This window comes from Oncorhynchus kisutch, linkage group LG24, assembly GCF_002021735.2.
Source record: "Oncorhynchus kisutch isolate 150728-3 linkage group LG24, Okis_V2, whole genome shotgun sequence".
Classification (NCBI taxonomy): domain Eukaryota; kingdom Metazoa; phylum Chordata; class Actinopteri; order Salmoniformes; family Salmonidae; genus Oncorhynchus; species Oncorhynchus kisutch.
In genome coordinates, this window is record NC_034197.2 from 31,339,192 (window position 1) to 31,627,549 (window position 288,358).

The window sequence follows — 288,358 nt, forward strand, 5'->3', positions numbered from 1 at the left end:
CCAGGAAGCCAGCCGCACCAATATGTTGGCGGAAACACCATCCAGCTGGTGACTTACTTCAGCTTGCAGGCACCCGGCCCACCATAAGGAGTCACTAGAGTGCGAAGGGACTAGGAAATCCTGGCCAGCCAAACCCTTCCACTACAGAACCCAGGTCTGTAGTGATACATCAAGCACTGTGATGCAGGGCCTTAGACCGCTGCACCACTCAGGAGGCCTAGATGATTAACTTCTGCCTCATACATAATGTTTTCTATCCTGTTATGATTGTTATTATATATTGTGGCAATAAAAACGTATGCAAACCCTTTGGAATTACTTGGATTTCTGCATAAATTGGTCATCAAATTTGATGTGATCTTCATCTAAGTCACAACAATAGACAAACAGTGTGCATAAACTAATAACACACAAATTGTTGTATTTTTTTGTCTGTATTGTATACACATTTTAACAGTCACAATGCAGGTTGGATAAAGCATGTGAACTAGGCCCTAGGCTAATGACTTCTCCAAAAACTAGTTGTCAGCTAACCTGGAGTCCAATCAACGAGATGAGATTGGAGATGGTGGTTAGAGCTGCCTTGCCTATAAAAGAAACTCACAAAATTTGAGTTTGCTATTCACAAGAAGCATTGCCTGATGTGAACCATGCCTTGAACAAAATAGATCTCCGAAGATCTAAGATCAAGAATTGTTGACTTGCATAAAGCTGGAAAGGGTTACACAAGTATCTATAAAAGCCTTGATGTTCATCAGTCGACGGGAAGACAAATTGTCTATAAATGGAGAAAGTTCAGCACTGTTGTTGCTCTCCCAGGAGTGGTCGTCCTGCAAAGATGACTGCAAGAGCACAGCGCAGAATGTTCAATGAGGTTGAGAAGAATCCTAGAGTGTCAGCTAAAGACTTACGGATATATCTGGAACATGCTAACATCTCTGTTGATGAGTCTACGATACGTAAAACACTAAACACAAATGGTGTTCGTGGGAGGACACCACGGAAGAAGCCACTGCTGTCCAAAAAGAACATTGCTGCACGTTTAAAGTTTGCAAAAATGCACCTGGTTGTTCCACAGTGCTACTGGCAAAATATTCTGTGGACAGATAAAACTACAGTTGAGTTGTTTGGAAGGTACACACAACACTATGTGTGGAGAAAAAAAGGCACAGCACACCAACATCAAAACTTCATCCCAACTGTAAAGTATGGTGGAGGGTTTGGGGCTGACTTGCTGCCTCAGAGCCTGGACAGCTTGCTATCATCGACGGAAAAATGAATTCCCAAGTTAATCAAGACATTTTGCAGGAGAATGTTAGGCGATCTTTCCGCCAAATGAAGCTAAACAGATGTTGGGTGATGCAACAGGACATCGACCCAAATACATAAGTTAATCAATAGCAGAATGGCTTCATAATAAGAAAATACGCCTTCTGGAGTGGCCCAGTCAGAGTCCTGACCTCAACCCGAATGAGATGCTGTGGCATGACCTCAAGAGAGCAGTTCACACCAGACATCCCAAGAGTATTGCTGAACTGAAACAGTTTTGTAAAGAGGAATGGTTCAAAATTCCTCCTGACCGTTGTGCAGGTCTGATCTGCAACTACAGAAAACGTTTGGTTGAGGTTATTGCTGCCAATGGAGGGTCAACCAGTTATTAAATCCAAGGGATCACATACTTTTCCCACCCTGCACTGTGAATGTTTACACAGTGTGATCAATAAAGACATGAAAACATATAATTGCTTGTGTGTTATTAGTTTAAGAAGACTGTGTTTGTCTATTGTTGTGACTTAGATGAAGATCAGATCGCATTTTATGACCAATTAATGCAGAAATACAGGTATTTCTAAAGGGTTCACATACTTTTTCTTGCCACTGTACAGTACCAGCCAAAAGTTTGGACACCTATCCATTCAAGGGTTTTTCTTTATTTTTACTATTTTCAACATTGTAGAATAATAGTAAAGAAATCCAAACTATGAAATAACACATAGGGAATCATGTAGTAACCATATTTCTTTTACATATCAAAATATATTTTGATATTACAGTACAGTCCATCATTACCTTAATAAGACATGAAGGTCAGTCAATCCGTAACATTTCAAGAACTTTGAAAGTTTCTTCAAGTGCAGTCGCAAAAACCATCAAGCCCTTTGATGAAGCTGGCTCTCATGAGGACCGCCACAGGAAAGGAAGACTCAGAGTTACCTCTACTGGAGAGGATAAGTTCATTAGAGTTAACTACTTCAGAAATTGCAGCCCAAATCAATGCTTCACAGAGTTCAAGTAACAGACAGATCTCAACATCAACTGTTCAGAGGAGACTGCATGAATCAGGCCTTCATGGTCGAATTGCTGCAAAGAAACCACAACTAAATGACACCAATAAGAAGAAGAGACTTGCTTGGGCCAAGAAACACAAGCAACGGACATTAGAACAATGAAAATCTGTCCTTTGGTCTGATGAGTACAAATTTGCGATTTTTGTTTCCAACTGCTGTGTCTTTGTGAGACGCATAGTAATTGAACAGTTGATCTCTGCATGTGGTGGTTCCCACCATGAAACATAGATGAGGATGTGTGATGGTATGAGGGTGCTTTGCTGGTGACACTGTCTGTGATTAATTTAGAATTCAAGTCACACTTAACCAGCATGGCTACCACAGCATTCTGCATGAGTTGGATGAGTTGGAAAAATAATATGCATGTCTTTGCTTCAGATCCTGAGCTACACACAGTTAAATTTGGGTATTTCATTTTAGGCAAAATTGGGATAAAAAGGGTCTGATCCTTAAATTAAATGACAAACATTATAGGGACATTCAGATCCAGAGCAATGACATTGTCATGGAACATTTGGTGCCAACATGGAGGATGGCAAAGGATAGTGTGCCGCCCAGTGGGGTTCGGTGATGTTTAAGATGAGGGAGGACAATATCATTTTTTTAATGAGCATGGCTTTATTTCTATTACGGGATATAAAATGACTGTCATTCAAATTCCAGCTCAATGTAACATCGATAGGTTTAGGTTACTACAAGATAATAGAATCTTCCCTATACTCATCATGAGGTTGCTACAACCTAGCCTACATATGAAAGTTGACGATGTAGGTGCACACTGAGTGACACATTCAATACCCCCTTGCACATTCTTGCTTGCATCTAGCTGATCTAGGGTGTAATCATTAGTCCAACAGTTGCAAACAAGAGGTTTATTGGACAAATTCATGTATGCTTATACCCGTTTCATTCCGTTTAAGAAATCTTTTTCAACAGAATCGGTGGAATTAATACATCCCTGATCACACACAGTTCACTTTCATAGCAGCCACATACAAATGGCATGAATATTTTGCTTGTTGTTTTATTCCTTCTCACATATTCACCCTCTCCTCCTTTAACCTTTCCCTTCGCTTGTGGATTTCAGTGCACAACACATCATCTGTCTGTGATCAGGCAAAAAATACTTTACAAGCTAAACCTTCATATCATAACCGTTAATCGCTACACATAGCCTACATCGTTATCACAATATTGGCTAACAATGATAGTAACATCATAGTCCAATTAGCCATGATAACTTACTTAGTAATCCACTGCAATCATGCAGTATAGTGTACAGTCAGCAAGCAGTTTAGCAGTTACACCGGAAGACCCCAGTGGTAATAAATTAACAAAACCAAAAGCTTACCTTGACTTGGAAAAGTTCCAGTGTTGGATAGCCATAGACAGCTAGCTATGTGTTTGAGCCGGGTGTTTGAGTAGGCTAAACTAGCTAGCTGCATTCGCTAGCTCTCTCTCTCTCTTGATTCTTTAAAAAACAGTTCATTTGTTTGGAACTGTTCAACTATTGTGTTTCTCTTTGAGTCAACTACTCACCACATTTTATGCACTATAGGGCTAGCTAGCTGTAGATTATGCTTCAGTACTAGATCCTTCTCTCATTCTCTGATCCTTTGATTGGGTGGACAACATGTCAGTACATGCTACAAGAGCTCTGATAGATTGGAGGACGTCCTCCAGAAGTTGTCATAATTACTCTGTATCTAAAAAGTATACGTTTTTTAATGTTTCACTATTTTTTTTAAAATGAAATTGACTGAGGATGATGTTCCTCCCCTTCCTCCTCTGAGGAGCCTCCACTGTTGCCCCTCTCTTAGTAGATACTATCTTATTTTTCCTTCCCTGTCTTCTTTCCAGTTTTCTCCCACAGTGGATGGCTATACAAGTCTTCCTGACCTCATCACCTCTCATTCTTCTATTATATTTCTTTCAAATTGTCTGCTCCTTTTCAATGTGAAAAGAACAAGAAGCAAATCCTTCTTTAAACTATCAACCAATTACTTGTATCTGTCCTCTCTGTCTCCTACTATCAGCACAGAAGAAGGAGAGGAAATGATGCTACTGTAGACTACTGAGATGCCATTATTGACTGGCTGAGTGAGTGAATAGAACTTGTCATTACTGTTTTCTGTCCTTTGAGCTATAAATGGGCTATCATGAGGGGAAGTGGACAAGGCAAGGGCATCATGTAAAAGCTTTCGAACACAGCTCATAACTCTTCAACCATTCCCTTAATCGTCACCCCCTCCTGTCATCCCTCCATCCATCTACAGTGCATTTGGAAAGTGTTCAGACCCAGACCTGTTTTCCATATTTTGTTACCTTACAGGTTTATTCTAAAACGGATGTAATAATTTTTTTCCTGCATCAATCTACACGCAATACCCCGTAATGGCAAAGCAAAAACTGAAATATCCAATTCACGTAAGTATTCAGACTCTTACTCAACACTTTGTTGAAGTACATTTGGCAGCGGTGACAGCCCTGTCAGAGTCTTCTTGGGTATGACACTACAAGCTTGGCACACCTGTATATGGGGAGTTTCTCCCATTCATCCCTGCAGATCCTCTCAAGCTCTGTCAGGTTGGATGGGGGAGCGTCGCTGCACTGCTTTTTTCAGGTCTCTGCAGAGATGTTCGATCTGGTTCAAGTCTGGGCTCTGGCTGGGCCACAGGCGTTGTCTTGGCTGTGTGCGTATAATCGTTGTCCTGTTGGAAGGTGAACCTTTGCCCCAGTCTGAGGTTCTGAGCGCTCTGGAGCAGGTTTTCGTCATGGATCTCTCTGTACTTTGCTCCGTTCATTTTTGCCTCGTCATGGCTGGTCTCCCAGTCCCTGCCACTGAAAATTATTCCCCTCAGCATGATGCTGCCACCACCTTGCTTCACCATAGGGATGGTGCCAGGTTTCCTCCAGACGTGATTCTTGCCATTCAGCCCAAAAAGTTCAATATTGGTTTTTATCAGACCAAAGAATCTTGTTTCTCATGGACTGAGATTCTTTAGGTGCCTTTTGGCAAACTCCAATCAGGTTGTCATGTGCCTTTTACTGAGGAGTGGCTTCCATCTGGCCACTCTAGCATAAAGGCCTGATTGGTGGTGCTGCAGAGATGGTTGTCCTTCTTGAAGGTTCTCCCATCTCCACAGATGAACTTTAGCGCTCTGTCAGAGTGACCATCGGGTTCTTGGTCTTCCCAACAATGCAGAGAGAATAAAAAATATATAATAATAACACAAGGAATAAATACAGAATGAGTAACGATAACTTGGCTATGCACACAGGGACCAGTAACGAGTCGATGTGCAGGAGTACAAGGTAACTGAGATACAAATGTACTGTACATATACTGTAGTTAGGGATAAAGTGACTAGGCAACAGGATAGATAATAAACAGTAACAGCAGTATACTGTAGTTAGGGATAAAGTGACTAGGCAACAGGATAGATAATAGACAGTAACAACAGTATACTGTAGTTAGGGATAAAGTGACTAGGCAACAGGATAGATAATAAACAGTAACAACAGTATACTGTAGTTAGGGATAAAGTGACTAGGCAACAGGATAGATAATAAACAGTAACAACAGTATACTGTAGTTAGGGATAAAGTGACTAAGCAACAGGATAGATAATAGACAGTAACAACAGTATACTGTAGTTAGGGATAAAGTGACTAGGCAACAGGATAGATAATAGACAGTAACAACAGTATACTGTAGTTAGGGATAAAGTGACTAGGCAACAGGATAGATAATAAACAGTAACAGCAGTATACTGTAGTTAGGGATAAAGTGACTAGGCAACAGGATAGATAATAAACAGTAACAACAGTATACTGTAGTTAGGGATAAAGTGACTAGGCAACAGGATAGATAATAAACAGTAACAACAGTATACTGTAGTTAGGGATAAAGTGACTAGGCAACAGGATAGATAATAAACAGTAACAGCAGTATACTGTAGTTAGGGATAAAGTTACTGGACAACAGGATAGATAATAGACAGTAACAACAGTATACTGCAGTTAGGGATAAAGTGACTAGGCAACAGGATAGATAATAAACAGTAACAGCAGTATACTGTAGTTAGGGATAAAGTGACTAGGCAACAGGATAGATAATAAACAGTAACAGCAGTATACTGTAGTTAGGGATAAAGTGACTAGGCAACAGGATAGATAATAAACAGTAACAGCAGTATACTGTAGTTAGGGATAAAGTGACTAGGCAACAGGATAGATAATAAACAGTAGCAGCACCATTTTATGTATTTAAAAACGTAATAATTCCCCTTTATTTAACCAGATAGGCCAGGTGAGAACATGTTCTCATTTAATAATGCGACCTGGCCAAGATAAAGCAAAGCAGTGCAACAACACAGAGTTACACATGGGATAAACAAATGTACAGTCAATAACGCAATAGAAAAATCTCCATGCCAAATGAAGTAAGGAGGTAAGGCAATAAATAGCCCAATAGTGGCGAAGTAATTACAATTTAGCAATTTACACTGGAGTGAAATATGTGCAAGTAGAAATACTGGTGTGCAAAAGAGCAGAAAAACTAAAACAAATATGGGGATAAGGTATGTAGTTGGTTGGATGGGCTGTTTACAGATGGGCTGTGTACAGGTGCAGCGATCGGTAAGCTACTCTGACAGCTGACACTTAAAGTTAGTGAGCGAGACATAAGTCTCCAACTTCAGTGATTTTTGCAATTCGTTCCAGTCATTGGCAGCAGAGAACTAGAAGGAAAGGCGGCCAAAGTAGGTGTTGGCTTTGGGGATGACCAGTGAAATATACCTGCTGGAGCGCGTGCTACAGGTGGGTGTTGCTATGGTGACCAGTGAGCTGAGATAAGGCAGAGCTTTACCTGGCAAAGCCTTACATTACAAAGACAATACAGTCTGTGATTAGTAAAAAAGAGTTGGGTAAAAAGGGTGAATGCAGATAGTCTGGGTATCTGTTGGTTAACTATTTATCATTCTTATGGTTTGTGAGTAGAAGTTGTTCAGGGTCCTGTTGTTTCCAGACTTGCTACATCGGTAGCGCTTGCTGTGCGGTAGCAGAGAGAACCGTCTTTGACTTGGGTGGCTGGAGACTTTTTGGTGCCTTCCTCTGACATCGCCTGGCATAGAGGTCCTGGATAGCAGGGAGCTCGGCCCCAGTGATGTACTGGGCCATATGCACAACCTTCTGTAGCGCTGTTGTCAGCAAACTTAACGATGGTGTTGGAGTAGTGGGCGACCATGCAGCCATTGTTTTACAACATGTTATACTGGAAATACTTTTCCTCTTGTTAAAGCTTTTAGATGTGTTTTGTTTTGCCTTCTATGTATCCACATGTGATCTTAAAGACACAAACCCATGCTGTGTCTCCTATGCACATCCATTATAGGAAAAGCTCTGTTCCTTTATTTGTAAATATTCCATTCCGCATGTTGACTCCATGCCTACACACACACACACACACACACACACACACACACACACACACACACACACACACACACACACACACACACACACACACACACACACACACACACACACACACACACACACACACACACACACACACACATACATACATACACACATACACACACACACACACACACACACACACACACACAAATACACTGCTTTTACAAAATTATATACTGTTTAGAAAACAATGAAACAAAATACCTTGCCTTTGTTCAAGCTTTTAGAATTGAGTTGCACAGTAAATGCACACTGTCCCCACTGAACAGACCTGAACGGATTATCTATGTAAGTTACAGAGGGACTTATTTTAATATGTCACAAACAAAGAAAAAATAAACAAAGGAGGGAGAGGGGGAGGAGGAGGACAGGAGGGTTCGAGCAATTTAGTGAAAGGCTAAATCATTTGGCCAGGGGCCATGCTTTACTGTAGAAAGCAGACCTCTTCAAGACAGGCTGAAGAAAGAACAAGGGACATACAATAGAACAGACAAGCACAGAGGAATATTAGCAGCATTAGCTCCCTAAAATCATAAAATAGAACCTGGGTAAATTGATAGGCTGTCTGGGACGGCTAGACAAATAGAAAAGGTGTATTAATATGTCCCAACTTATTCATGATAGTTTACATATTAATTACTTCCGCTTTAGAATTCGTAGAACTATGTACCGCTAAGGGTTATGGGGATGACTAAAACATAATCGCTTGTGTTATAACAACCAACGTCATGATATGCTGTCACACACTGTATATGTAGTGTTATGTTTTGTATTATGGGATGTTTTTATGATCAGCTTTAAATTACATAATTTTTTGGATGCAAATCCATTACAGTCACGCCAATAGACTGATAGATTTAATTGAGAAAGTTTGAATCCTAAGCAATCTTCATCCATATTATTTGAAGTACAATAGACAAACATAGGTACCGTAGTAGGTCAAAGATTTGTGCTGGAAAACCTTGGTAGAGCATGGTGGAGTCGGTATTGTGGTGCTGGAAAACCTTGGTAGAGCATGGTGGAGTCGGTGTTGTGGTGCTGGAAAACCTTGGTAGAGCATGGTGGAGTCGGTATTGTGGTGCTGGAAAACCTTGGTAGAGCATGGTGGAGTCGGTGTTGTGGTGCTGGAAAACCTTGGTAGAGCATGGTGGAGTCGGTATTGTGGTGCTGGAAAACATTGGTAGAGCATGGTGGAGTCGGTGTTGTGGTGCTGGAAAACCTTGGTAGAGCATGGTGGAGTCGGTATTGTGGTGCTGGAAAACCTTGTTAGAGCATGGTGGAGTCGGTGTTGTGGTGCTGGAAAACCTTGGTAGAGCATGGTGGAGTCGGTGTTGTGGTGCTGGAAAACATTGGTAGAGCATGGTGGAGTCGGTGTTGTGGTGCTGGAAAACCTTGGTAGAGCATGGTGGAGTCGGTATTGTGGTGCTGGAAAACCTTGTTAGAGCATGGTGGAGTCGGTGTTGTGGTGCTGGAAAACCTTGGTAGAGCATGGTGGAGTCGGTGTTGTGGTGCTGGAAAACCTTGGTAAGCATGGTGGAGTCGGTGTTGTGGTGCTGGAAAACCTTGGTAGAGCATGGTGGAGTCGGTGTTGTGGTGCTGGAAAACCTTGGTAGAGCATGGTGGAGTCGGTGTTGTGGTGCTGGAAAACCTTGGTAGAGCATGGTGGAGTCGGTGTTGTGGTGCTGAAAACCTTGGTAGAGCATGGTGGAGTCGGTGTTGTGGTGCTGGAAAACCTTGGTAGAGCATGGTGGAGTCGGTGTTGTGGTGCTGGAAAACCTTGGTAGAGCATGGTGGAGTCGGTGTTGTGGTGCTGGAAAACCTTGGTAGAGCATGGTGGAGTCGGTGTTGTGGTGCTGGAAAACCTTGGTAGAGCATGGTGGAGTCGGTGTTGTGGTGCTGGAAAACCTTGGTAGAGCATGGTGGAGTCGGTGTTGTGGTGCTTGGCAAAATCTGGTAGAGCATGGTGGAGTCGGTGTTGTGGTGCTGGAAAACCTTGGTAGAGCATGGTGGAGTCGGTATTGTGGTGCTGGAAAACCTTGGTAGAGCATGGTGGAGTCGGTGTTGTGGTGCTGGAAAACCTTGGTAGAGCATGGTGGAGTCGGTGTTGTGGTGCTGGAAAACCTTGGTAGAGCATGGTGGAGTCGGTGTTGTGGTGCTGGAAAACCTTGGTAGAGCATGGTGGAGTCGGTGTTGTGGTGCTGGAAAACCTTGGTAGAGCATGGTGGAGTCGGTATTGTGGTGCTGGAACACCTGGTAGAGCATGGTGGAGTCGGTGTTGTGGTGCTGGAGAACCTTGGTAGAGCATGGTGGAGTCGGTGTTGTGGTGCTGGAAAACCTTGGTAGAGCATGGTGGAGTCGGTGTTGTGGTGCTGGAAATCTTGGTAGAGCATGGTGGAGTCGGTGTTGTGGTGCTGGAAAACCTTGGTAGAGCATGGTGGAGTCGGTGTTGTGGTGCTGGAAAACCTTGGTAGAGCATGGTGGAGTCGGTGTTGTGGTGCTGGAAAACCTTGGTAGAGCATGGTGGAGTCGGTGTTGTGGTGCTGGAAAACCTTGGTAGAGCATGGTGGAGTCGGTATTGTGGTGCTGGAAAACCTTGGTAGAGCATGGTGGAGTTGGTGTTGTGGTACTCGAAAACCTGGTAGAGCATGGTGGAGTCGGTGTTGTGGTGCTGGAAAACCTTGGTAGAGCATGGTGGAGTCGGTATTGTGGTGCTGGAAAACCTTGGTAGAGCATGGTAGAGTCGGTGTTGTGGTGCTGGAAAACCTTGGTAGAGCATGGGTGGAGTCGGTATTGTGGTGCTGGAAAACCTTGGTAGAGCATGGTGGAGTCGGTGTTGTGGTGCTGGAAAACCTTGGTAGAGCATGGTGGAGTCGGTGTTGTGGTGCTGGAAAACCTTGGTAGAGCATGGTGGAGTCGGTGTTGTGGTGCTGGAAAACCTTGGTAGAGCATGGTGGAGTCGGTGTTGTGGTGCTGGAAAACCTTGGTAGAGCATGGTGGAGTCGGTGTTGTGGTGCTGGAAAACCTTGGTAGAGCATGGTGGAGTCGGTATTGTGGTGCTGGAAAACCTTGGTAGAGCATGGTGGAGTCGGTGTTGTGGTGCTGGAAAACCTTGGTAGAGCATGGTGGAGTCGGTGTTGTGGTGCTGGAACACCTGGTAGAGCATGGTGGAGTCGGTGTTGTGGTGCTGGAAAACCTTGGTAGAGCATGGTGGAGTCGGTATTGTGGTGCTGGAAAACCTTGGTAGAGCATGGTGGAGTCGGTGTTGTGGTGCTGGAAAACCTTGGTAGAGCATGGTGGAGTCGGTATTGTGGTGCTGGAAAACCTTGGTAGAGCATGGTGGAGTCGGTATTGTGGTGCTGGAAAACCTTGGTAGAGCATGGTGGAGTCGGTGTTGTGGTGCTCATGTGCATTTCCTTTCTTTTCCGGCGTCAGACCAATGACTACATCTCACTTTTTATTGTCATATCCTTTTGTTTGTTCTCATTGTTGGCTAATGTCTGCTTAATAGAGATGCATAGTCTACATATATTGTGTGCAACTACTGCAAGACATCTCTATGACAAAATGCATCTTAAACTTCTTATGTAAAAAATATGAGGAAGCATACTGTCACGCCTTGACCGTAGATTGCTTTGTAGGTTTCTATTTTTGATTGGTCAGGGTGTGATTTGGGTGGGCATTCTATGTTTGTATGTCTAGGTTTTGGTATTTCTATGTTTTGGCCGGGTATGGTTCTCAATCAGGGACAGCTGTCTATCGTTGTCTCTGATTGGGAATCAGACTTAGGTAGCCTGTTTTTCCACTTTTAGGTGTGGGTAGTTTTATTTCTCTTTAGTGTTTGTTTCAAACAGTCCTGCAAACTGTTTCGGGTTTTCCTTTTGTTATTTATTGTATTCAGTGTTCAGTTCCTTATAATAAAGATGAACACGTATCCGCTGTATTTTGATCTGACGATTCCTCTTCTTCCGATGAAAGCCGTTACACATACACATTTTTCAAGGTATGTTTGTGACCTGTCTAATCCTATTTATTAACTCAGAATCCCTGTATCTGTAGACGGATCTGATTATTTTGGTCGCCAATTAAATTGATGTGAAATTTGTAAGGATGTTATGTCACACAGCTATATTGCCTGGTTCAGTCAAAGCTACACATCATTTGGCTGTCTGTCCTCCTCTCCCAATAGCACACATTATTGATCAATAAGGTCACACAGAAATTCACTTTTTAAAACTTTTTTTTTGTGGACAGGTAGCTGACAAGAGTCATGCAGTGGAGGCTCCTCAGATGAGGAAGGGGTGAACCATCCTACTCAGTGAATTTCATAACAATAGAATAGTGAAACTTTTAAAATGTTTTCCATTTTCCATAAACACGTCACCAAATAACTGTTTTGCAATGAAGGTTTCAACAGAAGTTTTTAGGGTAACACCATGTTGTAGCCGGAGTACAGCTGTTATTTGTCCTCCTCTGTGTACATTAACTTCAATACAAAACCTAGGAGGCTTGTGGTTCTCACCCCCTTCCCTAGACGTACGCAGTTATTATGATAGTTTGGAGGATATCCTCCAAACTATCAGAGCTCTTGTAGTATGAACTGTCATGTTGTCTATCCAATCAAATGATCAAAGAATGAATCTAGTAATGAAGGCAACATATACAGCTAGCTAGCACTGCAGTGCATAAAATGTGATAAGAAGTTGACTCAAATAGAGAGAAACAGAGTATTTTAACAGTTTTTAACATTTCTTCAAAAATTAAGGAGGAGCAGCAGGACGAGAGAGAGAGCATTTCTATGAGAAGCGAAGACAACTCCCCTGATAAGGTTGCAAACTATGAACTAGTCAAATGTTTTCATGACTTCCCATTCAAGTCACTATGGACCAATATTAGGCCCAGACAGATGATTGATGAGTTCAGAAGTTCAGAAGGATGATGAAAACGTGTCATATTCCTTTCTTTCTTTTTGTATTTTTTCCTTGGTCTTTTTCCAAGTTTGTTTTCTATACCTCTCCTGACTTTGGGAGACAAGGAGGAACACACAGTGAGCTTGACCCACATACCACCGAACATGATTGTTTACAACCAGAGGTAGTTCAAAGAGAAAACACCTAACACAAAAATACAAAACCGGAGGGAGAGAGGGAGAATCCAAATTTGCTGCATGCTACTGAGGAAGATAATCATATTTTTAGACAAACATGTGTTTGACAACAGCTAATAATAAGGTGATCATCAGATAAGGGGACACCCTGTACCAAAATGGTGGGAAAGAAGGCAATCGCACATTAGATGACACATTCTCAGTATGGGTAAGCCTAGCGTGTTGATATTTGATACAATTTCAAAGATTTTACTGAGTTATAAAATCAATTGTATTTGTATTTCTGATCAATTTGATGTTATTTTAATGGACAAAAAATAGCTTTTCTTTCAAAAACAAGGACATTTCTAAGTGACCCCAAACTTTTGAACGGTAGTGTAGGTCATTGGAGAAATCATTAGCTTTTATTTTATCATGCTACCTGTTCTGATTGGATACAGCCAATAAATAAATAAATAAATAGCTGGTCGATGATGATAAACCTTACTCTCACATACTCTGTTTCCCAGTCTTTCACGAAAACAGTATTGTAATATCGATGTAGGATCTTAATTTGATCACTCTTTTGTTGATGAGAATTTTCCTGAAATGCAGACGAGCTTCATGATTTACCTTAATTAATTAACTGAAAACGTCCACTAACACACGGTTATATTAACAGTATTGCACTTTTCATGTCGCCTATTTTTGTCCAGTTATTAATAGCCTAACCACCGATCAAGCAACATCACGGACTAAACGTTGAAATCCTTTTGCTGCATTTTCTACGACAATCCTGGTCAAATTAAGATCTTACATCTGTACAAGTATCCCACTGGGTACACACTGACTGAATCAATGTTGTTTCCAAGTCATTTCAATGAAATTATGATGAAGCAACATGGAATAGATGTTGAATTGACTTCTGTGCTCAGTGGGATGTTTGATTCAGCCTGGAGATAATCAAACCACATGATTACATGCCACACTGCACCGGCTAGGCAAAGAGTTGTTTTCATCCTGGAGCGGAGCCTGGATTGGGTGGGGAGATACAGTAGGCAGGCATTTTTTTAAGGCCCAGTGTAGTCAAAAAATGTGGTTTTCCTGCATTTTATATGTATTTTCACATTACACAGGTGGGAATAATACTGTGAAATTGTGAACATTATGATAATGCCCTTTTAGTGTAAGAGCTGTTTGAAAAGACCACCTGTATATTCAGCCTGTTTTGGTAGAATGGAGTTTTGGCCTGCCTGGTGACATCACCAGGTGGTTAACTAGTTCATAGACCAATAAGAAAGAGAGTTCCAAACCCCTCTGCCAATAACAACCAGTTTTCAGTTTTCCCAACCCCACTCGGACCTCTCCCAGACAGTCCTAGCTAAATTCTTGCTTGAGAAATTGCTCTTAACTATGAAGCTATATTTGTTTCCTTTGAGACCATTTCAATTGAAGCAATCACAGTAAGGTACTTAATTGTTACCCAGAAATTATCTGGTTTTGAGATAAAAACAGCTGCATTCAACCTTTATGTGTTTGTGTGTGCATGTGTGGACAAGTGGTGTTTACAGTGGGGCAAAAAAGTATTTAGTCAGCCACCAATTGTGCAAGTTCTCCCACTTACAAAGATAAGAGAGGCCTGTAATGTTCATCATAGGTACACTTCAACTATGACAGACAAAATGAGAAAAAAAATCCAGAAAATCACATTGTAGGATTTTTTATGAATTTATTTGCAAATTATGGTGGAAAATAAGTATTTGGTCACCTACAAACAAGCACGATTTCTGGCTCTCACAGACCTGTAACTTCTTCTTTAAGAGGCTCCTCTGTCCTCCACTCGTTACCTGTATTAATGGCACCTGTTTGAACTTGTTATCAGTATAAAAGACACCTGTCCACAACCTCAAACAGTCACACTCCAAACTCCACTATGGCCAAGACCAAAGAGCTGTCAAAGGACACCAGAAACAAAATTGTAGACCTGCACCAGGCTGGGAAGACTGAATCTGCAATAGGTAAGCAGCTTGGTTTGAAGAAATCAACTGTGGGAGCAATTATTAGGAAATGGAAGACATACAAGACCACTGATAATCTCCCTCGATCTGGGGCTCCACGCAAGATCTCACCCCGTGGGGTCAAAATGATCACAAGAACGGTGAGCAAAAATCCCAGAACCACACGGGGGGACCTAGTGAATGACCTGCAGAGAGCTGGGACCAAAGTTACAAAGTCTACCATCACTAACACACTACGCCGCCAGGGACTCAAATCCTGCAGTGCCAAACGTGTCCCCCTGTTTAAGCCAGTACATGTCCAGGCCCGTCTGAAGTTTGCTAGAGAGCATTTGGATGAGCCAGAAGAAGATTGGGAGAATGTCATATGGTCAGATGAAACCAAAATATAACTTTTTGGTAAAAACTCAACTCGTCGTGTTTGGAGGACAAAGAATGCTGAGTTGCATCCAAAGAACACCATACCTACTGTGAAGCATGGGGGTGGAAACATCATGCTTTGGGGCTGTTTTTCTGCAAAGGGACCAGGACAACTGATCCGTGTAAAGGAAAGAATGAATGGGACCATGTATCGTGAGATTTTGAGTGAAAACCTCCTTCCATCAGCAAGGGCATTGAAGATGAAACGTGGCTGGGTCTTTCAGCATGACAATGATCCCAAACACACCGCCCGGGCAACGAAGAAGTGGCTTCGTAAGAAGCATTTCAAGGTCCTGGAGTGGCCTAGCCAGTCTCCAGATCTCAACCCCATAGAAAATCTTTGGAGGGAGTTGAAAGTCCGTGTTGCCCAGCAACAGCCCCCAAACATCACTGCTCTAGAGGAGATCTGCATGGAGGAATGGGCCAATATACCAGCAACAGTGTGTGAAAACCTTGTGAAGACTTACAGAAAACGTTTGACCTCTGTCATTGCCAACAAAGGGTATATAACAAAGTATTGAGACAAACTTTTGTTATTGACCAAATACTTATTTTCCACCATAATTTGCAAGTAAATTCATAAAAAATCCTACAATGTGATTTTCTGGATTTTTGTTTATCATTTGGTCTATCATAGTTGAAGTGTACCTATGATGAAAATTACAGGCCTCTCTCATCTTGTTAAGTGGGGTAACTTGCACAATTGGTGGCTGACTAAATACTTTTTTGCCCCACTGTATGTCTGTAGATATTGAAAGAGATACTCTGATAGTGTGTGTGCTTGTGACTCTACAGATGTAGGATCTTCATTTGATCACCTAGTTGCAGGAGAACTTTCATGTAATGCAGGACATATTAAACATGTAGTGTTTCTGACCATTTTAATTGAAAACAATCACATTTTGAGGCACTTAATTGTTACCCAGAATTGATTTGATGTTGAGGTAAAAACTGCTGTATTGGACCTTTTAAAGAGCCTTTTAATCTTGTGCTTTGTGTAGGGTTCAGAAACCCTGGAGTGGGCTGACAGACTGACCTAGCGCCCTTTCTTTGATTACCAGCTCCATGGCATTTCTCATAGCTGCTGTTCAGATTCCTTTTTATGAACATGTTAATTTGTCTGATCTCCTCGCCGCATGCTGTTTGGAGGGAAACATGGATTTGATTCTATAATGGCTAGAGGGACTGCTGGTAAACAGAGGGGGAAGGGTGAAGGGTGGGTGGGGCTGTGTGTGTGTGTGCGCGCGCTTGCATATATCTGCAGGTGCCTATATTTATGTGTGTGTGTGTGGCTGTGTGTGTGTGCGAGGGCGGGGAAGGCGTTGTCAGTGTGAATGTGTACTTTGATGAAAAAATACATAATGTGGATATGGACGGGGTCGATTTATGTCTCTCTCTTTGTGCTTGTGTTTGTGCGCAAACGTGAGTGTGTGTGTGTGTGTATAAGTGTGGAGGGTGGGTTGTTATTCGAGTTTTGTCAAGATCAATGACGTCTTTGTAGTGGTCACACTAGACCACGAGGCTCAGTGTGGATGGAGACACAGGGAGAGGGAGTTTGGTTGTGTTCTGTCTGCCCTGGGGAGGGACTGGAGGCACAGTCTAAATTGAGTTGGATTCCACTCCACTGCTGGAGGCCTGGGTTTCTTCCCCAAATACTAAGAAGCACATATTAATGAGAGACGCCCCGTCAGATGTCAGACAGGGCAGGGAGGATAAATGTTTAAATTGAGTCAAACTTTCCAGCTTTATTCCTAACTATAGTTAGAATGGACTGGAACAGACAAAAACATACATATGCACACACGCACAAAAAGACGCCCTGGCCAGAGAGGTTTTTATTCTCTATTTTGGTTAAGCCAGGGTGTGACTAGGGTGGGCAGTCTAGTTTCTTTATTTCTATGTTTTCTATTTCTTTGTGTTTGGCCGGGTGTGGTTCTCAATCAGAGGCAGCGGTCTATCGTTGTCTCTGATTGAGAATCATACTTACGCAGCTTTTTCCCACCTGAGTTTTGTGGGTAGTTATTTTCTGTTTTGTGTTTCTGCACCTGACAGAACTGTTCATTGTCGTTTTCCTCTTTGTTATTTTGTTCAAGTGTTTTGAAAATAAATCATGAACATTTACCACTCTGCACTTGACTCCTTCTTCATCAGACGAGTGTTACACACACACACACACACACACACACACACACACACACACACACACACACACACACACACACACACACACACACACACACACACACACACACACACACACACACTCAGTACATACAAGATACCTTACATATAGGACAAGGTTTTCTCTATCACAGATCCCTACAGACCATTACTCTTCTCCTAGAAGGTGAGCCGAACTCCTTCTTAACATAATCTACTGTAAAATGTAGGTCATTTGCATTGTGTTGACCACCAATATGCACTTATTACATTTGTAATTTCAATTCCAAATGTCCATTTTAATATCCGTCACCATTCTCGTTCTCTCTCTAAGTGGTGGTAAGCCTGGGGAATCTGAGAGCTTTTGGTCATGATCCTAAATATCTGATTGAGTCATGGTTGTGTTTATTTGAGCAGTTTGTCCTCAGTTGCCTTCAGTTGCTTATCTCTGTTTTCCTGTTTAGTTCTGATCAGATGGTTGTCTCAGATGCATGTGTTAGTGTCAAAGTCCTGCCTGCTGAATCAGGTGAACAAGAACACATGCTAGTACCAGCAGATGGTGTTACAGCAAAAAGAGAGAGAGAGAACAAAAAAATAATGACTTGACACATTGGAAAGAACTAACAAAAAAACTATGCGAACTAGAATGCTATTTGGCCCTAGAGTACACAGTGGAAGAATACCTGACCAAAATGAATGAAAGCTTTAACTACAGTATGTACAGACTCGGAGAGTCCACAGTAGGCAGAACTGGCTCTCAAAAGAAGACAGGCCCACAAAATGAGATGGAAACAGCTACACTTCCTAACCTCCTGCCAAACCTATGACCATATTAGAGACAAACATTTCCCTCAGATTACACAGACCTACAAAGAATTAGAAAACAAATCCAATTTTGGGAAACTACATTTTTATTTATTTTACCCTTATTTTACCAGGTAAGTTGACTTGGAACACATTTTCAGTTCTCAGCAACGACCTGGGGAATAGTTACAGGGGAGAGGAAGGGAATGAGTGAGCCAATTGGAAGCTGAGGATGATTAGGTGGCAATGATGGCATGAGGGCTATAAGCACCATGGGATCTTTAGTGACCACAGAGAATCGGAACACCTGTTTAACGTCCGATCGGAAATACCAAGGTGTGCCATCACAGCAAGACGATTTGTGACCAGTTGTCACAAGAAAAGGGAAACCATTGAAGACCAAACACCATTGTAAATACAACCCATATTTCTGATTATTTATTTCCCCTTTTGTACTTTAACAATCTGTACATCATTACAACACTGTATATAGACATAATATGACATTTGAAATGTCTCTATTCCTTTGGAAGTTTTGTGAGTGTAATGTTTACTGTTCAATTTGTATAGTTTATTTAACCTTTGTTTATTATCTATTTTACTTCTGTTGGCAAGGTAAAAATATGTTTCCCATGCCAATAAAACCCTTTGAATTTTATTTGAGAGAGAGAGAGAGAGAGAGAGACCGGGGGATGAGACAGAGACTGGCAGATGAGAGAGAAAGAGAGAGAGAGAGAGACTGGGGGATGAGAGAGAGAGAGACTGGGGGATGAGAGAGAGAGATAGAGGGAGAGTGAGAGACTGGGGGATGAGAGAGAGAGAGGGAGAGAGAGACTGAGGGATGAGAGAGAGTGAGAGACTGGGGGATGAGAGAGAGAGAGAGTGAGAGACTGGGGGATGAGAGAGAGAGAGTGAGACTGGGGGATGAGAGAGAGAGAGAGAGAGAGAGAGACTGGGGGAGAGAGAGAGAGTGAGACTGGGGGATGAGAGAGAGAGAGAGAGAGAGAGAGAGAGAGAGAGAGAGAGAGAGAGAGAGAGAGAGACTGGGGGAGAGAGAGAGAGAGAGAGAGAGAGAGACTGGGGGAGAGAGAGAGAGAGAGAGAGAGAGAGAGAGAGAGAGAGAGAGAGAGAGAGAGAGAGAGAGAGAGAGAGAGAGAGAGACTGGGGATGAGAGAGAGAGAGACTGGGGGATGAGAGAGAGAGACTGGGGGATGAGAGAGAGAGAGACTGGGGGATGAGAGAGAGAGAGAGTGAGAGACTGGGGGATGAGAGTGAGAGAGAGAGAGAGAGAGAGAGAGAGAGAGAGAGAGAGACTGGGGGAGAGAGAGAGAGACTGGGGGATGAGAGAGAGTGAGAGACTGGGGGATGAGAGAGAGAGAGAGTGAGAGACTGGGGGATGAGAGAGAGAGAGAGAGAGAGAGAGAGAGAGAGAGAGAGAGAGAGAGAGAGAGAGAGAGAGAGAGAGAGAGAGACTGGGGGATGAGACAGAGGGGGAGTGGGGGAGAGAGGACAGAGAGAAAGAGAGAGAGATGGTGAGATCCGGGCTGTGTTCTGTAGGCACTGAACAGGACGTGTTGTTCTAAAACTGAAAAACAACAATCCTTTTTTCATTCCTTGCTCATCACTAATTGTTTCTATTATGCTTTCTTCATATTTGTCGCCCTTGTTAAAACATACTGTATTCCTGTATAGCCTTTCTCTGTCTGTCTGTCATCATCATCCCCAATCCTTCTCTCTTGCTCTCTCTATCTCTCTCCCCTATTTTTGTTTATTCCACTTACACAGCACTGCACTGACTGGGGGCATATCTCTGTATTCACGCTGATCTACATAAACAAATACAACAATGGTGCCATTTTCAGTAGTACGTGTCCAATTCCATTCCTCACGCCTTCGTTATGCCATTATCCTCCTCCTCACTTATAGCCAATGAAAAGGCAATAATGAATTTGTACAATGTTTTCTTCTTTTGAATAACAGAGGGTGGGATATTGCAGTGGTTATGATATAGAGTGAGTGTGTATGGGGGATGAGGAAAAGTAAGATGGGGGTTAACACGCCTGTGTCTTTGCTGGTGGAGACTGACGGATGTAGGAATGGTGCTTGCTTGCACAGATTAAACTTGATATTTTGCTTTCGCTGGCTCTTCAAAGCCTAACCCCCCCCCCACAGCCCCCCCCCCCCCCTCACACACACACACACACATAAAAGCTTTCTCTTGCATTGTCATTATCTCTCTCTCTCTCTCTTTTGTTATTCTTCTCTTCTACCAAATATCTTCTGTGAGAAAGGGGAATGGGTTATTTTGTCAAGCATACACACGCACATGTGTCTGTGTGTGCATTTTGTGTGTGTGTATATGTGGGCGAGCCTTTGTACATGTGTGTCCAGTGACACCTTTAACTAAACTACAGAAGTCACTGCTGACAGATTACATGGAGAGATATTAAATAATAGAGAAATCATGACAGAGAATCTCTTCAAATAGGATGGTTTAAAGTGCATTGTGAAAACAGGGAGAAAGTTTGCATGTGTGAGAGAGAGACAGAGAATCTCTTCAAATAGGATGGTTTAAAGTGCATTGTGAAAACAGGGAGAAAGTTTGCATGTGTGAGAGAGAGACAGAGAATGTATTAATGTATGTTTGTCATGAGTTTCGAACAGCATTTAGATTGTTTACCTTTATATAACTAGGCAAGTCAGTTAAGAACAAATTCTCATTTACAATGATGGCATACACCGAACGATGCTGGGCCAATTGTGCTCCACCCTATGGGATTCCCAATCACGGCCGGATGTGATACAGCCTGGAATCGAACAAGGGACTCTAGTGATGCTTCTTGCACTGAGAAACAGTGCCTTTGACCACTGCACCACTCAGGAGTATGTCAGGAGGAGAATGAGTTAAACAGGAAGGACAGAGGGAGAGAGGGAGATAGAGCATACATACTGTGCATAATATATAAATTGAGTAAGAGAGAAAGATAAAGAGAGCGAGAGACAGACAGACAGAGAGAGAGAGAGAGAGAGCGAGAGAGAGAGAGGAGGAGGATAGGCTTGTGCTGAGAGCGGAGCATAGCGTAGAGAGAGGGAGCAGCTCAGCAGCGCTTCTGTCTGTCTCTGTCCCTGCTCAGATTTCCACAGCTGTGAGCAGCACCTCTGCTACCCTACTCCACGCGGATTTACTGGGGTGTGTGTGTCTTAGAGTGTATTCCTGTGTGTGTGGGTGTGTGTGTGTGTTAGAGTTGCTTGCAAGTCTACAGCATACATTGTGTGTTTCTCCGCTGTTCCAGTGATGGTTCTTCCACCTAAGGGTGAAGGCTCTGCTACGGACTCTATCTAAAACACATGAGCCCTGGCATAGCCAGCCCTGGCGTAGCATCCCAGTAAGGTAGGCATCCTATAATTTTATTGACATTTTAACTGCTACTCTGCTACTCTCATTCTTGCAGTTTACAATTATTTTTTACTTCTGGTTTGCATTTTCCTAGATTTTATTCGGTTTGGCTACTAATGGCTATTACCTGACATTTTATTGGACTACTCTGTTTGCTCTGGTATTTCTACAGTTTTTGAAGGTAATCTGTGTTTAATAGGTACTCTAGTAGGGCATTGGTTACCATTCCAGCACGGAGTACAGTATGGTTTCATCCTCTCTGTGTGTCCTTCAAGCAAGGGCAGTAAAACTATTCTGGGGCGGATCAGTGTGGTTTAGGGTATTTTAACAGTGGAAATGAGCCTGGCCGACTGTGCCAAGTTCCCTGGTTATGAGTTTCAGCCAGCGGATTGGGAAAAAAAAAGCACGCTATTTCAAGTACAGTGCCTTCAGAAATATTCATTAGAGGTCGACCGATTAATCGGAACGGCCGATTAATTAGGGCCGATTTCAAGTTTTCGGTATTTTTGGGCGCCGATTTGCCAAATTTTTCTTTTTCTTTTTACACCTTTCTTTAATTTTTTATTTAACGAGGCAAGTCAGTTAAGAACACATTCTTATTTTCAATGACGGCCTAGGAACAGTGGGTTAACTGCCTTGTTCAGGGGCAGAAAGACAGATTTTTACCTTGTCAGCTCGTGGGACCCAATCTTGCAGCCTTACTGTTAACTAGTCCAACGCAATAATGACCTGCCTCTCTCTCGTTGCACTCCACAAGGAGACTGCCTGTTACGCAAATGCAGTAAGCCAAGGTAAGTTGCTAGCTAGCATTAAACTTATCTTATAAAAAACAATCAATCATAATCACTAGTTAACTACACATGGTTGATGATATTACTAGATATTATCTAGCGTGTCCTGTGTTGCATATAATCTGACTGAGCATACAATTATACAAGTATCTGACTGAGCGGTGGTAGGCAGAAGCAAGCGCATAAACATTCATTCAAACAGCACTTTTGTGCATTTTGCCAGCAGCTCTTCCGTTGTGCTTCAAGCATTGAGCTGTTTATGACTTCAAACCTATCAACTCCCGAGATGAGGCTGGTGTGACTGAAGTGAAATGGCTGGCTAGTTAGTGCGCGCTAATAGCGTTTCAAACTTCACTCGCTCTGAGCCTTGGGGTGGTTGTTTCCCTTGCTCTGCATGGGTAATGCTGCTTCGATGTGGTGGCTGTTGTCATTGTGTTGCTGGTTCGAGCCCAGGGAGGAGTGAGAAGAGGGACGGAAGCTATACTGTTACAGTGGCAATACTAAAGTGCCTATAAGAACATCCAAAAGTCAAAGGTTAATGAAATACAAATGGTATAGAGGGCAATAGTCCTATAATAACTACAACATAAAACTTCTTACCTGGGAATATTGAAGACTCATGTTAAAAGGAACCACCAGCTTTCATATGTTCTCATGTTCTGAGCAAGGAACTGAAACGTTAGCTTTCTTACATAGCACATATTGTTTTTGCATTATTTAAACCAAATTGAACATGTTTCATTATCTACTTGAGGCTAAATTTATTTTATTGATGTATTATATTAAGTTAAAATAAGTGTTAATTCAGTATTGTTGTAATTGTCATTATTACAAATATATATTTTTTAATCGGTATCGGCTTTTTTGGCCCTCCAATAATTGGTATCGGTATCGGCTTTGAAAAATCATAATCGACCGACCTCTACTATTCATGCCCCTGGACTTATTCCGCATTTTGTTGTGTTACAGCCTGCATTTTTTCAAATTAAATGCTTAGTTTTCTCTTATTACAGACATTATAATCTGTAGCTGTTTTAAAGTTGCCATTGGCCTCATGGTGAAATCCGTTAGTGGTTTCCTTCCTCTCCGGCAACTGAGTTAGGAAGAAAAGCCTGTATCTTTGTAGTGACTGGGTGTATTGATACATTATCCAAAGTGTAATTATTAACTTTAACAAGCTCAAAGGGATATTCAATGGCTGCTTCTTTTTTTACCCATCTACCAATGCAATATATTTCAGAAAGTATTCACATCCCTTGACCTTTTCCACATTTTTCTGAGTTACAGCCTGAATTTAAAATGGATTAAATTGAGATTTTTTGTCACTGGCCTACACACAAAACCCCATAATGTCAAAGCGGAATTCAATTTTTACATATTTTTTTTAATGAATTAGAAGTGGAAAGCTGAAACGTATTGCGTCAAGTATTCAACCCCTTTGTTGTGGTAAGTTCAGGAGTAGAAATGTGCGTAACAAGTCACATAATAAGCTGCATTGACTCACTCCCTGTGCAATAATAGCGTTTGACATGATTTTTGAATGACTACTTAATTTATGTACCTCACACATGCAATTATCTGTAAGATCTATCTGTCGAGCACTGAATTTCAAACACAGATTCAACTGAAAAGAACAGGGAGGCTTTCCAATACCTAGCAAAGAAGGGCACCTATTGGTAGATGGGTTAAAAAAAGCAGACATTGAAAAGGGATATGGTAAGCATGGTAAAGATATTAGTTACACTTTGAATGGTGTATCAATACACCAAATAACTACAAAGATAAAGGCGTACTTCCTGACTCAGTTGCCGGAGAAGAAGGAAACCAACCAGGGATTGGATTTCACCATGAGGCCAATGGTGTTTTAAAACAGGTAGAACTTAATGGCTGTGATAGGAAAAAACTGAGGATGGATCAACGACATTATAGTTAGTCCTCAATACTAACCTAAATGACAGAGTGAAAATAAGGAAGGTTGTACAGAAAACAAATATTCCAAAACATGCATCCTGTTTGCTGAAATAATACCGCAAAAAAGTCTTAAGTTTGGGGAAAATCCAATACAACACATTACTGAGTACCACTCTTCATATTTTCAAGCATAGTTGGTGGCTGCATCATGTTATGGGAATGCTTGTATTCGTTAAGGACTGGGGAGTTTTTCAGGGTGAAAAAGAAACATAATGGAGATAAGCATATGCAAAAACCTTAGAGGAAAAACTGGTTCAGTCTGCTTTTCACCAGACACTGGGAGATGAAGTTACCTTTCAGCAGGATAACAACCTAAAACAGAAGGCCAAATCAACACTGGAGTTGCTTACCAAGATGACAGTGAATGTTCCTTTTATTTATTATTTTATTTGTATTTCACCTTTATTTAACCAGGTAGGCTAGTTGAGAACAAGTTCTCATTTACAACTGCGACCTGGCCAAGATAAAGCAAAGCGGTTCGACACATACAACAACACAGAGTTACACATGGAATAAACAAACATAGTCAATAATACAGTAGAAAAAGTATTTTTACAGTGTGTGCAAATGAGGTAGGATAAGGGAGGTAAGGCAATAAATAGGCCATGGTGGCGAGTTTATTACAATATAGCAATTAAACACTGGAATGGTAGATGTGTAGAAGATGAATGTGCAAGTAGAGATACTGGGGTACAAAAGAGCAAGATTAATAAATAAATACAGTATGGGGATGAGGTAGTTGGATGGGCTATTTACAGATGGGCTATGTACAGGTGCAGTGATCTGTGAGCTGCTCTGACAGCTGGTGCTTAAAGCTAGTGAGGGAGATATGAGTCTCCAGCTTCAGTGATTTTTGCAGTTCGTTCGTTGGCTTTGGGGGGTGACCAGTGAGATATACCTGCTGGAGCGTGTGCTACGAGTGGGTGCTGCTATGGTGACCAGTGACCTGAGATAAGGCGGGGCTTTATCTAGCAGAGACTTGTAGATGACCTGGAGCCAGTGGGTTTGGAGGCGAGTATGAAGCGAGGGCCAGCCAACGAGAGCGTACAAGTTGCAGTGGTGGGTAGTATATGGGGCTTTGGTGACAACATGGATGGCACTGTGATAGAGTGCATCCAATTTGTTGAGTAGAGTGTTGGAGGCTATGTTAGAGTGCATCCAATGATAGAGTGCATCCAATTTGTTGAGTAGAGTGTTGGAGGTATGTTTGGCAGAATGAGTGAAGGATGCATTGTTGGGAAATAGGAAGCCAATTCTAGATTTAATTTTGGATTGTAGATGCTTAGTGTGAGTCTGGAAGGAGAGTTTACAGTCTACAGTTTACAGTTCCTGAGTGGCCGAGTTACAGTTTTGACTTAAATCTACTTGAAAATCTATGGCAAGACCTGAAAATGGTTGTCAATCAATGATCAACAACCAATTTGACAGAGCTTGAAGATTCTGAAAATAATAATTGGCAAATGTTGTGCAATCCAGATGTGGATAGCTTTTAGAGACTTACCCAGAAAGAGCTGTAATCGCTGCCAATGTAATGATTAAGAGTTGTTAATGAGATATTTCTGTATTTCATTATCAATAAATTAGCAAAAATGTCAAAAGACATGTTTTCAATTCGTAATTTTGGGGTATTGTGTTCATAGGGGTATGGAAAAAAATCTATTGAATCCATTTTGAATTCAGGCTGTAACACAACACAATGTGGAATAAGTCAAGGTGTATGAATACTTTCTGAAGGTGCCCTCTTTGTGAGGCATTGGAAAACCTTACTGGTCTTTGTGATTCTGTGTTTGAAATTCACTGCTTTACTGAGGGACCTTACAGATAATTGTACGTGTGGGGTACAGATATGAGTTTGTCATAATAATGTTTAAGATGTCATAAAACATCTTAAACATTATTGCATACAGAGTGTGTCCATAGATTTTTTTTCTCCTGAACATATTTAGGCTTGCCATAACAAAGGGGTTGAATACTTATTGACTCAAGACATTTCAGCTTTTATTTTTTTATTAATTTGTAAAAATGTTTAACAACTTCTTCAGGATAGGGGGCTGTATTCGGAAGTTTGGATGACTGAGGTGCCCAAAGTAAACTCCCTGTTAGTCAGGCCCAGAAGCTAAGACATGCATACAATTATGCAGTAGTATTGGATAAAAAACTAACAGTTTCCAAAACTGTTAATATAAAGTCTGTGAGTATAACGGGACTGATATGGCAGGCAAAAAAACGAGGAGAATCCATCCATTAAAAAGAATGTTGGGAGCTCACCACTCATTGAAATGGCCGTCTATGGGAATATTAATGGAATACCTCCCAGATTGCAGTTCCCAGGGCTTTCAGTAGATGTCAACAGTCTTTAGAAAGAGTTTCAGGCTTCTTTTTTGAAAAATGAGCTCGAATTTGTAGTTTTTCTCGGTGGCTCCCATTTTGGCTGTTGTATTGTGGCACGTAGGTGAGGGCGCACACTTCGTTATTTATCTCGGGTAATGAACATACTCTTCTCCATCTTAAATTTGATCGTTTATTTATATATTAGGGTACCTGAGGATTGATTAGAAATGTTATTTGACTTCTTTGGACGAAGTTTATTGGTAACTTTATTGGAAACCGGTGGATTACTGAATCAAGCGTGCCAACTAAACTGACTTTTTGGGGATATAAAGAAGGACTTTATCAAACAAAATGACCATTTGTTATGTAGCTGGGACCCTTGGGATTGCAAGATGAGAGGAAGGTCTTTAAAGGTAAGTGATTTATTTTATTGCTATTTCTGACTTTCATGACACCTCTGCTTGTTTGGAAAATGTTTGTAATGCTTTTGTATGCGGGGCGCTGTCCTCAGATAATCGCATGGTATGCTTTCGCCGTAAAGCCTTTTTGAAATCTGACAAAGCGGCTGGATTAACAAGAATTTAAGGTTTTAAACGATGTAAGACACTTGTATTTTCATGAATGTTTAATATTACGAATTTTGTAGTTTGAATTTCTCGCTCTGCAATTTCACTGGATGGTGTCGAGGTGGGGCGCTAGCCGCATGTCTATTCCTAAATTAACCCCATAATGCAACACACTTTGAAAGGCAGTAGTCAACAACTTGATAAAAGACATCCTCTAAAACTTGCCCGTTGCTTGGGGCTTCGGCCAGGTGAGAGAGATAATTGTCCACGCACTGTTTCAATTGTAAAGCTCTCAATGATTCATTGTGCTAGCAGCAATTACAGTTTGTTCTTGGAAGTATAGAAAACACAAGGTGCATATTTCTAAATGATCCATTTACGCTTAAATCACAAATGTTGAAAAAACGATTTGCAAGGAAAAATGACTGTAATGACGAAAGATCAAGGAAAATGAAATCTATACTGAACACAAATATAAACGCAACATGCAACAATTTCAAAGGTTTTACTGAGTTACAGTACATGGAAGGATATCAGTCAATTTAAATAAATGTAGCCCTAATCTATGGAATTCACATGACTCAATGTAATTTGATTGAAATGACGTGGAATCAACATTGATGCAACCAGTGTGTGCCCATTGGGTAGCTACAAACTGCCCATGTTTCAGTGAGAAACAGCCGATAGGCAGCCGAAGTGGCTATATTTGGGTCCAGCAGTAGAGGCACATTAGATTATTTAGAGCTCAGTCAGGTTACCATAGGGAGAGAGTCCTCTTGTAACCACCTCCCCCTATCACCCTGACCAACCACCAGCACTGGAAGGACTCCACAGCCACGAGCTAGTCACACACAGAACAATGGGCACACATAACCACATGCACCACATAGCAACCAGTTATAGCCAGAAGAAAAACAAACACCTATTTGAAGGAGTCTTCATAACTTCTAAAAATCTATGTGGCCGGAAACAATTCAAAGCATGTAGTAATCTCTAAGTGGTGCATATCTTCAGTGAATTTCAATTGAATTCCATGAGTTTCACTTGACACGTAGGCCTATTATAATAATGTCACTCATGGACTGCATTCTTCACACACTGAACATTTCATATAATAAATATATGCCAAAGCAGAATTATTCTAGCAAGGCTGTCAATTGTACTGGAAAGATCAAATGGAGAATTTCATCAGCTGCCGTAGAGTATAATGAGCTTCTATTCAACTGACTGGACAACATGAACAGTGAACTGTGGTGAACTATAACCTATACGGTATTGTGTGTACTCAATAAATGGAATTTCCATTTAATCTAATGACTGATCCTGCAACTGCATGGATATTTTTGTTAACTGCATAGTCTGGTGGAAGTTCTGAGCCAACTGCTTATCAATACAATAACACATGATACAAATGGCTGTTAGGATTCAGATCAATATGAATCAATACAAAACAATACCTGTGATACAATACAAATCAATTAGTCAAATACAGTATAATGGAAGACAATGCAATGTAGTCTACCGGTAATACTAATTACATCAATCAGAGTACTAATGCAGTATGTCCAGAGTACTGTACTTAATTCACAGCCGCAATGTTACAGCCTGCATTTTAAATGGATTAAATTGAGATTTGTTTGGTCACTGGCCTATAATGTCAAAGTGGAATTATGCTCTTCAACATTTTCATTTTTCTTTCAAATTAATAAAAAAAACTTTTAAAAATTGTACAACTTGCTCATGTCAACTACATGAACTTTACAAAAATCATGTGATCAAAGGTCATGAAGTTTTGACTGCAGTCGACTGCAGGTTTCTGCAGTTGCTCTTCACCAATTTCATCCTGCAGCCATCACCTGCATTGTGGGAGGATCTATTATCAACCGATCATTACAGTGTTTTTTTTTGACCACGCAAATGTGACCAAAGACATTACTGAAATAGGAACCAACTGTACTGCGATTCATGTATACAGTGGATATAATTGTGATATTTGACGCTCTCTCACTGATTGATTGTACAATATACAATATATGCCTACACAAGGGACAGGACTCTGATGTGCCAACTTCTGTGTCTGAATCGTTTGGGCTACAAACTAATATGAACCCACTGTGGAAAGGGAAGACGAGTGTTCTCAGGTTTGCTCTACGACACCCACAAATGTCAAGGGACTCGTCTGAAGGTAACCCATACAAACACATGAAGTATAGAGGTATTTTTGTGCCAACAAAAACAAGGTGTAAATGTGTCAAAAATATATATATATTTCCTGAACTTTCTTATTCCTCCTACATACAGTGCCTTGCGAAAGTATTCGGCCCCCTTGAACTTTGCGACCTTTTGCCACATTTCAGGCTTCAAACATAAAGACATAAAACTGTATTTTTTTGTGAAGAATCAACAATAAGTGGGACACAATCATGAAGTGGAACGACATTTATTGGATATTTCAAACTTTTTTAACAAATCAAAAACTGAAAAATTGGGCGTGCAAAATTATTCAGCCCCTTTACTTTCAGTGCAGCAAACTCTCTCCAGAAGTTCAGTGAGGATCTCTGAATGATCCAATGTTGACCTAAATGACTAATGATGATAAATACAATCAACCTGTGTGTAATCAAGTCTCCGTATAAATGCACCTGCACTGTGATAGTCTCAGAGGTCCGTTAAAAGCGCAGAGAGCATCATGAAGAACAAGGAACACACCAGGCAGGTCCGAGATACTGTTGTGAAGACGTTTAAAGCCGGATTTGGATACAAAAAGATTTCCCAAGCTTTAAACATCCCAATGAGCACTGTGCAAGCGATAATATTGAAATGGAAGGAGTATCAGACCACTGCAAATCTACCAAGACCTGGCCGTCCCTCTAAACTTTCAGCTCATACAAGGAGAAGACTGATCAGAGATGCAGCCAAGAGGCCCATGATCACTCTGGATGAACTGCAGAGATCTACAGCTGAGGTGGGAGACTCTGTCTATAGGACAACAATCAGTCGTATATTGCACAAATCTGGCCTTTATGGAAGAGTGGCAAGAAGAAAGCCATTTCTTAAAGATATCCATGAAAAGTGTTGTTTAAAGTTTGCCACAAGCCACCTGGGAGACACACCAAACATGTGGAAGAAGGTGCTCTGGTCAGATGAAACCAAAATAGAACTTTTTGGCAACAATGCAAAATGTTATGTTTGGCGTAAAAGCAACACAGCACATCACCCTGAACACACCATCCCCACTGTCAAACATGGTGGTGGCAGCATCATGGTTTGGGCCTGCTTTTCTTCAGCAGGGACAGGGAAGATGGTTAAAATTGATGGGAAGATGGATGGAGCCAAATACAGGACCATTCTGGAAGAAGACCTGATGGAGTCTGCAAAAGACCTGAGACTGGGACGGAGATTTGTCTTCCAACAAGACAATGATCCAAAACATAAAGCAAAATCTACAATGGAATGGTTCAAAAATAAACATATCCAGGTGTTAGAATGGCCAAGTCAAAGTCCAGACCTGAATCCAATCGAGAATCTGTGGAAAGAACTGAAAACTGCTGTTCACAAATGCTCTCCATCCAACCTCACTGAGCTCGAGCTGTTTTGCAAGGAGGAATGGGAAAACATTTCAGTCTCTCGATGTGCAAAACTGATAGAGACATACCCCAAGCGACTTACAGCTGTAATCGCAGCAAAAGGTGGCGCTACAAAGTATTAACTTAAGGGGGCTGAATAATTTTGCACGCCCAATTTTTCAGTTTTTGATTTGTTAAAAAAGTTTGAAATATCCAATAAATGTCATTCCACTTCATATTTGTGTCCCACTTGTTGTTGATTCTTCACAAAAAAATACAGTTTTATATCTTTATGTTTGAAGCCTGAAATGTGGCAAAAGGTTGCAAAGTTCAAGGGGGCCGAATACTTTCGCAAGGCACTGTATATGCCACTCAAAACCTTATTCCTTGTGATACAATTTTTGACCGTCTTTTTTGCCTTTTATGAATTTGTTATTTAATGCATTTCTGTATTTAAAAATAAATAAAGGGCCCCTAAAATATTTATTTTTTTAAAAAGCTAAATGATCCATGTTATGACTATCTTTAAACAATTCCAGATGTTAGCTTGTGTACTTGTGCTCTAGCTGACTTCCCTGCATATGAGAAAGACAGCCCACAGCATTATGCTGATCTTCTGGTGATCTTTCCTTCATCTGTTGCTAAGATATAAATACTCAGGGGAAATCAGGGGAAACAGGTGCATGCATCTGAGGGAAGACTTCTGAAGAAGGGATGTGCGTTGTGTAATGCTTTGCATTAAGTTATTTAATCTCAGTTATTCTAATTGCTAACTTGAGTTTCTGTATTAGTAGCCCTCTAAGTGGATAGATAAACATCCTGCCAATACAGAAAGGGTTGAGGCTTACAATTACTTTCTGACACATCAGTGTCAGATAAACTGTGTTTTAATGGGATGGAAGAAAAACTTGTTTTGTTTATATGCAGCTCTGAAAGTTCACTATAATAGGTATAATAGTAAGAAGAAATGTTGCTCTTGTCTCAGTGTGGGTGTTCGGAATGTCAGGGTTAAATCTAATATTGAGTTGTGGATTTGCTTTGACATTTATATCAGGAAACAGATTCATGTATCTTTTTCTAGTTAACAACTTAATCGTCACACCATTCACCTAGTCTGGAGTCCAGGCATTCTTGTTCAGTTACATTGGTGCTTTGACCTGGATTAGGGCTCTATTCAATCAGATCCACCTTAGCCAACATCCTTATAGTGGTTGTTTTGTCCAGCCAGGTCGACTGTGATACAAGTCAGGAGTCTACGTCCATCCATGTCTAAAGACATCGGGAGATAAAGTGGAAACTGGCCACTAGGGGCAACAGTGAGAGCTGTGTGCTGTGGACAGGGATGGCAGATGGGCGCAAGTATCTGCCTCTAATTCAAAGGGGCCAGACGTGCACAGCTGTAACAGACATTTATGTGACCTTATTTGACCTTTTCTGCTGCTTTTGAGACACAGTCCGATCCCTCCTTAGGGCACTACTTGTTGAGTAATTAAAACACTAAACAATCAAAATACAGTAACTATTGGTCACTCTATTATGTATTATTATTCTAATATGTATTAATTATAGAATTGTGACAGTTATTAATGCTAAACTTTTTTTACCACACTCTAGAGAGTTGTGGGCCTAGCTATCTAGGCCTAATCTTTGCACATGTCTTGTGAGAGAGAGAGGAGAGAGGAGAGAGAGTATGTGCATGTTGTGTTTCATTTTTTCCTTGTCAGCCATCCATCTCTGCTTTTTTGCTTCATAAAAAAATTAGGTCTGAAACTCCCTCCATGTCATCTCTCTCTCCATTCCTTGGCCTTGCTTGCCTGATGACTTACCCTGAATTTGAATCGCTACATACATTCACTATGGAGAAAAAAACGTCAGTTTGGCCGGAGCAATGTGAATGGGTAGCCAGGGAATGGCCTTGGTACATTAAAAACGTCAGTTTGGCCGGAGCAATGTGAATGGGTAGCCAGGGAATGGCCTTGGTACATTAAAAAACTTCAGTTTGGCCGGAGCAATGTGAATGGGTAGCCAGGGAATGGCCTTGGTACATTAAAAACGTCAGTTTGGCCAGAGCGATGTGGATGGGTAGCCAGGGAATGGCCTAGGTACATTAGAAAAAGTCAGTTTGGCCGGAGCCATGTGGATGGGTAGCCAGGGAATGGCCTTGGTACATTAAAAACGTCAGTTTGGCCGGAGCGATGTGGATGGGTAGCCAGGGAATGGCCTTGGTACATTAAAAAACGTCAGTTTGGCCGGAGCCATGTGGATGGGTAGCCAGGGAATGACCTTGGTACATTAAAAATACTTTGCAGGACAATCAAAAAATATTTGCCTGCCACTCCTGGGAACCCTGTTCATATGTGAGGTCTGTTGTGGTCCTGTTTCAGCTCCAGATGACAAAACCTAAATTACTTGAGTAAAAATACTTGAAAGTACTACTTAAGTAGTTTTTTAGGGTGTCTGTACTTTACTTTACTATTTCTATTTTTGACAACTTTTACTTTTACTTCACTTCAATTGTGTACTTTTCATCCATGCAATTTCCCTGACAACCAAAAGTACTGCGTACATTTTGAATGCTTAGCAGGACAGGAAAATGGTCTAATTCACATCTATCAAGATAACACATGATTTGTTGGTAAATTATGTCTGAGTGTTGGAGCGTGTCCCTGGCTATGTGTAAACAAAAAAGTACAAAAAAAAAATGGTTCCGTCTGGTTTGCTTAAAATAAGGAATTTGAAATTATTTATACTTTTACTTTGATGCTTAAGTATATTTTAGCTATTACATCTAGACTTTTCTTCAAGTAGTATTTTACTGCGTGACTTTCACTTTTACTTGTGACATTTTCTGTTAGTATGACAATTGGGTACTTTTTCCACCACTGAAAAACCTGCACACCCTCAGAGGTTTGCAGGTCTCCCAACTTCCTTTTGGTCATTCATTTTAATCAGAGAAATATAATAATAATAATATGATATAATAATAAACCAAAAAATTGCTTTAGCTGTCAATGTACATTACTGCACACAATCCTCAAATAAAATGGAAAATACATAAAATGAACAGTGTCTTTACATAGGGTCTAATGTGTATGTGTGTGTGTGTGAGTGAGTGAGTGAGAATTTCCTCAAACTGTACACATTAAGCAATACTCTTTTACAATATTATCAATCACACTTTGATTTGATAGATATTTAGTGTAATTATGTAGATACTGATAATGGATATGTAGGCGTAGATATGTACTATCCTAAAATAGAATGGATCATACATAAAATAAACAAGGATTACAATTGATTTACATTAGGGATAAAGTGTGTGACAGAGACAGAGAGAGAGAGAGAGAGAGAGTGTGTGCATGTTGTGTTTGTTTTCTCCTTGTCAGCCACCCATTTCTGCTCTGTCAATATTAAATGCCCCAGTGTATGCACTTCTGGGTAAGGCTGTTGGGCATTGGTGGAGTGGATGGCAGATCTGAAAGAGAGATGCACAAAGTGACAGTAAGTTCAGTGCATTCGGAAAGTATTTAGACCCATTGACTTATTCCATATTTTGTTACGTTACAGCCTTATTCTAACATTTTGTTTCTCTCATCATGTCATTGGTGTAGAGAGGAGTAAGCAGGAGACAGTCCTATTTAAGCAACATAGATGAAAGCGGGACAAAACCCAAATGCTGTTGTGCTCAAAATGTATCTCAATAAACAAAAAGGCACAGGGCGAACCCAAAGTGCAAAATATAAAGTACTCAGGAAATAGTAGGAGAGATTCCTCTCAGGAAATTAAGTAACATTGACAATGACCGACAAAGACAAATGGCAGAGGGAATATATGCAGTGATACAGTGGGGATTGGAACCAGGTGTGTGTAATGATGACAAGACAAGTCCGGGATTGATGAGTGAAGGGCGTTTGACAGCAGTAGGTTCAGCAGCAGCTAGATGGTCGGCGATGGCGAACGCCTGACCTGGACAGGAGGGGGAGCAAAAGCAAAGGCTGGTGTGACCATAACCCCCCTGAGGCACTGCTCCACACCTTGGGGACGACCCCGAAGACGCGGTGCGGGTCGGTCGGGACGGCGCCTGTAAAAGTCTCGAATGAGGGAGCGATCCAGGACGTCCCGCAATGGAACCCACACTTCTGGACCGTACCCTTCCCAGTTGACCAGGTACTGGAGAAGCCCCCCACAATTCTGTGAGTCCAACAGGCTGCAGACAGAGTACGCCGGGGCCCCCTAGATGTCCAAGGGAGTGGAGGTGCGTCATGGGGTCCAGCACTAGGCAAGGGACCAGCGGCCACCAGCCTGAGGAGAGATACATGAAGTGAGGGTGAGATACGGTAATTTACAGGGAGCTGTAATCTGTGCGTCACCTCACTGACTCTCCTCAGGACTTTGAACAGCCCCACAAACCACGGGCTCAGCTTCCAGTCAGGGCAGGTGGAGGGACAGGTCCTTCGTAGAAAGCTAAACCCTGTCAACGGGGTGAAAGACCTGGGCTACACTGTGGTGACGATCAGCCTGTGCCTTCAGCCGGAGGACAACGTGCTGGAGACGGGTGTGATCGGTGTTCCATACCCCCTCGGCATGCCGGAAACAATCGTCCACTGCAGGAGCCTCGATCTGACTCCGGTGCCGGGGCCGACTGATAGCCTAGAATACACTGAAGGGGTGTGAGGTTAGTGGAGGAGTGACGAAGGAAGTTTTGTTTGTATTCTTCCAAAGACAGAAAGACAGCCCACTCCCCCGGCCGGTCCTGACAGTAACTACGAAGGTACCTATCTAGTTCCTGATTTACCCTTTCCACCTGTCCATTTGATTGGGGATGGTACTCAGAGGTGAGGCTGACTGTGAACCCACTCCATGAAGGCCGTCCAGACATGGGAGGTGATCTGAGGATCAAGCTTAGACACTGTCCTCTGGGATCCCGTAGTGCCAGAAGACGTGAGAGAAGAGAGCCTCCGTGGTCTGCAGGGCTATAGGAAGACCGGTCCACAACAACTAGGATGGTGGTGTGCTCCTCCGAGAGGGGAAGATCTGTAACAAAGTCCACAGAGAGATGAGACTGGGGTCGTTGTGGAACCGGCAGCAGGAGGAGTTTGCCATAGGGGAGGTGTCTAGGTGTCTTGCTCTATGCGTGGGTGGAGCAGGAAGAGACGGATGGTCCAGTCCAAGATGGGCCACCAGTACTTGGCGGAGAGACTGTCGATAGTACAAGCTATACCCGGGAGCCCCGACACAGGTGTTGTGAGTGCCCAGGCGAGGAGACGGTCCTGCACATCAGAGGGCACCTAGATACACCCGTCAGGAGAGTGGGCAGGTGAGGGCTCCTGTCGCAGGGCTCAATGGATGTCCGCGTCCACATTCCACACAACAGGAGCCACAATGCAGGACAAGGGAATAATGGGTATCACTTTGTCCCTCCGATCCTCTGTGTCTTGCACCCGGTACAACGCATCGGCCATAACGTTCTTTGATCCCGGCTGGTCGGAGAGGGTAAAGTTAAACCTGGCGAATAACAGGGCCCACCTGGCCTGATGCGTTATCAGCCTCGCCGCTGTTTGAATGTACTCCAAGCTCCTGTGGTCTGTCCAGACAATGAATGGGTGATTAGAACCCTCCAAATCAAATTGTTATTTGCCACATATGCCGAAAACAACAAGTGTAGACTTTACCATAAAATGCTTACTTACAAGCCCTTAACCAACAGTGCAGTTCAAGAAAAAGATCAAATGTAACAAGACAAGGTGTCTTTTATACTGATAACAAGCTCAAACAGGTGCCATTAATACAGGTAACGAGTGGAGGATAGAGGAGCCTAAAAGAAGAAGTTACAGGTCTGTGAGAGCCAGAAATCTTGCTTGTTTGTAGGTGACCAATTACTTATTTTCCACCATAATTTGCAAATAAATTCATTAAAAATCCTACAATGTAATTTTCTGGATTTCAAATTTTGTCTGTCGTAGTTGAAGTGTACCTATGATGAAAATTACAGGCCTCTCTCATCTTTTTAAGTGGGAGAACTTGCACAATTGGTGGCTGACTAAATACATTTTTGCCCAATTGTAGGTGGGGGCGTAGTGACTAAGCATAGGGAACAAACAAACAGCGAGTAGCAGTAGTGTACCAGAGGGGGGGGGGGGGTGTCAATGTAAATTGTCAAGTGGCGATTTTTATGAATTGTTCAGCTTGGGGGTAGAAGCTGTTGAGGAGCCTTTGTCCTAGACTTGGCACTCCGGTACCGCTTGCTGTGCGGTTGCAGAGAAAACAGTCTATAGCTTGGGTGACTGGAGTCTCTGACAATTTTGTGGGCTTTCCTCTGACACCACCTATTATATAGCTCCTGGATGGCAGGAAGCTTGGCCCCAGTGATGTACTGGGCAGTTTGCACTACCCCCTGTAGCGTCTTACGGTCAGTTGCCGAGCAGTTGCCATACCAGGCGGGGATGCAACCGGTCAGGATGCTCTTGATGGTGCAGCTGTAGAACCTTTTGACTATCTGGGGGCCCAAGCCAAATCTTTTCAGTCTCCTGAGGTGGAAAAGGTTTTGTCATGCCCTCTTCACAACTGTCTTTGTATGTTTGGACCATGATAGTTTGTTGGTGATGTGGACACCAAGGAACTTGAAACTCTCGACCCGCTCCACTACAGCCCCGTCGATGTTAGTGGGGGCCTGTTCGGCCCGCCTTTTCCTGTAGTCTACGATCAGCTCCTTTGTCTTGCTCACATTGAGGGAGAGGTAGTTGTCCTGGCACCACACAGCCAGTTCTCTGACCTTCCTACAGGCCGTCTCATCGTTGTCGGTGATCATGCCTACCACTGTTGTGTTGTCAGCAAACTTAATGATGGTGTTGGAGTCGTGTTTGGCCACGCAGTCGTGGGTGAACAGGGAATACAGGAGTGGACTAAGTACACACCCCTGAGGGAACCCAGTGTTAAGGATCAGCGTGGCAGAAGTATTGTTGCCTACTCTTACCACCTGGGGACGGCCCATCAGGAAGTCCAGGATCCATTTGCAGAGGGAGGAGTTTAGTCCCAGAGTCCTTAGCTTAGTGATGAGCTTCGTGGGCACTATGGTGTTGAATGCTGAGCTCTAGTCGATGAACAGCATTCTCACATAGGTGTTCCTTTTGTCCAGGTGAAAAAGTGTGTGGAGTGCGATTGAGATTGCGTAATCTGTGGATCTGTTGGTGCGGTATGCGAAATGGAGTGGGTCTATGGTGTCCGGGAGGATGCTGTTGATGTGTGCCATTGACCAGCCTTTCAAAACACTTCATGGCTACAGACGTGACTGTCACGGGGTGTTAATCATTTAGGCAGGTTTCCTTCGCTCCCTTGGGTTTCAGAGACTATGGTGGTCTGCTTGAAAAATGTAGGTATTACAGACTCTGTCAGGGAGAGGCAGAAAATGTCAGTGAAGGTACTTGACAGTGTGTCTGCGCATGCTTTGAGTACACGTCCTGGTAATCCGTCTGGCCCAGCGGCTTTGTGAATGTTGACCTGTTTAAAGGTTTTGTTTACATCGGCTACCGAGAGCGTTATCACACAGTCATCCAGAACAGCTAGTGTTCTCGTACATGCTTCAGTATTGCTTGCCTCGAAGTGAGCATAAAAGTCATTTAGCTCGTCTGGTAGGCTCGCGTCACTGGGCAGCTCACGTCCGAGTTTCCCTTTGTAGTCTGTAATAGATTTCAAGCACTGCCACATCCGCCAAGCATCAGAGCTGGTGTAGTAGGATTCAATCTTAATCCTGTACTGACGCGTTGGTGGCACAGATTGACACAGACACACCTCTTCTCTGTCCATGATATACTGGGGTTATGCAACTGTAGCCAGGGGAAACCTAAAACTATGGGGTGTGCAGGAGTCTAATATGAGGAAAGTGATGCGTTCATGGTGGTTGTGAGTAACTGTGAGGGGAAATGGGAATCATGGTCTGGCACACCAGTCCTGTTCCTAGGGGACGGTTGTTAGGGCAAGGACTGGGATAGGGAGTTGTAAAGTGACTAGAGGAATGGGTAATGAGAAGGCCACTGACTGGTTTAGGAAATTGCCTGCAGCACCTGAGTCCACTAGGGCAGGACTCAGTTGGGGGCCAGGATAGTCAGGGAAGGTGACAGGGAGGAGGATGGGCTGGGTGGACAGAGAGAGGAGTAAGGCATGTCCATGCCTACCTGGGAAGGTGCAGGAGTGCTCCTCGGCCTGTCACTTCCTTGGCTGGTTCTCTTTCTGGGACAGGTGTTCCAGGGGTGGTCGACTCCCCGCAGTAGGAGTAGAGACCCTGTTGACGGCGACATTGATGTTCCTCAAGGGGAAGGTGCGTCATGCCAACCTCCATGGGCTCAGTCTCACTGGAGGTTCCTGGGAGAGACCCGAACCTCCTGGATGGGCGATGACAGTCACGCAGGAAACTATCCAGGCGGATGGCCATGGCGAAGAGCTGGTCCAGCATGAGGTCCTCATCGTGATAGGCCAGCTTGGTCAGGGCGAACCAAAAGTGGAAAATATAAAGTACTCAGGAAATAGTAGGAGACATTCCTCTCAGGAAAACAAGTAGCATTTACAATGACGACAAAGACAAAAGGCAGAGGGAGTATATATACAGTGATAGAGTGGGGATTGGAACCATGTGTGTGTAATGATGATGAGACAAGTCCAGGGGTTGACGAGCGAAGGGCATTTTTCAGCAGTATGTTCGGCAGCTGCTAGAAGGCCAGCAACGCCGAACGCCTGACCTGTACAGGAGGGGGAGCCAAAGCCAAGGCTGGTGTGACACATCAATCTATACACAATACAGCATAATGACAAAGCAAAAACAGGTTTTAAGAAATGTTAGCACATTTAAAAAAAGAAATTAAAAAAAGAAATAAAAACAGAAATATCACACCTACATAAATATTCAGACCCTTTACACAGTACTTTGTTGAAGCACCTTTGGCAGTGTTTACAGCCTCAAGTCTTCTTGGGTGTGACTACAAGCTTGGCAGACCTGTATTGGGGAGTTTCTCCCTATCTTCTCTGCAGACGCTCTCAAGTTCTGTCAGGTTAGATGAGGAGCGTCGCTGCACAGCTATTTTCAGGTCTCTCCAGAAATGTTAGATCAAGCTAAAGCCCTGGCTCTGGCTGGGCTTTAGCTCGATCTATAACTTGTCCCGAAAGCACTACTGCGTTGTCTTGGCTGTGTGCTTAGGGTCATTGTCCTGTTGGAAGGGGAACCTTCGCCTCAGTCTGAGGTCCTGAGTGGTCTGGAGCAAGTTTTTGCCAAGGATCTTTCTGTACTTTGCTCCGTTGATCTTTCCCCTCGATTCTGACTAGTCTCATAGTCCCTCCCGATAAAAAACATCCCGACAGCATGATGCTGCCACCACCACGTAGGGATTTTGCCAGGTTTCCTCTAGACGTGACGCTTGGGATTCAGGCCAAAGAGTTTAATCTTGGTTTCATTAGACCAGATCATCTTGTTTCTCATGTTGTTGAGCTGTATACGTTATATTTGGAAAGAATTCAGACATGACTTCTTACTCATTTTGTTACATTCCAACCTTCTAAAATTGATTAAATAAAACATTTTCCTCATCAACCTTCGCACAATACCCCATAATGACAAATAATAATGAGCTCAGGTGCATCCAGTTTCCATTGATCATGTTTGATATGTTTCTACAACTTGATTGGAGTCCACTTGTGGTAAATTCAATTGATTGGACATGATTTGGAAAGGCACACATTAAATAACTTTAGGGCTAGGCGTCCCGCTAACAGGAAAACTTCCGGTGACACTGGAGGGCGTGCAATTCAAATAAATAATCATAAATATTATGGATATTAAATATTTAGGTACATATCTTCTTGGATATAGGGGGCGCTCTTTTAATTTATGGATAAAAAAACATGCCCGTTTTAAGCGCAATATTTTGTCATGAAAAGATGCTCGACTATGCATATAATTGACAGCTTTGGAAAGAAAACACTCTGACGTTTCCAAAACTGAAAAGATATTATCTGTGAGTGCCACAGAACTCATGCTACAGGCGAAACCAGGATGAAACTTCAAACAGGAAATGAGCAGAATTTTTGAGGCTCTGTTTTCCATTGTCTCCTTATATGGCTGTGAATGTGCCATGAACGAGCCTAAGCTTTCTGCCGTTTGCCCAAGGTGTCTGCAGCATTGTGACGTATTTGTAGGCATATCATTGGAAGATTGGCCACAAGAGACTACATTTACCAGGGGTCCGCCCGGTGTCCTTTGTCTAAATTGGTGCGTAATCTTCAGCAGCAGGCATTTTGCCATGGGATTCAGAGGAGAAAGCACACTTCCACTAACGATATATCATCGAAGAGATATGTGAAAAACACCTTGAGGGTTGATTCTAAACAACGTTTACCATGTTTCAGTCGATATTATGGAGTTAATTTGGAAAAAAGTTCTGCGTTTTGATGACTGAATTTATTAATTTTTTTGGTAGCCAAACGTGATGTACAAAACGGAGCGATTTCTCCAACACAAAGAATATTTTTGGACAAACTGAACATTTGCTATCTAACTGAGAGTCTCCTCATTGAAAACATCCGAAGTTCTTCAAAGGTAAATGATTTTATTTGAATGCTTTTCATGTTTTGTGAAAATGTTGCCTGCTCAATGCTAACGCTAAATGCTACGCTAGCTATCAATACTGTTACACAAATGCTTGTTTTGCTATGGTTGAAAAGCATATTTTGAAAATCTGAGATGACAGTGTTGTTAACAAAAGGCTAAGCTTGAGAGCTAGCATATTTATTTCATTTCATTTGTGATTTTCATAAATAGTTAACGTTGTGTTATGCTAATGAGCTGCGGGGATAATTACACTCCTGGATACAGGTTTTTTTCGTAGCTAAACGTGATGAACCAAACGGAGCGATTTGTCCTAAACAAATAATATTTTTGGAAAACTGAACATTTGCTATCTAACTGAGAGTGTCCTCATTGAAAACATCTGAAGTTCTTCAAAGGTAAATTATTTTATTTGAAGGCTTTTCTTGTTTTTGTGAAAATGTTGCATGCTGAATGCTGCGCTAAATGCTACGCTAGCTATCAATAATCTTACACAAATGCTTGTTTTGCTATGGTCGAAAAGCATATTTTGAAAATCTGAGATGACAGTGTTGTTAACAAAAGGCTAAGCTTGAGAGCTAGCATATTTATTTTATTTCATTTCCGATTTTCATGAATAGTTAACGTTGCGTTATGGTAATGAGCTTGAGGCTGTATTCACGATCCCGGATCCGGGATGGCTAGAATCAAGAGGTTAACCCTTTCCTTAACCATACTCATACCGAGTTAATGTCTAACCTTAAGATTTTGGACTAAATGGCTAAACTTAACCTCCGGAATTTGACATTTGAGAACATGGATAAACGTCTAATTCTGAAGTGAGACTGTGAGAGTTAGTTGGTTTTGTTGGAGGTGGAATTGTCAAATCCAGAAGCTGCTCCTGGCATTATACGTAAAGCTGACATTGCCATTGCCTGCACAGAGTCACATAAAGAGAAATCCCATGCAGCTTTGTTCACAAGTTCGAACACTGGAATGAGAGATATAATCTACACCTCGATTCTGGGATAGAAATCCTCATTATTTTGTTGAATGACTTTCAATTTGAGCATCATTATTTCCATATAGCCTTCATTTTCTCGTTCTGAACATCTTTTTTATTTATTTTATTTTACCTTTATTTAACCAGGTAGGCAAGTTGAGAACAAGTTCTCATTTACAATTGCGACCTGGCCAAGATAAAGCAAAGCAGTTCGACAGATAAAACGACACAGAGTTACACATGGAGTAAAAACAAACATACAGTCAATAATGCAGTATAAACAAGTCTATATACAATGTGAGCAAATGAGGTGAGAAGGGAGGTAAAGGCAAAAAAGGCCATGATGGCAAAGTAAATACAATATAGCAAGTAAAATACTGGAATGTGAGAATACTGGAACTCATCTAATGTGAGTGGGACGGGTGTGGCTTCGTGACAATAATCAAGAGCAGCTGCTTACCTATATGACGGCTCCATTGCAGTTATATGTTCTATATCAAACCTTGAGGGGCTGTGGTAGTGGAAAATATCAAACTGGTGGATATAGTATGTCTGTAGCTGTTACGAAAGCTTCTTCTATTTAGTGGGTTGATGACAATGCAACACTCACACTCACACTCTCACACACACACACACACACACACACACACACACACACACACACACACACACACACACACACACACACACACACACACACACACACACACACACACAATTACTACAACTACTGATCACAGTCTTACATTGGAGCTCTGTTTGAGAAAGAAATGCTTCTATTCAACAGAGACATCTTGACTGCCTGGAGGTAGAAATTGGTTCAAATTGTCAAAACAGTGGCTGCAGTGTGCCTTGTGTTCATGTAGTGTACGTGTGTGTTTGTGCGTGTGTCATGTGCGCACATGTGTTTTTGGGCAGATTAGAGAATTCATTGCTACTGTTTTGTGCCGAATGCAGTGCCCCATGGGTGCAGCTGCATTAAACGAGCTGCAACCTACACTATGATGATCAGAGAAATACCTTCTCCACGGCCCATAAGTCTTCATCTGCTTTGTTCTCACGAGGAGAAGAGGTAGTCTGAGGACACACACAGCAAAGCCACAGTAGACTGTGTGTGTGTGTGTGTGTGTGTAGACTGATCTGCCTTGTGTGTGATCTGCCTGGCGCAATGAGGTATGTGTGTGTGTGTCACTTCGTGTTCTATATCATTCCCTGAGGGGCTGTGGTAGTGGTGCAGGTCAAACTGGTGGATACATGTCTATAGCTGTTACTAAAGCTTATTCTATTTAGTGGGTTGATCCCATTATTAATCATTGAGAGTAAATATTTTTTTACAAGTGAGCCCTGCATCAACACAATTTACAAATACAATATAATACAAGTATACAAGATTACAAAACATACTCAAGAGAAACCATCACATTTTTCAGCAAAGCGGTCCCCAATCAACATGTTGAACTGCCTGAGAGTCACTAGTATATATAGTTGTAGGGATCTTCTAAAGATTGTTACATACATGGGGTGCAAAGAAACCAAAAGCAACTTTACCTAACTCTGTGGAATCTGCAGGATGATTTTCCTGCTCTAGCAAACTGGCTCAAATTAAGGTCCTACATCTGTACTCACAGCCTGGTTCAGGCGAATTGATGAAAGCCTCCGAATAAGCAATGAGTGATGAACTGTATCAAATTCTTTAATCAAATCAAATCAAATGTATTTATATAGCCCTTCTTACATCAGCTGATATATCAAAGTGCTGTACAGAAACCCGGCCTAAAACCACAAACAGCAAGCAATGCAGGTGTAGAAGCACGGTCAGTGGAGAGGGCAGCACAATGTTGCCTTTTATCCACACAATTAATCACATATCCTCACAACGCATCCATAGTCTTTTTTCTGGTTATTATACCACACGTATGCATACACACATGCATGTGCACACACACACACACAAATACACACACACACACACACACACACAATGACCTCCACCACGTGTGTCCCGTGGCTTTACTCTGGGGAGATTTCCAAAAGATAACTATGACTGCTGATTTGGGGGTTTCCAGATGTGTAACCACAGCCTAACGTTGGACCTCTGTGAAAGAAAGACCCGTCTCTATTCAGCAGAGACATCTTGAATGCCAGGAGGTAGAAATTGGTTCAAATTGTCAAAACAGTGACTTGAACACAAATATACAAACAGTGGCTGCAGTGTGCCTTTTGTATCAGTACTTACCCGCCTACCCGCCCACTTTGTGTCTGTCTGTGTGTTTCGCAGTGTGTGTGTGTGTGTGTGTGTGTGTGTGTGTGTGTGTGTGTGTGTGTGTGTGTGTGTGTGTGTGTTTGATCTCTCACTTCTCTTTATGTCTTTGAGCCAATACTTTTAAGATGTGGCTTCTTTTCTGTGCTTTTTACTATGGCTGTCTAGGCAGCCAGATCGCTCAAGATCCAATGTGAAATTGGACGACCGTCCAGGTAAGCAGGACATCGATAGATGACTTAAAAACCCGCCACCAGGAGCAACATTGAGCGTTATTACCATCAAGTATGCTTGCAGGTTGCTAGGGCATTGTGGATGGGGATGTTGGATGGGCGTATGCCGCGAGCTCTGGCTTTGAGTGTTCCCTCTTCAGTACCAGTCCTGGGTATTTTTGTTGTTGTTGCTGTTTGAACCCTATTCCAACCTTAACCATTACCTTAACCATTTGAAATTCATGTCTAAACTTAACCGTCAAGTTGTTTTTGTTTTGACCCTATCCCAAAACTTAACCCTTACCTTAACCATTTGGAATGAATGCATAAACTCAACCTTCGTAATTTGACCTACAGTGGTTCTTCCTTTAAACGTTACGAGGTTATGCCGTGACCGTTAGTGGTAAAAGGTGGCATCCTGTCATTGCACCACACTATCAGAATTAGGGAGTTAGAACACTGATCTATCTGTAGTCTAAACTGTGGCAATTAATGGAGGCGTTTTCAGTCCGAGAGTCTCTCCTCTGGCACCAGAATCCTGCATCAGGCAACAACAACAACAAACTGTTGGTGGTCATGGAGTTAAGAGAGAACTTGGGTAAATACAATCGGTGGACTGATGATTTTTGAAAAATAGGCACGGTGGGCTTTTGGTTTCTCTCCCGCTAAAAACAGGGGGAAAAAGTAAGGAACTTGTCTGTCGACCCTGCATTAAAGACCAAAATTGGTTAAAGAAAATTGTGATAAAGAAAAATAAAGCTTGGGAAATCTTTTTGTATCCAAATCCGGCTTTAAACTTCTTCACAACAGTATCTCGGACCTGCCTGGTGTGTTCCTTGTTCTTCATGATGCTCTCTGCGCTTTTAACGGACGTCTGAGACTATCACAGTGCAGGTGCATATATACGGAGACTTGATTACACACAGGTGGATTGTATTTATCGTCATTAGTCATTTAGGTCAACATTGGATCATTCAGAGATCCTCAATGAACTTCTGGAGAGAGTTTGCTGCACTGAAAGTAAAGGGGCTGAATAATTTTGCACGCCCAATTTTTCAGCTTTTGATTTGTTAAAAAAGTTTGAAATGTCGTTCCACTTCATGATTGTGTCCCACTTGTTGTTGATTCTTCACAAAAAAATACAGTTTTATATCTTTATGTTTGAAGCCTGAAATGTGGCAAAAGGTCGCAAAGTTCAAGGGGGCCGAATACTTTCACAAGGCACTGTAGATGGGCTGTTTACAGATGGGCCATGTACAGGTGCAGTGATCTGTGAGCTGCTCTGACAGCTGGTGCTTAAAGCTAGTGAAGGAAATATGAGTCTCCAGCTTCAGAGATTTTTGCAGTTCGTTCCAGTCATTGGCAGCAGAGAACTATTATAATTGTAATATTATAAATACAAGTTCAATCTGTACTTCAGTGCGCATCTGGTGAGCATTATGAAAACAGAGGAAGAAAGAGGTGGAGAGCGAGAGGTGTAAAACACAGAAAGGGAAAGAGGTAAGAACAGAGGAGCAGGGAAGTCAGCATATGATTAATGAATCACAGTGCTACGTTAATATTCTCTCAGTTCATCACAATTACATAATAGTGTCTCTAGTGTTGTTTCATAACCAGCCTTGGGCTCCCAGTCGGCCCGAAGGTTATCTTGATACTACCCATCCCGGATGAGGGAGCATAATCATCGCCTTACACTAATTAGCATAACGCAACGGACATAAATATCCCTAGAAAATATTCTTATTCATGAAAATCACAAATGAAATATATTGAGACACAGCTTAGCCTTTTCTAATCACCCTGTCATCTCAGATTTTCAAAATATGCTTTACAGCCAAAGCTAGAAAAGCATTTGTGTAAGTTTATCGATAGCCTAGCATAGCATTATGCCTTGCTAGCAGCAGGCAACCTTGTCACAAATCAGAAAAGCAATCAAATTAAATTGTTTACCTTTGATGAACTTCGGATGTTTTCACTCACGAGACTCCCAGGTAGATAGCCAAAGTTCATTTTTCCCAAAAGGCGAAATAGCTCTGTTTGTTCTTCACGTTTGGCTGAGAAATCGACCGGAAATTGCAGGCACGAAAACGGCTCCATAATATTGTCAGAAACATGGCAAACGTTGTTTAGAATCCATCCTCAAGGTGCTTTTCTAATATCTATTTGATAATATATCCGTCGGGACAATTCGTTTTCCACTAGGACCGATTGGAGTAATGGCTACCTCTGTATTTTACGCGAGAATCTCTCTCGGAGCCACCATGTGACCACTTACGCAATGTGGCCGTCTTTGGCTATTCTTCAACAGAAATGCGTAAAACTACGTCACAATGCTGTAGACACCTTGGGGAATACGTAGAAAGCGTAGGCTCGTTGATGGTACATTCACAGCTGAATAGGGAGTCATTGGAACGCAACGCTTTCAAAACCTGGGGCACTTCCGGATTGGATTTTTCTCAGGCTTTCGCCCGCAACATCAGTTCTATTATACTCACAGACAAAATCTTTACAGTTGTGGAAACGTTAGTGTTTTCTTTCGAAAGCTGTCAATTATTTGCGTATTCTAGCATCTTTTCCTGACAAAATATCCCGTTTGAAACGAGAACGTATTTTTTTTCAAAAATGAAAATACTGCCCCCTAGTACCAAGAGGTTAAGAGCGGGTGAGGTGGCAAAGACGGGACTGGGGTTTGGCATCCTCTCTCACATCAAAACATACCTACAGACGAGAGACAGATGGAGAGCGAAAGAGATAGCATGTTTAAGCCTTGTGTTTTTTAATTCTAACACTGTCAGTCACCGTAATCATCAGGAGGTGAAATGCAAAACTGACCTTGGATCATTAACCTCTCTACGCTAGCATCCCACCACGTCAACAGCCAGTGAAACTGCAGGGCGCCAAATTCAAAACAGAAATCCCATAATAAAAATTCCTCAAACGTACAAGTTTTTTACACCATTTTAAAGATACACTAGTTGTAAATTCAGCCAGTGTCCGATTTCAAAAAGGCTTTACGACGAAAGCACACCAAACGATTATGTTAGGTCAGAGCCAAGTCACAGAAAAACAGCCATTTATCCAGCCAAAGAAAAAGCTGAAATAGAGAAAATTCATCACTAACCTTTGATGATCTTCATCAAATGACACTCATAGGACTTTATGTTACACAACGCATGTATGTTTTGTTCGGTAAAGTTCATATTTATATTGAAAAATTAACGCGCCAATGTAATGTTCAGTAGTTCCAAAATATCCCGTGATTTTGCAGAGAGCCACATCAATTTACAGAAATACTCATAATAAACATTGCTAAAAGATACAACTGTTATGCATGGGATTTTAGATCCACTTCTCCTTAATCAACGGCTGTGTCAGATTTTTTAAAAACTTTAAGGAAAAAGCACACCATGCAATAATCTGAGTACAACGCTCAGAGACCAAAACAACCCAAACAGATATTCGCCTTGTGTAGTCAACAGAAGTCAGAAATAGCATTATAAATATTCACTTACCTTTGATGATCTTCATCATAATGCACTCCCAGGAATCCCAGTTCCACAATAAATGTTTGTTTTGTTGGATAATGTTGGATAATGTCCATAATTTATGCCCAAATACCTCCTTTTTGTTCGCGCGTTTAGCCTAGTAATCCAAATTCATAAACTTTTGTTATTGACCAAATACTTATTTTCCACCATAATTTGCAAATAAATTCATAAAAAATCCTACAATGTGATTTTCTGGATTTGTTTTTCTCATTTTGTCTGTCATAGTTGAAGTGTACCTATGATGAAAATTACAGGCCTCTCTCATCTTTTTAAGTGGGAGAACTTGCACAATTGGGGGCAAAATACTAAATACTTGTTTTGCCCCACTGTATACACAGTATATATATATATATATATATATATATATATATATATATATATATATATATATATATATATATATATATATATCTATATATATATATATATATGTGTGTGTGTGTGTGTGTCATCCTTACCATTCCCTGTCTTGAATACAATCAGCATAGCATCTCCAAGTTCTTCTTAATGGCTAAAGGTGGCATGCCTGTGACAGGGCCCATAGAAGACCCTGTCACTTAGCAATCGGCTTGGGGACACACACACGGACACGCAAACACACAGACCCAGAGAGGTCCCTCCACAGCTGTAAAGGCACCAGGTTGACTGTCGCTGGTTCACTGACACTATCCCTCTGTTCCCTGTCCCAGTGTGTAACCAGGGTGACAAGCAGAGTATAAAGGCAGTATTGGTAGACCATGGGATTGCTGTTACTTCAGAAGGATATAATGAGGGGAGTCAGGAGGGAGTGATCCTGTGAGATCTATGGGAGTGAGTAGGGGTAGTGGTTAGGGGATTATCTGGGACCCAGCTGGAAGGAAGATCTCCATCTCATGAGATTTTAAGTGGAATTTAATGATCTCCATGTATATGGTAATGTAGAGTCAATTAACATAATTGACCCCTTGTTAAGAGAGAGGTTCTTGCCTCTGCTCTATCTCGTTCTCTCAATTCAATTCAATTTAAGGGCTTTATCAGCATGGGAAAAATATGTTAACATTGCCAAAGCAAGTGAACTAGATAATAAACAAAAGTGAAATAAACAACAAACATTAACAGTAAATATTACACTCACAAAGGTTCCAAAAGAATAAAGAGATTACAAATGTCATATTATGTGAAAATGGTTAAAGTACAAAAGGGAAATAAATAAACATACATTGTATTTAAAATGGTATTTGTTCTTCACTGGTTGTCCTTTTCTTGTGGCAACAGATCACAAATCTTGCTGCTGTGATGGCAACCTGAGGTATTTTACCCAATAGATATGGAGTATATTTACATTTTTGAATTCTTTGTGTATCTGAGGGAAATATGTGTCTCTAATATGGTCATACAATTGGCAAGAGGTTTTTATTTATGTATTTATTTATTTTACCTTTATTTAACCAGGTAGGCAAGTTGAAAACAAGTTCTCATTTACAATTGTGACCTGGCCAAGATAAAGCAAAGCAGTTCGACACATACAACGACACAGAGTTACACATGGAGTAAAACAAACATACAATCAATAATACAGTAGAAACAAGTCTATATACGATGTGAGCAAAAGAGGTGAGATAAGGGAGGTAAAGGCAAAAAAAGGCCATGGTGGCAAAGTAAATACAATATAGCAAGTAAAACACTGGAATGGTAGATTTGCAGTGGAAGAATGTGAAAAGTAGGAATAAAAATAATGGGGTGCAAAGGAGCAAAATAAACAAATAAAATAAATACAGTAGGGAAAGAGGTAGTTGTTTGGGCTAAATTATAGGTGGGCTATGTACAGGTGCAGTAATCTGTGAGCAAATCTGACAGCTGGTGCTTAAAGCTAGTGAGGGAGATAAGTGTTTCCAGTTTCAGAGATTTTTGGAGTTCGTTCCAGTCATTGGCAGCAGAGAACTGGAAGGAGAGGCGGCCAAAGAAATAATTGGTTTTGGAGGTGACCAGAGAGATATACCTGCTGGAGCGTGTGCTACAGGTGGGTGATGCTATGGTGATCAGCGAGCTGAGATAAGGGAGGACTTTACCTAGCAGGGTCTTGTAGATGACATGGAGCCAGTGGGTTTGGCAACGAGTATGAAGCGAGGGCCAGTCAACGAGAGCGTACAGGTCGCAATGGTGGGTAGTATATTGGGCTTTGGTGACAAAACGGATGGCACTGTGATAGACTGCATCCAATTTGTTGAGTAGGGTATTGGAGGCTATTTTGTAAATGACATCGCCGAAGTCGAGGATTGGTAGGATGGTCAGTTTTACAAGGGTATGTTTGGCAGCATGAGTGAAGGATGCTTTGTTGCAAAATAGGAAGCCAATTCTAGATTTAACTTTGGATTGGAGATGTTTGATGTTGGTCTGGAAGGAGAGTTTACAGTCTAACCAGACACCTAGGTATTTGTATTTGTCCACGTATTCTAAATCAGGTTAGGAAGTGCAGCTCAGGTTCCACATCATTAATTCAATTTCAGGGTTTTATTGGCATGGGAAACATATGTAAACATTGCCAAAGCAAATTAAATGGAAAATAAACTAAAGTAAAATAAACAATAAAAATGTACAATAAACATTACATTCACAAAAGTTGCATCTCTCTCTTTCTTTCTCTCTCTGCTCTTCTCCAGTTCCATCTCTCTCTCTTTCTTTCTCTCTCTGCTCTTTAGGTTCATCTCTCTGTAGGTGATGGCTTTCTTATGGAACATTTAGGAATCGCTTCCAATTAGTTAGCTGTTGAATTTAACAGCTCTTTTCTGGATTTTTATACTGAGCGGGTATCGGCCTAATTCTGCTCTGCATGCATTATTTGGTGTTCTACGTTGTAAACGGAGGATATTTTTGCAGAATTATGCATGCAGAGTCTCAATTTGGTGTTTGTCCCATTTTGTGAATTCTTCTCCTTTTTGGAACATCATTATTTTTTGTCTTACTGAGATTTACTGTCAGGGCCCAGGTCTGAGAGAATCTGTGCAGAAGATCTAGGTGCTGCTGTAGACCCTCCTTGGTTGGGGACCAAAGCACCAGATTATCAGGAAAGAGTAGACATTTGATTCAGATTTTAGTAGGGTGAGGCCGGTGAGACCGGGTGCTGCAGACCGTTCTAGTGCCCGCCCTAATTCGTTGATATGTATGTTGAATAGGGTGGGGCTTAAGCTGCATCCCTGTATCACCCCACGGCCCTGTGGAAAGAAAGGTATGTTTTTTGCCAATTTTAACCGCACACTTGTTGTTTGTGTACATGGTTTTTATAATGTTGTATGTTTTTCCCCCAACACCACTTTCCATCAATTTGTATAGCAGACTCTCATGCAATATTGAGTCAAACATATTTCTAAATTAACAAAGCATGAGAAGACTTTGCCTCTGTTTTGGTTTGTTTGTCAATTAGGGTGTGCAGGGTGAATACGTGATCTGTCATTTGGTAAAAAGCCATTTTTACATTTGCTCAGTACATTGTTTTGACTGAGGAAATGTACAAGTCTGCTAATGATTTTCCCAAGGTTGTTGTTGACGCATATCCCACGGTAGTTATTTGGTTCAAATGTGTCTCCACTTTAGTGGATTGGTGTGATCAGTCCTTGGTTTCAAATATTGGGGAAGATGCCAGAGCCAAGGATGATGTTGAAGAGTTTAACTTGTTATGGCTGCAATCCTGCTAACGGGATCGATATGACAACTACCAATGAAAATAGAGGGCGCCAAATTCAATCCACAGAAATCTCATAATTACAATTCCTAAAACATACATGTGTTTCATATCATTTTAAAGTTAATCTTGTTGTTAATCCCACCAAAGTGTCCGATTTCAAATAGGCCTTTCAGCGAAAGCACTACAAACGATTATGTTAGGTCTCCAAGAAACCACAATAAGCACAGCCATTTTCCAGCGAAATATAGCATTCACAAAAAGCAGAAATAGAGATAAAATGAATCACTAACCTTGAGTTATCTTCATCAGATGACACTCATAGGACTTCATGTTACACAATACATGCATGTTTTGTTTGATAAAGTTCATATTTATATAAAAAATCTGAGTTTACATTGGCATATTAGATTCGCTAGTTCCAAAAACATCAAGTGATTTTGCATAGCCACATCATTTCAACAGAAATACACATCATAAATGTCGATGATAATACAAGTTATACACATGGAATTATAGATATACCTCTCCTTAATGCAACCACTGTGTCAGATTTCAAAAAAAGTTTAGGGAAAAAGCAACCCATCCAATAATCTGAGATGGAGCTCAGAACAGTAGCCAAATTAGCCACCATGTTGGAGTCAACAGAAACCAGAAAATACATGATAAATGTTTCCTTACCTTTGATGAACTTCATCAGAATGCAGTTCTAGGAATCCCAGGTCCACAATAAATGCTTGATTTGTTCGAAAATGTCTGATATTTATGTCCAATTAGCTACTTTGGTTAGCGTGTTTGGTAAATAATTCCAAAGTCACAAAGCACGTCCACTATAACGTGACGAAATGTCCAAAAGTTCCGTAACAGTCAGTAGAAACATGTCAAACAATGTACTGAATCAATCTTTAGAATGTTGTTTACATATATCTTGAATAACATTCCAACCGGAGAATTAGAATGACTTCAGATGACCGGTGGAACGCAGGTCCTTCCCCTGTGAACGTGAATAGTGAAAGCATGGTCAACTCGTGGCAGTGGTGACTATTTCCTGTCTCATTCGGATCCCCCTTCAAATTAGAGTCATCAGACAAAGTTCTATTGACTGTTGACATCTAGTGGAAGGCGTAAGAAGTGAAAACTCATCCTTATCTTGCTGTAATTTCAATGAGAGCTTGATTGAAAATCTGCCACCCCCAGAAAAAATACAAACTGGAAGTGGAATTTCTCAGGTTTTTGCCTGCAATATGAGTTCTGTTATACTCACAGACATAATTCAAACAGTTTTAGAAACTTCAGAGTGTTTTCTATCCCATACTAATAATAATATGCATATATTAGCAATCTAGGACAGAGTAGGATGCAGTTCACTATGGGCACGCAATTCATCCAAAGTGAAAATACTGCCACCTATCCCCAACAAGTTTTAAACACATAGGTGCTGGGCAAATAAAGAACACTAGTATAAAACTAGATACTGATAATCTATTATTGAGAAGGGAATTGTATTGGATTCACTGTTTGTGAACCATGTCTCCTAGACGACTGAACCAAGAGTTTGATATCAGACCATTTCTTATCTGAATATGTTACTTTACTTTGATTTGTCTTGCCTTCCAGGTTACCCACTTGGTCATTTTGTAAATATACTTTTCTGGAACCATGGCATCTCATCGTTATTTCATTATTAGAGATACACAAATGTGTTTTGCACCCACCGTGCGTCATGTACGAAATAGTCATGTGAGGTGAAATGTGTGATGTGAGCACTGTGCGTTTGACCTGACGAAGATCCGTTTCGGATGGAAACGTTGTCAATATAGCAGTGACTTAGGAATCGTTTTAATACTCATCAATACTCACTCATTGATACAATTGAGACATGGATTGTGCATGTGCGCAATTCAGAGGATGAATGGGCAAGACAAAATATTTATGGTCTTTGAACAGGGTATGGTAGTAGGTGCCGGGCACACCAGTTTGAGTGTGTAAAGAACTGTTCTGAGCACAAAAGGTTGTGCAACTCAATATTAGGAAGGTGCTCCTAATGCTTTTTACTCTGTGTACTGTTTAAACCCCTATTACAAAAACTACTACTGTACCTACAGTACCTAACATCATTACAAAATTTTAACCTCATGAGTTACCACACCCGGTCTCAGGGATGGCTAACTCTGGAAATTCCTTTGGTGTCTACTCAGTTATGTAAATAAGCTTTTAGTTTTCATGCACCTTGTGGAACAATCTTCAAATGTTCTTAAATGTAATATTTTGGTGACTCAGAAAGCTGATTGAGGACCTTATTACTGATGAATGTGTTTATTTTTATGAATGGTTTTCTTTCTGCTTGCATTTTGTATTTATATTCTGATCTGTGCATTTTCTGTAATTTCTCTCATTTATTGGCTCATCTGTGAAAGAAACCTTGGTCTCAGAATGGCCCCTGTAACATCTGCTTCCAACTCACACTCTCAAACATGTACATCCCCTGAACGCAGCTCACTTTCCAGATCCCAATTGATCCCAATGAATTCTGATCACCTGTTCACACACCTGTATGTCATTATCACACACTAGAGGTTTTGTTTGTTTTGTGACACTTCTATTCAGACCTCTGTTCTTTTACCTGTAATTTAATCCTCCTGTGTATGACAGTTTTGGCCTGCCTCACTAACGACGCCTTTTGCCTTTTCCCTGCCTGTACTTCAGCCTGTCGGATTTCCTGTTATCTACCTATTGCCTGATCTCCCAGATGACGTTATTAGCCTGTTCCCTGCCTGAACTGTCTTTTTGGACCCCTGTGTATGACCTTCTGCCTGCCCCTGGACCCAGCTACCTGCTTCCTCCTGTGGTCCTTTACAAATATACACCTGCTGCGCCCTGCGCTTGAAACCAGCTCTCTGTCTCCCATCGTGTTCTTACAACTCCCTGATAAAAGGTTAAGGTTAAATCAAATCAATTAAATAAATTAATGTTCTTACCCAATGGCATTATGCATTGACATCCACGTTATTTTTACATTCTACAATATGTCAGAATAACGTGGGCAATGGACTGCATGATCCTGACACAAACACACTAATAAAGTCTGTTCATGTGGTAGCTAATCAGTCACGCCATTTGAGATGTTCAATAGTTATTAAGGGGTTACTGTATAATGTTTTAAAATGAGAAAGTAACCAGAAGCCTGTCCCTTTGTAATAGAATGCTTTGTGTTGAAGCCAACATTCAATGTTGTCTTGCTCATAGCCTAATAACCACACATGGTTTGACTGAAACAAGCCAACAGACTAGTGCAACACCTTTCAATTGAAATGGTGGGAAACAAATGAAGGCACCTACAACTCTCATAAAAACCAATCAGAAATTAAATCACAAAATAATTATATTGGAGCAGTAGAACTTCTAAATCGGCTACCATAACTTCAATGACTTTTCAAGGACCAAATAGCCTAGAGGAAATGTCAGATTTCAAGGTAGGCTATTCCATGCTGATTGAATTGCGCATTGCAAATATTCAAACAAGAATACGATTTTTTTTAATACCTAGTTTGGATACCCAGTCTTGCCTTTTCCTACTGCTACTGTTGTCGGTCTTTGCTCCATGCAACAACCAGCTATTTGAGGGCTTTTGTTGCTGAGAAGGACATGCACATAAGTAATGTAATTGGGGATCGGACCCTTTTTACCAATATCCAAATCTAACTGCCTGTAGCTCAAGACCTGAAGCAAGGATATGCATATTCTTGATACTATTTAAAGGGAACCACTTTGAAGTGTGTGGAAATGTGAAAATAATGTAGGAGAATATAACACATTAGATCTGGTAAAAATGTATACAAACCAAAAAACATTAGTTAACATTAAATCACATAGGAGTTTAGGCATAATTTAGAATTTGGCCACTAGATTTCAGCAGTGCATGTGCAAAGTTTCAGACTGATCCAGTGAAGCATTGCATTACTGCAGACACAGCAGGGGTTAAAACTATAGAAACCAGTTCCTACATTTGAATATGAAAATTGATTTTTTCAAACAAAACTATTATACATTTTTATCTTTGGGACCCTCTGACAAATCAGAGCAAGATTAATGAATGTAAGTAATTGATCTACCTTCAGAGGTAAATGTATCAAACCCATTTCATGTAATAAACATTATTTGTGCACTCTCCTCAAACAATAGCATGGTATTTTCTCACTGTAATAGCTACTGTAAATTGGACACTTCAGTTAGATTAACAAGAATTGAAGCTTTCTGCCCATATAATACATGTCTGTGGCATGGAAAGCTGGCTGTTACTTACAATGTCATTCTAGTCACATTAGCGCACGTTAATAACAACTGTTGCGGTATAGGGACACCGATCCTGTAGAGGTTTAAAATGTCCGATTTGATTTGCCCTAATGAAAAATGTATCAACCCCTACAAAAATGTCTATCTATTATAATCCACATAATAAGTCACATTTCCTGTTACTGCAGGATTATTTTCCTGCTGTAGCAAACTAGCTCACATTAAGATCCTAGGGCGCGCGTATGACAAATCATCTAGATAACGATCAAACAGCTTCTGGAATCCGTTTCTTTAATCAACTATTTAGCCTAGTTGACCATTATTAAAATATGTTTTATTACTGATGGGGACGATCGACAGGTCCAGAGAGTTTCCACAACGTTCACTGTATGTTGAACCCTGACACAGAGACAGTCAAAACGTTCACTGTATGTTGAACCCTGACACAGAGACAGTCAAAACGTTCACTGTATGTTGAACCCTGACACAGAGACAGTCAAAACGTTCACTGTATGTTGAACCCTGACACAGAGACAGTCAAAACGTTCACTGTATGTTGAACCCTGACACAGAGACAGTCAAAACGTTCACTGTATGTTGAACCCTGACACAGAGACAGTCAAAACGTTCACTGTATGTTGAACCCTGACACAGAGACAGTCAAAACGTTCACTGTATGTTGAACCCTGACACAGAGACAGTCAAAAAGTTCACTGTATGTTGAACCCTGACACAGAGACAGTCAAAACGTTCACTGTATGTTGAACCCTGACACAGAGACAGTGACATTCCCTTGCCGTTGTTGCCTCTTCAGAAAGGAGGGTTATTTTTGGTCAATTGCATATTACTGTTTGAGTAAGTCATTGATAAAAAATGGTGAACCAAAAGCTATCATGAACAGGCAACATTGTATCACTGTCACCCTTGTGACCAGTTAAAAAGGTGTCACACTGCCCAGTCCAACCGTATCGAACCCTGCCTACCCACCCCTCTGTCTGTGTGTTTCGCAGTGTGTGTGTGTGTGTGTGTGCGTGTGTGTGTGTGTGCATGCGAGGCTCCAGAGTATCAGGGACACAGACCATTTCCCTAGAGCTGATGTATCCTAACTGACGAACAGCCAAATGTCAGCCATCCTTTAAGCCCCACATGCATTATGTATAAGTCTGTCTGTCCAAATAAAGACACCTGTTATATGCTACACACCCACATGCACGTGCACACACACACACACACACACACACATCCACGCACACATGCACCCAGACGCGCGCACACACACACTCACACTCTAGGACAGCGACAAGCCCTACAAAACTCGTCTGAAGGTATCCCAGTGCAATTGTTTTTAAATGAATGGAAGTATATATGGAAGTAGTTTAGTGCCCCCCAAAAAAGTATTTTAAATATTTTTTTAACATCATCTTTCTTATATATCTAAGATATAGAATAGACACTTTAAAACAAACTTCCTTTTGATTTCTTTTTTTTACCATCTTTATTTCCATGTATGAATCTGTTATTCAATGAGTTTCTATGGTCTAATAGCAGAAAGGCCAAATTCTATTCTAGAGCCTCCTCTCCATTTCAAGACATTCTATTTGAAATGTTACATCCCTCCATCTCGATTGAATGCTTGCTGGAAGAAAACAATGTTTTAAAATATCTGGCACACAGCATTTTTACATGCCAGATGAGATACATAGCTTTCTAGATACTATGAAACTCTTATATTTAGTGTTGTTTTTTTCTATCTTGTTCAACATGTCAAATGTGCTGTATGGAAATGCATTGGAATTTAATGGCAAACACTTTAATTGGCTGGTTACGAACGGAACGACTGATGGACTGGAGGTATTGATACGCTGCCACAGATCGTTTCTGAATGCAGATCCTTTATGCCTGTACAGGACTTCCCAACTCAACTGTCTGTCAGTCATGAGCTAGTGAATGTTCCTGACTGGAAGTTATATGCAATCTGGTACATGTCCTCCCACACATGTGACGCAAAAGCAGGTGTTTAGAAGCCTACCTTGTTGATCTTGGGAAGATTATTTGTGTGTCAGGATTCCGTGTTTCAATGTGTGTGTGTGTGTGTGTGTGTGTGTGTGTGTGTGTGTGTGTGTGTGTGTGTGTGTGTGTGTGTGTGTGTGTGTGTGTGTGTGTGTGTGTGTGTGTGTGTGTGTGTGTGATTGGTGACTGTTGCATAAGGATGACGTGATAAACCCATCGACAGGCAGTCACACAGGGTCAGGCTCTCCACCTACTGAGCCTGCACACGTTTTGCAGGTGTGACATGTGTCAGTGTATTCTCCTACGACTGTCTGACACACTAACTGGTGGCTTTCTTCATTGTGGCTGCACAGTTCAGATGATGTCTGACACACTAACTGGTGGCTTTCCTCATTGTGGCTGCACAGTTCAGATGATGTCTGACTAACTAACTGGTGGCTTTCTTCATTGGCTGCACAGTTCAGATGATGTCTGACACACTAACTGGTGGCTTTCTTCATTGTGGCTGCACAGTTCAGATGATGTCTGACACACTAACTGGTGGCTTTCTTCATTGTGGCTGCACAGTTCAGATGATGTCTGACACACTAACTGGTGGCTTTCTTCATTGTGGCTGCACAGTTCAGATGATGTCTGACACACTAACTGGTGGCTTTCTTCATTGTGGCTGCACAGTTCAGATGATGTCTGACACACTAACTGGTGGCTTTCTTCATTGTGGCTGCACAGTTCAGATGATGTCTGACACATGCAATGGCTTGAGTTTCTGTTGAGCATGAATATACTGCATGCGGATTAAACATATGTTTTTCAAAAAAGACTGGTAAAATCCACACCTATCTTGGTTTTATTGCATATTCAATGTTTTACAGTGTTGCCAGCGAGATACTGTATATTTATAATTTTTCACTTGCCCTTTTTTCATTCCGATTTTTCAAGCGCCACAGATCTCATCACACCTGTCTGACAACCAATTGATTGCATAACAACAGAGATCATAACAAGGGGCCCGCCCCAATGAAGCTCTAATTTAAATCCAGATCATAAGTTGACACATTTCCTTTCACTTTGTGTTGCGCAAGGTTCGAATCCATGGAAACACATCCTCGTCAACAGCCACACTCTCCTCCTCCCTCCCCTGCTGTGAGAGAACTTCCTCAAGAAAGGCACGCCCACACTTGACACATGTTTATTGAGTACATGCATGTATACACTCAAACACATCATAAAACATACACCTACTCCCTTTCCTCCCACTCTTTCAACCTGCCAGTATGCCACTGCGCCAGCGCCCAGAATCATTAACGAGGAATTGAGTCATTAAAGGGGCAATCTGCAGTTGCTATATACGTTCAATTAATCATATGAACCCATTCAATATAACTTAGAAATGCCTAATGAGCTTAGTTTAACTGTCGTACCCCATCAGAACCCCAAATATAAGCTCGTTATACCCCAATGTAAACAAAGTAAATACTATATAGCCTCAAATGATGGTTAAAACTCTAGTTTTGATATCATGGATGGTCGTCCTTGCATACATAGCTCTATCTATGAATTTGACCGTGGTTACATTTCTCCAGCCATATCCCTCAGATTTTTACTGAAACATCGCGGGGAGGGAGGTTTGTTATTATTTCAACTGCTGATTGCCGCTTTAGAAAAGTGAGATTATACGAGTGAAGTAAGCAGAAAACCACACATCAACCTTTCATCGCTGAGCTAGGTTGAGCTGCCTACGCAATTTATGGGTGGCAACGAATTAGCAAAGGAAGAGGGAAGTGATAGATGAGGGTACAGAGGAGGAGAGAATAAATGGAGAGATGGGGATGAGGTTTGGTAGGTATAGCACAGAGGGAGTGAGAGTAGGGGTGCGAGTAGGGGTGCAGAGGAGTTATAGAGGATGAGAGGATGAGGGCAAGGAGGAATGTGTTTTTTTATGGGGTGTTTAACTACGAGAGACTCATGACATCTATCGAGTGGTCTGACATTCTGAAGTGATGAAAGCCATAGAGAGGGAGAAAGCACTCACAGACTCACAACTATAAATGCACAATCACCATGAGTTGATGATGATGGTTCTGAATACAGATTAGTGTTCAATGATGTACACAGAGTGAACAGAACATTAGGAACACCTCCCTAATATTGAATTACAGCCCATTTTACCCTCAGAACAGCCTCAATTCGTCGGGCATGGACTATACAAAGGTGTCGAAAGCATTCCACAGGGATACTGGCCCATGATGACTCCAATGCTTCCCACAGTTGTGTCAAGTTGGCTGGATGTCCTTTGGGTGGTGGACCATTCTTGATACATACACACGGGAAACTGTTGAGCATGAAAAACTACTACCATACTCCATACCCCAATGTACTTCAATCTTTCCTCTTTCCCATTCACCCTCTGAATGGTACACATACAGTCCACAATCCACGTGTCAATACTTTAAAATTCCTTCTTTAACCTGTCTCCTCCCCCTCACAGATTGAAGTGAATTTAACAAGTGTAATGAAAAAGGGATCATGGGATTCACCTTGATTCACCTGGTCTGTCCATGTCATGGAAACACTCAGTCCATTTTACGTTTTGTGCTGTGGAAGGAGATGACCAGTGGTGCTGTATTGGACTGAGGAATTCAATCTCAAACTGCAGTAGAGACAGAGAGAGGGAGAGATAGTGTAAGTACAAACTGTGGTAGAGACAGAGAGAGGGAGAGGGAGAGATAGTGTCAGTTCAAACTGTGGTAGAGAGAGAGGGAGAGGGAGAGATAGTGTCAGTACAAACTGTGGTAGAGACAGAGAGGGAGAGGGAGAGATAGTATCAGAAAAAACTATGGTAGAGAGAGGGAGAGGGAGATATAGTGTCAGTACAAACTGTGGTAGAGACAGGGAGAGAGAGAGGGAGAGTTAGTATCAGAACAAGCTGTGGTAGAGACAGGGAGAGGGAGAGATAGTATCAGAACAAGCTGTGGTAGAGACAGGAAGAGGGAGAGAGTGTCAGTACAAACTCTGGTAGAGACAGAGAGAGGGAGAGATAATGTCAGAACAAACTGTGTTTGAGACAAAGAAAGGGAGAGGGAGAGATAGTGTCAGAACAAACTGTGGTAGAGACAAAGAGAGGGAGAGGGATAAATTGTGTTGGAACATGCTGTGGTAGAGACAGAGAGAGGGAGAGGGAGAGAGAGAGGGAGAGGGAGAGGGAGAGGGAGAGGGAGAGGGAGAGGGAGAGATAGTGTCAGAACAACTGTGGTGGAGACAGAGAGGTAGAGGGAGAGATAGTGTCAGAACAACTGTGGTGGAGACAGAGAGGTAGAGGGAGAGATAGTGTCAGAACAACTGTGGTGGAGACAGAGAGAAGGAAAGATAGTGTCAGAACAAACTGTGTTAGAGACAGAGAAAGGGAGAGATAGTATTAGAACAAGCTTTGGTAAAGACAGTGAGAGGGAGAGGGAGAGATTGTGTCAGAGAGAGGGAGAGGGAGAGATAGTGTCAGTACAAACTGTGGTAGAGACAGAGAAAGGGAGAGGGAGAGGTAGTGTCAGAACAACTGTGTTGGAGACAGAGAGAGGGAGAGATAGTGTCAGAACAAACTGTGTTGGAGACAAAGAAAGTGAGAGATAGTATCAGAACAAACTGTGGTAGAGACAGAGAGAGAGAGAGGGAGAGATAGTGTCAGAACAACTGTAGTGGAGACAGAGAGAGGGAGAGATAGTGTCAGAACAAACTGTGGTAGAGACAAAGAAAGGGGTAGGGAGAGATAGTGTCATAACACATTGAGATAGAGAGGCATGGCAAAACACAGCCACAAACACTCAGAGAGAGAGTGAGAGAGCAAGAAACACAGACAGATACAGACCAGACGAAGCAATTAAAACAAGAGAGGCATCATCATCATCAAGAAACAATGAGGAAATGGGGAGAAAATGAGGGAGGAGAGAGATGACATGATGGGATGGAGATACATAACAATGTATATATGCACCCATAAGGGCACACTGGAAAATGGAAGATACAAGAAAAACCAGCTTCATTCTGAAGATGTTACAGTATCCATTGAATTGTGCAGAATCATCCATCAATTTGACCATTCCTTGAATATTGATGAATACTGCTATATTTGACCTCAGAGATTTGTGTGCACGTGTGTGTGCCTTTGCTGTGCGTGTGTGTATGTGCGAGCGAGCCTGTGTGTCCCCAATGCATATCTGAGTTCCTAGAAAAGTGCATATCTGTCTTCAAACAGCTCTCCCTCCCTCTCCTTACATCACCCTGTCACTTTCTGTCCTGGATCCGTTATTATCTTTCTTTCCATGTGACACTTGTTACACTTAAACTGTAGGTGTTGATGGGAGAAGGAGACGTCATGTGGCTTGAAATGGGACAAACCATATGTTTTATTAAATGTATGTCAGTTGTCAGTGCTTGCTTTTAGGTGTTACACCTGGTTCCTCTCCTATGAGTAATGGGGGTTTTTTCTTGACAAGCTAAGTGCCTACTTAAGGTTTATCAAGATCTCTATTTAGTTCATTCAACCTATATTTGAAACATAGGTGCCTGTAGTGAATGGTAAAGGATTTAATCAGGGTAGTTCAGTGGGAATAGTTTGAGACAGTAACAGGAGCACCAAGCCTCCAGCACTTTCTTCTTTTTCAGGGCAGACTTTGAGAAAGCTGTGTCTCTGAACTCCATTGATCGAACCGATGTAGAAAACACTTTGAAACTTCATTTTTCACACCACAAATGCCCTTTCAGGAAAGAAACAAGATATGTAATTGCATACATTGTAAAGGCAATATATATTTTAATTCAACATTTGTCTATTTCATTGATTTTACTTGTTGTTTTGTTTTTGTGTACACTTGTGAAACACTTAGACAGCATGACCAGGTACTGTAACTACTGTAACAATAAAATATCCTATCTTGATGGTCTAACGATTTCTATTGTCTAATTATTCTAAAAGACAGCATAACTTGACTGCCCCATGCAGTGTCTCCACTCCAACTCCAAGGTCAATCATTTTCAATTCACATGTTTTGATCTACAAATGAGATATGGGATTTCTATGCGTTGACATTTGTTAGTTATGAATACTACTTGATGTGAAAGTCAAACAGCTAACTAGTTTTGTGTTTTATAAAGTGGTGGTTATTTTCCTCCATATGCTTTTCTGGACAGATGGTGCTTTCTGTATATTTGGCTCAGTGCTTGGCTGGTATTTGAACAGCAATGAGCACCTACTTTAGTCTTAGAATATATTGTCCCAGGTAGGGGGGGGGGTGGTTGAGTTTTTAGTACATTGGCTGGGGTAGGGAATGTCTGGAGATGTGGTAGAGCATAAAACCTGGAGCGTGGTGAGATGAGGGAGAATGAGGTTTTACTTTTGACTCTCGTGTTAATTAAAATATTGTCTCATGGAGGAGCGGACTTATATTTTAATTAAGGACTTGACTCCTGCTATTATGCTTTTGTTATGACACACACACACACACACACACACACACACACACACACACACACACACACACACACACACACAGTCCCAAAACATCTTGTGCTGCTAAGGATGGGGATGTTGTGCCCTTCTTGGATGAGTATGTTAAATATTGATGTGTTTTGGGAGGATGGTGGTCATTAATAAAGGTCCATGCATGTTCAGCCAGGTCACCCGTGAGACAAGTCAGTATTCAACGTCTATCCATATCTGAGGACGTTGGGAGATGATGTGGAAACTGGCCACTAGGGGCAACAGTGTTACCTTCAAGTAGGCTTCAGTTTTGCTAGGGCGTTGTGGATGGAGATAGACATCTGCCTCTGGTGCTAAAGGCTGGAAGCTTGAATCCAGCGATAGAAAGTTGTTTATGCTATTTTTAACCCTAACACTATTTTTTTAAACCCTAACACTAACCTTAAAAATGCAGACTTAATGCCTAAAATGAACCTTGAACAATTTGAAATTTGATGTTTGAGAAACAATGATGAACGTCTAATTCTGATATGAGACTGTGAGAGCTAGTTGTGCATGTCTGATGATAGAAGATTAAGGACTGCTGTAGACAGGCTCACATATCCCCAGATGGTGAGTGTGTGCGCTCTTCCCTGTGTGTGTTCATGTGTTTCTGGGCAGGATATGATGGTGTTCTGATATTCAAATCAAGCCCTTAGAGAGAGCGAGAGGGAGAGAGAGAGAGAGAGAGAGAGAGACTCCCGTGACAGAACGAAGGATGTTCAAAGCACACAGATGATAGAAAGGGAAGGTGACTGTTCTTCTCTCCCACCTCTTTTTAATCTGTACTGCTTTTAATTAGTTCTGAGGAGTGCTGTGTGGTTCCTCTCCCCCTTCAGTAACATTATTCCCCCTCTAGTAACAAAGACTATTATTAACAAAACACCAGATGAGTGCCCAGTGGCACACAGTCGCATATTTATTTTACATCTGACTATCAACACAGAGACAGGCTATACACTGGGGTAAAAGTGAGCACACATTCTCTCTCTCTTTCTTGTCTCGTCAATCCCTTTTGCTTTCATCCTCTTTTTCCCTGAGTTGTAGAAGAAAGGAACCAAAAGAGCTAAAACTCTATAGCCTCATCTCATATATCTTCCACTCCGTCCTGGTTAATCTTTTTCACCCTGCTCTCATAACGGATAAAGCAGAGAACAATCCAAGATCCTAACTGCCTGCAATCAGCGTCCAACACTAGACTAAAAGCCTGAAAATCCTGCCTTCGTATGTAATTCAGAAATTTGGGGATTTGCTTTTGTCAAGTGATTAACACAATACCAAATAAAACAGGAAGCAGGCTGTGTAAAGGAATAAGCCCTTCACTAAAATAGAAAGCCCAGCTGCAGGAGAAGGCTTGAGCTGTAAATTAGGATGTAAAATAAGGGAAATAGCAGCAAAGCTATTTGTCCTTCAGTTTGTTTGCTTTGGTTGTGAAGGGAATGAGGCTGTAAGAGGGAATACTGACTTCCTGCCAGCACTTTTGAAGATGAACTAATCCTCTTTTATCACCCGCACTCTTTCATACATCAATCAATCATCTAGCCAATCAATCACCACGACGATAATTGACTAGGTAGCCTCCCGTGAGACAGGAAGCACACAAGGGCAAGAACGGAGGGATGGAGGAATGGTGGGATAGAGGGATGGACCACTTCGTGTCCATCCCAACACAGACAGATCTCATGAAGCAACTAGCTCTCACAGTCTCACATCAGAATTAGACGTTTATCCATGTTTCTCAAACTTCAAATTTCAAAGTGTTCAAGCGCGCCAAGTTCAAAACCAGAAATACTCATAATAATAATTCATAAATGTGTTATACACCGGTTTGTGTTATACACCGGTTTGAAGATGGCTTCAAACCGTTATACACCGGTTTGAAGCCTTTTTAAAAAAGGCTTTACAGCGAAAGCAAACCATGTTATTATCTGGGGACAGCACCCCATCAAACAGCACCCCATTCAACCCACCAGGCACAACACAAAAGTCAGAAATAACATATAATTCATGCCTTACCTTTGAAGATCTTCTTCTGGTGGCACTCCAATATGTCCATTAAACATCACAAATGGTCCTTTTGATCAATACTTCTGTCGTTATATCCCCAAAATGTCCATTTATTTGGCACGTTTGATTCTGAATATACACCGGTTCCAACTCGTTCAACATGACAACACATTATCTAATAGGTTACCTGTAAACTTGATCCAGACATTTCAAACAACTTTCCTAATACAACTTAGGTATATTTTTACGTAAATAATCGATACAATTTAAGATGGGATAAACTGCGTTCAATAGCGGATAAAAACAAAGTGGAGGGAGCTTTCAGGTCACGCGCCTATAACAAACAGTACACTTCACTCAACCCTCCTTCTGAACTGCCCTACTTCTTCATTTCTCAAAGGAAAAAAATCAACCATTTTCTAAAGACTGTTGACATCCAGTGGAAGCGATAGGAACGGCAAGCAACTGCCTTAGAAATCTATATTCCCATAGAAATACCATTGAAAAGAGAGTGACCTCATCTGAGAGTGTCCTCATCTGACGACTGAGCCATTCACTCCACACCCACTAAGAAAGATACACATATCCACCCGCACCTACACACACGCAAGCGCACACATATCCACCCGCACCTACACACACACACACACACACACGCAAGCACACACACACACGCAAGCACACACGCAAACACGCAAGCACACACACACACACGCGCACGCAAGCACTCTCACACACATGTACTGTATGCACTCTCACACACACATGCACGCAAGCACTCAAACACAGAGACGGGCACAGGCAGGCAAGCGGACACTCATTAAAATGCCCGGTCAAAATCTGAGGAAAATGCCACACAGTTTATTGACAATATGAACTGCATTATCATGCCATTGATGCATAAAACTGAACACAAGCCCTTGTTTTCCCTTTGACGAGCAGACAAGCATCATCAGAGGTTTTTGTTGTTGTTTTCCTCTAGTTGTGAGAGAAAACAGAGTCCTGGTTTGTAGTAAGAAATGCCTATTATTTCCTTCCCTTGTATTTTCTGTTCTGTCCTGTTCTTTGTGAAATCATCTGTCTTTTTGTATCCCCTGCCACACACAACAAGCTCTGAATCTGTCAAATCAAAAACAGAGGAGATGGGAAGAGAGGACAAGAGGGAGAGAAAGGAGAAGATGAAGAGATAGAGAGAGAACAACATATTTATTGGCCAGGATGTATAAATCACAGTGTGTGTGTTCATGTGGTGTACTGTGCGTGCGTACGTACGTACAAAGTGGCAAAGTGCCTTTTAAAGGGCAGCAAGAAGGCTATTCATCATGCCATGATAGAGACAGTGTAAACAGGCAAAACTCAAAGGAAAAATGTGAGGCGAGAAAAAATCCTGAATGTTTGTGCACTTGATTCAAAATGACATGTTCTTACAGTGTATAACAAAAGTAGAATCTAGGTGAGAGTGGGGCTGTCATGGTAACCGTATTACCGCCACACCGGCGGTCACGAGGCATGATGACCATTTAGTCATGGGAATTAGGCTTCTCCAAGCTATGATGCTGCTGATGGCCATTAGTAGCCTACTAAACTTGCTAACTGCCTGGTATTCAGCACTCTATAATCACTCTGACATCAATGCAAATGCAATTGAAATTCAAATCAAACACTTAATGAAAGCCCATGAGCTCAGGTTGCACAACATTTCTGTAGGATATGGAATTGCATGAGAAAACAGAAGCCTCTTATTAAAAAGAGGAGAATCCCATCAGCTTACTATAGGGTAGACCTACTATATTTGTTCCTCAACTTTCCTAATATTTATCACGTTGCTTTTCTTCACAACAGGAGTATTCACTATTTAAGTGCATAGATGTATATTTCCCACTGCCTCTGTTTCGAGAATGGTGCATCATAATGCTCCATTCTAAATCAAAACACATTTCACAAATACATGATTTAGTACATGTAAAGACAAGATGAACATCTTAAATCAAGAATAGTGTGATGGGTGAGGATATTAGCCTGTCAACTGTGAATGATATATACGATCACCTGTGAATGATTCCCAGCTTAAGGCAAGAAACAGCGCATGCTTTTTTTGCTACTTTTTCAAATGCTAGTCACACACTGCATGTAGCCTAGCCCATACGCCTTTACGTTTTGATAAGGTTTGTATCACAACTAAAGTAGCCCAATAACTTCTAGCGGGTGTAGAGCCTAACTGGCATACATATGCAGGCTGTGAGTTTCAAGTTTGGTGAAGATCATTTTCACCATAAAAAATGCACCTTAATAATAAAAGCATTACGTGCAAAATCACATGTGTGGCCACTTGTGAGAATGGTGTTTTCCTGCTAATGGTACATTTGCGCTTATAGTCTACTGCCATGTGCATATCAGTGTGCTTATAATGTAAAACAATAGCCTCATAGTTTATCAACATTTGAAGCTAAACTTTCTCATATGTTGCTTCAGGTTCATTGCTTAAAATTGTTTTAGTTTTATTAATTTGGGATCTATCGCATCACACAACTGTCGCAGACTATGTTTGAAATATTTGTTTCTCACACAGAATAGAATAGGTAAACGTTTAGACTACAAGGGATAGTAGATTGACATAGGCTAGTACTTTTTCTGTTAGTTGGACCTACTCATCTCGTTCGCTGACGAAAATACAATTATGGACAGTTCTTCCAATATCTTCAATGTGAGGCTTCGATTTGGATAAGGATGAGCGCAGTTGCGTCCCAGATGTGTATGTCTTCACTTGTAGCCTGTGAGAAAGACCCATTCACGTGACGGAGAGCCATGTGAGAGCTATCCATCAGGTGAGTGAGTGGTGCTTCGGCACGCAGCCGGGAGAAGGGAATTGTAATTATTGTATTCATCCTAAGGGCACAGCGGCCACTGGCGGCAAAAGGCATGTGTTTTTGGGGGGGTATTACGGCCACACAAAGGGGATACAGCCGGGAAATCCGAGGATCTATCAAGTGCTTGTGAAAATGTGAATAAGAAACTGATGAAGTGTGTACAACCTAAGCAAAAAAAACTAAAGAGAGCTCATGCCTTCCATGCATCTTTTTTCCAAATCAGCATTAGAGTCGCATCATGCAACCTTAGAATGTATTAAAAATTAGAACAATTAGCCTAACATTTGTGTCACAACGAAAGTTGCAGAAATAACTCTAATAGGAGTAGATGTTTCTTTGTTAACCACCCAACACAGAACAGCCACATGTGCCCACTCCATCAAATAACGGTCAAAAGTTTGGACACACCCTCTCATTCAACGCTTTTTCTTTATTTGTACTATTTTCTACATTGTAGAATAATCTGAAGACATCAAAACTATGAAATAACACATCATGTACTAAATAAAAAAGCGTTGAACAAATCAAAACATATTTTCTATTATAGATTCCTCAAAGTAGCCACCCTTTGCCTTGATGACAGCTTTGCTCCCTCTTGGCCTCTCATCCAGCTTCATGAGTAGTAGTTGCCTGGAATTATTTTCCAACAGTCTGGAAGGAGTTCCAACATATGCTGAGCACTTGTTGCCGGCTTTTCCTTACTCATCTTATCCCAAACCATCTCAATTAGTTTGAGTTCGGGTGATTTTGGAGGCCAGTTCATCTGATGCAGCACTCCATCACTCTCCTTCTTCGTCAAATAGCCCTTATACGGCCTGGAGGTGTGTTTTGGGACATTATCCTGTTGAAAAACAAATTATAGTCCCACTAAGCTCAAACCAGAAGGGATGGCGTATCGCTGCAAAATGCTGTGGCCATGCTGGTTAAGCGTCACTAGAAAACCAGCCCCACACCATCATACCTCCTTCTCCATACTTCACGGTGGGAACCACATATGCAGAGATCATCTGTTCACCTTGGAACCAAAAATCTCAAATTTTCACTCATCAGACCAAAGGACAGATTTCCACCGGTCAAATGTCCATTGCTCGTGTTTCTTGGCCCAAGTAAGTCTCTTATTATTATTATTAGTGTCCTTTAGTAGTGGTTTCTTTGCAGAAATTCGATCATGAAGGCCTGATTCACACAGTCAGCTCTGAACAGTTGATGTTGTGTCTGTTACTTGAACTCCATGAAGCATATATTTGGACTGCAATTTCTGAGGCTGGTAATGCTAATGAACTTATCCTCCGCAGCAGAGGTAACTCTGGGTCCTCTTTTTTTCCTGTGGCGGTCCCCATGAGAGCCGGTTTCATCATAGCGCGTAATGGCTTTGCGACTGCACTTGAAGATACTTTCAAAGTTCTTGTAATGATCCGCATTGATTGACCTTCATGTCCTAAAGTAATGATGGACTGTCGATTCTCTTTGCTTATTTGAGCTGTTCTTGCCATAATATGGACTTGGTCTTTTACCAAATAGGGCTATTTTCTGTATACCACCCCTACCTTGACACAAGACAACTGTTGGGCTCAAATGCATTAAGAATGAAAGAAATTCCACAAATTAACTTTCAACAACGCACACCTGTTAATTGGAATGCATTCCAGGTGACTACCTCAGGAAGCTGGTTGAGAGACTGCCAAAAGTGTGCAAAGCTGTCATTAAGGCAAAGTGTGGCTACTTTGAAGAATCTCAAATATATTTTGATTTGTTTAACACTTTTTTGGTTACTACATGATTCCATATGTGTTATTTCATAGTTTTGATGTCTTCACTACAATGTAGAAAATAGTAAAAATAAAGAAAAACCATTGAATGAGTAGGTGGGTCCAAACTTTTGACTGGTACTGTAATACCTCTTCCTACTCTTCCTCTCCCATGTCTTAAACAGTTCAATTGTTTGTGTTAAGGGTACAGGTTCCCCAAGGGGTACCCCCCCCCCCTCAACTGAAACAGTGGCGCACAGAATGCAAAAATATTCTTAGAAATATTTAACCTCCACACATTAACAAGTCCAATAGCTCAAATGAAAGATAAACACCTTGTTCATCTACCCAGCAAGTCAGATTTCTAAAATGTTTTACGGCGAAAACATAGCACATATGTCAAACCACCACCAAAGATACAGCTAATTTAAATAGCCATATTTGTCGAACAAAAGATGCAATCACAAAAGCAGGATTAAAAGAAAAAGAATTCACTAACCTTTTGAAAATCTTCATCAGATGACAGTAATAGGACATGTTATACAATACATTTATGTTTTTTTCAATAATATGCAATTTATATCCATAAATCACTGTTTACATTGACGGCCATGTTCAAAAAATGCTACTAGAATGTCCGGAGAAATTATGATAACTCTGCCAGATAACGCAAGATAACAGCAATACACATCATAAACTTTGACTAAATATACATGTTCTACATAGAGTTAGAAAGATACACTCCTTCTTAATGCAACCGCTTTGTCACCTTTATTTTTAACGTTACAGAAATCGTTCACTATTCAATTATCTGAGACGGCGCTCAGACATTAGCAATATTTCTCCGCTATGTTGGAGTCAACAGAAACACAAATTTACCACATAAATATTCCCTTACCTTTGATGGTCTTCGATAATAAGTCGTGTAACTAGTCATACTTACCAAAAACTGCGTTTAGTTTTCAAGTCTGTGTCTTTGCGTTCTCAAACGCGACAAATTCCGGCTGAAATGCAGCCAAAATGCAAGGGGTTGCGCATCAAAACTTCAAAATTACATATTATATGTCGACTAAACTGGTCAAACTAAGTGCAGAATCAAGCTTTAGGATGTTATAAACGTGCAAAACAATTCTCAACTCGAACAGACAAACCGGTATCGTGTCGTGATTCCTGGAAGAAAGGGACCTCCAGGCGCAAAACGCGCATCAAAGTGCATGTGTTTTCACGTGACACCAATGCTTTTTCCCGCCAACGGGTCAATGCACGCGCGATTCTCACAATGAAACGCCCTATTGAAAGAAGACATCTCTCTGAAGAGATAGAAACTGTTCCCAGATCCGTAGCTGGTTGGGAAGGGTGGGGGCGATGACGTCAAAGTTGGCCCAACTTTCCTGATGACAAGAGAGAGTTTGGGAGAATGGCTGCCCTGAGAGTTCTGCTTTACATACAGACATAATTTGAACGGTTTTAGAAGCTTTAGAGTGTTTTCTATTCAATAATTATTATTATATGCATATATTAGCATATTTGTTTCTGTTTACTATGGGCACGCAATTCCTCCAAAGGGGGCAGTATTCAGCCTAGCCCTAATTAAGTTAGATCTAATAGTTTAAATAGAGGTGAAAAACTTTGGATGAAACTGTTATTCACACCCTAGAAAGTAGTTATATCGAACAATGTGAGGATGATACCTCTAGCCACTACTCCTTATAGTGAAGTAGCATGGCCAATGAAAATGGCTGCTGTCTTCCATTTGCAACAGTAAAGCAAAGCTGAGAGCATTTGCCGTTATTTTGTATGTGTAACGGAGTGGAGGCTCTTGAACGGAGGATGACTCATAGTTGTGGCTAGAATGGAGTGGATGGAAGGGAATGAAACACATGGAAACAAGACCCCAGTGGTGTAACCACTCATTCATTCAGATAGAGCAACAGCTGCGGGATAAGATCAGTATCACTGCACTCAGCGGCTGGCTTTGATGTTATTCACTGTGTCATGACTGTCTTGATCAGGTCAGGTTACAGGAGACCACAACCCTACAGATTATCTCCCAACCCCAACAGAGGAGGAGAGATCTTGGGGTCTGAAGACGTGGGGGGATTTATGGCCACTCACGCCCCTGGTAAATCTCAGGCCACAGACAAATTCCTTTGTCCTGTCACTATGGAGAACCAGCCTCAGAACATTAAACATGGAATAAAGGGACTTTGGAAAAATGGTTTCCGTCAGCCACCATGGTGGTCATGACGATAGATGGAATATGAAAATGTATGTCGTTTTTGTTTTGTTATTAAAGGTTAATAGATGACGTTATTACGAAAACATTGTAACATGAATAGTTTTCCTAGTATATGTTTGATGTTTATACATTGTATGTTGTGTGGAAAATGTCCAAATCAAAGGGAATGTTTTGGGGAAGATGAAATGTTAATAAGTTAGTTGTCTAAAATGGGATTTGAGAAAAACCTAGCCCTTGCCTCATTAACTTGGTACGCCCAGAGAATTGCCCTAAAGATGGCTACGCTCTCTTCTGACCCAAGGGTATAAAACTTGTGAGTATAGAATTTACAACAGGACTACGTGACCCCAGCTGCAGCAGGGTCTTAAAAAGTAAACAAACCCAGAACGCAACGCAAGTTTGAGGACAAAGAAATCCTTTTCTACCCAAGCTACGGATGAGTAGCTGTGTCTAAGCGGGTGAATTCAAGTCGAACCACCTAGCCTCCATCTCCCATCGAATCGTGGTATCTAAAGAGTTTCATTCCTATGCTGTGAGCTCTGAGCTACAGAGCTGTCTGGGCTCAGAAGACCCCTTCCAGAGAAAGGGGTGAGGGAACAGACTCCTAGGCCAAAAGGGACACTGACACCGGGAAGACGGTCAGAGAGGTGCGCCGGAGTAGTGCATCATTGAACAGCTGAAGGCCTACCCAGAGAATCCCCGGAGATCATTCCCACGTAATTACATCATTATATTCTGACCCATCCATAAGAGCGGCAGTTTGAGGCAAGGCTAGGGTTAGAATAGCATAGCTGACAAATTCACTCTAATGTATATTTCACTTGTGTACTTCTTTCTGTTCTCTCTCTTTTGAAATTCCCATTGTGGGTAACATGCACCCATAGTGTGCTGGCCCGTTATACTAAGTTCTAATCAATAGCCTATAATGTGTTTTGTCTATGTGTATCTTTTATCATAATTTTAGCTTTTTAGTAAATAAATATTAAATTAAGATTGGTGTGGTACGAATTCATTAGTGGGGCCCGGGTCCGTGCAGATTCACGGGCTATACGACGTTCAGAACGAGATTGTTAGAGGCAACTGGTTAATTAGCGGCTGTTGTAAAATCGATATTCTGATTTTCTTTGAGTTAATTTTGGAAATAGAAACTCAATAAAAACTAGTTTTCCCATGGTGCCCCAGGTTAATGAGTTAATAATTGCTTGATTCAGTTAATCACGTAATTAGAAACTTGTAATAATTCAATGAGCAACAGTCGTCACATTAACTAATACAACGTCACGACAACTGTCACCCACTGCTACTGTATAGCTGAGTGACACTATCACTCCTCTCCTCTTCACTGCCACGACCCTAACCACTGATCTAGTAACAGATGACCCATTACTCCCATTCACAAGCTTAACCATTAGTGAGAGACTACATCTAATTCTGAATCCGTTGTGTGGCGAACGTCTACCTACTCCTAGCCAAAATGTATGATTGGGGGTCTGGCCCCTGTGGATTACCCAGGTGGGAGGTATACAGTGGTGATGGATTAGATAACTGGCAGTAGTACTGTACTGGGGCTGCTTAATTCTTGTAACTTTCCCAAAAGTTTTGTGTCTTGAAGTCAGGTTGTGTCTGTATCCCAAGAGGACTGGTCTACATGGCAATAACATCACTAAGAGCACTGACACCCTGTATAATCTGTAGAATGAAAGTACTTAACCTCAAACTGGATGAGGTTGTGTAAGGAATGACACTGTACATTTCTAAATGTGACTGATGTAGGATACAGTTTTATATCAACACCCTTGGACAGGAACGGACTGCCGGTAAGAGTCTCCTATGCTTTGACAAAGGTCAGATAAACCTAAACGTTGCCAATTGGAATGGGTCAGTGAAACTCTGCAAATGAGCACCGTACGGAAATATCTTCTCTCTAATCACGTTACCCATCCTTCAATCCTTATTTCCATTTTGGCTAAACAGGAGACTGTCATAACTAAAAGAACAATGAGCTCACTGTGTACTGTGTGTGACTGTGTATGACTGTGTATGACGTAGTATGACTGTGTATGACGTAGTATGACGTAGTATGCTCCCTATTTGATTACCAGCCAGTTCTCTCTCAATATATCTTTAGACCTTTTTCCAAGTAGATTATAGGACAGTAGAAGCCATAAAGAAACCATAAAGCACATAACATGGCTTAGCAATGTTCTTTGATAGTTCATGTAGATTTTCAGTGGTATCCCTAACCTCCAAGCTAGAAGAGTTTTTACTGGCATTAACTACAGTGTTCCCTCCCTGACCCAGATACAGAGCCTGTAAGGGAGCAATTCATCTCTCATGGACAGATTCACCTGTAAACATCAAATGGGAAGTGACAACTTTCGTGAGGATTTTACTTCTGGGTAACGGAGATTGGTGAGCACTATGTTCAACTACATCATGTGTAGCTAGCAACTTTAGATCATAGCTGTAGGGCAAGTGAATGGATTGGTGCAAGCCGCGCTCTGACTAGGGATGCAATGTGTTCAAGATAATTCTGCGTTTAGTTATATAAGCAGTATATTTCACATTTATACAAGGATATGGTAATTAATATGACTGCCGCTGCCTTGAAAGAGATTATTTGACTGTGGTGTACGTCTGGACATGAGTGAGTCCGGGTCTGGATGACATAACCATAGATACAGCGAGGCAATTTCATGACTTTGTCATGGACTTTACTGGACTTTAATGGCTGGTCTTATCTGAGGATGAAACATATGCGTCCAAATGTCAGCATAATTAGACTTTTTGCATTATGCATTATATGTAGGACAAGCAAGTGTTCCAGGGTCATCCCTCATCACACTATACTACTGGTCTGATGGTGCGTTCAGAAAGTATTCACACCCCTGGACTTTTTTCACATGTTGTTGTGTTACAGTCTGAGTTTAAAGTTGACTAAATGTTGTTGTTTTTCACTGGCCTATACACAATTCTCCATAATGTCAAACTCAAGTAATTTTTTCCAAAATGTTCACAAAATTTTTTATAAAAATAAAAATGTCAATAAGTATTCAACCCATTTGTTATAGTAAATCAAAATAAGTTCAGGAGTAAAAACAAGTCACATAATATGTTACAGATTATTTTTGAATGACTACCTTATGAATGTACCCCACACCAGCAATTATCTGTAAGGTCCCTCAATCGAGCAGTGAAATTCAAACAAAGACTTAACCACAAGAGTGTGCTAATCTGTCATCAGGAAAAGGGTGGCTACTTTGAAGAATCTCAAATCTCAAATATATTTTGATTTGTTTAATTCTTTTTTGGTTACTACATGATTCCATATGTGTTATTTAATATTTTTGTTGTCTTCACTATTATCCGACAATGTAGAAAATAGTAAAAAATAAAGAAAAACCATGGAATGAGTAGATGTGTCCAAACATTTGCTGGTAATGTAAATCTGCTTTAAAATCTATGGCAAGACTTGAAAATAGTTGTCTAGCAATAATCAACAGCCAATTTAACAGAGCTTGAAGAATTTTGAAAATAATAATGGGGAAATATTATACAATCCAGGTGGGCAAAGCTCTTAGAGACTCAATGCTGTAATCGCTGCCAAATGTGATTTTAACATGAATTGACTCAGGGGTGTCAATAATTATGTAAATGAGATATGTCTGTATTTCCTTTTCAATAGATTTGCAAACATTTCTAAACACATGTTTTCACTTTGTCATTATGGGGTATTGTGTGTAGATGGGTGAGAGAAAAACATTTTTTTTATAGATTGTTCATTCAGGCTGTAACACAACAACATGTGGAATAAGTCAAGAGGTGTGAATAATTCCTGAATGAGCTTTCTGTTTATTAGGATCATGGCAATCCCTTTATACGGCAGCAGGTTTTTATCAGAAATATTTAATAGGGTGAGAGAGAGATGGAATGATGGAATGACAGGTTTGTTGTGATGTCTCTGTTCATTGCCATGCGACTGAATAGCAGGAGGTGACTTTTAACAGGCTTGTCCATGAAAATGACACCTGGGTTGAAAAGTTCAACACTCATCTGCCAGTTAAAACCTTTTACTGCAGTGGCTTAAATCAGGGTCACACAGAGTGTTTCTTGGTAGTCTTAAAACAAATCTACTTTGAAACAAAAGGATACACCTCACACACATGGTTATTGGCTTAAAAAAGAAGACACCTGTACCATGTCAGATATAGAGATGACATGTATTACATTCTGTGTTTGCATCTCCATATTACACTTTATATACGTCAGAGAAGACTGAAATATAACAAAACTGTTTGACATGTGTCGTGTCTTTACTATCATTAAACTGAAGACAGTTTTCATCAAAGATTCTCTGTAATTATTATTACGCGATCAACTGATTAATAATGTAACTGTAATTAACTAGGAAGTTGGGGCACCAAGGAAATATATTCAGATTACAAATGTAACGGCGTTCTTCGTTTGTCGAAAGAGAGTCGGACCGAAATGCAGCGTGGTGGTTATTCATGATCTTTAATGAAGAAATGACGATACATGAAATAACTATTCAAAAATACAAAACAACAAACGGAACGTGAAACTATTTACAGCCTATCTGGTGAACACTACACAGAGACAGGAACAATCACCCACGAAATACAAAGTGAAACTCAGGCTACCTAAATACGGTTCCCCATCAGAGACAACAAGAATCACCTGACTCTGATTGAGAACCGCCTCAGGCAGCCAAGCCTAACTAGACACACCCCTAATCATTAGCGATCCCAAATCCTATAAAACCCCAATACGAAACACAACACATAAACCCATGTCACACCCTGGCCTGACCAAAATATATAACGAAAACACAAAACACTATGACCAAGGCGTGACAACAAAGTTATATTCAGATTACAAAATAATTTCCTAAAATAACTTTTCCGATATTTTATCTGATCAATTAGTCTTCTAATTAATTAATTATTTACTTTACCTCACGTTAGTCTCATTCCAAATGTCGTAAATTGTTGGTTATCTGCACGAACCCAGTCTTCACTATGAGTCATCCATACATCAATTGTCTTACATCATTTATTTATTACTAACTAAGTAATTCACAGAAATGCATAAATAAACAATCAAACAAACAAGGTAAATGTGGTTACAAGAAATGATAGGAGAATGTGCCCTAGTGGGCTAAACTGGCATGGCGGCTTGTTAGACAAAAGGGGAAGTGGGGGTCGACTAAGAAGTCACTACAAAGTGATAATTCTAACATTTGAAATGCTAATCCTTTACACATGAACGCTCACTCATTCGGGAACAATTGCAATCAATATATATATTTACACTCAGTGTGTCGTCTTGAACGCTGGTGAAAAGATTGTTTCTTTTGTAGAATTGTCCGTCTCTCTCCCTCTCTCTCTGCCGTGGTTATAGTGGGTAGTTCAGAGTGACATGAATTATTTCATTATAGAGTATATGTTTCGGCGGTTGTCGTTCTTTGCGTTCAATGATACCGAATTCCTATCTGCAGACTAGTAATTAATATCAAAGACTTGTTCTTATTCTGTCGGTATCGATAGTCTAAGAGTTTAACCATGTGGTATGGTTAAAAGATTCAGCAATGGTTTACAACCTTTGTCTCTGATGTAGTTAACTTCAATCCCCTTTTTGAGTTTTCCTTCATTAAACAGTCCAAAATCACATCGTAAAATTGTGTAAACAGTATCATACTCACTCATTCATCTTATACAACAATTAGATGTAAACCTCATATCTGAGGCTATTATATAAACAGCGTTATGGTAATGTGGCCACACCGTCTCCCGTGAGCTTCCCCAAGTTGTGACAAACGGACCAGTTTGTAGCTGGATTCTTCACCGATCTTTTATACTTTCTCCGGAACATGAAATTTGTTCATACCTCAAGTTCTGTGAGGTGGAAGAAATTCCTTTGTGCTCCATGAAAATCTACTCTCTCTATACTGTGTCCATGAGGAGATCCTCAGGAATTTATGACGTCTCTCTGACTACAGCAGCCTAGTTGAAGGAGGCAAGGGGGAGGCAGGGAGAGGGGGATGGGGCTTGCTATACCCAAAGAGGACAACGTCATGACACATGGAAACACCAGATTTTCAGTGGTCTAGAAAAATGATTCGCTGTCTTGTATAGAGCCTGGGATAATAGAGCCTGGGATAATAGAGCCTGGGATAATAGAGCCTGGGATAATAGAGCCTGGGATAATAGAGTCTGGGATAATAGAACCTGGGATAATAGAACCAGGGATAATAGAATCTGGGAAAATAGAATCTGGGAAAATAGAACACGGATAATAGAGCCTGGGATAATAGAGTCTGGGATAATACAGCCTGTGATAATAGAACCTGTGATAATAGAGTCTGGGATAATAGAACCTGGGATAATACAGCCTGGGATAATGCAACCTGGGATAATAGAACCTGGGATAATAGAGCCTGTGATAATAGAGCCTGTGATAATAGAGCCTGTGATAATAGAGCCTGGGATAATAGAGCCTGTGATAATAGAGCCTGGGATAATAGAGCCTGTGATAATAGAACCTGGGATAATATAGCCTGGGATAATGCAACCTGTGATAATAGAGCCTGTGATAATAGAGCCTGGGATAATAGAACCTGGGATAATAGAGCCTGTGATAATAGAACCTGGGATAATATAGCCTGGGATAATGCAACCTGTGATAATAGAGCCTGTGATAATAGAGCCTGGGATAATAGAACCTGGGATAATAGAGCCTGTGATAATAGTGCCTGTGATAATAGAATCTGGGATAATAGAGCCTGGGATAATACAGCCTGGGATAATAGGACTTGTGATAATATAACCTGTGATGATACAGCCTGTGATAATAGAGCCTGGGATAATAGAGCCTGTGATAATACAGCCTGTGATAATAGAGCCTGTGATAATAGAACCTGGGATAATAGAGCCTGTGATAATAGAGCCTGTGATAATAGAGCCTGTGATAATAGAGCCTGGGATAATAGAGCCTGTGATAATAGAGCCTGGGATAATAGAGCCTGTGATAATAGAACCTGGGATAATATAGCCTGGGATAATGCAACCTGTGATAATAGAGCCTGTGATAATAGAGCCTGGGATAATAGAGCCTGGGATAATAGAGCCTGTGATAATAGTGCCTGTGATAATAGAATCTGGGATAATAGAGCCTGGGATAATAGAGCCTGGGATAATAACGCCTAGGATAATGCAACCTGGGATAAAGAGCCTGGGATGATACAGCCTGGGATAATAGATCCTGTGATAATAGAGTCTGGGATAATACAGCCTGTGATGAAAGAACCTGTGATAATAGAGTCTGGGATAATAGAACCTGGGATAATACAGCCTGGGATAATGCAACCTGGGATAATACAGCCTGGGATAATAGAGCTTGTGATAATATAACCTGTGATAATACAGCCTGTGATAATAGAGCTTGTGATAATATAACCTGTGATAATACAGCCTGTGATAATAGAGCCTGTGATAATAGAACCTGGGATAATAGAGCCTGGGATGATGCAGCCTGTGATAATAGAGCCTGGGATAATAGAGCCTGTGATAATAGAGCCTGTGATAATAGAGCCTGGGATAATAGAGCCTGTGATAATAGAGCCTGGGATAATAGAACCTGGGATAATAGAACCTGGGATAATAGAGCCTGGGATAATAGAGCCTGTGATAATGGAGCCTGGGATGATATAACCTGGGATAATAGAGCCTGTGATAATAGAGCCTGGGATGATAGAACCTGGGATAATAGAGCCTGTGATAATAGAGCCTGTGATAATAGAGCCTGTGATAATAGAGCCTGGGATGATAGAACCTGTGATAATAGAGCCTGTGATAATAGAGCCTGGGATAATAGAGCCTGGGATAATAGAAGCTGGGATAATAGAGCCTGGGATAATAGAGCCTGGGATAATAGAGCCTGTGATAATAGAGCCTGGGATGATAGAACCTGTGATAATAGAGCCTGTGATAATAGAGCCTGGGATAATAGAACCTGGGATAATAGAAGCTGGGATAATAGAGCCTGGGATAATAGAGCCTGGGATAATAGAGCCTGGGGTAATAGATCCTGGGATAATAGAGCAGATTGGGTCATGGTGCATTGTTGTAATAGGCGTTGTTTAATGCTATAGTGAAGGCATGTACAAGTTTAGCAGACGTTAATTATGTATACTCTACACATAAAACATCTGCAATGAAGAAACGCAAACAATAGAGATACCTAAAATAAGGTGCAATGATAACAACACAATGAGGACCACACAATGATGACAAGATAATGAGGACAATACAACGAGGACAACATAATGAGGAGAATACAGTGATAACAACACAATGAGGACAATACAATGTTGACAACATAATGAGGAGAATACAATGATAACAATACAATGAGGATAACACAATGATGACAACACAATGATGACAACACAATGATGACCACACAATGAGGACAACACAACGAGGACAATACAATGATGACAACATAATGAGGAGAATATAATGGTAACAACACAATGAGGACAACACAATGATGACCACACAATGAGGACAACACAATGATGACAAGATAATCAGGACAATACAACGAGGACAACATAATGAGGAGAATACAGTGATAACAACACAATGAGGACAATACAATGTTGACAACATAATGAGGAGAATACAATGATAACAACACAATGAGGACAACACAATGATGACAACACAATGATGACAACACAATGATGACCACACAATGAGGACAACACAACGAGGACAATACAATGATGACAACATAATGAGGAGAATATAATGGTAACAACACAATGAGGACAACACAATGATGACCACACAATGAGGACAACACAATGTTGACAACACAACGAGGACAATACAATGAGGACAACAAACTGAGGACAACACAATGATGACCAAAAAATGAGGACAACACAATGTTGACAACACAACGAGGACAATACAACGAGGACAACAAACTGAGGAAAACACAATGACGACAACATAATGAGGACAACACAATGAGGAGAACACACTGATTACAACACAATGAGGACAACAAACTGAGAACAACACAATGAGGACAACACAATGATGACAATATAATGATGACAACACAATGATGATAACATAATGATGACAACTCAATGATGACAACACAATGATGACTACACAATAATGACAACATACTGATGACAACACGATGATGATGAGGAATAGGAAGAGCATTGCTGTAGAGAAACTTGAGTTGTCCATTTAATGTTATGTGTATAACTTCATGAATGTCCTTGGTTAAGGGATGATTCCCTTAATTTTGCCCAACCTTGGCTTTGTGATGAGTAATATCTTTCCTTTTATCCTTGGTTGTATGATGACTCATTATGTATGTTTTCTGGTAAGATCGTTTAAAACCGAGGACAATGATTAGATTTGTAGGAGAAGGATTCAGATGATTATAAGAATCCAAATTGAAATCTGATATCCTTATCTCTGGTCAAACACAAAGCAGATTCTACCCACTGCCTTTAGTCCGTCACCCAGTTACGGAGGAAAGTCATGTACAAACCTTCTCAGAGTTTAACTCAGGTTTTTTACTTAAACGTTGTTAATAGGAGGATGTTAAAAAGCTGCCCAGAGCAACTTCCCATCAAGAATAAGAGATTATTTTTGACAGGATCTAAGTGATTATTCATAAATTAACAACACATTAGGTGTCACTGATGAAATGTGTTCATGTTTCTATCAAACCCCTGATGCCGCATTAGACAAATGTCTTGTTAATAGCTTGATGAGGGCTACACTTAACTGTGTCTCTTCTATGTTTTATATTATACAGTACAACGCAATTCTCTGCTTGACTAATAACTGTTCTTGTGACTAATGTGATATTTGTGAATGAGCTTCTTGCTTGTTTAGAACTGAATACAAGTAGAACCAAAGGATGAGGACTGATTCATAGCCTAATTATCAACACATTCCAAATATTCATGCCACTAGCATTGCATTGCCAATATGGATGTAGGTTAGGAAGAAGGCACTTGAACATTAGTGATGTCATCAACTTCTATCATCTCTACACACTTTCTAAAGCATGCCAGGCCAGACAATAGGGATAGCAAAAATATTCTGCAATGATGACAACACAATGATGACAACACAATGATTACGACACAATGATGATGACACAATGATGACGACACAATGATGACAACACAATGAGGACACCACAATGAGGACAACACAATGATGACAACATAATGATGATAACATAATGATAACAACACAATGAAGACAACATAATGACGACATCACATTGATGACAACATAATGATGACAACACAATGAGGACAACACAATGAGGATACCACAATGACAACATAATGATGACAACATAATGATGACAACACAATGAGGACAACACAATGATGACAACATAATGATGACAACATAATGATGACAACATAATGAGGACAACATAATGATGACAACATAATGATGACAACACAATGAGGACAACATAATAAGGATAACACAATGATGACAACATAATGATGACAACATGATGATGACAAAACAATGATGACAACATAATGATGATAACACAATGATGACAACATAATGAGGACAACATAATGATGACAAAACAATGATGACAACATAATGATGACAACACAATGACGACAAAACTTATTACAACACAATGAGGACAACAAATTTATTACAACACAATGAGGACAACACAATGATGACAACACAATGAGGACAACATAATGATGACAACATAATGGGGACAACACAATGAAGACAACACAATGATGACAACACAATGAGGACAACACAATGATGACAACACAATGAGGACAACATAATGAGGACAACACAATGATGACAACAAAATGAGGACAACAAAATGAGGACAACACAATGATGACAACATAATGAGGACAAAACAATGAAGACAACACATTGAGGACAATATAATGGGGACAACATAATGAGGACAACACAATGAAGACAACATAATGAGGACAACACAATGATGACAACATAATGAGGACAACACAATGAGGACAACACAATGATGACAACAAACTGAGGACAACATCATGAGGACAAAACAATGAGGACATCACGTAGAGGACAACATAATTTTTATTTATTTTTTATTTTACCTTTATTTAACCAGGTAGGCAAGTTGAGAACAAGTTCTCATTTACAATTGCGACCTGGCCAAGATAAAGCAAAGCAGTTCGACAGATACAACGACACAGAGTTACACATGGAGTAAAACAAACATACAGTCAATAATACAGTATAAACAAGTCTATATACAATGTGAGCAAATGAGGTGAGAAGGGAGGTAAAGGCAAAAAAGGCCATGATGGCAAAGTAAATACAATATAGCAAGTAAAACACTGGAATGGTAGTTTTGCAATGGAAGAATGTGCAAAGTAGAAATAAAAATAATGGGGTGCAAAGGAGCAAAATAAATTAATAAATTAAAATTAAATACAGTTGGGAAAGAGGTAGTTGTTTGGGCTAAATTATAGGTGGGCTATGTACAGGTGCAGTAATCTGTGAGCTGCTCTGACAGTTGGTGCTTAAAGCTAGTGAGGGAGATAAGTGTTTCCAGTTTCAGAGATTTTTGTAGTTCGTTCCAGTCATTAGCAGCAGAGAACTGGAAGGAGAGGCGGCCAAAGAAAGAATTGGTTTTGGGGGTGACTAGAGAGATATACCTGCTGGAGCGTGTGCTACAGGTGGGAGATGCTATGGTGACCAGCGAGCTGAGATAAGGGGGGACTTTACCTAGCAGGGTCTTGTAGATGACATGGAGCCAGTGGGTTTGGCAACGAGTATGAAGCGAGGGCCAGCCAACGAGAGCGTACAGGTCGCAATGGTGGGTAGTATATGGGGCTTTGGTGATAAAACGGATTGCACTGTGATAGACTGCATCCAATTTGTTGAGTAGGGTATTGGAGGCTATTTTGTAAATGACATCGCCAAAGTCGAGGATTGGTAGGATGGTCAGTTTTACAAGGGTATGTTTGGCAGCATGAGTGAAGGATGCTTTGTTGCGAAATAGGAAGCCAATTCTAGATTTAACTTTGGATTGGAGATGTTTGATATGGGTCTGGAAGGAGAGTTTACAGTCTAACCAGACACCTAAGTATTTGTAGTTGTCCACGTATTCTAAGTCAGAGCCGTCCAGAGTAGTGATGTTGGACAGGCGGGTAGGTGCAGGTAGCGATCGGTTGAAGAGCATGCATTTAGTTTTACTTGTATTTAAGAGCAATTGTATTTAAGAGCAATCGCTCTTGCTGCACCTGCAGCAAGAGCGACCTCATTGATGTATACAGAGAAGAGAGTCGGTCCAAGAATTGAACCCTGTGGCACCCCCATAGAGACTGCCAGAGGTCCGGACAGCAGACCCTCCGATTTGACACACTGAACTCTATCAGAGAAGTAGTTGGTGAACCAGGCGAGGCAATCATTTGAGAAACCAAGGCTGTCGAGTCTGCCGATGAGGATGTGGTGATTGACAGAGTCGAAAGCCTTGGCCAGATCAATGAATACGGCTGCACAGTAATGTTTCTTATCGATGGCGGTTAAGATATCGTTTAGGACCTTGAGCGTGGCTGAGGTGCACCCATGACCAGCTCTGAAACCAGATTGCATAGCAGGGAAGGTATGGTGAGATTCGAAATGGTCGGTAATCTGTTTGTTGACTTGGCTTTCGAAGACCTTAGAAAGGCACGGTAGGATAGATATAGGTCTGTAGCAGTTTGGGTCAAGAGTGTCCCCCCCTTTGAAGAGGGGGATGACCGCAGCTGCTTTCCAATCTTTGGGAATCTCAGACGACACAAAAGAGAGGTTGAACAGGCTAGTAATAGGGGTGGCAACAATTTCGGCAGATAATTTTAGAAAGAAAGGGTCCAGATTGTCTAGCCCGGCTGATTTGTAGGGGTCCAGATTTTGCAGCTCTTTCAGAACATCAGCTGAATGGATTTGGGAGAAGGAGAAATGGGGAAGGCTTGGGCGAGTTGCTGTTGGGGGTGCAGTGCAGTTGTCCGGGGTAGGAGTAGCCAGGTGGAAAGCATGGCCAGCCGTAAAAAAATGCTTATTGAAATTCTCAATTATGGTGGATTTATCAGTGGTGACAGTGTTTCCTATCTTCAGTGCAGTGGGCAGCTGGGAGGAGGTCTTCTTATTCTCCATGGACTTTACAGTGTCCCAGAACTTTTTTGAGTTAGTGTTGCAGGAAGCAAATTTCTGCTTGAAAAAGCTAGCCTTGGCTTTTCTAACTGCCTGTGTATAATGGTTTCTAGCTTCCCTGAACAGCTGCATATCACGGGGGCTGTTCGATGCTAATGCAGAACGCCATAGGATGTTTTTGTGTTGGTTAAGGGCAGTCAGGTCTGGGGAGAACCAAGGGCTATATCTGTTCCTGGTTCTAAATTTCTTGAATGGGGCATGTTTATTTAAGATGGTTAGGAAGGCATTTAAAAAAAATAACCAGGCATCCTCTACTGACGGGATGAGATCAATATCCTTCCAGGATACCCCGGCCAGGTCGATTAGAAAGGCCTGCTCGCAGAAGTGTTTCAGGGAGCGTTTTACAGTGATGAGTGGAGGTCGTTTGACCGCTGACCCATTACGGATGCAGGCAATGAGGCAGTGATCGCTGAGATCTTGGTTGAAGACAGCAGAGGTGTATTTAGAGGGGAAGTTGGTTAGGATGATATCTATGAGGGTGCCCGTGTTTAAGGCTTTGGGGAGGTACCTGGTAGGTTCATTGATAATTTGTGTGAGATTGAGGGCATCATGTTTAGATTGTAGGATGGCTGGGGTGTTAAGCATGTTCCAGTTTAGGTCGCCTAGCAGCACGAACTCTGAAGATAGATGGGGGGCAATCAGTTCACATATGGTGTCCAGAGCACAGCTGGGGGCAGAGGGTGGTCTATAGCAGGCGGCAACGGTGAGAGACTTGTTTTTAGAGAGGTGGATTTTTAAAAGTAGAAGTTCAAATTGTTTGGGTACAGACCTGGATAGTAGGACAGAACTCTGCAGGCTATCTTTGCAGTAGATTGCAACACCGCCCCCTTTTGCAGTTCTATCTTGTCTGAAAATGTTGTAGTTTGGAATTAAAATGTCTGAGTTTTTGGTGGTCTTCCTAAGCCAGGATTCAGACACAGCTAGAACATCCGGGTTGGCAGAGTGTGCTAAAGCAGTGAATAGAACAAACTTAGGGAGGAGGCTTCTAATGTTAACATGCATGAAACCAAGGCTATTACGGTTACAGAAGTCGTCAAAAGAGAGCGCCTGGGGAATAGGAGTGGAGCTAGGCACTGCAGGGCCTGGATTCACCTCTACATCGCCAGAGGAACATAGGAGGAGTAGAATAAGGGTACGGCTAAAAGCTATGAGAATTGGTCGTCTAGAACGTCTGGAACATAGAGTAAAAGGAGGTTTCTGGGGGCGATAAAATAGCATGAAGGTATAATGTACAGACAAATGTATGGTAGGATGTGAATACAGTGGAGGTAAACCTAGGTATTGAGTGATGAAGAGAGAGATATTGTCTCTAGAAACATAATTGAAACCAGGAGATGTCATTGCATGTGTGGGTGGTGGAACTAATAGGTTGGATAAGGTATAGTGAGCAGGACTAGAGGCTCTACAGTGAAATAAGCCAATAAACACTAACCAGAACAGCAATGGACAAGACATATTGACATTAAGGAGAGGCATGCTTAGTCGAGTGATCAAAGGGTCCAGTGAGTGGAGAGGTGGGTTGGTGATTTAGACAGCTAGCCAGGGCATCGGTAGCAAGCTAGCATAGGATGGAGGTCTGTTATTAGCCACCTCTTGCGTTCCGTCAGTAGATTAGTGGGGTTCCGTGTGGTAGAGGGGATTAATCCAAATCACACAACAACAACAAAAATAAAAACAATAGATATAGTTATAGAGGCCCAAGAAGAAAACATAATAATAATAAAAATAAATAAATTGTCCGATTGTCTATTCAGATAGTAGCCGGTAGACAGCTAATGGTTAGCAGGCCGCAGATTGTCGTTCAGGTAACGTCGCGACGGAGGAGCCAGCCGGATAACTCCTTCGGGTAGATAACGTCGGCAGTCCAGTTGTGAAGGCCCGGTGGGGCTCCGCGTAGGCAGTAAAACGGGTCCGGATAGGTGACTGCAGCCCAGGAGTGATTGATGGAACTCAGGAGTGATTGACGGAGCTGGCTAGCTCCGGAATAATTGATGTTTGCTCCGGAATCGACGAAGGCCGATAGTCACACGGATAGCAGCTAGCTAGCTGTGAGATCCGGGTATGAATGTCCAGAGAGCAGTCGAAATCCAGGGACATGGAGAGAAAAATTGGTCCGGTATGTTCCGTTCCGAGCCGCGCTGCGCCGTACAGAACTGGCGATAGATTTTCGAGCTAAAGGATAGCTGATGACCACAAACCGTGGTTAGCTGAATACTAACGATTTGCCAGTAAAGGAGCTAACTAGCTTCTGAACTAGCTTCTGGTTAGCTTCTGGATTAGCTTCTGGCTAGTTTCAGGCTAGCTTCTTGGAGTTTCTGGCTAGCTTCTTGGAGGATTACAGATTTGAGGTAAATAATACTTTTTCATAAATATACATTGGTGAGGCGGGTTGCAGAAGAGTGTTTTGAAGATGAGTTGATGGAAAATAAAAATAAAATGTATGTGAAAAAAGTTGTAAATATATATATATACAGGACACGACAAGACGAGGACAAAAGACGTCTGAACTGCTATGCCACCTTGGTCGACGGGTTGGGAAACACAATGAGGAAACACAATGAGGACAACACAATGAGGATAACACAATGATGGCAACATAATTATGACAACATCATGGTGACAACATAATGATGACAACATTGTGATGTCAGGGACTGGCATGCAAGGCCAGATTTAATTCCCTGATATATACTGCCAACATCTGTCAATTCAGATGACATGAGCTGTGAATACATAACCACAACATTGGCCCAGTGCCCCCATTATCAGGTTATGTCCCCAATCTGTGAAACACAATCTGCCTACACAATCTGCTTACACACACACACACACACACACACACACACACACACACACACGAACGCACGCACACATGCATGTTCAAACTTACTGTCCCTTTGAAAAGAACAGTCCCTCCCCTTCCCCTCTCTTCATCCACCATCTCATGTTCTTCTGCTTTTCTGCTGTTCCCTTCGTCAGCTCTGAATGAAACATCACATGATAGTTGCCTTCCTCTTGGCCCCAAATGCCACCACCTGTTTTCCTTCAAAGCTACAACAAAAATTCCTAAACACACACCACACACAAACCATACTGGTTGTATACTGGTTGTATCTCTGAACACCAGCAGTACCCTGTCAGTACTGGGCCCATGTCCCAGTAAGGCCCATGTTGCGCTTCATTAGTCAAATCTCTGAGATGCTGAGACAAACACAGCAGTGTACTCTCTGTCACGGCCAGAGACCTGGCAAACAGACAGGGAGGAAGGGAACTAACAGACAGACAGGGAGGAAGGGAACTAACAGACAGGGAGGGAGGAAGGGAACTAACAGACAGACAGGGAGGAAGGGAACTAACAGACAGACAGGGAGGAAGGGAACTAACAGACAGACAGGGAGGAAGGGAACTAACAGACAGACAGGGAGGAAGGGAACTAACAGACAGACAGGGAGGAAGGGAACTAACAGACAGACAGGGAGGAAGGGAACTAACAGACAGACAGGGAGGAAGGGAACTAACAGACAGACAGGGAGGAAGGGAACTAACAGACAGACAGAGAGGAGGGGAACTAACAGACAGACGGAGAGGAAGGGAACTAACAGACAGACAGGGAGGAAGGGAACTAACAGACAGACAGGGAGGAAGGGAACTAACAGACAGACAGGGAGGAAGGGAACTAACAGACAGACAGGGAGGAAGGGAACTAACAGACAGGGAGGGAGGAAGGGAACTAACAGACAGACAGGGAGGAAGGGAACTAACAGACAGACAGAGAGGAGGGGAACTAACAGACAGACGGAGAGGAAGGGAACTAACAGACAGACAGAGAGGAGGGGAACTAACAGACAGACAGAGAGGAAGAGAACTAACAGACAGACAGAGAGGAAGGGAACTAACAGACAGACAGAGAGGAGGGGAACTAACAGACAGACAGAGAGGAGGGGAACTAACAGACAGACAGGGAGGAGGGGAACTAACAGACAGACAGAGAGGAGGGGAACTAACAGACAGAGAGAGAGGAGGGAAACTAACAGACAGACAGAGAGGAGGGGAACTAACAGACAGACAGAGAGGAGAGGAACTAACAGACAGACAGAGAGGAAGGGAACTAACAGACAGACAGAGGAGGGGAACTAACAGACAGACAGAGAGGAAGGGAACTAACAGACAGACAGGGAGGAAGGGAACTAACAGACAGACAGAGAGGAGGGGAACTAACAGACAGACAGAGAGGAAGGGAACTAACAGACAGACAGAGAGGAGGGGAACTAACAGACAGACAGAGAGGAAGAGAACTAACAGACAGACAGAGAGGAAGGGAACTAATGGACAGACAGAGAGGAAGGGAACTAACAGACAGACAGAGAGGAGGGGAACTAACAGACAGACAGACAGGAAGAGAACTAACAGACAAACAGAGAGGAGGGGAACTAACAGACAGACAGAGAGGAAGGGAACTAACAGACAGACAGAGAGGAGGGGAACTAACAGATGGGGAAAGACAAACAACAAAAGACAGAAAAGGGAGAGGAGCAAGTACAGGTGGAGGCAAGAAAAGAGAGAATGAGATGAGAGGAAGAGTAAAAACAGAGGGAATAAGAAAGCGAGAGAACATGAAGCTCATACTGACAGAGGGAATAGAGAGAACATGAAGCTCATAGTGACAGAGGGGATAGAGAGAACATGAAGGTCATAGTGACAATGGGGGTAGAGAGAACATGAAGGTCAAAGTGACAGAGGAGGATAGGGAGAACATGAAGCTCATAGTGACAGAGGGGATAGAGAGAACATGAAGCTCATAGTGACAGAGGGGATAGAGAGAACATGAAGCTCATAGTGACAGAGGGGATAGAGAGAACATGAAGCTCATAGTGACAGAGGGGATAGAGAGAACATGAAGCTCATAGTGACAGAAGGGATAGAGAGAACATGAAGCTCATAGTGACAGAGGGGATAGAGAGAACATGAAGCTCATAGTGACAGAGGGGATAGAGAGAACATGAAGCTCATAGTGACAGAGGGGATAGAGAGAACATGAAGGTCATAGTGACAGAGGGGGATAGAGAGAACATGAAGCTCATAGTGACAGAGGGGATAGAGAGAACATGAAGGTCATAGTGACAATGGGGGTAGAGAGAACATGAAGAAAATTGGAAAATTGGAAAACACTAAACAAACAACAACACAAAGAATTATCTATCCAAAATGGAGATGTATGGGTAAACTTCTTATCCAATCTTTTTGGCTCTATAACAAAGAACAAATAGCAAAAACATATACATGATCAAATACAAATCTTAGAATCAACTATTAAAGACCACCAGAATGCACTGGATTCTCCAATTACCTCGAATGAGCTACAGGACAAAATAAATAAAAGAAAACCCCAAAAGGCATGTGGTGTTGATGGTATTCTCAATGAAATTATCAAAAAAACAGACAAAAAAATCAATTTGGCTATACTAAAACTATTTAACATCATCCTTAGCTCTGGCATCTTCCCCAATATCTGGAACCAAGGACTGATCACCCCAATCTACAAAAGTGGAGACATATTTGACCTCAATAACTACCGTGGGATATGCATCAACAGCAACCTTGGGAAAATCCTCTGCATTATCATTAACAGTGGACTGGTACATTTCCTCAGTGAAAACAATGTACTGAACAAATGTCAAATTATCATTTTGCCAAATTACCGTACAACAGACCATGTATTCACTCTGCACACCCTAATTGACAAAACACACAAACCAAAACAAAGGCAAAGTCTTCTCATGCTTTGCTGATTTCAAAAAAGCCTTGGATTCAATTTGGCATGAGGGTCTGCTGTACAAATTGATGGAAAGTGGTGTTGGGGGTAATACATACGACATTATAAAATCTGTGTACACAAACAACAAGTGTGCAGGTAAAATAGGCAAAAAACACACAAATCTCTTCCCACAGGGCCGTGGGGTGAGACAGGGATGCAGCTTAAGCCCCACCCTCTTCAACATACATATCAACAAATTGGCGAGGGCACTAGAACAGTCTGCAGTACCCGGACTCACCCTACTAGAATCTGAAGTCAAATGTCTACTGTTTCCTGATGATCTGGTGCCTCTGTCCAATCGCCAGGACTACAAATACAAATTCCATCTAGACACCGTTGCCCTAGAGCACAAAAAAGAAAATACATTCCTTGGCCTAAACATCAGCGCCACAGGTAACTTCCACAAAGATGTGAATGATCTGAGGGACAAGGCAAGAAGGGCATTCTATGCCATCAAAAGGAACATAAAATTCAACATACCAATTAGGATCTGGCTCAAAAATACTTGAATCCGTTATAGAACCCTTTGCCCTTTATGGTTGTGAGGTCTGGGGTCCCCTCACCAACCAATAATTCACAAAATGGGACAAACACCAAATTGAGACTCTGCACGCAGAATCCTGCAAAATTATCCTCAGTGTACAACATAGAGCACCAAATAATGCATGCAGAGCAGAATTAGGCCGATACCCGCTAATTGTCAAAATCCAGAAAAGAGCCATTAAATTCTGCAACCCCCTAAAAGGAAGCGATTCCCAAACCTTCCATAACAAAGCCATCACCTACAGAGAGATGAACCTGGAGAAGAGTCCCCAAAGCATGCTGGTCCTGGGGCTCTGTTCACAAACACAAACACACCCCACAGAGCCCCAGGACAGGAACACAATTAGATCCAACCAAACCGTGAGAAAACAAAAAGATAATTACTTGACACATTGGAAAGAAATAACAAAAAAACAGAGCAAACTAGAATGCTATTTGGCCCTAAACAGAGAGGACACAGTGGCAGATTACCTGACCACTGTGACTGACCTAAACTTAAGCTTTGACTATGTACAGACTCAGTGAGCATAACCTTGCTATTGAGAAAGGCCACCGTAGGCAGACCTGGCTCTCAAGAGAAGACAGGCTATGTGCACACAACCCACAAAATGAGGTGGAAACAGAACTGCACTTCCTACCTCCTGCCCAATGTATGGCCATATTAGAGACACATATTTCCCACACAGATTCCACAGATCCACAAAGAATTTGAAAACAAACCCGATTTTGATAAACTCCCATATCTATTGGTGAAATTCCACAGTGTGCTATCAACGCAGTAAGATTTGTGACCTGTTGCCACAAGAAAAGGTCAACCAGTGAAGAACAAACACCATTGTAAATGCAACCCATATGTATGCTTATTTATGTTCCCTTTTCTACTTTAACCATTTGTACATCGTTACAACACTGTATATGTACATATTATGACATTTGTAATGTCTTTATTGTTTTGAAACTTCTGTATGTTAGATTTTCACTGCAATTTTTTTATGTTTTTGTCACTTCTGTATATTATCTACCTCACTTGCTATGGCAATGTTAACAAATGTTTCCCATGCCAATAAAGCCCCTTGAATTGAATAGATTTGAATTGAATTGAATTGAATTGAGAGAGAGAGAGCGAGAGAGAGAGAGAGAGATGAGCTGTGGTTGCTGTGGTTACTGTGGTTGCTGTGGTTGCTGGGGTTACTGTGGTTGCTGTGGTTGCTATGGTTGCTGTGGTTCCTGTGGTTTCCAGCTCTTGCAGTTTGAGGCTCTTGCACACCCTTAAGTGAAAGAGGGGGGGAGGTGGTAGTTATGTTGATGGATAATGTGGTCATAGATGTATTTAAGCTAGACCAAGTTGGCACTGATGGACATTCCTGGAGAGAGGAAGAAAATGATAGTGGTGAGAGAAGGACAAGGAAAGAGAGTGAGAGAAGGACAAGGAAAGAGAGTGAGAGAAGCAGGAGAGGGTCAAAAGGAAATGACGTGGAATGGAAGGATGAAGATACTGGGCAAAGGAAGGAGGAGAATGAGATATACAGTGGGAGGGAGGAAATGACATGGAATGGAAGGATGAAGATACTGGGCAAAGGAAGGAGGAGAATGAGATATACAGTGGGAGGGAGGAAATGACAATGGCAGTTAAAGCAAGGGGTTGTGACTGCACATGATAAGTCATTTGGCCAGCAACCCCACAGCCCGTAGGATTGATTTAAGAGATAGTGATAGAGATAATGGGTTGAGAGGAGGGAGGGCATGGAAGAAGTTGAGAGCCAGGAGAGTGGTGACAGCAACAGCCGTAAATAACAGATCGTACAGTGTCAGGACTGTGCCTACTGAGGCCAGAATTAAACAGAGACCAAGGTACCTTTTCAGTTTGATGGCTTAACGGAGGTGTCAACCACACACTCAATATGACCCGCAGGCAGACAATTACATTTCCCTGCTAGGTGTGTGCATGTGTGTGTGTGTGTGTGTGTGTGTGTGTGTGTGTGTGTGTGTGTGTGTGTGTGTGTGTGTATGTGTGTGCGTGTGCGTGTGTGCATACGTGCAGTGTATTTATGGATGGAGCAGCAGCATGAGCAGGTCTTCCTCAACAGAGCTCTTTAGGACCCTAAATGTCCGGCCATCTGCTGGGGAGACTACCCTCAGAACCATGCAGCCTCTCTCTCGTACACACATGTACACACACGCACTGACTCACAACACGCACTGACTCACAACACGCACTGACTCACAACACGGACTGACTCACAACACACATGTACACACACACGCACTGACTCACAACACGCACTGACTCACAACACACACTGACTCACAACACGCACTGACTCACAACACACACTGACTCACAACACGCACTGACTCACAACACGCACTGACTCACAACACGAACTGACTCACAACACGCACTGACTCACAACACACTGACTCACAACACACACTGACTTACAACACGCACTGACTCACAACACGCACTGACTCACAACACGCACTGACTCACAACACGCACTGACTCACAACACGGACTGACTCACAACACGGACTGACTTACAACACACACTGACTCACAACACACACTGACTCACAACACGCACTGACTCACAACACGCCTGACTCACACCACGCACTGACTCACAACACGCACTGACTCACAATACGCACTGACTCACAACACGAACTGACTCACAACACGCACTGACTCACAACACACACTGACTCACAACACACACTGACTCACAACACGCACTGACTCACAACACACACTGACTCACAACACGCACTGACTCACAACACGGACTGACTCACAACACGCACTGACTCACAACACACACTGACTCACAACACGCACTGACTCACAACACGGACTGACTCACAACACGCACTGACTCACAACACACACTGACTCACAACACACACTGACTCACAACACACACTGACTCACAACACGGACTGACTCACAACAAAACAATGTTATGTTTGTACTGTATTGTTCTCAGGTGTCATAGAATGAACGCAACGGTACAAAACAATTCCTGTCAGCTAAAAAATCATTACATGTTTTCCTCCTGTTGGAAAGGTCACTGACCTTACAGCAGGTGTGTTATCGTGTTTGTATGGTATACGTGTGTGTGAGTGTGTGTGTGTGTGTGTGTGTTGCTGAAATGCTGTGTGTGTGTGTGTGTGTGTGTGTGTGTGTGTGTGTGTGTGTGTGTGTGTGTGTGTGTGTGTGTGTGTGTGTGTGTGTGTGTGTGTTTCTGAAATGTTACAAATAATACATGCAGAGCAGAATTAGGCCGATACCTGCTAATTGTCAAAATCCAGAAAAGAGCCGTTAAATTCTACAACCCCCTAAAAGGAAACGATTCCCAAATCTTCCATAACAAAGCCATCACGTACAGAGAGATGAACCTGGAGAAGAGTCCCCTAAGCATGCTGGTCCTGGGGCTCTGTTCACAAACACAAACACACCCCACAGAGCCCCAGGACCGCAACACAATTAGACCCAACCAAATCATGAGAAAACAAAAAGATAATTACTTGACACATTGGAAAGAATTAACAAAAAAACAGAGCAAACTAGAATCCCTCACCCCTACTGCAGGTTGCGTTCCCTGTCTGTTGTGAACGGGTGGCAAATACTGGAGGAGAACTGCTTTCCCTGTCTGTTGTGAAGGGGTGGCAAATACTGGAGGAGAGACTGCTTTCCCTGTCTGTAGTGAAGGGATGGGAAATACTGGAGGATACCTGCTTTCCCTGTCTGTTGTGAAGGGGTGGCAAATACTGGAGGAGAACTGCTTTCCATGTCTGTTGTGAAGGGATGGGAAATACTGGAGGATAACTGCTTTCCCTGTCTGTTGTGAAGGGTGTCAAATACTGGAGGAGAGACTGCTTTCCCTGTCTGTTGTGAAGGGATGGGAAATACTGGAGGATAACTGCTTTCCCTGTCTGTTGTGAAGGGATGGGAAATACTGGAGGAGAGACTGCTTTCCATATCTGTTGTGAAGGGTTGGGAAATACTGGAGGATAACTGCTTTCCCTGTCTGTTGTGAAGGGTTGGGTTATACTGAAGGAGAGACTGCTTTCCTGTCTGTAGTGAAGGGGTGTCTAATACTGGTGGAGACTGCTTTCCCTGTCTGTTGTGAACGGGTGTCTAATACTGGTGGAGACTGCTTTCCCTGTCTGTTGTGAAGGGGTGTCTAATACTGGTGGAGACTGCTTTCCCTGTCTGTTGTGAAGGGGTGTCTAATACTGGTGGAGACTGCTTTCCCTGTCTGTTGTGAAGGGGTGTCTAATACTGGTGGAGACTGCTTTCCCTGTCTGTAGTGAAGGGGTGTCTAATACTGGTGGAGACTGCTTTCCCTGTCTGTTGTGAAGGGGTGTCTAATACTGGTGGAGACTGCTTTCCCTGTCTGTTGTGAAGGGGTGTCTAATACTGGTGGAGACTGCTTTCCCTGTCTGTAGTGAAGGGGTGTCTAATACTGGTGGAGACTGCTTTCCCTGTCTGTTGTGAAGGGGTGTCTAATACTGGTGGAGACTGCTTTCCCTGTCTGTTGTGAAGGGGTGTCTAATACTGGTGGAGACTGCTTTCCCTGTCTGTAGTGAAGGGGTGTCTAATACTGGTGGAGACTGCTTTCCCTGTCTGTTGTGAAGGGGTGTCTAATACTGGTGGAGACTGCTTTCCCTGTCTGTAGTGAAGGGGTGTCTAATACTGGTGGAGACTGCTTTCCCTGTCTGTTGTGAAGGGGTGTCTAATACTGGTGGAGACTGCTTTCCCTGTCTGTATTGAAGGGGTTTCTAATACTGGTGGAGACTGCTTTCCCTGTCTGTTGTGAAGGGGTGTCTAATACTGGTGGAGACTGCTTTCCCTGTCTGTTGTGAAGGGGTGTCTAATACTGGTGGAGACTGCTTTCCCTGTCTGTTGTGAAGGGGTATCAAATACTGGAGGAGAGATTGCTTTCCTGTCTGTTGTGAAGGGGTTTCTAATACTGGAGGAGAGATTGCTTTCCCTGTCTGTTGTGAAGGGTTGGGTTATACTGGAGGAGAGACTGCTTTCCCTGTCTGTTGTGAAGGAGTGTCAAATACTGGAGGAGAGACTGCTTTCCTGTCTGTTGTGAAGGGGTGTCAAATACTGGAGGAGAGATTTCTTTCCCTGTCTGTTGTGAAGGGTTGGGTTATACTGGAGGAGAGACTGCTTTCACTGTCTGTTGTGAAGGGTTGTCAATCACTGGAGGAGAGACTGCTTTCCTGTCTGTTGTGAAGGGTTGGGAAATACTGGAGGAGAGACTGCTTTCCCTGTCTGTTGTGAAGGGATGGGAAATACTGGAGGAGAGACTGCTTTCACTGTCTGTTGTGAAGGGTTGGGAAATACTGGAGGAGAGACTGCTTTCCCTGTCTGTTGTGAAGGGTTGGGAAATACTGGAGGAGAGACTGCTTTCCCTGTCTGTTGTGAAGGGTTGGGAAATACTGGAGGAGAGACTGCTTTCCCTGTCTGTTGTGAAGGGTTGGGAAATACTGGAGGAGAGACTGCTTTCCCTGTCTGTTGTGAAGGGATGGGAAATACTGGAGGAGAGACTGCTTTCCCTGTCTGTTGTGAAGGGTTGTCAATCACTGGAGGAGAGACTGCTTTCCCTGTCTGTTGTGAAGGGATGGGAAATACTGGAGGAGAGACTGCTTTCCCTGTCTGTTGTGAAGGGTTGTCAATCACTGGAGGAGAGACTGCTTTCCCTGTCTGTTGTGAAGGGTTGTCAATCACTGGAGGAGAGACTGCTTTCCCTGTCTGTTGTGAAGGGTTGGGAAATACTGGAGGAGAGACTGCTTTGCTTGCAGCACTGACACAATCATGCTGATGTTTGTGTGTATGGTTCTGGGTATGTGTGTGTGTTTCTGTGTATGTGTGTGTGTGTGTGTGTGTGTGTGTGTGTGTGTGTGTGTGTGTGTGTGTGTGTGTGTGTGTGTGTGTGTGTGTGTGTGTGTGTGTGTGTGTGTGTGTGTGTGTGTGTGTGTGTGTGTGTGTGTGTGTGTGTGCATTTGCACAGAGGAATGTGTGCCGTTTGATTTGGTTAGAATATAAATTTTTTCACAGGGCTCTTACATGGTACATAGTCATCTGAATGAGTCTTCAACAGATGCTCAGTATGTAATAATAACGCATGCGAATTAGCAGACACTTTAATCCAAATCAACTCACGGTCATGCCCACATACATGTGAATCAAATCAACTATCCTGGCATTGCAAGAGCTAATCTCTACCAACGGAGCTACAGAGGCCCAGGGAGATGGTTGTGGAATTCCCACTTGACTTCAGTCAGTGTATCCTCATAACATATAGTTGGCTTTGAAGTGTATGATTTTCAAGTCATGTTTGAAAAATGATATGTTTCCACATTTTTGTGTTCCATTAAGTCTTAATCACATTACCATACATTACCGTACCTCATAGACAGCTTCTGTTGATGCACAGATTTGCACACACTCACACACACACACACACACACACACACACATACACACACACACACACACGCACGCACGCACACACACATGTACACACACATGCACACACACATGCACACATGCATGCACACACACGCACACACGCACGCACTCACACTCTTCCAGCTCAGACAGTAAAAGTTGAACCTGAGGAACTTCCCAAAGTAAAGGCAATAAGCCTCTTCTTGTATGTTGACAACGGGATCTGTGTATTCTGCAATTCCCTTCAATTGGCTGAATCCAGCCAAATCTGTTTGTAATCGAATGGGTTTTACATCAATGTGTCTGATAAAACAAAAATCCAACTTAATGTAAAACTGCACTCTGTTATTGTAAGTCTCTCTAAGCATCCCTGTAATGCCAAAAACATGAATCCACTGTCCAATACCCACCTCTGGACTCTGCAGGACACTCATCGTGTTACGGACAAATCCATGGCAGAGTCCACTGTCCCATACCCACCTCTGGACTCAACAGGACACTCATCGTGTTACGGACAAATCCATGGCTGAGTCCATGTTAAGGGCCTGATTCCACTGTCCCATACCCACTTCTGGACTCAACAGGACACTCATCTTGTTACGGACAAATCCATGGCTGAGTCCATGTTAAGGGCCTGATTCCACTGTCCAGCTTCATTCTCCCTTTCATCCCGTTCTCTATCTACACCTCTACTCACTTCCTCAAGCCCTCTGTTCTTCTGGGCTTATTGACCACTTACTCGTTAAGAAGAGGGCTCAACCAGACCTGGGTTCGATCTCGGGCTGTATCACAACCGGTCGTGATCGGGAGTCCCATAGGGCGGCTCACAATTGGCCGGCAGGGATTTTCCATGTCACATCGCACTCTAGAGACTCCTTGTGGCGGGCCGGGTGCCTGCAGGTTGACCTCGGTCGTCAGTTGAACTGTGTTTCCTCTGACACATTAGTGCAGCTGGCTTCCAAAATTCTTAGGGCTCGGTGTCCCGCCTAGTGGCACAACTTCCAGTGAAACTGGAGGGCGTGCAATTCAAATAAATAGTCATAAAAATGATGCATATTAAACATGTAGGTACATAATCTACCACTAAACTTTGTTAAACAAGTCAAAATACATTTCTATTGACTCTTCAGATACCCTAACATGTAATAAAACTATAATATTTCAAATGGAAAGAAGTATATTCAATAGGAAACATATATTAGCAGGTGCATCTTGTCTTCAAATGCGTGCCCAAACACGAATTCCCAAGAGTGTGTCCCTATACTAAAATTCATATCTCTTACTCATTTTGGAAGAAACAAGCCTGAAACCTTGAACATAGACTGCTGACACCCTGTGGCAGCCAAAGGAATTGCATCACGGGAGCTAGAATGCATTATTTCCCTATACGTTCCATTGCAAGAGCATGGGCTCTCAAAAAAAACATTCTGGTTGGTTTTTATTTGGATTTTCTCCTACCATATCTATTCTTAGAGTCTCCTACATTATTATAACATTTCTGCAAACTTCAAAGTGTTTTCTTTCCAATGGTACCGATTATATGCATATCCTGGCTTCAGAGCCTGAGCAACAGTTTACTTTGGGCACGTCAGTCAGGCGGATATTGAGAAAAAAAGGACCCTGGCCTTAACAGGTTTTTAATGCGTGCGGGTGTTAAGAAGCGCAATTTGGCAGGTCGTATTTTGGAAGATTACTTGACCTTCACCTCTCGAGCCCATTAGGGATTGCAGGGATGAGAAAAGCTCGAAATGGGGGATAAAAAGGGGGGTAACACAAAAAAGAGGGCTTATAACCCTCCACACACATTGACACTTCACACTTTATCTGAGGGCTATGCGTCCCAGGCGTGTGTAAAACAACAGAGGATTCATTGCAGTTTGGATCCTGTCCCCCTGTTTGGTTTTACATAACGGATCTTTTCAATAAAACAGCCTGTGTGTGTTTGTGTGTGTAAAGTATGTACCAAGCATCTTCGGGTAAGGCGCTACAAAAACGATGGATTATCCATGTGAGTGAGCATTGGGTCTGTAAGCATTTGTGTATGGGTAATTGGTGTGTGTCTATTGGTGTGTGTGTGTGTGTATGTGTGTGTGTGTGTGTGTGTGTGTGTGTGTGTGTGTGTGTGTGTGTGTGTGTGTGTGTGTGTGTGCGTGCGGGCCCGCTTGTGTAGTGTCTTTACCTCCTGATGACTGTCCCTTGAGTGTAACATTCGGTTTGCTCACCAGGCTAATCTGTCCCTTGCACATGACTAACGCAGCCTTGTTTACACTCTGTTTCTATACAGATCTCTGCATGTCGGCTAACTGGCCAGGCTAGCCTGTGCCGGATGCCAGGCGACCTGGGGAGCCCTGTAATGCTGTGTGTGTGTTTGTAAGTGTTTGTGTGTATTTGTGTGTGTGTGTGTGTGTGTGTGTGTGTGTGTGTGTGTGTGTGTGTGTGTGTGTGTGTGTGTGTGTGTGTGTGTGTGTGTGTGTGTGTGTGTGTTGTTATGGTACGCCAAGAGGACTGGGCAGCCCAGTAATACTGCTCTGGCCATCGACCGGACCAAATGGATCAGCTTTTCTCTGTGGCCTTGCCCTTCCTCTTTCTCTGTTGACACACAGACCTTCTCGCTTGCTCCCTGTGTGAGTGTGTCTAAGTGTATGTGTGTGTGTGTGTGTGTGTGTGTGTGTGTGTGTGTGTGTGTGTGTGTGTGTGTGTGTGTGTGTGTGTGTGTGTGTGTGTGTGTGTGTGTGTGTGTGTGTTTATTTTAGAAGTAACCCTGTTACAAAAAGCAGGGGATTAAAAAATCTCAAATAAAGCGAAACATTTTCTGGTGTGCCACCCGTTGCCATACCAGTGGAGAGTGTTTGTGAATGTGTATGTGTGTGTATCTAAGTGTGTGTGTGTGCTTGCGAGTGTGCGTCTGTGCGTGTGTGCATGTGTGTGTGTGCCTCATCCATAGGAATGATAGGAAGGGAATCTATCCTGAGAGAGGGAGGCCGGAGACATGCAGAACTCACAGGGCCAGGGTTTACATTCCAGTTTTCACTTTTGTTCTGAACATGTTTTCTGAACATGCTGACACATCCAGTTGTCTTCTTGTCTTGTGTATGTTTTACAAATAACCTGCATGTGTGTAGGGGTGGGGGGGGGGGACTGTGGTGTTGACAGTCCCAGGGCTCCTGTGGTGATGTGTGGGCAACAAAACAGCCTTCATCAGCAGATAACTTGGCCTCGGATGACGTTGTAGGAACAGAGGACAGAGGACTGTGACACTCACACACACAGTTACATGTTGCCAACTTCACTGGCTGAAGGTTTGGCTATGCAGATTTATCTCCGGGTCACTGCAGAGTAGAGGGTCACACCCACACGCACGCAGAGACACACAAACACACACACACGCACATACACACTCACACACGCACGCACGCACAAACACATACACTTGGACACACACACTCTCCCCAACTGGCATTCTTACTAACTGACACACTCAGTCACACACAGAAATACACACATAATACTGTACACACATAATACAGTACACACATAATACAGTACACACGTAATACAGTACACACATAATACAGAACACACATAATACTATACAGCCATAATAGAGTACACACATAATACAGTACACACATAATACAGTACACACATAATACAGTACACACATAATACAGTACACACGTAATACAGTACACACATAATACAGAACACACATAATACTATACAGACATAATACAGTACACACATAATACAGTACACACATAATACAGTACACACATAATACAGTACACACGTAATACAGTACACACATAATACAGTACACACATAATACTATACACACATAATACAGTACACACGTAATAGAGTACACACATATTACAGTACACACATATTACAGTACACACATAATGCAAACACAAGGCAAACATAATGTGAAAAAGAAGCCACATCCTCATTATCTGATTTTGTCAGGGTAGACTTTCCTGCCCATCTTAATTCAGCAAATATATAGAATAATAGGACCCTAACAGAAAAATACACATGAAAACAAGTGAAAATGCACATGTGAAACTCTTATTTGCACATGTGAAACTCTTATTTGCACATGTGGAATTTTATTTTCACATGTGAAAACGAATTTGCACTTTGGAAAAAGCATTGTTGAAATTCTATATCCCCATGTTGTAATTTTTTCTCCATATGAGGTCATATTTTCACATGTGCTCAAATGTGTAGTTTCATGACATTACATGAAGACATTTTGCATCCCCAGGTTGTCACATTTATTTCACATGTTTTCATGTGTAGTTTAATGTTATCACAATTTGACTTTTACATGTTGTCACTGTCACGACTTCCGCCGAAGTCGGCTCCTCTCTTTGTTCGTGGCGGCGTTCTAGCGATCAACGCTCCATTTTTCATGTATCCATTTGTTTTGTCTTGTTCCCTGCACACCTGGTTTTCATTCCTCAATCAATCTACATGTATTTATTCCTCTGCTCTCCATCATGTCTTTGTGGAAGATTGTTTGTGTTACGTGTATTTTTTTACGCCCCAGACATCTGTCTATGTTCTATGTTTTGGGCACGTTGTTTGTGCTTTTGTTACGCCCCAGACATCTGTCTATGTTCCGTGTTTTGGGCACGTTGTTTGTGCTTTTGTTACGCCCCAGACATCTGTCTATGTTCCGTGTTTTGGGCACGTTGTTTGTGCTTTTGTTACGCCCCAGACATCTGTCTATGTTCCGTGTTTTGGGCACGTTGTTTGTGCTTTTGTTACGCCCCAGACATCTGTCTATGTTCCGTGTTTTGGGCACGTTGTTTGTGCTTTTGTTACGCCCCAGACATCTGTCTATGTTCCGTGTTTTGGGCACGTTGTTTGTGCTTTTGTTACGCCCCAGACATCTGTCTATGTTCCGTGTTTTGGGCACGTTGTTTGTGCTTTTGATATTTTAGCGGAGTAAAGTGTGCACCTGTTCACTTCACTCTGCTCTCCTGCACCTGACGTCGCCTCCAGTACACATCAGGTGACAGCACATGTTTTCACGTTAACTTCACATAAGAGCCCATGTGACCACGTGCCAATAATGAGAAAATGGAGTGATTGAACGAAACCCAAAGTGGGTTTTTACTTGGCTGTTGTCTTTGTCTGTGACAATGAGGGAGATATCAAATATATCCTCTGAGCATCACACACACACGCACGCACACACACACACATTATGAGATAGAGAGAGAGACAAAGAGAGAGAGAGAGACAGAGAGAGAGAGAGAGAGAGGATTCAATTTATAACAGAGGAGGAATGGAGTGACGGAGAGGGGAGAGAGAAAGAGGGAGAGAGAGGTAGAGAGAGGGAGAGAGAAAGAGGGAGAGAAAGAGAGAGAGAGAGAGAGAGAGAGAGAGAGAGAAAGAGGGAGAGAGAAAGAGGGAGAGAGAAAGAGGGAGAGAGAAAGAGGGAGAGAGAAAGAAGGAGAGAGAGAGAGAGAGAGGGAGAGAGAGAGAGAAATAGAGAGAGAGGTAGAGAGAGAGGGAGGGATATATATAGAGAAAAAGAGAGAGAGAGAAAGAAAGAGAGAGAGACAATGAGAGATAGATATAAGGGGAGAGAGAGAAAAAGAAAGAGAGAGAGAAATAGAAGTAGATAGAAATAGAGAGAGAGAGAAAGGGAGAGAGACAGAGATAGAGATAGAAATAGAGAGAGAGGGGGGAGACAGACAGACAGACAGACAGACAGACAGACAGACAGACAGACAGACAGACAGACAGACAGAGAGAGAAGACAGACAGAGAAGACAGACAGACAGACAGACAGACAGACAGACAGACAGACAGACAGACAGACAGACAGACAGACAGACAGACAGACAGACAGACAGACAGACAGACAGACAGACAGACAGACAGACAGACAGACAGACAGACAGACAGACAGACAGACAGACAGACAGACAGACAGACAGACAGACAGACAGAGAAATAGAGAGAGGGGGGATTAGAGAGAGAGAGAGAGAGAGAGATAGATAGACAGACAGAGAGAGGTTAGAGAGAGGGAGAGAGAGACAGACAGAGAGACAGAGCGAGATGGAGATATAAGTAGAGAGAGAGAGAGAGAGAGAGAGAGATAGACAGAGAGAGGTTAGAGAGAGGGAGAGAGAGACAGACAGAGAGACAGAGAGAAATGGAGATATAAGTAGAGAAAGAGAGAGACAGAGAGAGACTTCTGTATGTGTAATGTTTACTATTAATTTGTATTGTTTATTTCACTTTATATATTCACTTTATATATTATCTACCTCACTTGCTTTGGCAATGTTAACACATGTTTCCCATGCCAATAAAGCCCTTCAATTGAATTGAATTTAGAGAGAGAGAGAGGTTAGAGAGAGGGAGAGAGAGACAGACAGAGAGACAGAGAGAGATTGAGATATAAGTAGAGAGAGAGACAGAGAGAGAGATTGAGATATAAGTAGAGAGAGAGACAGAGAGAGAGAGATTGAGATATAAGTAGAGAGAGAGAGAGGTTGAAAGAGAGAGAATTGGGCCGCTTTCCAGTGGTAATGAAAATACAGAAAAGATCATTAACATTTTGGCTACGTCTATATTCAAGTCCAAATTCAAGTCTGCAATTTAAAGCACTTCAAACCCAAGAGCTAAGCCCAGAGACAAGCCCTCTCAGTCAGCTGGTGTAGGACCTCACCAAGCACTGCTTCAAAAGAAAGAATTTCAATAAACAAAATCAGGAACCAATTAAACGACTCTTATATACAACGTTGGAAAAAACGAAGCAAAATTCCAAAGACGACTAAATCTGGCCCTAAACAGAGAATATGAATTGGCTGATTATCTCTACTCTGTCAGAGATATGAAGCAGAGACAGATCGTTACCAAGTACAGGCTGAGTGACCACCAATTGGCAATAGAAACCGGCAGACATAAAAAGACATGGCTACCCAAAGAGGAGCTTATATATGGTCACTGCACGACAGGGGAGGAAGAAACAGAGGTGCACTTTCTCCTTTACCATGATAAATATTCCTCACCAAGAGATTCATTATTCACAGAAATGACTACATTTATTCCAAATTTGAACTTATTAAACCCAGAGGAAAAACTAAAAGCACTCATGAGCGAAGGAGCAATGGCTCCTCTTGCAGCCAAATATGTATTCGCCTGCCAAAGCCTGAGGAACACTGAATAATAACATCTGCATAGTAAGCAGTAACTCACTTATTATTACTATTATTGGTATTACTATTATTATTGTTGTTGTGATTATCATTCCAAATAGTAGTGGTATTGGTGTATTGGCAGCCCTTTCTGGGTATAGATCGTGGCTTCCCCCTCTCTCTCTCTCTCCTACACCCAGGTTCTGTTATCTCAGGTCGTAAATTCCTGGCTGAGACTCTTCCCCCTGGCCATGCACTATAGAGTCAGAGAGATTCACAGTAGAACAAAGGAACTCCCACCAAATTCTACTACATTTTTGGAGAATTTGTAAACGGTCGGTGGAGAAGCCAGCTACGAACCGGTCCGTTTTGTTTCATGTTTGTGACCATGAAAGACAATAAAGCCACATTACCATCACTCTGTTTATACAGGTGCCTTCGTTATGAGGTTTGCATCTAATTATTATATAAAATGAATGAGTCAAGATTAAACTATTTGTGAAATGACGTAATGTGATGTTAAACCTTTAATGTGAGAGAATTGTATTCCCTTTAAAGTTTAACTAAGTCATTGGCCCACCCTCGTGAGCACAGACATGATCAGGCGTCATAGAACAGCCTTTTTTTACTGTTATGGAAGAAAAAAAACTCCTGAGAAAATCCTCTTCAGACCACGTGTACCTCGGTGTAAACTGAGGTGGCACAGGTTTTAGTTTAGACGAAGCAAACCCACAGCGTGAGCTGTGATTGCGAATAGTTATTGAATTCCTAACCATACCACGTGGAGCATTGGCTACACGGCTGGAAATGGTTCAACTCTGAGACTAGCGATCCCGACAGAATAAGAGCAAATCTTAGATACTAATTACTAGTCTGCAGCTAGAAATTATGCAAACCTGGGATGCGAAGACCGACAACCGTCGAAACATCTAATCTATGAGAACATTTCTGAATGGTACTTTGAAGTATCCATTGTAACCACAAAATAATTTGATCTTCAGTCGATACAGAGAGAGACAACATTGTAAATACAACCCATATTTGTGCTTATTTATTTTCCCTTTTGTACTTTAACCATGTGTACATTGTTACAACACTGTATATATAATATGACATATAATATGATATAATTGTAATATCTTTATTCTTTTGGATCTTCTGTATGTGTAATGTTTACTGTTAATTTTTATTGTTTATTTCCCTTTTGTATATTATCTACCTCACTTGCTTTGGCAATGTTAACATATGTTTCCCATGCCAATAAAGCCCCTTGAATTGAATTGAGACGCGGATGAACTGACTCTCCAGCAGACGGACTGGATTCCAACAGAAAAGACCACGACACACGGGCTTAAATATATACTGATTGCAATTATTCCCGAATGAGTGAATGTTCATGTGCAAAGGATTAGCATTTCAATTAATATAATTGTCAACTGTGTAGTGAGCCCTTTTGTTTTTCCTACTCTTCCACAGTCCACACCAACTTCCCATTGTCCAACAAGTTGTCATATCGGCTTAGCACACTAGGGAATCTTCCCTATTATTTGTTAGTACAGTTTATATCAATTGCTAAAACACAATTTCTGAAACCTTGCTCCATTTCCTGAAAACATTAAACACAAAACCTCATCTTCAAGCACTATTTACATAACCTCTGACTCCTCTCGCAAAATGAAACATTCGCTTCAAAACAGTTTTATCTGTGTTCAAAATCAAACCCTGCTCTCAAATCATAAGCAAAGTGATCAAAATGATATACAGTGGGGCAAAAATGTATTTAGTCAGCCACCAATTGTGCAAGTTCTCCCACTTAAAAAGATGAGAGAGGCCTGTAATTTTCATCATAGGTACACTTCAACTATGACAGACAAAATGAGAGAAAAAATCCAGAGATTCACATTGTAGGATTTTTTATGAATTTCTTTGCAAATTATGGTGGAAAATAAGTATTTGGTCAATAACAAAAGTTTATCTCAATACTTTGTTACATCCCCTTTGTTGGCAATGTACTACAGTATACAATACTAAAAGGGACAAAAATCAAAGGAGTAAACATGTGATCAATGTGCTTCTTCTTGTCTTTGGGCTGGGTCAGGCCAGAGCACTTCGTCGACATCACAAGCAACATTGTCCCTCCTGAGGCAACGGGGGAAGAAGCCTCTTGTGTGCCGTATCCAGCCCTGACATGATTCCTCACCTATATCACCACAGGCTAAATCCATGGCTTGCAGCAGATTTACTCTGGTGTAGGGTTGTCTATCATACACTTTCCATCTCCAAGAGGAGAAAAACTCCTCAATCGGATTCAGGAAAGGCGAGTATGGAGGGAGGTACAAGTTCATAAACTGCCCATTGATGTTAAACCATTCCCTTACCTGAGCAGCTTGGTGGAAACTGACATTGTCCCACACTATCACATAGGTGGGAATGGGATTCTCATTTAGCTCTTGACCCTGCTGCTCTTGAACCTGCTGTTCAAATAAAATATCTCTTAGATAAATCTTAGAAGGTGCTGGGTGTTCTATAGCCCGAGTGTAACATGGTGATGTAGAACACCATGGTTGCTTATAGCAGCACAGATTGGGACATTGCCACCTCGTTGACCAGAGACTTCAACAATGGCCCGCTGTCCAATCAGGTTTCGGCCTCTCCTTCTCCTCTTTGTTAGATTGAAGCCTGCTTCATCGACAAAGATGAACTCATGGGGTCTGTCCAAGGATTCCAAGTCAAATATTGTCTGTGTAGAAATACAATATACTGTATGTAGGATTTTGTAAGTCGTACAGAGACAGTGCTATACTGTAGAGTACAATTAGGCTTCTGATTCACATACATTGTATGTACTGAAGAGTAATGTCATTCACATAGTATGTGTTAGTACTGTCGACAATCTGGATTATAGTAATTGTTTCTGAATGTACACTTACTTGCACATACTGAGCTCGCAGTTCTTTCACCCTTGGTGAGTTGCGCTCAAAAGGTACTCTGTATACTTGTTTCATTCGCATCCTGTTACAATGGAGGACACGGTCAATTGTGGAAATGCTCACACTGTCGATTCCCTGGAAGTGTGTGTTGTCTTGTATCACTCGTTCCTGGATTTCTCTGAGTCGTCTTGCATTATTTTGAAGGACCATGCCAACTATAACGGCCTCTTGCTCCCGAGTGAATATAGCTGTCCTTCCACCTGCATGTGGCAGCCTTGCAATTCTACAAAACGTAGTTGTGCAGTTGCAAAACATATTCATGCAGGACAATACATACAGTGATTAACTTTACACATGTTTATTGAAACAGCTGCATATAGTGTAATACAGTAAATTTGCAATTACAAAAATACAGTAGTATCCTGTACCTGTTCTCTTCTCTGAATGTCCTTACTATGGTGGACACAGAAAATCGGCTCAAATTGGGTTGCACTCTAAGTCCTGCTTCCCTCATTGTCAGTTCATGGACAAGAACATGGTCTATAACTGTTGCTCGAATTTCATCAGATATTTCCACTCTTTGTCTTCCTCTTCATCCTCCTCTTCCTCTTTCTTGCCCTCCTCCTCCTCTTCCTCCTCGTCACCCACCTCACATACGCACTCGTCCTCGTCCTCTCACATTGTTTCTTCTATCCATTCTCAGGCTTTCTCCTTCCCACCTTCAACAACCTGTTTGTTCTCTCTGAACTGGCGTATATTGGTTGTGTCGCATCATTTGAAACAGGTTAAATCAATGTTGAGTGGTTGTGTTCAATCAATGACCTGTGTTCTCTATTTGAATTTGATTGTTGCCACTTGTGTTTACCAGTATGGAAGACATGTGCATTAGAGTGCAGAATGTGTTTACCAGTATGGATGACATGTGCATTAGAGTGCAGAATGTGTTTACCAGTATGGAAGACATGTGCATTAGAGTGCAGAATGTGTTTACCAGTATGGATGACATGTGCATTAGAGTGCAGAATGTGTTTACCAGTATGGATGACATGTGCATTAGAGTGCAGAATGTGTTTTGAGAATGTGTTTAGAGTTTTGCTGAAAAGTCTAAGTGAGATCTGCAAATTGTGTTTTACCATGTGAAATGGTTTAAGGTATTGACATCAGACTGCATAATTAGCTAAATGAGTCCAGGCAACTGAGAACTTTGTTCAGCCAATGGGTTTTAGTGTTCTAGCAATTGAGAAAAACTGTAACAGGTCTACTGTTTGTTGGTTTATGCATTTCTGTGATTATGTAGTTAGTAGGCAAATATATTATTAAGCCAATAGGTGTATAGATTCTTCATAGTAAAGGCTGAGTTCGTGCAGATAACCAACAATTTACAACGTTTGGAATGAGACTGACATGAGTTAAAGATTAATTCATTAATAAGAAGACTAATTGATCAGATATTAAAATATCTGAAGAGTTATATTAGGAAAATTATAACGTTGTAATCTGACGATTTTCCTTGGTGCCCCAACTTCCTAGTTAATTCAATTTACATGGTTAGTTTAATCACGTAATAATGATTACAATAATTATTTTGATAAAATAACAGTCTTCACTTTTATTGATGCCTAAGACACAACAGTAGCATGATGGTAGTGATAGCAGTTGAATGATGGTGGTGGTAGTTGTAGTAGTAATTATGATGGTAGTTGTAGCACTGATGTAATGGTGAAGATGACAGTTAGTTAGTTAGTTATGAGTTAGTTATAGTTTCATTTTTCCATGATTAGCTTTTAAAATGTATTATACTATTCTACTATTGACTGTTACCATTTTACTGTTGTTATTTTTTATTTAATATTGTATTATTATTTACTACCATTTTATATTATTATTTGTTATTGTTTATAAATGTATTCCAGCGTATATGTCACGCCCCGACCTTAGTATTCTTTGTTTTCTTTGTTATTTTGGTTAGGTCAGGGTGTGACATGGTTGATATGTGTGTTTATGTCTCATCTAGGGTGTTTGTACTGTCTAGGGGTTTTGTAGATTTATGGGGTTGTTTCCATCTAGGTGTTTATGTAGGTCTATGGTTGCCTAGATTGGTTCTCAATTAGAGGCAGGTGTTTATCATTGTCTCTGATTGGGAACCATATTTAGGCAGCCATCCTCTTTGGGTATTTTGTGGGTTATTGTCTATGTTATGTTGCACGTTTGCACATTGTTTATATAGCGGTCACGTTGGTCTTGTTTAAGTGTTCTTACTTCAATAAAGAAGTATGTATTCTAACCACGCTGCGCTTTGGTCCCCTCCATACTACAATCATGACAGTATATTGTATACATTGTTGCTTAGAGAGGGAGAGGGAGAGAAGGGGATGGGTAAAAAAATGGAGGGATTTGCAGAGAATTTACATCCCAGCAGAGAGAGAAATGTGTGTATTGGGAAGGAGGGACGAGAAGAGAGAAGGAAAGAGAGATGATGACGTCCCGACAGCATTCTTAAGAAGCTCTCTCTGTCATCTCTCAGAGAAACATGTCCTGTTTACATAATCATGCTTATTATTAGAATGGGGATTCTCTCTCTTATGTTTCATCAAAACTTTCTGCACCTCTCTATCTCTCTGCCTCTCTGCCTCTCTCTCTATACATTCACCTCTCTCTCTGCCTCTCTGCCTCTCTCATTGCTCACTCCCTCTTGATCCCTTGCTTAATCTCTCTCTATACATTCATCTCTCTCTCTGTCTCTCTGCCTCTCTCTCTCATCGCTCACTCCCTCTTGATCACTTGCTTAATCTCTCTCTCCGTCTCTCTCTCTCTCTCATCGCTCACTCCCTCTTGATCCCTTGCGTAATCTCTCTCTCTATACATTCATCTCTCTCTCTGTCTCTCTGCCTCTCTCTCTCATCGCTCACTCCCTCTTGATCCCTTGCTTAATCTCTCTCTCTATACATTCATCTCTCTCTCTGTCTCTCTGCCTCTCTCTCTCATTGCTCACTCCCTCTTGATCCCTTGCTTAATCTCTCTCTCTATACATTCATCTCTCTCTCTGCCTCTCTGCCTCTCTGCCTCTCACTCCCTCTTGATCCCTTGCTTAATCTCTCTCTCTATACATTCATCTCTCTCTCTGTCTCTCTGTCTCTCTCTCTCATCACTCACTCCCTCTTGATCCCTTGCTTAATCTCTCTCTCTATACATTCATCTCTCTCTCTAGAATATTTTTTATACAGCCCCTATTGTCTTTTAGAGTCTTTGGTTTGGCTGAGCATTAGCGCAATGAGAGTTTTTTGACATTTAAAATGGCGCTTGTATTCTTCTCCAATACAAGATCTTTTCCCATTAGCCGAGGCTCAGCTGTCAATGAGTGAAGAATGATGAATTGCTAATTTTGAGTCTTTGGGTTGAGGGTACTTCAGGGACCCTCAAAATTATCAACATCAATAATTCACTAACTTTTGTAACAGTGGAAAATATGTATTGGAAAACATATGAAAGCATGCATGCGCACACATACTTACTCAAATTCACACTCACATCACACACTTGTACTCAATAAGGCTTCGTGCACACATGTAGGTGTATGTGGATGTATCACAGTGTGTGTGTGTGCAAGCATGCATGTGTGTGAGCGATGAGAGAGCAAGAGTGAGAATGATAGACTAGAAATCATTATCACCATGATTCATCCAACTGCCTGTCTGATGTAATGCACATTCATACAGTACAAGCTGTCAGGGTCATCGAGGGAGAGGGGTGTGGGAAAGGGGAGAGAAGTGAGAGAAAGTGGAGATGGGAGAGGGAGAGGGGTGTGGGAAAGGGGAGAGAAGTGAGAGAAGGGGGAGAGGGATGAGAGAAAGCGGAGAGGGGAGAGGGAGAGGGGTGAGGGAAAGGGGAGAGAAGTGAGAGAAGGGGGAGAGGGATGAGAGAAAGCGGAGAGGGGAGAGGGAGAGGGGTGAGGGAAAGGGGAGAGAAGTGAGAGAAGGGGGAGAGGGATGAGAGAAAGCGGAGAGGGGAGAGGGAGAGGGGTGAGGGAAAGGGGAGAGAAGTGAGAGAAGGGGGAGAGGGATGAGAGAAAGCGGAGAGGGGAGAGGGAGAGGGGTGTGGGAAAGGGGAGAGAAGTGAGAGAAAGGGGAGAGGGATGAGAGAAAGCGGAGAGGGGAGAGGGAGAGGGGTGTGGGAAAGGGGAGAGTGAGGGGAGAGGGATGAGGGGTAGGGGAGAGGGAGAGGTGATAGGGAGAGAGGTGATGGAAAGTGGAAAGGGACGAGGGAGAGTGAGAGAGAGAGGGATGGGTAAAGTAATGAAGGCGGATGGAATAAAAGTGAGATAGAGAGAGATGATGACGTCCCAGCAGAGAGAGAGGGATGGGTAAATGGAAGGAGTGATGGGAGGAGAGAAGGAGAGAGGGATGATGACGTCCCAGCAGAGAGAGAGGGATGGGTAAAGTAATGAAGGTGGGATGGAATAAAAGTGAGATAGAGAGAGATGATGACGTCCCAGCAGAGAGAGAGGGATGGGTAAAGGGAAGGAGTGATGGGAGGAGAGAAGGAGAGAGGGATGATGACATCCCGGCGGCAGTCTTAAGATGTTTTCTCTCTGTCATCTCTCAGAGAAACATGTCTGTCTCTCTCTCATTGCTCGCTCCCTCTTGATCCCTTGCTTAATCTCTCTATCTCTCTCTCTTTCTCTCTTGCAGTGCATGCTGGGAGTTTTTGGGAGTTTGAGTCTTTGGTGTGGAGGGCTCCGTCCTAACTAACTTTCTTGATTTTATTTTCTATGGTGGGGGGTTAATGCACTATTTGTTTTAGCGGTATCCACAGTTTTTTCAAAGTTAGGGTGGAAGAGGAGAGAGTAAGTTTCCTGGGGTTTGGAAGTTGTGGTGTGAGCGATGGCTTCTCAGCCTAGTGCGGAGGAGACGCTGTCGATATGGCATGGATTCAGGTGTGTTCCTGAGAATGGAGTTATTAAGGTGGAGGAGGTTCTGCTCATGGTCGGTGAACAGGTAGGAGCTGGATTTATACATTCTGCTTCTAGAATGAACAAAGCTGTGGTTGTGTTCATGAAAAGAGCAAATTTGGTTGGTAGGCTAATTGCTAGTGGAATATTTGTAAGGGGTGTGTTGGTGCCAATTTCACCTCTCTCTACCCCTTCGACAAGAGTGGTAGTTGCAAATTTGCCTCCGTTTATTACGGATGATCAAATCGAGAAAGAGCTGAGTCGTTTTGGTAAGTTTGCTAGCGGTTTTTGTGTACTGTCAGCAGGTTTTCAGGCAGATGCCGTTAACCCCTCTAGGGTATGTGGGACGCTAGCGTCCCATCTGGCCAACATCCAGTGAGATTGCACAGCGCCAAATTCAAATACAGAAATACTCATTATAAAAATTCAGAAAACAAAACATATTTTACATAGGTTTAAAGATGGTGTTCTTGTGAATCCAACCACGGTGTCAGATTTATAAAATGCTTTACGGCGAAAGCATACCGTACGATTATTTGAGAACATAGCCCAGTTGACAAATTATTACAAACAGTAACCAGCCAAGCAGAAGCGTTACAAAACTCAGAAATAGAGGTAAAATGAATCCCTTACCTTTGATGATCTTCATATGGTTGCACTCAGAAGACATTCATTTACTCAATAAATGTTCCTTTTGTTCGATAAAAAGTATCTTTATATCCAAAAACCTCAGTTTTGTTTGCGCGTTGTCTTCAGTAATCCACAGGCTCAAACGCAGTCAAAACAGGCAAAACAGGCAAAACATGTCGTACAATGTTTATTTTCAAGCCTCAGGTTGTTTTTAGCCTAAATTATCTATAATATTTCAACCGGACAATAACGTCATCAATAGAAAAGGTAAAAAAGAAATGCACTCTCGGGATTGCGCATGAAAAAGCTTTGTGACACTCCAGGGTTCACTCATTTAGACTGGTCTTACTCCCTCATTTATAAGAACACAAGCCTGAAACAATTTCTAAGGACTGTTGACATCTAGTGGAAGGCATAGGAACTGCACATTGAGTCCTAAGTCAATGGATACTGTAATGGCATTGAATAGAAAACTACAAACCCCCAAGAAATACTTCCTGAATGGATTTTTCTCAGGTTTTTGCCTGTCAAATCAGTTATGTTATACTCACAGACACTATTTTAACAGTTTTGGAAACTTTAGAGTGTTTTCCATCCAAATCTACCAGTTATATGCATATCATATCTTCTGGGCCCGAGTAGCAGGCTGTTTAATTTGGGCATGCTTTCCAAAATTCCAAATGCTACCCCCTACCGTAGAGAAGTTAATCAGGGACATGTTGGACTTGTCGAGAGGTTCTAATGTGAACTTTGGACTGGTCTCTTTAGATCAAGAGAAGGCTTTTGATAGAGGGGACCATAAGTATCTGTTTAATGTGATGTTTTGGTTTGGGTTTGGGAAGAGTTTTTTGACCTGTGTAAAGCTGTTGTATGCTGGGGCGTCATGTATGGTTAAGGTGGGAGGGGGCTCAGTAGGCCAGTCTGGGTGAGACGGGGCATTACACAAGGATGCCCTCTATCTGGGCAGTTATACACACTAGCCAATGAGCCTTTTTTAGGACTGCTACGCAGGAGACTGCAGGGAGTGTGCTGGACAGGAATGGATGTGGTGACAGGCATAGCGTTATTAGCATATTCAGATTATGTTTCTGTGATGGTCAGGGATGGTCAGGATATGCAGGCACTAGAGACTAGTCTGAAGGTGTACGAGGGAGCTCTTTCAGCTAAGGTGAACTGGGGCAAGAGCAAAGCTCTGTTATGTGGGGCATGGGGGGATAGGGCCCCTTCTCTGCTTCCAGGGGGTTTGCAGTGGGGTTGTTAAGGGCTTCAAGTGTTGGGGGTGTACCTGGGCTCGGAGAAGTGGGTCATGAAGAACTGGGAGGGGCTGTCACAGACAGTGGTGTCAAGACCGCCAGGTGGAGGAGGCTCCTGTCCCAAGTGTCATATAGAGGGAGGGTGCTGATAATCAACAATCTGGTGGCATCTTCCCTGTGACATAAACTGGCTGTCCTCAACCCCCCCGTCAGTCTGCTCGCAGACCTGCAATGCAAGCTGGTGGACTTTTTCTGGTCGGGCCATCAGTGGCTGAGGGCAGCAGTGTTGCACATGACCGTCCACGAAGAAGGACAGGGCCTGGTGGAACTGGAGAGCAGGATGGCTGCTTTCCGGCTAAAGGCGGTGCAGAGACTGCTGTACTATACTGATGTTGGCTGGAGGGAGCCAGCATGCATGCTGCTGAGGAGAGCTGGCGGATTAGGGTTGGACCGGCAGCTGTTCCTCATGAAGCTGGAGAGGCTGAGTATAGCAGGTCTCTCAGATTTTTTTGCTCTGCAATGTTGAGGGCCTGGCAGGTGCTAAGGCCCACAGGAGAAGGGGGTGTGGAGCCTGGGCTGTGGGAGGAGCCTATCTTCCACAACCCAGCCATCCCTTTGAGATCGGTTCAGTCGGCCACCCTGCAGAGGCAACTGATGGCAGGGGGTTTACAAAGGCTGGGTGACCTGAGACTGCTGGGAGAGGAGGGGTGGAAAACCCCGGAAGTCTTGGCACAACAATCAGGAATAAAGTCTCTTAGGCTGCTGGAGATATTCCTGGAGGAGTTCCAGGAGGCACTGTCTGAGCCAGTAATTTTGTTTCCGCCACTGCAGGTGACGGCAGAGACTGGAGACTGGCAAGGGGGTCTGGAGGACTTGTTAGATTTTAACACTCCGAGCCTGGGGGAGTTTGAGGATGTGGGAGGTAAAGCCCTCTACAACCTCTGCATTAAGGTTATGAACATTAAGAGCCTAACAGGAGTGAAGGCACATCAGTGCCGGGGGTTTGTGGGGCGGAGAGTATGGTGAGTTTTAGGTGGAGGGGGCTCTACAAACCCCCAGTACCAAAGAGGTCAGGGGACCTCCAGTGGAGGGTTCTACATGGAGCCCTGGCCACTAACAGCTGGTTGGCACGGGTTGAACCGGGAATTGGGCAGGGGTGTCCTTTCTGTGTAATGAAAGAAACTGTGATTCATGTGTTTTCTGTGTGCACCAGATTAATACCATTAATGTCTCTGTTGGAATGTCTGAGTGACAGGTTGGGGGTGGTTTTTACTGTTGGGATGTTTATAATGGGATACAGGTATTCGATTAAGGAGAAGGCCAAATGTGTTTTGTTGAACTTTCTGTTTGCTCATGCGAAGTTGGCTAATTGGCTAACAAGGAGGAACAGGATCAAAGGTGGGGAGATAACAAAACCTTTACTATTGTTTAATGGGATGGTATCTGCGTGCATTAGGGTTGAGTTTGAGTACTATAGAATGATAAAAAGTGTGGAGATGTTTCAGGAGATATGGTGTGTTGGGGGGGCTGTCTGTATGGGGAAGAGCTGGGGAAGATGTTTTGGATGTTTTTTCATTTTATTTATTTATTTCACCTTTATTTAACCAGGTAGGCAAGTTGAGAACAAGTTCTCATTTACAATTGCGACCTGGCCAAGATAAAGCAAAGCAGTTCGACACATACAACAACACAGAGTTACACATGGAGTAAAACAAACATACAGTCAATAATACAGTAGAAACAAGCCTATAGACGATGTGAGCAAATGAGGTGAGATAAGGGAGGTAAAGGCAAAAAAAGGCCATGGTGGCAAAGTAAATACAATATAGCAAGTAAAACACTGGAATGGTAGATTTGTAGCAGAAGAATGTGCAAAGTAAAAATAAAAATAATGGGGTGCAAAGGAGCAAAATAAATAAATAAATAAAATAAATAAATACAGTAGGGAAAGAGGTAGTTGTTTGGGCTAAATTATAGGTGGGCTATGTACAGGTGCAGTAATCTGTGAGCTGCTCTGACAGCTGGTGCTTAAAGCTAGTGAAGGAGATAAGTGTTTCCAGTTATATACGGTTGTAGGAGTGGGTATTGTTTTGGGTATTGTGATGTTGGTTTGTATCATGTGGTAGATGGAAAGGTGAGTATGGTACATGTATGCAGTACAGGATATATTTTGGTGTTTTATTTTTAAGGGGGGTTTAAATGAAATGAGAAAGTTTCAGTAAAGAAAGACAAAAAGTCAAAAAAGTCTCTCTCTCTCTCTTACACTCTCACTCTCACTCTCTCTCACTCTGGTCCCCCAATGACCCAGTGCAGTCCTGTTTCAGTGCTTTCATTCTGGTAAAGACTTTCTTAATGACTTCTCCTCGTCTAAATAAACTTTGGACTGTGTGCTTAGAGGGACTCTTCCAGTATTCCATTCCATCCGGAGTTCTGGGTAATATTTAATGTGCAGTTTAGGGCCATATAGCTGGGTCTGGCTTAATCCCTTATGCATTTAAACAGACCAGTAATGGCTTGGTATGTGCCCAATGTCGGTTATCTCCCTCTCATAACCGGCTAGAAACGTTGAGTATATGAGTGTGTGTGTAAACATTTTGATGCTGAGTTGAATGTGTCATTAATGAGGACACAGGCTTCTGAGACACGCGGTACAAGGACAGGCACACATGCATGCACACACACACCCACGCCATTGCTTTCCCACGCCTGCAGTAGCCCCTAGTCCTTGTGTTCTGTGTCCTTCTCTTCCCTCTGGACTTTTTAATGCTGAAGTTATAGCTTCACTTTGAATCTCTCTCTATTTTTCTCACTCTCATCGTCTCCCTGTACACCCAGAGACAGAAGGAAAAAGCAGTAGGTCTTTACATCCTCTCATAACTCTCCAGTAAGGATCCAAGTAGGTCAGATCATCTGCATAATAAATAACTTCAGCCAGACCACCTCTCACCCACAGAGGGGGGAGAAGGGAGCTGGTGGGGGTGGACAGTTCACACCCTGTTGTAAATCAAGGAGAGAACATCCCTCTCCAATATTCACACAGGAATGTGCCTTTGTCTACACAGACATTTTCCTGCCGAAACTCTAACCCGTTCTAAAGCGAAGACTGGAACAAAATGTCTAACATAGAACATGGGGAATGGGCAGAGGTGACCTAAGAGAACACTAATGTCACATGGGTTTTTATTTTGTGACATCATTAAACATGGTATAAAGGAAATACTGTAACTTGGAAAGTCTACACACTACACGTATGAAGTCTCCGTCCTCTAGGTTGCATATGAAATACTGTAACTTGGAAAGTCTAGACACTACACGTATGAAGTCTCCGTCCTCTAGGTTGCATATGAAATACTGTAACTTGGAAAGTCTACACACTACACGTATGAAGTCTCCGTCCTCTAGGTTGCATATGAAATACTGTAACTTGGAAAGTCTACACACTACACGTATGAAGTCTCCGTCCTCTAGGTTGCATATGAAATACTGTAACTTGGAAAGTCTACACACTACACGTATGAAGACTCCGTCCTCTAGGTTGCATATGAAATACTGTAACTTGGAAAGTCTACACACTACACGTATGAAGTCGCCGTCCTCTAGGTTGCATATGAAATACTGTAACTTGGAAAGTCTACACACTACACGTATGAAGTCTCCGTCCTCTAGGTTGCATATGAAATGTAAAAAATGATGGAAGTGTTTTTCTTAAGAGAGGGATGTGATCTTGGAAACTATAAGAGGAAATTGTTTCAATAACTTTGTACAAGTAAGTAGCCCTTGAATGAGATCAAAGAGCGTGTGATCCTCACTAACCGCCCCTTTTGAATGAACTGTATAAAATAATGGGTTAAGAATGAACATATCAGACCAGAGAGACGTGGAGCTACAGCTCACATCCAAAGTGGTTCGAACTCTGAACTCTCAACACAAGGTAGAGACGATGAAGTCACCTCCCGGACAATCACTGGTATGGCTGATTAGCTGTCCTAAGTAAAGTATCTAGAAAGCGAATTTAAGTGGGACCATTCCTCTTATCAAACCACCGTAGTACGCTACTCTCATCGCCCCAATGGGAAGCATTGCCACGGCTGGCTAGCCTATCTTCAAAGAATCATCTTCCAGAGTGAGTGGAAGTAGAGTGAGTTCTGTAGTTCTGTTCAGGACTACAAGACGGGTCGCCGGATGCCGGGCGACAGCAGAGGAGAGCAAAAGTAGAAGACGGGTGTGGACCCCTTTTGAACAATCAGAGCCTTACAAGCGTGCCTCAGAAAGGACCAACCAACCCCTTTCCAAGAAGGACCGGTTAGGAGAAATACAATAAAAATCAAGGCAATTCCACGTAAATACGTTTATGATTTCTTACTCCAAACGGGCGGCGGAAAAAGTGCAAAGTATACGATTACTGTAAGAGTAGTATCTAAATGTACCAAAGTATACGATTACTGTAAGAGTAGTATCTAAATGTACCAAAGTATACGATTACTGTAAGAGTAGTATCTAAATGTACCAAAGTATACGATTACTGTAAGAGTAGTATCTAAATGTACCAAAGTATACGATTACTGTAAGAGTAGTATCTAAATGTACCAAAGTATATGATTACTGTAAGAGTAGTATCTAAATGTACCAAAGTATATGATTACTGTAAGAGTAGTTTCTAAATGTACCGAAGTATACGATTACTGTAAGAGTAGTATCTAAATGTACCAAAGTATACGATTACTGTAAGAGTAGTATCTAAATGTACCAAAGTATACGATTACTGTAAGAGTAGTTTCTAAATGTACCAAAGTATACGATTACTGTAAGAGTAGTATCTAAATGTACCAAAGTATACGATTACTGTAAGAGTAGTATCTAAATGTACCAAAGTATACGATTACTGTAAGAGTAGTATCTAAATGTACCAAAGTATACGATTACTGTAAGAGTAGTTTCTAAATGTACCAACATATACGATTACTGTAAGAGTAGTATATAAATGTACCAAAGTATAAAATTACTGTAAGAGTCGTTTCTAAATGTACCAAAGTATGTCTCTGCCCCCCCCATCTCTTTTGTAACAAGCCGCCGTATTGTGTCAGTCCGATAAGGTACTGTTTCTAATGTATTAAGTGTGTCTGTTTATCCTGTGTTACCATTTAGTTAGCTTCTAAATAAATTATTAAACCAATTTGTGGAGAATTCAATCATAAATAAGACTGTTTTTTTTGCAGATGCGGGAGGTTACGATTGTTCTGAATGAAGATATGATACGAGGTTATGATTATTAATGAGTTTACTGTTTATGGGTGTAATAGGTAAAGACCTTTACTGTTTAATTCGGGAGATGGTAACTCTTCAAATAACTGCTCTCATGGTGTCCCAAATTCCTAATGATTTTGTTGTTACTGATTATTAATCAGGTAACAATTAAACATAGTCAGATGATTAGATAAATAACAGTCAACAGATTAATGAAAGTAAAGTCACAACAAACCTCTTTTAGTCCATTTAGTTAGTTAGTTTAGTTAGTCAATTAGTCTGTACAGTAGAGCTATGTTGGTCCCCCTATATTAGTCCCCCTGTGTCGAGTCAGAGAGATGTGGGAGAGATGTTTGGAGTGTGGGACAGAGAGCGAGTAAGAGAGATGTTTGGAGTGTGGGGCAGAGAGCGAGTCAGAGAGATGTGGGGAGTGTGGGGCAGAGAGCGAGTAAGAGAGATGTGGGGAGTGTGGGGCAGAGAGCGAGTAAGAGAGATGTGGGGAGTGTGGGGCAGAGAGCGAGTCAGAGAGATGTGGGGAGTGTGGGAAAGAAAGGTTGTCAGAGAAATGTGGGGAGTGTGGGGCAGAGAGCAAATCAGAGAGATGTTAGGAGTGTGGGACAGAGAGCGAGTAAGAGAGATGTGGGGAGTGTGGGACAGAGAGCGAGTAAGAGAGAATTTAGGAATGTGGGACAGAGAGCGAGTCAGAGAGATGTGGGGAGTGTGGGACAGAGAGCGAGTAAGAGAGATGTGTGGAGTGTGGGGCAGAGAGCTAGTCAGAGAGATGTGGGGAGTGTGGGGCAGAGAGCAAGTCAGAGAGATGTGGGGAGTGTGGGAAAGAAAGTTGGTCAGAGAGATGTGGGGCTGAGAGCGAGTCAGAGATAAGTTGGGAACGTGGGGCAGAGAGCGAGTCAGATATGTGCGGAGTGTGGGACAGAGCGATTCAGAGAGATGTTGGGAGTTTGGGGAGAGTGGGGCATAGAGCGAGTCAGAGAGATGTGGGGACTGTGGGACAGAGAGTGAGTAAGAGAGTTGCTGGGAGAGTGGGGCAGAGTGAGTCAGAGAGATGTTGGGAGTGTGGGGAGAGGGGGGCAGAGAGCAAGTCAGAGAGATGTGGGGACTGTGGGACAGAGAGCGAGTAAGAGAGATGCTGGGAGCTTGGGGCAGATAGAGAGTAAGATAGTTATGGGGAGTGTGGGACAGAGAGCGAGTCAGAGAGATGTGGGGAGTGTGGGACAGAGAGCGAGTAAGAGAGATGTGGGGAGTGTGGGATATAGAGCTAGTCAGAGAGTTGTGGGGAGTGTTGGGCAGTTTGGTTCAACGAGATGTTGGGAGTGTGGGGAGAGTGGGGCAGAGCGAGTCAGAGAGATGTGGGGAGTGTGGGACAGAGAGTGAGTAAGAGAGATGTGGGGAGTGTGGGATATAGAGCTAGTCAGAGAGTTGTGGGGAGTGTGGGGCAGAGAGTGAGTCAGAGAGATGTTGGGAGTGTTGGGCAGAGAGTGAGTCAGAGAGATGTTGGGAGTGTGGAGGAGAGATGTGGGGAGTGAGGGACAGAGAGCAAGTCAGATGCTGCAGACGTGTGTATTGTTTAAACCATCCTCCTGAATCTCTCTGTCTGTACCTCTGCCCACAATCTGCACTGTCAGATCACCAAGCCCCTCAGATGGAAGGAAGGGATGAGGGAGGAATCAAATGATGAGGGAAAAACAGAGATGGGAATGGTGGACTGGTGGTTGTATAAAGGCATAGAGGGTGCACGTAAGAGGGTGCACAGAGAGAATTTTGTGAGGAAGAGGTAGGAAAGGAGGAAGAGGAGAGGAGGAGGAGGAGGAGGAGGAGGAGGAGGAGGAGGAGGAGGAGGAGGGGGATGACGAGGAGTGAGTGTTTTTTAGGTGAGAGCGGTGGAGAATTTTTTTAGAGAGGGTGAAAAGTAGGAGGAGGGAAAGGGGAGGGACAAGGCATGTGATTATCGACTATCTATAAATCTAACTTTTGACTGTAGGTATGCTCTGTGTGGATCTGTGTAATCTGAGGGAAATATGTGTCTCTAATATGGTCATACATTGGGCAGGAGGTTAGGAAGTGCAGCTCAGTTTCCACCTCATTTTGTGGGCAGCGTGTACATAGCGTGTCTTCTCTTGAGAGCCAGTTCTGCCTACGGCGGCCTTTCTCAATAGCAAGGCTGTACTCACTGAGTCTGTACACAGTCAAAGCTTTTCTTAAGTTGTGGTCAGTCACAGTGGTCAGGTATTCTTCCACTGTGTACTCTCTGTTTAGGGCCAAACAGCATTCTAGTTTGCTCTGTTTTTTGTTAATTCTTTGCAATGTGTCAAGTAATTATCTTTTTGTTTTCTCATGATTTGGTTGGGTCTAATTGTGTTCCTGTCCTGGGGCTCTGTGGGGTCGTTTTGTGTTTGTGAACAGAGCCCCAGAACAAGCTTGCTTAGGGGGCTCTTCTCCAGGTTCATTTCTCTGTATTTGGTGGCTTTGTTATGGAAGGTTTTGGAATTGCTTCCTTTTAGATGGTTGTAGAATTGAACGGCTCTTTTCTGGATTTTGACAATTAGCAGGTATCGGCCTTATTCTGCTCTGCATGCATTGTTTGGTGTTTTACATTCTCTCTCTCTCTCTCTCTTTCTCTCTTTCTCTCTCCCTCTCTCTGTCTCTGTCTCTCTCTCTCTCTGTCTCTCTCAATCTTTTTTTCTCTCTCTCTGTCTCTCTGTCTCTCTCTCTCTCTGTCTCTGTCAATCTTTTTTCTCTCTCTCTCTCTGTCTCTCTCTCTCTCTCTCTTTCGCTCTCTTTTTCTCTATCTCTATCTCTCTCGCTCTCTCTCTCAGTCTCTGTCTTTCTCTCTGTCTCTTTCTCTCTCTCTCCCTCTCTGGCTCTCTGTCCCTCTCTCTGTCTCTCTGTCACTATGACAGTAGACCTTATAACACTGGGGTCATTTAAAACCATTAGCCTTCGCTCCACTGTTTAATTACAGGGTCTTTTTTTAACTTCCTCATTCACCCATTTAACATTAGAGGGAGAGGGGGGTGGAGAGGGAGAGGAGAGTGGATATAGATAGAGTGTGAGAGAGAAAGAAAGAGAGAGAGTCATTTTGTACAAAAAGCACATACCCTCTGAAATGACATTGAACATGGTGTTTATGCGCGCTCCCATGTGCGTGTGTTACTCCCTGGTTTTTAGTCTCTGTTATAGGGGAATGTTATTTCTCATCTGAATCTCCACTTATGAGCTAATTGCAGACTTCTGACGCCGGATTTAACTGGAGATTTTTCACCTCTGTAAACCATTCTCCCTTCTTCTCTATCTCAATCACTTCCTTCTCTGTCGTCTTTTATTTTAGTCATTCTTTCTCTTCTTCCATCTCATTCACTTCCTCTGTTTCCTCCCTCTACATCTCCCTATTGTCTCTTAATCCACTTTTTGTCAACCTCACACTTTCTCTCACCCTCTTTATTTTCTCCTATTTACATATCTCCAGACTCACATTTATCTGACTCTTCATCCTACCATCTATCTCTCCCTCTATCTCCATCTTTCCACATCCCCTCTCTCTCCATCTCTCTCTCATTTCCTCTAACTCTCTCTCTCTCTTTATCCCATCTCTATTTTGGACAGTTAATCTCTGTGCCTGTGGCTGTGTGGCGAGAGCAGGGAGAGAGAGACACTTCATAACAATGTCTGAAATCAGAGCGACAGAGAGCTTCATCCCGGGGTGGAGGTTACCATGATTCTCTCTGTCCCAGCTAAAAACATCTGGGGGATTATCTGAGCTTTACAAACACAAAGACAACCCCCCCCCCCCCCCCCACACACACACACACACTCATACACACAAAGACACACACACTCAAACACACACACACACACACACACACACACACACACACACACACACACACAAATGCACACATGCAACACAGAGTCTAAAAGAGGTTGTCCTCATTCCTATCCCTCTTTGATGACTGACCTATGTTGCCTTAATGTACAGTATATCTGCAAGAATAGGATAGACTGGATGGAGGCTCCATCCTGATCTCTGATAGGCTAGGTGGAATGTTGTCATATTGATCTGATATCTTCTTTCAGAGTCTAATGTTCCACTCATTTTATTTTACTGAGTTGCTTCACTCTGTAATTGCGTGGAACATTGTGCTGGATATTGCTGTCCAAACACAGGCAAATCATTCTACAGCCCAGCTCTAATAAGGGCAGTAGCTACTCTCTGTCCTGTCAGAACAGTTTGGCTGTGGCTCCTCTAGGGCTGTGATGATACCAGTATCGCAATATTTTTTTCCATGGCAAAAATGAAAACATGAAGCGGACCGAACGCTTTGGCCCTATAAAAACCTACTGTATGTAAAATACTGTGTGCTACAGCTTGGAAAGTACAGACATGTGATTCTGGATGACATCATAATGATGTTTGTTTCCAACATTAGGGCCGTTTTCCTAAAGAAGTTCTGCATCGTATTTTGTTTCCTTGCCACAACAATTAACAATTTGGCATCTTCTCCAGATATAAACCTAATTACCAAAAAATGACTCGCTCTCTCCCTTTATTTGTATCCACTAACTGAAACTGGACTTTCAAAGGTGGAATAGCTTACCCCTATCCTTAGTTGGGAGAATACAATGAGTAAAAATGAATACGCTCCAAAAACCGAAATACCTTATCTACAAAAGTATTCAGACCCTTTGCTTTGACACTCGAGCTCAGGTGCACCCTGTTTCCATTGATCATCCTTGAGATGTTTTTACAACTTGATTGGAGTCCACCTGTGGTAAATTCAATGGATTGGACATGATTTGGAAAGGCACACACCTGACTGTATAAGGACCAACAGTTGACAGTGCTTGTCAGAGCAAAAACCAAGTCATGAGGTCAAAGGAATTTTCCGTAGAGCGACGAGACAGGATTGTGTTGAGGCACAGATCTGGGGAAGGGTACCAAAACATTTCTACAGCATTGAAGGTCAACAAGAACACAGTGTCCTCCATCATTCTTAAATAGAAGAAGTTTTGGACTACCAAGACTCTTCCTAGAGTTGAGCAATCGGGGGAGAATGGCCTTGATCAAGGAGGTGACCAAGAACTGGATGGTCACTCTGAAAGAGATCCAGAGTTCCTCTGTGGAGATGGGAGAACCTTCCAGAAGGCCAAACCATCTCTGCAGCACTGCACCAATCAGGCCTTGTGGTAGAGTGGCCAGACGGAAGCCACTCCATGGTAAAAGGCACTCGACAGCACGCTTGGAGTTTGCCAAAAGACACCTAAAGGACTCTCAGACAACGAGAAACAAGATTCTCTGGTGTGATGAAATCAAGATTGAACTCTTTGTCCTGAATGCCAAGCATCACGTCTGACGGAAACCTGTCACCATCCCTAAGCTGAATCATGAGAGCCACCCTTTTCCTTGATTACAGCCCTACACACTCTTGGCATTCTTTCAATGCTGAGTAATGCATTTATCACAGTCTTGAAGGAGTTCCCACATATGCTGAGCACTTGTTGGCTGCTTTTTCTTGACACTGCAGTCCAACTTATCCCAAACCATCTCAATTGGGTTGAGGTTGGGTGACTGTGAAGACCAGGTCATCTGATGTAGCACTCAATCACTCTCCTTCTTCATCAAATAGCCCTTACACAGCCTGGAGGTGTGTTAGGTCATTGTCCTGTTGAAAAACAAATGATAGTCCCACTAAGCGCAGTGTGCCTTGACATAAAAATAAATCGCAGACAGTGTCACCACCACTACACAGCGCGTACCACACATGCGGAGATCATCCATTCACCTACTCTGCATCTCACAAAGACACAGCGGTTGGACCCAAAAATCTTAAAGGACTCAGACCAAAGGACAGATTTTCACCGGTCTAATGTCCATTGCTCATGTTTTTTTGGCCCAAGCAAGTCTCTTCTTTTTTTGGTGTCTTTTAGTAGGGGTTTCTTTGCAGCAATTCAACGATGAAGTTCTGATTCATGCAGTCTCCTCTGAACAGTTGATGTTGAGATGTGCCTGTTATTTGAACTCTGTGAAGCATTTATTTGGGCTGCAATTCCTGAGGCTGGTAACTCTAATGAACTTATCCTCTGCAACAGAGGTAACTCTGGGTCTTCCTTTCCTGTGGCGGTCCTCATGAGAGACAGTTTCATCATAGCGCTTGATGGTTTTTGTGACCGCACTTGAAGTAACTTTCCCCATTGACTGACCTTCATGTCTGAAAGTTATGATGGACTGTTTCTCTTTGCTTGTTCGAGCTGTTCTTTCTGTAATATGGACTTGGTCTTTTACCAAATAGGTCTATCTTCTGTATACCAACCCTACCATGTCACAACCAACTAATTGGCTCAAACGCATGACAAAGGAAAGAAATTCATCAAACTAGCTTTTTACAAGGCACACCTGTTATTTGAAATACAGTACCACCTCATAATACATTATTACCTCAAAATACATTACTACCTCATAATACATTACTACCTGATGATACATTATTACCTCATAATACATTACTACCTCATAATACATTATTACCTCATAACCTCATAATACATTACTACCTCATAATACATTAATACCTCATAATACATTACTACCTCATAATACATTACTACCTCATAATACATTACTACCTGATGATACATTATTACCTCATAATACATTACTACCTCATAATACATTACTACCTGATGATACATTATTACCTCATAATACATTACTACCTCATAATACATTATTACCTCATAACCTCATAATACATTACTACCTCATAATACATTACTACCTCATAATACATTACTACCTCATAATACATTACTACCTCATAATACATTACTACCTGATGATACATTATTACCTCATAATACATTACTACCTCATAATACATTATTACCTCATAACCTCATAATACATTACTACCTCATAATACATTACTACCTCATAACCTCATAATACATTACTACCTCATAATACATTACTACCTGATGATACATTATTACCTCATAATACATTACTACCTCATAATACATTACTACCTCATAACCTCATAATACATTACTACCTCATAATACATTACTACCTGATGATACATTATTACCTCATAATACATTACTACCTCATAATACATTACTACCTCATGACCTCATAATACATTACTACCTCATAATACATTACTACCTCATAATACATTACTATCTCATAATGCATTACTACCTCATAATACATTACTACCTCATAATACATTACTACCTCATAATACATTACTACCTCATAATACATTACTATCTCATAATACATTACTACCTGATAATACATTACTACCTCATAAATCATTACTACCTCATGAAGCTGGTTGAGAGAATGCTAAGAGTGTGCAAAGCTGTCATCAAGGCAAAGGGTGGCTACTTTGAAGAATCTCAAATATAAAATATATTTTCATTTGTTTAACACTTTTTTGGTTACTACATGATTCCATATGTTTTATTTATATATATCTATGTTAAATATGTATATATGTATATGTTAAATATGTATATATGTATATGTTAAATATGTATATATATATATGTTAAATATGTATATATGTATATGTTAAATATGTATATATGTATATGTTAAATATGTATATATATATATGTTAAATATGTATATATGTATATGTTAAATATGTATATATGTATATGTTAAATATGTATATATGTATATGTTAAATATGTATATATATATATATGTTAAATATGTATATATGTATATGTTAAATATGTATATATGTATATGTTAAATATGTATATATATATATGTTAAATATGTATATATGTATATGTTAAATATGTATATATGTATATGTTAAATATGTATATGTTAAATATGTATATATGTATATGTTAAATATGTATATATGTATATGTTAAATATGTATATATGTATATGTTAAATATGTATATATGTATATGTTAAATATGTATATATGTATATGTTAAATATGTATATATGTATATGTTAAATATGTATATATGTATATGTTAAATATGTATATATGTATATGTTAAATATGTATATATGTATATGTTAAATATGTATATATGTATATGTTAAATATGTATATATGTATATGTTAAATATGTATATATGTATATGTGATGGGATGTTTATGTGATGGGACAATATGGACAGCATATGGATGTAGCATATGTAGAATATCTGAAGAGTAGTATATGTATAGCAATAGATAAATAGGATAGGCCTAGACTAGAATACAGTATATACATACATATGAAGTGGGTAAAACGGTATGTAAACGTTATTAAAGTGACCAGTGTTAAATGACTATGTACATAGGGCAGCAGCCTCTAAGGTGCATGGTGGAGTAACCAGGTTGTAGTCGGCTAGTGACAGTGACTAAAGTTCAGGGAAGGGTATTGTGGTGGTGACTACAGTCTGATTGCTTTGAGATGGGAAGCTGTTTTTCAGTCTCTTGGTCCCAGTTTTAATGCACCTGTACTAACCTCACCTTCTGGATGGTTACGGGGTGAACAGGCCATGGCTCGGGAGGCTGAGGTCCTTGATCATCTTCTTGGCCTTCCTGTTACACCAGGTGCTGTAGATGTCATGGAGGGCAGGCAGTGTGCTCTCGGTGATGCGTTGGGCAGACCGCACCACCCTCTGGAGAGCCCTGCTGCTGCGGAAAGTGCAGTTGCCGTATCAGGGGGTGACAACGCATCCTGTCTAGCATCCTGTTGACGGGATGCTCTCTCAATGGTGCTTCTAAATATATGTTCCTTGCTAAATCTGCTTATATATATATATATATTGTCTCATTTATAACATGCTGCCATTAGTTATTTTTAAACCATGATACATGAAGGCCTATGCACGTTATAATATTATTATTTTATTTTTGTATGTTTTCTCACTGGGATGGGAAAGGAGGGTTGGACTGGGGTAGGTGGGGATGAGGGATGGAGCTGTTCTTGGTCAAATAAAAATGTATCAATGCTGCAATTGTAGATTTGAAATCTGTCTCTTGCCCTTCATCTACACTGATTGAAGTGGATTTAACCAGTGTTACCAATAAGGGATCATAGCATTCTCCTGGATTCTCCTGGATTCACCTGATCAGTCCAGGTCAGGGGTATTCTTACTCTTACACTACTTGGTCCTGGCCCTGATGGTTTTCTGTCCTACCTAATAATTAACTGCACACAGATGGTGTCCCAGGTCTAAATCGTTAGTTACAGAGTAGCATACTCTATCAGTCTGGGGAATCATTGGTTATAGAGTAGAGTACTCTATCAGTCTGGGGAATCATTGGTTATAGAGTAGAGTACTCTATCAGTCTGGGGAATCATTAGTTACAGAGAAGCGTACTCTATTTGTCTGGGGAATCATTGGTTATAGAGTAGAGTACTCTATTTGTCTGGGAATCATTGGTTTTAGAGTAGAGTACTCTATTTGTCTGGGGCATCATTGGTTATAGAGTAGAGTACTCTATTTGTCTGGGGAATCATTGGTTATAGAGTAGAGTACTTTATTTGTCTGGGGAATCATTGGTTATAGAGTAGAGTACTCTATTTGTCTGGGGAATCATTGGTTATAGAGTAGAGTACTCTATTTGTCTGGGGAATCATTGGTTATAGAGTAGAGTACTCTATTTGTCTTGGAGAGTGCTCCCATCCACTCTGTACTGAAATCACTCTATTCCTATGGTTTGACATTCTCTGGTAATTACACTGTAGTACAATCTTAGTGACTCTGAAGACATACACTGAGTGTACAAAACATAAAGAACACCTTCCTAATATTGAGTTGCACCCTCAGAACCGCCTCAGTTCGTCGGAGCATGGATTACAAGGTGTCACAAGTGTTGCAAAAGGGATGTCAAGTTGGCTGGGTGTCCTTTAGATGGTGGACAATTCTTGATATACACGGGAAACTGTTGCGAGTGAAAAACACAGCTGTGTTGCAGATCTTCACGCAAACCGGTGTGCCTGGAACCTACTACTGTACCTGTTCAAAGACACTTCAATATTTTATCTTGCCAATTCACTCTCTGAATGGCACAAATACACACTGCATGTCTCAATTGTCTCAAGGGAGTTGACAAGTGACATTTATAAGGGATCATATGTTCATATGGGTTCACCTCGTCAGTCTATGTCATCGAAAGAGCAGGTGTTCCTAATGTTTTGTACACTCAGTGTATATGCACACACTCATGTACACACGGAGACACGTACATACACCTTGGCGAATGAATACACAGACTTGCATACAAACACTAACAGTTAATAACTTTCTGTAACTCTTTCTCTTGCACATGCTCTGTCTGGTCTATTTCTCGCTCTCTCTTTTTTTCTGTCTCGTCAAAACACACAAACGCCTCAGGCTGCATGTCCATGTTTCAATGATTCAACAACATTTCGCCAATTAACCTGCAGCTCATTCCCCCAAAAATTGTCATGAAAGACTTAATAGTTCAAGGACATTCAGAGACTTGTCCCGAAGCCATGCCTGCTTTGTCTTGGCTGTGTGCTTAAGGTGGTTGTTCTGTTGAAAGTTGAACCTTCACCCCAGTCTGAGGTCCTGAGTGGCCTGGAGCAGGTTTTCATCTTTCCCTCGATCCTGACTAGTCTCCCAGTCCCTGCCACTGAAAGACATCCCCACAGCATGATGCTACCACCACCATACCTCACCGTAAGGATGGTGCCAGGCGATGAGCGGTGCCTGGTTTCCTCCAGACGTAATGCTTGGCATTCAAGCCAAAGAGTTTAATCTAGGTTTCATCAGACTAAAGAATCTTGTTTCTCATGGTCTGAGAGACCTTTGGAGTGCTGCAGAGATGGTTGTCCTTCTGGAGGGTTCTCCCATCTCCACAAAATAACTCTAGAGCTCTGTCAGTGACCATCGGGTTCTTGCTCACCTCCCTGATCAAGGCCCTTCTCCCCCGATTGCTCAGTTTGGCTGGGCGGCCAGCTCTAGAAAGAGTCTTGGTGGTTCCAAGCTTCTTCCATTTAAGAATGATGGAATCCACTGGGTTCTTGGGGACCTTCAATGCTGCAGATATGTTTTGTTACCCTTCCCCAGATCTGTGCCTCAACAGAATCCTGTCTCGGAGCTCAATGGACAACCAATGGCTTGGTTTTTGCTCTGATTTGTACTGCCAACAGTGGGACCTTATATAGATTGGGGTATGCCTTTCCAAATCATGTCCAATCAATTGAATTTACCACAGGTGGACTCCAATCAAGTTGTAGAAACATCTCAAGGATGATCAACGGAAACAGGATGCACCTGAGCTCAATTTCGAGTCTCATAGCAAAGGGTCTGAATACTTACGTAAATAAGGTATTTCCGTTTTTTATTTGTAATACATTTGCACAAATTACAAAAACCTGTTTTTGCTTTCTCACGATGTGGTATTGTGTGTAGATTGATGAGGGAAACTTGTAATTTAATCCATTTTAAAATAAGCCTGTAACGTAACAAAATGCAATACATGGGAAGAGGTCTAAATACTTTCCGAATGCACTGTGTGTACGTGTATGTGTGTCTTTCTGAGGGATTAAAAGTGGAAGTCAAATTTCGGTTTGGACCTTGTGTATAATTGACTAATAAAGTGATCTTAATCTGTCTGTGTGAGTGAGTTGGTTTTATTGACTCGATGTGTGCATGTAAGCATTGTGTTGAAGGAAGTGTAGTACGCTGTGGTTTTTGCTCATGACCTTTGTCAGTTGATTGAATTTGTTGCCTTTGTTGTCACACACAGCAGTAACATACAGTATATAATGTATGTTTACATTATGAATTCAAAGCATGTACACGTGTCGGCCTTGTAACGTTCGTGTAGTTTATATGTGTAATCACAAGGAATGGATGGAGGAGAAACATTGCATATCATTTCAAGGAGTGTTGTTTTCACTATAACCTCCATAAAGATGCATGGAATTGTGAATCTCTTTGAGTTATCCCTCCCGGCTCTACTATCTCTTTGAGTTAACTCTCCCAGCTCTAGACGTGAACTGAAGAGGAGATGGCTTCCCTGCAAACACATTCCTCAATGCTTTCTATTTCGATGAATGTTCCATTTAAATGTTCATCATCTAGTGTCATGATACAGTAATAAGTTTGGTGTAATGACCAGCTTTGAAGCAAAAAGGCTGTGTTGTTCATAACAGATGGCTTGTCACATTGTATTTCAAGGTGTATGGCATCGATTACCATTATAGTCCTTCAATTTAGAAAGAGCTAGACATTACGTATTTAATTGTGGACTGTGTGTGGCTACATAATCACATTAAGCTCTCTTTTAACAAATTAGATTAGTGAACTCTTCACACATCAGCACCCTGGACCTCCCAAATCAATCACAACCAAGTCAAATCAGCAGTGAACGTCACAGCGGGGATACCTTAGGCATACTAGAGTAGCAACACGCGCAGATGCATACGCTCGCAACTGTTGGGCTCCTGTGTTGTACTCAGACATGGCAGGTCATAGCTATTTAGATAAGTCCAGCCCATCCTTTTCTTTCCTATAGGTTACTGTTCCAGGGTATTTAATGTGGGGTACACACATACACACGCATGTAAATATATAATGAATGCAATGCTTATTTTCTCAGCTCACCAACCCACATCCAATTTCCTCAGGCATGGAAGACAAAAGAAGCGATAGGGGGAGGAACTGTAAGAGGAAATAGAGTGTTGTGTCTCAGGGGGCTGGTGGTGAAACCTACAGTATGTCATTTTATATTGAAAAGAGAAAGAGGTGATAGGGTAACCACAGAAACTGACAGACCCTGCACTGACGCCTCCTGTGTTCATTTCACGGTCTTGTTATTATTTTAGTTTAAAGCAAATAAAGAAGAAAAGATGGAGGAACAGGATGAATGTTAATAACCTTTTACTGTAGTGGGTTAAATTAGGGTCACACAGAGTGTTCCTTAGTAGTCTTAAATGAATCTACTTTGAAACAAAAGTATACACCTCACACACATGGTCATGGGCTTTTAAAAAAGAAGACTCTTGTACCGTGTCAGATATAGAGTTGAAATGTATTACATTTTGCTTTTACATCCCATTATTATTATATACAATGCAATATAATAAATATAATAAAACTGTTTGACATAGAAACACCATCTTTTCGCAGTAATAAATATGTGATTGATTATTCAATTATGAAAAATATTTATAACATTCCACCCATGAGGCCACTAGGTCATTTGACTGCAGGAAATGGTAGCCATTTGATTAGCTGTTCTGGAGTCTTATGGCTTGGGGGTAGAAGCTGATTAGAAGCCTCTCAGCCTTAGACTTGGTGCTCCGGTACCGCTTGCCGTGCGGTAGCAGAGAGAACAGTCTATGACTAGGGTGGCTGGAGTCTTTGGCGATGTTTAGGGCCTTCCTCTGACACCGCCTGGTATAGAGGTCCTGGATGGCAGGAATCTTGGTCCCGGTAATGAACTGGGCTGTATGCACTACCCTCTGTAGGAGGTCGGGCAGTTGGCATAACAGGCAGGGATGCAACCAGATGGTCTCGATGGTGCAGCTATAAAATCTTTTGAAGATCTGAAGACCCATGTCAAATCTTTTCAGTCTCCTGAGGGGGAATAAGTCCTGTTGTGCCCTCTTCACGAGTGTGTTGGTGTGCTTGGACCATGTTAGTTTGTTGTTGATGTGGATGCCAAGGAACTTGAAGCTCTCAACCTGCTCCACTCCAGCCCCGTCGATGAGAATGAGGGTGTGCTCGGTCAACTTTTTCCTGTAGTTCACAATCATCTCCTTTGTCTTGATCACGTTGAGGGAGAGGTTGTTGTCCTTGCACCACACAGCCAGGACTCTGACCTAATCCCTATAGACTGTCTCATCGTTGTCAGTGATCAAGCCTACCACTGTTGTGTCATCAGCAAATTTAATGATGGTGTTGGAGTCGTGTCCGGCCGTGCAGTCATGAGTGAACAGGGAGTACAGGAGGGGACTGAGTACGCACCCCTGAGGGGCCCCTGTGTTGACGATCAGCGTGGCAGATGTGTTGTTACCTGCCCTTATCACCTGGGGGGCGGTCCGTTAGGAAGTCCAGGATCCAGTTGCAGAGGGAGGTGTTTAGTCCCAGGGTCCTTAGCTTAGTGATGAGCTTTGAGGGCACTATGGTGTTGAATGCTGAGCTGTAGTCAGTGAATAGCATTCTCACATATGTGTTTCTTTTGTCCAAGTGGGAAAGGGCAGTGTGAAGTGCAATAGAGATTGCATCATCTGTGGATCTGTAGGTGCGGTATGCAAATTGGAGTGGGTCTAGGGTTTCTTGGATAATGGTACTGATGTGAGCCATGACCAGCCTTTCAAAGCATTTCATGACTACAGACGTGAGTGCTACGAGTCAGTGGTCATTTTAGGAAGGTTACCAAGGTGTTCTTGGGCACAGGGACTATGGTGGTCTGCTTGAAACATGTTGGAATTACAGACTCAGACAGGGAGAGGTTGAAAATGTCAGTGAAGACACTTGCCAGTTGGTCAGAGCGTGTTCGAAGTACACATCCTGGTAATTCGTCTGGCCCAGCGGCCTTCCATGTTGTGGAAGTAAACTGCTTACTTTTTCTCATGAACTACTTTCTCAATGTAAATAGCTCATTGGATTGTGGTAGTAATATAGTGACATTCAAAGTCAGTAGCAGGCAGTAAAAGTCAGTGGCTGTTATTGTAGCTTGTTGTCTTAGCTAAGGCCTTATCTGGCTGGAATTAGTCCCTCTCTGAGGGATTAGTCCCTCATGTGTCTGTGCCTGGGTGGGTGCGTGCGTGCGTGCGATTGTGCGAGTTCGGTTGTAATGATATGTTGTGCAATATGTCTTGGCTTTGGCCCCTGGATAGAGGTGTACAGTGAACTTCTGAACAAGGACCAGAGGCTTTGTCACACAGCAGAACTAATTTAACCCCATTAATCCTCTCCTCCCTTGTATGTATCTGACACCACAAATAAAGTTATCTCTCTCTCTCTCTCTCTCTCTAGATGGGAAATGCCTCTGAAACATCTTTGTTCGCTGACACATCTTCGTTCCTTTCTACCATCTCTAAAGAACATGACATCCTCATGGGGACCATCTATGCCATATTTGGTGAGTCTTTCTCCTGGTGTGTTTACCAGCTTTCACAACACTGGGGTTCATAGTTGTGCTCCGAGATCAGTAGTGGAAAAATACCTTGAAAGATATACAAAGATAAAAGTCTTAGAAGAGGGATCGCCCAACAATGCCTGTCATTTCATTGCTTTTGTCCACTATTGGCAGTGTTTCATCTTGATTTACTGGATTCCTTGAAGCTCTCTACAGTATGGGGCGGCAGGGTAGCCTAGTGGGTACAGCGTTGAACTAGTAACCGGAAGGTTGCAAGTTCAAATCCCCGAGCTGACAAGGTACAAATCTGTCGTTCTGCCCCTGAACGACAGAACCTACTGTTCCTAGGCCGTCATTGAAAATAAGAATTTGTTCTTAACTGACTTGCCTAGTTAAATAAAGTTAAAATATAATGTGTACTCTGTTATTTTACTTTTCAGTCTTGTTAAAACTCTAATCGTGTGTCTCAGGTGTTTTCTCACTGGTGGGGAATGGGATATTGCTGTTTGTGGCCTATCGGAAGAAGTCCTCCCTGAAGCCGACTGAGTTCTTTGTTATAAACCTCTCCGTCAGCGACCTTGGAATGACCATCTCTCTCTTCCCCATGGCCATCTCATCAGCCTTCGCACACAAGTGAGTGTCCACACTCCTTTACCATCCACTCCTCTGCTCATCAACCTTTACTTCTCCCATCCTCTTCCCCTTTCAAATCAAATCTCCCTCCTTCCATTCTTGAGGTTGGCTGCTGTGTGCTGCTGTTTTGTTATGTTTTGTTATGTTTTGTTATGCCCTCACACATGTAGACAGATAGATGGAGAGAGAATATAAAGATGTGAAATAAAAAGGTCACCTGTGAGACACAACTGTTTTAATAGTCATAAATATCTATATCCACTCGCTCTTGTACTCCAGGTAGTGTCAGCCATGTGGGGCCTCTGGCCTCAGACACTGAAAAAGTGAGGGAAATGGTCTCTGACTATCTACTGGATAAATGACTAGTCTCTCTCTCTCTCTCTCTCTCTCTCTCTCTCTCTCTCTCTCTCTCTCTCTCTCTCTCTCTCTCTCTCTTTCTCTCTCCATTTCTCTCTCTCTCTCTCTTTCTCTCTCCCTTTCTCCTCCCTTTCTCCCCAGGTGGCTGTTCAGTGATGTTACATGTATGAGCTATGCCTTCTGTGGTGTTTTGTTTGGACTAGCCAGTCTCACCAACCTCACAGTGTTGTCATCTGTGTGCTGGCTTAAGGTCTGCTGTCCCAACTATGGTAAGAGAATGCAAAACCTTGACCTCTAACCCTGATCCTTGATCTCTAACCATAACTTTGATCCCTACAATTGACTGACTCCAGCCCCTCTAGCACATCTTTCAGTGTATTGGGATGGTTTGGGACTCTGAAGATGTATTATCACTAACCTGCACACTGTCTTTCAGATTTGTACTTTCCTCCCAGACATCCAAGCCTCAGCAACAGTTGTGGAAGGTTTGTAGGTAGTGAGGGGTTAGGCCACATTGCCAGCATCTCTGAAGCTGGATAGACTGGGAGAGTGGAGGGCAACCAAGAGGTTAAGAGTCATAAGTAAAAGGTTAGAGTTCCCTCAACTATTTGCTATTGTGCAAAAGATCAACTCCTCTCCGAAGTAGGAAGTAATTAACAGAGTTAAAGTGGAGAGGGGGAAGTATGATTCAAGGACACTCTTAAGACATGTCACTTTGGGACAGTGAGAAACCTATTTACTGGATGAAGCCATTAGGTTACCGAGCATCCACTTGCTTTAGCAGCTAATTAGAATGTATTTGACCGTACATTACAGAGGGGTGTTAGGATAATAAGGTCTGGCTAATCACTAGTGATTAACGTTCCATATTACAACTGTAGGGATTAACGTTAAATTCTCAGAGACAGACAGACACAATGCTGATCTAGCTTTGTCTGGAAAGCACACATAGGGTGTGTTTACACAGACAGCCCAATTCTGATATTTTTTTCACTCATTGGTCTTTTGACCAATCACATCAGATCTTTCCACATCAGATCTTTTTCAGAGCTGATCTGATTGGTCAAAATACCAATTAGTGAAACAAATACCAGAGTTGAGCTGCCTGTGTAAATGAGGCCATACACACCATGCTCACATCACATTACTTATGTAATGGATGGTGCGAAATTAAATTTGAACTACAAAACGGACAAAAAATAGTATTGAAGGGTGCTACGTTGTCGTCTCTTTTAAGCTTTGAGAGAAAGTAGTGTGAGTGTGAATACACAAATGAATCTACTAAAGTCCATTAAAAATAAGATATCATTAGTTTGTCTCCCCGATCGTTTTGTATGAGTGCGCACACGCGCATGTGTGTGTCTGTGTGTTATTGGATACATTAGTCCCAAGAGTACATCCACTAATGAGTAGGATTAATTTGTGCCACTCAAGCTTCTAAAGATCTGCTTAGGCAATTACAAACATGTGAGCACACATACAAACCGAGGGGGAGAACAGCGGACAAAACCTTTTTAAATTCTCCTTAGTAGATTCATTTCCAACTTCAAATCTCATCAACCCTCATGAAGAGCATCCATTGTGCAACAAGCTAATATTATACATCAACTATTCTCAAAACTTTCACCCACTCACTAAATTTCTTGTTTAATCATCAATACGTTGTTTCCCCTGAAAAAGTGTCCATTTGTCAGAACAACACAGCCAAGTCATGATTTAAAAATATATATATATATATGTATAGTGCTTAATTAGTCAGCAATTTGTTGTTTGATTTATGTAACTTAATTATGCTGACTTATTGCTGAATATACAGTGTGGTTGGAACGTATTCAAACCCTTTTACTTGTTCAATATTTTGTTATGTTACAGCCTTATTCTAAAATGAATGAAAATGCTTTTTTCCCCTCATCAATCTACACACAATAACCAATAATGACAATTACAGCATTGAGTCTTCTCGGGTATGACGCTACAAGCTTGGCACATCTGTATTTGGGGAGTTTTTGCCATTCTTCTGTCATGTTGAAAGGCGGAATGTTGCTGCACAGCTAATTTCAGGTCTCTTCAGAGATGTTCGATTGCGTTTAAGTCCAGGCTCTGGCTGGGCCACTCAAGGACATTAAGAGACTTGTCCGGAATCCACTCCTGCGTTGCCTTGGCTGTGTGCTTAGGGTTGTTGTTCTGCTGGAAGGTAAACCTTCACCTCATTATGAGGTTGTGAGCGCTCTGGAGAAGGTTTTCATCAAGGATCTCTCTGTACTTTGCTCTGTTCATCTTTGCCTCGATCCTGACTAGTCTCCCAGTCCCTGCTACTGAAAAACATCCCTACAGCATGATGCTGTCACCACCAAGCTTCATCGTAAGGATGGTGCAAGGTTTCCTCCAGACGTGGCGCTTGGCATTCACGCCAAAGAGTTCAATCTTGGTTTCATCAGACCAGAACATCTTGTTTCTCATGGTCTGAGAGTCTAGGTGCCTTTTGGCAATCTCCAAGCAGGCTGTCATGTGCCTTTTACTGAGGAGGGGCTTCCGTCTGGCCACTCTACCATAAAGGCCTGATTGGTGGAGTGCTGCAGAAATGGTTGTCCTCCTGGAAGGTTCTCCCATCTCCACAGAAGAACTCAGGAGCTCTGTCAGAGTGACCATCAGGTTCTTGGTCAACTCCCTGACCAAGGGAGTTGATGGTGGTTCCAAACTTCCGTTTTGGTGGTTCCAAACTTCCGTTTAAGAGTGATGGAGGTCACTGTGTTCTTGGTTACCTTCAATCCTGCAGACATTTTTTGGTACCCTTCACCAGATCTGTGCCTCGACATAATCCTGTCTCGGGAGCCCAACGGACAATTCCATCGACCTCATGGTTTGGTTTTTGCTCTGACCTGCACTGTCAACTGTGGGACCTTATATAGATAGGTGTGTTCCTTTCCAAATCGTGTCCAGTCAATTGAATTTACTAAAGGTGGACGCCAATCAAGTTGCAGAAACATCTCAAGGATGATCAATGGAAACAGGATGCACCTGAGCTCAATTTCAAGTCTCATAGCAAAGGGTCTGAATACTGATGTAAATAAGGTATTTATGTTTTTTTAAGTTTAATACAATTGCAAAAGTTTCTAAAAACCTGTATATCCCTTTGTCATTATGGGGTATTCTGTGTATATTGCTGAGTATTTTTTATTTATTTAATCCACTTTAGAATAAGGCTGTAAAGTAACAAAATATGCGAAAAGTCAAGGGGTCTGAATACTTTCCAAAGGCACTGTATCAGGAGTCCCTGATACTTGGTTAAAGAGTTAGGGGATGTCTCAAGGTTTAGATGTCATGCTCTTGTGAACTGAGTGAGTGGAACTAATAAGCATAGGTAGTAATGGAAGTCAGAACAGCATTTTAAAGAGTTACACAAACTCTTCAGTGTGTTGTGTGTGTGTGTGTGTGTGTGTGTGTGTGTGTGTGTGTGTGTGTGTGTGTGTGTGTGTGTGTGTGTGTGTGTGTGTGTGTGTGTGTGTGTGTGCACTCTTCAGAAAGTTGAAGTCCACCTTGAGGCTCTGGAGACTGCTGGCTGCACCAATAACACTGTTTGAAATGAAGATGAGCACAAATAATGATGTGTTTAAAAGAGTCAGCCCAAAAGAACCTGGTACAAATATAGCACACACAATACGGACAGAGAAAAGTGGAGAACCAAAATGAGCAGAGATCAGTGTTAAGTTGTGAGTACAGTAGCAGTTAAAGTCACAGAGGATTAGAAGGTTTCCAGAGGAGCAACAATGGAAGGAGGTTCAGAGTCATGAACTGATGACACACCAGTGTCAGATAATTACGCGGAGCTCCACACAGACTATACCATCAGCAAAAAAGACTACAACACTGCAGAGCAGGTGTCATTAGAAATGGAAGCAGGCTAGGATTGGCATCCCACCATCCCACTAGTCCCGCTCTAGGGATGACGGTGAGGTAGCATTGAATATTCAAGGGATACTCAAGGATGATATTAATGCTGTATTCAAGTATTCTTACTTTCAGATTAAAATAGGGATATTTATTCCAATAAATGGCCCCTGGTTGGGTGATACAGATGGTTCCAGGTTTGAAATGCCCATGAACCTTGTAGTATAGATAGCCAACAGACACCACAGTGCATGTTTTAAACATACTGTATACACACAGCCAGGACTCCAGTACTGATCAGGCAGCTGAACAATTAGGACAGAGGAGTAATAATCAATCTAAGATCAGCTCACTCTGCACATCCTCTGCTAACTGCAGGAGGTTGACATATTGAACTGCTAAATCTGATTCAACATTCCAATCCAGTGATAGCCACAGGCTCCTTGTATTCCCTGTTCGCCATACGCCGTCTAGCTCCTCACACACACAGAGGACGCATTTTCCATTTCAGCTTTCTGATTCATGTACACACCGGTGAACATGAATCAGTAATTAATTATCCATCTGCCGCAGGTGACAAATGTGCAGAACCATCAAATAGGCTTCCTAGTCTACACATGCACTAGGCTTATTTACCAACAGTTCGAAATTCTTCTCATCATGTGTTTGAAATGTGCAGCCCTATTTATGGTTTATGACATGTAAGAGATGTGTAAGAAAGCAGAAATAATCAGTATACTGTATATTTCTGGTGAAGCTTAGCTCCTGGGGTGAGTGTGTTCTTCTGATACCAGGCCACACGGAAGGTGATATTGGTTTCTTAAAATGTAGATATATTCTATAACCCCGGAGAGTGAAGATTGGGAAGAGAGGATTGATAATAGTGTATTCACGTACACAAACAGGCACACTCCAATACACACGCACTTTGGCCCTCCAGCTAAACCGGTATGGTGCTAATCTCTCCACACGAGGGAGAGTATTTATATTTGGCTTCCTGTAAATATATAAATGCATATATTTGTGTCTCTACGGAAACATGCGCCTACCCTCTGTTTCTGAAAATGCTTGAGGTCATGTCAAGAGATATGCGTGTGGAGGAATGAGAGAACACGTGAATGTGTCATTTCTGTATGTAAATTTGCCCGCTAGAATTATCTAAGAGGCTAAGACGGCTAAGTTCCTGTAAAGCCAAATAAAATAAAATTATTTTCAGACTGATGAGATGTGAATGCTTACTAACTTCCAGTGAATAATCTTTTGTGTTTCTGTTTTTGTCAGTCGTTCACAATTCTGCTTTGATCCTAAAACTGCCATTTGCTTTTGGCCATTTAGATTATATGTGGTATTTCAGAGAAAATACACACGTACAAACTGAGATGTAATTAACAATGATATCAATGTTGCTTTCTCTCCTCTTCCCTGTATCTAATTTGCCTAATTTCTCCACAAACTAATGTGCCAAATCAGGTAACGTTGTCTTTCTCTTTCTGCCTCTTCCCTACCTCCTCTCCTTTCCTCCTCTTCCCTACCTCCTCTCCTTTCCTCCTCTTCCCTACCTCCCTCTCTCCCTTCCTCCTCTTCCCCACCTCCCGCTCTCCCTTCCTCCTCTTCCCCACCTTCCTCTCTCCCTTCCTCCTCTTCCCCACCTCCCTCTCTCCCTTCCTCCTCTTCCCCACCTCCTCTCTCCCTTCCTCCTCTTCCCCACCTCCTCTCTCCCTTCCTCCTCTTCCCCACCTCCTCTCTCCCTTCCTCCTCTTCCCCACCCCCTCCCCTACTTCCATTACAGCTTCAGGTAACAATGCCACTTATGATATTACATGTTCTCTCTCCACCTCCTCCTCTGCCTCCCATCTCTCATCCCATTGGTTAATAACCCCCTCCCTGTCTCCCCTTCTTCTCTCCTTCTCCCCCATCCCCCCATTCCTCCCACAGGTAACAAGTTCTCATCCTGCCATGCCTATCTCCTAATAGCAGCGGTGTGGTGCTATGCTCTTATCTTTGCCATCGGGCCTCTGACTGGCTGGGGCCGGTATGGTTCTGAACCCTACGGTACAGCCTGCTGTATCGACTGGTACGCCCCCGGCCAAAGCAGAGCTGCCATGAGCTACATCCTCTGCCTCTTCCTCTTCTGCTACATCATCCCCTGCATCATCATCTTTCTCTCCTATATCTTCATCCTGCTGACTGTCAAGGGGTCACGCCAGGCGGTGCAGCAGCACATATCCCCACAGAACAAGATCCCCAACACACATACACTCATCGTCAAGGTACGCACTGTCACACACACACTCTCACGGTCAGGATACACACACTCCCTCTCACAGACAACCACACTCATCAGTCAGCTATGCACTCTCACACACACACACTTAGCATCAAGGTACGCCCAGGTAAGGCCAACATGTTATAAATATGCCATCTTTGACTGATTATTTCTCAATTATACTTTTAGAAACAAATGTCAATTATACTGTAGGTTAACAATCTTTACTCCACATGACCATTCTATGAGAAAATCCCCTAAACATGTTTTTTTTTATCACCAACACACACACACACACAGACACTCTCACTGTCAAGGTACACACTGTCACACACGCACTTAGATAGTAGTTGTGCAAACACACACACACTACAATACACATCTTGGAAACTGTAGCAGCACATTTTCCTAACTTAAATGCCGCTTTATGTATAGGTTTTAAAGGGTTTCAAGCGGGTGTTGTGATTCGTTATTAGATCAAAAACTATTTGGAGAGCACCCCAATCATCAACTTGGGGGAGCTGTATACAATTGTCTTTATTTCACTCCTTCATGATTTAAAGTTTGGTTGGGACATAAGGTTTGAAAGTAGAAGTTTTAATTGATTAGAAGGTCAATGTATTGGTTGGTGGTCAATAAACAGCCTCATTATTATGATATTATGTCCTCTTTGACTTTGTTCTAAGTATTAGTTTAAAGTATTGTCACATGGATGGCTGGGGGAAGAGGGTTTGAAACTTTTATAAACTACTGTATGTGCACACCTGTCTGTCAATTCCTCCCTTTGTGTTTTCCCGTCTCTCCCTTCTAGCTCTCGGTGGCGGTGTGTATCGGTGTCGTGATCGCCTGGAGCCCATACGCCTTCGTCTCCATGTGGGCGGCGTTCATTAACTCAGCAGAGGTCCCTCCCTTTGCTTTCGCTGTGGCTGCCATCTTTGCCAAGTCCTCCACCCTCTACAATCCTATCGTCTACCTGGTCTTCAAACCCAACTTCCGCAGGTCCCTCTGCCGGGACTGGCTGACATGCCGACGGACCCTATGTGCGTGTTTGTGCTCGCACGGCTCGGCCCAGAAGGTGTCCTGTACACAGTCCCAGCAGCATGGGAAGGAGGAGTGTAACTCAACGCGGCGGTCCAATGGATTGCCGGAGAACCATAGGGGGGCATGCAGGCACTGCACATGCCCAGAGAGAGACACTGGTTCTGGCGGATACGGCCAAGAGACTACCCCTCAGAGGACTGCAAGGATACTGCAGGGGTCCACACATAGCGAAGTGGCTGTTAGTCAGCTGTCCAATGAGATGCAGAGTGACTTCCTCTGAAAAGACAAAGGAGAGAGAGTAAGCAAAAGAGAGAGGGAAGGGAGGGAGGATGAGGGGAGAGAAAGGCGGAGAGGGAGAAGGGAGAAAGTTAGAGGGAGGGAAATGTGGGAGAGGAAGGCAGTGAGCGAGAGGAGGAGAGAGAGAGATGAGAAAAGACAAACAGTGAATTGTTTTCACATACAAAATAAAAAACATGGAGAGGGGAAGATCAGAGGGAAAATACTTTCAAACAGGAAATAAGTTAGTGTTGAGGAAGGGCAGGTGTGAACTTGCACTAAAAATCACAACAAGGCCATCCTAACTCCTCTCACTCAGAGGAGTGGCCAAACCAATCACCTCGGAAACTGTTACTGCCACTAACTCAGCCACAAACTGAACTAAACCAGGGGTGTATTCATTATGCAGATGCTGTTGGAAAATGTTTCTTCTGTTGCGAAATGTTTAGCAACAGAAACGGTTTATTCCAAAAAGAAAACGTTTTGCAACAAAAATGAGAATTTTTATCAGACAAACTCAGCTAGGTCCCTCCCTGTTTCATTCCGTTTGCTCTGTTTGCTTCCATTTGGTTCTTAACCTTGTAAGACGTAATGAATACAACCCTGACAACCAACATACGACCACAAACTGAAGAGTCAGCAACATACCAAAAACTCAACCAAAATACCACCACAGACTGAGCAGCCAATAACAACCAGGAACTCAACCAACAAACGCAGCCAAGCCAGACTGAAAAACAGACTTAACCAACAAGCCCCTGATCTCTTGGGTTGCAGCTGGTTTGATTCAAAAGGACTTGAAAGTCATGAACCCACAGTCTTGATGCAGTAGTTAGAGATATCGGACACAGGACCAACAAGAGGGTCCATAATGAGAATGACACTGGTGTTTAGGGAAATACTATCAGATTGAGCATCAGATTCTACATATGTCCCACAGGGCCTACCAAAGAAGAGAGAGAGATGTGGATGAGGATACTATGGTGTATATACAGTATTAAAACCCACATAACCGAGAGAGTTGTCTACATGGGGGCTTGGAGTGTGTGAACCGAATTAAGACGTCACTTAGCTGAAGGCAGAACATGAGAAAATGAACCCCATGTCCAGAATTATTCAGTGAACAGTTAGGACTGTGCCAAATGAGCTACCATGAAAAATGAACAATTACGCACCGTGGTTGGGATCAACTTTAACTCAGTCAATCCAGGAAGTGAATGGGACATTCCCAATTCTGCACATAGTCTTAATGAATTAAGTCCAACTGAAATGTGCTCTCAAATCTCAGACATTCTCTCTGTTTTTACCCCAGACATGAAACCAATGCAACAATAGCTACAAGACTAATACAAAATCTATAAAAATCGAATTAAAAGATCCCGTTTTGCAATTTAGCTTCAGAAAACAAACAGATAAAATATTGAGCTACAGTGAGTTGTGTTGATATCTACTTTCTCCTTCCAGTGTTTCCCGAGGAGTGTAGATAGATGGTTATTGTAAACAAATTGGAGAAGGGGGGGGGGGCAGTGGAGGTGCTGAACTGCAGAGCTGAGCTGGTTCTGCTTGGTTAAACAAATTGGCCTGCCATCACCGTACAATCAATATAGAGCCATTATAGAGTTCTCACTGGGTCCAGAGAGGGAGCTCAAATCTGGGATCACAGAACAGCTAAAGCCCCAGGACTTGACCCAAAACAGTGAGAGTATTGAGAGTGTTATTGTTGACATAGTTTTGGCATTTGTGTGTTCTCATTTACATGAATGTGTGTGTGTGCTTATGTACCTGTTGTTGATTGATGCAATTTGCATATGCGTGTTTCTGTGTGTGAGAATAGCTACTGTATGTCTGCTTCAGTTTGCAAGTCTATGTGGGCATATGTTAGTGCAGTAACTCACTGAGGAAAGTCCTAACATTTTTCTATACATTGAGTGAGTCACAAAATCAAATCAAATGTTATTTGTTACATTCGCCGAATACTTACGAATACGACCTTACTGTGAAATGCTTACTTATAAGCCCTTAACCAACAATGCAGCTTTAAGAAAACAAAGTTAAGAATAATATTTACTAAATAAACTCAAGTAAAAAATAAAAGAGCAACAATAAAATAACAATAACGAGGCTATATACAGGGGGTACTGGTACAGAGTCAATGTGGAGGGGTGCAGGTTAGTCGAGGTAACTGAGGTAATATGTACATGTAGGTAGGGGAAAAGTGGCTATGCATAGATAATAGATATTAAACCATGAGTAGCAGCTGTGTAAAAAAAAGGGGGAGGGTCAATGCAAATAGTGCAGGTAGCCATTTGATTAGCTGTTCAGCAGTCTCGGGTAGGTGTTGTAGTAAAATATGACATGAACGAGCTTTTCTTCAATCCACTGAAGACCTATCTCCTCTTGTTCCTCTCCTCCTTAGCGTGAAAAACATAGAGTTGCTATTTCATAAAGGGACTTCTCGAGAGACAAAAGGTATGCTATATGACCTGAAGACAGAGCACAGAGCACAGTCTGACTAGAACTTTCTATTCACTCCTCTAGGACACTGGGTCATCAAACTCTTCTAAACACCGTGCCGCTGTGTTAACCAGTAATCTGGTTCGCTAAAGATCGTGTCTCCAGCCTGACTATCTCTGATACATGAACTCTTTCATGTTACAACAATAATATTTTATATCTATTGTTCACAAAATACCACAGAGTCAGCACAAACACCCGTAACCAGTCTTGTGGTTCAGCACCTTCAGAACTGTTATTATTGAATAATGCAGCAATATCTCACTGCTATAAATTGTAATCTGCTCTGTGGGTAACTTGGCCAATCTCTGACTTTATAGCATGTATCTCCGCCCTGCCCCCTGACCTCCAGAGAAAGATATCCTCTCCGTTTCTCCATCCACCCCCCTCCAGCTCTCTCTCTCTCCATCCAATGGAGAGAGAGAAAGTGTCAATATTATTGAAACAGCTCTATTATTATGTTGTAATGTCTTTACGACCCTGTTATGAGTTTAAAATAGAGTATAGATGTATATTTTAGCCGCACTAAAGAAAATACAAGAGAAGATGTAACATACAATGATTGAGATGACCATGCTGAGCCAGGCTCATGTGAGGAGTTAACAGGGTACTTCTTAGTAATCTCCCATCACAACTTCTAATCAGAGCCATCGATTTACAGGGTTTAGCAAACTCAGATTGAACACTAGATTGTCAACCGCCGCCATATTGGCACCGTAGGTTACAATCGCGTTCTATTGATGAGTATAGAATGTTTGGTGCGAAAGTGGAGGTTGGTTCAACCAAATCGCCACAGCTATTTCCTGAACAGCACCCTGTTCCCTGAATAGTACAGACATTTGGGATCTTTCCTTTCCTTCTAATACTAAGGTGGGGAAGATATGTTTGTCCTTTGACAATGGGGCGGAACTCGGGGGCGGAACTCGCTGCCATAACTGTGCATTTGTGATATATTTTTGTATATGTAATGATATTGATCAGTGATCATATTACTGCATGGTTCATAAGGAGTAATCATCACCGGCAGGCCATCAGGGCACCATCTCATCCAAACAGCACATATGTACCAGATGTCAGGGCTTTCAAACGGGTTTGGTTTGTATGTACAGGTGTACAAATGTCTATGTACAGAAGTTATATATAGTTGTAGATATCAGCCTACATGCATACTTGGGGGAATGGGTGACCCCCAAATTGTGTCCTTGGAAATGGGGTTGAATGGTAAATATCTCAAATAACAAACAAAACAGAGCACACAAACAGTGTGTTTTAACGTTGATTCTTTATGCAGTGCCAATGCAAAACCTGTTCCTGTTCCTCTGGCTGTCTGTCTCTTTCTGGACAGTTTGGATTCATTTGGTCCTTAATGGCCCGTTGTCTCCTCGTGAAAAAGGCTTCCCATTATTGACCTTGAGTGGTCATTTGCAGGGGGACCACATGAAAATAACTTGGACCGCCTCAGGTGCTCATTTTTTAAAAGTTCCATTCAATTGCAGTCTAATTGTGATCATATAAAATTACATTTTTGCTAAAGCAAAGAACATTATAGCCAACATCGCTAGCTCTCCAGCATCAAATTTGCTCCATATTTAAAGTTGTGATTCTGTCCTGAGCTCCACATCATCTCTGATATCAATGTCCTCTACAGTGAAGCGTCTCGCATGGACCCGTTTATTTATTACGTTGTAATCTTTCGACCGACTTTACATGAAGTGACCCGAAGATGATGTATGTACATTGTATTTTTTAGGCTTCGGACCTAACTTATGGCTATCCACATCAGTCTCAAGGAGATGAAAACGTATCTGTTCTGTTACCATAGCTCGTCTAACCTCATTCACCCCAGCAGCGTCATCACAGCAGGGTTATGAATCATCAGAGAACCATAATGTTGTAACGTTATAGTACCAACATTCACATATCCTCTGGCTTTTGCCTGGCCTGAACGGTGAGCTAAATTCTACATTATGTACAGAAGTCTCCATTGAATACTGTCAATCAATGCTGCTTAACTAAAGCTAAATGGACGAATACAGATGGGGTTTGGATATCTCCTCTGCAGCAGGATAGCAGTAGGACTTTAGTTGGAACTATATTCCTCTGTGCTCATGCTGTGCAGACCAGATAGTATGTCCCCAAATGACACTGTCTGAGTGCATGCGCATGCGCGCACACACACACACACACACACACACACACACACACACACACACACACACAGGAAGAGGTTGCTGACCTTCTCCACCACTTCCAAAGACACAGAACGAGGCTGGATGTGATGTGATGTACACATATGTTTATATAAAATATATGGTTTTAAAAGATGTCTCCTATCAATATATTTATTGAGATGATTATTATTATCATTGTCAGTGAGGTCTCAGATGCACTGTGAAAACATGTTTACAAGAAAGCAAAAAAAATAAAGTGCTATTTGTTAAAACATATTACCATGTTTTGGCGTGGGTTGTCCTAAGAGATGTGAGTAGTTTAAGGTTGTTAATACTAATGAGACAGCATATTGCATGGGCACGCACACACACCACACACACGCACACACACACACACACACGGTCCATAGGGAGTCCAGTCTACCTGCCTGGCCCTTGCTGCAAGCTAGCATAAATATTAAGTCTAATTGGGTTTGGTCACAGTGTTCCGCGTTCCTCATCTTCATAAGCCAGAGAGAAAGAGAGAGAGAGAGAGAGAGAGAGAGAGAGAGACCAAGAGAGAGAGAGAGAGAGAGAGAGAGAGAGACCGAGAGACCGAGAGAGAGTCTTATCTACACCAGTGGTTTTGAGGAACTCTCAGGTGTACCGCAAAACCTTTCCTAAACGTAATACCTTTTTTAACACTCACTTAGACATGTGACCTGTGGAATGAACACAACTGGCTCTCTGATTGATAGAGGGAGAATAACAACAGAGGAGGATGGGAGACAAACAGATGACAAACTGAGGGAAAGAAGAGAGAGAGCTCTCGATGGAAGGGGGAAGGTGACCTTAATTGAGGGTGGGGAGACGGGGCGTTAAGTGTGTTTTGTCTGGGATGGTGGGTCTCTGCTTTGTGGATCAAATCAAATCAAATTTATTTGAAAAAACTTTGTACATCAGCTGATATCTCAAAGTGCTGTACAGAAACCCAGCCTAAAACCCCAAACAGCAAGCAATGCAGGTGTAGAAGCACGGTGGCTAGGAAAAACTCCCTAGAAAGGCCAACACCTAGGAAGAAACCTAGAGAGGAACCAGGCTATGTGGGGTGGCCAGTCCTCTTCTGGCTGTGCCGGGTGGAGATTATAACAGAACATGGCCAAGATGTTCAAATGTTCATAAATGACCAGCATGGTCGTATAATAATAAGGCAGAACAGTTGAAACTGGAGCAGCAGCACAGTCAGATGGACTGGGGACAGCAAGGAGTCATCATGTCAGGTAGTCCTGGGGCATGGTCCTAGGGCTCAGGTCCTCCAAGAGAGAGAAAGAAAGAGAGAATTAGAGAGAGCATATGTGGGGAGCCAGTCCTCTTCTGGCTGTGCCGGGTAGAGATTATAACAGAACATGGCCAAGATGTTCAAATGTTCATAAATGACCAGCATGTTCGAATAATAATAAGGCAGAACAGTTGAAACTGGAGCAGCAGCACGGCCAGGTGGACTGGGGACAGCAAGGAGTCATCATGTCAGGTAGTCCTGGGGCATGGTCCTAGGGCTCAGGTCCTCCGAGAGAGAGAGAAAGAAAGAGAGAAGGAGAGAATTAGAGAACGCACACTTAGATTCACACAGGACACCGAATAGGACAGGAGAAGTACTCCAGATATAACAAACTGACCCTAGCCCCCCGACACATAAACTACTGCAGCATAAATACTGGAGGCTGAGACAGGAGGGGTCAGGAGACACTGTGGCCCCATCCGAGGACACCCCCGGACAGGGCCAAACAGGAAGGATATAACCCCACCCACTTTGCCAAAGCACAGCCCCCACACCACTAGAGGGATATCTTCAACAACCAACTTACCATCCTGAGACAAGGCTGAGTATAGCCCACAAAGATCTCCGCCATGGCACAACCCAAGGGGGGGCGCCAACCCAGACAGGATGACCACATCAGTGAATCAACCCACTCAGGTGACGCACCCCTTCCAGGGACGGCATGAGAGAGCCCCAGTAAGCCAGTGACTCAGCCCCTGTCATAGGGTTAGAGGCAGAGAATCCCAGTGGAAAGAGGGGAACCGGCCAGGCAGAGACAGCAAGGGCGGTTCGTTGCTCCAGAGAGAGAGATCTGGATCTGTGCCCATGACCCAATGTCATGACATTGTAATGTCTTTATTCTTTTGGAACTTCTGTGTAATGTTTACTGATATTCTTTATTGTTTATTTCACTTTTGTATATAATCTACCTCACTTGCTTTGGCAATGTTAACACATGTTTCCAATGCCAATAAAGCCCATTGCATTGAATTGAGAGAGAGAGAGAGAAATATGCAGCATCCACAACAGCTTTTTCTACCACCAGTCCTAACCATAACCCTCAGGTAGTAAGACAATTCCTGAATCTGGAACAGATGAAGCTTCTAAGATACCTGCTCTGCTTGGTGGGTGGCTTGAACAGCTGCTGCAGCTTGTTTCTGCTGACTCTGCAGCTTTCTGTATCCTCGTGTTCCTGGTGTACCTGAACCTAGGGCTGACTGTTGACGGAAATCTAATTCCACGTGACGGTCACGGTAACTAGGATTCTCCAAAACTGTGCTCTGATGCCACTGATGGTCATTAGTAGCCCACCAAACTTTCTAACTCAGCTCTAGCTCTATTGTCCCTCTAATCACTTGGACATCAATGCAAATGCAATGGAAAACAAATCAAACACTTCCTGAGAACCTGTTGCGCCAGCAAGAGCCATCTCCTCGACAGCTGGCTGATGCACGGATTGAAATAAGTGTTCCCATGTTGAGCAACATTTCTATAGGCTACATCATCCTTTGCATTTGTGTGAGAAAACAGAGTTTTGATGATCTATATTAAAAAGTCGAGGATCCCATCAGCTTTCTATAGGCTAGGCCTACTATATATTTATTTCTCAACTTTCCTCATATTATGCACATTGCTTCGCTTTACAAACCGAGTAGCCTACCTGGCTGGCATGACAATGAATTGTGGGAGAAGTATCCTCCATTCTCTATTCCAGTGTATAGGCCTACAGATAACATGAATGTTTTCCCCTGTTCCTACAGGTGCATAATAATTGTCCAATCTAAATCAAATCTAATTGCATATTATTTAGTATATGTAAAGATATTGAACTAACTAGATTGAATCAAAAATACTATGATCGGTGAGAATGCATTTTTCTGAAACTTTTTCAAATCATAGTTGCATGCATCATGTAGCCTAGCCCATAGGCCTATATGTTTTAATAGGTTGATTATCACAACTGCTGAGAATTGTCTGCAAAATTGTAGTATATTCCAAGTTTAAAAAGGCTTCTAAAGTTTGTAATTTACATTCTTAAATGTCAGACTTGATTTGCAATAACGAAAAATGTATCAACCCCTACAAAAAAAATTCCATGAATTATAATCCACATAATAAATTACATTCCCTATTACTGCAGGATTATTTTCCTGCTGTAGCAAACTGTCTGAAATTAAGATTCTACAGGCCTAGGACTCCTGGAGCAGGGTTGGAGAGTCCATAACCTACATAGCCTAATGAAATATGTTCTTATAAGCCCAGTCATTGCATGTGTGAAAATCAGAGTTTTGACTGGTCACTATTTAAAAGACGATCCTAGCTTTCTCGTGTTGCTATATTTATTGATAAATTCTTAAAGAAAACTCCACCCAAAAACAATATTTTGGTATTTATTTAATTCATCCCTTGTTGATACCTTCCCAAAATGTTTTAATTCTACACATATATTAGTAGGCTATATGTAATGACCAGATAAAATTGAGAATAGTCTGATGGGTGAGAATATTACTTGTCAAATTGAGAATGAGAGACTGAAGAAGTGTGCAGCCTGCTCAAGAAACAGAGCAGCGCTTTTGCTTTTCATGTTACATTTTTCAAATCATCACTATATAAAGTTTAATTTATTTATTTACCTTTATTTAACCAGGTAGGCTAGTTGAGAACACCTTTATTTAACCAGGTAGGCTAGTTGAGAACACCTTTATTTAACCAGGTAAAAGGAAATAAGGAAATAAAAATAATGGGGTGCAAAGGAGCAAAATAAATAAATTAATTAAAATTAAATACAGTTGGGAAAGAGGTAGTTGTTTGGGCTAAATTATAGGTGGGCTATGTACAGGTGCAGTAATCTGTGAGCTGCTCTGACAGTTGGTGCTTAAAGCTAGTGAGGGAGATAAGTGTTTCCAGTTTCAGAGATTTTTGTAGTTCGTTCCAGTCATTGGCAGCAGAGAACTGGAAGGAGAGGCGGCCAAAGAAAGAATTGGTTTTGGGGGTGACTAGAGAGATAGACCTGCTGGAGCGTGTGCTACAGGTGGGAGATGCTATGGTGACCAGCGAGCTGAGATAAGGGGGGACTTTACCTAGCAGGGTCTTGTAGATGACATGGAGCCAGTGGGTTTGGCGACGAGTATGAAGCGAGGGCCAGCCAACGAGAGCGTACAGGTCACAATGGTGGGTAGTATATGGGGCTTTGGTGATAAAACGGATTGCACTGTGATAGACTGCATCCAATTTGTTGAGTAGGGTATTGGAGGCTATTTTGTAAATGACATCGCCAAAGTCGAGGATTGGTAGGATGGTCAGTTTTACAGGGGTATGTTTGGCAGCATGAGTGAAGGATGCTTTGTTGTGAAATAGGAAGCCAATTCTAGATTTAACTTTGGATTGGAGATGTTTGATATGGGTCTGGAAGGAGAGTTTACGGTCTAACCAGACACCTAAGTATTTGTAGTTGTCCACGTATTCTAAGTCAGAGCCGTCCAGAGTAGTGATGTTGGACAGGCGGGTAGGTGCAGGTAGCGATCGGTTGAAGAGCATGCATTTAGTTTTACTTGTATTTAAGAGCAATTGGAGGCCACGGAAGGAGAGTTGTATGGCATTGAAGCTTGCCTGGAGGGTTGTTAACACAGTGTCCAAAGAAGGGCCGGAAGTATACAGAATGGTGTCGTCTGCGTAGAGGTGGATCAGGGACTCACCAGCAGCAAGAGCGACCTCATTGATGTATACAGAGAAGAGAGTCGGTCCAAGAATTGAACCCTGTGGCACCCCCATAGAGACTGCCAGAGGTCCGGACAGCAGACCCTCCGATTTGACACACTGAACTCTATCAGAGAAGTAGTTGGTGAACCAGGCGAGGCAATCATTTGAGAAACCAAGGCTGTCGAGTCTGCCGATGAGGATATGGTGATTGACAGAGTCGAAAGCCTTGGCCAGATCAATGAATACGGCTGCACAGTAATGTTTCTTATCGATGGCGGTTAAGATATCGTTTAGGACCTTGAGCGTGGCTGAGGTGCACCCATGACCAGCTCTGAAACCAGATTGCATAGCAGAGAAGGTATAGTGAGATTCGAAATGGTCGGTAATCTGTTTGTTGACTTGGCTTTCGAAGACCTTAGAAAGGCACGGTAGGATAGATATAGGTCTGTAGCAGTTTGGGTCAAGAGTGTCCCCCCCTTTGAAGAGGGGGATGACCGCAGCTGCTTTCCAATCTTTGGGAATCTCAGACGACACGAAAGAGAGGTTGAACAGGCTAGTAATAGGGGTGGCAACAATTTCGGCAGATAATTTTAGAAAGAAAGGGTCCAGATTGTCTAGCCCGGCTGATTTGTAGGGGTCCAGATTTTGCAGCTCTTTCAGAACATCAGCTGAATGGATTTGGGAGAAGGAGAAATGGGGAAGGCTTGGGCGAGTTGCTGTTGGGGGTGCAGTGCTGTTGTCCGGGGTAGGAGTAGCCAGGTGGAAAGCATGGCCAGCTGTAGAAAAATGCTTATTGAAATTCTCAATTATGGTGGATTTATCAGTGGTGACAGTGTTTCCTATCTTCAGTGCAGTGGGCAGCTGGGAGGAGGTGTTCTTATTCTCCATGGACTTTACAGTGTCCCAGAACTTTTTTGAGTTAGTGTTGCAGGAAGCAAATTTCTGCTTGAAAAAGCTAGCCTTGGCTTTTCTAACTGCCTGTGTATAATGGTTTCTAGCTTCCCTGAACAGCTGCATATCACGGGGGCTGTTCGATGCTAATGCAGAACGCCATAGGATGTTTTTGTGTTGGTTAAGGGCAGTCAGGTCTGGGGAGAACCAAGGGCTATATCTGTTCCCGGTTCTAAATTTCTTGAATGGGGCATGTTTATTTAAGATGGTTAGGAAGGCATTTAAAAAAAATATCCAGGCATCCTCTACTGACGGGATGAGATCAATATCCTTCCAGGATACCCCGGCCAGGTCGATTAGAAAGGCCTACTCGCAGAAGTGTTTCAGGGAGCGTTTTACAGTGATGAGTGGAGGTCGTTTGACCGCTGACCCATTACGGATGCAGGCAATGAGGCAGTGATCGCTGAGATCTTGATTGAAGACAGCAGAGGTGTATTTAGAGGGGAAGTTGGTTAGGATGATATCTATGAGGGTGCCCGTGTTTAAGGCTTTGGGGAGGTACCTGGTAGGTTCATTGATAATTTGTGTGAGATTGAGGGCATCAAGTTTAGATTGTAGGATGGCTGGGGTGTTAAGCATGTTCCAGTTTAGGTCGCCTAGCAGCACGAACTCTGAAGATAGATGGGGGGCAATCAGTTCACATATGGTGTCCAGAGCACAGCTGGGGGCAGAGGGTGGTCTATAGCAGGCGGCAACGGTGAGAGACTTGTTTTTAGAGAGGTGGATTTTTAAAAGTAGAAGTTCAAATTGTTTGGGTACAGACCTGGATAGTAGGACAGAACTCTGCAGGCTATCTTTGCAGTAGATTGCAACACCGCCCCCTTTGGCAGTTCTATCTTGTCTGAAAATGTTGTAGTTTGGAATTAAAATGTCTGAATTTTTGGTGGTCTTCCTAAACCAGGATTCAGACACAGCTAGAACATCCGGGTTGGCAGAGTGTGCTAAAGCAGTGAATAGAACAAACTTAGGGAGGAGGCTTCTAATGTTAACATGCATGAAACCAAGGCTATTACGGTTACAGAAGTTGTCAAAAGAGAGCGCCTGGGGAATAGGAGTGGAGCTAGGCACTGCAGGGCCTGGATTCACCTCTACATCGCCAGAGGAACATAGGAGGAGTAGAATAAGGGTACGGCTAAAAGCTATGAGAATTGGTCGTCTAGAACGTCTGGAACATAGAGTAAAAGGAGGTTTCTGGGGGCAATAAAATAGCATCAAGGTATAATGTACAGACAAATGTATGGTAGGATGTGAATACAGTGGAGGTAAACCTAGGTATTGAGTGATGAAGAGAGAGATATTGTCTCTAGAAACATCGTTGAAACCAGGAGATGTCATTGCATGTGTGGGTGGTGGAACTAATAGGTTGGATAAGGTATAGTGAGCAGGACTAGAGGCTCTACAGTGAAATAAGCCAATAAACACTAACCAGAACAGCAATGGACAAGACATATTGACATTAAGGAGAGGCATGCTTAGTCGAGTGATCAAAAGGGTCCGGTGAGTGGAGAGGTTGGTTGGTGATTTAGACAGCTAGCCAGGGCATCGGTAGCAAGCTAGCATAGGATGGAGGTCTGTTGTTAGCCACCTCTTGCGTTCCGTCAGTAGATTAGTGGGGTTCCGTGTGGTAGAGGGGATTAATCCAAATCACACAACAACAACAAAAATAAAAACAATAGATATAGTTATAGAGGCCCAAGAAGAAAACATAATAATAATAATAAAAATTTAAAAAAATTGTCCGATTGTCTATTCAGATAGCAGCCGGTAAGACAGCTAACGGTTAGCAGGCCGCAGATGGGCGTTCAGGTAACGTCGCGACGGAGGAGCCAGCCGAATAACTCCTTCGGGTAGATAACGTCGGCAGTCCAGTTGTGAAGGCCCGGTGGGGCTCCGCGAAGGCAGTAAAACGGGTCCGGATAGGTGACTGCAGCCCAGGTGTGATTGATGGAACTCAGGAGTGATTGACGGAGCTTGCTAGCTCCGGAATAATTGATGTTTGCTCCGAAATCGACGAAGGCCGATAGTCACACGGATAGCAGCTAGCTAGCTGTGAGATCCGGGTATGAATGTCCAGAGAGCAGTCGAAATCCAGGGACATGGAGAGAAAAATTGGTCCGGTATGTTCCGTTCCGAGCCGCGCTGCGCCGTACAGAACTGGCGATAGATTTTCGAGCTAAAGGATAGCTGATGACCACAAACCGTGGTTAGCTGAATACTAACGATTTGCCAGTAAAGGAGCTAACTAGCTTCTGAACTAGCTTCTGGATTAGCTTCTGGCTAGTTTCAGGCTAGCTTCTTGGAGTTTCTGGCTAGCTTCTTGGAGGATTACAGATCTGAGGTAAATAATACTTTTTTATAAATATACATTGGTGAGGCAGGAGAGTGTTTTGAAGATGAGTTGATGGAAAATAAAAATAAAATGTACGTGAAAAAGTTGTAAATATATATATATATACAGGACACGACAAGACGAGGACAAAAGACGTCTGAACTGCTATGCCACCTTGGAATAGATCACATCAAAGTCACATCAAGCAGCCTTAGAATCTATTACAAATCAAAACATATAGCCTAAGGTTTGTATCACAAATGAAAGAATAGCCACTCCCTAAAAATAGTTTGGGAAAAATATCCTTTGTATTTTATATAGCTATGTTCAATTGTATTATTCTTACTATAAAATAAAGAAAATAATGACATTGGAATTATAAGCAAATCTTGTCTGCTAAATGAATTAGTGTACCCCACAGCCATGTGACTCAGAATATGCTATTCTGTTCTTCTGAAATAGGCTACATTTTAATAATATCATGTTGTTTCTTTAAACCTGACTGAAATAAATAAGTCTACATTTTTTAAAAGTAGATGTTCCAAAGGTCTACATCAGTGGCTTGTAGTCTATGTGTGGAAGCCCTGAGATGCTAAACGTGTTTATGTTCATTAACGGTAAATTACAGTGAAACCGGCAGTTATTTGCATGACAGTTACCAGCTGACAAAATGTAATGGCCGCCACAGCTATAACCTGATTTAATGCATTAATCCTGTTGGTCTGGTCTGTAGCCGACAGGGAATACTTATAAAAACAGATTGGTGCTGTAAGTCTGCCTCACCTTCACCAGACCTCCCTACTGTACACCATCTGGTAAGTACTGTACACACAGAGCCAGACAGGGGGGGTTACATCATGGAATAACAATGGTTTATTTCAGTGCAGTACAATATTATTGATTAACACACACGCAGGCATTCTCCCAGCTAGGTTTTGCTTCCAGTTTTTTTATTTAATTGATTTTACAGTTGGATTTGTAAAACATTTAGCTTGTTTTTTTTAAGGTAACATAAGATAGCTTGTGTTATTTCTGGCAGTTTAGCTAACCAGGCTACAGAGGATAACCCTAGGTAACGGCTGTACAGATGACAGCTGCCCAGTGATAAATTAACGTATGACTCACCAAGGAACAGAGCACATACAGTCTGTTCAGCCATACTGTTAACCTTCAACTTTTAATGTCACATGCACAAGTACTCTAAAATGACCTTCTTACTTACTCAATACCCAACAATGTAATAATCAATAACAGTGTAATACTATAAAAAAAAAAAAAAATAAGAAACAAGAAGAAATATGAAGAACACAATAAGTAATTAAGCATACCATATACAGGATCGGTTCCAATACCTTCCAATGTGCAGGGAAACTGGAGTGATGGAGGTAGATATGATGGAGGTAGATATGTATAAACATAGTAGCAGCAGCTTGTATGTGAGTGGGTGACTGTGTGTGTAGAGTCAGTATGAATGTATGTGCATATTATGTTTGAGTGAGCAGATGCTGGAGTGAGTATGTGTGTGTGTGAGTGTGTAGGGCCCTGCGAGTGTGTAGGGCCCTGTGAGTGTGCATGGAAACCGTGCTAAACAAAAAATAAAAAGGTCAATGAGGATACAAGGTTAACTCAGTCTGTGTAACAATTTTATTAGCTCTTTCTCAGTCTTATTGCTTGGGAATAGAAGCTGTTCAAGAGCCTGTTGGTGCCAGACTTGATGCACCGGTACAGCTTGTCGTGTGGAAGCAGAGAGAATAGTCTATGGCTTGGGTGGAGTCTTTACCGATTTTCTGGCCATTCCTAAAACACCGCCTGATATAGATGTCCTGGATGGCAGGGATCTCGGCCCCAGTGATGTACTGAGCTGTCTGCACCACCCTCTGTAGCGCCATGCGATCGAGGGCAGTATTATTTCCATACCAGGCAGTGATGTACTGAGCTGTCTGCACCACCCTCTGTAGCGCCATGCGATCGAGGGGAGTATTATTTCCATACCAGGCAGTGATGTACTGAGCTGTGCGCACCACCCTCTGTAGCGCCATGCGATCGAGGGGAGTATTATTTCCATACCAGGCAGTGATGTACTGAGCTGTCTGCACCACCCTCTGTAGCGCCATGCGATCGAGGGCAGTATTATTTCCATACCAGGCAGTGATGTACTGAGCTGTCTGCACCACCCTCTGTAGCGCCATGCGATCGAGGGCAGTATTATTTCCATACCAGGCAGTGATGTACTGAGCTGTCTGCACCACCCTCTGTAGCGCCATGCGATCGAGGGCAGTATTATTTCCATACCAGGCAGTGATGTACTGAGCTGTCTGCACCACCCTCTGTAGCGCCATGCGATCGAGGGCAGTATTATTTCCATACCAGGCAGTGATGCAGCCAGTCAAAATGCTCTCAATGATACAGCTGTATAACTTTTTTGAGGATTTGAGGGCCCATGACAAACTTTTTCAACCTCCCGAGGCGCTGCTTCTTCACAACCTGCTCCACTTCGGCAGGGAGAGGTTGTTTTTCTGGCACCACACTTCCAGGTCACTGACCTCCTCCTTGTAGGCTGACTCATCATTGCCTGTGATCAGGCCTACCACCTTAGTATTGTCATCAAACTTGATCAATCAATCAATCAAATGTATTTATAAAGCCCCCCTACATCAGCTGATGTCACAAAGTGATGTACAGAAACCCAGCCTAAAACCCCAAACAGCAAGCAATGCAGATGTAGACGATGATGATGGTGTTGGAGTTGTGCGTGGCTACACAGTTGTGGGTGAAGAGGGAGTACAGGAGGGGACCAAGAACATACCCCTGTGAGGCCCCCATGTTGCAGGTCAGTGTGAAGGAGGTGATGTTGCCTGCCTACTAACATAGCAAGGAATAAAGCCCATGGAAAAGTTCAACCAAAAGAGCTAATATGCATGATGACTTTTTGAAATATAGACAAAGGTATTTAATGAAATCCTCATCCTATGTGGTTTTCAGGGCTAAGACTAAAACAACTTATTGAACCAGGCTATACTTGAGTCATCATGCTTTTGTTTTGTTAGTTTCTCTCTGTAAACATTCTTTAAGAATTTATAGCATAGCCTGAAAACCTGCTTGCTAATTTATATGATAAGGCAAAGAGCAACAACCATTAATGTTATTGAATCATTGAAGTTAGTTAGCTAGTAAGTTAGTTAGCTCCCCCAAGCAACATAGAGCAGTATCCTTCATTATCCTTCACTTCACTATCCTACAATGTTGTGAGCTACTGTGTACATCAACGCTGTGTGTGTGTGTGTGTGTGTATGTGCGTGCGTGAGTGAGTGAGTGAGTGCGTGAGTGAGTGCGTGCGTGAGTACGTGTGTGTGTGTGTGTGTGTGTGTGTGTGTGTGTGTGTGTGTGTGTGTGTGTGTGTGTGTGTGTGTGTGTGTGTGTGTGTGTGTGTGTGTGTGTGTGTGTGTGTGTGTGTACATGTTTAACTATTTTTTAATAGTAAGCAAACAAAAATTTGACCAACTGGGGCCATTTTTTTAGTCTCCACGAGATCAAATACTATTTCGAGGGGGTTTAGGATCATGGTTAGAATTAGTGTTAGGGTTAGTGTTAGGAGATTAGGGTTAGTTTTAAGGTTAGGAGCTAGGTTTAGGGTTAGGGTTAGGTTTTTGCTACTCGACCCTAGCCCGATGGACCCCGACATTATGCATCAGGTTAGGGCAGGGTAGGGCCTGTTATTTCATCAATAACTATAGGGTTCGGGTATCACTAAAGTGATGAATAACATTTTAGAAATGAGCTATTTGCTTGTGCTTTGCTGAGCAGTACATATCATGGTGTCAGAAGTGCTTCAACCTCTTCAAATATAAGACCAGAACATTGTCAGAGTTCCACAGGAGAGACTATTTTCCAAAAATAATAATGTCCCTTGAGTTTTGTCGTAGTTAAGAGTGGCGAAAAGTTGCTAGTTTACTGCTAACTGCTATCTGTCTCTTCATTGAGTAGAACAGCAAGCAGAGGAGTTGCTATGGTTACTCACACTGTGTTGACCCTCCCACTCTGTCTGCCCAATTCTTTCTCTTTGATCTTGTTTTCCTTAATAGGATGTTGGTGGACTGAGCAAGGAGGTGTGTCCCGGGGATAAATACACATTTCTCCAATACATCGAAGAGACTCTCTCCACGCAGACACACTGTTGTTTTTGAATGTGGCATTTTGGGGCTTCTTTGTGTTCATTTGTTTTGGCACCTCTCAACACCCCTCATTATCACCATATATGCATGCATCCACTCAATTACACTACTGACTACACACACCATTGTTGCTCTAATAAATATAATTTTGTTATTTCTTTATCTCCGGTTTGTCTCCCTCTTCCTTACGGGCTACGAGCTGGTTCGTAAAAACACAAGTAGAGCCATGAACAGAGCACATGCAGCGTGAGCAGCACAGTGAGAGAGGGACACACATGTGCTGAAAACCCCCAAATACATGTAGTTCACTTTCTAATTTTTTCCTTTCTTCTCCTTTCTAACAAGTTAATGTATTCTATCTGTCTGGGATGGTTGCCAGGGTTTTGCAGCCCACGGGTAGACACACGGAAAGTAAACACACATAATTAAAACTGTTCAATTGTAATTTGAGTCTGTGCTTGCCCCAAATCCATATCCTAGAATACGCTACTGAGAAAAACACTTTATTTCAACCATAAATAATTATTTATTTTATTTTTCCCTTGAGTCCAATCTTCCACAAATATGCCACCATCAATACACTAATGTATTAACATAACCCAAAACTTTTTGAGCAACACTTCAGCGGCAACACATCGTCATCGGGCCTTCACTCCCAGCTATACAGGTTTAACAGGAAGTTGCATCTAGACATTCATCAATGGTCAGTTTTGCTTTATCCCCCTAATGACTGAGGTTAGTTTTTTAGGAGGGTGAACTGATCCTGGATCTGTGTCTAAGGGCAACTTCTACCTGGGTGCCTAACATCAGGCTAGAATAAGATAAAATATGCCTGGTTCTATACCGTTCATTCACTTCGGTTACTAGAGGAGGATTCCTCCCTGGAGAATCCTATTGTTGATGACAGCCTTGTCCTATTGTCTTTTGTCTTCCTTTCTTAACACTACGACTGAGACACACAGGGGTAGTAAAATATGGCATAAGACATTTTGTACACTTCATTACCCTTCACATGGAATCTATAATCAGTCTTGAACTAATTATCAGGACTGACACTCCCCACAGTGTTGTGATGTTCAACCTTATTTTAATGCCATTATGTTTCAGTCAGTATAAAGCAGAGAGAGAGAGAGAGAGATGTTTCCCACTGGGCACAGATGTCAATTCAACATCTATTCTACATTGGTTCTGCGTAATTTCATTGAAATCTACCTGCCTGTAGCTCAGGACCTAAAATGACATACCCAAATCTACCTGCCTGTAGCTCAGGCCTTAAAATGACATACCCAAATCTAACTGCCTGTAGCTCAGGACCTAAAATGACATACCCAAATCAAACTACCTGTAGCTCAGGCCCTAAAATGACATACCAAAATCTACCTGCCTGTAGCTCAGGCCCTAAAATGACATACCCAAATCAAACTGCCTGTAGCTCAGGCCCTAAAATGACATACCCAAATCTAACTGCCTGTAGCTCAGGCCCTAAAATGACATACCCAAATCTACCTGTCTGTAGCTCAGGACCTAAAATGACATACCCAAATCTAACTGCCTGTAGCTCAGGCCCTAAAATGACATACCCAAATCTACCTGCCTGTAGCTCAGGACCTAAAATGACATACCCAAATCAAACTGTCTGTAACTCAGGCCCTGAAGCAAGGATATGCATATTCTTGGTACCATTTGAAAGGAAACACTTTGAAGTTTGTGGAAATGTGAAAGGAATGTAGGAGAATATAACACATTAGATCAAAAAACGTATTTTGTATTATTTTTGTACCATCCCTTCCATGGGACGGTTGAGCTAACATAGGCTAATGCGATTGGCATGAGGTTGTAAATAACAAGAACATTTCCCAGGACATAGACATATCTGATATTGGCAGAAAGCTTAAGTTTGCTGAAAATAAACACAGTTGACAGTGAGAGGATGTTTATTTTTTTGCTGAGTTTATTATTTTGGTGAAGGAGAAATGCTCACTAACAGGCAGGTAAACAAATTTGTGCAGAACATTTGAGAGAAATCTTATTTTTGTGCATATGGAACATTTCTGGGAACTTTTATTTCAGCTCATGAAACATGGGACCAACACTTTACATGTTGCGTTTATATTTTTATTCAGCGTAAATATTCCATGTTACAGAGTTGCGAGTTTTCTGTGTATTCTCTTTCTGTCTGTGTGCTGGTGTATCTGTCTCCCAGGAAGTATTTAATTTCATTTGAGGGAATCAATGGAATAAGTCATGTCATTAAAATGGAAGACGGGTGATTTCAACATAATGACAACATCATGGCAGTTTAACATATACAGATGGCAGGTCATGATTAGTGACTGTAAATTAAAGTAATTATCTACACAATACTCAGCTGAATCTGGTAATGAATGGTGTGGATGTTGAACAAGTTGAGGATACTAAATTACTTGGCGTTACCTTAGATTGTAAACTGTCCTGGTCAAAACATATAGATTCAATGGTTGTAAAGATGGGGAGAGGTCTGTCCATAATAAAGAGATGCTCTGCTTTTTTGACACCACACTCCAAAAAGTTTGTCCAGTCGGGTCGTAAAGTGCTGCAAGGAAAGACCTAGTACAGCTGCAGCCGGCCCAGAACGGAGTGGCACGTCTTGCTCTTCACTGTAATCAGAGGGCTGATATAAATACTATGCTGCCAGTCTCTCTTTGTTAAGAGTTGAGGAGAGACATGACTGCATCACTTCTTCGTTTTATAAGAAATATTAATGTGTTGAAAATGCCAAATGATTTGCATAGTCAACTCACAGCTCTGACACACATACTTACCCTACCAGACATGCCACCAGAGGTCTTTTCATAGCACCAAAATCCAGAACTAATTCAAGAAAGCATACAGTATTATACAGAGACATTATTGCACAAACTCCTCTCCATCTCACATTTCCCAAGTGAACTGCAAACCTTGGTTTCTAAAGACAGATAAAGCAACATCTCACGGCACAACGCCTCTCCCTTATTTGACCTAGATAGTTTGTGTGGACAGTGCCTTTGGAAAGTATTCAGACCGTTTGACTTTTTACACATTTTATTATGTTACAGCCTTATTCTAAAATGGTTTAAATAAATACAAATCCTCAGTAATCTACACACAATTCCCCATCATGACAAACTGAAAACAGTTTTTTGACATTTTTGCATCTTTATGAAAATGTTTAAACAGAAACACCTTATTTACATAAGAATTCAGACCCTTTGATATGAGACTCGAAATTGAGCTCAGCTGAATCCTGTTTCCATTGATTATCCTTGAGATGTTTCTACAACTTGATTGGAGGCCACTTATGGTAAATTAAATTAAAAGGACATGATTTGGAAAGGCACACACCTGTCTATATAAGGTCCCACAGTTGAGAGAAAAACCAAGTCATGAGGTTGAAGGAATTGTCCGTAGAGCGCCAAGACAGGGGTGTGTCGAAGCACAGATCTGGGGAAGGGTACCAAAAAAATGTATGCAGCCATGAAGGTCCCCAAAAACAAAGAGGCCTCCATCATTCTTAAATTGAAGAAGTTTGGAAACACACAAGACTCTTCCTAGAGAACTCTTTGGCCTGAATGCCAGGCATCATGTCTGGATGAAAACTGACACCATCCCTACGGTGAAGCATGGTGGTGGCAGAATCATGCTGTGGGATGTTTTTCAGCGGCAGGGACTGAGAGACTAGTCAGGAACGAGGCAAAGCCTGGACTTAAACCTGATCAAACATCTCTGGAGAGACCTGAAAATAGCAGTGCAACAACGCTCCCCATCCAACTTGACAGAGCTTGAGAGGATCTGCAGAGAAGAATGGGAGAAACTCCCCAAATACAGGTGTGCCAAGCTTGTAGCGTCATACCCAAGAAGACTCAAGGTTGAATTAGCTGAAAAAGGTGCTTAAACAAAGTACTGAGTAAAGGGTCTGAATACTTATCAACATTTTATATTTCTGTATAAAAAAAAAAATTATAACAATAATTATCAAAAATGTCTAAAAACCTGTTTTTACATTGTTATTATGGGGTATTGTGTGTAGATTGATGATATAAACTATTTAATCCATATTAAAATAAGTCTGTAACTTAACAAAATGTGGAAAAAGTAAAGGGGTATGAATACTTTCTGAAGGACCTGTATGCATTTATATGTAGGCTAGGTGTGCCTTTTGTTAAAAATATATATATATTTATGCAGTTCTGTCCTTGAGTTGTTCTTGTCTATTAATGTTCTGTATTATGTCGTGTTTCATGTTTTGTGTGGACCCCAGGAAGAGTAGCTGCTGCTTTTGCAACATCTAATGGGGATCCAAATAAAAAAGTGTTGTCGGATTCTAAAGATTCTAAATGCGCAATATTGTACCTAGCTTGTGTTAATAGGGTGGCTCTCATGCAGGTGTGTCAATGAAGATCCAATGGACCTTCATTTCTTTGATTTTCTATTGACTTGAAAAGTTGAATGGGCTGAAGAAGCAACAAAACCAATTATGATATTCTCTGAAACAACACAGATTAATGCATGGTAATGCATCACAACCATAACGCTTGCAAACTAAAGGTCTTTGCTGTGTCATTTAGTGTTATGGAAGACAGACCAAGTGTGATTTTGTGTTGTGATTTGATGTCTTCTCGTTGTTTATTATGATTTGTTGTTTCTGTCGTATGTTCCTTCCTGATTTGTTATGTCTGTCGTATGTTCCTTCCTGATTTGTTGTCTGTCAAATGTTCCTTCCTGATTTGTTATGTCTGTCGTATGTTCCTTCCTGATTTGTTGTGTCTGTCATATGTTTCTTGAACTGTACAGTAAGTCTCTCTGTCTCTCTTACTCTCTCACCCTGACTCACTGATTTGTTGAGCCCCTGATGTACAACCAATCCCCCATTTGGCAAACGTTTGATTCCCTGCTGTATTTTTCTTTCCCCTTGTGTTCAGAATTCCTCTGAGTCTCAGCTAAACTTCTGCTCGTTCACTTCACAGACGCCCCACCAATCCACCACCAGTACCCCAGCCCAGTCACAATAACACACACACGTGAGAACACACACACACATACAGTACTAGTCAAAGGTTTGAACACACATACTCATTGCAGGGTTTTTCTTTATTTGTACTCTTTTCAACATTGTAGAATAGTAGTGAAGACATTAAAATGATGAAATAACACATACGGAATTATGTAGTAACCAAAAAAGTGTTAAACAAATCAAAATATATTTGAGGTTTGAGATTCCTCAAAGTACCCACCCTTTACCTTGATGACAGCTTTGCACACTCTTGGCATTCTCTCAACCAGCTTCATGAGGTAGTCAACTAAAATGCCTTCCAATTAACAGGTGTGCCTTGGTAAAGTTAATTTGTGGAAGTTATTTTCTTCTTAATGCGTTTGATCCAATCGGTTGTGTTGTGACACGGTATACTGAAGATAGCCCTATTTGGTAAAAGACCATGTCCATATTATGGGAAAGAACAGTTCAAATAAGCAAAGAAAAATGACAGTCCATCGTTACTTTATGGCATGAAGGTCAGTCGATAAGAAACAATTTCAAGAACTTTCAAAGTTTCTTCAAGTGCAGTCGCGAAAACCATCAAGCGCTTAAATGAAACTGGCTCTCATGGGGACCGCCACAGGAAAGAAAGACCCAGAGTTACCTCTGCTGCAGAGGATAAGTTCATTAGCGTTAACTGCACCTCAGATTTCAGCCCAAATAAATGTTTCACAGAGATCAAGTAACAGACACATCTCAACATCAACTGTCCAGAGGAGACTGCATGAATCAGGCCTTCATGGTCAAAACCACTACAAAAGGACACTACAAAAGGACACCAATAATAAGAAGAGACTTGCTTGGGCCAAGAAACACGAGTTATGGACATTAGACCGGTGGAAATCTATTTTTGGTACCAATCGCTGTGTCTTTGTGAGACGCAGAGTAGGTGAATAGATGATCTTTGCATGTGTGGTTCCCACCGTGATGCATGGAAAAGGAGGTGTGATGTGTGGGGGTGCTTTGCTGGTGACACAGTCTGTGATTTATTTAGAAATCAAGGCACACTTAACCAGCAAGGCTACCACAGCATTCGATACGTCATCCAATCTGGTTTGCGCTTAGTGGGACTATCACTCGTTTTTCAACAAGACAATGACCCAAAAACACACCTCCAGGATGTGCAAGGACTATTTGACCAATAAGGAGAGTGATTTACTGCTGCATCAGATGACCTGGCCTCCACAATCACCTGACCTCAACCTAATTGAGATGGTTTGGGATGAATTGGACTGCAGAGTGAAGGAGAAGCAGCCAACAAGTGCTCAATATATGATTCCATATGTGTTATTTCATAGTTTTGATATCTTCACTATTATTCTACAATGTAGAAAATAGCACAAATAAAAACCTTTGAATGAGTAGGTGTGTCCAAACTTTTGACTTGTACTGTATGTACTCAGACAGACACACACACAGAGACAGATAGACAGACACACCTACACAGTCACAACCACACATACTTTCAACGTTTTACCTCAAATGATATCAGATGATATCAACCTCAATCACGGTCAGAGACCTTTTAAGAAGGTAAAAAATACCCCCAAAACGATAATTTGTGTAGTGACATTGTCACATCCTGACCTTAGTTCCTTTTGTATGTCTTTATTTTAGGTCGGTCAGGACGTGATTTGGGGTGGGCTTTCTATGTTTTGTTCTTGTGTTTATATTTCTATGTGTTTGGCCTGGTATGGTTCCCAATCAGAGGCAGCTGTCAATCGTTGTCTCTGATTGAGAACCATACTTAGGCAGCCTGTTTTCCCACTCTTGTTGGTGGGTGGTTATTTTCCGTGTCAGTGTTTTTCACCATTCGGGACTGTTTTGGTTTTTCTTTATTCGTTTGTTCGTTTGTTTCCTGTGTTCAGTGTAATAAATATGACCAACGCTTACCATGCTGCATATTGGTCCGATATTTCCTACTCCTCCTCAGACGACAAAGAGATTCATTACAGACATTTGAAGGTCTTAGATGCAGCTTTGAGAAAAAGCCTCTTTGTGTGTGTTTTTACAACAATGAATGTGATATGATGTCTTGTGTGAGCTGATCTCTTGCGGTCATGCCACAGCATCTCAATCGGGTTGAGATCAGGACTCTGACTGGGTCACTCCAGAACGCATATTTTCTTCTGTTGAAGCCATTCTGTTGTTGATTTACTTCTGTGTTTTGGGTTGTTGTCCTGTTGCATCACCCAACTTCTGTTGAGCTTCAATTGGCGGACAGATAGCCTCACATTCTCCTCCAAAATGTCTTGATAAACTTGGGAATTCTTTTTTTTCAGTCGATGATAGCAGGCAGCAAAGCAGCCTCAAATCATGATGCTCCCTCCACCATATTTTAAAGTTGGGATGAGGTTTTGATGTGGGTGTTCTGTGCCTTTTTTTTATCCACAAATAGTTTTGTTTGTTCCTTCCAAACAACTCAACTTTAGTTTCATCTGTTCACAGAATATTTTCCCAGTAGCACTGGGGAACATCTAGGTGCAGCAATGGTTTTTTTGGACAGCAGTGGCTTCTTCCGTGGTGTCCTCCCATGAACACCATTATTGTTTAGTGTTTTACATATCATAGACTCATCAACAGAGATGTTAGCATGTTCCAGAGATTTAGCTGACACTCTAGGATTCTTCTTAACCTCAGAGCATTCTGCGGTGTGCTCTTGCAGTCATCTTTGCAAGACGGCCACTCCTAGGGAGAGTAGCAACAGTGCTGAACTTTCTCCATTAATAGACAATTTGTCTTACCGTGTACTGATGAACATCAAGGCTTTTAGAGTTACTTTTGTAACCCTTTGCAGCTTTATGCAAGTCGACAATTCTTAATCTTAGGTCTTCTGAGATCTCTTTTGTTCTATGCATGGTTCACATCAAGCAATGCTTCTTGTGAATAGCAAACCCACATTTTGTGAGTGTTTTTGATAAGGTAAGGCAGCTCAAACCAACATCTCCAATCTTGTCTCATTGATTGGACTCCAGGTTAGCTGACTCCTGACTCCAATTAGCTTTTGGAGAAGTCATTAGCCTAGGGGTTCACATACTTTTTCCAACCTACACTGTGAATGTTTAAATGATTTATTCAATATAGACAAGACAAATACAATCATTGGGGGGTTATTAGTTTAAGCACACTATGTTTGTCGATTGTTGTGACTTAGATGACGATCAGATCAAATTTGACAACCAATTTATGCAGAAATCCAGGTAATTCCAACGGTTCACATACTTTTTCTTGCCACTATAAATACACACACACACACACACACACACACACACACACACACACACACACACACACACACACACACACACACACACACACACACACATTTTTCTCTCCTCTCTTCTGCATAGCAGTTAGTCAGTGTGAGCCTTTAATGAGACTGTCAGAAATAGCTACTTTTCATCTAAGAAAGCCTTTCTTCCATACAACAGACACACAAAGACAGACAGACAGACAGACAGACAGACAGACAGACAGACAGACAGACAGACAGACCGACCGACAGACACACATGCACTCCATGTTTCTTACAGTCATTGGGTACGGTTGCATTACATTACAATACTCAGATTAATATAACAGTTTGAATCCACTTTGCAAGAATAAAAATGTTGCAAGTAATCCTTTTTACATGGACAAATCTGAAATCAGGCTACCTGATGGGACTTTGATACATTCAGAAAATTGCCAATCAAAATAAACTTTATACAGTACCACAGCAACCATGTCATTTTTTTGGAAGCTTATTTGATTCTAAGTTTTGACATATAAAGTTTGTATAAAAACTATTTCTAGATGCATACTTTTTTCCCAAAGAGGGAAGCTTCAATGCTTGTGCTAGCACATGTGCAGATCAAATACACCCCTGGAACTCAGATTAAAGTGTTTACCTTACACTGATTAAAGGAAAACTCAACCCCAAATCTATCTTTTTGTATTTGTTTCATTAGTCCATTGTTGATATAGTTCCAAAATGTTTTGCATGTCAGCAATCAAGATTTCAAAAATACAGAAAACTGGCCCATGAGGTGCATTTTGCATGATATGATGCCAAATGGATCATACGGGACAGATTTCTGTATTTTGAAAGTTACGTATCTTGAAAACTTGATTGCTGACATGCAGAACTGCTTTAACTCAGTGACATTTGTGGCCATGGTTGTCATGAAGTTGACCTGATGGGGGAGGTTTATGACCCCCAAAAATACCTTTCCCCTTTTTCCTCCCTCTACTCTACTCTACCGATGTGACTATTGAAAATCCCTTTGTTAACATGGAGAGTCTGGTAACATCAAAAGGTGGGAAACTGAACCATATTTCGGTAATCCAACTACTTGAAAATATGTGTTGGTACTTAATGAATATGATATCAGATCAGTTGGCGTCTGAGACATTATTACTGATGATAGGATGACATAAACTGTATCTTGGAAAGTCTACACATTCTAGTTATCAAATTCACATGGAATTGTTGTGCAATTTAAATGTTTAAATATGAAACTATTTGTGAAAATATGAAATGTAATTTTAGCTCCTAAATTAGATAATTGGTTTTCATGAGTGAACTATGCTCAACTCAGTGGCCCCGCCCATGTGAACAGACACTGGTTGTAAACTATGAAACACGGCCCTCTCTCCCAACCCTATATAAGCCCCTTTACGAAAATGTAACTTCCTGTTCCAATGACGTGTGGACTTGAGGTCCCCACATTGAAAGGACAAAGACCACCTACAGAACTAAGCCAACCTCAGCAAGAACCTAATTAAATTAGCATCAAGTTTCAATGTGAAGGTGATGATCTACACGCCGGAAGGATGAATTTCCACTATACCAGCCAGAATATATCATGAGCTTAAAGATGGCAACTTGGTATGAACTATCACGCCCTGACCATAGAGAGCCCTTGGTTCCCTATGGTGTAGTAGGTCAGGGCCTGACTAGGGGGTGTCACTTTGTATTAAAAAGATGTGGAACTCAATGCACACTGCACCTTGGTCTGCTCATTTTGAAGATCGTGACATGAACTTTGAACTCTTATTCACTAAAGAAGGGATACCTCCTAGCCATTGTGTTAGCGCAGCAACTGTAGACGTGGGCTAGGAGAGGACGGACAGAGTATCTATTCAACCACACGACGACGGTACTACCAAGTATTCGTTCTACCACCAGACATTCTTCAAAGGACAAACCGCCCTACTAATCTACCGACACGCAGCTCAGAGTAAATATTAATTGCATTTAGAATGCATAAGATACTGTATTTACGATAGCATAGCTTCTCCCTTTGTTACTCAGTCTTCCCGCTCTTTCATTCAAAACCCAACACCCTTTGTGTAACCAGCCATCATAACTGTGCCGTCCGCTAGAGACGTTTTCCTTAATGACATCATTTGTAATCAATGTATGATCCATTCTGTGTAGATGTAATTCTGAGTGATTATTTAGTAAATAAATAATTAAACCAAATTTTGTATTGCTGAATCAACTTGTTAGCCAGGGTTCGTGATGATAACCAAGAATGTTCAACTTTCAGATGAGACTAAATAAGGTGAGGATTGAATATTGACTGCTACTGATGTAAAAGATTACCAGGTCTTTAAGAGTTCATTCGGAAGACAACAGCTCTGTAAACATTATTTTGTGGTGCCCCAACTTTTTTGTTAATTATTTACCTGATTAGCTTAATCAGGTAATACTAATTACAGAGAAATGATTTTATAGACTAGTATGTCATATCACTTAATCCGGCATAGCCAAAGACATGACATGAGGCAGCAAAGTAACCCCAAACCATCACATTACCACCACTATGCTTGATCGTTGGTATAAGGTTCTTACTGTGGAATGCAGTGTTTTGTTTTCGCCAGGCATAATGGGACTCATGTTGTCCAAAAAGTTATACTTTTGACTCATCTATCCATAGAACATTCTTCCAAGATTCTTGATGATCTTCCAGGTGCTTTTTGGCAAACTTGAGCCAACTTTTTGAATGAGGTGGGTCCAAATATGTCTGAAATCCAAACACTGAATTCCACAGTAAGAACCTCATAGCAAAGGACCACAAATGTTGCTAAGTTAAAGCAGTTTTGGACCAAAATTCCTCCACAGCGATGTCAGAGACTGATCAACAACTACAGTAATCATTTGGTTGCAGTCATTGCAGCTGAAGGTAGAACAACCTGTTATTGAGTGTAAGAGGGCAATTACTTTTTCACACGAGTGAGGTGAGCTTCTTATAGCTGCAGGGGCAATATTGAGTAGCTTGGATGAAAGGTGCCTAGAGAAAACGGCCTGCTCCTCAGTCCCAGTTGCTAATATATGCATACAGTGGGGCAAAAAAGTATTTAGTCTGCCACCAATTGTGCAAGTTCTCCCACTTAAAAAGATGAGTGACTTGTAATTTTCATCATCGGTACACTTCAACTATGACAGACAAAATGAGGAAAAAAAATCCAGAAAATCACATTGTAGGATTTTTATGAATTTATTTGCAAATTATGGTGGAAAATAAGTATTTGGTCACCTACAAACAAGCAAGATTTCTGGCTCTCACAGACCTGTAACTTCTTCTTTAAGAGGCTCCTCTGTCCTCCACTCGTTACCTGTATTAATGGCACCTGTTTGAACTTGTTATCAGTATAAAAGTCACCTGTCCACAACCTCAAACGGTCACACTCTAAACTCCACTATGGCCAAGACCAAAGAGCTGTCAAAGGACACCAGAAACAAAATTGTAGACCTGCACCAGGCTGGGAAGACTGAATCTGCAATAGGTAAGCAGCTTGGTTTGAAGAAATCAGTAACTGCTCCCATGTCTTGTTCCCCAGTAACTGCTCCCATGTCTTGTGTTCCCCAGTAACTGCTCCCATGTCTTGTGTTCCCCAGTAACTGCTCCCATGTCTTGTGTTCCCCAGTAACTGCTCCCATGTCTTGTTTCCCAGTAACTGCTCCCATGTCTTGTTTCCCAGTAACTTCTCCCATGTCTTGTTTCCCAGTAACTGCTCCCATGTCTTGTTTCCCAGTAACTGCTCCCATGTCTTGTGTTCCCCAGTAACTGCTCCCATGTCTTGTTTCCCAGTAACTGCTCCCATGTCTTGTGGTCCCCAGTAACTGCTCCCATGTCTTGTTTCCCAGTAACTGCTCCCATGTCTTGTGGTCCCCAGTAACTGCTCCCATGTCTTGTGTTCCCCAGTAACTGCTCCCATGTCTTGTGTTCCCCAGTAACTGCTCCCATGTCTTGTGGTCCCCAGTAACTGCTCCCATGTCTTGTGGTCCCCAGTAACTGCTCCCATGTCTTGTGGTCCCCAGTAACTGCTCCCATGTCTTGTGGTCCCCAGTAACTGCTCCCATGTCTTGTGGTCCCCAGTAACTGCTCCCATGTCTTGTGGTCCCCAGTAACTGCTCCCATGTCTTGTGGTCCCCAGTAACTGCTCCCATGTCTTGTGGTCCCCAGTAACTGCTCCCATGTCTTGTGTTCCCTAGTAACTGATCCCATGTCTTGTGTTCCCCAGTAACTGCTCCCATGTATTGTGTTCAGTCAACAATAAAGATGCAGAGGCTGAGGAGATCTGGCCATGACTCTTAGGTGTGTGTGCTATAACAGAGCCAAAGTAGTCTGGGAAAGGAGATATGACAAGGTCATCCCCCTGTCTCAGAGCCTGGAGACAGAGTGAGAGAGAAAGGAAAGCAAATACTGTATGAAAACCTGTGATGACAGAGGCCTTTGTGTTTTGGCCAGGTCATTGCTCAGACACGTGCAAGCACACGTACGCACAAACACAATAGGCTTGGGGCTGGATTAATGTAGAAAAACTTTGAGCTAGCCCTACCAGCATCCAGAACTAAAGGGCCGCAGCAAGCTGTCCAACCCATGCCCTAAATCATGAGCTCATCACTGACTGTGTGTGTGTGTGTGTGTGTGTGTGTGTGTCTGTCCTCACTGACCTGCTGTCCTCCTACACATCAGCATGCTGCCTCACTGTATTTCCTGTCATCGTGACCCAACCATATGTCTTCCTTTCTCTGTCTCCCTATTTGTTTGAAATGCATCCTTAGATCCTCTTTACCTTCCCTTTCCCTCCCTCACTCCATCCCAAGCCTCTGTCTCTTTCTTCCCTTCCTCCATCCATCTGTCCCTCCCTCCCCAATGCTCTCCGATCTCTCCTTATATTAACACAAAAAAATGACATTTGAAATTAAATACAAGATTGTCTGAAGTTCAAATGCAAATTTTACCTACGCAGTATTACTGCGAGAGAACTGCGACTTACTGCGATCTACTGTGCTTCAACAACAGATGTACTCACATTGGATGGGTTAATTAGGATTCAAGCCTTCTCTCAAACAGCCTAATGCAGTACATATTCTAAGGGTATGTTTATGTCATGAGAACTTGTTCTCAACTAGCCTACCTGGTTAAATAAATAATGTACTTGGTAATGTAAACGTGTTTTTTTCATGGAAGATACACATGCAACCTGCCATCTGGGAATATGTTCAATGTTCCTGATCTTGATATACAGTGCATTAGGAAAGTATTCAATTTTGATGTTACAGCCTTATTATAAAATAGATAAATATTACACTTTAATCTACACACAATACCCCATAATGACAAAGCGAAAACTGTTTAGTAGATTTTTTTGTAAATGTAAAAAAAAAAGACAAAATCACTTTTTATATAAGTATTCAGACCTTTTGCTATGGGACTCAACATTGAGGTCAGGTGCATCCTGTTTCCATTGATCATCCTTGAGATGTTTCTACAACTTGATTGGAGTCCACCTGTGGTAAATTCAATGGATTGGACATGATTTGGAAAGGTACATACCTGTCTATAATGAAAGGTCCCACAGTTGACAGTGCACGTCAAGGAAAAAAACAAGCCATGAGGTCAAAGGTAGAGCTCCGAGACAGGATTGTGTTGAGACACAGATCTGGGGAAGGGTACCAAAACAATTATGCAGCATTGAAGGTCCCCAAGAACACAGTGTCCTCCATCATTCTTAAATGGAAGAAGTATGGAACCACCAAGGCTTCCTATAGCTGGCCGCCCAGCCAAACTGAGCAATTGGGGGAGAGGGCCTTGGTCAGGGAGGTAACCAAGAACCTGGTGGTGACTCTGACAGAGCTCCAGAGTTTCTCTGAAGAGATGGGAGAACCTTCCAGAAGGACAACCATCTCTGCAGCACTCCACTTTACAGACCTTTATTGTAGAGTAGCCAGACGGAAGCCACTCCTCAGTAAAAGGCAAATGACAGCCCGCTTGGAGTTTGCCACCAGGCACCTTCAACTAAGATTGAACTATTTGGCCTGAATGCCAAGAGTCATGTCTGGAGGAAACCTGGCACCATCCCTACGGTGAAGCATGGTGCTGTCAACTCTGACATTCCTGTCTTGAAGGAAATCACGCACAGAACGAGCAGTATGGCTGGTAGCATTGTCATGCTGGAGGGTCATGTCAGGATGAGCCTGCAGGAAGGGTACCACATGAGGGAGGAGGATGTCTTCCCTGTAATGCACAGCGTTGAGATTTCCTGCAATGACAACAAGCTCAGACCTATGATGCTGTGACACACCGCCCCAGACCATGACGGACCATGGGTACAGACCAGAGTACAGGCCTCTGTGTAGCGTTCCTTCGACGATTAACGCAAATCCGACCATCCCTTGTCCCTGGTGAGACAAAACTGTGACTCGTCAGTGAAGAGCACATTTTGCCAGTCCTGTCTGGTCCAGCAATGGTGAGTTTGTGCCCATAGGCGACGTTGTTGCCGGTGATGTCTGGTGAGGACCTGCCTTACAACAGGCCTACAAGCCCTCAGTCCAGCCTCTCTCAGCCTATTGCTGACAGTCTGAGCACTCATGGAGGGATTGTGCGTTCCTGGTGTAACTTGGGCAGTTGTTGTTGCCATCCTGTACCGGTGTGATGATGTGATGTTCGGCTGTACCGATCCTGTGCAGGTGTTGTTACACATGGTCTGCCACTGCGAGGACAATCAGCTGTCCGTCCTGTCTTAGGCGTCTCACAGTACGGACATTGCAATTTATTTCCCTGGCCACATCTGCAGATCTGCACACCTTCAGGCCCTGGCCACATCTGCTGTCCTTGTGCCTTCTTGCAGCATGCCTAAGGCACGTTCACGCAGATGAGCAGGGACCTTTCTTTAGGTGTTTTTTAGAGTCAGTAGAAAGGCCTACTTAGTGTCCTAAGTTTTCAAAACTGTGACCTTATTGTCCTGCCGTCTGTAAGCTGTTAGTGTCTTAACGACCGTTCCACAGGTGCATGTTCATTAATTGTTTATGGTTCTTTGAACAAGCATGGGAAACGGTGTATAAACCCTTTACAAATGAAGATCTGTGAAGTTATTTGAATTATCTTCTAAAGTCAAGGTTCTGAAAAAGGGATGTTTCTTTTTTAGCTGAGTTTGTCATTTCAAATGATTTATACTTTTACTTTTGATACTTTAGTATGTTTAAGCAATTACAATTATTTTTGATACTTAAGTATATTTAAATCAAATACTTTTGGACTTTTGCCAAAGTAGTATTTTACTGGGTGACTTTCATTTTAACTCATTTTCTATTAAGGTATCTTTACTTTTACTTAAGTATGACAGTTTGGTTAATTCCACCACTGCTGATAATAGCACAAGTCTTGCTACCAAAAAGTGTCATTGTGAATTATAACTATTTATACAATGTATGGGTTTAATACTGAATGCTGATTGGTTAAAACTGCATTCCAGCCAGTGTTTTCCACAAGTTACGGGTTCAATCTATGACGTTAAAATGTCTATTTGCTCTGTCTCATCTGACTGTGCAATCCACTGTCTCATCAGCCCAGCCAGGCACTTTATGAACTTGATCTCCACTATAAAAGCATCTTGACATTATCTCACATTTAATTTAGACTAACATTTTGTTTTCAACAGCGGATATTTGTATAAACCTTGCTGTCTGTCTCTCCGACATTTGCAACATTATTTCAATATTCAAATCCGATCTCCAGCTGTCCCATAGTAATGAACGTGTTCTGACGAACAGCCTTTTCAGCTTCAATTTGAAGTGATTGTGTAAGCTATGTTGTTGGCTAGGTCCTCTCAACAACAGTGTCCTGAAGAGTGGGCACATTTTCTATGCCAGGCGAAATTGTGCCTCATTAGCTCATTGTTATGGATGAATCCAAATAAATGTAACTAGAAAACAGCTTAAATAAATGCAAATGTGTCTACTTTGCTGTTATTCTGGCTGCACTTTTTGACGTGACTGTAAGTTAGCCGTAGTTGGCTAGCTAGCTAGCAAGAGATTAGAACGTTGCCTGGGTTGCGTCCATAGATACAGAACAGACTGAACAACTGGGTCGCGTCTATAGCAACCGAACCAATAGTGTCACACCCTGACCTGTTTCACCTGTTCTTGTTATTGTCTCCACCCCCTCCAGGTGTCACTTGTTTTCCCCAGTGTATTTATCCCTGTGTTTCCTGTCTCTCTGTACCAGTTCATCCTTTATGTTTTCAAGTGAACCAGCGTGTTTTTCACGTGCTCCTGTTTTCTATTCTCTTTTTCTAGTCTTCCCGGTTTTGACCCTTGCCTGTTTTTACTGGACTCCGTACCCGCCTGCCTGACCCTTCTGCCTGCCCTGACATCAAGCCTGTCTGCCACTCTATACCTCGCATAAAACAACATGTCTGTCAATGGCAGCCTAAAGTGGTTGGTTTTCAAAATAGTACTTTAACAGCTCTTTAACAGTTTAAGCTACAGACACTAAACTGTAAAAAGGTCTACAGTTACAGAACTTGTTAATCAACTATATAATTATTTAAATATACATATTTGCATAACTTCTATGATTTTATGAATATAGCGGAGGGCAGAACAATGACATTTACCTGCTAATTTGGATCCCCATTGACTTCAGCAGAAGCGGCAAGTACTCTTTCTGGGGTCCACAGAAAAATACAAAACATGGCAAGTAACAAAACAATAATACACTAATAGACATGGACACATTTAAAATACAATGATATTCATAAATTATATTTCACCTTTATTTAACCAGGTAGGCTAGTTGAGAACAAGTTCTCATTTGCAACTCCGACCTGGCCAAGATAAAGCAAAGCAGATCGACATAAACACATTACACATGGAATAAACAAACACAATCAATAATACAGTAGAAGAATCTATATACAGCATGTGCACATGAGGTAGGATAAGAGAGGTAAGGCAATAAATAGGCCATGGTGGTGAAGTAATTACAATATAGCAATTAAACACTGGAATGGTAGGATGTGTAAAAGATGAATGTGCAAGTTGAGATTCTGGGGTGCAAAGGAGCAAGATAAGTTAACACAGTATGGGGATGACATAGATTGTATGGGCTATTTACAGATGAGCTATGTGCAGTGATCTGTGAGATGCTCGGACAGCTGGTGCTTAAAGCTAGTGAGGGAGTTAAGAGTCTCCAGCTTCAGAGATTTTTGCAGTTTGTTCCAGTCATTGGCAGTAGAGAACTGGAAGGAGAGGCAGCCAAAGGAAGAATTGGCTTTGGGGGTGACCAGTGAGATATACCTGCTGGAGCGTGTGCTACGGGTGGGTGATACTATGGTGACCAGTGAGCTGAGATAAGGCGGGGCTTTACCTAGCAGAGACTTGTAGATGACCTGGAGCCAGTGGGTTTGGCGACGAGTATGAAGCGAGGGCCAGCCAACGAGATCATACAGGTCGCAGTGGTGGGTAGTATATGGGGCTTTTGTGACAAAATGGATGGCACTGTGATAGATTGCATCCAGTTTGTTGAGTAGAGTGATGGAGGCTATTTTGTAAACGACATCGCCGAAGTCGAGGATCAGTAGGATGGTCATATACAAACAGTAAAAACAAAAATAATACAAGCAACAACAACAATTGTGTGTGTATGTCTTTGTGTGTGTCCCCTCACAGTCCACGCCATTCCATGAGATGTTGTTAACTAAAAACAATGAAGTTAGTCCTGGATGCTGATTGGACGAGCAGTATTCCAAGCCGTGCTATATTGACCGTAACAGGCACACTATGCCTTCTAACAATTCCATCTGAATTATCACTGCGACTTCACAAGAATATCATCATGGGGCGGCAGGGTAGCCTAGTGGTTAGAACGTAGAACTAGTAACCGAAAGGTTGCAAGTTTGAATCCCAGAGCTGACAAGGTACAAATCTGCCGGTCTGCCCCTAAAACAGGCAGATAATCAACTGTTCCTAGGCCGTCATTGAAAATAAAAATGTGTTCTTAACTGACTTGCCTAGTTAAATAAAAAGGCTCTTGTTGCTGTCCAAATCACCTGTGACTGTATTCATGAAACAGCACTGCCTCACGTTGGCTGACTGGCCCCATCTGGCCGGCCAAATGGTCCTATCTGGCCGGCGGAACGGTGCTATCTGGCTGCAAAACTGGTCTCGTCTATCTGGCTGGGCGACTGGTCCTTTCAGGCCAGCTGACTGGTATGGTCAAATGGTCATATCTGGCCGACCCATCTGGCAGGGCCGACTGGTCCCACATTGCCGGCCGGGTGACCCTATCTGGCCGGTCGACTGGTCCGGCCCAGTGGTGCACACTTTCTTGAAATAAACCTTAAGAAAATAAAAGAGATGGAAATTGATTTCAGAATGAGCAAAGCCACACTAAGCCCTATGAAGATCAATGGGGAATCAGTCGATAGAGTGACCACATACAGTGCATTCAGACCCCTTGACTTTTTCCACATTTTGTTGCGTTACAGCCTTATTATAAAATGGGTTAAATGGGGTTTTCCTAATCAATCTACACACAATACCCCTTAATGACAAACCAAAAACAGGGTTTTACATTTATATAAACAAAAAACAATATTCAGGCCCTTTACTCAGTTCTTTGTTTAAGCACCTTTGGTAGCGATTACAGCTTCAAGTCTTTTTGGGTATGACGTTACAAGCTTGGCACACCTGTATTTGGGAAGTTTCTCCCATTCGTCTCAAGCTCTGTCAGGTTGGATGGGGAACGTCGCTGCACAAGTCCGGGCTCTAGCTGGGCCCCTCAAGGACATTCAGAGACTTGTTCCGAAGCCACTCTTGCGTGTGCTTAGGGTCGTTGTCCTATTGGAAGGTAAACCTTCGCCCCAGTCTGAGGTCCTGAGTACTCTGGAGCAGTTTTTCATCAAGGATCTCTCTGTACTTTGCTCAGTTCATCTTTCCCTCGATCCTGACTAGTCTACCAGTCCCTGCCACTGAAAAACATCCTCACAACATTAAGCTGCCACAACATGATCATACCAGCACCATGCTTCACCGTAGGGCTGGTGCCAGGTTTGACGCTTGGCATTCAAGCAAAATAATTTTCATATCAGAGGATCTTGTTTCTTGTGGTCTGAGTCCTTTGGGTGCCTTTTTGCAAACTCCAAGCGGGCTGTCATTTGCCTTTTACTGAGGAGTGGCTTCCGTCTGGCCATTCTACCATGAAGGTCTGATTGGTGGAGTGCTGCAGAGATGGTTGTCCTTCTGGAAGGTTCTCACATCTCAACAAAGGAACTCTGGAACTCTTTCAGACCATCGGGTTATTGGTCACCTCCCTGACCAAGGCTATTCTCCCCTGATTGCTCAGTTTGGCCGGGCGGCCAGCTCTAGGAAGAGTCTGGTGGTTCCAAACTTCTTCCATTTAAGAATGTTGGAGGCCACTGTGTTCTTGGGGACCTTCAATGCTACAGAAATGTGTTGGCAACCTTTCCTAGATCTGTGCCTCAACAAAATCCTGTCTCTGAACTCTACAGACAATCCCTTCGTGCTCATGGCTTGGTTTATGCTCTGAAATGCATGGTCAACTGTGGGAACTTTTATATAGACAGGTGTGTGCCTTTCTAAATCATGTCCAATCAATTGAATTTACCACGTGGACTTCAAACAAGGTGTAGAAACATCTAAATGATGATCCATGGAAACAGGAGGAATCGGAGCTCAACTTTGAGTCGCATTGCGAAGGGTCTGAATACTTAGGTAAATAAGGTATTCATGTTTTTATTTTTTATAAATTATCAAACATTTCTAATAACCTGTTTTTGCTTTGTCGTTATGGGGTATTGTGTGTAGATTGATGAAGGAATGAAAAATAATTGTATCAATTTCAGAATTAGGCTGTAACATAACAAAATGTGGTAAAAGTCAAAGGGTCTGAATACACTCGGAATGCACTCTATAAACAAAGAAATATTAATAGAAAACAGGTCAAACGAGTCCAGCTAGTTTGCAGTTTTACAGCTTCAGTTCGAAATGAGTGTTAGCTGTGTTGTTGGCTAGCTCTCGAACAACAGTGTCCTAACGAGAGAACACATTTTCTCTGCCAGGTTAAATCACGCCTCATTAGCTCATTGTTATGGATATATCCTAGAAAACAGTTTAAACAAATGCAAATGCAGCTACTTTGTTGTTATTCTGGCTGCACTGTCTGACGTAACTGTAAGTTTGCCAAAGTTGGCTAGGTAGCAAGCATGGGATAGGAACATTGCCAGCCAGTATGGCAATAGAACGTTTAGATACAGAATAAAAAGCCTGAACGACTGGGTCGTGTCCCTGCTAACCGAACCAATAGAACCAATGACCAGCTGGCTTAGGTAGCAACCCTAGATTTGTTTTGGGACTATATCTTGTGGAAGGATGAAATAGTACAAATAAATTCATCAAAATACCGTTTTTAATTCGAATATGTCAATAATTATTTGAACATGTTGGTAACCCGTTGTATAAAAGTGATAATGCCCTCGAAGCCGGTGTTTGTAGTGGCACGGTTTGCTTGCTATCGACTTCGTCTCGGGCCTAACAACACCCGTGACAATATATCCTCCAAAACCAGCTACTCGAGCATTATTACTTAAATAGGGATAGATAAGGTATAGCTCTAAATTCACTTGGGAGGTATATGGGATGGCATGCACATGCAGATGTGATCCCTTTTAGGCAATAAGCCCCCAGACTTTGATAAACACACACAGAGACACACACACACATGCACACACAGACACACACAAATTTAAACAGAGATTGATTTGACAGAAGAGATTACACGCAAACCTCTTATCTAAGGCGGCATTGTCGCCTCCAGGATGGGATTCTAAGAGCTTCCCATATTATTAACTGGATCACAACAAACACATCTGAACACTTCTGGAAATGCTTCCTATGTCTAAGGCGTTGATTCAAAGTGGAGAAGATATGGGGTCTGGGGGCAAGAGATGGTCTGAGGAGAAGAGAGAAGGGGAAAAGATAGGGGAAGACATGTGAAGAAGGGAGATGATCGGTTAATATGTGGGAGAGTGACATGCAGACGCGATTCCTACAGGTGATAATCCTCCTATAGTTTGACAGGAGAGATGACAACCAAAGCTCCTGTCTTGTCACTTCACATTGGGACAGGTGGGATTAGTGCCTCCAGAGCAGGGATGGTGCATGATGGGATACAGAGAGATTCAAAAAGCATTATTACCCACAATCATTAATAACTGGGATCTAACATGGTGGAGTTTAGAGTCTGGAATTGCAGATGAGGAGAAGCCTTCTGCATCAAATATATCTGAGTGTAGGGGTGAGGACAGACGGGTTTGGAAGAAAGGTAGTAAAAGGTGAAGGAAGACAGAAGAGAGAGAAGCAGAGACAGACAGAGAGAGAGCACGAGAGAGAGAGGGAGACTGAGAGGCTGACAGTGGGAGTATAAACTCAGCAACAACATTGACATTCTCTGTGGATGCAGTAAGTATTAGTTCTGCAAGTACTGACAAGGCACTGGCCTATCTCCCCAAATGTGCAAAGGCAGATGTACACCATATCAGTCCTTCTTTCATCCTCATATTTTATTTATTAAACTCTTTATCTAGCATTGTATTTTATGTCATTTCTCTGTGCAATAATCCCCTAAACCCATTTGAAGTAATAGCTGGCTGTGATCCGCTCCAGCGCACTGATATGCTTCTCCAGCTACCCTGATCTCTCTGTGGTCACACTGTAAATCAGAAAGCTTTGTTATCTCCTAATAGGAAGTAGATCTAGTAGGGATAGGTAATAATAGTGTCATGAATCTCAACATTCTAACAGGAAGAGGCCTAGTTCTGGTGGTGGTTTTACTGGGAGTCAGAGGGAATAGTTCTGAGCCAACAGAACAGAAGCTTTGGCTCCCAATGTCTCTCTGACTGTGTCTACATCTATAGTTTAGAAAACACTCTTATCCAGAGCAAATTACAGGAGCAGTTAGGGTTACTGTGCCTTGCTCAAGGGCACATCGGCAGTTTTTTCACCTAGTCGGTTATGGGATTCAAACCAGCGAACTGTTAGTTACTGACCCAACACTCTTAACTGCTAGGCTACCTGCCATCTAAAATGGTACTCTGTTCCCTACATACTGTAGTGCACTACTTTTGACCAGAGGATTATAGGGTTACGTTTAGGCGACCTAATGAAAAGTAATGCACTACATGAGGGATGGGAATAGGATGCTATTTCAGATGCAGCCTCACCTCAGTCTTTTCTATGACATCATCTTTGCCCTGTCTTTCCTTATTTCCTCCCAGCCGGTGAACCGGGACGTGTCCTGTCACATTCAACTCAATACATCATCCCATAAGGAGTTTTACTTCTAAGAGCTTTGATTCGATAGCAGCCAGTATTTCACCTCTGAGTTAGAGGGAGATGTATGAAGCGGTTTAGGGGGTTGGCAAATAGATTATGTGCCTTGTCATCTGATCTTTTAGGAGAGCAGACAGTGACATGGGACATCAGTGTTACTTCTCTACCTCCTCTGCTAGGTTGCTGGGCCTCTTTGTTGTATTGTGATGTTAGTGAAAAAGGACTATAAGAGAATAGACAGGGTTAAGGGGTGTCAGTGGAAGAGAGAAACCATACTGTATAGGTTGCATGTTAGTACTGTGAGTGTACAGTAAGCCTATTTATTTGATCAGAAACATACTACAAAAACTGATATCAAATGCACGTTCCACTTTATAAGTTGTTTACACTTCATAGTCCCACATCTCTGTGCTAGATGTGGAAGATTATGTGGCACTGGGTAAAACAGGACTGTATTAGTGAGGGTATATACAGTATGGGAACAAACAAGGTTATGTGGCACTGGGTAAAACAGGACTGTATTAGTGAAAAACTAATGAAGACACAAACACAGACACGCAGGGTTGGGGAGTAACTGATCAGTTACGTTACCTGCAAAAGTATTGTAATCAGATTACTACGACTTTTGAAAAACTAAATGATTACTTCGTGAGGGAAAAAATAAATACATTATGCCACTGTTCTGTTTTCTTAATGACATTCAATTCAGCATTGAAAAAAGTTTTTTCCTCCTGAGCGTGTCTGGCCTCAAGTCAGAAACCACTATGATGACACACCAAATGCATTTGATGGATCCCTTTTGTCTTATTCTAATGTATCTTAAGGTGAAAGCAATCAAATTACATTACTGAGTTTGGGTTATCCAAAAGTATTTAAAAAATGTCAGACAGGTAACTGGTAACACATTACATTTAGAAAGTAACCTACCCAACTGTGAACACACACACACACACACACATACACACAGTGCTGTAATAGTGGACTAGCCCAGTGACCTCTAGGCTCTCTCACATGTTAGCAGAACAGCTGTGAGGACAGGAATGTTAAAGACCCGTCTGCTGTTGCCCTGCAGTCATCCCTCTCTCTCTCTTTCTCTCTCTCTCATCCCTTTTGTCTCGCTCTCGTGCACACGCTCCCATACCTTTCTCCCTATCCCATCTCTTCCTCCCATTCCCTCTCTTCATCTCCCTCATCTTCTCTCTCCTTTTTTTATACACGTGTTTCCCTCTGGCTTGTCACAGCTCCACCATCACCACCCATCCTCTGTCTCTCTCTGTGTGTCTCTGTGTGTGTCTCTCTCTGTCTCTCTCTCTGTCTCTGTATCTCTGTCTCTCTCTGTGTGTCTCTCTCTGTCTCTGTATCTCTGTCTCTCTCTGTGTGTCTCTCTCTGTGTGTGTGTCTCTCTCTCTGTCTCTCTCTCTGTCTCTGTATCTCTGTCTCTCTCTGTGTGTGTCTCTCTCTGTCTCTCTCTCTGTCTCTGTATCTCTGTCTCTCTCTGTGTGTCTCTCTCTCTGTCTCTCTCTCTGTCTCTGTATCTCTGTCTCTCTCTGTGTGTCTCTCTCTCTGTCTCTCTCTCTGGCTCTGTATCTCTGTCTCTCTCTCTTTAAAACACACATCCTCAGACACTTGAAGGCTTACTGCTCTTATGCAACGCCTGCCTTACATAAGCCTTTACAAACATTCTCTCTTTTTATATCTGTCCGTTGTCATAATCATCTGCTACATGCACGCTCTAAACTCTGTGAAAATCCTTTTCCCTTTCGGTGTCTCTCAGTGGATCACTCACTGTGTGTTTGTGTGTCTACATACTGTATGTGCTCGTATGTAGGTGAGTGCATGTAGGTACATTAGCGTGTGTTCCCTTTCGTCAGGGATTCGCAATGCAAGGTGCGCATCTGGCATGTAGAGCGTCCAGACTTGCTACATTATGCAGAACACAAACACACACATGAATGCATACTCCCCATCGCAGGCTGGGAAGAGGGGACCTGGAAGCAGGAATCATCTGCGGCACAAATGTGGAGGACACACACACACAGTGCAGAATCATCTCTAGGGAATGTGCTTATTGGGCATATATAATTAGGCCCTGTTCAGAAGAAACCATAACCCTTCCTCCCTAAGCGCTTGTGTTGAAATAAGTAAATCAAATCAATGATGAGAGAATAGTCAAATTAACTGATAACTGACAAAGACATGGTGGTGTAGCAGCAACATGTTAATGTGGTGAATCAAGAGCTTCTGAGTTCAATTCTCAGGGGAGGACATGTTGAATGATAAATACTTTATAAATTAACATATGCAATCATGTATGTCAAAAGATGTAAGATGAGAACACTGCATGTTAAAATCACTGTGTGTGAGTATCTCTAACCAATGAATCAGTGGTTCACCAATCAGGGCCTTGAAGGGCTTGGCAACAGTAACAAGGTATAATGAACAAAACATTTGGGAGAATGTTTCTTTGGGACCATCAGGGACCATCCTGGCAACTGATACACAGAAATGATCTTGCAAATTTCCATTGAAACGTGTCTAGAACATTCATATTTTACATTCTGAGAACATGTTTTATGTACACTACCGTTCAAAAGTACTTAAAGTCACTTAGAAATGTCCTTGTTTTTTAAAGACAAGCAAATTTTTTGTCCATTAAAATAACATCACATTGATTAGAAATTCAGTGTAGAAATTGTTAATGTTGTAAATGACTACAGTAGCTGGAAATGGCTTATTTTTAATGGAATATCTACATAGTCGTACAGAGGCCCATTATCAGCAACCATCACTCCTGTGTTCCAATGGCACATTGTGTTAGCTATTCCAAGTTTATCATTTTAAAAGGCTAATTGATCATTAGAAAACATTTTTGCAATTATGTTAGCACAGCTGAAAACTGTCATCCTGATTTAAAGAAGCAATAAAACTTGCCTTCTTTAGACTAGTTGAGTATCTGGAGCATCAGCATTTGTGTGTTCGATGACAGGCTCAAAATGGTCAGGAACAAAGAACTTTCTTCTGAAATGTATCAGTCTATTCTTGTTCCAAGAAACGAAGGCTATTCCATGCGAGAAATTGCCAAGAAACTTAAGATCTCATACAACGCTGTGTACTACTCCCTTCACAGAATAGCGCTAACTGGCTCTAACCAGAATTGAAAGAGGAGTGGGAGGCCCTGGTGCACAACTGAGCAAGAGGACAAGTACATTAGAGTGTATAGTTAGAGAATCAGATGCCTCACAAGTCCTCAACTGGCAGCTTCATTATAATGGTACCCACAAAACACCAGTCTCAACGTCAACAGTGAAGAGGCGACTCCAGGATGCTGGCCTTCTGGGCAGAGTGTCTGTGTTCTTTTGCCCATCTTAATCTTGTATTTTTATTGGCCAGTCTGAGATATGGCTTTTTCTTTGTAACTCTGCCTAGAACGCCAGCATCCCGGAGACGCCTTTTCACTGTTGACGTTGAGACTAGTGTTTTGCGGGTACTATTTAATGAAGCTGGCAGTTGAGGACTTGTGAGGCGTCTGTTTCAAATTTTTGGGGTGTCATTACATACCACCGGGAAAACCTTTTGGACATCAGAGTGGCGGTAACTCACCAGCATTACCAGCATTACGACCAGGAATCCGACTTTCCCGAATCAGATCCTTTGTTCGTACCCTCCAGGGCAACTGAACTGATTCCAGAGGCTGATCCAAAACACTGCTGGCAGAGAAGAGGTATTCGTTGTGGACTTCTAGTCCAACCCAGGAGGCGTGCACACCACCCATCGCCTCTGAGTATATTACTCGCTAATGTTCAGTCTCTGAATAATAAAGTTGATGAGCTCAGGGCGAGGATTTCCTTCCAGAGAGACATCAGGAATTGTAACACACTCTGTTTCACTGAAAAAAAAATACTGTCTGAATCCATACAGCCAGTCAGTTCATCGCGCAGACAGGAATAAATATCTCTCCGGGTAAAGTCCTTTTGTTCACCCGGTCCAGAATACCTCACAATTAAATGCCGACCGTATTACCTCCCAAGAGAATTCTCTTTGGTTATAGTCACAGCCTTGTATATTCCCCCTCAAGCTGATACCACAACGACCCTCAAAGAACTTCACTGGACTTTATGCAAACTGGAAACTGCAACCATTTTGCTCATCCCTTCCTATAGGCAGAAACTCAAACAGGAACTACCCATGCTAAGGTCTATTCAATGCTGATCTGACCAATCGGAATCCACGCTTCAAGACTGTTTTGATCACGCGGACTGGGATATGTTACGGGTAGCCTCAGAGAATAACATTGACAAATACTCTGATACGGTGACTGAGTTTATCAGGAAGTGTACAGGAGATGTTCTACCGACTGTGACTATTAAAACCAAACCAGAAACCGTGGATAGCTGGCAGTGTTCGTGCAATAACCATGTCTCGAACATTAATATATTACGTTCTGAGAACATAGAAATCATGTTCTGTATTTGTTTGGTGGGACGTTGATGGAATATTCTCCTAACCTACAGAAAACTGGACACGTTCCTTTTCTTGCAAAGTTCCCTTGAAATGTTCCCTTGAAACGTGTCCAGGACATTCTTAGAACATGGTAATCATGTTCTGGGAAAGTTCTCTTTGAGATTAAGGGAATGGTCTTTTGGAAACATTCCTTGCACATCACAGGACCATTCCTATGAGAACGTTAATGACCTAATCGGACTCCTAAGGGAACGTTCTCTAAAGTTGTGGGAACTTTTGTTGTTAGCTGGGTTGTCCATGGGATCAGCTGACACTCACTCACTCACCCATTCACACTTTTCCCCCTCACTAACTCCTTCATTCACAAACTCCCTCTTTCACTCACAATGGGTGGAAAGAATACTGAAAAATCCCACTCAAATAGAGGTACTGTTGCTTTAATGACATTTTAATCAGGTACAGTAGAAGTAAAATTATTGAAGCTAGTCAATTTCAGTAAAAAGAGTAGTCTGTTGCTCTACACACAGGCACGCAAACACACGCATACACACACACACCCACACACACAAATATACACACTCCTCTAATAAAGCCTCAAAATGTCAGCTGTCAACTTTAGAAGTGGTCCTCATCATAGTTAACTGGTTTCGACATTGTGTACCACTTTTGGCAGGTACCACTTGTGTATGCTGGCGCTGTTTGTGTCCTTCTGCCGGACAGTCTGCATGCCTGCTTGCTTTGGTAGCAACGGGGGCTATATGTGGGGTCATGGCATGTGTGAACAAAAATTGGACCAACTGGGGACATTTTGTTATTCCCCACGAGGTCAAATGCTATTTCTAGGGGGTTTAGGGTTAAGGTTAGAATTAGTGTTAGGGTTAGAATTATGTTAATGGTTAGGGTTAGGAGCTAGGGTTATTTTAGGGTTAGGGTTAGGGTTAGGAGCTAGGGTTAGGTTTAGGGTCCAGATTAAGGTAAGGTTTTAATGTTATATTCACTCCCACTCCTCTTTCTATCGTTAGGGTTAGGGTTAGGGTTGAGTTTGAGGTTAGGGTAAAGGGTTAGGGTAAGAGTACAGGTTAGGGTTATGGAAAAAGGGATTTTGAATGGGACTGAATTGTGTGTACCCACAAGGTTAGCTGTGCAACCTTGTGTGTGTGTGTGTGTGTGTGTGTGTGTGTGTGTGTGTGTGTGTGTGTGTGTGTGTGTGTGTGTGTGTGTGTGTGTGTGTGTGTGTGTGTGTGTGTGTGTGTGTGTGTGTGTGTGCGTGTGCGTGTGCGTGATCCAATCTGCCAAGAAACGAACACCACATACACACAGTCTTAAACACACCTCTACTCGATTTCCTCTCCTCTCTTCATTCCTCTCCTCTCCTATCTTTTTTCCTCTCCCCTCCTTTCCTCTCTTCTTTCCTCTCCCCTCCTCTCCTCTCTTCTTCCCTCTCCTCTCTTCTCTCCAATCCTTTCCTCCCTTATTTCCTCTCACCTCCTCTCCTCTCCTCTCTTCTTTCCTCTCCTATCTTCTTTCCTCTCACCTCCTCTCCTCTCCTCTCTTGTTTCCTTTCCTCTCCTCTCCTCCTCTCTTCTACCTCTCCTCCTCTCTTATTTCTTCTCTTCTCTTCGCTCTACTCCTCTCCTCTCTTCTTTCCTCTCCTCTCTTCTCTCCACTCCTTACCTCTCTTCTGTCCTCTCCTCTCTTCTATCCTCTCCTCTCCTTTCTTCTACCTCTCCTCCTCTCTTATTTCCTCTCTCTTCTCCTCTTTCCTCTCCTCTCTTCTTTCCACTCCTCTCCTTTCTTCTTTCCACTCCTCTACACTCTTCTTTCCACTCCTCTCCTCTCTTCTTTACACTTCTCTCTCCTTTCCTCTCATATTCTCTCCTCTCCTTTCCTCTCCTCTCTTCTTTCCACTCCACTCCTCTCCTTTCCTCTCCTCCCCTCTCTTCTTTCCCATACTCTCCTCTCTTCTTTCCACTCCTCTCCTCTCTTCTTTCCACTCCTCTCTCCTTTCCTCTCCTATTCTCTCCTCTCCTTTCCTCTCCTCCCCTCTCTTCTTTCCCATACTCTCCTCTCTTCTTTCCACTCCTCTCTCCTTTCCTCTCCTATTCTCTCCTCTCCTTTCCTCTCCTCCCCTCTCTTCTTTCCCATACTCTCCTCTCTTCTTTCCACTCCTCTCTCCTTTCCTCTCCTATTCTCTCCTCTCCTTTCCTCTCCTCCCCTCTCTTCTTTCCCATACTCTCCTCTCTTCTTTCCACTCCTCTCTCCTTTCCTCTCCTATTCTCTCCTCTCCTTTCCTCTCCTCCCCTCTCTTCTTTCCCATACTCTCCTCTCTTCTTTCCACTCCACTCCTCTCATTTCCTCTCCTCTCTTTCCACTCTTCCCCTCTCTTTTTTCCACTCCTCTCCTCTCTACTTTCCACCTCTCCTCTCCTACAATACAATGATTTGCAACCACATAAAAAAGGCATACAGTACCTTCGGAATGTATTCAGACCCCTTGACCTTTTCCACATTTTGGTACATTACAGCCTTATTCTAAAATAGATTAAATAAATACAAATCTCATCAATCTACACACAATACCCCATAATGACGAAGCGAAAAAAAAAACAGGTTTTTAGACATTTTTGGATATAATTTTTTTTCAATTAAAAACATATTTACATATTCAGACCCTTTGCTATGAGACTCAAAATTGAGCTCAGGTGCATCCTGTTTCAATTTATCATCCTTGAGATGTTTCTGCAACTTCCTTGGAGTCCACATGTGGTAAATTCAATTGATTGGACATGATTTGGAAAGGCACATACCTGTCTATATAACGTCGCACAGTTGAAAGTGCACATCAGAGCAAAACCCAAGCCAAGAGGTCGAAGGAAACGTCTGTAGAGCTCCGAGACAAGATTGTGTCGAGGCACAGATCTGGGGACGGTTACTAAAACATTTCTGCAGCATTGAAGGTCCCCAAGAACACAGTGCCCTCCATCAATCTTAACTGGAAGAAGTTTGGAACCACCAAGACTCTTCCTAGAGCTGGCTGCACGGCCAAACTGAGAAATCAGGGGAGAAGGGTATTGATTAGGGAGGTGACCAAGAACCCGATGGTCACTCTGACAGAGCTCCAGAGTTCCTCTGTGGAGATGGGAGAACCTTCCAGAAGGACAACCATCTCCGCAGCACTCCATCAATCAGGCCTTTATGGTAGAGTGGCCAGACGGAAGCCCATCCTCAGACAGCCCGCGTGGAGTTTGCCAAAAGGCACCTAAAGACCCTCAGACCACGAGAAACAAGAGTGTCTGGTCTGATGAAACCAAGATTGAACTATTTGGCCTGAATGCCAAGTATCAGGTCTGGAGGAAACCTGGAACCATCCATACAGTGAAGAATGGTGGTTGCAGTATCATGCTGTGGGTATGTTTTTTAGTGGCAGGGACTGGGAGACTAGTCAGGATTGAGGCAAAGATGAATGGAGAAAAGTACAGAGAGATCCTTAATAAGAACCTGCTCCAGAGCGCTCACAACCTCAGAATGATTGTGAAGGGTCACCTTCCAACAGGAAAACGACCCTAAGCACACAGCCAAGAGAACACAGAACTGGCTTCAGGACAAGTCTCTTAATGTCCTTGAGTGGCCCAGCCAGAGCCCGGACTTGCACGCGATCTAACATCTCTGGAGAGACCTGAAAATAGCTGTGCAGCAACACTCCACATCCAATCTGACAGAGCTTGAGAGGATCTGCAGAGAAGAATGGGTGAAACTCTCCATATACAGGTGTACCAAGCTTGTAGCGTCACTCGAAGCTGTAACCGCTGCCAAAGGTGCTTCAACAAAGTGCTGAGTAAAGGGTCTGAATACTTATGTAAATGTGACATTTAAGTTTTTGTATTTTAAGTAAATTAGCTAAAATTTTAAATACAAAAAAACTACTTTTGCTTTGTCATTATGGGGTATTGTGTGTAGAGTGAGGAGGAATAAAAACAATCCATTTTAGAATAAGGCTGTAACCTAACAAAATGTGGAATAAGTCGAGGGGTCTGAATACGTTCTGAAGGCACTCTATATATGAAGGAGAGGGCAACCAGACAATGGATCTGCATTTCATTATAGGATGTGTGACTGCCACGTGCCCAGTTATAGGATGAGTGATTACGTTGCTTCTGTCTCCTGAAAAGCAATGGCCTAAATATCTCTCTCACTGTGGCAGAGGCAGTTTGGAACATGAAGTTCTAGGTGTGTACTCATCGCTCTCTGTTTCTTTTCACCATTCCTCTCGTTACAGCAAGTTTGATCAGACTCTGATAATAAATACTAGTGCAACATTGTTAATCCAATTTTGTTTGCTAGCTACAGCAGGCTAATTGTCAAAATGATCTGGCAACGATAGTTTAAATAAATTGTGTATGTAGAATGACATTCACTTTTAAGGGGAGTAATCAAGCCAACTCAAATGCAAAAGGAGACATTTGACATAACTGCAGGGAACAGAGATTAAGGTTGCTCTTTTAATTACCAAAATATAACACACACACACACACAAACACACCACAGGCCCAGTAATCTGACTGCACCACAGGGGCTCTGCACACACAGACAGACATACTCATGCACGCACACTCCTCTTATAAGAAATCCACAATGAGTGGTGTGTATGAGTGGCACTTTTCTTTATCACAGTAGTGGCCCAGAGAGGATTTAGCTAATCAAAGTTTAGTGGTCGTGTATACAAATTTGCAGATGTTATCGCAGGTGCAGAGAATTGCTTCTGTTTCTGGCTCCAACAGTGCAGTAATATCTAGCAATATAATAACAATACAGACATAATCCAAAAAATGAAAACACAAAAAAACTAGAAATTAAGAAATATCAGATCGAGCAATGTCAGAGTCCGGAATATGTTAGGGATGTAACGATTCACCACTATGGATCAGTCCAGATACGACTGGTCCTTGGACCCTAAACCGATCCAAAGGTAGCAGGCATCGGTCAACAAATCTATTATTACATTACAAATCACCTATTCAATAAAAAGTTTTCCTCATATTACATTCGTTCTACCTTCCTAAAATAACTAATATTTTGTGACCACTAATGGGTCCTCTCCTTCAGTGTAGAACTAAGCATGTCTGTGTTTACTGTTATTGATCTACAAGTCGTTTTGCATGTTGAACAACCCCAGGGAAAATCAGACGCCTATTGAAACTGCGCACTGTGGCCTGCTTCCCGTACTGACCAATGCGAGTGTCACGACTCCTACCGAAGGTGGCTCCCCTTCCCGTTCGGGTGGTCGTTGTCACCGTCCTACGACCATCGTTCATATGTGTTTTCCTTGTTTTAGTGTTGGTCAGGACGTGAGCTGGGTGGGCATTCTATGTTGTGTGTCTGATTTGTCTATTTCTATGTTTGGCCTGATATGGTTCTCAATCAGAGGCAGGTGTTAGTCATTGTCTCTGATTGGGAACCATATTTAGGTCGCCTGTTTTGTGTTGGGTTTTGTGGGTGATTGTCCTTAGTGTCCTTGTTCCTGTCTCTGTGTTAGTTTACACTAGTATAGGCTGTTTCGGTTTTCGTTATGTTCTGTGTTTTGTAGTGTTTAATATTGATTGGTGTTTTACGTTGGTTTATTAAACATGGATCGCAATCTACACGCTGCATTTTGGTCCGACTCTCCTTCACACCTAGAAAACCGTTACAACTAGTTACACCTGTTGTTAATTAGGTTTATTATTTGGGCTTTATTAGCCAGCCGGCCCGCCTGCTGGGTGTGCGGGATTGTTTTATGTGTACTCATTGTACACGCCTGTATGTCACGGTTGTTTGTGTACGTGAGTTGTTTTTGTGGACTGTTTAGTTCCCCTGTGTTCTGGGGCATTTGTTTTGAGTGGCGTCTGTTTTCACCTGGTTGGAGAATAAAGAAGTAGCGCTACTCTGAACTCTCTGTCTCCTGCGTCTGACTCCTTCCTCCACTACACCCTGGGCATTACAGAATCCCGCACCGGTAAATATGGAGTCAGCAGGAGCAGCGGCCAACCCCCTCCCATCGATGGAGGAACATGTCCTCCATCATACCACCGTCCTCCATCGGATAGGATCTGCCTTGGACCAAATGATGGAGAGAATGGACCGATGGGAGAGGAGTGGTCTCCTCTCTCCACCTTCGGCTTCCCCAGCTCAGGATTCCCCTTCTCCTCTCTCCACATCCCCCGGCTCCAGTGCTCTCCGTCTTGCGCTCCCGAGGGCTTATGATGGAGCGGCGGCGGGGTGTCAGGGGTTCTTGCTCCAACTAGAACTGTACCTGGCGACCGTGAGACCCACTCCCTCTGGAGCGTAGAGGGTGAGTGTCCTCGTCTCCTGCCTGACGGGTCGTGCTCTGGAGTGGGCAAACGCGGTCTGGAATAGCGCAGACTCAGCGAAGGAGCACTACCCGGAGGGGCTGAATACTTATGTAAATGTGACATTTAAGTTTTTGTATTTTAAGTAAATTAGCTAAAATTTTAAATACAAAAAAACTACTTTTGCTTTGTCATTATGGGGTATTGTGTGTAGAGTGAGGAGGAATAAAAACAATCCATTTTAGAATAAGGCTGTAACCTAACAAAATGTGGAATAAGTCGAGGGGTCTGAATACGTTCTGAAGGCACTCTATATATGAAGGAGAGGGCAACCAGACAATGGATCTGCATTTCATTATAGGATGTGTGATTGCCACGTGCCCAGTTATAGGATGAGCGATTACGTTGCTTCTGTCTCCTGAAAAGCAATGGCCTAAATATCTCTCTCACTGTGGCAGAGGCAGTTTTGGAACATGAAGTTCTAGGTGTGTACTCATCGCTCTCTGTTTCTTTTCACCATTCCTCTCGTTACAGCAAGTTTGATCAGACTCTGATAATAAATACTAGTGCAACATTGTTAATCCAATTTTGTTTGCTAGCTACAGCAGGCTAATTGTCAAAATGATCTGGCAACGATAGTTTAAATAAATTGTGTATGTAGAATGACATTCACTTTTAAGGGGAGTAATCAAGCCAACTCAAATGCAAAAGGAGACATTTGACATAACTGCAGGGAACAGAGATTAAGGTTGCTCTTTTAATTACCAAAATATAACACACACACACACAAACACACCACAGGCCCAGTAATCTGACTGCACCACAGGGGCTCTGCACCCCCTTCTGGAGCGGAGAGGGTGAGTGTCCTCGTCTCCTGCCTGACGGGTCGTGCTCTGGAGTGGGAAAACGCGGTCTGGAATGGCCCAGACTCAGCGAAGGAGCACTACCTGGAGGGTCTAAATACTTATGTAAATGTGACATTTAAGTTTTTGTATTTTAAGTAAATTAGCTCAAATTTAAAATACAAAAAAATTGTTTTTGCTTTGTCATTCTGGGGTATTGTGTGTAGAGTGATGAGGAATAAAAACAATCAATTTTAGAATAAGGCTGTAACCTAACAAAATGTGGAATAAGTCGAGGGGTCTGAATACTTTCTGAAGGCACTCTATAACGAAAGTTTAAATAAATTGTGTATGTAGAATGACATTCACTTTTAAGGGGAGTAATCAAGCCAACTCCAATGCAAAAGGAGACATTTGACATAACTGCAGGGAACAGAGATTAAGGTTGCTCTTTTAATTACCAAAATATAACACACACACACACAAACACACCACAGGCCCAGTAATCTGATTGCACCACAGGGGCTCTGCACACACAGACAGACATACTCATGCACGCACACTCCTCTTATAAGAAATCCACAATGAGTGGTGTGTATGAGTGGCACTTTTCTTTATCACAGTAGTGGCCCAGAGAGGATTTAGCTAATCAAAGTTTAGTGGTCGTGTATACAAATTTGCAGATGTTATCGCAGGTGCAGAGAATTGCTTCTGTTTCTGGCTCCAACAGTGCAGTAATATCTAGCAATATAATAACAATACAGACATAATCCAAAAAATGAAAACACAAAAAAACTAGAAATTAAGAAATATCAGAACGAGCAATGTCAGAGTCCGGAATATGTTAGGGATGTAACGATTCACCACTATGGATCGGTCCAGATACGACTGGTCCTTGGACCCTAAACCGATCCAAAGGTAGCATGCATCGGTCAACAAATCGATTATAACATTACGAATCACCTATTCAATAAAACGTTTTCCTCATATTACATTCTTTCTACCTTCCTAAAATACCTAATATTTTGTGACCACTAATGCGTCCTCTCCTTCAGTGTAGAACTAAGCATGTCTGTGTTTACTGTTATTGATCTACAAGTAATTTTGCATGTCGAACAACCCCAGGGAAAATCAGACGCCTATTGAAACTGCGCACTGTGGCTCCAGCGCTCTCTGTCTGCGCTCCCGAGGGCTTATGATGGAGCGGCGGCGGGGTGTCAGGGGTTCTTACTCCAACTAGAACTGTACCTGGCGACCGTGAGACCCACTCCCTCTGGAGCGGAGAGGGTGAGTGTCCTCGTCTCCTGCCTGACGGGTCGTGCTCTGGAGTGGGCAAATGTGGTCTGGAATGGCCCAGACTCAGCGAAGGAGCACTACCCGGAATTCACCCGCCGGTTTCGTGCCGTGTTTGACCACCCTCCAGAGGGCCGAGCGGCGGGAGTTCCGGACCTTGGCCGCTGGGTCTGAGTGGAACGACAGGGCCCTTATAGACCAATACCGGTGTAGTCTCCGGAAGGACGTCCGCAGGGAGCTAGCGTTTCGGGACACCGCTCTCTCCCTAGATGAACTAATTGACATGTCTATCCAGATGGACAATCTGCTGGCTGCTCGCGGGCGTTCGGAGAGGGTCCTGTGCGTTCCACCACCCAGCACCCCCGCTGCCATTCTGATGGAGTTGGGAGGGGCCGTGCCGTGGGGTACCGGAGGAGGAGGAGGCTCCCCCTGCACCAGCTGTGGTCGGAGAGGACACACGGCCGATCGGTGCTGGGGGGTGCCCGTCTGGGAGTCGAGATGGCAGGCGGAACGCTTCTCGGTCACCCCAGGTGAATCAGCACCAAACTCACCCAGAACCCCCTGTTGGTCACATGTTTGTCTTGATTTTTTTCCTTCATTTTTTCCCCTTCCCAGCATAAGGCACTAGTCGATTCAGGTGCAGCTGGGAACTTTATGGATTGCGGACTCGCCATCAAGCTGTGTGTTCCGCTTGTGCCGATAGATTCTCCCTTTCCCGTGCACTCCCTACATAGCCGGCCATTAGGGTCAGGGTTGGTCAGGGAGGCCACAGTTCCACTGGACATGGTGACGCAAGGGAATCATAGGGAGCGTATAAGTCTCTTTATTATCGATTCGCCTGCGTTTCCAGTGGTGCTGGGGATTCCCTGGCTGGCTCGGCACAATCCTAAGATTTCGTGGAGACAAGGGGTTCTCCAGGGGTGGTCAGAGGAGTGCTCTGGAGGTGTCTGGGAGTTTCCATCGGTGCCACGTCGGTGGAGAGTCCAGACCAGGGTTCCAAGGTGTGCATTCCTCCCCGAATATGCTGATTTTGCAATCGCTTTCAGTAAAAGGAAAGCGACTAAATTACCACCTCACCGACCGGGAGGGGATTGTGCGATAGATCTCCAGGTAAACGCTGTGCTTCCCAAGAGTCACGTGTACCCATTGTCCCAGGAGGAGACGTTCGCTATGGAGACATACGCCACGGAGTCTCTGGGACAGGGGTACATTCGGCGATCCATCTCACCCGTCTCCTCGAGTTTCTTTTTGTGAAGAAAAAGCATGGAGGTCTGCGTCCGTGCATTGATTATAGAGGTCTAAATGCCATCACAGTGGGGTTTAGTTACCCACTACCTCTCATCGCTACAGCGGTGGAATCATTTCACGGAACACAGTTCTTCACAAAACTGGATCTCAGGAGCGAGTAAAGTCTGGTGCGTATTCGGGATGGAGACGAGTGGAAAAGCGCGTTTAGTACCACATCGGGCCACTATGAGTACCTCGTCATGCCGTATGGGTTAAAGAATGCTCCAGCCGTCTTTCGATCCTTTGTAGACGAGATTCTCAGGGACCTGCACGGGCAGGACGTGGTTGTTTATATCGATGCCATTCTGATCTATTCCGCCACCCGTGTCTCTGGTACGCAAGGTGCTTGGTAGACTGCTGGAGCATGACCTATACATCAAGGCTGAGAAGTGTGTGTTCTCCAAACGAGCCGTCTCCTTCCTGGGTTATCGCATTTCCAGCTCGGGGGTGGTGATGGAGTGTGACCGCATTAAGGCCGTACATAATTGGCCGACTCCGACCACGGTAAAGGAGATGCAGCGGGTTTTGGGGTTTGTCAATTACTACTGGAGGTTTATCCGGGGTTTTGGCCAGGTAGCGGCTCCCATTACCTCACTGCTGAAGGGGGGCCCGGTGCGTTTGCGGTGGTCAGCAGAGGCGGACAGAGCCTTCAATAGGTTGAAGGTGCTGTCCACGGATGCACCCGTGTTGGTACACCCGGACCCCTCTCTAGCATTCATAGTGGAGGTGGAAGCGTCCGAGGCTGGGGTGGGTGCCGTGCTATCACAGCGCTCGGGTATGCCACCAAAACTCCGCTCCTGCGTTTTCTTTTCAAGGAAGCTCAGTCCAGCGGAGCGCAACTATGATGTGGGGGACCGGGAGTTGTTAGCGGTGGTCAGGAGACACTGGCTTGAGGGGGCTAAGTACCCCTTTCTCATCTGGACCGACCACCAGAATCTGGAGTATATTCAGGCAGCTAGGAGACTGAACCCACGTAAGGCAAGGTGGGCCATGTTCTTCACCCGATTCCGGTTTACTCTGTCACATAGACCAGGCTTCCAGACGTAAAGGCTGACGCACTGTCCCGCCTTTACGACATGGAGGATCAGTCCACCGAGCCTACTCCCATCCTTCCCGCCTCGAGGCTGATGGCACCAGTGGTATGGGAGGTGGACTCGGACATCGAGCGGGCGTTACAGGCGGAGCCTGCGCCTCCCCAGTGTCCGGCTGGGCAGAAGTATGTTCCGCTTGGTGTCCAGGACCAACTGATTCAGTGAGCTCAAACCCTACCCTCCTCGGGTCACCCTGGGGTGGCGAGGACAGTGGGGGGCCTCCGGGAGAAGTATTGGTGGCCCACCTTGGCTAGGGACATTAGGGTTTATGTCTCTTCCTGTTCGGTGTGCGCCCAGAGTAAGGCTCCTAGGCACCTTCCTAGAGGGAAGGCCCACAACGGCCATGGTCTCACCTATCCATAGATTTCCTGACCGATCTCCCCCCGTCTCAGGGGAACACTACGGTTTTGGTGATTGTGGATCGGTTCTCTAAGTCCTGCCATCTCCTCCCGTTGCCCGGTCTCCCTTCAGCCCTACAGACTGCGGAGGCATTAGTCACCCACGTCTTCCGGCACGTCTTCCTACATCGTCTCTGATCGGGGTCCCCAGTTCACATCCCGGGTATGGAGGGCGTTCATGGAGCGTCTGGGGGTCTCGGTCAGCCTGACCTCCGGCTATCACCCTGAGAGTAAAGGGCAGGCGGAGAGAGTGAACTAGGAGGTGGGTAGGTTTCTGCGGTCGTATTTCCAGGACCGGCCAGGGGAGTGGGTGAGATACATCCCCTGGGCTGAAATGGCCCAGAACGCACTAAGCCACTCCTCTACCAACATGTCACCATTTCAGTGCGTGTTGGGGTACCAGCCAGTCCTGGCACCGTGGCATCCGAGTCAGACCGAGGCTCCTGCGGTGGAGGAGTGGGTGCAGCGCTCCAAGGAGACCTGGAGGGCCGTCCAGGAATCCCTCCAACAAGCCAGTGGATGGCAGAAGAGGAGTGCTGACCGCCACCGCAGTGAGCCCCCTGTGTTTGTACCGGGGGACAAGGTCTGGCTCTCGACCCGAAACCTACCCCTCCGCTTGCCCTGCCGGAAACTGGGACCGCAGTGTGTAGGGTCCTTCAAAGTCCTGAGGAGAATAAATGAGGTGTGTTATCGATTACAACTCCCTTCCTATTATCGTATTAACCCCTCGTTTCATGTTTCTCTCCTCGGGCCGGTGGTAGCTGGTCCCCTGCAGGACGGTGAGGTGCCGGAGGTCCCTACTCCCCCTCTGGACATCGAGGGGTCCCCAGCGTACACGATACTTGCCATTCTGGACTCGAGATGCCGGGTGAGGGGCCTGCAGTACCTCGTGGACTGGGAGGGGTACGGTCCGGAGGAGATGTGCTGGGTACCGGTGGGGGACATTTTGGATCCGTCAATGTTGAGGGATTTCCATTGCCTCCATCCGGATCGCCCTAAAATAAAAAATAAAACCTTCAGGCATTTGCATATTTCTCCCAATGATAAATCAGACTTGTGGAGATCTACAATTTATTTCTGAGGTCTTGTCTGATTTCTTTTGATTTTCCCATGATGTCAAGCAAAAAGGCACTGAGGTGAAGGTAGGCCTTGAAATACATTCACAGGTACACCTCCAATTGACTCAAATTATGTCTATCAGCCTATCAGAAGCTTCTAAGGTCATGACATTTTCTGGAGTTTTCCAAGGCACAGTCAACTTAGTGTATGTAAACTTCTGGACCACTGGAATTGTGATACAGTGAATTATAAGTAAAATAATTTGTCTGTAAACAATTTTTGGAAAAATGACTTCGTGCACAAAGTATATGTCCTAACCGATTTGCCAAAACTACAGTTTGTTGACAAGAAATTTGTGGAGTGGTTGAAATATGAGTTTTAATGACTCCAACCTAAGTTTATGTAAACTTCCGACTTCAACTGTATGTTATGCATAACATATGGGCAATACAGTGACTTCAGCACCCGTATCTACTAAAAAATCTGCAAAGTTGTTTCCCACCATGTTCACATATATTCCATCCAATTTCAATTTCACACCAGCCGAGATGGGTCGTGGGGGGTCTATTAGTTCCCTCCACAGCGTCCAGCAAACTCTGCTGCTGAGAGAGCTACTTAAATTTCTGCATCAACATTGTGTCGTTGGGGATGTTGTCTAGAGTCTATTTTCTCTTAGACGGACCCTGCTTCTCTTGGCCACTTCTCATAAAATCACGCTTTCTTTTCCGACATTCTCTTTGCCAGTGACAAGAAATCCCGCAATAATGACATACACCAGGTGTCTCTTCTACTGAACGAATAATGTTGTTGGCTTCACTCGGAACCTGCACAACTCTGATACCCACATCTCGTGGATGCTTAGAAGTTGTTGACCATTCATCCAACTGTTTTGGAGATGCTGAGTTATTTGTGATTACTATAACTAGAGGTTTGTTTTTACTACCTTTTACAGCCTGTGTTCTAGTTGGCCTAAGACATTGTTGGTCACTGCTGCCAGTCTCTGTTCTCAAAACCAGGCAGTGCTGCTGACCAGATCTTGGCCAGGTTGCAGTTGTAAATGAGAACTTGTTCTCAACTGGCCTACCTGGTGAAATAAAGGTGAAATAAAAAATAAAAATAAAAAGACTCGATCCTCCTTGAGCAACTCAGCTTGAGGGTGGATTGAAGGAACAAAGGGTCCTCCATATGTTGGAGCCAAGTCTGTTTTTACAACCCTTGCCTGTAATTGTTGAATTTCTTCTTTTAAGGTTTTGATCTGTCCACCAAGAGCTTTCAAACTTTCTTTATCTCTCTGCAATGTCTTATCATGATTCTCCATAAATAATTTCTCATCCCGTTTTCTTACTTCGGCTAATACAGTTAAAGACCATCATGTCTTTGTCAAGGAATTAGACATTCTCCGTATTTTTCCACAAGCGTTTGGTATGTCAGACAGATTCCATATTCCATCTTTGTCAACAATGATGGAATATTTCTTTATTATCTCTTGCCTACACTTCTCTACTTTGAAATGGTTCTTCATTTTACTAGACAGTAAATTTAAAATCATTCTCATATTCACATCCGGAGGAGCTGTTCCGACCTCTTCCAGAGGGGAATTCTCACTTAACAATGGCATTATATTAACTTCAAAAGTTGTATAATATATATCTCTATGTTTATATATTTATTTAACCCCATAATATATTTATATAACCCCTTTTGAGGACTCAAACCTCTTCCTGAACACATTGTTTCTGTATGGCCTGGTTACCTATAAAACTTATGTTCACTTCAAAGCTTGTTGAATGCGGCTCACAATGCTTACATTTCCCACACATGTAAAAATTGGTACTCAACTAGCAACTCACTTCTATACAGAAAGATGGTTTCACAAAAAGAAAGGACTCTAACCTTTAAATAGAGGACTTGAACCCATATAATAGAGAACGAACAAAACAAAGGACTCTAACCTTATACATTCCTGAATGTAACAAAAGGTTCTCTTGTTGAGACCAATTCATCCGGGTCACGGCACCAAATGTTAGCAGTTGATGTTATTCTTTAATAACACAGATCCCAAAGTAAATCAGGGGGAGGAAAATAGTTTTATTCTAATAGACTAATCATGCTTGGAAGTAGATGGTCATTCTCCCCTGTCCTCAGTGATGCTCTCCAGTGATTCTCTCCTATGGTTCGCTCCAGTGAACAAAGGGACAGGATGTAGTTTATAACCCAGCCCTAGCCTGTGGTTTACCAATTAGAATTCCTTGCAACAAAACTGTATCCTATTTCAGGTTGGACCAATGAGAACGTGCCATACCATAAGTTCAGGATTGACATTCCTAACAGATGTTGAACTGAAAACCAACTATTTCCATTGATAATTCCCTATTACAGAAAAAAAATATTTCCATTGATCGTTATTACTCTATTGACTTCTCGTCCTCTGTCTCTGCATTGTGTGTTTATCTTCAAAATATTATTATCGTAGTCTACAGTTTATCATGAGGAACTCTACCTCAGGCGAGCAATACCTTGAGACATCTTTAATATTAGAAATCGTCAAACGTTGAATACTGAAGTCGGTCTAGTGTGACCTGGCTGCTTTGGCAACTGCTGAGTATTCTGTATTAGTTACCTGCAGGTTGTTTATAAACACAGTCCCTGCCACATCCTACACAATTATGATATACATCTCAATCGATCATCTCCTCGGCACTCACACAAAGGCCCTGCAGCACTGTGGGGGAAAAAAGTGTAGCAAAACTAAGATGAGAGAATACAGCTTGACCTTTAACCTCGCTCTAGTTCTCTCTTTCATAAAATGTTTCACATTACTCTCTCGCTCTCTTACGTGTTTGTGTACTCAGCAAAAACAGTAGTTCATTTGATTTATCTTCGATGCCAAGATAAAGTCTGGATGCCAACATGAAGTAAGGTCAATGAAATTGGCAGGCTTCACTTGTTTCTGCAGTGTAATAGATTGCCCTTCTACTATGTGCCACTGCCCAGTGCCAGCTTGAAGACTGGCAGTTTGGCATATGGTCACAGAACAAGTACTTGAATTACACACTGGCATGTGGGCGCAGCTCCTTAACCTCAGTGCAGCTTGGCAAGATAACACACTGGCCCTGACTTTTACTAGCCTAATACCAGAACTATACTATGCTCCAGTGCCCCAGTATTATTAGCCTCCGGAATTTAGTCTAATCTACTGGTGTGTGTGTGTGTGTGTGTGTGTGTGTGTGTGTGTGTGTGTGTGTGTGTGTGTGTGTGTGTGTGTGTGTGTGTGTGTGTGTGTGTTTAGCCCAGAAAACATGATAATGAACTACAATGACCATAATGCATTACGCAGCTAAACTTGTCATGTCTGCCTTTTTAAATGCCTTGTCAGAAAGACAACATATGCCTCAAGAGAGAATACATAGAGAGTAGTTTTTTCATGAGGTCTTTTATTTGATTTATTTAACCAAGAACAAATTCTTATTTACAATCACGGCCTACCCCGGTCAAACCCTAACCCGGACCAAGCGTGTGCTATGGGACTCCCAATCACAGCCAATTGTGATACAGCCTAGAATTGAACCAGTGTCTGTAGTGACACCTCTAGCACTGAGATGCACTGCCTTAGACTGCTGTGCCACTTGGGAGCCCCTACCAGTCTCCACCTGCAAATATATTATCTAAGTGGTTGATGGTTGGTATTCAGCAGTCATAAAAGTATGCCCTATTTATTTTGAAGAACTACTCAAATAGTGATTTTGTCAGACAGCATAGGCAGCAGCTCTATAGAGATGACATGATGCCTTGGAATTAAATAATAAAGTCATCAAATACATTTTTTGTTAAATATTTGAAATATTTTATTAAAGTAATGTAATCTGAATTACTGATAGTTAATAAGTGCAGTCATGGGCAGTCACTACCATCATGGGACTTGTTGTATTCATTGTTTTATTCTGTGTTAAAGCATTCAACCCATATAATGCATAGTGCATTTAATCGAACCGAAACGACCTCAAAAAGCACTAATGACAGCACTAGTGTGTATATATGTATGTTTTGTGCATGCATGTGTGTGTGTCCCCCTCTTGACAAGGCTAACAACATAGTTGTTCCAAAAGGTCTAGACTTGTGGCCTAAGCAAGAGTTCATAAGTATGGACCCTGGTGACCAGATCTTTACCCTGGATGATTTAGATGTGTAAGTTATTGCTTGTACATGGTTGATTGCAAAATAGCTACAATAGAAAGAAGAGAAACCCCTCTTTTAAAAGATTGAATAGACGCTCCGTGAAGGACATGACTCTTAAGATTTACAACAACAACAACAACATGTAAACAGATGTTCAAGTTGTCCTCTAAATTATTAAAACAGTGTCTTGCTTTCATTACCTTCTGGGCACAGATGTCAATTAAATGTCTATTCCACATTGGTTCTACGTAATGTCATTGAAATGGCGTGGAAACAACATTGATTCAACTAGTGTGCCCAGTGGGTAGAGCCATGACAGCCCTTCACATTTTAAAAGGACAGATATCAATCTGTAGTAACTTCTGTTTCAGTACCTTCAGCTCACTGCCTGTCAATATATTCATTTTTTATCTGTAAATGTTGGTCATTAAAAACTGCCACTTCACCAGCAAGCAGAAATGTTTCCTTATGTGATATCAAATCAAATGTTATTTGTCACATACACATGTTTAGCAGATGTTACTGCGGTTGTAGCGAGATGCATGTGTTTCTAGCTCCAACAGTGGAGTAATATCTAACAAGTAATATCTAACAATACACACAATTTAACATAAAGGAATGGAATTAACAATATATAAATATTTGGACGAGCAATATCAGAGCGGCATAGACTAAGATACAGTAGAATAGGATAGAAAACAGTATATACGTATAGGATATGTTCCATTTATTAAGGTGGCCAGTGATTTCATGTCTATGTACTGTATATAGGGCAGCAGCCTTTATGTGTACGTTCTTTTTTAAAGTGATCGTGTCGAAAAGATCAGAAGTCAACTCATAATTATATACCCAGTCAATGGAGGTGTAATACTCCGGGTGTCGTGGGTGTGGAGTCAAATGCAGGAGACAGAGAGTTCAATGCTGTGCGTCTTTTAATAGCACCTAACGCACCACAGGGTGCTCACAAAAGTTACGTTCCCAAACACAGGGAATCAAAATGTACAATGGAACAAATCACGACCAGGCACAAACACGTACCTCTACAACAGAGCCGAAGGTTACATTGAAATAATCCCGCACAACACCCAGGCGGGCCGGCTGTCTAATAAAGACAAACTAATTAACCATACACAGGTGCTACCACTAAACATACAAGGAGGGGGAGGAAAAACAATCAGTGGCAGCTAATAGGCCGGTGGACCACCGAGCGCCACCCGCCCGGGAAGGGGAAACACCCTCGGTCGGACTCGTGACAGGAGGGAATAAATTGACAGCTATTTAGTTGTAATAGCTACAGAAAAGGTAATGATCCAACACCAATTTTGATACCGTTTATGTTTCACAGAATTAAAGTAGCTCTCACTATTTTCTCTCCTCTCTTTTCCTGAATAAACTGATTCCTCTCTTCTCTGTTCCTGAATAAACTGATTACAGACTACAAGTTATGTCCAAGGTAGCGGAGTCATAGCAGCTTGTTCACTTACTGAAACCCTTTCATACAACAAACTAATCTTACCCAGAACTGATAGTACCCAGAACTGATAGTACCCAGAACTCACAGATCCTCAAACTTCATATTCTGAAAGCTGGAAGGACCCAACCTGGTGTTTTCTAGAGTGTCCAAAAACCTTAGTATTTCACTAAAAAAGTGTAAATACCACCGTAAGTAAATAACTCGTACTTTACAATGACACTCTGGTAGGTCTGGGTCGCAGTCAGAAACCAGGCCGGCCAGTTTCATTACGGACACCCCACCCCCTGGTTCAAATCCAGGTTGAATCGCATCTAGCTGTGATTGGGAGTCCCATAGGGTGGTGCAGAATTGGCCCAGTGTTGCCGGGGTAGGCCTTCATTGTAATTAAGAATTTGTTCTTAACTGACTTGCCTAGTTAAATAAAGGTTAAATAAAAATGTTCAGAAAAATCTCTCACATAACTAGAATGAGATTCACTTCCTATGATCTCTCTTCCTTTGCTCTGATAGACATGAGCCTGCCGCTCTCCTCTCCAGCATTTCACTTCATAATCTTTTTCCTTATAGAATCATAGCTGCGCGAAGGGTTCTGGATGAAGTGCAATACATTTGCCAAAGTTAGAAAGTTACTGCTGTCTGCTCAGAAATAAATAAATAAATAAATAGATTCAGAATAGCCAAATACACTACTACTAAACTTTTGCCACAGTGGATAATGGCTTCTTTTAAAAATAGCCTAGCTGTGGAGTGTAGCCCAATACAAGGCATAGCCTACAGTCAAGAACGCGCTGCAAATATGTGACCCGTTTCAGGAAACTAGGCAAATGTCGCGGGTCACTACTTCACACAAGAGCCATTTGAACGTAGTCTTTTTTTAATCAAAATGCGGTTTTTGGCAGTATGCCTTCTGGAAAATGTGAACTTTCATGTGCCTTAATAACAAATGTGTAAGCTATTTGTAAATATGAATACAATTGTTAAATAATGAGCCTAGTTGGTTTAGCCACAGAAAAAGTCAGTAACCTTCCCACTAGCCATGATTGGCTGAGATAATGAGTGGGCTGGACATGCCGAGAGATGACTTCGGATTGGTCTGCCACATAGCACGATTCTGTCTATTTCAGCTGGTTAGTATGTGTAGGTAATCCTGTCTAACGCTGGTTTTTGAAAAAAGATATTGCTTAGTAGAACTGCATAAGTGTTGCTCTCCACTTTCTGGAGGACCGAATTTTGAAATCAAAGCAATTAGAGTATGATAGCTAAGGAGATGGAGAAAACACCTGTCTCCGGATTACATATTCAAACTAAGGGCAACCATGGTATCAGTGACATGGAGAAGCGTCCAACCATGATTTATACGGGTATGATAGTCTAGCTAGATACAATTTGAGATATTACACATTTCTAAATTTTCACAAAGTAATTTTCATTTCAAGTTAAAGTGTACTGTTAGCTAGCTAGCTAACGTTAGCAAATGGCTCTAAGATATGAATAATAAGATCATACACGTAACATTAGCTAGTGAGCTAGCCAGCTAACATTAACTAGCTAGCTAATGTTAAGTGTATGATCTTATTATTCTTATCTCAGAGCCATTTGCTTGCCTAGTTATAGCCTAATGTTAGCTAGCTAACATTGAACCTGGTTGATTGACTACCTGCAGATTCATGCAGGGTAGTAATGTCATGAGGTTCATTGTTTTACCTAGCTAGCTAGCTACATGTCTTAACAAATTACAGCCTAACCAGCTCTGCTAAGGCGAGTAAAATGGTCAGAGTGGGATGTTCTCCCATTTGTGTCTGGAAGTAGCTAGCAAGCTAGCCAATTTTAGCCAGTTAGCTAGCCGTTGTGAGGTCAGAATGCTCGGATCAACCCTACGGATCAACCCTCGGATCAACCCTACTCATCGGCCAGAGGGTCCTATGTGTGCACTCTGAATGCTCCGAGAGCGAAATGCTCTGAATTAACAAATGGATAATCTGACAGCACAATTGCAGTCACACTCTGGGTAACATAAAAACAACCTAACCAGCTCTGCTAGATTGAATAATGTTAAGTGAGCTGTTCTCTCATTTGTGTCTGGAAGTAGCTAGCCAGTTATTCAGTTAGCTTGTGTGCTTGACTGCTGTTAGTACACTCGGGTCAACCCTTTAAGATATGGGTTGGGCTAAATCAAATCAAATAAAGCTTAAGAGGGTGTGAATGATGCTGAATGAGTGTAGGCAAAGAAACCTGGCCTTTCTCAATATTTAAAATAGCCTAGAATTGCAGGAAAACACAGGTTGGAAAGCAAATGGCTCCTGCTGAAAAGGGAATACTCTAATATGTCTGCTGTAAGATACCAAAACATGTGATCAACTTACAAATATTGTTTTACAAAGTCAAACAAGAGAGGAGCTTTTGGCACGAGCGCATAGGCCATCACCAGTGAATCAGTCAGTTAATCTTGGTGGCAATTTTAGGACTATAATTGTCTCCTCATTTTCTCCTCAGCCTACAATATGTGTCTCCATACAACTAGGCCTAGGCTATTGATGGATTCAAGACAAGGTTGTTTTTATTGATTCATCTCAGATTCTCAGTATCAAAGTAGCCTGTCATTTCAATCATTTGTGCAGTATTATGGTGCTTTCAGGACAACTGGGAATTCTGGAAAAAACTAGACTGAGTCACTGATCTTCAGGTCAGAAAGTCGGAGCTCTAGAAAGAGGCCAGAGTTCCCCACTTCCCCACAAATGTTCCCAGTCGGAGCTATTTCCCCCCCGACTTCCCAGTTGTCAGCCTAACAAGATTCTCCACACTGAAGTCGGAAGTCGTAGATTTCCCAGCTCTGAGCTCCCAGTTGTTTTGGTAGCGGAATTAAAAACGATTATTCCTAAGTCTCCAGTCATGTAAAATTATGTAGAACTGCATGAAATGAGTTTATAAAATGCCAAACATTTCCAGCTAAAAAATGATAACATGTGTGCAACTTCTGTAAGTTCCTCAACTCTACTGCTCTATGCCACTATGGAAATATGAGGCTATTCCTGCAATGCTGCATTATGAAGGTTACTTGTTTCCCTCATGCGTTCCGGTACCTCAGAGCTCCACAAATCTCTTTCTCGAGCTGGCCGCCAAACTGAGCAAACGGGAGAGAAGGGCCTCTGTCAGGGAGGTGACCAAGAATCCGATGGTCACTCCAGAGTTCCTCTGTGGAGATGGCAGAACCTTCCAGAAGGACAACCATCTCTGCAGCACTCCACCAATCAGGTCTTTACGGTAGAGTGGCCAGACAGAAGCCAATCCTCAGTAAAAGACACATGACAGCCCGCTTGGAGTTTGCCAAAAGGAACCTAAAGGACTCTCAGACCATGAGAAACAAGATTCTCTGGACTGATGACACCAAGATGGAACTCTTTGGCCTGAATGCCAAGTGTCACATCTGGAGGAAGCCAGGGACCGTTTATCACCTGGCCAATACCATCCCTACGGTGAAGCATGGTGTTGGCAGCATCATGCTGTGGGCAAAGTAGAGCGATCTTTGATGAAAACCTGCTCCAGAGCACTCAGGACGTCAGGACTGGGGCGAAGTTTCACCTTCAACAGGACAACAACCCTAAGCACACAGCCAAGACAATGCAGGAGAGGCTTCGGAACAAGTCTCTGACTGTCCTTGAGTGGCCCAGCCAGAGCCTGGACTTGCACCCAAATCGAACATCTTTGGAGAGTCCAGAAAATAGCTGTGCAGCAACGCTCCCCATCCAACCTGACAGTGCTTGAGAGGATCTGTAGAGAAGAATGGGAGAAACTCTCCAAATACAGGTGTTCCGAGCTTGTAGAATCATACCCAATAAGACTTGAGGCTGTAATCGTTCCCAAAGGTGCTTCAACAAAGTACTAAGTAAAGGGTCTGAATACGTATGTTTTTTATTTTTATTTTTTTATTTCACCTTTATTTAACCAGGTAAGCTAGCTGAGAACAAGTTCTCATTTACAACTGCAACCTGGCTAAGATAAAGCAAAGAGGTGTGACACAAACAACAACAAAGAGTTACACATGGAATAAACAAGCATACAGTCAATAAAACAATAGAAAAAAATTAAGTATATATACAGTGTGTGCAAATGGCGTGAGGAGGTAGGCAATATATAGGCCATAGTAGCAAGTAATTACAATTTAGCAGATTAACACTGGAGTGACAAATGAGCAGATGATGAAGTGCAAGTAGAGATACTGGTGTGCAAAAGAGCAGAAAGGTCAATAAAAACAATATGGGGGTGAGGTAGGTAGATTGGATGGGCTATTTACAGATGGACTATGTACAGCTCCAGCGATCGGTTAGCTGCTCAGATAGCTGATGTTTAAAGTTAGTGAGGGAAATATAAGTCTCCAGCTTCAGCAATTTTTGTAATTCTTTCCAGTCATTGACAGCAGAGAATAGGAAGGAAAGGTGGCCAAAGGAAGTATTGGCTTTGGGGATGACCAGTGAATTATACCTGCTGGAGCGCGTGCTACGGGTGGGTGTTGCTATGGTGACCAGTGAGCTGAGATAAGGTGGGGCTTTACCTAGCAAAACTTATAGATGACCTGGAGCCAGTGGGTTTGGCAACAAATTTGTAGTGAGGGCCAGCCAACGAGAGCATACAGGTCGCAGTGGTGGGTAGTATATGGGTCTTTGGTGACAAAACTAATGGCACTGTGATAGATTACATCCAGTTTGCTGAGTAGAGTGATGGAGGCTATTTTGTAAATGACATTGCCGAAGTCAAGGATTGGTAGAATAGTCCATTTTACGAGGGTATGTTTGGCAGTATGAGTGAAGGAGGCTTTTTTGCGAAATAGGAAGCCGATTCTAGATTTAATTTTGGATTGGAGTTGGTTAATGTGAGCCTGGAAGGAGAGTTTACAGTCTAACCAGACACCTAGGTATTTATAGTTGTCCACATATTCTAGGTCAGAACCATTCACAGTAGTGATGCTAGTTGGATGGGAGGGTGTGGGCAGCAATCGGTTGAAGAGCATGCACTTAGTTTCACTAGCATTTAAAAGCAGTTGGAGGCCACGGAAAAAGTGTTGTATGGCGTTGAAGCTCGTTTGGAGGTTTGTTAGCACAGTGTTCAATGAAGGGCCAGATGTATACAGAATGGTGTCATCTATGTAGAGGTGGATCAGAGAATCACCAGCAGCAAGACCGACATCATTGATATATACAGAGAAAAGAGTCAGCCTGAGAATTGAACCCTGTGGCACCCCCATAGAGACTGCCAGAGGTCCTGACAACGGGCCCTCCGATTTAACACACTGAACTCTATCTGAGAAATAGTTGGTGAACCAGGCGAGGCAGTCATTTGAGAAGCCAAGGCTAGTCAGTCTGCAGATAAGAATGCTGTTATTGACAGAGTTAAAAGCCTTGGCCAAGTCAATGAAGATGTCTGCAAAGTACGGTATTTTATTGATGGCGGTTATGATATCGTTTAGGACCTTGAGCGTGGCTAAGGTGCACCCATGACCAGCTCAGAAACCAGATTGCATAGGGGAGAAGGTACAGTGGGATTTGAAATGGTCGGTGATCTGTTTGTTAACTTGGCTTTCAAAGACTTTAGAAAGGCAGGATAGGATAGATATAGGTCTGTAACAGTTTGGGCAAGTTGCTGCAGGGGGTGCTGAGATGTTGGCCGGGATAGGGGTAGCCAGGTGGAAAGCATGGCCAGCGTAGAAAAATGCTTATTGAAATGATCGATTATCGTAAATGTATCAGTGGTGACAGTGTTTGCTATCCTCAGTGCAGTGGGCAGCTAGGAGGAGGTTCTCTTATTCTCCATGGACTTTACAGTGTCCCAAAACGTTTTGGAATTAATGCTACAGGAAGTACATTTCTGTTTGAAAAAGCTAAACTTAGCTTTCCTAACAGACTGAGTGTATTGGTTCCTGACTTCCCTGAAAAGTTGCATTTCGCGGGGGCTATTCGATGCTAATGCAGAACGCCACAGGATGTTTTGTGCTGGTCAAGGGCAGTCAAGTCTGGGGTGAACCAAGGGCTATATCTGTTCTATATGGTGAGGAAAGCACTTTGAAGAGCAACCAGGCATCCTCTACTGATGGGATGAGGTCCATATCCTTCCAGGATACCCGGGCCACGTCAATTAGAAAGGCCTGCTCGCTGAAATGTTTTAGGGAGCATCTGTCATCACGTCTCAATGAGCGTTTCTGCATATGTCAGCCAACAGTCTTTCGTTCATGTTCCTTTGTTACTACTGTAAGTGTTAGAATCATGCTGTTGTTTTTCTAAGACCTGATCAGCCCTGGTTCACAGGGTTATTAGCCCTGGTTCACAGGGTTATTAGTTGATTATGATATGTCATAGTCAATAGTTACTCAATTAATATAGGTCATTATTAGTGCAAATCATTGCATGTTAACTATTAGTAACATTCCCCCAACAATATCACCCGTTATGTGGAAGTGACTATAGTATTATTTAGGACAAGCATATACAGTATATCACAAAAGTGAGTACAACCCTCACATTTTTGTAAATATTTGAGTATATCTTTTCATGTGACAACACTGAAGAAATGACACTTTGCTACAATGTAAAGTAGTGAGTGTACTGCTTGTATAACAGTGTAAATTTGTTGTCCCCTCAAAATAACTCAACATACAGCCATTCATGTCTAAACCGCTGGCAACAAAAGTGAGTACACCCCTAAGTGAAAATGTCCAAATTGGGCCCAATTAGCCATTTTCCCTCCCCGGTGTCATGTGACTCGTTAGTGTTACAAGGTCTCAGGTGTGAATGGCAGCTAGCTAGCCAGCTAATATGCCAGGAACATGCATAAACATCTAGAGACAACTCCGATATAAAGTGTTCTCAAAGTAAAAAAAATATATATATAATTAAAAAGCCAGTAAACTAGCGAAAAGTATTAGAGGCTAACACATTATTTTATCCACAAGTTTCTAAGAAAATACAAACTAGATGTTTGCAGACAATAAGATACACAAACTAATAGTGTAATTATAGAACTTTGTGGAAAGCAGCATCATTGTCAACATGCTGCATCTGCTGAAAGTGAAAGGAAAGTGAAAGGCAAGTGATGTCTGGTTGAGCTCCTGGAGTGACAGCGGGCGGGGCTTGGTGAGCAAGAAAGAGAGTAAACTATAAAAATGGATGTAACACATGGCAAAATGCCATATCACGTTTAACAAAAAAAAACATTGAAATACTGTTACAGAAAGTAAATTAAAAACCCAAACTGTTCCGTGCATCAAAACCTGTATATAGTAAAATACGGTGCACAGTCCAGCCCTAGTGTGTGTGTCTGTGTGTGTGGTTATGTAAATGTGTGTGTGTTTATGTATGTGTGCAGAGGAAAGACATGGACAAGGGAAAGAGAGAGTGGTGCTCTGTGAAAAGAGAAATAGGTGTGAGAGAGAAGAAAGATAAAATGGAGAGAGTGTTTAGAATGTAGGCTTACAGACAAATATTACCTAACCCTGGTCACTTACATACTCAAAAAGCCCTGTGTCTAGCCACCTGAGAAGGAGATAAGCGACATCAAGCACTTACAAAGCCATGACTGGACTGTTTACAAACACACACACAGTCCTTACACAGTCCTTACACAGTCCTTACACAGTCCTTACACAGTCCTTACACAGTCCTTACACAGGGCCTTACACAGTCCTTACACAGTCCTTACACAGTCCTTACACAGGGCCTTACACAGTCCTTACACAGTCCTTACACCGTCCTTACACCGTCCTTACACAGTCCTTACACAGTCCTTACACAGGGCCTTACACAGTCCTTACACAGGGCCTTACACAGTCCTTACACAGTCCTTACACAGTCCTTACACCATCCTTACACCGTCCTTACACCGTCCTTACACCGTCCTTACACAGGGCCTTACACAGTCCTTACACAGGGCCTTACACAGTCCTTACACAGTCCTTACACAGTCCTTACACAGGGCCTTACACAGTCCTTACACAGTCCTTACACAGTCCTTACACAGTCCTTACACAGGGCCTTACACAGTCCTTACACAGGGCCTTACACAGTCCTTACACAGGGCCTTACACAGTCCTTACACAGGGCCTTACACAGTCCTTACACAGTCCTTACACAGTCCTTACACAGGGCCTTACACAGTCCTTACACAGTCCTTACACAGGGCCTTACACAGGGCCTTACACAGTCCTTACACAGGGCCTTACACAGTCCTTACACAGGGCCTTACACAGTCCTTACACAGGGCCTTACACAGTCCTTACACAGTCCTTACACAGTCCTTACACAGGGCCTTACACAGTCCTTACACAGGGCCTTACACAGTCCTTCGGGTTGGCCAGGTGCTCAAAGTAAAAAACAAACAACATTAAACTTGTACTTTTCAACTGCTCCTGTAGCCAAATTCTGCATTATTTGTTTAAAAGCTGGAATCCATAGCGGTGAAACTGCCACGTTTGTTTGCGATATTACAACAAGTTTAAATCTAATTAGCATAATAAAAAATCCCCATCAAAGTGTAATTTGAAGCTAGATAAATCAGTTTTTGTAAAGGTGGCAGAGCTAGAGCTGTTTTTGTCAGACCAGGAGACATCCCGAGAATTGGTCTTCTCACGAGAACATCTGTAGAGTCCGAATGGTTTGGCCTACACACTATTATTCTAAGGAAAGATTAGTCTTTCACGAACTTGATGGTGTTCTCCGCTTTGCTCTATGACCTCCACACTGGACACACTGGACTCATCTGAAGTTGGTACATCTGATCTGACAACTGTCTGTAGCTAATTTTCCAGCCACCCTCTAACTCCGGACACTCTCTAGAGGTTGGAGGACTAAATCAATTGGAGCTTAACATTTTAATGGACTTGAAAATAACTGTACGTTTTGCAACTAAAGACACCCTTCTTGCGAGCTGACCACCAATTCTTATTGCAATTTATGTAAGTTAGGTTTTGAGAGTAAAAAAAAACAAAAAACAGGTATGCACATTTTGTACGACACGCTGTATATAGTAAAATTAGACCACATATTTAATATCCAAAAATGTATTTTGAACTTTGAATCATTAACTTTTCATCTTACAACAGCCACATAGAGGCAGTATTTAGTCTAATGTTACAATGTACGCATCAATATTAAACTAATTGGGATACAAATTTTCATTATAGATAACATCAAACAAAACATGGGAACACTTTCAGTTATTGTGAAAACTTTCATCACCTTTCAAGGTTAGTCAGGTGGACATGTTCCATGCCATGGAAGACTGCGGGGCAGGGGTGGCTATTCACCAGGCTGCCAAGGTTAGTCAGGTGGACATGTTCCATGCCATGGAAGACTGCGGGGCAGGGATGCCTATTCACCAGGCTGCCAAGGTTAGTAAGGTGGACATGTTCCATGCCATGGAAGACTGCGGGGCAGGGGTGGCTATTCACCAGGCTGCCAAGGTTAGTCAGGTGGACATGTTCCATTCCATGGAAGACTGCGGGGCAGGGGTGGCTATTCACCAGGCTGCCAAGGTTAGTCAGGTGGACATGTTCCATGCCATGGAGGACTGCGGGGCAGGGATGGCTATTCACCAGGCTGCCAAGGTTAGGCATCGTTTATTTTTAGAAGATTACCACGTGTATGTACATTTTATCTGTTCGTAATAGTTTTATTTTTTATCTACCAAGGTGGATGGTGTACCTCAGCAGATACTGGCAGACAGGCTGAGCGGTCGGGTGACCCATGGTTGTCACAGTGAACCACCCACATTGCTTGCACCAGGATGAAAAGGATCATTTCTCTGGTGCAGTACTGTATCTACAGCATCAGCCATGGGTTCCCCTTCACCAGACAGAGGCTGATGAAATACTCTGACAAAATAAGCAGGTATTTGGTGTTCCATGTGTTTATGTATGTAGAATGACTGTTCTCAATGTGTGTGATGTAAATGTGGGTGTGTATGGTGATGCCAAAACAAACATTTCCATCCTGATGGACAATTTTATATTTTATTCTATTGTAGGTTTCGGCACCCAGGGGAAACAATTCCACAACTGGGGAAGAGGTGGTGGGAAATGTTCAGGAGGTTCTCTGAGTGATCCAAACCTAATTCATTTAGACCTTGTGGATGAATGCTGAGGGAGGTGGAAGAGAGGAGGAGGATAGGAGAAGAGAAGGGGGAGGGAAGGTGACAGATGGGAAGGAAGGAGGAGGAGGAGGTAGTGGCCAAGGTTTGGGGCAATGATGTTAGGAGAAGGGACAGAACTAAGAGTGGTGTGGTTATGTGTTCATTGATCAAAGGCTCTGTGTGTGTGTGTGTGTGTCTGAGAGACAGCAAGTAGCCCTCCATCCGGGTCCTGCTCTCCAGACATCAACAACTTCCTCCCCTTCATAAAAGTATGGCAGGGAGGAAGAACACACGTCTGATCCAGACTCACAAATCACATGGGTCACCATAGGCAACGTTTGCTTTAGCAGCACTCGCATACCTACAGCGGAGCCAAACCTGTGGCAGACAGTGAAAACCGCTCAGCAGCCATCCTGCAAACCTGAGAGAACCCCCCAAACTACAGCGTGTCTTGCAGGCGACAAGACCAGAGAAGCGTAGTCATATTACCAACAAACCAGTGGCGGTCGGTGCCGTTTAAGATAAGGGAGGATAATCGTTTTTTTTTATGAGCATGACCTTATTTATTTTATAGCATATTGGATGACTACCATTGATATTCCATTCACCCAGCTCAATGTAACATAGATAAGTTTAGGCTACTACGTGATTCTCAAATGTTCCATGTACCCACCAGGAGGTTTCTACAACCTAGCCTATGGATGACAGTTTACAATGTAGGTAGGTGCACAGGTCAAAATAATTTTTAATAATCAAGGTGACAGACAGTGATACATTCAATACCGCATTGCGCAATCTTGCCTGCATCTATCTGATCTAGGGTGTAATCATTAGTCCAACAGTTGCAAATTGGAGTTTCTATTGGACAAATTCAAGTATGTTCATCCCGTTTTGTTCCGTTCGTATCCGTTTAAGAAACGTTTTTCAACAGAATCGGCGGAATGGATTCACACGCAAACACAGTTCACTTTCATAGCTGTCACATAAAAACAGCATGATCACTTTGCTTGTTGTATGTATAATTCCTTCTCGCAACAATCTAAGCACTCTCCTCCTCTCACCTTTTCCCTTCGCTTGTATACTTCAGTGCACAACACATCAGCTGTCTGTGACCAGGCAAAAAAATCCAAACCTTCATATTATGACCGCTAACCACCACACACAGCCGACCAAGCACCCTGCGCACCAGGGACACATGCTCGGCGCGTGTAGCAGATTATATCAGAATGTCATCGATATACACCACATCAGGTGGTGTATATCGGTCCCAGAAAATCTTGTCTACAAAGGCCTGGAAGACTGATGGAGCATTCATCAACCAGTACGGCATGACGAGGTACTCATAGTGCCCTGAGGTGGTACTAAATGCCGTCTTCCACTCGTCCCCCTCCCGGATACGCACCAGGTTGTAAGCGCTCCTGAGATCCAATTTTGTGAAGAAGCACGCTCCGTGCATTGAATCTATCGCACTGGCTATGAGAGGCAGCGGGAAGCTATACCTCACAGTGATTTTGTTGATACCTCGACAGTCAATCCACGGGCGCAGACCTCCATCCTTCTTCTTCACAAAAAATAAACTTGAGGAGGCAGGTGAAGTGGAGGGCTGAATGTACCCCTGCCCCAGGGATTCGAAGACATATGTTTCCATAGCCGTCGTCTCCTCCTGTGACAGGGAATACATGTAACTCATTGGAAGTGCTGCGTCTACCCTGAGATTTATCGCACAATCCCCACGTCGATGGGGTGGTAATTGAGTCGCCCTCTTCTTACAGAAGGCGAGAGCCAAATCGGCATATTCAGAGGGGAAGCGCACGGTGGAGACCTGGTCTGGACTTTCCACCGTAGTAGCACCGACAGAAACCCCTAAATACCTCTCTGAGCACTTTCGTGACCACTCCTTGAGAGCCCTCTGTTGCCACGAAATAGTGGGGTCATGACAGACCAACCAGGGTAGGCCCAGCACCACGGGAAACACAGGAGAATCAATGAGGAAAAGACTAATTCTCTCCTTGTGACCCTCCTGCGTAACCATGCCCAGTGGAGCAGTGGCCTCCCTACTTAGCCCTGATTCTAATGGTCGACTACCTAGGGTGTGCACAGGGAAGGGCATATCCACAGGAACAATGGGGATCCCTAAACTATGGGCAAATGCTCTGTCAATAAAATTCCCAGCTGCACCTGAATCTACGAGCACCTTATGCTGGGAATGCAGGGAAAACTCAGGAAAATGTATAAACAAAAACATGTGAGCAACAGGGGGCTCTGAGTGAGCCTGGTGCCGACTCACCTGGGTGACACGAGAGTCACGAAAGGCACAGCACACCAACATCAAAACCTCATCCCAACTGGTAAGTATGGTGGAAGGAGCATCAAGGTTTGGGGCTGCTTTGCTGCCTCAGGACCTGGACATCTTACCATTATCGACAGAAAAAGGAATTCCCAAGTTTATCAAGACAGAAGAAAATATGAATTCTGGAGTGGCCCAGTCAGAGTCCTGACCTCAACCTGATTGAGATGCTGTGGCATGACCTCAAGGGAGCAGTTCACTCCAGACAACCCCAAAATATTGTTAAACTGTAACAGTTTTGTAAAGAGGAAGGGTCCAAACTTCCTCCTGACCATTGTGCAGGTCTGATCCTCAACTACAGAAAATGTTTGGTTAAGGTTATTGCTGCCAAAGGAGGGTCAACCAGTTATTAAATCCAAGGGTTCACATACTTTTACCACCCTGCACTGTGAATGTTTACACGGTGTGTTTAAATAAAGACATGAGAAAGTATAATTGTTTGCGGGTTATTCGTTTACTGTGTTTGTCTATTGTTGTCAATTACACGGAACACAAACCAGCTGCGCGCGTGTGCCATCGTGCATAAATGTATTTTGTCCCACCACACCAAACGTGATCACGACGCGTAGTTTAAAATATCAAAACAAACTCTGAACCAATTACATTAATTTGGGGACAGGTCAAAAAGCATTAAACATGTATGGCAATTTAGCTAGCTAGCTTGCACATGCTAGCTAATTTGTCCTATTTATCTAGCTTGCTATTGCTAGCAAATTTTTCCTGGGATATAAACATTGAGTTTATTCTCCTCTACTCTGACAATTAATCCACACATAAAATGGTCAACCGAATCGTTTCTAGTCATCTCTCCTCCTTCCAGGCTTTTTCATCTTTGAACTTATATGGTGATTGGCATCTAAACTTTCATAGTATTACCATGACGACCGGCAAAACAGTTCGTCTTTCAATCACCCACGTGGGTATAACCAATGAGGAGATTGCACGTGGGTACCTGCTTCTATAAACCAATGAGGAGATGAGAGAGGCAGGACTTGCAGCGTGAGAAATAGGAATGACTTCTATTTTAGCCCTTGGCAACGCAGACGCTCGTTGGCACGTTGCGAGCAGTGTGGGTGCATTAATTGAATAACATATATTCCAACATTTATTTTGCAACGATCGCGCACACGACGTGTCCGGTCTGGTCAGCATGTTAGATGATGATCAGATCAAATTCTATGACCAAATTACGCAGAAATCCAGGTAATTTCAAAATGTTCACATACTTTTTCTTGCCACTGTACATCCCGTATTTGAATCATACCTCCATGTTGTTTCATTGCAATTGTTTCACACTTATTAAGCTTGCCAATTACGACACCTGACTGTTCCTTGGAGGAAGTAGTGTTGTTAAAAGTTTAGCTGGCTGTTTCGCTGAAGGAGCACTCATTGGGAGCAAGCAGTAAAGCGAGAACTGTACAACATGTCTTTCTTTACAGGGTTAAACATCCATTTCTAGAGCACAACGTTATTGCTTATACATGGTTTGATTGCAAAAGATTCACAATAGAAATAAAATAATCCCCTCTTTTAAAAGATTGAGTAGAGCTTTCGTGAAGAACATGACTCTTGAGACTTACAACAACAAAAACAACAACAACAGCAGGTAAACAGAGATATTCAAGATGTCCTCTAAAATATTAGATGAGGAGGTACAGCATCTTGCTTTCATTAGGGCAATGACAGCCTTTCTCATTTTAAAAGGATCAATATCAACCTGTAGTAAACTACTGCAGGTTCCCACATAAAGAAACATTATAGTATACTCTAGTATAAATACTATAATATTCACTGTACTGTTTTGCAGACTTTATTGTAGTATTCACTGTAGAGTTTATGCGGATTAAGTTTGCAAAAAAACTACAATGAATACTGCAGTTTTTACTGTAGTACACTGTAATATTTCCTGTTAACTATAGTATAATTACTGTAGTAAAATGTAACTGTAGTATATACAATAGTATTTACTGTAGTGTTTTTAAGGATTGTAGTATAGGCCTACTGTAGTATTTACTGTAGTGTTTTTGCAGACATTTCTGTAGTATTTACTATATTGTTTCGGTCTTTGAGATAGAAGTGGAGACTTTCACTTTCAGGAAACCAACTAAAAGAGCCCATTTTCCATAACCTGTGTGTAGGTACTAGGACTGGGGTCTGAACAGACAGTTCAACACTTCTGCTCTTTTCCATAACCTGTAAGGAATGCAATATATGGTCTATAATTGGCATGTAGGTTTCTTACTTATGGGTGGCACAATTGTGATATGGGGTAGGTGAATGAGCAGGGTATATGCAAATAAAATACTGTAGTATTTACTATAGTTAAAAAGGTGTAGTGCTTTTGTGGACTGTAGGGTTTTTGTGGGCATTACTGTAGTATTATTTCCTGGATAATATTGTATTTACTATAGTATTCTACAGTATACTGCAACATTCTAAAGTGAGCACAACACATGATTGAGGGATACTACAGTGTGTAAAACAGTATTCTACAGTATCCTACAGTTTACAACAGTTTAATTCTATAGTAAACTAGTATTTTGTCATGTGGTTTATATCCAAGGCAGAACTGGGCCAGTATAAATGGAAAACACTAAATGTCAATGCTGTTAAATGACAATGACAAGAGACATCACAAGGAAGTGCTTCTCTGTACAGTGTCAACATTACGAATGCTGCTTCTATGTCAGCGTTGTCATGTTAAAGTGGAGTACTGTCAGTGCATTCACTGTGTCCTTGTGACATTAGCGGTTACATTAGCGGTTACGGTAGACTCAAAAAAAAATTTATCATCCATTTTATCGCCAGTAAGAAAATGCTAGCCATTGGCTGCTAACAGGCAAGCTATAAAAAAAAAAGAGTCCCCAACTTCGGAGTAGAGACCCCCAGAAATCATCTGATCGCTCTCTAGTGGTGAAAGTAATAATTGCAGAAAATGCACAGAGGAGAGGGGAATAATTATTTTCAAGGAAAAGTTATTTTTTATAGTGGCATAATAAGACAAAAGAAACGTAATAGAGTTTGTAATTGATAACACATTAGTGCTGGAAGTGAATGCTGGAATTAAATAATTAACTATGCAAATGAGCAAAAGCTGTGTGCGTTGAGGAAATAGACAACTAGCTCAAATAGAAGCCTGTCTTTAATAATGCCTGTGCTCAGGGATTTAAGAAAATAAACATTCAGGCTATTAATTTAAGTTTTACGTTACGCATGCATGCACACACCAAGAAAATTCTGTTTGGTGGAATTCTCCCAGAGAATCTGATGTTCTTGTTGGTTCAGCCTCCTTTCACACTAGCAAATCATGAGGTAATCACCACAAAACGTATGTGTGTGTGTGAGTGGCAATACTAAATAAGGAGATTAAAGAAGATATTGTCAGAAAAGTGTTAATTGTGGGAACTGATAAAGAAAGCCTGTATGACAGAGCAGCATAGGCCTACAAGAGGAATCTTCCCTCTTCTCCCAGTCCCTCTGATTATTTTATTTAACCTTTATTTAACTAGGCAAGTCAGTTAAGAACAAATTCCTATTTACAATGACGGCCTACCAAAAGTCAAAAGGCCTCCTGGGGAGACGGGGGCTGGGATTAAACATGTAAATTAATCAATAAAAAAAAAATATATAGGACAAAACACATCACGACAAGAGAGACAACACTACATAAAGAAACCTAAGACAACATATCAAGGTAGCATCACAACATAACAACATGGTAGCAACACAGAAATGGTAGCAGCACAAAACATGGTACAAACATTATTGGGCACAGACAACAGTACAAAGGGCAAGAAGGTAGAGACAACAATACATCACACAAAGCAGCCACAACTGTCAGTAAGAGTGTCCACGATTGAGTCTTTGAATGAAGAGATTAAGATACAACTGTCCAGTTCGACTGTTTGTTGCAGCTCGTTCCAGTCTAGCTGCAGCGAACTGAAAAGAGGAGCGACCCAGGGATGTGTGTGCTTTCGGGACATTTAACAGAATGTGACAGGCAGAACGGGTGTTGTATGTGGAGGATGAGGTCTGCAGTAGATATCTCAGCTATAGAGGCTTGCGAAAGTAATCACCCCCTTGGCATTTTTCCTATTTTGTTGCCTTACAACCTGGAATTAAAATGGATATTTGGGGGGTTTGTATCATTTGATTTACACAACATGCATACCACTTTGAAAAAGCAAAATATATTTTATTGTGAAACAAACAAGAAATAAGACAACAAAACTAAACTTGAGCATGCATAAAAATTCACCCCCCCCACAAAAAAATGTTGATACTTTGTAGAGCCACCAGTTGCAGCAACTACAGCTGAACGTTTCTTGGGGTATGTCTCTATAAGCTTGGAACATCTAGCAACTGGGATTTTTGCCCATTCTTCAAGGCAAACTGCTCCAGCTCCTTCAAGTTGGATCTGACCAGAGTACCTTCTTCCATGGGGAGTCTCCCTCATCCCTTTTGGTGAACACCAAATGTGTATGCTCATTTTTTTCTTTAGGCAATGACTTTTTTCTGTCCACTCTTCTGTAAAGCCCAGCTCTGTGGAATGTACGGCTTGAAGTGGTCCTATGGACAGATACTCCAATCTCCACTGTGGAGCTTTGCAGCTCCTTCAGCGTTATCTTTGGTCTCATTGTTGCCTCTCTGATTAATACCCTCCTTGCCTGGGGAGAGCTCCTTGGTCTTCATGGTGCCTCTTGCTTTGTAGTGTTGCAGACTCTGGGGACTTTCAAAACAGGTGTATATATACAGAGATCATGTGATAGATCATGTGACACCTAGATTGGACTTTATTTAACAAATTGTGTTGACTTCTGAATATAATTGGTTGCACCAGATATTATTTAGGGGATTCATAGCAAAGGGGGTGAATACATACATACACTTATAATTCACTGTATCCCAATTCCAGTGGGTCAGAAGTTTACATACAATAAGTAGACTGTGCCTTTAAACAGCTTGGAAAATTCCAGAAAATTAGTCATGGCTTAAGAAGCTTCTGATAGGCTAATTGACATAATTTGAGTCAACTGGAGGTGTACCTGTGGATGTATTTCAAGGCCTACCTTCAAACTCAGTGCCTCTTGGCTTGACATCATGGGAAAATTAAAAGAAATCAGCCAAGACCTCAGAAAAGAAATTGTAGACCTCCACAAGTCTGGTTCATCCTTGGGAGCAATTTCCAAACGCCTGAAGGTACCACGTTCATCTGTACAAACAATAGTACGCAAGTATAAACACCATAGGACCACACAGCCGTCATACCGCTCAGGAAGGAGACGCGTTCTGTCTCCTAGAGATGAACGTACTGTGATGCAAAAAAGTGCAAATCAATCCCAGAACAACAGCAAAGGACCTTGTGAAGATGCTGGAGGAAACAGGTACAAAAGTATCTATATCCACAGTAAAATGAGTCCAATATCGATATAACCTGAAAGGCTGCTCAGCAAGGAAGAAGCCACTGCTCCAAAACCGCCATTAAAAAAAACAGACTACGGTTTGCAACTGCACATGGGGACAAAGATGTAGTCTGGTCTGGTCTGATGGAACAAAAATAAAACTGTTTGGCCATAATGACCATCATTATGTTTAGAGGAAAAAGGGGGAGGCTTACAAGCCGAAGAATACCATCCCAAACGTGAAGAACGTGGGTGGCAGCATCATGTTGTAGAAGTGCTTTGCTGCAGGAGGGACTGGTGCACTTCACAAGGTAGATGGCATAATGAGGCAGGAAAATTAGATGGATATATTGAAGCAACGTCTCAAGACATCAGTCAGGAAGTTAAAGCTTGGTTGCAAATGGGTCTTCCAAATGGACAATGACCCCAAGCATACCTCCAAAGTTGTGGCAAAATGGCTTAAGGACAACAAAGTCAACATATTGGAGTGGCCATCACAAAGCCCTGATCTCAACACTATGGAGCATTTGTGGGCAGAACTGAACAAGCTTGTGCAAGCAAGGACGCCTACAAACCTGACTCAGTTACACCAGCTCTGTCAGGAGGAATGGGCCAAAATTCACCCAACTTATTGTGGGAAGCTTGCGGAAGGCTACCCAAAAGTTTTGACCCAAGTTAAACAATTTAAAGGCAATGCTACCAAATACTAGTTGAGTGTATGTAAACTTCTGACCCACTGAGAATGTGATGAAAGAAATCAAATCTGAAATAAATAATTATCTCTACTAATTCTCTCTACTGTTATTTCACTATTACTATTATTCTCTCCACTACATTTCACATTCTTAAAATAAAGTAGTGATCCGAACTGTCCTAATACAGGAATTTTTACTCGGACCAAATTGTGAAATACTGAGTTTAAATCCATTTGGCTAAGGTGTATGTAAACTTCTGACTTTAACTGTAGCTATTGAGTTTAAATATCAACAGTACTGCCACATCAGAATAACATTTAGCACTTACTACCATACCCCATTTAAAAGCGCTTAATTCTTTTGTGTTGCCCATTCACACTCTGAATGGCACACAAACACAATCCATGTCTCAAATGCCTCAAGGCTTAAAAATCCTTCTTTAACCTGTCTCCTCCCCTTCACCTACACTGATTGAAGTAGATTTAACAGGTGGCATCAATAAGGGATCATATCTTTCACTGGAGTCACCTGGTCAGTCTATGTCATGGAAAGAGCATGTTTTGTACACTGAGTGTATATTAAGATATCAACACAAGCCACTAGCCACCCAAAAGTATGGGGACACCTGCTCATTGAATATCTCATTCCAAAATCATGGACATAACATGGAGTAGGTCAACTCTTTGCTGTGTGGCAGTTCAGTGAAGACGACACGACAGCACCCTCAGGGGATAGGTACTCAGTGTAATGCCAATTGGTACACAGCTGGTCCCACAAATTGCTTTGTGTTCCTCTATATAGGTGTGCCAGGAGAGGAGAGGAGGTGGGGGAGGATTGGGAGTAGAAATGGCAACATGTGAGGATGTTGGTTTTGCCTACCTCAGAGAAAGCTCCTGTGACTGAGCACCTTGTCTCTCTAGGCAGGCTTTAGGTAGAGAGAAGCCTTTCTCCTGTAACTGGTATGTGTAGACGATAGTCTAAGACAGGAGTGGCCATTTGTTGTTTTGCTTTCCCTTTTTGGTCACAGCCTTTTGGTCAAAGGCTTGGTTTATGTTTATTTGTTGTGGTGTACTGGAGTTATTTTGTCGAGTGAAAGAGCCTGTTTAGTAAACGATACAAAATAAAAGGAACCACAACCACTGCCTCTAGTCTGTTCATTTTATGCCTTCCACCTGTGTTAGGATGCTTTGGGCAAGCTGATCCGTTCACAGCTGCCATAACAGCCTCCACACTTCTGTGAAGGCTTTCCACTAGATGTTGGAACATTGCTACGGGGACTTGCTTCCAACAAGAGCATTAGTGAGGTAGGGCACTGATATTGGGTGATTAGGCCTGACTCGCAGTCAGTGTTCCAATTCCTCCCAAAGGTGTTCGATGGGGTTGAGGTCAGGGCTCTGTGCAGGCCAGTCAAGTTCTTCCACACCGATCTCGACAAATCATTTCTGTATGGACCTTGTTTTGTGGACGGGGGGGTTGTCATGCTGAAACAGGAAAGGGCCTTTGCCAAATTGTTGCCACAAAGTTGGAAGCACAGAATTGACTAGAATGTCATTGTATGCTACAGCATTACAATTTCCCTTCACTGAAACTAAGGTGCCTAGCTCGAACCATGAAAAACAACCCCAGACCATATTTCCTCCTTCACCAAACTTTACAGTTGGCACTATGCATTGGGGCAGGTAGCATTCTCATGGCATCCGCCAAACCCAGATTCGCATTGTGATCTTAGGCTTCTGTGCGGCTGCTCCGCTATGGAAACCCATTTCATGAATCTCCCGAGGATAGACAATTTTTACATGCTGCGCGCTTCAGCACTCGGCGGTCCTGTTCTGTGGGCCTACAACTTTGCGGCTGAGCTGTTGTTGCGCCTAGAGATTTCCACATCACAATAACAGCACTTACAGTTGACAAAGGAAGCTCTAGCAGGGCAGAAATTTGACGAACTGACTTGTTGGAAAGGTGGCATCCTATGAAGGTGCCACGTTGAGCTCTTCAGTAAGGCCATTCTACTGCCAATGTTTGTCTATGGAGATTGGATGGCTGTGTGCTCAATTTTATAAACCTGTCAGCAACGGGTGGAAATAGAAAAATCCAAACATTTTAAGGGGTGTCCACATACTTTTGTGTATATACTGTATAGTGTCGCTTTCTTGTAATTTTTTCTGTTGCTGAAATAAATAGGTCTATGCTCTAAAATGTTAAAATGTTTGCTACAGAGGCAATTGGGATGCGATGAGATAGAGAAGTAGATAAAGTCCTGGTAAGCCAAGGCTGGTTCTCTGATTGCTCTAAACCTTATTTATTTAGACCTTGTAAAATAATGCTGAGGAAGAGAATGTGTTATAAGTGGGAGGGGAAAATAGGAGGGAAGATGAAAGAGGAGTAGGAGGTAGTGGCCAAGGTTGGGGGCAGTGATCGTAGGAGACGGAGCGTATCTATGAGAGTGGTGTGGTTGTGTTCATTGATCATGGCATACAGAGGCAGGGATCGTGAAGGAGGCACACACACCTCACATGAAGGAATAGACACGTCTTTATTCAAACCCAAAGAGATGTTCCATGTCATACATCTCACAAAAAAACATCCCCATAACATCCCCATAAACCCAAACCCTATAATGGCAATCCATTCATGAGTGAATCATTCTAATCCCAGAGAGATCCTCTGTGTTTTACAAAAGAATAAAAGTCAAGGATGCACTTGTTTAACTGTATCCTGTATGTTCATAACAGCAGAATAATGGAAGATTTATCGGACCATAGTTGTTGTGACAATGCCAGTCAAGGACTTGTCCTTCTCATCAGAGCAGGAACGCCACTCAGGGTTTTTACAACACAGTTGGCTGAATAGAGAAACATGAATAAATGGCTGGGTTCAGCTTTCAGATGGCTGGGGGAACAATAGCAGTTCTTCTGGAACGAATGTTCACTAACAGATCCTTGTCCTCCGGCTTCTCCTAGGAGTGTAGATGGAACTTTCTTTACAAAGGTTAGATTAATAAAGGGTGTGTGTGTGTGTGGGCCCCTAGTTGAGGTTTGATGTGCCCATTTCAAAACCACACAGACCTCTCCTCATCTTGGTCCTGTCCGCACACAAATAAGAAGAAAAACTAGCCTAAAATTTAGGTAGATTGCAACCAAACTTCCAAAGGTTTAGAAAACTCCACCTGGCCTAGACCGTAAGGTAAGTATGCTGAGCAAATATAAAAACTCAACAATTTCATTTTTGTTATAGTTTATGTGAGGAAATCAGTCGAATCCCAAAAATTCATCAGGCTCTAATCTACGGATTTCACATGACTGTGAATACAGATATGCATGGGCCTCAGTATCTTGTCACGGTATATTTGTGCATTCAAATTGCCATCGATAAAATTAAATTGTGTTTGCTGTCTGTAGCTTATGCCTGCCTATACCATAACCTCACCGCCACCATGGGCAGTCTGTTCACAACATTAACATCAGCAAACCGCTCACCCACACATACACATGGTCTGAGGTTGTGAGGTTGGTTGAAGGTACTGCCAAATTCTCTAAAACAACATTGGAGGCAGCTTATGGTAGGGAAATTAACATTCAACTCTCTGGTATCAGCTCTGGTGGACATTCCTGCAGTCAACATGCCAACTGCACGCTCCCTCAAAACTTGAGACATCTGTGGCATTGTGTTGTGTGACAAAATGGCACATTCATTTTAGTGGCCTTTTATTATCCCCAGCACAAGGTGCACCTGTGTAATGATCATGATGTTTAATCAGCTTCTTGATATCCCATACCTGTCAGGTGGGTGGATTATCTTAGCAAAGGACAAATGCTCACTAACAGGGATGTAAATACATTTGTGCACAACATTTGAGAGATACAGTATATTCGTTTTTGGTTCTTATAGAACATTTCTGGGATTTTTTATTTCAGCTCATGAAACATGGGACTAACACTTTACATGTTGCGTTTGTATTTTTGTTCAGTGTATTGAAATATTGCTATAGTCTACCCATCCGACTGCCTCTAGGGTAAATGGTAGGGCTGGCAGGTTGGTTTGAAACTCTAGTGTCTCTAGTGGTTAGGATGAATCAAATCAAATCCAATTGTATTAGTCACATGCGCTGACTACAACAGGTGTAGCCCTTACAGTGAAACGCTTACGTATGAGCCTTAACCAACAATGCAGATAAAAAAAATACAGATAAGAATAAGACATAAAAGTAACAAGTAATTAAAGAGCAGCAGTAAAATAACAATAGCGAGATTATATACAGGGGGGTATCGGTACAGATCAATGTGCTGGGGCACCGGTTAGTTGATGTAGTATGTACATGTAGGTAGTTATTAAAGTGACTATGCATAGATGACAACAACAGAGAGTAGCAGCGGTGTAAAAGAGGGGGAGGGGCAATGCAAATAGTCTGGGTAGCCAATTGATTAGGTGTTCAGGAGTCTTATGGCTTAGGGATAGAAGCTATTTAGAAGCTCCTTGGACCTAGACTTGGCGCTCCGGTACAGCTTTCCGTGCGGTAGCAGAGAGAACAGTCTATGACAAGGGTGGCTGGAGCCTTTGACAATTTTTTGTGCCTTCCGCTGACACTGCCTGGTATAGAGGTCCTGGATGGCAGGAAGCTTGGCCCCGGTGATGTACTGGGCTGTTCACACTACCCTCTGTAGTGCCTTGCGGTCGGAGGCCGAGCAGTTGCGATACCAGGCAGTGATGAAACCAGTCAGGATCCTCTCAATGGTGCAGCTGTAAAACCTTTTGAGGATCTGAGGAGCCATGCCAAATATTTTCAGTCTCCTGAGGGGGAATAGGTTTTGTCGTGCCCTCTTCATGACTGTCTTGGTGTGCTTGGACCATGTTAGTTATTTGGTGATGTGGACATCAAGGAACTTGAAGCTCTCAACCTGCTCCACTGCAGCCCCGTTTATGAAAATGGGGGCGTGCCCGGTCCTCCTTTCCTGTTGTCCACAATCATCTCCTTTGTCTTGATCACGTTGAGGGTGAGGTTGTTGTCCTGGCACCACACAGCCAGGTCTCTGACTTTCTCCTCGTTATCGGTGATCAGGCCTACCACTGTTGTGTCATTGGCAAACTTAATGATGGTGTTGGAGTCGTGCTTGGCCGTGCAGTCATGAGTGAACAGGGAGTACAGGAGGGGACTGAGCACGCACCACTGAGGGGACCCCTGTGTTGAGGATCAGCTTGTCAGATGTGTTGTTACCTACCCTTACCACCTGGGAGCAGCCCGTCAGGAGGTCCAGGATCCAGTTGCAGAGGGAGGTGTTTAGTCCCAGGGTCCTTAGCTTATTGATGAGCTTTGAGGGCACTATGGTGTTGAACGCTGAGCTGTAGTCAATGAATAGCATTTTCACATAGGTGTTCCTTTTGTCCAGGTGGGAAAGGGCAGTGTGGAGTGCAATAGAGATGGCATCATCTGTGGATCTGTTGGGGCGGTATGCAAGTGGAGTGGGTCTAGGGTTTCTGGGATAATGGTGTTGATGTGAGCCACGACCAGCCTTTCAAAGCACTTCATGGCTACAGATGTGAGTGCTACGGGTCAGTAGTCGTTTAGGCAGGTTCCCTTAGTGTTCTTGGGCATAGGCACTATGGTGGTCTACTTAAAACATGTTGGTATTACAGACTCAGACAGGGAAAGGTTGAAAATATCAGTGAAGACACTTGCCAGTTGGTCAGCTTGCCAGTTGTGCCAGTGCAATGTGCTGCGTCACACAGCTCATGCTCGCAGTACATGTCCTGGTAATCTGTCTAGTCCTGTAGCCTTGTGAATGTTGACTTGTTTAAAGGTCCTACTCACATCGGCTGTGGAGAGCGTGATCACACAGTCTTCCAGAACAGCTGGTGCTCTCATGCATGTTTCAGTGTTATTTGCCTCGAAGCGAGCATAGAAGTAGTTTAGCTCGTCTGGTAGGCTCGTGTCACTGGGCAGCTCTCAGCTGTGCTTTCCTTTGTAGTCCGCAATGGTTTACAAGCCCTGCCACATCACAGCGTCAAAGCCGGTGTAGTATGATTCAATCTTAGTCCTTAGAATCAAGATTTGAAAATAAAGCTGATGTGCTTGGAACAGAATTATACTCAAAAAACACCATCTGTCCGAGTATCATTTATTAACGGCTAGACTAACACACTCCTACCCAAACCCTGTTTCAAAATTGAGTCTGCTGTGGCTTTATCGTGTCTAAATTTATGTTCCTGTGATGTTCACTTTGATCCAGGTTTACATTTAGCATAGCATGGGTCTAGTTGTTAGCCCAGTCTAAATATAGCCTGGATTGTCCTGGTGATGGTGGGTGATGAGGGTTGTCGTGAGTCCCCTGCACATGACACTGTCTCAGAGGGGAACCAACAGCATGGGACGCAGCACATTGCACTGGCACAAACACACACACACACACACATATGCTGCAAAGTCACACACACTCTGCACACAGAGCAGTCATCTCGCTACACTTGTTAGATTAGAGGAGAATGGATGGTATAATGAATAATGGGATGATAGCACCACCTACCCTCTGGCAGAGATCTGCTCCATCTCAAATCTACCCATAATGATTGCAACATCAGTCCTGTATTCCTGTGTATTGTTATGGCAACCCAGCACCAATGCATATCTATGTCTCATTAACCAAACAGACCTTGTACTTTATTGTTCAGACCAAATCCGATCATAATGTGACAAATTATGTGATGAATCGTAATGAAATGTGATAAAATCATGATGAAATGTGATAAAATTATGTAATGACTCGTGATATAAGGATATGATGATAGTGATGAAATGTATTAATTAATTATTTTGATGAGTACTGCCATGCTGACAATACTGTATTGATCACTCATCTATACTATAATAAAAAAATATCTAATTTTCAGATAAATTACTCATATAAATGAATCAGATAAATGAATCAGATATATTTACAAATAGGCTGCCATAGTTGTTTTGTCAGAGATTTACATCCCTAGGTATGTACAACATTAAACTGTGATCTGTAAGTACCTACCACCCTCTGGTGGTCACAAGGGGAGATTGCAGATACATTCACAGGTAGAGTACGTAGGTCTTGCCATATAAAGTGGGGCAAAAAAGTATTTAGTCAGCCACCAATTGTGCAAGTTCTCCCACTTAAAAAGATGAGAGAGGCCTGTAATTTTCATCATAGGTACACTTTAACAATGACAGACAAAATGTGAAAAAAAAATCAGAAAAGAACATTGTAGGATTTTTAATGAATATATTTGCTAATATTACATATACCACTCAGGAAGGAGACGCGTTCTGTCTCCTAGAGATGAACGCACTGTAGTGCGATATGTGCAAATCAATCCCTGAACAACAGCAAAGGACCTTGTGAAGATGATGGAGGAAATAGGTACAAATGTATCTATATCCACAGTAAAACGAGTCCTATATCGACATAACCTGAAAGAAGCCACTGCTCCAAAACCACCATTAAAAAAGACAGACTACTGTTTGCAACTGCACATGGGAACAAAGATCGTACTTTTTGAAGAAATGTCCTCTGGTCAAATCAAATTTTGCATCATGAGGCAGGAAAATTATGTGGATATATTGAAGCAACTTCTTAAGGTTAAAGCTTGGTTGCAAATGGGTCTTCCAAATGGACAATGATCAAGCATACTTCTAAAGTTGTGGCAAAATGGTTTAAGGACAACAAAGTCAAGGTATTGGAGTGGCCTACACAAATCCTTGAGCTTAATCCTATAGAAAATTTGTGGGCAGAACTGAAAAAGCGTGTGTGAGCAAGGAGGCCAACAAACCTGACTCAATTACACCAGCTCTGTCAGGAGGAATGGGCCAAAATTCACCCAATTTATTGTGGGAAGCTTGTGGAAGGCTACCCAAAAGGTTTGACCCAAGTTAAACAATTTAAAGGCAATGCTACCAAATACTAATTGAGTGTATGTAAACTTCTGACCCACTGGGAATGTGATAAAAGATTAAATAAAAGCTGAAATAAATCATTCTCTCTACTATTATTCTGACATTTCACATTCTTAAAATAAAGTGGTGATCCCAACTGACCTAAAACAGGGCATTTTTACTTGGATTAAATGTCAGAAATTGTGAAAAATTGACTTCAACTGTAAGTATAGGTCAGCAATGGGAAGTTACTGCTTTCTACAAGAGCACAAAACGTGTAGGCTACATTTCAAGTTGTCTTTGAAAAGCCAGTCAAGTAAAAAGCTTATGTCTTAATTAAAGGGTCAGTGTTGTTTTTTGAGACTGGCTTGAATATGCAAATAAACCAATAGGCAGATTGGTAGCCTGCAGTGTCTAATTCTCATAATAATACATTTAGTTTTGTAAAGTGGTTTCTTGCATCATACAATACAATACAATGTTTGGCCCATGGTGTTACCGACCAAGTAAAACAAATCTTTAATTAATGTAAAGCCCTTCATAATATATATATATATATATATATATATATATATATATATATATATATATATATATATATATATATATATATATATATATACACTGCTCAAAAAAATAAAGGGGACACTAAAATAACACATCCTAGATCTGAATGAATGAAATATTCTTATTAAATACTTCTTTCTTTACATAGTTGAATGTGCTGACAACAAAATCACACAAAAAAGATCAATGGAAATCAATTTTATCAACTCATGGAGGTCTGGATGTGGAGTCACACTCAAAATGAAATTGGAAAACCACACTACAGGCTGATCCAACTTTGATGTAATGTCCTTAAAACAAGTCAAAATGACGCTCAGTAGTGTGTGTGGCCTCCACGTGCCTGTATGACCTCCCTATAACGCCTGGGCATGCTCCTGATGAGGTGGCGGATGGTCTCCTGAGGAATCTCCTCCCAGACCTGGACTAAAGCATCTGCCAACTCCTGGACAGTCTGTGGTGCAACGTGGCATTGGTGGATGGAGCGAGACATGATGTCCCAGATGTGCTCAATTGGATTCAGGTCTGGGGAACGGGCGGGCCAGTCCATAGCATCAATGCCTTCCTCTTGCAGGAACTGCTGACACACTCCAGCCACATGAGATCTAGCATTGTCTTGCATTAAGAGGAACCCAGGGCCAACTGCACCAGCATATGGTCTCACAAGGGGTCTGAGGATCTCATCTCGGTACCTAATGGCAGTCAGGCTACCTCTGGCGAGCATGCCACCCCACACCATGTCTGACCCACCGCCAAACCAGTCATGCTGGAGGATGTTGCAGGCAGCAGAACGTTCTCCATGGTGTCTCCAGACTGTCACGTGCTCAGTGTGAACCTGCTTTCATCTGTGAAGAGCACAGGGCGCCAGTGGCGAATTTGCCAACCTTGGTGTTCTCTGGCAAATGCCAAACGTCCTGCATGGTGTTGAGCTGTAAGCACAACCCCCACCTGTGGACGTCGTGCCCTCATACCACCCTCATGGAGTCTGTTCCTGACCGTTTGAGCAGACACATGCACATTTGTGGCCTGCTGGAGGTCATTTTGCAGGCCTCTGGCAGTGCTCCTCCTGTTCCTCCTTGCACAAAGGCGGAGGTAGCGGTCCTGCTGCTGGGTTGTTGCCCTCCTACGGCCTCCTCCACATCTCCTGATGTACTGGCCTGTCTCCTGGTAGCGCCTCCGTGCTCTGGACACTACGCTGACAGACACAGCAAACCTTCTTGCCACACCTCACATTGATGTGCCATCCTGGATGAGCTGCACTACCTGAGCCACTTGTGTGGGTTGTAGACTCCGTCTCATGCTACCACTAGAGTGAAAGGACCGCCAGCATTCAAAAGTGACCAAAACATCAGCCAGGAATCATAGGAACTGAGAAGTGGTCTGTGGTCCCCACCTGCAGAACCACTCCTTTATTGGGGGTGTCTTGCTAATTTCCTATAATTTCCACCTGTTGTCTATTCCATTTGCACAACAGCATGTGAAATGTATTGTCAATCAGTGTTGCTTCCTAAGTGGACAGTTTGATTTCACAGAAGTGTGATTGACTTGGAGTTACATTGTGTTGTTTAAGTGTTCCCTTTATTTTTTTGAGCAGTATATATATATATATATATATATATATATATACATACTTTTTTAAAGTCTCATGCAATGTAGGCCTGCATTGAACACCACATATGGGCTACTGTAGGCTATATCATAGAAAAAGCTATTTCCATGTGAAAATGTTATGAGACTTGCTCCATTGGTTTTGTTGGTAGGCCTACATTATGCTCAAATAGCCACAATAGCCTATTGGCTACTGTCTAAAACTGTAAGGGTACAGCCTCAGTGTTGATTGTAAACTCGCGGCGGAGGTTTAACAAAATTCTCACTACGCTCAAGTTTCCGTTCACAACACCTTACATTTGCTGTGTCCCCAATTTTTTGGGAGGGAATATTGATCTCCACTATGCTACTTCCAGACGGGTATCCTACGAAGCAAGATAGATCTACTCAGGGTTATCTAAAGCTAACCAGCTTCAGTTAGCTTCACATTCCAGCTCAGGCTTCATCCGTACTAGAGAGAGGATAAAGAGCTCGCCAGCTTGCAGTCTTAAAACACAGAAATCTCTGGTTCATTCAGACATCCCTATGGGGAAGATTATTGGAAAAATAATAGGATTTTGTGATTAACACCGAAAATAAGGTCTGATGTTAACACTGGCTTAGGGGATCGTATATGTTTTGTTCTATGAGATTCATCAGTCAGTTAACATGACCTTTATGAATTATGAAGCCTTTACATGCTTTTTTCATGACATAAAAAGTTATTTTAATCTTCATCAGCTATCTCATAGAACGAAAAGTATAATATATCCTAAGCCTGTGTTTACCACAGACGTAATTTCCGTTGTTTATCCAAAAACACCATTCATCTTCCAATAGGCTTTGTCCAACAAACCACGGTGGAGTTAGAGTCTAGAAAAAAATGCCATTTCTATTTCTCTCTCTATACAGACATACCTGGCGCCCAAATTGATGACGTTATGTGTTGTGTGGAGACAAATGGATTCAGTTCAGTCAGTCGTCCTGATGAGCCCTTCCCAGCTAGCTATTTTACACTGGCTAGCTGGCAACAGCAACAGCATGGCCTTAGTTAAAACTTGTAAAAGAAAGTGTTTCAGTTTCATGTTTCAAGTTTTATTAGTCGTATGTACGGGATATGCATGGTATACTTCATCCAGCAAAATGCTTTCTTGCAGGTTCCTTCTCAACAATGCAACAACAATAAGAAATAGAAAAAAAGATGAACATAAAGTAAATGGCAGTAGAATGGAATAAACATTTTAGCATAAGTATAATACAGGAAGGCATCATTTATAGTCCAATATTTACACGTGTATTAGGGAAAGGGGTTATAGGAGCAAGTGGATCAATTGAGCAGTACAATAAGAGTCTGGTAGCAGCAGTTGTAATGTGTGCAAAGGTGTGAAGAATCAGAGCAAGTGGTCAGTCCAGTTCAAGTGTTCAGCAGTCTGATAGCTTGTAGATAGAGTCTCTGAGTCTGTTGGCATCAGACCTCATGATCCGATACCGTCTGCCCGATGGTAAGGGAGAAAACAGCTTGTGGCTGGGGTGTTTGTGGTCCTTGATGATGCTGTGTGGCTTCATCAGGCACCTTCTCGAGTAAATGTCCTGGATGGGTGGAAGCATGGTCCCAGTGATCTACTGGGCCGTCTTCACCACCTTCTGGAGTGCCTTGCAGTTGTGGATGGAGCAATTCCGGTACCAGGTTGTGATGCAACCGGTCAGGATGCTCTTGATGGTGCAGCAATAGGATTTAAAGAAGACCCGGGCAGCATGCCAAATTTCTTCACTGTTGCGCCCTTTTGACAAGAGTGGTGTTGTTGTTGGTCCAAGACAAGTCCTTGGTGATGTGGACCTTAAAACTCTCTCTCCTACAGTCCCATTGATGTGGATTGAGGCATGTTCCCTCTTCTGCTTCCTGATATCAACAATTAACTCCTTTTTTTCTGATGTTGATGCTGTTGTCATCAAATCAAATCAAAAGTATTTATATAGCCCTTCGTACATCAGCTGATATCTCAAAGTGCTGTACAGAAACCCAGCCTAATACCCCAAACAGCAAGCAATGCAGGTGTAGAAGCACGGTGGCTAGGAAAAACTCCCTAGAAAGGCCAAAACCTAGGAAGAAACCTAGAGAGGAACCAGGCTATGTGGGGTGGCCAGTCCTCTTCTGGCTGTGCCGGTGGAGATTATAACAGAACATGGCCAAGATGTTCAAATGTTCATAAATGACCAGCATGTTCGAATAATAAGAAGGCAGAACAGTTGAAACTGGAGCAGCAGCACGGCCAGGTGGACTGGGGACAGCAAGGAGTCATCATGTCAGGTAATCCTGGGGCATGGTCCTAGGGCTCAGGTCCTCCGAGAGAGAGAAAGAAAGAGAGAAGGAGAGAATTAGAGAACGCACACTTAGATTCACACAGGACACTGAATAGGACAGGAGAAGTACTCCAGATATAACAAACTGACCCTAACCCCCCGACACATAAACTACTGCAGCATAAATACTGGAGGCTGAGACAGGAGGGGTCAGGAGACACTGTGGACCCATCCGAGGACACCCCCGGACAGGGCCAAACAGGAAGGATATAACCCCACCCACTTTGCCAAAGCACAGCCCCCACACCACTAGAGGGATATCTTCAACCACCAACTTATCATTCTGAGACAGGGCCGAGTATAGCCCCCAAAGATCTCCGCCATGGCACAACCCAAGGGGGGGCACCAACCCAGACAGGATGACCACATCAGTGAATCAACCCACTCAGGTGACACACCCCTTCCAGGGACGGCATGAGAGAGCCCCAGTAAGCCAGTGACTCAGCCCCTGTAATAGGGTTAGAGGCAGAGAATCCCAGTGGAAAGAGGGGAACCGGCCAGGCAGAGACAGCAAGGGCGGTTCGTTGCTCCAGAACCTTTCCGTTCACCTTCCCACTCCTGGGCCAGACTACACTCAATCATATGACCCACTGAAGAGATGAGTCTTCAGTAAAGACTTAAAGGTTGAGACCGAGTTTGCGTCTCTGACATGGGTAGGCAGACCGTTCCATAAAAATGGAGCTCTATAGGAGAAAGCCCTGCCTCCAGCTGTTTGCTTAAAAATTCTAGGGACCATTAGGAGGCCTGCGTCTTGTGACCGTAGCGTACGTGTAGGTATGTACGGCAGGACCAAATCAGAGAGATAGGGAGGAGCAAGCCCATGTAATGCTTTGTAGGTTAGCAGTAAAACCTTGAAATCAGCCGTTGCTTTGACAGGAAGCCAGTGTAGAGAGGCTAGCACTGGAGTAATATGATAAAAAATGTTGGTTCTAGTCAGGATTCTAGCAGCCGTATTTAGCACCAACTGAAGTGTATTTAGTGCTTTATCCGGGTAGCCGGAGAGTAGAGCATTGCAGTAGTCTAACCTAGAAGTGACAAAAGCATGGATTAATTTTTCTGCATCATTTTTGGACAGAAAGTTTCTGATTTTTGCAATGTTACGTAGATGGAAAAAAGCTGTCCTTGAAATGGTCTTGATATGTTCTTCAAAAGAGAGATCAGGGTCCAGAGTAACGCCAAGGTCCTTCACAGTTTTATTTGAGACGACTGTACAACCATTAAGATTCATTGTCAGATTCAACAGAATATCTCTTTGTTTCTTGGGACCTAGAACAAGCATCTCTGTTTTATCCGAGTTTAAAAGTAGAAAGTTTGCAGCCATCCACTTCCTTATGTCTGAAACACATGCTTCTAGCAAGGGCAATTTTGGGGCTTCACCATGTTTCATTGAAATGTACAGCTGTGTGTCATCCGCATAGCAGTGAAAGTTAACATTATGTTTTCGAATAACATCCCCAAGAGGTAAAATATATAGTGAAAACAATAGTGGTCCTAAAACGGAACCTTTAGGAACACCGAAATTTACAGTTGATTTGTCAGAGGACAAACCATTCACAGAAACAAACTGATATCTTTCCGACAGATAAGATCTTAACCAGTCATAAAACCACAATGCCAGTTCACTTACCTCCTCCCCATAGGCGGACTCGTCGTTGTTGGTTATCAGTCCTACAACCGTGGTGTCGTCAGCAAACTTGATGATGGAGTTGGTGTTGTGCAAAGCCATGCAGTCGTAGGGGAACAGGAAGTACAACAGAGGACTGAGGACACACCCCTAGGGGGGGGGGGGTGAAAGAGGTCAAGGTGAAGGAGGTGTTGTTGCCAATCCTCTCAGCCTGTGGTCTGCCTATCAGGAAGTCCAGGATCAAGTTGCAAAGGGTGGTGTAAAGACCCCGGGTGTCGAGCTTGGAATAATAGTGTTGCATGCTGAACTATGGTCAATGAACAGCATTCTCACATACAGTCCCACGCAAAAGAATTTGCCCCCTTTCTGATTTTCTCTATTTTTTTGCATATGTTTGATACTGAATGTTATAAAATCTTCAACCAAACCTAATATTAGATCAATGGAACCTGGATTTACAAATAACAAAAACAAATTGTACTTATTTGATTTAATTCATTAACAAAGTAATGCAACACCCAATTCCTGTGTGAAAAAAGTAATTTCCCCCTTACACTCAATAACTGGTTGTTCCACCTTTCGCTGCAAGGACTGCTTCCTGTAGTTGTTGATCAGTCTCTCACATCGCTGTGGATGAAGTTTGGCCCACTCTTGCATGCAGAACTGCTTTAACTCAGCGACATTTGTGGGTTTTCAGCATCAACTTCTCGTTTCAAATCCTGCCACAATATCTCAATTGGGATTAGGTCAGGACTTTGACTAGTCCAATCCAAAACGTTAAATGTGTTGCTTTTGAACCTTTTTCATGTAGACTTGATTGTGTGTTTTGGATCATTGTCTTGCTGCATGACCCTGCTGCACTTCAGCTTCAGCTCACAGAAGGATGGCCTGACATTGAAGATGTCCCTCTAGTGGTTGAAGATATCCCTCTAGTGGTGTGGGGGCTGTGCTTTGGCAAAGTGGGTGGGGTTATATCCTTCCTGTTTGGCCCTGTCCGGGGGTGTCCTCGGATGGGGCCACAGTGTCTCCTGACCCCTCCTGTCTCAGCCTCCAGTATTTATGCTGCAGTAGTTTATGTGTCGGGGGGCTGGGGTCAGTTTGTTATATCTGGAGTACTTCTCCTGTCCTATTCGGTGTCCTGTGTGAATCTAAGTGTGCGTTCTCTAATTCTCTCCTTCTCTCTTTCTTTCTCTCTCTCGGAGGACCTGAGCCCTAGGACCATGCCCCAGGACTACCTGACATGATGACTCCTTGCTGTCCCCAGTCCACCTGGCCATGCAAGTTACTTCCGGCCATGCAAGTTACTTCCGGCGCCGACAGAGATGGCCGCCTCGCTTCGCGTTCCTAGGAAACTATGCAGTTTTTTGTTTTTTTACGTGTTATTTCTTACACTAGTACCCCAGGTCATCTTAGGTTTCATCACATACAGCCGAGAAGAACTACTGAATATAAGATCAGCGTCAACTCACCACCAGTACGACCAAGAATATGTTTTTCGCGATGCGGATCCTGTGTTCTGCCTTACAACCAGTGCCACGGGATGGTTCCCATGCAGCGACCCAAAAAAACGACTCAGAAAAAGAGGGAAACGAAGCGGTCTTCTGGTCAGACTCCGGAGACGGGCACATCGTGCACCACTCCCTAGCATTCTTCTTGCCAATGTCCAGTCTCTTGACAACAAGGTTGATGAAATCCGAGCAAGGGTAGCATTCCAGAGGGACATCAGAGACTGTAACGTTCTCTGCTTCACGGAAACGTGGCTCACTGGAGAGACGCAATCCGAAGCGGTGCAGCCAGCGGGTTTCTCCACGCATCGCGCGGACAGAAACAAACATCTTTCTGGTAAGAAGGGGCGGGGGCGTATGCCTTATGGCCAACGTGACATGGTGTGATGAAAGAAACATACAGGAACTCAAATCCTTCTGTTCACCTGATTTAGAATTCCTCACAATCAAATGTAGACCGCATTATCTACCAAGAGAATTCTCTTCGATTATAATCACAGCCGTATATATCCCCCCCCAAGCAGACACATTGATGGCTCTGAACGAACTTTATTTAACTCTCTGCAAACTGGAAACGATTTATCCGGAGGCTGCATTCATTGTAGCTGGGGATTTTAACAAGGCTAATCTGAAAACAAGACTCCCTAAATTTTATCAGCATGTCGATTGCGCAACCATGGGTGGAAAGACCCTGGATCATTGTTACTCTAACTTCCGCGACGCATATAAGGCCCTGCCCCGCCCCCCTTTCGGAAAAGCTGACCACGACTCCATTTTGTTGATCCCTGCCTACAGACAGAAACTAAAACAAGAAGCTCCCACGCTGAGGTCTGCCCAACGCTGGTCCGACCAAGCTGACTCCACACTCCAAGACTGCTTCCATCACGTGGACTGGGAGATGTTTCGTACTGCGTCAGCCAACAACATTGACGAATACGCTGATTCGGTGTGCGAGTTCATTAGAACGTGCGTTGAAGATGTCGTTACCATAGCAACGATTAAAACATTCCCCAACCAGAAACCGTGGATTGATGGCAGCATTCGTGTGGAACTGAAGGCGCGAACCACTGCTTTTAATCAGGGCAAGGTAACATGACAGAATACAAACAGTGCAGCTATTCCCTCCGCAAGGCTATCAAACAAGCTAAGCGCCAGTACAGAGACAAAGTAGAATCTCAATTCAACGGCTCAGACACAAGAGGCATGTGGCAGGGTCTACAGTCAATCACGGACTACAGGAAGAAACCCAGCCCAGTCACGGACCAGGATGTCTTGCTCCCAGGCAGACTAAACAACTTTTTTGCCCGCTTTGAGGACAATACAGTGCCACTGACACGGCCTGCAACGAAAACATGCGGTCTCTCCTTCACTGCAGCCGAAGTGAGTAAGACATTTAAACGTGTTAACCCTCGCAAGGCTGCAGGCCCAGACGGCATCCCCAGCCGCGCCCTCAGAGCATGCGCAGACCAGCTGGCCGGTGTGTTTACGGACATATTCAACCAATCCCTATACCAGTCTGCTGTTCCCACATGCTTCAAGAGGGCCACCATTGTTCCTGTTCCCAAGAAAGCTAAGGTAACTGAGCTAAACGACTACCGCCCCGTAGCACTCACATCCGTCATCATGAAGTGCTTTGAGAGACTAGTCAAGGACCATATCACCTCCACCCTACCTGACACCCTTGACCCACTCCAATTTGCTTACCGCCCAAATAGGTCCACAGACGATGCAATCACAACCACACTGCACACTGCCCTAACCCATCTGGACAAGAGGAATACCTATGTGAGAATGCTGTTCATCGACTACAGCTCGGCATTCAACACCATAGTACCCTCCAAGCTCGTCATCAAGCTCGAGACCCTGGGTCTCGACCCCGCCCTGTGCAACTGGGTACTGGACTTCCTGACGGGCCGCCCCCAGGTGGTGAGGGTAGGCAACAACATCTCCTCCACGCTGATCCTCAACACTGGGGCCCCACAAGGGTGCGTTCTGAGCCCTCTCCTGTACTCCCTGTTCACCCACGACTGCGTGGCCACGCACGCCTCCAACTCAATCATCAAGTTTGCGGACGACACAACAGTGGTAGGCTTGATTACCAACAACGACGAGACGGCCTACAGGGAGGAGGTGAGGGCCCTCGGAGTGTGGTGTCAGGAAAATAACCTCACACTCAATGTCAACAAAACTAAGGAGATGATTGTGGACTTCAGGAAACAGCAGAGGGAACACCCCCCCATCCACATCGATGGAACAGTAGTGGAGAGGGTAGCAAGTTTTAAGTTCCTCGGCATACACATCACAGACAAACTGAATTGGTCCACTCACACAGACAGCATCGTGAGGAAGGCGCAGCAGCGCCTCTTCAACCTCAGGAGGCTGAAGAAATTCAGCTTGTCACCAAAAGCACTCACAAACTTCTACAGATGCACAATCGAGAGCATCCTGGCGGGCTGTATCACCGCCTGGTATGGCAACTGCACCGCCCTCAACCGTAAGGCTCTCCAGAGGGTAGTGAGGTCTGCACAACGCATCACCGGGGGCAAACTACCTGCCCTCCAGGACACCTACACCACCCGATGCTACAGGAAGGCCATAAAGATCATCAAGGACATCAACCACCCGAGCCACTGCCTGTTCACCCCGCTGTCATCCAGAAGGCGAGGTCAGTACAGGTGCATCAAAGCTGGGACCGAGAGACTGAAAAACAGCTTCTATCTCAAGGCCATCAGACTGTTAAACAGCCACCACTAACATTGAGTGGCTACTGCCAACACACTGTCAATGCCACTGACTCTACTCCAGCCACTTTAATCATGGGAATTGATGGGAAACGATGTAAATATATCACTAGCCACTTTAAACAATGCTACCTTATATAATGGCAAGCTTCAATGCCATACAACTCTCCTTCCGTGGCCTCCAATTGCTCTTAAATACAAGTAAAACTAAATGCATGCTCTTCAACCGATCGCTACCTGCACCTACCCGCCTGTCCAACATCACTACTCTGGACGGCTCTGACTTAGAATACGTGGACAACTACAAATACTTAGGTGTCTGGTTAGACTGTAAACTCTCCTTCCAGACCCATATCAAACATCTCCAATCCAAAGTTAAATCTAGAATTGGCTTCCTATTTCGCAACAAAGCATCCTTCACTCATGCTGCCAAACATACCCTTGTAAAACTGACCATCCTACCAATCCTCGACTTTGGCGATGTCATTTACAAAATAGCCTCCAATACCCTACTCAACAAATTGGATGCAGTCTATCACAGTGCAATCCGTTTTATCACCAAAGCCCCATATACTACCCACCATTGCGACCTGTACGCTCTCGTTGGCTGGCCCTCGCTTCATACTCGTCGCCAAACCCACTGGCTCCATGTCATCTACAAGACCCTGCTAGGTAAAGTCCCCCCTTATCTCAGCTCGCTGGTCACCATAGCATCTCCCACCTGTAGCACACGCTCCAGCAGGTATATCTCTCTAGTCACCCCCAAGACCAATTCTTTCTTTGGCCGCCTCTCCTTCCAGTTCTCTGCTGCCAATGACTGGAACGAACTACAAAAATCTCTGAAACTGGAAACACTTATCTCCCTCACTAGCTTTAAGCACCAACTGTCAGAGCAGCTCACAGATTACTGCACCTGTACATAGCCCACCTATAATTTAGCCCAAACAACTACCTCTTTCCCAACTGTATTTAATTTTTATTTATTTATTTATTTTGCTCCTTTGCACCCCATTATTTTTTTATTTCTACTTTGCACATTCTTCCATTGCAAAACTACCATTCCAGTATTTTACTTGCTATATTGTATTTACTTTGCCATCATGGCCTTTTTTTGCCTTTACCTCCCTTCTCACCTCATTTGCTCACATTGTATATAGACTTGTTTATACTGCATTATTGACTGTATGTTTGTTTTTACTCCATGTGTAACTCTGTGTCGTTTTATCTGTCGAACTGCTTTGCTTTATCTTGGCCAGGTCGCAATTGTAAATGAGAACTTGTTCTCAACTTGCCTACCTGGTTAAATAAAGGTAAAATAAAAAATAAATAAATAATGTTACTTACCCTACATTATTCATCTCATATGCATACGTAGATACTGTACTCTATATCATCGACTGCATCCTTATGTAATACATGTATCACTAGCCACTTTAACTATGCCACTTGGTTTACATACTCATCTCATATGTATATACTGTACTCGATATCATCTACTGTATCTTGCCTATGCTGCTCTGTACCATCACTCATTCATATATCCTTATGTACATATTCTTTATCCCCTTACATTGTGTATAAGACAGTAGTTTTTTTTGGAATTGTTAGTTAGATTACTTGTTCGTTATTACTGCATTGTCGGAACTAGAAGCACAAGCATTTCGCTACACTCGCATTAACATCTGCTAACCATGTGTATGTGACAAATAAATTTGATTTGATTTGATTTGATGCTGCTGTTCCAGTTTCAACTGACCTGAGCCCTAGGACCATGCCCCAGGACTACCTGACATGATGACTCCTTGCTGTCCCCAGTCCACCTGGCCATGCTGCTGCTCCAGTTTCAACTTCCACCTGACTGTGCTGCTGCTCCAGTTTCAACTGTTCTGCCTTCTTATTATTCGACCATGCTGGTCATTTATGAACATTTGAACATCTTGGCCATGTTCTGTTATAATCTCCACCCGGCACAGCCAGAAGAGGACTGGCCACCCCACATAGCCTGGTTCCTCTCTAGGTTTCTTCCTAGGTATTGGCCTTTCTAGGGAGTTTTTCCTAGCCACCGTGCTTCTACACCTGCATTGCTTGCTGTTTGGGGTTTTAGGCTGGGTTTCTGTACAGCACTTTGAGATATCAGCTGATGTACGAAGGGCTATATAAATAAATTTGATTTGATTTGATTTGACATTCTCCTGTAGAATTCTGATACAGAGCAGAATTCATGGTTCCTTCTATTCGTCCAGGTCAAGTCGTCCAGGTCCTGAGGCAGCAAAGCATCCCCAAACTATCATACTACCACCACCATGGTTGACCGTTGAGGTTCTTACTGTGGAATGCAGGTTTGGTTTTGGCCAGACATAATGGGACCCATCTCGTCCAAAAAGTTGACTTAAGTTTGCCAAAAAGCACCTGGAAGCACCTGGATGATCATCAAAACTCTTGGAAGAATGTTCTATGGACAGATGAGTCAAAAGTATAACATTTTGGACAACATGGGTCCCATTATTCCCGGCGAAACACTGCATTCCACAGTAAGAACCTTATACCAAAGGTCAAGCATGGTGGTGGTACTGTGATGGTTTGGGGATACTTGTTGCATCAGGACATGGAAGACTTGCCTTAATAGAAAGAGCCATGAATTCTGAGAAGATGCTCACAAGCTGGTCAGCACACATTCTAAGGATGTGGCCAAGGATGCCAGCTATGCTAGCGGTTTTGTGAGTATTCACTCTTTTGAGAGTTTTCCTCACGTCAGCCTCTGAGAGCGAAAGCACCTGGTCGCTCAGAGAAGCGAGATTCTTCCTGGATGGCTGGGTATTGTCTGACACGAAGACACACAGATGGATTTTCTTTTGTAGTCACAGCTGGATTTTCCTCTGTAGTCTATGATAGTTTGTAGTCCTTGCAACATGCAATGCAAGTCTGAGTTGTTGTACATCAATTCAAGTTTGAGTCTGTATTGTCTTATTGCGTCCCTAATGGATTTGTGGAGATCGTACCTGCTTGCCTTGTATGTGTCGCACTCGTCAGAGTCATCAGGGTTTGTTCTGCTGATATTGAATGCTGCAGCATGGGCTCTAAGCATTGTATGGATATCACCATTCCTCAAGGGTTTTTGGTTGGGGTATGTCTGGATTGTTATTGTGGGTACAACGTCATAAACATATTTCTTAATGAACGATGTTGATTCCTTAATGTTGATGGCTGAGTCCTGGGTGGATGAATCTTTGAACATATTCCAATCAGTATTCTCAAAACAATCCTGCAGCATTGAGTCTGCCTCTTTCCAGCGCTTCACTATTTCGATGGGCGAGGGAGAAATAAATTGCAGTATTGGTCACCATCTGGAAGTCAAAGTGATAGGCCAATTAGTTAACGTAATGGCATGCCAGTGTGATGTATGTAGACCAATGTAACAGTGTTGTATCGAGGTGCTCCAATTGTTGCTTCCCACTGGGCAGCAGTTGCTTCACCGGGCAGATGTATCACCTCACTGGCAGTAGCTTGACCAATTTGTTACATACTAGATTGTATTTAGAGTAGAATAGCAGCCTACACAATAAATTACTTTTAGTATCTGGATGTCACAGTGATACAGCCTACTACTGCTGCTAAATGGGGAGAGTTTGTTGTTGTGTTGCTGGCTTGTAGTACAAAGCAGTGTGTCTTTCACTCATGAATTCTGCTTGCCCGGTGCACATTTTGAGGGAAGTAGCTAACTTTAGACAGTGTAGCTAATATCAGGCCAGGGTGACAGCCAAATAAAGCTAATTTGTTGATTTTGTAGTCCGATAAAAACAGAATAATTCTGAACACTCCCGTCCCAACATCAGCAGGTTCAAATTCTCGCTGAAGTTTCTAGCCACAAGCATACATGAGCTCGCTGGGGAGGGCTCATTAGGACAGTTGACTGAACTGACTGAACCGAATCCGTTTGTCAGTCACCCTCAACTCAACCGCCATACTATGACCACAGACATTAAAACTGACTACAACGGTGGATATTGCTCATCCACCTGCCACTAATGCTGTGCATATACTACACGATTTCTAAAATCGTAACTTGGATGTGCTCACATTTTCAGAATTCCTTGTCACAAATTCTGGTCTGGGTAGCCATTTGATTAGGTTCAGGAGTCTTATGGCTTGGGATTGGAAGCTGTTTAGAAGCCTCTTGGACCAAGACTTGGCACTCCTTTACCGCTTGCCGTGCGGTAGCAGAGAGAATAGTCTATGACTAGGGTGGCTGGAGTCTGACAATTTTTAGGGCCTTCCTCTGACACTGCCTGGTATAGAGGTCCTGGATGGCAGGGAGCTTGGCCCCAGTGATGTACTGGGCCGTTCACCTTACCCTCTGTAGCAGCTTAAGGTCGGAGGCCGAGCAGTTGCCATACCAGGCAGCGATGCAACCAGTTGTGCCCTATATATGACTGTCTTGGTGTGCTTGGACCATGTTCGTTTTTTGGTGATGTGGACACCAAGGAACTTGAAGCTCTCAACCTGCTCCACTTCAGCCCATCGATGAGAATGGGGGCATGCTTGGTCCTCTTTTTCCTGTAGTCCACAATCACCTCCTTTGTCTTGATCACGTTGAGGTAGAGGTTGTTGTCCTCACACCACACGGCGAGGTCTATGACCTTCTCCCTATAGACTGTCTCTTCGTTGTCGGTGATCAGGCCTACCGATGTTGTGTCATCTGCAAACTTAATGATGGTGTTGGAGTCATGCCTGGCCATCATGAATGAACAGGGAGTACAGGAGGGGGCTGAGCACACAACCCTGAGGGGCCCCTGTGTTGAGGATCAGCCTGGCGGATGTGTTGTTACCTACCCTTACCACCTGTGGTGGCCCATCAGGAAGTTCAGGATCCAGTTGCAGAGGGAGGTGTTTAGTCCCAGGGTCCTTCGCTTATTGATGAGCTTTGAGGGCACTATGGTGTTGAATGCTGAGCTGTAGTCAATGAATAGCATTCTCAGATGGGTGTTCCTTTTGTCCAGGTGAGAAAGGGCAGAGTGGAGAGCAATAGAGATTGCATCATCTGTGGATCTGTTGGGGCGGTATGCAAGTGGAGTGGGTCTAGGGTTTCTGGGATAATGGTGTTGATGTGAGCCATGACCAGCCTTTCAAAGCACATCAGGGCTACAGACGTGAGTGCTACGGGTCGGTAGTCATTTAGGCAGGTTACCTTAGAGTTTTTGTGCGCAGGCAGTATGTTGGTCTGCTTAAAACATGTTGGTATTACAGACTCAGACAGGGAAAGGTTGAAAATGTCAGTGAAGACACTTGCCAGTTGATCAGCGCTTGCTAGCAGTACTCGTCCTGGTAGTACGTCTGACCCTGCGGCCTTGTGAATGTTGACCTGTTTAAAGGTCTTACTCACATAGGCTGTGGAGAGCATGATCACACAGTCTCCCAGAACAGCGGGTGCTCTCATGCATGTTTCAGTGCCATTTGCATAGAAGTAGTTTAGCTCGTCTTGTAGGCTCGTGTCACTTGGCAGCTCTCGGCTGTGCTACCCTTTGCCATCTGTAATGGTTTGCAAGCCCTGCCACATCTGACGAGCGTCAGAGCCGGTGTAGTACGATTCGATCTTAGTCCTGTATTGATGCTTTGCCTGTTTGAAGGTTCTCGAAGGGCATAGCGGGATTTCTTAGAAGCTTCCGGGTTAGAGTCCCGTTACTTGAAAGCGGCAGCTCTTGCCTGTAGCTCAGTGCTGATGTTGCCTGTAATCCATGGCTTCTGTTTGGGATATGTGCATACGGTCAGTTTGGGGACGACGTCATCGATGCACTTATTGATGAAGCCAATGACTGATGTGGTGTAGTCAATGCCATCGGAGGAATCCCGGAACATATTCCAGTCTGTGCTAGCAAAACAGTCCTGTAGCTTAGCATCTATTTCCTCTCAGACAAGCATTTCGTTGATGAGACTATACAACAATTAGTTTACAAAGTCCGCTAATTATTCTGCATTTTGCAGTCATTAAAAGTATTGTGTATATTAGGCTTACTCTTTCCAGAAATTGACAGCTCAATGTTTTAAACTTAATGTCCGCAAAGTTTTGGTAAATCAGTCAGTTGGCATTTGTAGATCAGTCAGCCGCCTGTCACCTGCAGTCGTTTTGATGCACTCGAACACAGTCAATGTCACTTCTCTGGCTAAGTGAGTTGGTATGACCCAATCCAGGTAGGAATGTTACCAACTGGGGTGTATTCATTAGTGGAAACAGGTGGAAAACGTTTTGCTATGAAAGCTGGTGTTTTAATATTCCTGCGATCTCTCTTGGCTGTGAGATGTTACTTTGCAGGGCACTATGAACAAAAAGGACAAAACACAGGTGTTTTTGATTTATTCTTGAAATTATTTTATAAAATCGCATTTATTCATTGACGTTTTATATATATATATATATATATATATATATTAGAGAGAGATTTATATATAATTTCATCAACTAACAATTTGGAACATTTTCCCTTCCCCTCTCCCCTGTAATGATAGTGGGGTTCAGGAGACTGGTGGGAGGGGATATAGGAGGAAAGGCTCATTGTAATGTCTGGAATGGATTCGATGGAACAGAGTTGATGTGGTGAATGAGGGGGAGTGCTATATAGACAACACCACCACTTTTCATACTGGTGAGATTACCAGAGTGAGAAGAGGGACAAGGGATGATTGATTTCTCTGTCACATAGGAAGTTTGTGGAAAAATATATATAAATGGTGGCCTATCAAATGGCACTCTATTCCCTAAAAAGTGCCCTACTTTTGACTGGAACTAGATAACTTTTGGCAGAAGTTATCTACTCTGTAGGAAATAGAGGTGTCCTTTGGGATGACCAAATATGCTCAAATAACTCATCAGTGCATTCCATGACTAAGACTAGAAACAAGCTGCAGTATGTAATCAAGATGTAAAAGGCCAGATGATCCAAATATGTATTCTTTTAGTTCAGCCCTGTCAAATGACACATCAATGCTGCTCAGTTAAATCTCCACATGGTCTTACTGTTAGTTTTTCCATTTCTCATTTTAATCAGTTTTGCAACATAGAGCAATGTTTCCCCTTGCCAAAATATAGAGTAGGTTATGTGCAATCAATTTAACGGCCTCTCGTCTGTGTTCCTTTGGGTCTGTGAGGACAACGGATGTTTCTGTTATGCATATTCACTACAGATTCTTTAGAGATTTTAATTATCTCATATTGGTTCCTGAGATGTTTAACAAGTTTCCAGGCATTGTAAATGTGTGATAATCTGTGTCTGTACGACAAACACACATTGGGAGGTGAGAATCAAATGGAGATCAATTCACCTTGCCCTCTCAGAGCCTGGGGCCCGCATCCACAAAGGGTCTCTGAGTTGGACTGCTAATCCAGCATTTGTCTCTAAAATATTACTCACTTTGATCTAAAAAGCTTAACTGAGTCTAGATCAGCACTCCTACTAAGACGCTTTGTGGCCCTGGTGAGAGCTCTTGGAAAGGAGACCACAAATTAGTATTGGGAGATACCCATTCTCTCCTTGGCCCTTTAGGAAACATCACTAGATGGAGAAAGAGGTCAAAGGTGAATTGCACTAAGGCCACTCCGGAAAGACATTTAAACCTATCAGCAGTAAAAAATAAATTTAAAAAAGATGCATCCTCCCTTGAGGTAAAAACAAATCTAATGCAATTGGGAAAAATAAGCATAGATATCACCAAGTCACTTCAGCAATTATGCCAATGAGGAAAGGATGTATTTTAAGTTTTTGAAGGCTTAATTTGAGATTTATGTTGGCCTTATTAAAACAGACTCCATTGGGGATCCGTTGAATTGAATCTTGAAGAGGTGAGCAATATGGAATTTCTTACATCAACCATATTGCTTACTTATTTGATGACTTGTTCTAAAATGAGAGGATAGAGGTGAATGACAGACCTAATATGCTGCTCAATTACAAATCACTCCCTGGTCCCTACCAACTATGCACTTATGGCACATTCTTAACAGCACATTCCATTCAGAGATAGTTGAGCTATATCCAAAATAGCCTACCTATCCAGACCCTTTCACAGCTACAATAACTGCCTAGTAACCTGTTCCTAGTGCTCAATGTCCTTTAGCCAACTTCTCTGACCCCCGTTGTGTGTATGGCATGACAATGAAATTCACTGGATTTCACTAAAGCACATACCCATCTGAGAGCAGGCTAGGTGCTGATCTGTTGCACCCTCTTACAACCACTGTGAATATTATTATTTGACCCTGCTGGTAATCTATGAACGTTTGAACATCTTGGCCATGTACTATTATAATCTCCACCCGGCACAGCCAGAAGAGGACCGGCCACCCCTCAGAGCCTGGTTCCTCTCTAGGTTCCTGCCTTTATAGGGAGTTTTTCCTAGCCACTGTGCTTCTACATCTGCATTGCTTGCTGTTTGGAGTTTAGGCTGGGTTTCTGTATAGCAGTTTGTGACATCAGCTGATGTAAAAAGGGCTTTATAAATACATTTGATTGATTGGTGCCTAGGTCTAGAGATAGTTAATAGATGCTCACCCCTCTTCTCTAGCTGGAGGTATTGTTGACAGTAGAATATAGCCTAAGGCAGCAATGGCCAGCTGGGTTCATCAGTCAGAAATACCCTTCCCTTTTTGTCCTGTGTTGTGTCCTTATCAACACAACTCTTTATTAAACGGATATCTCAGAGGGAGAGCTAAAGCTTCCACTTGACTGAATGTGATAGTCATGTGTATTCCAGAAACACTTGTGACATCACTCACCATACATGGATTTCAGCACAAACAGAATGTTCAACTTGCAAGTGTGAAATGTCATGACTGTCACCCAAGAGTATGTTCAGTGGAGTTTAAATAACACCTGTTCTGTATGAGCTGCAGCTCTCTCTTGACCATGTGCGGTAGACAGACTGAACTGTGTCAGGTTATACAGTACCAGTCAAAAGTTTGGACACACCTAATATTTCCAGGGTTTTTATTTTTTACTATTTTCTACATTGTGAAGACATCAAAACTATTTAACACATATGGAATCATGTAGTAACCAAAAAAAAGCTAAACAAATCAAAATATATTTTAGATTATAAGTAGCAACCCTTCGCAAACTCTTGACATCCTTCAACCAGCATCATGTGGTAGTCACCTGGAATGCATTTCAATTAACAGGTGTGCCTCGTTAAAAGTTCATTTGTGGAATTTCTTTCCTTCTTAATGCTTTTGAGCCAATCGGTTGTGCTGTGACATGGTATGGGTGGTATACAGAAGATGGTCTTTTACCAAATAGGGCTAAATCCATATTATGGCAAAACAGCTCAAATAAGCAAAGAGAAATGACAGTCCGTCATTACTTTAAGACATGAAGGTCAGTCAATCCGGAAAAATAAGAATTTTGAAAGTTTCTTCAAGTGCAGTCTCAAAAACCATCAAGCGCTATGATGAAACTGGCTCTCATGAGGCCCGCCACAGGAAAGGAAGACACAGAGTTACCTCCGCTGCAGAGGCTACGTTCATTAGTTTCCAGCCCCAGAAATTCCAGTCCAAATAAATGCTTCAGATTAAGTAACAGACAACATCAACTGTTCAGAGACTGTGTGAATCAGGCCTTCATGGTCAAATTGCTGCAAAGAAACCACTACTAAAGGACAACAATAAGAAGAGGTTTGCTTGGGCCAAGAAACACTAGCAATGGACATTAGACCAGTGGAAATCTGTCCTTTGATCTGATGAGTCCAAAAATATTTGGTTCCAACCGCCATGTCTTAGTGAGACGCAGAGTAGGTGAACAGATGATCTCCGCATGTGAAGTTCCCACCGTGAATCATGGAGGTGGTGTGATGGTGCTTTGCTGCTGACACTGTCAGTGATTTTATTTAGAATTCAAGGCACACCTAACCAGCATGGCTACCACAGCATTCTGAAGCGATATGCCATCCCATCTGGTTTGCACTTAGTGGGACTATCATTTTTTTAAACTGACTTGCCAAGTTAAATAAAAGGTAAGAAGAAACTCTTATTTTCAATGACGGCCTAGGAACAGTGGGTTAACTTCCTTGTTCCGGGGCAGAACGACAGATACCAGGTCAGCTAGGGGATTCTATTTTGCAACGTTTCGGTTACAAGTCCAACGCTCTAACCACTAGGCTACCTGCTGCCCCTGTTTACAATAGAACAATGACCTAACACACCTCCAGGCTGTGTAAGGGCTATTTGACCAAGGAGAGTGAGTGATGGTGCTGCATCAGATGACCTGGCCTCCATAATCACCCGACCTCAACCCAATTGAGATGGTTTGGACAATAGAGTGAAGGAAAAGCAGCCAACAAGAGCTCAGCATATGTGGGAACTTCATCAAGACTGCTGGAAAAGCATTCCAGGTGAAACTGGTTGAGAGAAAGTCAAGAGTATGCAAAGCTGTCATCAAAGCAAAGGGTGGCTATTTGAAGAATCTCAAATATATTTTTATTTGTTTAACACTTTTTTGATTACTACAGGATTCCATGTGTTATTTTATAGTCTGGTTGTCTTCACTATTATTCTACAATGCAGGAAATGGTAAAAATAATGAAAAACCCTGGAAGGAGTAGATATGTCCAAACTTTTGACTGGTACTGTACATGCTGTCTAAATGAGAGTAGGAAGAAGTCGTCTCCAAACGCAGATCTAAGTCAGTTTGGAGATTTTCCACCTGGGATTTGAAGGTTAAGATGGTCCTGGAAAGGAAACAACCTTGAGTGTCTAAGTGCCAGTACAGAAAATACCTTGACAATACCTTGACAATGCCTGCACTGCTGGAGTGATTGGGTGAAGTTTTGTTATAGTTCTGGGGCTGTCACCGGCTTAAGACTTCATTTCCCAGAGTGCTTTACAGTTAACTGGCTTTCAAAACAGCCATCTCCAATAGAAACTGACTTATCAGTGAAGTAGCACTCTCAGCTTGAGGAGTTAGGTATGTTGTGAATATGGATAGATAGAGGAACAGATTTGGAGAAACTGATACAAGAATAGGTTATCTACCAGTAAGGAGTCAAACAACATTTCAAGAGCAGCATGTAAACCTTAGCTATACACTTTAAACATTTGAGGGTAAATGTACAAGGCATTGTTCTTTAAATAGAGTATTATGGCATCTGACCATTGTCTCTCAAAATATCCCTTTAAAGCACCCCCCCCAAAACATTCACCCCAGACGCATCCCCACCCAACAGTCTTACATTGATCTACAGAATGAATAACCATTGAAAATATATACTATTGAATTCCAGTGTACATTTACGGTTGTTGTCCCCCCCCCCCCTTGGTTTTTCAAGTTTAAAAAGGGTCCTCAGTGAACATAATCCAATTCCAGAAGACTATGACACATCTACCGGGCAGAGAAGTTAAGTCAGCATTTGAGTTTTGTTTTTCTACAAGCCGGATGGCTCTTGCTTTTTTTCTCCCGTTTCGCATGGAGAGGACTAGATTTGAGGGGTTAGGAAGCGCTACGACGTCACATGACTAAGCTAGAGCAGGGTGGTGAGGTAAGGAAGAAGAGGAAGCAGTTGAAAAAAAAAGCCTGATCTTTTACAAGGCAGAGAGAGGCAGGAGATACGACTCCCTATGATGTGTCCTGTGTTTATTCCAGAGCCATACATCTGATAGAGAAGGGAAGAGAGTTCAAGGGAAGGGTGAGAAAGTAATGAGGAGGAAGAGAGAACAGGAACAGGTAAGAGAGGGAAATAGAAACGAGAGAGAGGTTTGAATAGTGAGAGTCCTCTCCCTGTTGTTCCTGGCTCATCGGTAGACCAGATGTGATATGGTTCCAGACTTAAAGTTGAGCTGGTGGTTGGGGACAAAGCTATGCTGGGGTTTTTTACGCGTGCACACATCTTTAGCGTACAGGCTCATGCATATGTCACATGACACCTTGGAGCAGTTCACGCAGGTGTGCGAAGCACCCGGCTTGTTACAGAACCCGCACCGCGACCCCCCCAGGCTTGCTCGGTCGCTATTGGCTACCATGGCCGACGACGACATGGCAACCGACTTGCAGGGAAACAGCTTAGTGGACACGAGGGGTTTCTCCACCATCTGGGTGTGAGGGGGAGTGAGGGGGTGAGGGTGTATGTGGGGGTGTGGGGAGTGGGTGTTGGAGTAGACTGACAGCTTCTCCTTGACGGGGAGGTAACCATCCACGGGGCGGGGCGATTTGGGGTTGGGGTAGTCTTGCAGGCCGCAGCATGGGGAGGGGTCGATGTCGTGACAGGCCTGGCACAGGATCATTTCACACCTGGGGCAGGATGCCAGGCTGGAGCAGCCCAGGCCACAACCCTGACACTTCACCCCCGGAGAGGTGAGTCCACTGTGGGTTTTGAGTGCCCAGCCATCCCTGGCATCCCGGGGCTCCCTGGATGGAGGTCTGGAAGGTGTCTGTCGACCTCCAACCCTAGGCCCACCCCTCTCTGTGTACAGATCAATTTCATCCAATGAGGAGAGGTGGTAGGAGGAGTAAGCGTCGACCGAGGGCAGGGATTGAATAGGGAAGAAGTCAGGCACGGGGCTGTAGGAAGGTGGGTCAGTCACAGAGAACATGGAAGTGGAGGTGCTGGGCCTGATAATCTCATCCTTCATGTCCTCCTCTGCATCCACAAACAGAGGCTCCTTCCTCAGGCTCAGAGAGGCTTTCAGAACAGGCTTAGAGGCTGCGTGCCAATTCCCAGCTCCATCCGTAACATCCACCGACTTGGACGGTCTTCCCCCTCTCCTCAGATGGTGAGGGTGAGGTATATCCATCGGTCGCACTGAGAGCCTGGCCATGTCGGCCCCAAGGCTATCTCGCCGTCGGAGGACCTCTGCACAGCCGGCCGCGTCATCCCGGCAGCCCCTCCGTTGCTCCAGGGCTTCCAGCTCAGAGGCTGAACCCCGGGCCAAAGCCACCACCTCCCCCAGGAGACGACACTCGGCCTGGGCCAGGAAGAGCTCGAAGGCTAGCTGCCGGAGGTGGCCTGGGCCACCTGGGTGGTCCCGGACGTGGAACTGGAGCTCATGGTCGCGGGAGTAGCCCATAGAACGCAGGAGGGAGCGGAGATCAGCGTCGCACACAGCAGACTGGAGAAGGTAGACGTACGGGCCTGTGAAGGTCTACAAGTGGGGATAAGGAGGACAGAGTTACGGAGCATTCCTGCAAATTAATTGAAATGCATACAATGTTTAACCTCAGGGACCATATTAATATACTACAACAATCCTGCCACCTGCACAAAGCCTGATGACAGGAACACATCCAGTTCAGTAGCTTTAGATGATGGGTGCTGTACCTTGATGCAGCGGAACTCTTTCTTCCAGGGGAAGAGCAGCAGGTTGGTGCAGAGAGTCTCCAGGGTGAGGAATGCTCTCTCCAGGCCCTGCAGACTGCAGCCTCTCAGGCATCGAATGGCGTTCTCCACCACCTCATAGAAGCGCACCATGCGGAACCTCTGGCCGGGGTCTGGTTGGTAGGCCCCCAGCAGGGCTGTGGCCGTGGAGAGTAGAGCCTCGCTGCCACCCTCCAAGGTGCTTCCCCCAAGGCCCGCATTCCCCCCTCCGTCCTCTAGCCGCCTCTCCAGGCACACCACGTACCTCCGGAATAGGTCCTCTTGCAGTTTGGCATCCATTGGCGGTGCAGCAGTGGACTGCTTCAGCCGTGACACCCCTTCCTCGCTCCCTCTCTCATGCCCTGGACCACACTTTCAGCAGCCCCTCTCTGCTGACATCTCGGGACAGACACACAAATGCACCCCACTGAGGGTTGAGAAACGCACCTCCGAGCTCAATCAGGAAGCCGTCACTATGCTTCAGATGAGAGGGGATCAGTAGGGTTGAATTTAACTTCCTGATTGGGATGGCTAGGCTCTTGCCTGTAGGTCCACCATCTGCTTTTGGGCATCTCTGGTTATTTTTAACTGGCAGTCCATGTAGGCTCTCCAGGGAAAATGTGGGGAATGAGATGAGGCCAGAGGGTGCTGGTGGTTGACGGTTTGGTGGCCCTGCGACGTATCCGGAGGTCTAGCCTCTGCCCTGACATTTAACCAAAAGGTGAGTTCAGGGTCACTGGGCAGAGAGGGCCACAATTATGATGCTGGGCCTTTTCTGCACCAACTCCAAGCTGCAATGACAAAGAGGGATATGATGTTGGATAATGAACACACCACATGCTTCACTGTCCCAATGAGGATGATGTATTGAGCTTGGGACACATCCCCTCTTTCTCTAGACTCATCCACCCTGCAAAGAGAATGCAATGCTGACATCATCAGGTGATTCAGAAGCAGCAGGTCAAAATGTTCCAAACATGCAAACTTGCCCATTGAAACAAATGGTTTGAAGAGCATCATTATCGGAGTTGCCTGTGTGTGAGGGAAAGGGAACATGTAGCCTAGACTTGCGAGGGCCACACACCCACTCTGCTACTGACACTGAACGTGCAGTATAGGATGTATCGGAGCAAGGATATTTTTACCCTCAGTACACTTCATAACCCTTTAGCCAGAAACTGCACTCGCATCCACCTCGCATGAATTACCAAATAAAAAAACAAGCTCAAAAATGCAGATGGGTACATGTACATGGTATGCTGGTTAATTCATTATGACTAACGTTAGTTCTTGACCCAAAATGCAATTTTTATGCATTAATCTCAAATCTGCATTTCACAGCAATATCATTGACATTCACATTCGGGTTTGCTTCAATGTAGCTTACGTTCGACTAGCTATGGTGCTGCAAATAGACAATTCAGCAATCCCTTCGGGATGCTCTTAAATTCGCTAGCTAAAGTGACATGCAACGATTTCTAAATCGAAAGGTACACGCGACTGTTACATTTTCGTGGAAATGGAATCAGTAAATTACTGCCCGTTGTCAACGTTATATGTCTAACCTTACTAGCTAGTTAGGACCTTCTCGAGCTAGCTGGCTAGAGAGCACGGTTTGCTTAACAAACTAGACTGAAACGAATATAAGCTCATTCGAACAAGTTATCCAACTATGCAATAACCACCATATGTGGCAGCTCTGGCTATTTGACGATATTGACGCAAAGGACCAACTGCGCAAGGGGTGTTCTAAGTATTCCGCGTAGCAAGATAGCTAGCTACTACTAGCTAACTAATTTATGAAAATACATAACCAGCTGGGTTAGCTAGCATGCGCTGTTCCCACCAGCTAAACACAGCCATTAAAAATACATTTCTACATCGAATTGAACAATAACGCCACACATCAACGTTAACCACAGTGATCCGCTGAGTACGCAGTAAAAGTGGCGTTTACAAGACAGAACTGGCAAGCCGTGATGCTAATGTACGTTAGCCACAGTAACTAGCTAGCAGCTGTGTCAGTCTGTGCCTGGCATGGGCCCGAACCCGGCCCAGGACAGAACGCCCATCTATGCGAAGCTAGTGAGCTCGCTTCCCATCGCACGAGAAGCTTGTAAATTTAACCATTTCCACTTATGAGTAGAGTTAGAAGTGAGTTGTGCACATTCATGTTTCTATTATTGTAAAACCTTTTTTTATCATAAAGACGCCACTAACATTCAACGCCTTACCTTGTCCGTCCTACTGCTGGAAATTCCCATCACCTCGTTGCGCAAGCGCACTCTCTGGAGAGGAGCTTGGCCATGGTTATCAACGAGCCTGGGAATTTTATTTTTAGAAAAACTGCCCAATCAGAGTATGCCTTATGTGCAATCTATGTCCATGTTGTGAGGTCATTACCACATTACAAACACGACGAGGCCCAACATCATGTATTTGTTTTCAATGCATTGTTGTGTGTATAGCGAGCTACTTGTGTGTTATACATAGTAATATAATGATAATAAAGCTATTCTCTTTCCATCGACATAATTGGAATGGCTACAATAGAGTATTATATATCATGCAAATGTTTATGATAAAAAAAATGGTGAACATCAAAACATTCCCGGTATTTCCCTGATAACAATTATATTTCAAACAAAACGTTTTCACAGGCCAGTCAGATTTCCAAGCCTGTCAAACTTTTTTTTTAAGAGCTCAGGTGGGGGGGAATTGTCGAGTAAATCTGCCCATAATTACATGAGGAAACTTTTGAAAATTAACAGACTCATGGGACCAGCGCCATTGCTATAGCATTACTTAGAATTCTTCCTAATTTATGTAGTTATGGGGTATTAGAATCCTCTTGTCCTAAACTGTGTTATATTCAACCTAGTTCGGAACTCTGGATGAATGGTCATCCATTTTGGAATTACAAGCCCAACACTCAATGCATTCAAGACAACTCGGAAATCTCCTGCCTCCAAATTCAGTGCATTCCAGACAACTGGGAACTCAGGGGTAAAAACGAGCTCCGACTGGGAAAATCGTTTTGAACTGTCATCCAACTCGGAATCAGAAACTCCGGCATCATCCTAGAGCTCTGACTTCTCCGACTTGCTCTGACCTGAAGATCATTGACTTTACGATTTTTCCAAGTCTGAGCTGTTTTTTTTCTGAGTTACCAGTGTCTAAAATGTACCAATCTTCTTAGAGCTCTGACTTCTCCGACCTAAAGATTCTTATTCAGTGAGGTGTAACACCCAGAGTCTAAGCCGTTTTAGATTGTTATGAAAACTTGAAATCGGCCCTAATTAATCGGCCATTCCGATTAATCGGTCAACCTCTAGTTATAAACTCCCCTTAACCTGGACATCCGCCTCATCCTTGTTCTGACCGAACATTTTTAGTGGGTTCTATTGGCCTTAAGTCAACACCTAAGGTTTGTTATTACATTCATGGTCCTTCAATTCTCTACAACCCTACACCTTATTTTTCAATGGTCCTCACGAGCCGGATCCAGTAACTGCTACAGCCCAAGGATGGCAGTTAACAGAGAATATCCTCCACAAGATGGTCTGTCCGCGCCGAACAGCTCATCTGCTACAATATCTCAACAATTATCGCAATGGCTACGAGTCAAGGCACAGACTACCACACATATTCACATACTACTCCTACGAGGGAGAGCTGCTAGAGGGTTTCTTGAGCACTTGAGGTGGACTATACTGCAACCAAAGTGGCCAACTTCTTCACCTTCAACAACTAATCACTGGTCCAAGTCACCACCCAGGCTGACCAGCAGAATAGAGGACAGTGCCTCATCGTTTTTATTGGTTGCGAATTCACTGGGTTCCCAGCTCAGGCTAACAGCGACCAGAGATCACCAAGTTCAGCGTCGAGCCTCAACCAGAGATCACCAGAATCAGCATTGACCTGAGCTTGGACCGCCAGTGAAAATCAGAGAGGTCTCACTGCGTTTACACAGCCAGTGTGACAAGATTGAGGAGCTCATTGAAGTGGTCTGGAAGATGGAAGGTTCCTACTGTCCACCCAACCACAATCGCCAGTACTTACCTATTGGACACTGCCAGTTGTCACGTGAACGTCTCAGCCAGTCCTTCAACAGTTCTCTCCTCTTACAACTGAAATACGTATTAGAGGGGATAACAGAGACCTGTTCCACCAAGCTACCCAAGAAGTTGTTGACATCATCTCAGAGATCGTCATTGCAACAAATACTACACCAGAAGTGCCAGAATGAGGTTCTGTGGCGCCAGTGTAACCAGCTCATTGACGCCAGACGTCAGAAGATGCTCGAGACGCAGTGCTGTTCCACATCAGCTTCATCATTATCCCCGGTCTCAGGTCAGAGCCCTGCTGTGGAGTCCCTCATAGCGGTGCTACAGATTTCTCCAGGGCCAGAGGAGCTACCAGAGGTCACCCTGGTGGAGCACCCTACCACTGTGCTCCAGCCAACCCCAGCCGCGCAGATCCAGCCTGTTCCGACAATGCAGCACAAGTTAGTAGTGTGGCCTACTACACCGGCTACTGCCATGGAGCTTCAGCTCACCACTTCCACAGCTGTGCTTCAACTAGCTCCTGTCGCAGGGTCTCAACTGGTTCCCACAGTTGTGTCATCGCCAGCTCCAGTGACAGAGGTTCTACCGACCCCTGTTCTGGACCCAAGATGAATCCTTACCTCCCTTCCTGTTCACGAGCAGGAAGACCTACAGCCTTCTCCAGCGAAGAAAGAGATACCAGAGTTCCCCGTGCGGGAGAACCCTATTCCAGCTGAAACCTCTGAATGTCAGTTGGTCCATAATGCGAGATCCCTGTCTGTAGCTGCCGAAGGCACCAAGTCCAGCCCTACCACTCAGACCTCTCCAGCCCCTGTCTGGTGGGATCTGCCTAGTCCTACCTTGGACATCCATCCTGCTGCTGTCCAAAGACGTCTCCCTGCTCCTCCCTGGGAGCCCCCTCCAGTCTCTGTTGCAGGGGCTCTGTCTGTGTTGCTGTCCAGGCCCTGTCAGTCCCTGCCTGGTGGAACCTGCCAGGCTCAGCCCTGGGTTTCTTGCTAGCCCCTCTCAGCCCTGGGGTTATTGCTAGCCCCTGCTAGCTCGAGCCTTGGGAGACCCTCCTGACCAAAGTGTTCAGTGTCCTATCGTAGGAGACACCTCCCCTTCTGCCCTACTATGTCCTAAGTCCAGAGTATGTTAGCCCTCAGTTCCCTGATTGCCTAGTGGCTTCACAGTTTCCTGCTAAGCTGGGTCTCGAGTTTCCTATCCCAGTAGGCCCAGAGCTTTCTGTCCTAATAGATCTAGCATCCCCTAGCTCACAGTCTGTAGCCCAGTCCAGCCCCAAGTCACTAGCTCTGTCAGGCCCCAAGTCAACAGCTCTTGGCAGTTTCCACACTCAACAGCTCAGTTTCTCCTGGACCCAGGGTCCAGCTCTCTCCCGCCTTTGGGTCTTTTTCTCCCTCTTTCAGATGTGCAGCTGTCTCTCTCTTGAGTTCTTTGCCTGTTGCTGCTGTGGAGATCCAGCTGATCTCATCTCCGGTCCCAGAGCCCTCTCCTTTCACTGACGTGGTGGTCGAGACATTTATTGTCCTGAGATCAAGTATTCACGTCATTCCTCTCTGTGGCTACCTGCCCTTGCACCCATTTGTTGTCGATTTAAAATCTGTACAACATATTTGGGTGCGGCTGTTAAAATGGCCAGCTTCAATCAGCTGATTCTGGCCATCCCTTCTGGTTTGTTCTTAGTCTCCCATTCAGAGGACCCACAATTTTATTAGTGTTTTGTTGGTCAAGGTCACGCCTAATACTTATCACCACATCTCCTACAGCCTATCAGTGGCCTTGATTCCCGGGACTTCAGTTTCAGTTAGTCTTTGACCCCTGCCCACTGTGTGGTCTGAAACATGTTTTCTGGCCTCCGAAGTGGCGATGTGGTCAAAGGCAATGCCACTAGAGATTCTGGGTTCGAGTCCAGGCTCTGTCGCAGCCGGCCGCGACCGGGAGACCCATAGGGCGGCACACAATTGGCCAAGCATCGTCCGGGTTAGGGGTGGGTTTGGCCGGCAGGGATGTCCTTGTCCCATCGCGCACTAGTGACTCCTGTGGCGGGCTAGACCCAGTGCACGCTGACACGGTTGCCATGTGTACGGTGTTTCCTCCCACACATTGGTGTGGCTGGCTTCCGGGTTAAGTGCGCATTGTGTCAAGCAGTGCGGGTTGGTTGGGTTGTGTTCCAGAGGGCTCTCGACCTTCGCCTCTCCCGAGCCCCACAGTTTCCCTCCTTGTATGTTTGCACCTTACGTTCACTCTCTTGGTTATTTTATCAGTCAGTGTTCAGTTGATTTATTAAATATTAACATGGACACACACCACGCTGCGCATTGGTCCGATCTTGACTACTCTTCCTCAGATGACGAGGAGAACCGTTACAAACATGCAACAACCTCTGCTCAGACTTAAATAGCGGTGTTCCAAGAACCTCCACCAGGGATGACTGTAGTATCCTCAAATGGACAAAAAGGAGACACGAGGGCATCCCACAATAATTTTAGATCCCAAGGGGTCTTTATATTTATACTGTATGTTCTCAATCTCATCACTATCTCCTTAGCCATCTTCCATTTATGGCATTTCAACATTGACACATTGGCACATCAAACTCATGTCTTTTCTTGTAACTCCATCCATACACACACAAAACACTGTAGCATCTTGTTTATATTTCTCACATTTTAGGCATCCAGCTGAGGCCTTGGATGGATCATGTTGCAATGAGATGAGCACAGGGGTATGTATGTACAGTCCTTTTCAGTCTGAAGTAAAATGAGTTGAACAGGAGAAGAGGAGGTGGTTGCTTGTGGGAGAGCAGTGGATACAACAGCTGCAGTGATGCTTATTGGTTGCTCTGGCTCATCACTTCTTGACAAAAAGAAAGATCGATTTAGAAATTAGTTTGACATTGTCATAGTTCAACAGCTGAAAAGCCTTCATTAACATACTCCCAGAAAAAGCAAGACATTCAGTATTCACTGAATGAAGTAGCCTACCCATCCCCATTCACAATTTCATTCATCAATTAAATAAATTAAACCATAGCACATTCAATTACGTTATTATTGTAGACTATAGGCTACTCCTGTATCTACCTTGTACAGTACCGTAATCATAACATGAAGTAGACTACCCATGCAGGTTAACAATTTCATTTATCAATTAGATAATTATAGTAGCACATAGTTACATTATTGTAGAATAGGCTAGTCCTGTATCCACACTATATTAGGATACCATTATGATTTCAACGGTCAGGAGAGATTTTAGGTCTTCGATCGAAGTTGTATGTTGTACCTTGTTTCCCTTCTTCAGTGAAAAGTAGTTAAGCATCCCCCATTCAATTCAGTCCGAGTTTCAATTTGTAGGCCTAGTGACAGTGGGTGGAAAAATAAACCCATAGCTCCAGCACACAATGTAGGGGTATTGTATTACAATGTAAAATATGTATATATCCTATAGCACCACGTGTGTATATTTTAACTACAATTTAATTAATCCATTAAATAAATATTACTTGCACATCAAATTACATTGTTATTGTGTTGTATTGTATTTATTAGCGATCCCCATTAGCTACTGCTAATTATTTATAATAGGGCTACTGTACAAGGAGGGGTGTCCAAATATGTGGTCTGTTACCTCCCACATCAGTGTATTCATCATAGTGTCAGTTTTTGTTGCTGGCATGTCCTACCTAAGCTTATCTTGCCAATATCAGTGGGTTTTGTGATGAATGAGCCATGAATGATGTATTCAATGAATGATGTAGTCGAGTAGTTTTTTTTTAACCATTTAAGGTGTTCCGAAGCGTTTTACCATCATTCTTTATATCATGTATCTTTGTTTCATAGTATTGTTTATTTGTATTTATCTTAGGCACATGATTTCTTAATTTGCAGTACATTTGCCAATCAGTTGCGCTGCCAGACTTATTTGCCATACCTTTTGCCTCATCCCTCTCAACCATACCATTTTTCAATTCCTCATCAATCCAAGGGGATTTAACAGTTTTTACAGTAATTTTCTTAAATGGGTGCGTGCTTATTAGTAACTGGAATTAGCGATTTCATAAATGTGTCAAGTGCAGCATCTGGTTGCTCCTCATTACACACCACAGACCAGCAAATATTCTTTACATCATCAACATATGAATCACTACAAAACTTCTTGTATGACCTCTTATTCACTATATTAAGCCCAGCCAGGGGAACTTTGGTTTTCCTAGAAATGGCTATTAAATTGTAATCACTACATCCTATGAATTTGGATACTGCTCTAAAGCAAATTTCTGCAGAATTCACAAAGATGTGAGGTTTGTAAATATTCTGGAGGTTGACTGACAACCTGAACCAGGTTGCGGGCACTGGTTACAGCTTGACATTTTTTCTTGAGTGGGTAGCTTGATGAGAGCCAGTTAATATTTAAATCACCCAGAAAATATACTTCTCTGTTGATATCACATACATTATCAAGCATTTCGCACATATTATCCAGATACTGACTGTTAGCACTTGATGGTCTATAGTAGCTTCTCACAAGAATGGGCTTTAGGTGAGGCAGATGAACCTGTAGCCATATTACTTCAACAGTATGTAACATTAGATTGTCTCTAAGCTTTACAGGAATGTGGTTCTGAATATAGACCGCAACACTGCCCCGTTGGCATTTCTGTATTTTCGGTAGATGTTATAACCATGTATTGCTACCACTGTATCATCAAAGGTATTATCTAAGTGAGTTTCAGAGATAGTCAGAATATATGAATGTCATCTGTTACAAGCAAGTTATTGACTTCATGGACCTTGTTTCTCAGGCTGCATACGTTAATATTGTCTATTTTTTCTGAGTTGCTTGATTGTTTTTAATGCTTTACTGGGTAGACTATCAGAAGTAGACTTGCTCATGTTATTTATATTGGAGCTGATAGTACAGGGTGAGCTGCAGAAAGTGATCTTCCTACTAGGGCACACCACCTCAGTGCTAACAGTGTAACTCTGGTTCATAGGCTCATGATTACTGCATACAATAGCTGTAGGATCAACAAAGGTATTCAGGGCAATTACGGGGACATAAATTAAGTTACTTACATTGTGTCTGCAAACGCCCCTAGGATAATGTACATTTGATGCAGCATTATGACGACTCATTGTCACAATGGTAGGGATTAACTGAGCTGCTCTTGGATCGTTTACCAGTCATTGTTTCAACGCAGCCTTGAAATGTGTGGACAGAGTCCAGGAGCCAAGATGATTTGGATGGATCATTCCTGTAGAGTATCTTCGGTTTCCAGAAGGTGTCAAAGTTATCTATAAAAGTGACTCCAGCAGAGCTACAGTAATCTTTTAGCCAGATGTGTAATGCCAGTAGCCTGCTGAATTTTTCACACCCAACGATGGTAGTGGACCTGAAATGATTGGCCATTTTCTGGAGTCTTTTAATGCTAAAATCAGTTATTTAAAATCAATTTTCATATGTTCCGAGCTAGCCCTCCTGATGTCGTTTGACCCCAAATGGACTACAACAGTGTCAGCTCCCGGGATCTGTCATAGAACAGTAGGAAGTAAACTTGTTATGTCCTGTACTCTTGCTCCTGGGTAGCATAGGGTTTTTGCCTTGGGAACTGAGATGTTTCTCACCATAGAGCTGCCTATGGTGCCAGCTGGTGATGTTGAATAGGCCGGTCTCTCAGGCAGCCTCACGGTCTGATGAGGGTGGGAGCTCCGAGGATCTGAACCCGAGGTAGAAGCTACTGGAGAGGGAGACAGAACAGAGAACGAAGACGCAGGTACCTTCAGAAAATAACAAAAAAATAAAAATAGCATGGTTGGTTAAGAGTTGATAAGACAGCAGCCCTCCCCTCCGGTGCCATCACTAATCTTCTAAATGTAATCGTTACAGTTACTAGTTACCTGTCCAAAATTGTAATCATTAACGTAACTTTTGGATTACCCAAACTCAGTAACGTAATCTGATTACATTCAGTTACTTTTAGATTACTTTCCTCTTAAGAGGCATTAGAAGAAGACAAAAATGTATGTTACCAATTCAATGATATCTATTGCAGGACAAATCAATGTTAAAGTTTACATAGCTGGCCATAATGGATGTTACATTTTACTTTATGGGTTGTTTATGTAGGCTTCTTCTAACCCACCGCTTTCTACTACATACAATTAAATTATATCTTTACATTAATACATATAATTTATATATCCAACAATGTATGTAGCAACTATATTGCCCCCTTAAGTCTATCAAAAGTGTGCGAGTTTGAGCATGTGTCCATTATGGATTTTGGGATTTTTTTTATCAGAATTAATTAGATTGAGCAATAAAAGCCTCAATTTTATTCCTAGGCTGGGATCCACACTATGTATCTGTTGCAAGAGGCATTTTTCACTGGCTGTCCACTGATTTAAAAAACAATGATTGATAGGCAGTTTAAACTTATTGAATTCAACCATTATTGGGTTCAAATACTAATTTAGATTTGTGAACAGCCATCCACAACAACCACAACCCGTAAGGCGCAAAAAGCTAAATGCACAATGTAGATATAACTAATAATAAGTGATATCCGTTTCGCCGCAGACTACACCACTGCTGTCATCCTTAACTGCAAGCATTTATTCAACTTGGATAATCTTTGGATGCCAATAGCAGTCGCACCATTGGAAGACATAGCTAGTACTGTAGCCTACTGTACAAAAGCCTATTCCTGCTCTTTTCCCGTGATCCATAAAACACATTTGGTGTGTTATCATAGTGGTCTCTGGCTTGTGGTCAGACTTGCTCAGGTGGAACAAATTTAAACTTGATCCTTTTTTCAATGCTGATTTCAATGTCATTGAAAAAACAGAAGTGTCTGTTTTTTTCCCGCAAACATCCTTTCTGAATTGAAAAGTAATCCTCGAAGTAATCACCTAGTTGTTCAAAATTAATCTGATTACAATATTTTAGCTGGTAACGGATTAGTTACCAGTTGTTTGTAATCCCTTACATGTAATGGATTACATGTAATCGTTACTCCCAACCCTGGTAATTACCACCTTTCCACTTGTTTATGAATGCAGCACGAGCTCGTTTTTCGTTTTGTTTTCAGGGGTGCATTCATTAGACGGATTATGTTGCAAAACGTTTAATCTGTTGCAAAACGTTTTGCATCAGAAATAGTTTACTAAAAACGGTTACCGTTTTGCAAAGGAAACAATAGTTAATATTGGAGAAATTCGGGTATGTCACTCCCTGTTTGGTTCCATTCGCTATGTTATAAGCTTCCGTTTGGTTCCTAGAGTAAACGGTAAACCAGTCGTCATTAATGAACACTGATACAAAGTCCTAAGCTCCGCCCATTTCTACAATGTATCTTCTTAAAATCAGATTTTAACCCTAACCTTCACCACACTGCTAACCCTAAACTAAAACCTAACTTTCAATTACGACCAAAAAGCTACGTTTTGTTTTCAGGATTTTTTTAACCAATTTTGACTATGTTTGTGTTATCTATTGGAAATCCGCTTTCATCTGTTGCAAAACGTTTTGCAACAGATCAAATGTTTCGCTACGGAATTCGACTAATGAATACACCCAGTTGTATTGAACGCAACAATAGGTCCCCCAAATTGACAGCTGAGAGAGAAGAAATGGCGATGCTAGGATCCTTTAGCTCTGCACAGCAGAAGAAAAATGTTTCTGGAGGCGACAGGGACGTGACAGAGTTCCTCTGCCCGGTTTGTCTGGAGATTTTTGATAGCCCTGTCACAACACACTGTGGACATACGTGAGTATCTTTACACAAATATGTATTTTTGTCTATTAACGAAGCTGGCTAGACATCGTCCAAGTTAACGAGCAGTCTAACGTTAGCTATTTGGCAGAACTAGCCAGCCCACCAACAATATCTGTTGTGAGCTGGCTAGCTAAACGATTGAACATGTCTGTACACCCATAAGCTAACTCCTTCTGACAGGAATTAATAATTAGCTAGCCATTAATGTTTATTTTGGCATTCAATGTTATGTTTGTAAGTTCATAAATCTGCTTTACGTTCAGTTTTGTTTACGTCAAGAAATGGGGTTCAAGAATCGTGGGTTTTGTAGTTGAATAATGTGTGAAATTCATTAATGTAGATCTTTAGAGAACTACAAAACCCAATGTCCTCAAATGACAGGACTATTCCTCGGTGACGGAAGTGCGTTTAGTAATAAAACATTCGCACCGTCATTGAATTTCATAAAGTAAAGTATGAAACTGTCGGTGATGAACAGAGGTCTAACGTTAATCTGCATCATTGTTTATTTGTGATGCCAGACGTATAACATTGTTTTGTTTTCCTTCTGTATTGAACAATTCGTTGGTATTACATTACCTATAAATAGATGTTTGCTTTCATTTCAGCGGACTAAACTCCAATCCATGGTGAAGGAAGTTTCTGATTAACTAAACCAATGTCCAACTCTCACTAAATCGATTTGCTCAAGGTCAATACTACAAAAAACATTTTATGAAACGCCCAGCTTGTCTGTTTGCCCTCTTTAGTTGCGTGCCATTCTTTGCCTGCTGAAATCTATACTTTTTCAATAAACGTTAATCTAATACTGCCATTGACTGTTTGCTAATTGCTGTTGCTCAAAGACGGCAACTCGACTCGGCGCATGTGGCCATTGAATCTCAACAAGGAAACAGTCGGTGGTGGTATTTGATTAACGTTTATTTAAATAAAAAGTATGGATTTCAGCAAAGAAAAGCACACTACAGAGGACAAATATGGCTATAAGGCGGACATTTCATAATATTAAATTATTGTAAGTATTGGCCTTGGCAAATTGGTGTAGCCGGAACTAGATTCCCCCAAGCCTGGTCTCGACTCCACGCCATTGAAATTCATCAAACTTCCTTCGCCGTGGAGTTCAGTCCGCTACTTGCATTTTAGCCAATTAATGATTTTCTACACTTCCACTCTCCTTTCCATTCTCTCCCTCCACCCTCCAGGTTTTGTCAAAGTTGTCTGCAGGCGTGCCTGCGGCCCCAAAAGCCAGTGTGTGCCGTGTGCAGGGCAGCACTGGGTCACTGGGCCAAAGCCACTGACCTAGATGCCCTCATACACACCTCTGTGGCGGCCTGCAAGGGCTGCGGAGCACAGGTGTGTCTGTGTGTGTATAGCATGCTGTCATTTTGTTAAACAATGTGAATAGTCAAGGGAATTAGGATGAGGAAGTGAATTTTATATACAGTGTATTCAGACCACTTTACTTTTTCCACATTGTTACATTACAGCCCCTCATCTACACACAATACCCAACAATGACAATTGTTGCAAATGTATTAAAGGAACTGAAATGTCACATTTACATTTACAGTATTCAGACTCGTTACTCAGTACTTTGTAGCACCTTTGGCAGTGCATACAGCCTTGAGTCTTTTTGGGTATGACGCTACAAGCTTGGCACACCTGTATTTGGGGAGTTTCTCCCATTCTTCTATGCAGATCTTCTCAAGCTCTGTCAGGTTGGATGGGAAGCCTCGCTGCACTTCTATTTTCAGGTCTCTCCAGAGATTGCTGGGCCGCTGATCCAAAGCCACTCCTGCGTCGTCTTGGCTGTATGCTTAGGGTTGTTGTCCTGTTGGAAGGTGAACCTTCACCCCAGTCTGAGGTCCTGAGTGCTCTGGAGTAAGGTTTCATTAAGGATCTCTCTGTATTTAAATCTGTTCATCTTTTCCTCAAATCCTGACTAGTCTCCCAGTCCCTGCAGCTGAAAAACATCCCCACAGTATGATGCTGAAACCACCATGCTTCACCGAAGGGATGGTGCTAGGTTTCCTCCAGATGTGACGATTGGCATTCAGGCCCAAAGAGTTCAATCTTGGTTTCATCAGACCAGAGAATCTTGTTTCTCATAGTCGGAGTCCTTTAGATACCTCTTGGCAAACTCCAAGCGGGCTGTCTTGCCTTTTACTGAGGAGTGGCTTCTCTGGGCACTACCATAAAGGCCTGATTGGGGGAGTGCTGCTAAGATGGTTGTCCTTCTGGAAGGTTCTCCCATTTCCACAGAGAAACTGTCAGTGACCATCGGGTTCTTTGTCACCTCCCTCACCAAGGCCCTGCTCCCCCGATTGCTCAGTTTGGCGGGCGGCCAGCTCTAGGAAGAGTGTTGGTGGTTCCAAACGTCTTCCATTTAAGAATGATGGAGGCCACTGTGTTCTTGAGGACCTTCAATGCTGCAGAATTATTTTTGTTACCCTTCCTCAGATCTGTGCCTCGACACAATCCTGTCCAGGAGTTCTACGGACAATTCCTTCATCCTCATGACTCGGGTTTTGCTCTGACTGTGGGACCTTTTATATAGACAGGTGTGTGCCTTTCCAAATCATGTCCAAATCAATTGAATTTAACACAGGTGGACTCTAATCAAGGATGCACCTGAGCTCAATTTCGAGTCTCATAGCAAAGGGTCTGAATACTTATGTAAATGAGGTATTTCTGTTTTCATTTTTAATAAATGTGCGAACATTTCTTAACCTGCTTTTGCTTTGTCATTATGGGGGGGTTCTGTGTGTATTGATGAGGATGTTTTTTTATTTAATCCATTTTAGGATAAGGCTGTAACGTAACAAAATGGAATGTCTGAATCATTTCTGAATGCCCTGTATTTGTATATGTGCACAAAAGTCTATGCCAATGTTTCTGAACATACTGCGCTACCATTGGCACTGAGGCCTGGTTCCTCCTTGTCTCTCTCAGGTTGGCCTGTCCCAAATGAGAGGCCACACGGCAGCCTGCTCCAAGTACCAGGAGTACATTGAGGAGGGGGTCAGGACCACTGCCCAGACCCAGCCTAACATTATCGGGTGAGACGGGGAGGGTGTAGCCTGAGTGGTGGCATAGCAACTTTGAAATGCTGTTCAATCATCTACTTATGGACTTAGAAAGATAATATTATACTAAGCTATTCATATATGTATTGATGATTAACCCATCTTTATAGGTTCTCAACTGTTGTATTGGCTCTAAATATCCACTTTTTAAAAAATGTACTATTGCATAAACACTGAGTTTCATAGTGAAGGGCACAGACCCATAGACGTGCTGGTTGTTTAGCAACAACACAGATGGGGTTGGCTTAAATATAGTTTACATGTCTTCAATGTTTATTGAAAACATAAATACATTTGAACTATGAGCATTTGTAGTCTCTCAAATACATTGTTAGTTGGTTAGCTAGTGATTTTCTTTGTTTTTTGTTGCCATAGTAGCATAGAAATATCAGTCACATTTCAAAACAAGACACAGTATGAAGAACAAGAGAACTAGCTGAAACGAGCTACCTCTGTTGCTAGCAATCTGGCCGTCCATAATCACAACACATCGCCTTCTGCCCCATTGAAGCGTTCACATTTTGTTTCCAGATTTGTCAGCTAGCTTGTCTATAGAGACCATGGTCCTGTATAATACAAACAAAGGAAACACTGCTTTAGCATATCCAACATGTCCTCATTCCCCTTCCCCTCTCTCTCCAGCCCTTTGCCGAATCGCTTCACCTTCTCCTGCCCGTACTGTAACTGCCAGAACCTTGACCAGGACGGTCTGGTGGAGCACTGCACTTCCCAGCATGCCCGAGACACGCGCCATGTGGTAAGGGGTCCTCACTGAAATGTGACCCTGCTGATAATTGGCTCCAGCATTTTTTTGTTCATTGCGTGAGGACCTATATGGTGTGTTACTGTTAATGCATGCAGTCTGTGACAGCCTGCTTCAGCCACGGGTGTAACATGAGATGTTGCATAGAAAGAATGAGAATGATGGAGGGAGAGAATAAGGGAGAGCTTGACAGAAAGCCAAGAGAGGAAAACAAGATGACAGAAAGATGGGAGGGGGGGGGTGTATGGAATAGGGATGGCTTGTAAAACCAGGTGCTTTGGGATGTGTGCGTATGGTGTGAGTCTTTTGGAGCCGCTCCACTGTGCTCCTCAATCATTCTGCAGAGCAGGTCCTAAATCATCACACACCGCTATCTGCCAGGAGTCTGTATGACTTACTACCTTACCAGAGTCGCTTCCTAGCCGCTGACGGTCACACACACTTTAGTGTTATAGCGGGAGAAAAGGAAATAATACCTGCCAAGGTGTATAGTCATAGCTTGAGCCTTTCTAGAAGCAGGGTGTGGTGGAGGATGGGGGGGCATGAGAACGTCTAGGTGTGTCACAGTGTTTACGTTAGCCGGTAATTGACGGCTTTTGGCTGATAAAAAAAAAAAGTATAGACTTGCAATTGTCTCAACTGGTACCAGGCCACGCCAGTCAGTCTGTCAAAGACTCCGCTGTGAGCACACGGGAGAAGTGTTGAAAAAATGCTATATAGATTTTCCATATCAGTGCCCTTCACCATTAATTATATTTTGCTAGATGAATCTACCTAAAATATAATTTACAGAAATGTCATACTACTCCACCAACAAGGAGTATTTAGGTGAATGATGCAGCTTACTTCCCATCTTTTAATCTGGTATAGTAGCTAAAAAAATATTAGAAACAGTGCAAAATGTTGAATACTAAAGTGAGACTGAGATCTTGTTGCTATTTGGGGTGGCCGTGTCTGATCGCTGTGGCCGTGTCTGATCGCTGTGGCCGTGTCTGATCGCTGTGGCCGTGTCTGATCGCTGTGGCCGTGTCTGATCGCTGTGGCCGTGTCTGATCGCTGTGCTGTTTCATCCATGGCAATGCTGCTTTCCTTTCTTATTTTGCTCAATATTTACAGTACTCGCTGAAGTTCACTCAAACGGTTAATTTAGACCAGACGTTTATTTGAAACTGGTGTTTATTTGTTGAAATGTGTGTCTCTGTTAAAAGGGACTAGCGGCTCTTTGAGACTCCACTCAATAATCATTGCAGTCACTTTCATGTGGTGTAAATCGGCAGTGGGCACTCCTAAAGAAATATTAGCCTACGTGAGACGGCATTCAAATGGGTGTCTATTACATAAGGCCTGTAAAAATCTGGACGTACATTTGACGGAAAGGCTGGTGTGTGAGTGTGCATGTCTATTGCTGCTTTAACACAATGTGTTTTTAATGTTACTTGTGAGGGTGAGCTAAAGACTGTTGTCCAGATGAGCAATGTTTTATTCTGTTGCAGGTGTGTCCTATCTGTGCCTCTATGCCTTGGGGAGACCCTAACTACAGGAGCGCTGACTTCTTCCAGCACCTCAAGATTAGACACACCTTCTCTTATGACACCTTTGTCGTAAGTGGATCTTAAGACGCAGTGGCCACAATTCTGTTATTGTACACCTCTGTTTTTATTATTTAATTATTCCCCCTCTCTCCTCCTTTCTCTCCAGGACTACTCCACAGACGAACACACTATGATCCAGGAGGCTCTACAACGCTCCCTCATGGAGAACTGAGGTGGTGTATGTCTGGAGGATGGAGGAAAAGGGGATTTGGGTGGGTGGGGGACTGCACTGCACCCTCCTTGAGCTGGGCTAGTGGTGTAACCATAGGCAAAATAATATTAAGGGTGGGTGCAACTTCCTGCCTGCATAACCAGGAAGCTTTGAGCCCTACTGAACAACTCCTCTTATCACTTTAATATTAGACAATTCTCATTCAAACATAAATAAACCAATACAAGTTGAACACAGTTAATGTGCTTTCTGGTGTAGGAGTGGTATAAGAGTGATGTCCCTGTATCTCTCCAGGGAAGCGTGTTGTAAAGATCATTCATAATCCACTGAGTCATTATGATGTTGATCTGTTCATTGGTGACATTATCATTTAGGCCTAATGTACCTGACTCCCAAAGTTATGTTAGGTTGCTACTGTTGATTCTGCAATAAGAGCCTTTGACCACTAGGTGGCTACCCTTTGCCAACAAAATGCAATGAGACTTTGTTCTTCAATGTGAGAAAGCATTGTAAGGTGTAAACTGCCAGTAACTCTTATTCCAGGAGGAATGTTTATATAATGTGTACTCTAAATACTTTTTCTGATGAGAATAGATGTCTAAGTCTCAAACCTTCTCCCTGTGGTGTACACTTGTTCACACAAACTTAAGTAGTGTTTTTGTCTTTTTACTGTATCGTTTTTGATTTTCTCCCAAGTAGAGACATGGGTCAGTGTGTTGCCTCGGAGCCTAGACTACTGAATATGGGGATAGAGGCTGCAATATGAGAGTAGGACTTCTATGCATGTGACATAAGAGCCATATTCCTTGAATGTGGCATTCCTCCGTGTAACCTCTCACGGTTTTCGAGGCGCATGCTAGACCCTCTTGCTGGTAGATGGCTTTCATTTAAGACATCTATAAGTTATTTAGTATTGATTGGTTAAGATATTAAGTATGAACCTCATACAATCAGGCAGTATCTGTCGTTTTATATAGTTTATCATTGGACAATTGGATTTGATGCACTGCTATGGGCACCCAGTAGGCTGTAGTTACCCATGTTTGGCCAAAGGAGGGCAGTAGAGCTCCATCACTCTCCATCTAATATTAGAGGCACTGTTCCATTTACAGCATCATCTCTAGACTTGCTATTAGGAGTGCAGGCTTTCGTTCCGGTCCAGCACTAGCCTACACACACACACCTGTTTCGAATAATCAACTACTCATAGTCTTCAATATGAACCACGATAAGATGGATCAAGTACTGGGCTGCATCAAAAGCCTGCTTACCTTGACTCCTGGGTGACACCCTTGCTCTGCCATAGCTGGGTGGCTTTCAATAGCAGCGAAATAAGAAAACATATTTAGGGTACGAACTTATTCAATAAGAACATTTTTTTTCTAATTCAAAACATGTTCTGCTATCCGTTCCTCTTGAACATGTCCCTAATGTTGATGGTGAACATTTGGATGAGAGATTCAGATGCATCAGTAAAGAATGTGTTTTTATTTGTGAAAGCGTATCCTATTTAATAAATGATTTGTTCTGGCTTTGTAGAGCTACTGTATCTTTCTCTTTTACAGAGCTTTCACATTATGCCAGAGTTACTGCCACAAGTTCATAAAACATACATCGACTTGAAGTTTTAATACATTGATCAGTTACGTGTGGTCAAGGAAATGATGGGACTTTAAAGGGTGAGGCCTGGAATGTGTATGAGGGGAGAAAATAACATTGAAATTGAATGATTTACATTTTTGACAGATTTTCATAAGTGGAGGTTGAAAATAATAATAAAATGCATAATTGTCCTTAGGATCAATCAATCAATAGCTAGGTTAATGAAGGCTTTTGTTTATAATTTGAGAAATGTTAATTGTGTAAATTTTCTTAAGCAAGCCTTGCGTTTAAAATCTACGAGCTTGTGGTAACTATAGGATAAGTCCCACTCAGCTGAAGTAGCACTGGTTCGGAGGCTGAATCTGGTTTTGCACAATTGTACTTTTCTTTTTTTTGTTACGTTTTTTTTTTCCTCCAATAAAAATCTTTGTGTGATAAATGTGGTCATGTCTTGTTTTTTTCTCTCCAAATACTCTATTTAAGAATCTCTTCTATATCCCTCTACCCCTTTTCATTAGTTTTTATTTTATTTCTCTTGTCTGAAGGTGCTAAATCCTGATAAATTAAAGCTCTTTAATTATTTAAACATTGAACCTTGAAATCAGCTTATGTGATTTATACCTGAGTGAGCTATGTGGGGGCAAAAACAACACTCCGTGCTCTGATGGATGACCAAATGTGTGTGAGCGAGAGAAAGAAGAGTTGGTAATGTGTAAGGTACATCAATCTTAAGCCAACCATGATTATGCCTGACTGTCTACTTGGGGGCAAGGTAGGAGAAGAGACTAAGTAAAATGTTAACTTATAACTCATCTACAAAGGGAATAGGGATGATGATCACATCTGGATGGTATAAGAGAAAAGCTAGGATTGCTTAGAATCTAAGCTGATGTATGTGAAGATGAACACTGAATAGATTGTTGTATCATGTACACTTATGGATTCATGTCCTGCAAATGTATAAATATATGATGAAAATAGGTTCTTTAAGAGTCACAATGTTCCATTGTGGATCCAAATAAAACAGTCCGAATGATGAAAGAGCCTTGTAGCACGGTGTGTATTGACTATGTCCATAGGGAGAGAATAACCCTCTGCTATCTGCTCTTTCCTTTGTGTCGTTCTCTGCATCTTATTTCTCATTAGTTAAGTGATATCAACCATCTCCCACTTAGCTCTGTGGAATACCTCAGCAGCCAAACTTCTTCATCTCTGCCCCCCTTTCTCCTCCCCTCTTCTTTTATTTCCTTTCTCTCGTTTTATCCCTTTTTCTCCCCGATCAGGTTTTTAGCTCCTGGCAGAGCGGAGAGGAGAAGTTGACTGTGTGAGAACTAACGAGATTCACCAGCAGTGCTTCTGGGCAGGAAGGAAGTAAAGCTGAAAACATGGTAGGGAGACTCTTTCTTGTCTGTTTGGTGGCGGCGGTGGAAAGGGAGAGGAGGGCCAAGGTGGGGAATAGGAAGAAAGAGGGAAAAGGGAAGAGAAGTGAACATATTGAATAAAAATTTCATAAAGTTGAGCTCGTGATTTCTTTGATGCGAGCATTAGATAGTGTGTGGCAGACTCGGGGCTGTGTAGAGGCAGCAATTAACGCTACACGGCCCCGCGGGCACACTGCGAGAGGGGAAGAGAGAGAGGGGAGGAGAAAGAGAGGGCGTCGATTTGTTTCAGATGTGTGTCACAGCATCGGCATGTGATGCTACCCCAGACACACTTCCACCCACTTTTCTTTTGTTTTACCTCTTTTTCTCTTTTGTTCTCTCGTTCTTGGGTTCTCTCAAATGATCTCAACCTGTGAACGGAGACTTGAACAGCACAGTGTTCACCTGAGGTGTCTCATCTCTGTCTGTGGCACTACTGTGTAGTGTGTAGGCCGCATCAAGAGGGTGGTTTGGCAAGCAGGACCAGTGTCAAAGATGGTTTCATCGTGCTCAGGTTCACTGGACCTTTATGTCATCAAATGGGTTGACCTGTGTGTTTATAGAGCTAGGCTGAAGGAGTAGCAGCATCACCACCCTGGACTCATCTTTATGTCATCAAATGGGTTGACATGTGTGTTTATAGAGCTAGGCTGAAGGAGTAGCAGCATCACCACCCTGGACTCATCTTTATGTCATCAAATGGGTTGACCTGTATGTTTATAGAGCTAGGCTGAAGGAGTAGCTGCATCACCACCCTGGACTCATCTTTATGTCATCAAATGGGTTGACCTGTGTGTTTATAGAGCTAGGCTGAAGGAGTAGCAGCATCACCACCCTGGACTCATCTTTATGTCATCAAATGGGTTGACCTGTGTGTTTATAGAGCTAGGCTGAAGGAGTAGCAGCATCACCACCCTGGACTCATCTTTATGTCATCAAATGGGTTGACCTGTGTGTTTATAGAGCTAGGCTGAAGGAGTAGCAGCATCACCACCCTGGACTCATCTTTATGTCATCAAATGGGTTGACCTGTGTGTTTATAGAGCTAGGCTGAAGGAGTAGCAGCATCACCACCCTGGACTCATCTTTATGTCCAGTACTTTGTGTGTACTTGTGAAGCCTTTATGTACATGAGGATACAACGGCTTCTGTCAAGTGGCCTGGATCTTTATGGCAAAGGTGGAAGTGCGCTTGCACTTTAATCCCATGGCCATTGGGTCAAGTTTGTATATGTTGAAATGTTCAAAAATAATTTAAAAATGCATTCAAATGATAGTTATCCCCCCTTTTAACGCGACCTCCAGACGTTGAGATGTGTGAAGTGTGAGTCATAGAGAAACGCGACCTCCAGACGCTGAGATGTGTGAAGTGTGAGTCATAGAGAAACGCGACCTCCAGACGCTGAGATGTGTGAAGTGTGAGTCATAGAGAAACGCGACCTCCAGACGCTGAGATGTGTGAAGTGTGAGTCATAGAGAAACGCGACCTCCAGACGCTGAGATCTGTGAAGTGTGAGTCATAGAGAAACGCGACCTCCAGACGCTGAGATGTGTGAAGTGTGAGTCATAGTGAAACGCGACCTCCAGACGTTGAGATGTGTGAAGTGTGAGTCATAGAGAAACGCGACCTCCAGACGTTGAGATGTGTGAAGTGTGAGTCATAGAGAAACGCGACCTCCAGACGCTGAGATGTGTGAAGTGTGAGTCATAGAGAAACGCGACCTCCAGACGCTGAGATGTGTGAAGTGTGAGTCATAGAGAAACGCGACCTCCAGACGCTGAGATGTGTGAAGTGTGAGTCATAGAGAAACGCGACCTCCAGACGCTGAGATCTGTGACGTGTGAGTCATAGAGAAACGCGACCTCCAGACGCTGAGATGTGTGAAGTGTGAGTCATAGTGAAACGCGACCTCCAGACGTTGAGATGTGTGAAGTGTGAGTCATAGAGAAACGCGACCTCCAGACGCTGAGATGTGTGAAGTGTGAGTCATAGAGAAACGCGACCTCCAGACGCTGAGATGTGTGAAGTGTGAGTCATAGAGAAACGCGACCTCCAGACGCTGAGATGTGTGAAGTGTGAGTCATAGAGAAACGCGACCTCCAGACGCTGAGATGTGTGAAGTGTGAGTCATAGAGAAACGCGACCTCCAGACGCTGAGATGTGTGAAGTGTGAGTCATAGAGAAACGCGACCTCCAGACGCTGAGATGTGTGAAGTGTGAGTCATAGAGAAACGCGACCTCCAGACGCTGAGATGTGTGAAGTGTGAGTCATAGAGAAACGCGACCTCCAGACGCTGAGATGTGTGAAGTGTGAGTCATAGAGAAACGCGACCTCCAGACGTTGAGATGTGTGAAGTGTGAGTCATAGAGAAACGCGACCTCCAGACGTTGAGATGTGTGAAGTGTGAGTCATAGAGAAACGCGACCTCCAGACGTTGAGATGTGTGAAGTGTGAGTCATAGAGAAACGCGACCTCCAGACGCTGAGATGTGTGAAGTGTGAGTCATAGAGAAACGCGACCTCCAGACGTTGAGATGTGTGAAGTGTGAGTCATAGAGAAACGCGACCTCCAGACGCTGAGATGTGTGAAGTGTGAGTCATAGAGAAACGCGACCTCCAGACGCTGAGATGTGTGAAGTGTGAGTCATAGAGAAACGCGACCTCCAGACGTTGAGATGTGTGAAGTGTGAGTCATAGAGAAACGCGACCTCCAGATGTTGAGATGTGTGAAGTGTGAGTCATAGAGAAAAAGCTCTCTCTTTCTCTACCAGTCTGGAAAGATTTCTCAAGATCTGTGTGGTACCAACGAACTCAAGGTGACTTCAAGGTTTCTCTTTCTGTACCTCTGTGCCTGGAAAGTTATCTCTCTGTCTCTCTGTCCCTCTTTTCCTCTCTCCATCTCTCTCCATCTCACTCTCTCTTTTTTAGTTTTGCTGAGCCAGGTATATGTGGCGGGGTGTGTGAGTGGAGCTTTGGGAGTTTGTTCACTGTAAAAATTCCTCAAAGTCAGGAGAAACAGGAAGCGCGGGAATCCTGCCGCCCAGGCACCACCTCCTCATTCTCGGCTTCGGCTTGGCAGGTTAGTCCTCTCAAATGTTTGAACAGAAAACGCTTCCGGGCTTCCCCAACATCAAGACTAGTTCTACACCGATTCCTCTTCCGCTCTTAAACTCCCAACTACCGACCCCCTACCCCAACCACACACACATTCACATGCAAACACACACACACTACGGTATGTGTACCTACACAGACACTGCAATATGCAATGTACCTACACAGACACTGCAACACTGCATACACACTCAGGAGCACACACACAGGCTCCTGTTATAAGCCTGCAAGCAATAGTGTCTTAACTTTGATTTAATAATGCCTGGAACCAACTCTGAATCTGCTTCAATGTACTGTGTGTTTCCAGGGCTACTTTCTTAGCAGGTAGGGTCAGGTTTTCAGAGTAACAATGTGTATGTGGCCAGTAGTTTGTAAACAAAGAGCTTTAACATTTTTTGTGGTTAGTAACCAGTGACCCAGTGAAAAATGGTGTCTAGCTAATATCATGTCCCTTTCAGAGGCTGGATCACATCCGGACGTGATTGGGAGTCCCATAGGGCGGTGCACAATTGGCCCAGCGTCATCTGGGTTTGGGCGGGGTAGGCCATCATTGTAAATAAGAATTTGTTCTTAACTGAAAAAATTGAAAAAATTCAGAGATATCACTCTTTCTCAGAGCTTTTCCTATGAATCACACTTCACACATTCTATAAAAGTCTGGGGGTGGCGTTAAAAGCTTGGAAAGTGCACAGAATCACTGTAGCAGCAGAAATATTCTCCTGGAAGTGAAAATGAATATAAAACGCATTGATAGGACTGTCAGGGGAATTGCTAATCATTGCTCCATTTATTTATTTATTTGAAATCCGCACAGCCCCTTTACCAATATTTGAGAGTTAAGCCCTCTGTGGTGTAAGTGTAGGGGGGTATGATCCCAGGAGTGTGTGTGTCTCTGTGTGTGTGTTTGTGTGTGTGTGTGTGTGTCACTGTGGAATACCAGGCCAAGTGGGCAGAATGGAGTAAAATGTTGTTCCCCCCCCTCCCTTGCCTCAGTAGACGAAGTAAGACGCCAGCCTAGGGAAGAGAGCTAGGCCCTGGGCTATTATTCTCCCATTAATTTTTCCATTTGAAATCAAGTCTCCATGGGCATGCAAGGGGGAACCAGGGGGTGGGTGAGCTGGGATTGGGGGGACCCAAATGGGGGCTGCAACTGCTTTAATGTCCAACAGGGGAGGCAATTTCACTTTCATAAGAGTTGCTCATTATGCGTCGGAATGTCTTTCATTTCTTTCTCCCTCTCTTTTCCCTTCTATTGCTCTTTACTGTAAAACTACAGCCCAAGGGAGAGCTCTACCGCCATTAACACTCTGTTTGATTGTGACACACACACAAACTCAAACACACACTCATACATGTGAAAGCAAGCAAGCAAGCACGCACACACAAACACACATGTGCATGCACACACACACACACACACACACACACACACACACACACACATACACACACGCTCACAAAATATATTGTTTGTCTGTTGTCTGTTTTTGTTTTCTCCACAGACACATACAACAGCAAAGATGAGGGTACGCTCACGTTAATTGTGGCCTGGTCTGTTGTGGCTTGGCACGGTTTGGTCTGGCCTGGCTTTGATCAGTTTCAGCAGCCGCAGTGATGAATATCCATGTCTTCAGAGAATAATGGGGAAAAAAGTGTTCAGTGTAAAAGAAGATGCTACACTCTTACAAAACAAGGTGCTATCTAGAACAAAAAAGGTTATTTGGCTGTCCCCATGGAAGAACCTTTGAAGGTTCCCTTTTGTTTCCAAGTTGAACTCTTTTGGGTTCCATGTAGAACCCTTTCCACAGAGGTCAGCCTAGTAGTTAAGAGTGTTGGGTCAGTATACAAAAGGTTGCTGGTTCGAATCCCGAGCGGACTAGGTGATACATCTGTTGATGTGCCCTTGAGCAAGGCACTTAGTCCTAATTACTTCTGTAAGTTGCTCTGGATAAGAAGGTCTGCTGGAATCAACAACAGTTATCCTATGGTGACAGCAGTGTTATTTTTTAACATGCTGCCCAGACCGTTCGTGTGTGCGCCATCGCGTGCATGTTGATTTTGTACACCCACACCAGACATGATCAGGACACGTGGGTTCAAATACCAAAACAAACTCTGAACCAACTATATTAATTTGGGGGCAGGTCGAAAATTATTAAACATTTATGGCAATTCAGCTAGCTAGCTTGCTGTTGCTAGCTAATGTGTCCTGGGTTATTTTACTTGAAGTGCACAAGGTCCTCTACTCAGACAATTAATCCACAGATAAAAGGTGGTAATAGTAATCTCTCCTACTTCAGGCTTCTTTTTCTTCTTTGGACTTCATATGGCGGTTGGCAACCAACTTTAAGGTGCATTACCACCACCAACTGGACTGGAGTGTGAACCTCAGTTCCTCTTTCAATCACCCATGTGGGTATATGGCAGAGATGGCATGTGGGTATATGTTCCTAAAAACCAATGAGATGGGAGAGGCGGGACTTGCAGCGAGTCAAGCGTCACAAATAGAACCAATTTCTATTTTAGTGCCTGGCTACGCAGAAGTCGTTGACGCACGCGAGCAGTGTGGGTGCATTGATTGAATAACATACATGTGTTAATGTATTTTGCAACATTTGCGCACTTGACAGGGGCGGTGTGGTCAGAATGTAAGTGGGTACATTCATACTGTGTGTAAGTTCAGATAGGACAAGTCGGACAGATGGCATAAGTTCGACCAGCCGGACAGATAGGATAAGTTTGGCTTGCAGGCCAAATAGGTCAAGTCGGTCAGATAGAATAGTTTTGGCCGGCCAGATAGGTTAAGTTGGCCAGATATGACAAGTCGGCAGGTAGCATAAATTCAGCCGGCAGGCCAGATAGGTGACGATAGCATAAGTTTGGCCAGCAGGCCAGATAAGTTAATTTGGCCAGATAGGACAAGTAGGCAGGTAGCATAAGTTTGGCCGGCAGGCCAGAGTGGATAAGGTCGGCCGGACAGACGGATAGGATACTGTAAGTTCAGATAGGGCAAGTTGGACAAAAAATATAATTTGGCCAGATAGGACAACCCGGACAGATAGGATAAGTTCAGGCACCCAGACAGATAGGGAAGTCAATCAGAACATTTATGTCAGCCAGACAGGACAAGCCGGACAGGAAGGATAATTCGTACAGGTAGCATTATTTAGGCCGGACGGACAGAGAGGATAAGTTCGGCCAGAGGGCATAAGTTCGCTGTCCAGACAGATTGGATAATGTTGGCTGGCTGGTCAGATAAGCCAAGTCAGCCAGATAGGATAAAGATATAATAGGTTCTGCCGTCCGGACAGATACGTCTATTGGCCAGATAGGACAAGTAGGCATGTAGCATAAGTTTGGCAGGCAGGCTAGATAGGTTGAGATAGCATAAGTTCAGCCGGCAGGCCAGATAAATTAAGTTGGCAGGTGGCATAGGTTCAGTCGGCTGGCCAGATAGAGACAGTTGACCAGATCTGTCGGAAAGACGGATACGATCATTTTGGCTGCCCAGACAGACAGACAAAAATAGGAGAAGTTGGCCAGATAGCATATCTTCAACCAGACAGACTGATAGGACAGGTTTGGGTGGCCAGTCAGATAGGACAAGCCTGACAAATAGGCCAGATAAGATGAGTTTGGCCAGCTGACCAGATAGGATAGCTTTGGATGGCCAGTGAGATTGGATAAGTCGGCTAAATAGGATATGTCGGCCAGATAAGATAGACGAGCTGACCAGATGGGATATTTTCGGCCGGCCGGTCTGATAGGGTCCAACTGGACAAAATGGATACATTTGGCCACCCGGACAGATTTGATAACATTGTCCAGCTGGCCAGATAGGATATGTTCTGCCAGCCAGGCAGATAGGATCATTTGGCTACCCGGACAGATAGGGTTAGTCAGCCAGTTATGTAAATTAGGCCAGATAGGACAAGTCAGCCAAATAGGACAAGCCGGACAGATAGGCTAAGGTCGGCCGGATGGACAGAAATGATCAGTTTGGCCGCCTGCACAGACAGGGAAATTCGATCAGAAAGCTCAAGCCGGCCAGATCGGACAAGTCGGACAGATAGCATAAGTTTATCCCGGACGGGATAAATTTGGCAAGATTGCATAAGTTCGACCAGCCGGACAGATAGGATAAGGTTGGTTGGCTGGCCAGACAGGCCAAGTTGGCCAGAAGGAAAGGTTTAGATAACTTATCTGGCCTTCAGGCTGAACTTATGCTAAGTTGGTCAGACAAGTCAGCAGGTAGCAAAGGTTTGGCCGGCTGGCCAGATTAGGATACATTCGGCCGTCCGGACAGGTAGCTAAAGATGGCCAAATAGGATAAGTTTGGCCGGCCAGATAGGATAAGTTCGGCCAGCCACCCAGAAAGGATAAGTCAGGCAGGCAAATAGGACAAGTTAGCCCGATAGCATGAATTCGCCGGGAGACAGGACAAGTTATCCCGGATGGCCAGATAGGATATGTTCGGCCAGCCGGTCAGATACGACAAGTTCGGGGGGAGGAAGCTACTCACGGAGAGACTGCTAAGAACACACAGAAAAATAAGCAATGGACCTTTTGCATCTTTATTTGTTCTTCCCCCTCTCCCTTTTTCCTTCTGTCCCCCAAAACACACACATAACCTCCCTCCCTCCCTCCTCCTCTCCTCTCCCTCCCTCCTCCTCTCCTCTCCCTCCCTCCCTCCCTCCCTCCCTCCCTCCCTCCCTCCCTCCCTCCCTCCCTCCCTCCCTCCCTCCCTCCCTCCCTCCCTCCCTCCTCCCCTCCCTCCCTCCCTCCCTCCCTCCCTCCCTCCCTCCCTCCTCCTCTCCCTCCTCCTCTCCCTCCCTCCCTCCCTCCCTCCCTCCCTCCCTCCCTCCCTCCCTCCCTCCCTCCCTCCCTCCCTCCCTCCTCCTCTCCCTCCCTCCCTCCCTCCCTCCCTCCCTCCCTCCCTCCCTCCCTCCCTCCCTCCCTCCCTCCCTCCCTCCTCCCTCCCTCCCTCCCTCCCTCCCTCCCTCCCTCCCTCCCTCCCTCCCTCCCTCCTCCTCTCCCTCCCTCCCTCCCTCCCTCCCTCCCTCCCTCCCTCCCTCCCTCCCTCCCTCCCTCCCTCCATCCCTCCCTCCCTCCCTCCCTCCCTCCCTCCCTCCCTCCCTCCCTCCCTCCTCCTCTCCTCTCCCTCCCTCCCTCCCTCCCTCCCTCCCTCCCTCCCTCCCTCCCTCCTCCTCTCCCTCCCTCCCTCCCTCCCTCCCTCCCTCCCTCCATCCCTCCCTCCCTCCCTCCCTCCCTCCCTCCCTCCCTCCCATCCACCCACACAAACACACCTCCTCTCCCTCTTATTCTTCCCTTTAATTTAAATCACCTTCCTCTCTTTCTTTGAAAAAACACCACAGTTAGCTGATCTGTCAATCAGCTGTTGTCCTGCTGTGTGTGATGTTGTGTGTCCTAAAGGGGTTGTGTGTGTGTGTGTGTTTGTGTGTGCGTTCTTGTGAGTGGCGGGTTGGTGGGCCCTACACCTCCAGCAGCGGTGAGCGGCTCGATCATTAACCAGGCAGGTAGTGAGTCAAACTGCTGAAAGGCGAGCCAAGTGACAGCTGATTTGAAAGACAATGGCCCCGTTCCCTCTACTTAACTTGTCACGCCAGTCAAAGCACCTTCTCCATTAACTTCAGACAGATCTGGAGGGAAACGACCCCCCCATCTGCACATACATATACACACATACCATCTCGTCCCCCACACTGTGTGACAAGTATTATGGTGCTATATTGAGCTATTAGTGATGGGGGTAGCCTAAATGGAGGCCCTCTGGCTAGAAAGAATATAGAAGGAATAATGGAGATTTTTGTGGACAGTGTGTTGAATATGAATATCTGTTTCCCAATATGAGCATTTTAGATTAGTTGGGTTTTTGATCAATATGATATACCTGCAATGAGTTGTAAGTGTAATAGAGTTGAACTCTAAGTTTAACTATAGAACTGTCAAACTTTTGTAAATGTTCACCGAGTAGGTAGACTTCTGCCCTATGTACAGTATATAGAGTCATTAAACACTGGCAACTTTAATAATATTTACATGCTATTTTACCTACTTTTTGCGGTATGTACAGTACATTTGGAAAGTATTCAGACCCCTTCCCTTTTTCCACATTTTGTTACGTCACAGCCTTTTATTAAACATTTCTATTTTACTAGGCAAGTCAGTTAAGAACTAATTCTTATGTACAATGACGGCCAAAGAACAGTGGGTTAACTGCGTTGTTCAGAGGCAGAACGACAGATTTTTACCTTGTCAGCTCGGGATTCGATCTAGGAACCTTTCGGTCACTGGCCCAACACTCTAGCTACCAGGCTACCTGCCGCCCCAGCCTTATTCTGAAATGGATTAAGTTAAACACTTTCCTCATCAATCTACACACAATACCCCATAATGACATCACAATACCCCATAATGACATCACAATACCCCATAATGACATCACAATACCCCATAATGACATCACAATACCCCATAATGACAAAGCGAAAACAGGTTTTTAGACATTTTAGCAAATGTCTAATTTACATAAGTATTCAGACCCTTTGCTATGAGACTCGAAATTCAGCTCAGGTGTATCCTGTTTCCATTGATCATACTTGAGATTTTTCTACAACTTGATTGGAGTCCACCTGTAGTAAATTCATTAGATTGTACTTGATTTGGAAAGGTACACACCTGTCTATATAAGGTCCCACAGTTAACCGTGCATGTCAAAGCAAAAACCAAGCCATGAGGTTTGTGTTGAGGCACAGATTTGGGGAAGAGTACCAAAACATGTCTGCACCATTGGGTGCAGATTCTCTGGTCTGATGACATCAAGATTCAACTCTTTGGCCTGAATGCCAAGCATCACGTCTGGAGGAAACCTGGCACCATCCACACGGCGAAGCATGGTGGTGGCAGCATCATGCTGTGGGGATGTTTTTCAGCTGCAGGGACTGGGAGACTAGTCAGGATCGAGGGAATGGAGCAAAGTACAGAGAGATCCTTGATGAAAACCTGCTGCGGAAGGTTCACCAATACAATGCAGGAGTGACTTCGGGACAAGTCTCTGAATGTCCTTGAGTGGCCCAGCCAGAGCCCGGACTTGAACCCGATCGAACATCTCTGGAGAGACCTGAAAATAGCTGTGCATCGACACTCCCCATCCAACCTGGCAGAGCTTGAGAGGATCTGCACAGAAGAATGGGAGAAACTCCCCAAATACAGGTGTGCCAAGCATGTAGCGTCATACCCAAGATGACGCAAGGCTGTAATCTCTGCCAAAGGTGCTTCAACAAAGTACAGAGTAAATGGTCTGAATACTAATGTAAATGTTATGTTTCCGTATTTATTTATTTTTTGCAAGAGTGTATAAAAACCTGTTTATGCTTTGTCATTATGGGGTGTGTAGGATGATGACAAAAAAAATGACTTAATCAATTTTAGAATAAGGCTGTAACGTAACAAAATGTGGAAAAAGTGAAGTTGTCTGAATACTTTCCGAATGCACTGTACATACAGTATTCCAATCAAGGCTCATCCTAAATAACTACTGGTGTACACACCTTTTCTATTCATATACTGTCCATACTGTCTTTACACACTATTATATGTATATATATTTATTTGTTATTTTTATT

At 42.9% G+C, this 288,358-nt stretch overlaps 3 protein-coding genes across 4 annotated transcripts; 2 read left to right on the forward strand and 1 right to left on the reverse strand.

Moving 5' to 3' along the window:
* The first annotated feature begins 21,394 nt into the window (after positions 1 to 21,394).
* opn7b (opsin 7, group member b) lies at positions 21,395 to 149,700 on the forward strand. Its single transcript, XM_020459046.2, has 6 exons — positions 21,395 to 21,705; positions 136,176 to 136,281; positions 136,749 to 136,911; positions 137,410 to 137,537; positions 143,092 to 143,426; positions 144,234 to 149,700. The coding sequence occupies exons 2-6, from the start codon at positions 136,176 to 136,178 to the stop codon at positions 144,741 to 144,743; spliced, it is 1,242 nt and encodes a 413-aa protein (XP_020314635.1). The 5' UTR covers positions 21,395 to 21,705; the 3' UTR covers positions 144,744 to 149,700.
* Positions 149,701 to 250,126: 100,426 nt separating this feature from the next.
* On the reverse strand, positions 250,127 to 259,444 carry spata2 (spermatogenesis associated 2). Of its 2 annotated transcripts, none has more exons than XM_020459422.2 (3): positions 259,350 to 259,444; positions 257,080 to 257,906; positions 250,127 to 256,903 (listed from the first exon to the last, which is right to left on the reverse strand). In XM_020459422.2, exons 2-3 carry the CDS (start codon positions 257,413 to 257,415, stop codon positions 255,557 to 255,559), a joined length of 1,683 nt encoding a protein of 560 aa, XP_020315011.1. In that variant the 5' UTR covers positions 257,416 to 257,906; positions 259,350 to 259,444; the 3' UTR covers positions 250,127 to 255,556. The 2 variants fall into 2 exon arrangements, with proteins under 2 accessions (XP_020315011.1, XP_031659716.1); XM_031803856.1 differs by having other exon boundaries at positions 257,080 to 258,025; positions 259,350 to 259,417.
* A 9,119-nt stretch (positions 259,445 to 268,563) lies between these two features.
* rnf114 (ring finger protein 114) lies at positions 268,564 to 276,616 on the forward strand. The gene is made up of 6 exons (XM_020459223.2): positions 268,564 to 268,953; positions 270,165 to 270,315; positions 271,915 to 272,021; positions 272,691 to 272,805; positions 274,305 to 274,412; positions 274,510 to 276,616. Exons 1-6 carry the CDS (start codon positions 268,664 to 268,666, stop codon positions 274,573 to 274,575), a joined length of 837 nt encoding a protein of 278 aa, XP_020314812.1. The 5' UTR covers positions 268,564 to 268,663; the 3' UTR covers positions 274,576 to 276,616.
* Positions 276,617 to 288,358: the final 11,742 nt, after the last annotated feature.

What these genes read in the sequence shown, in the direction of transcription:
- opn7b (XM_020459046.2), top strand. Translation starts at nt 136,176, where the DNA reads ATGGGAAATGCCTCTGAAACATCTTTGTTCGCTGACACATCTTCGTTC. An exon ending in TCATCAGCCTTCGCACACAA is followed by an intron (nt 136,912 to 137,409) that starts GTGAGTGTCCAC and finishes CTTTCTCCCCAG; the next exon opens with GTGGCTGTTCAGTGATGTTA. An exon ending in CACATACACTCATCGTCAAG is followed by an intron (nt 143,427 to 144,233) that starts GTACGCACTGTC and finishes TCTCCCTTCTAG; the next exon opens with CTCTCGGTGGCGGTGTGTAT.
- spata2 (XM_020459422.2), bottom strand. Translation starts at nt 257,415, where the DNA reads ATGGATGCCAAACTGCAAGAGGACCTATTCCGGAGGTACGTGGTGTGC. An exon ending in AAGAGTTCCGCTGCATCAAG is followed by an intron (nt 256,904 to 257,079) that starts GTACAGCACCCA and finishes CCCCACTTGTAG; the next exon opens with ACCTTCACAGGCCCGTACGT.
- rnf114 (XM_020459223.2), top strand. Translation starts at nt 268,664, where the DNA reads ATGTTTGTGTTATCTATTGGAAATCCGCTTTCATCTGTTGCAAAACGT. An exon ending in ACCCAGCCTAACATTATCGG is followed by an intron (nt 272,022 to 272,690) that starts GTGAGACGGGGA and finishes CTCTCTCTCCAG; the next exon opens with CCCTTTGCCGAATCGCTTCA. An exon ending in TCTCTTATGACACCTTTGTC is followed by an intron (nt 274,413 to 274,509) that starts GTAAGTGGATCT and finishes CTTTCTCTCCAG; the next exon opens with GACTACTCCACAGACGAACA.